This window comes from Rana temporaria, chromosome 2 (genome assembly GCF_905171775.1).
Source record: "Rana temporaria chromosome 2, aRanTem1.1, whole genome shotgun sequence".
NCBI lineage: Eukaryota > Metazoa > Chordata > Amphibia > Anura > Ranidae > Rana > Rana temporaria.
In genome coordinates this window covers 235,344,506-235,632,863 of record NC_053490.1, presented here as the reverse complement: position 1 = coordinate 235,632,863, position 288,358 = coordinate 235,344,506, and the positions used below count along the sequence as shown (strand labels likewise).

The following is a 288,358-nucleotide window of genomic DNA, read 5'->3' as shown; positions in this document are numbered from 1 at the left end:
TCGGATCGAAATCCGCGCCGAATTCCCATCGCGATGACGCGGCGACGTGCGCGACGCTGTCATATAAGGAATTCCACGCATGCGTCGAATCATTACGACGCATGCGAGGGATGGGTTCGGACGGATCGATCCGGTGAGTCTGTACAGACCACCGGATCGATCCGCTGGAGCCGATTCCAGCGGATAGATTTCTTAGCATGCTAAGAAATTTTTATCCGCTGGAAATCGGTCGGCCCGAAATATATCCGCGGATAAATATCCGCTGGATCGTACACACCAGCGGATCTATCCGCTGAAACCGATCCGCAGATCAATTTCAGCGAATCGATCCTCTCGTGTGTACGGGGCCCTAGGCTCAGTTTACACCACTGTGATGCAAGAACCCATGCAAATCCATTACGGGTTCCTGCATCGCATTAAACTCGCAGGCAGTTCACACTGCCCTATGCGAACCACTGCGGGTGTCAAAACAAAGTAATTAAACCCCCAGATGAGTTCACATATCGCAGTGTGAACTGTCAATTCAGACAGATTCTGGTGCAGCCCAAAAAAAGGGTTCTGCACGACTTTGGCCCGCATGCGATGCAAATTCAGCCATACAATCTGTATGGCTGAATTTGCATCGCACAGCGATGCGGTTCAAATCACGTGCAATGTCTGACATCGCAGCAGTGTGAACCTGGCCTAAGAGTCCCTTTCAGACTTGCCTTTCCATTCACAGATTTTTGTGAATACATAGATGATGCAGTTATGTGGGCCAAATTCAAAGGAGTTTGCCTGGAGAAGAACCCTAGGATTCAGTAAAAGGTTCTCTTTGGGATGTATGTTTCATGTTACCATGTTTGATGTTACACCTTAACCATTTCAGTTCCCGAAGGTTTACCCCCCCCCCCCCCCTTTATGAGCAGGCCGTTTTTCATGATACGGCACTGCATTACTTTGACTGGCAATTGCGTGGCCATGCGACGCTGTACCCAAATTACATTGATTTCTTTTTTTACCACAAATAGAGCTTTCTTTTGGTGGTAGTTGATCATCTCTGCGTTTTTTATTTTTTGCGCTATAAACAAAAAAAGACAGACAATTTTGAAAAAAAAAAATATTGTTTACTTTCTGTTATAAAACACACCCAATATAAAAAAAATAAAAATTATTTCATCATCAATTTAGCCCAATATGTATTCTGCTACATATTTTTGGTAAAAGAAAATCCAATAAGCGCAAAAGTTATAACATCTACAAACTATGGAATTTTTCTACTAGTAATGGTGGCGATCAGAGACTTATAACGGGACTGTGACATTGCAGCGGACTTTTTTGGGACCAGTGACACCAATACTGTGATCAGTGCTAAAAAAAATGCACTGTAACTGTACTATAAATACAGATAAAATCACAGTTGGAATGGCTAGGTCAGACTATAAAGATAAAAAGACAAACACACTGGCACACTGGCATAGTGCAATTATCCCTTTTATTTGCTTTAATAAAAAGCTCAGTAAAACTTACAGAAAGATGACACTGGCAGGGAAGGGGTTAACATCATGGTCAATCAAAGGGTTAAATATGTTCCCTGGGAGTGCTTTATAACTGTGGGAGGGGGGGGGGTGCTTGTACTGTAAGAAGACCGAGATCTATGTTCCTGCATAGCAGAAACACAAGATCTTTGTCTTCTCCTGTCACAAAATGTCAATCTGCCTTGTTTCTCCAGGTGACAAGTACACCCCGTTGGGGTCAGGGATGCACCACAGGGTGGTGAATCCTATGGCCGACTACTGCTAGCAAAGACGAAGCGTGAACCTAAGATCACCCAGGGCGCGGAGTCTAAGACCCAGTTTTGTATTCACCAGAGCCTTTGATGGTAAGGATGGTCTTGGCCGCAACTGGGTCCAGGTCGCATCCCCGAGATTCCTCAAGTCACACTCCGCAGGGAGAAAGGGGAAGCAGTCAGCAGGACAAACAGTGGTGATGGGCAAGCCGAGGTCAGGGCAACAGGCAGACAAGGATAACCGTGGGACATGCAAATAGTCAGGGGCACAGGCAGACAAGGAAGTCGGGAACAAGCCAAAACGGTACACGGAAGATGAACGAAGCACTCTGCAAACAGGAACTAGCAACTATACTGCAGACAGGAACTAAGCATAGGAACACTGTTGAACAGCACTGCAGACCTGTAGAGCAACGGTTAATATAGGCTTCCTGGGATGGACTAGGGTGGAGCCATACAGGAAGAGGAAGTGATAAAAAGGGAAACCAGAACAGGGTCAGCCTCTAATGAACACATGGAGATCAGGTAAGCAGACAGACTTGATGCATATTCATGACAGATTCTGTGCCACAAATAAAAATGATATGCATTAATGCTCAAATAACAACATCTGTCATAAAATACATCCAATATAACTGGGCACAAAATATTCACAAACGTGTTCCCATGCACTATAAAAGTGCTATGTGCAAAGTGCTATTATGCTTGATTCACAAAATGACATGCATAATATATACAGTCCATTCACAGTTCAAAATAATTCAAAGTAACTGGTGATAGCAAAACGTGTCCTTGTGTCCAGTCTGGTGCTCCCCCCTTCCTTAGATGTGCTCACCTTAGAGCGTGTGGCCCTGCAATTAAGCCTGGTCAGAACACGCATATGATTTACCTGTGGGTTCAGTGATTATGTTGCAATCCTGGGCTGGTTGCTGCTAATGTGTTCCACATGTGTATGATGAAAAACACTCGATAGTGTGATATTATTTAAACAATTTATTGTGTATATAAAACTTAGCCCCTACTGTGGAGTACTCACATTTTGTGGGTGCTACAGTGCACCACAAGTAATGTGTCCTTTCCTTTAGTTGAGAACACTCCACTGCCTCCTGCACCGTCCTGTCCCCTCCCCTACACGTGTCGATAACGGGATTCATTTGTATCTTCCTCAGGGGAAATGCTTACCTACTCTGTATAGTGGTCTTGCACAGAGCAGCCCAGATCTTCATCTTCTCTGGTCCTTCGCCAGTGCTCCTGGCCCCTCCCTCCTGCTGAGTGCCCCCACAGCAAGCAGCTTGCTATGGGGCCACCCGAGCCACAGCTCCCTGTGTTCATTCAGACACGGAGCCACGACTAGGCCCCGCCCTCTCTCTCATCATTGCCAGTGGCATCCCGCTCCTGTGTCTCAGCCAATCAGGAGGGAGAGTCCCGTACAGCCGAGTCTCTTGTGCAACATAGAGGATAGGATAGACATGGGCTCAGATAAGTATTAGGGGGGCTGAGGGACACAGAAGGGTTTTTTATCCTAATTCATAAAGATAAAAACAAAACTTCTGGCTTTACAACCACTTTAAAATGTGGTCTGAAAGGTGAACTTACAAACAAAAAAATGTATATTTAAGAGCATATAAATTGGTATTAAATGTAGATGCATTTAAAATTATAGTTTTAATCAATATTTACTTGCCCACTCTAGTGGCTAATCAAATAATTAGTTAAATGTAATGAAATAACAGAAATATAAGAGCATGTAAATATGTGAAAGCCATATCAGATCTAATTTTAAGCTAAACACATTTAGCAATTACATGTACATTTGAATGTGTACATGTGCAAAGATTATATAATCTTATTGTTTCCTAAACAGTAGAAATGATCTGTTGAAAGATTGTACTGAAAAAGCGTACAATCACGTTTCATACTGTACAGTTGAGAGACATTCAATTCACGTTTCACTTTTTAAAATTAGAAATCTTCCATCAGTCCAAAAAATGAAGTTCATGCCAAGGGTCTTCTCTTTAGATTAAAACCAATGAATTACTTCAATAGTCACTACATAGGGATAGCTAGAGATGGCTAAAAAACCAGGGCAAAGATCTTTAAACCTTCTTAGATATAACTGAAAAAAAAAAAAAAAAAAAAGTAAGCAACATTCACAAATAGTATTCATTTTAACTGCAGAAAAAGATGTATTTGACAGCTGCTTTATATTATGAATATTTCCAGATGTAATCCATTTAGGTAGTAAATCTTCAAAACTTGGAACTGCATTTTAAGCTACCAACCATAGAGCAAATTTTGTGCTGAATCAGTGCTGCTTGAAGTGGGCATAGAGACTGGATGGTTTCATTGTTGATGCCAAAACGGGATACATTTAAACCTTGGTTTGAGAGTAACTTGGTTTGAGAGCATTTTGCAAGACAAGCAAAATGTTTTAATACATTTTGAATTGATATACAAGCGATGTCTTGATATAAGTAGCGTCATGTCACAATTGAGTATAAAAAAAGAAGAGGAGCCTCTAAGGCTGCATTCACACCTGAGCGTTTTGTCGCCTGAAGCGCGACGCTCAAATACGCTAGAGGGGAAAAAATACATTATTCCCTATGGAGATGGTTCACATCTCCACTCCAAGCCGCCTGACGCCGAACGCCTGAAGCTCAAACAAGTTCCGGACCCTTTTTTGTCACGCGTATCGGGTGGTTTGGTCGTTTTTGAGCGTTTCCATTTCCCATAGAAAGTAATGGAAACTCTCGATTCAAGCAACTAGCGTGACAACGAGCGTTTGCTACGGGCGTTTCGTCGCTTTAATCAATAGAACATTTCACCCAGGCAGAAGATTAAAAAAATCTACCAACATAGCAACAAGTGATGAAAAGATTATCATTTTTCCTATTGGCTAAAATAAAAAACGTCGAAGTACAAAAACGTCGGACGACGCTGTATGCAAACGTGCAAATAAGCATGAATACGCGCGACAAAACGCTGGAAAAAAACTCCGGAAAAAACAACCGAAGGACCGACGCTCAGGTGTGAATGCAGCCTAAGTGTAGCAATATGGTTACATTTAATGAAGGTACAACATTTAGCAACTTATTGCTACACTTAGAGGTGCCTCTCTTCTCTTTTATACCCTGTAAAAAAATGCTTTGATATAAAAGTGCTTTGGATTACAATCATGTTTCTGGAACGAATTATGCTCGAATTATGCTCGCAAACCAAGGTTTTACTGTACTTTCTGCAAAGCACCGATATTAACAAAAAAAACTGTTCCCAACCAGTGGCGGCCCGTCCATTAGGGACACAGGGATGCCATCCCCCCTATCCATAGATTCCATTTTTTTTTAAAAAGCACGTTATAAGAGCCAGAGGCTCTATTAGGCTTCAAAAAAAGGGTGGGCCCAGGGCATAGAGCACTGCGCCCTGAGCCCATCCGGTTGTGTGAAAATAGCAAATGAATATTCACTATTGTCACACTGATTCTCATCCTGGCCCATCTGGAAGCAGGTCTTGAGACCCATTTCCTGATTGACCGAAAGGAGAAGCGATCCTATTGGCCTAGGAGGAGGAGGAAAAAGGAGGAGGAAATGCACAGACACCGTTAGGAGATGCATAAGGCCCCATACACACGATAGAATCCATCCGCAGATAAATCCCAGCAAATGGGTTTCTGCGGATAGATCCTATGGTGTGTACACGCCAGCGGATCTGTTTCCGCGGAGAAATCTCCTCTGGGATGGATTCCAGCAGATCGGATATTTGCTGACATGCACAACAAATCCATCTGCTGGAATCCATTCCAATGGATGGATCCGCTCGTCTGTACAGACTCACCGGATCCATCCGTCCAAAGGGATTCCCCGCACGCGTCGTAATGATTTGACGCATGCGTGGAATTCCTTATATGACAGCGTTGCGCCCGTCGCCGCGTCATAATCGCGGTGACGGCGCAACACGTCATCGCCAGAGGATTTCCGCGCGGATTTCAATGCGATGGTGTGTACACTCCATCGCATCGAAATCTGCGGAAATCTTTGAGAGGATTTATCCGTGGAAACGGTCCGCTGGACCGTATCCGCGGATAAATTCTCTCGTGTGTATGGGGCCTAAGAAGCCGTCTCCCGGAGGGAAGCCCTGCCCCCTTGATGGAGTAAATGTGGGGCCGACCGAACGACCAACCCACACTATGCGCTATTGGGGGTGTGGTGAAAATCTAACCAATACTAATCTGGTGAGCTGTTGCTTCATTAAAAACATTATAATTAGCAACACCTAGAGCAAATCACGACGATTACATCAGCAGCGCTTATCAACTATAAGAGAGCGGCTATTAAATCTCCACTTACAAGTGATACACTTGTGCAGTAGATTAATACAAAACTAAAAAGTCCTCAATAAAATAATGCTAAAAAGTCCATATAACATCAAACGCCCTCAGAGGAAGTCAGAAGGACAAAACGCCAGGGCGTGACTACATGGCGACAGGAAGTGATGCCAGAGCGATGACCGGATGTGACGTTGATTCCAGTAGTGCGGTGGTGAGACGCAGTTTTGACAGTTGACAGAATGCCGAATCCTGGCTTTATTACTAAAGAGCGTTTATTTTATGCACTTTCGTGAGTGCAATTTTAATTTGTTTTTTCATTAAGATTGTAAAACTAGATTACACTGAGGATCTTCTGTGTCCTCTTTGCTGATAGTACACAGACAGTTATTATTAAAGCGGATGTGCCATGGGAACAAAATATTAAAAGTCAGCAGCTACAAATACTGCAGCTGCTGACTTTTAATATTAGGACACTTACCTGTCCTGGAGTCCAGCGCCGATCGCAGCAGAGCACGAGCGATCGCTCGTCACTCTGCTGCTCCCCCCGCCATCCACGCTGAGGGAACCAGGAAGTGAAGCGCTGCGGCTTCACTGCCCGGTTCCCTACGGCGCATGCGCGAGTCGCGCTGCGCCCGCCGATTGGCTCACACGCTGTGTGCTGGGAGCCGAGTGTTCCCAGCACACAACGGGCGACAGACGGGATGTGACGGAATGCCCGTCTTTCGCCCGTAGCGTGTGGCCGGAAGTGGGTGCAAATACCTGTTTTTAGACAGGTGTCTGCACCCCCCTCCCCCCTGAAAGGTGTCAAATGTGACACCGGAGGGGGGGAGGGTTCCGATCAGCGGGACTCCACTTTAGGGTGGAGGACCGCTTTAAAGCAAATATAAACCCCCAAAACAAAACTTAGATTAGATTAGGTCCAAAATTTCAGCAAGTACAGAAATGCACCAACCTTGTCATAAGAACCTCATCTCTATTGTGTAAACTACTAGTTCCATCAATCCACCATGTAATGGAGTTGAATATGGTCCTGCCTGTGGGATTAACCATAACGCCCCCAGAGACACAGTGGCGAAGGGATGGGGAATTTGCTTTTTGCAAGACTACCAAGTGAATATAAGTGAATAAAACACAGATAAAAGAAAACCGATGCAGCTACTACACTGAACATTGGTAAGCTGCAATATATTACATTTTTGATTTTCACTTTAGATATGTTTTACAAATGTGTGTATTCCAAAAATGATTACACGTGGCTTATGAGTCATTTGAGCGGTATTGCTCCAGAATGTAAAGGATTGACTGAGAAGATTTTTTTAATGTTTGACATTTTCTTCCCAGTAGTGTAAATTTCAGATATGTTGTTTGTATAAAAGCCTCATAAATATATTAAAGTGATATAAAGTCCAGGAGACATGAACGTTTTTGCTATGAAATCTTTGTTTATTTTTCTGCACAACTTGCTGTATAAGGGTTCACTGGTCTCTATTAAATGTTTTGTTGAAATCATCCATCCAAGCAGATCAGGGGTGTTGCTAAAATCATAAAAGACCTAGGGCACCCTCAAGCTCATTCCTTGAAAAGAGAAACATTGTTGTGAATGTAAATAAACAGTGTGCGTGGCCACATTGTGCTAAACAAAATGCATGGCGTAAAAGGGTGTGAAAGAGAGCCTTGGCCTACTTACTGTATATACTGCACACTTATGGCATAGTCCTTCCCTAGATAGGAAGTTCCCGCCCCGGCCACTGCTGAACCACAGTGCTTTATACCGTATGTAGCTGAGGCCGGTAGACACGGACACCTGTTAGACCTGCTTGGTCCAAACAAACTATTTAAAGGGACATCTTAAACAAAAGTTATGCTTTAAAGAATCAAACTCTTCTGTAGCGGCCTGCTACTTTCTAGCTGGCGCTGCTTTAAATTTAGAGGGTAGTCTGAGAGTTAGTTGACTCAGACTGTATGTTTTTCTCTAAATTTGGGCCTCTGTTCCAGCCATGGCTGTACTGTGAGTGACCACTATTGTTGTCTGGGGTGTCGTTATCACTCCAGGCCAAGGGTGGCAGCAGTCAGGTCAAGGTGTTTCGGGTGTTCCCCTTCAGCAGCCAATCAGAGGGAGTTGATCGTCCCGCTGTGCATGCTGTACTAAAGGGACAGACGTCATTATTTTGCGGTTGTCGTTGCCGATCCTGGCCTGTCATCCCACCACCCCCCGTGTGTCCCCCTCCTGGCTGGGGGTGCATGTTCAAGTGTTCCTGGCTCCGGGACCATGTTGGTTCGGGGGTTGTGATCTACTAAGTAGGCCCGGTAGTCAGACTGGGTCTACGTTTGCAGAGTGGTCCTGTGCTGTCCGTCCTGAGGGAGCAAGCCACTCACTGAAGAACCTGTCTTGGAGAGCACAGAGCAAGAGGCTGGTATCTCAGGAAAGGCCTTGAACTTCATCAAAGGACGCACTACTACTGAGAGGCTAAGTGATGATTGTCTGTCAGTTCTGAATTCAAAAGAATTTATTCAAGAGAGATCCGGGTGCTTAATCCTGTGCTGAGAGGATTCTGGACCGAATATATCTCCATCTTTGGGAAGGTCTGTGGCAGAGACTTTACTAAAGTCCCGTGTGACACCCTGGCTACTAGGTTAGTGAGAGAGGCCTATGCAGGTGCACAATACCCACTCTGGCTAGAGTGGCGACGAAAGCTACATTGCTGGAAGCAGGAGTGTTTCCGAACAAAGTTATACACCTGAACCTACTACCTATTACCCTTCCACCTCTTCAACTACTACTTTTATTCTTTTGCCACGTTGGGTAAATAAAGCAAAGAAAAATAAGCCTAAAGTGTCTCAACTCTCATCTGATACCCTAGACGGCGAAGGAATAGAGGTAACATGCCACCCAAAACAAACCAGCAGCTCCTTCAGAGGTAGTGCTACACTTCTATTACATTTCATTTTTTGTAAACAGAATACAGACATAGTAGGATCAGACAAAGTGTTAAATGTTAAGCCCTGTACACACAATCGGATATCTGATGGAATCTAATCCGATGGATTTTTTCGTCGGATATCCGATGAAGCTGACTTTCATCAGTCCTGCCTACACACCATCGGTCAAAAATCCGACCGTGTCCAAATGCGGTGACGTAAAACACTACGACGTGCTGAGAAAAATTAAGTTCAATGCTTCCGAGCATGCGTCGACTTGATTCTGAGCATGCGTGGAATTTTGACCGATGGACTTCCACACAGACGATCATTTTTTTCTATCGTTTTTTTATCCATAGGAAAATTTTAAAACATGTTCTATTTTTTTTCACCGATGGAAAACAAACCAATGAGGCCCACACATGATTGATTTGTCTGAAGAAAACGGTCCATCAGTCCCTTTTCATCAGACAAACCGATCGTGTGTACAGGGCTTAAGAGTACTTCAATATCAAAAGTGAAAAATACCTACCTGACCTGCTTGTACTTTTCATCTCTAGTACATTTTAGCCAATTCTACTCATTAAAAAATGTTTTGCAGTTGGTAAATTTTTACACTGCTTTATCAGCAGTCTTTTGATTTCTAACAGAGTTTCTAGAGAAACAGGTGGGTGTCAGAACAGTTTACTATAGCGAGAACAGGGACTACCTCAGCAAACTACTGGGCATTTTTTATCGGCCAGCGGAAGCGGCCTTTTACCACTTGATGAAATAACATGCCATGCTAACTGTAAAAGTCAAGAAAACAAAAACTTGGCAGTGCAGTTATCTGTCAGATTTTTTTTTTTTCGCTCAAGCCACTGTGTTGAAAGAAAAAAAAAGAATGGTGTCTACCAGGCTTTACACTGTCGGTAAGATGGTCCATAAAAATATGACTGTTTTTTACAGGATATGTGTTGCTCTAAAAGCTACAGTAAAATACCTTGTTCCTGTGTATGTATGTGTATAAGTATATGTGTGTGTGTGTGTGTGTGTGTGTGTGTGTGTGTGTGTGTGTGTGTATATATATATATATATATATATATATATATATATATATATATATATATATATATATACAAATATATTATACAGAATCTTAGAGAAACGGTCAGGTTAGGAGAATATTTTTTGGTGGAGCCTGGAGGTAATAGACAATTAATATGGAGTATGCATGAACATGCACTACGAAAGTGAAATGAATGATAACAGGTTTTTCCTCCTTGTCAGGATTAATACCACAGAGCAGATATCTTAGATATCCTAGAGAGCTTTGATAATGCAGAAGAGAGCACACTGATATGTGAAGTTGTTCAAGCTGAACTTGAGTAAAACATAAATTTCATTTTTGATGAAGAGGACATGATCGGGTTACAGACATTTAATGTTATGTTATGTATCAATAAAGGGGGGGGGGAGTCATACTGACTGTGGTACTTGGCGAATAGCTAACTTCTGGAAGTGCTTCTGTATTTTTTTTATTTGCTTGATAAAATGAAACTTAAACATGTAAAACAGACAAATTGAGTGCATCTGCCGATCACAATTTTTGTTTTTGCCTACTTCTGTTCCAGGAGGGATGGACGGTCTATAGAGGGTCATACGGTTATTTAATCGTCCATTGGTAAAAAAAGAAATATTCATGCATAAATATTCATTGTTGCCCTACACTGTTCCCAGTGATATTTTCCCCAGCAGCAGAGGGAAACAAATAATTACCTGAGCTTAAGGAAACCTGCAGAAAGCAGTTTCTCTATCTGTCTATCTACTGAGTCAAGACTTCATACAGCCTGGCAATTCTAAATTTAAAGTATAGGCTGTCCTGCAATTGGCAGGGCCGCTACATATGAAAACCCGCTTAAGCATTTCACCTGTGTTTTTTCAACAGTTGGAAACCTGCTATGCAGGTGCTGCAGGAGGACTCCAATAGCTAGATTCATGTAGAGCGCCGCAACTTTAAGGCGGCGTAGCGTATTTACGCTACGCCGCCGTAAGTTAGATAGGCAAGTACTGTATTCACAAAGTACTTGCCTCCTAACTTACGGCGGCGTAGCGTAAATGTGGCCGGCGTAAGCGCGCCTAATTCAAATGAGGATGGGGGGGGCGTGTTTTATGTATATTACTTGTGACCCGACGTGATTGACGTTTTTTACAAACGGCGCATGCGCCGTCCGTGTACATATCCCAGTGTGCATTGCTCCAAAGTACGCCGCAAGGACGTATTGGTTTCGACGTGAACGTAAATTACGTCCAGCCCCATTCACGGACGAATTACGCAAACGACGTAAAATTTTCAAATTTCGACGCAGGAACGACGGCCATACTTAACATTGGCTACGCCACCTAGGGGACATGTTTATCTTTAGGCAGCGTATCTCTTACGGAAACGGCGTATCTTTACTGCGGCGGGCGCACGTACGTTCGTGAATAGGCGTATCTAGTCATTTACATATTCTACGCCGAACTCAATGGAAGCGCCACCTAGCGGCCAGCCTAAATATTGCACCCTAAGATACGACGGCGCAGGCTGTCGTATCTTAGCTAGGTTTAAGTGTATCTCAGTTTGGGAATACACTTAAACTTAGGACGGCGCAGATTCCAAGTTAGGTCGGCGTATCTACTGATACGCCGGCCTAACTCTTTATGAATCTAGCTACATCTCTATAACCACTGGGTTCAGCTTACCTGACAGGAAATCCCCAGCGCTCATAGACTTCCTGAGCTGCAGAGTGTTCCTTCAGGTGCTTTGGTGTACCCAGGAGGAACAGGTGTAGTGCCCTGTGTGTTCAGGGACAAAAGTATTCTGTGTTCTCAACCTTTTCATTTCCTAATGCAAAGGGTGCTAAACAGTAGTGTTCTGTCCTGTCCAGCCACAGCCTGCTATAGATTGACAGGCTACACCTGTCCCTCTTGGGCACACTGAAATGCCACAAGGGATGCACAGTGTGCAAGCAAAACTGACCACACACTGATTGAAATTCAGCCAGCCCCTGCTGAATCAGCTGAATGTTGATCAATGTGTGTCCATCCTCACTCGACAGGAAATGATTGATCAATTTCTGATGACGGAACATGTTGGAAAATTTACCTCAATCAGTGGCTGCAGCCACTGATAAATGTATTCTGAGAGCGTGGCTGTTAAAAAAGAATAATAACCATGTATGGCCAGCTTATGTCAGAGCGTTGACATGTTAAGAAGCTCCTCCCACTCCCTCCCTGTACATTCTTAGGTTCTCCTAATTTTTTTACACAGCCTACAGTATGGAAAGTGTATACTACTTCTGTGCAGCCTGCAGTTTGGGGAAAAATGGCTTCACATCCAACTAGATTTGGAAAAGTTGTATGTATATATGGTACTTAATGGGTTAAGACCATAGGGCTAATTCTTTGAACAAAACAGCTAAAAGTTCCATCTAAAATGCAATTAGAGTCCAATGAGGAGTCACTCTTGGGGCCTGCTTCAAACTTATAGCTGCTATCCAAGATCTAGAAGTGAACTATAAAAACAAGATGCAAGAGAGAAGTGCCGTCTAAGTGCAGCAAACCAACAATGTTTATTAAGCACATAAATTGGCAAACACCACTGTTGGCCCAGTCCCAGGTTCCCACTGTGTACCAAGCAGCCGCCGCTGTGTCTGTGCAGATACTATAGGAAGGAGCGCATACTCCTTAACATGTAGCCACGCTCAAACAGTGTTCTGTGCCTCGAGATTGATGTCACTTTCACTCCAAGATAGTATAACATTGTTCTTTAACTTTCTGGTTCTGGTTTGTTGGCTCTGGCTGCTACAGAATCCACACAGAGACAAAGTGGGGGCTGCCTGGCAGAGGCAGTTCTAGGCTTTGTGAGGCCTTAGGCAAAACTTAGACATGAAGCCCCACTCATGCCCATAATGGGGAAAAATAATTCAAGCAAAAAAAATGGCTGCAGAAAATGCATGGATCTAGCACACAGGTGATCAGCACCACTTCCAGGGCACCCTCCTCACTCATTAGACATATTCAGCCAATGCAAGAGGGGGGAGAGAGGGGGAGGTGAGAAAGAGAGAGAAGTAATAGAGAGATCCGATGACGCTGACATTAGTATTGATCACAGGAAAATTAGGCGGCCGCAAGGCTCCTGTAAGTGTGAGGCCTTAGGTGACCGCCTAATTTGCCTAATTAGAGAGCCGCCTCTGCTGCCTGGTACACAGTGAAAACTGGGATTGGGATGACAGAAGTGTTTACCCATTTTTGATAAGTGAGTTGCTGTTTCTAACATGTGAGTTGCCAATTTATGAGCTTAATAAAAAATTGTTGGTCTGCTGCACTACTGACCTTCGTTGCTAACCTGGCCTCCCTCTTTCTGCTTGCATCCAACTAGATTTTGGCATGTTACCATTTTTACAGATTTTTGGTGCCCTCTGCACCTCAGATTACCCATGATGTACATCTCAAATAATATAAATAAGTGTACATGACAAGTAAGAGATTTATACCAAAGACATTATAAAAAAAAAAAAAAGATGTAATAAGGAACAACCCATGGGAATGTAGGCTATACCAAGTTATTAAAATTATTAAATAAGAGAACCAAACCAAGACCATCAAAGATGGTGATAAATTGGCCGTGGCAACTTTATTGGTATAATCTATAATACAAACATTAAATATATTTAAATAATTATATTTATTAAAATATCAATACATAAATATTTAATTTCAAATATATTTTTTCCAATCTTTCAAAAATCTCACTCAGTCATAAGACTCAAGTGAGTGCCATAAATAAAATATCAACCAAGTCCCCCCTTGATTCAAGGGTGACAGACCACATAAAAGGTGCTGCGACAAGGGTGGGGGGGATGGGGAGCTCTTAACCTGTAAGGTAAAATTTGTGACCTGACCCTTACACCTGTGGGCTTTATATACCCCTCTTCAGCACGTGTATGAGTCATCAGTACACATGTACTTCCCGCCCAAAAACACGTGTAAATCCCGCCTAAAATTTTCCCCCTCAAAAACATGTGCCTACTGATTCCCTATTTAAAACTATGTAACCCAGGTTTTTTTTTTTTTTTATTCATTTGTGATAGCCACAATCCCATGTAGTGGGCACTAATAATGCCCCCTTTTTCATTCTTACGATCTTATTTTAATGTTTCACCGATTATTGCATTTCTACTAATCCTCATAAAGCTGAAGTGGATCATATATATGACTAACAATACATCTGTTTCTGATGTTTGCATTTCTTTCTTTTTATGTTTCACTTCATGGCGGAAAGAAGAAAAAAAATTGGCAGAAGAGTATAAAAGCAGATGATAATGCATGACAAAAATATGACATGTCTATAGGAACATAGGAAATGCTGACTGTTGCTGATGATCTAAAGCTGAGGATGAAAACATGTTGGGTGACACATTTTTACTATGTGGGTGAACTGGAAAATACTTCATTGAAATGTTAAAAACAATTACTAAGATGTTGACACAAAAAAGAGAACACTTTCTTGAGAGGTACAGTATTTCCTTCCTAAGGCCCCGTTCACACCTAGGCGTATATACGCCTGTAGTGTGAACGCCGCTGCCGCCCCGACATGCCAGAGGGATGCTTTAGCATTGCCCTCTATGGAGATGGTTCACATCTCCACGCCGAACGCCGGACGCCTGACGCCTGCTGCCTGAAAAAAGGTCCCAGACCTTTTTTTCAGGCGTCTTTCGGCGTTCGGCTAGGAGATGTGAACCATCTCCATTGAGGGGGTCACAGGCTGCATTCACAATTGCGGCGTTTTGTCGCCGCGAATCGCGGTACAAAACGCCGCTATTTGCCAGCGCAATTCGCGGGACAAAGCGCCGCGATTCAGTACGCTATAGTGTGAATGCAGCCTAAGACAGAGAGTATTTTAGAAGTCAACCCCCAAAAAAGGGGTTTATTCTTCAGAGCTGTGCAGATCAACCATGGTTACAAATGTTTATTTCATTTTTTTGCTCCTCAATTACCATTTTAGAAAACACAATTTTGGTATTTTGCTAAAAAGAGTCCCTTATAACCATGACAATCTGACCACCCCATGAAGGCACGGTGGCAGGAACACTGGGGAAGATTTACTAAACCTGCAGCACACAGAAGCTGGTGCAGTTGTGTATGGTAACCAATCAGATTACAGGGTTTATTGTCAAAGCCAAATTGAACCAGCTGAAGTTAGCTGATTGGTTACTTTTCTCAGGTGCACCAGATTTTTTGTGCACCAGTCTTGGTAAATCTTCCCCACAGTGCCAGCTGTCTGACTTATGCACGTTTCTGGGCATAAAAGTGTAAGCAAACAGGTAACTTTACAAACATGGCAGATATTGGTACACAAAGTATAGTGTTCACTACAGACACTGGAGCTAAACGGGCTATTTAAACATGAGTGGGCAGATCCACAAAGAGACTACGCCGGTGTATCTACTGATACGCCGGCGAACTTTCAAATTTCCCGCGTCGTATCTTTGGTTTGAATCCTCAAACCAAGATACGACGGCATCTGGGTTCGATCCAACAGGCGTATGGCTTCGTACGCCTTCGGATCTTAGATGCAATACTTCGGCGTCCACTGGGTGGAGTTCTCGTCGTTTTCCGCGTTGAGTATGCAAATTAGCTATTTCCGACGATCCACGAACGTATGCGCGGCCGTCGCATTCTCTTACGTCGTCTCTAGTCGGCTTTTTCCGGCGTATAGTTAAAGCTGCTGTTTTGCGGCGTATAGTTAGACTTGCCATGTTAAGTATGGCTGTCGTTCCCGCGTTTCATTTGAATTTTTTTTTTTTTGCGTAAGTCGTCCGTGGATCAGGATAGACGTAATTCACGTCTATGTTTAAAAAAATGACGTCCTTGCGACGTCATTTAGCGCAATGCACGGCGGGAAATTTAGGGACGGCGCTTCATTTAAATGAAACACGCCCCCTAATCGCCGATTTGAATTCTTTATGGATTCGATTTAAAGCCAGGTAAGGTACGGCGGCGTAGCGTATTTCGGATACGATGCCCCGAGATCTACACAGGCTCATTTCTAAATGGTCTTTCAGTCTGTTTTGCCATGATTCCTGAATCTGAAATTGCTGTATATCTGACCTTAGTTGCTAACCTGGGTTCCACTTGGCATGCGCTTGCATTTCGTCTTTCTGAACATGATTGCTGTTCATTCCCTCTACCAAATTCAGCCTGGACTTCTGACCAAGATTTTGCTTATTGACTTGATACTTTACTGCCTGTACATTGCCAACATCTGCTTGTTTCTGACTTTGATTCCGCCTATTATTCAGTGCTTTGCTGTTCAAATGCTGCTCATCCCAGCTTATGACCTAACTCCATTCATATCTGAACTTGGTATATCTTTGGTGCATTACCAGCTGAACTCCTACAAATCTGATACCAGCTCAAGTTCTTGTCACCAATTCTGGTACAAAGGCACTTGAAACCTTCCATTACCATTGCAGGATTAACACCAGGAGTGCTCAGATTGGAATTGTGCATTAGGCCAACCTCTTTCTCTTAGGCTCCTCGTAAAGGTACGCAATAAAGGTACACAATAGAGAGATATATACCGTATTTATCGGCATATAACATGCACAGGCGTATAACACGCACCCTAACTTTAAGGCCGCGTACACACGATCGATCAAAACCGATGAAAACGGACTGAAGGACCTTTTCATCGGTTTAAACCGATTGTGTGTGGGCCCTATCGGTCAGTTAACCTTCAGTCAAAAAATTTAGAACTTGCTTTAAAATTAAACCGATGGATTGATAACCGATAGGTCAAAACCGATGGTTAGTATGCAAAAGCATCGGTTAAAAACCTGCGCATGCTCAGAATCAAGTCGACGCATGCTTGGAAGCATTGAAATTAGTTTTTTTCTGCACGTCGTTGTGTTTTACGTCACCACGTTCTGACACGATCGTTTTTTTAACTGATGGTGTGTAGGCACATCAGACCATCAGTCAGCTTCATCGGACTGATCGTGTGTATGCGGCCTCAGAGGGAAGTTTCAGGAAAAAAAAAAATTCACAGCCCCCTACGTATAACATGCAGGCACAGTTTACCCTCTATTTTCAGGGTAAAAAAAGTGAGTGTTATACGCCAATAAATACAGTGTGTGTGTGTGTATATATATATATATATATATATATATATATATATATATATATATATACATATACAGTGGGGATCGAAAGTTTGAGCACCCCAGGTAAAAATTTGTATTAATGTGCATAACGAAGCCAAGGAAAGACGGAAAAATCTCCAAAAGGCATCAAATTACAGATTAGACATTCTTATAATATGTCAAAAAAAGTTAGATTTTATTTCCATCATTTACACTTTCAAGATTACAGAAAACAAAAAAATGGTGTCTGCAAAAGGGCACCCTGCAGAATTTATAGCATGCACTGCCCCTTTGCAAAGCTGAGACCTGCCAGTGTCATGGATTGTTCTCAATCATCGTCTTGGAAGACCAGGTGATGTCAATCTCAAAGGTTTTAAATGCCCAGACTCATCTGACCTTGCCCCAACAATCAGCACCATGGGTTCTTCTAAGCAGTTGTCTAGAAAACTGAAACTGAAAATAGTTGACGTTCACAAAGCTGGAGAAGGCTATAAGAAGATAGCAAAGCGTTTTCAGATGTCAATATCCTCTGTTCGGAATGTAATTAAGAAATGGCAGTCATCAGGAACAGTGGAAGTTAAAGCAAGATGTGGAAGACCAAGAAAAATATCAGACAGAACAGCTCGCAGGATTGCGAGAAAAGCAATTCAAAACCAACATTTGACTGCACGATCCCTCCAGAAAGATCTGGCAGACACTGGAGTTGTGGTACACTATTCCACTATAAAGAGATACTTGTACAAATATGGTCTTCATGGAAGAGTCATCAGAAGAAAACCTCTTCTACGTTCTCACCACAAAAATCAGCGTTTGAACTTTGCAAATGAACATATAGACAAGCCTGATGCATTTTGGAAACAAGTTCTGTGGACCGATGAGGTTAAAATAGAACTTTTTGGCCGGAATGAGCAAAGGAACGTTTGGAGAAGAAAGGGCACAGAATTTAATGAAAATAACCTCTGTCCAACTGTTAAGCATGGGGTGGATCAATCATGCTTTGGGGTTGTATTGCAGCCAGTGGCACAGGGAACATTTCACGAGTAGAAGGAAAAATGGATTAATAAAATCTCAGCAAATTTTGGATGGTAACTTGATGCAATCTGTGAAAAAGCTGAAGTTAAAGAGAGGATGGCTTCTACAAATGGATAATGATCCTAAACACACCTCAAAATCCACGGGGGATTACATCAAGAGGCGTAAACTGAAGGTTTTGCCATGGCCTTCACAATCTCCTGACCTCAACATAATTGTAAATCTATGGATAGACCTTAAAAGAGCAGTACGTGACAGACAGCACAGAAATCTCAAAGAACTGGAAGACTTTTGTAAGGAAGAATGGGCAAAGATACCTCAAACAAGAATTGAAAGACTCTTGGCTGGCTACAAAAAGTGTTTACAAGCTGTGATACTTGCCAAACAAGATATTAACTCTGCAGGGTGCCCAAACTTTTGCAGACACCATTTTTTTTGTTTTCTGTAATTTTGAAAGTGTAAATGATGGAAATAAAATCTAACTTTTTTTTTAACATATTATAAGAAAGTCTAATCTGTAATTTGATGCCTTTTGGAGATTTTTCCATCTTTCCTTGGCTTCGTTATGCACATTAATACAAATATTTACCTGGGGTGCCCAAAATTTCGATCCCCACTATATACAGTACAGACCAAAAGTTTGGACACACCTTCTCATTCAAAGAGTTTTCTTTATTTTCATGACTATGAAAATTGTAGATTCACACTGAAGGCATCAAAACTATGAATTGACACATGTGGAATTATACATAACAAAAAAGTGTGAAACAACTGAAAATATATTTCATATTCTAGGTTCTTCAAAGTAGCCACCTTTTGCTTTGATTACTGCTTGGCACACTCTTGGCATTCTCTTGATAAGCTTCAAGAGGTAGTCACCTGGCGCAGCACCCCATCACTCTCCTTCTTGGTCAGCCTGGAGGTGTGTTTGGGGTCATTGTCCTGTTGAAAAATAAATGATGGTCCAACTAAATGCAAACCGGATGGAATAGCATGCCGCTGTAAGATGCTGTGGTAGCCATGCTGGTTCAGTATGCCTTCAATTTTGATTAAATCCCCCATAGTGTCACCAGCAAAGCACCCCCACACCATCACACCTCCTCCTCCATGCTTCACGGTGGGAACCAGGCATGTAGAGTCCATCCGTTCACCTTTTCTGCGTCGCACAAAGACACGGGGGTTGGAACCAAAGATCTCAAGTTTGGACTCATCAGACCAAAGCACAGATTTCCACTGGTCTAATGTCCATTCCTTGTGTTCTTTATCCCAAACAAGTCTCTTCTGCTTGTTGCCTTTCTTTAGCAGTGGTTTCCTAGCAGATATTCTACCATGAAGGCCTGATTCACACAGTCTCCTCTTAACAGTTCTAGAGATGTGTCTGCTGCAAAAGGTGGCTACTTTGAAGAACCTAGAATATGAAATATATTTTCAGTTGTTTCACACTTTTTTGTTATGTATAATTCCACATGTGTTAATTCATAGTTTTGATGCCTTCAGTGTGAATCTACAATTTTCATAGTCATGAAAATAAAGAAAACTCTTTGAATGAGAAGGTGTGTCCAAACTTTTGGTCTGTGCTAACCACACAAAAGTCAAAAGTCTCTGGCATATGCTAACATCCCTGTTAGTGAGTCTACGATACGTAAAACACTAAACAAGAATGGATTTCACGAGAGGATACCACAGAGGAAGCCACTGCTGTCCAAAAAAACATTGCTGCACATTTACAGTTTGCACAAGAGCACCTGGATGTTCCACAGCAGAACTGGCAAAATATTCTGTGGACAGATGAAACCAAAGTTGCGTTGTTTGGAAGAAACGCATAACACTATGTGTGGAGAAAAAGAGGCATAGCACACCAACATCAAAACCTCATCCCAGCTGTGAAGTATGGTGGTGGGGGCATCATGGTTTGGGGCTGCTTTGCTGCGTCAGGGCCTGGACAGATTGCTATCATCGAAGGAAAAATGAATTCCCAAGTTTATCAAGACATTTTGTAGGAGAACTTAAGGCCATCTGTCCACCAGCTGAAGCTCAACAGAAGATGGGTGTTGCAACAGGACAACAGCCCAAAGCATAGAACAACAGAATGGCTTAAACAGAAGAAAATATGCCTTCTGGAGTGGTCAAGTCAGAGCCCTGACCTCACCCCGATTGAGATGCTGTGGCATGACCTCAAGAAAGCAATTCACATCAGAGATCCCAAAAATTCCTTCTGACCTTTCGTAGAAAAGGTTCTAGGACCAATGCAGAGAGCAGGGGGGGGGCTTGTTGGGTTTCTTTCACCAGTAGGAAATGGTTTGGACAATGTACCATTCATTTGCACCCAAGCCTTGGGTCTGTGACAAGGTGCCAAGATCCAGCACAGCATCTGTTCCCCCAGGCACAATGTCTGTAGTTTTTCTTTCATGTACACCCAGTTTACCCTGTCAAAGGCCTTCATCTTAGCATGAGATGACAGAATCAAGTAAGGAGCTTTTTCAGGCCATGATTCACCCAGTGTAGGACATGAAGGGCTCTGATGGTATTATTACATGTCTCTTGACCTACCGTGAAGTCTGTCTGATCAGAATAACCACTGGTCTTGGAGTCACATAGCTAGAAGTTTAGAAAGGATTTTAGTGTCTGCATTCAATAGGGAAATAGGCCTATAGTTTGAACAGAATGGGGTATTCTTCCCCATTTTGGGCAGTAATGTTATATATAAAGCCTTTTTGGGTAGGGGGTTTGAGTCTGTGATGGCATTCAAATATTGGCACGTTGGTTCCACCAGCATTTGTGACAGGTTTTTACTATAATATTGGATTGTAAAACCGTCTGGTCCCAGACTTTTACCTGAAGGGATGCCAGAGATAACTGTGCCCAGTTCTAGTTCAGTAATAGGGCACTCTAGGTCACTTATTGTTTGGTCTGAAAGTCACAGGAAAGCTGTCTCGTGTAAGTAAGCCTTTATGCAATCCCTCTGCTGGATGTTCAACGGGTGGGAAATAGAATTCGGGAGGTCATATCATGAGGCATAAAAGTTCTGAAACTCTTGAGCTATGGTTAAAGTGGCCAATACAGGTTTGTCTCACACCAGCAATCTATGGACATGGCAAGAAACCTAGTTATTACAGAAATATCAGTTTTGAGAAAAACGGATCTTGAAATAGGCAGGGACTGAAATAAATACAAAACAGGAAGATTTGCCAGCAGAGGAAGATAATAAATCAGTGCATACACTGTCAGATTTTACTGATTCTGGCTTGGTCAACAGTCAGTACAAAGTTGATAAACTATCTTTTAGAAGAGGAACAAACTAAAGCTGGTCACAGACAGGATATGGACTGATATGAAAGTATTCACCAAATGTCTGTAGATGTGTTCTGGCCAGGTTTCTGCCAGGTCATACAAGTGTCTGTGTTTGGGTATAAGCAAGATGGAGGCCTGTCTTACACACTGAAGACAATCCTGGTGCCAGCTTATCTGTGGATAAACAATGATCAAAGTTTCCTAAGGACATGTTCATGTAAAATGTGTGTATTAATATGCTTTGAAGCATTGATGTGCATTTATATGCAATGTTTTGTACTTTAAAAAAAAACTTGAATTGACTTGGAAAAACTGCAGATCGGTGCACCCAAAATGCAGTGGAGCTGGTTTTTTTTTTCTAATTCACTAAAGAAAAACACATTGATGAGAACAAAATCTATTGTATAGAAATATAACGAATAACACATATGGAAAAAATAAATCCTAAACAGTCTGTTCTATTTCTGTCCTGAGGTCGATCTGAAGCTGTCCATGTGATATGCTTGGCCAGGCAAATTTGTTGGTGTGATGACCACCACACATCTATGAACAGCACGTCCAGTAGACGTAAGACAAATTTCATGGTTGTTTTGCAGAAAGTGTATACTCATTTAGGCCAAGTGTGTATTTTTAAATGCCCACCTTCACCCATTGCAGTTTACCCAATGAAAGCAAGTGAATTTTTTCAGACAACATATTTTCCCCCAGATTGGTTCAGATTGACTGCAGAACTTAGAGTTCTGATAGACATACAATAACAATCACAGGAAGTAATTCTCTATGGCTGACCTGAGAGAATTGTAACATTTTAATAACGTTCCACTCTAATTTATTTGATCTATAGAGCACTGACCAGTTCTGAAACCCCTTATGGAGTGCATTGAACCCTATATCCAAAGAAGCTTACAGTTTATTGGTGCTATCACAGTCCTGCTAGGACCAGTTGTGGGACATCAAGAGAAAACTTATACACAGAATGATTAAAAAGGTTTTGTACACCAGGTCAAATAAAATTCATTAAATTCCCTAAATGAGGGGGTTTAAAAATTTACATATATGCTATTAAGATTGCATGGAAAAACAGTGTTTGTAATTTCAGCTATGCAAAGTTAAAAAATGTGATGAAAAGTTAAGCTGATCAAGTGCAGGACATTTAACTGTCATTGTTGTGCTGCTAAAAAAAAATTGCTTGGGTAGCCTTGATGTATTATGAAAACTGTAGTGCTATAGCAGACAACCATAACTTATGAAATGTCATTGGTGCTAATAAGGAAAAATGCTGTATAGTTTGTTCAAATATAAATTCACAAAGCACCCCTATTTGTTTTCTTATTCACATGCTCCAAGTTGTATCTGTCAGACTCTTGTTTCAGTCTTTCTTGCCATTTTCTCCTCTCTTTCTTCTAATTCACATTACTGTCCCTCTGTCTCCCTTACTTGCCTTCACTGTAGCCCTTTGCTTTAGCTGCTGCCTCATGTTATAGGGGTTTAGTTGAGTTTTAGATTGTCGCTTTAAAGGGACTAGTGTTAATAAAGGCCTCTTACGACGTGGGGATTATCTTGATAGAGAAAAGCTGTACTGCTTGCAGCACTTTAGTGAACATCTACAGAGGCCCCCCAGTGAAACATTTCGGTACAATCAAATTGTGTCCTTTACACAATCCAGAATTCATTTACTAGCAGGATCTCTAACACTTTTGTGCTTTGAACTATCCTGTCAAGTTAGTGGTCTGTTGAAAGGTCGAATATAAACTCTATGGGCCAGATCCACGTAGCGCAGCGCTTTTTTACGTCCGGCGTAGCGTATCTCAGATACACTACGCCGCCGTAACTTACAGCGTATTTCCCGTATCCACAAAAAAATGTATGCTGTAAGTTATGGCGGCGTAGTGTAAATGTGTCGGCGTAAGGGTGCGCAATTCAAATCACTAACTTGTGGCCGTGTTTTATGTTAATACGTCTTGACCTCACATAAATCAAGTTTTTTTTTAACGGCGCATGCGCCGTCCGTGGGGGTATCCCAGTGCGCATGCTCCAAATTAACCCACAACAAGCCAATGCTTTTGACGTGAACGTAATTCTATGCAAAGCCCTATTCGCGAATGTTTTACGCAAACAACGGAAAATTTGACGCTGGCCCGACGTCCATACTTAACATTGCGTACGCCACATAGACCCAGGGGTAACGTTACGCCGAAAAAAGCCTTACGGAAACGACGTAAAAACATGCGCCGGCCGGACGTACGTTGGTGGATTGGCGTATCTAGCTAATTTGCATACTAGACGTGGAAATCGATGGAAGCGCCACCTAGGGGCCAGCATAAATATGCACCTTAGATCCAACGGCGTACTAAGTCGTACGCCAGTCGGATCTAGCCCAGCTTCAGGCGTATCTTGTTTTGTGGATACAAAGCAAAGATACGCCGGAGCAACCTAGAAGTTACGCGGCGTAAACATAGATACGCCAGCGTAACTGCTTTGTGGATCTGGCCCTATATGCGTCCCTTACTGTGCCAAATACCAGAATTTCTTATATTGTCCGTGTAGAACAAGACCTTGGTGTTTCCCTTGAACTGAATGAATGGTGAGACATTGTCTATGTTTTGTCTAAGGCAGTGGTTCTCAACCTGGGGGTCAAATGACGATTTGCCAGGGGTTACCGAATCCTGGGCTGTTCTTGAAGCCCTCACCGCTCTCACAGACTTTTTGCGGCCACCCAGCAGAGCTGTCCCTGGAGCCTGTGGCCAACCCAGCTGGGCTGTTTCTGGAGCCTGCGGTCGCCCACTAAGCCTCTTCGCAGCCGCCCATTCAGTTCACGGCATGGGTGGGGGGCAGAGACTAGAGGTCAGCTGACTGGTGAGGAATGTGAAGGGGAGGGGCTAGAGGAGACCCTATTTCCTTATTTCGGCATAGGTGTCACCCCCCACCAAGGAGTAAGAGAAGGAAAAAAAATAGAAAATACATGGAAGGGAAAGGAAAAGATGAGGATGAACAAAGAAAAGGGGAGAGAAAGAAATAAGAGAGAACAAAAAAGGGCTAGAGAGAGTGAAAGGGACTCAGGGAGCGCTACATGTCTGTGGGTTAGGGGCGCAAATTACTTGTCTTGTCTTGGGTGCTGACAACGCACGCTACGAAATAAATTTTACGGTTAGGGGTCCCCACAACTTCGGAAATTTTATCAATGGGTCACGGCACTAGAAAGGTTGAGAACCACTGGTCTAAGGTCTCTATTAATACAAAATTGATAATATTGAATTATAAAACACTTCTAAGGTGGTACTTGGTTCCCACACGTGTTGCAAAGATACTCTGCAAAGATACTCTGCTGCATCACCTACCTGTTTCCAGTACTGTGGACAAAAAGGAACAATGTACCACAATTTGTGCTGATGCTCCATAGTATTCAGATTTTGAATTTGAATGTTCAATTCCATTCATTCAGTGTGGGGGTAAATATTTGTGGATAACTAGAGACAGAACCTTTTCCAGAAACTGCCTGAGGAGGTCCCAAAGAAATCTATTAAACTGATTCTATATATACTCTTGGCAGTGAGGATAACTACTGCTAAATACTGGAAGTGGCCGGTGGTGCCAATTGACTATGCTGTTCATCTATTTATTAATGAGTCTTACCGGAGGGACCTCTGGTTCTTACGTTTGCGCATAAAACTGATTTATTTTTTGATCATCTTTCTACGCAATAATAATAATATTAGATCTGAATGATAACCTGCAGGAAACCTGTTTCTTTCCATACAGTGTTTTTTTCACTATTCTACTTTATGTAATAAAAATATTAAAATATAAAGGGACTAGTGTTAGGCAATATAAGGTATCCCTAGCTTCCCCTTAGATGTGCCATATACTCAGTCTAGCATACTTCATTACATTGTATCAATTCAGTTCTCAATGCATGAAAGTATCTTTCTAGGAAAGACTTTTTCTTTGGAAGGACTGGGGGAGGGTCAGACTCATGTCTTTTTTATTTTAATTTTTTTGCGCAGATTTACCATTCAATTTCTACTGGTGACCACCATTTTTGAGAGAAAGTGATGGGAAACCCAAAATGTTGACGTTTTACTAGGCTCAGAGTGCATCCCACCTAATCACTTATATAGCTGGATTCACGTAGATGAGTCTAACGTTAGGCAGGCGTAGAGTATCTCATATACGCTACGCCGCCGTAAGTTAGAGAGGCAAGTGCTGTATTCACAAAGCACGTCCGTGGACATATCCTAGTGCGCATGCTCCAAATTACGCCGCAAAGACTTATTGGTTTGGACGTGAATGTAAATTACGCCCAGCCCCATTCATGGACAACTTACGCAAACAACGTAAACATTTAAAAATTCAACGCGGTTCCGACGTCCATACTTAACATTGGCTGCGCCATCTTTTTGGTGTAATAACTTTAGGCCTGAAAACGCCTTACGTAAACGGCGTATCTTTACTACGACGGGCAAGCATACGTTCGTGAATAGGCGTATCTAGCTGATTTACGCATTCTAGGTGTAAATTAGCATACATGCCCCTAGCGGCCGGCCTAAATAGACAGCTAAAATACGACGGCACCCGTGGTCGTATCTTAGCTAGATTTAAGTGTATCTCAATTTGAGAATACACTTAAATTTACGATGGCACAGATTCAGAGTTACGACGGCGTATCTACTGATACGCCGGCGTTACTCTCTCTGAATCTGGCTAATAAAGATTTTGGTACCATAGTTTTTTGTGATTACACAGGCACACCTAATTTTAAAGGTTGACTTATTTGGTATAAAGCTTATGTTTTATAGTTTACCAAAAATAGAGTATAATATTGTCTTTGCATTAAAATACATTTTAGCATATTTTTTTTCCCTGACAGTATACATTTGAGAAATAGCTACGCAAATTTTAAGGTTTGTATGCATTCAATTACATAGAATTGCTGTATTTAGGACACATGGGTTGATTTACTAAAACTGGAGAAGGCAAAATCTGATGCATCTGATGGTAGCCAATCAGCTTCAAACTTCAGCTTGTTAAACTAAGCTTTTTTTTTAAAAAAAAAACAACAAGAAAACTGATTGGTTTTTATGTAGAGCTGCACTTGAGTTTGCACTTTCCAGTTTTAGTACATCAGCCCCATAGTCTCTGAATCCATACAACCTTAAATGTGAGTACTTCACAGAACAACAGCTATACAGCTGATGCATATTTCAGCCGACATTGATGTTGACAAGCTGACAGCAGCCAGCTGTATACTGCACCTGTGTCTCCCTTGCTCCCAAAAACACTGGGATTGAGCCTAGGTTCACATTGGTCCGATTTGGCATGTCAAATCGCCAGCTATTGCCGGTGTCCTGTCGAGAAATGCCCCCTATCAAATGCCAAATCGGAACTGCGCATGCACAGAACGGACCCTCAGAACAACTGAGTTTACGATCAGCTGTCATCTCTCGTTTTGTCGAGGCACGTTCATGTAGGAAAGGGGCGGATATTTACATGAAGGGGTGGATATTTCAATGATGGGCAGTAAAGATTTCTTAGGCAGATTTGTTTGCCCATCGATAAAAATTCTGCCCATCATTGAAAAATCCCACCCCTTGAAGTAAATATCCGCCCCTCACCTATATGAACGTGCCTCGGCCACGCGAGACAACAGCTGATCGTAAAATTCAGCTGTTCTGCGGCTCCGTGCGGCGCATGCGCACTTCCACCCAGGCACTTTTTCGATAGCCGGGCACTTCCCGACAGAACACCGGCAACAGCACTGTCCAAATCGATGCAACGCCGACTTTACTTTTGGTGACTTCGGGTGCGATTTCAATAGACATCTTGTGCATGAGCCTGCACAGATGTCTGTCAAATCGCCCCCAAAGTCAGACTGCATTTCCGGACTAAAATCACGCGAGTTTCTAACAACTTGGACCTGTTGATTAGCTGCTAAAGCATTAAGGACTTTAACTCTTTCTAGTGATGCATAACTTACAACATAAGAGAATTGACTAAAAAGTAAAAATGTCAGTAACCATTTTAAAAACAATAATATTCTGCTCCAAAATCTGTGTGTCAAGAGAACATACATTCAGTAATACGCTGCTACAACCAACGCTGTATCCTGGCCTAGGCCAACAAGGCCCAGGCCTAGAACAGCACTTTGCAGGGGGGCAGCACTGAAAGAGTCCCCGCCGGCTTGTGCTACACTATTAGTGTAGCACCAGTCTTATGGGGCGGACTGGGCTGAGAGGCAAATTAGTCTAGTGCCTCCATAAAGCGGCTGCACTGCTTCCGGTATGAGGGAGGCCGTAATTCCGCAACTGTGTGGGGGGGGGGGGGGCACTGCTTCTAATTTTGACTGTCCTATCATCCTGGACCACAGACCTTACTTATAGCTTCTTAGTCCTCTCCGTCAAATTATCAGAAATTTGTGCTTAACCACTTCAATACAGGGCTTTAAAACCCACCTCCATACCAGGCCTATTCTGGCACTTCTCTCCTACATGTACAAATCATTATTCTTTTGCTAGAAAATTATTTAGAACCCCCAAACATTATATATGTTTTTTTAGCAGACACCCTAGGGAATAAAATGGCGGTCATTGCACGGTATTTGCGCAATCATTTTTCAAACGCCTTTTTTTTGTAAAAAAAATGGTTTCATGAATTAAAAAATAACAAAACAGTAAAGTTAGCCCAATTTTTTTGTAAAATACGAAAGATGATGTTACGCAGAGTAAATAGATACCTAACATGTCACGCTTTAAAATTGCCCACACTCATGGAATGGCGCCAAACATTCGTTACTTAAAAATCTCCATAGGCGACGCTTTAACATTTTTACAGGTTACCAGTTTAGGGTTACAGAGGAGGTCTAGAACTGTTGCACACGCTCTAACGCATGCGGTGACACCTCACATGTGTGGTTTGAACAACGTTTACATACGTGGGCGGGACTTACGTGTGCGTTCGCTTCTGAGCGCGAACTACCGGGGACAGGGGCGTTTCATTTTTTTTATTATTTATTTTTTATTTTACTTATTTATTTATTTTTTACACTTTTTTTTTTTCGATTGCTTTTATTCCTATTACAAGGAATGTAAACATCCCTTGTAATAGGAATAGTGTGTGACAGGTCCTCTTTAAGGAGACATGCGGGTTCAATAAGACCCCGCATCTCTCCTCCAGGCTGGAAAGAATGAGATTGTGAAAAAAATTTACTAGCCGCAATTGTGGTTTGTTTACTTACGGATACCCGGGCGTGACGTCATCACATCGCGCCCGGGCCTCCGACGGTCATAGAGATGACTGGTGACCATCTGGTGCAGGCATCATTCAGATATCACCGCACAAAGTAAAGGACGTCATATGACGTCCACCCGGCATAAGAGATCCCCTTTTTGGACGTCATATGACGGTGTGTGGTTTTGAAGTGGTTAAAGTAGAACTATAGGCAATACTTTTCTGTTTTCATTTTGGATAGAGTAAGGGAGGGTTATAGCCCCTGTCAGTTTATTATTTACCATCCAAGTCCCATTTCAGAGATTTCCCTTCACTTCCTGCCCCATAACCAAACAGGAAGCGAGAGGAAATCTATGCAAATTAAGGGAATCCACCCCCCCCCCCCCCCCCCACGGAACTAGTGTCCTCACTCGAAAATTTCAGGGTGGGTCTTAAACAGAAAGGGGTGTGGCCTTGACAGGATGGGGTGGGCCATATTTAAATTAGGGGGTGCACAGGTTTAGTCAGACCTCTGTTAATTGTTATTCTTCATTTAGACTATAAAGTGTGATTATAATTTTACCCATTGTGCGCTGCTCTTTTGTTTCTAGGGCAGCACAAAACCTAAATACACCACTGGCTACAACTAATAAGATTGTAAATTAACATGTCATCCCAAAACGTTTGTATCATGAATATGTATATGAATTTTCAAGTACATTGCTTTCCTTGCATTTATTCATGATCTGTATTTTTATTTTTATTTATAAATACCTCTAGTACTTTTTGGAAAAATATCTTGTATATAGTTTTGACTGTATTCACTGCATTGTTTGCCTTGAGGTCATTGAATGTGTCATGCGATACCATGTATTTATGACGCTTGAGGTCTGTAGATAAGAATTATCCTTTTGTGCAGTTGCATCAACTGATCCTGATATAAGATACATTGTGGCCAATACTTACAAAGTATGCTATTGATGGTGGGATGGGATTTTGTTTCAATATGCAACTGAGTTTATATTTTATACATACATATTTGTTGTTTTAAAACATCTTTATTGTAGCAATCTTTTTAAGCAGACATTTTCCTCCTGTTTAATACAATTCACATCAGCAGGCATCTCTACATGCTGATTTTAAATTATCTATCACTGTTTTTTCTTTTTTTTACATGTTTTGCCTTAAAGCGAAATGCATCTATTAAATCTTCTGCCCTTGCTTTTTTAACTTTGACTAGTACATTTTTTTTTTTTTTTTGCCAATAAATACCTTATACATCCCTCTTCCTCTTTCTTGTCTGGCCATTAGCATAGGCTTATGACATTATGCACAGCTCTCTCTCTCTCTCTCTCTCTCTCTCTCTCTCTCTCTCATGAGAGTTTGCCAGGAAGGGAGGGGGGATGAGTCATAAAAAGGGCCAATGAGAGCTGCAGAGCTGGAGGTGTGCCTCTGTGTGTCTGTTAAAATCCAGGAAATGAACAGGCAGCAGCTTCAGCTGCTCACAGTTAAAATGGTTGCAGCCAGACTCATTGGAGGGAGATTTCAGCAGCATATTTGGCAAGTACATAATCACGGTATATATAAAAGAATATGCAAAGTGGTTGGAGGGAAGCTTTAGAATGGCAAAGATGTTTATTACAAATTATGTGAGCAGACTGCAGTTCCTCTTTAACGTACCCCTTTTTATTTCATCCACTTCCTTGTGCCCCCGAAGGCATAAGTAACGTAGCCCCAGCTGCCCCCTGGAAGATTACCTTACTAGTGCCTTTAGGAAGATCTCATACCAAATGTATTCTTTGTTTTTTACACACAAATATATATACTGTATATATATATATATATATATATATATTTATATATATATATATATATATATGTGTGTGTGTGTATATATATATATATATATATATATATATATATACACACAGGGCTTTTTTTCAGCGGGAGCACAGGGGAACGCAGTTCCGGCACCTCCAGAACTGAATGTATGTGATGGCAAGGGGTGCCGATGGGTGCTGGAGGGTCAATTGATGATGGCTGCTATTGCTATTGTTGCTGAAGAGGATCTATTTTTGCGAAAGCAGAGGGCCTGGGTAGTTCTTCTGTTGCTCAAGGGGGGATCTATGGTTGCTAGGATGGGTCTTATGTTGCGGTCATTGCTGGGAGGGTTGTACTGTTGAGGGAGGGGTCTCTGTTGCTGGCTGCTGGAGGATCTATTTATGTTGGCTACTGGGGAATATATTGTTGCTAGAAAGCATCTGATTTTGCAGGGGGGGGGTCTATAGTTGCTGGGGATGTCTACTGTTGCTGATGGGGAATCTATTGCTGCTAGGGGTGGGTCTTATGCTGCAAGGAGGTCAATCTTTGCTGGGAGGATCTACTGTTAAAGGAGTCTAATGTTGCTGGCTGCTGGAGTGACTTTTGATGCAGGCTGTTGGGAATCCATTGTTGCTGTAGTGGATCTATTGTGCGCTGGGGTGTCCATTGTTGCTTGATCTATTTTATGCCTTTCTTGTTATCATTAACAAATTTCATACAACATACTTAACACCACAAAATGATACTTGGTTCTGTATTCTCTAAAAGGGGCAGCACTGGGAGGTAGGTAGGGGGTGAAACCAAGGGATGTTGCTCAGAGGTGGGTAGGGGGTGGAGTCAAGGGGCAACTCAGACAGGTGGAGTTCCTGCACCTATTCTCTGAGAAAAAAAGCCCTGTATATACATGTATGTATGTATGTATGTATGTATGTATGTATGTATGTGTATATATATATATATATATATATATATATATATATATATATATATATATATATATATACATATATATATATATATATATATATATATATATATATATATATATATATATAAACGTTCTCTGTAATGTCATATGGTGCAAATGTGAGGTGAGGAGTGTGATGTTGTGAGCTCCATTTCCTGCATTCACTGTTTAACAAATATTTTAAAATGGTGGCACGAGAGCATGGACACATGCTGCACAGAGGTAGTCTCAAAAGGGCATAATAGGAGCGAAAAGCAGAATGTGCATGGGTAAGTGTACACTGTATTACATTATGGCCCTTTTCTGTATGTGTGTGGTCATCTTTACTTTATTAAAATTATTACGTATATCTTCAGCACGCGGGACATTAGCATTACAGTAACTTGTGAATATAAGAATATATAAAAGAATAAGACATAGCATATTGGGTTATTGGACAATAAAAGAAAAAAATATATATATTTTCTGTTACAATAATGAAATTAAACAAACCGTAAAGATCAAAAAAGGAACATAGACTATGAAAATTGTAGTGCACACCCACATTAATGATCAGTGGAAAAGTACACTCTAAAAAGTAATTCGAGAGACCTGTTACCACCACTTAATTAAATGCATATTTCCAAGGTAAAAATTCAAATTTATTGTTTTAAATAAACTTTTTACGTTGAAAACCTATTTTAATAAGTTCTGTTGATATTATAATGTTGGAAATTACAGCAACCTAATTTTGTGTGTTGTGTACAGTCCCATTTCTGCATTCATTGATGTAAAAGGAAATTTAAGTTGTGGTAACTTAATAAAATGGACTTGGTAACTCAATTTTGTTATATCTTGAGTTATTGCAAGTCTCCTCCCCCACCAACATAACGCAGAAAAAGTTGAGACATGTTGGAAGGAAGACCTGCTGCGGCACATATAGGAAAGACATTTTTAAAGGTGAAAATAATTTGCTTTACAAAGAAATTTGGAACTATTACTGTTTGTAATCCCTTATAGCCTATAGCTCGAGAACTAGGTGTTAAAAGGCAACACCAACTAACAAACTTTGTCCTAATATAGTGCTGGTTGTTTTTAGCCTTGTGAACATCATTGCCTCATGTCAGTGGGTAGCATTGATAGTGCGCCATTTGTAAAATCTACTAAGCTTGAAAAAGTTTTTGGTTTTTTTTGTGCCAGGGGAGTCAGTGTATTATAGATTTTAGCTTCTATGGCAAACTATATTCAAGACTTCATGTTTTTTTTTAAATATTTACTAAAGGCAAATCCACTTTGCACTGAAGGTGCACTTGGAAGTGCAGTCACTGTAGATCTGAGGGGGACATGCAAGGAAAATAAAAACAGCATTTTCGTTTGCACATGATTGGATGATAAAATCAGCAGAGCTTCCCCTCATTTCAGATCTTTCAGATTTGCCTTTAGTAAATAAACCCCAATAGTCTGATTGTTTATTGTCTTCTTTCCTTGGAGACGGAGGGACTGTTTTCCTCTCTCCCCTCCAACCTATGGCCACTATTGTGGTATTCCTATACGGGGTGTTTTTAGTAACCACTAGCGGGCAAAAAAGGGTTAAAACCGCCGGCAACGTGCCGCTGCCGGTGGTGCTGCCCAATAATTTCAATGGGCAGGGGTGCTGTAGGAGCGGTGTATCCATGAGAATTTCCCACACCATGTTTAAAATGCACTGCAGCTGTGTTCTGCAGTGAGTGTCAATTTTAAGCTAATGACACCCCAAATGCAGATCACAAACGCAGTGTGTTTGCTCGCACTGGATCACGTGGTACAGAAGTACCATGTGATCCGGTTGCAATGAGTTTCCAATTGTAGATACACTGGCCCAGATTCACAGTGGAGATACGACGGCGTATCTGCTGATACGCCGTCGTATCTCTGTTTCTATCTATGCGGCTGATTCATAGAACCAGTTACGCATAGATATCCCTAAGATCCCACAGGTGTAATTGTTTTACACTGTCGGATCTTAGGATGCAATACCGCGGCCGCCGCTGGGGGGAGTTTGCATCGTAAACCAGCGTCGGGTATGCAAATTAGGAGTTACGGCGATCCACGACGGTTTTTCGCGTTCGCTACGTCGCCGCTAGTCTAGTTTCCCGTCGTTAAGTTAGTCATCGTTTTTGGTGCCTTAACTTTACACAGCACACGTATGTGCTGTATAAAGTATGGCCGTCGTTCCCGCGTCAAAATTTAAAAATTCACGTCGTTTGCGTAAGACGTCCGGGAATACAGAAGTACGCTACGCACGTCGCCGATCGAAAAAATGACGTCACTTCGCGCAAAGCACGGCGGGAATTTCAAAAGGGAGCATGCGCAGTAGGTCCGGCGCGGGAGCGCGCCTAATTTAAATGGCACACGCCCCTTTGAATTACGCGGGCTTACGCCGGAGGCCGCCGGCGTAGGTTTTCATTGCAAGTGCTTTGTGAATCAGGCACTTGCGATGAAAACTTGCGGCGGTGTAACGTATCTACGTCACGTTACGCTGCCGCAGTTCTACGTGAATCTGGCTCACTACTTTTAGTGCAGTGCAAATTCAGCCCATCCAAAATGAATGAGCTGAAATCGCAATACACAGAACTGCATGTGAATCGCATGTGAACATACAGTGCATTCCTGTGCAATTTCCGGTGTGAGACGGTCCTAAGTTTATATTTGGCACTGTGGTTTTAGATATATTAGGATATATTATACATGGTACAAATCTTTATGTTTGAAACTTATTTTCTATTTTTGTTAACTTTACTATTTATGTTAAAAAACTCAACTGTTTTGTGTAATAAACTTAAGGCCCCTTTCACACTGGGGCGGTAAGTGCGTCCGCGGTAAAGTGCCGCTATTTTTTGCACCGGTATTCGGCCGCTAGCAGGGCGGTTTTACCCCGCTAGCGGCTGAGAAGTGGTTAAAAAACACTGCAAGGCGGCTCTGCTGAGACGCTTTTTCAGCAGTATAGCCGTGCTGTCCCATTAAAAATTAATGGGGAGGAGCGGTATAAACACCACAAGATGTGGCTAGCATGACTTTTTTCCCGTCCTGCTAGCGCACCGCTCCAGTGTAAAAGCCCTTGGGCTTTCACACTGGAGACAAAGCTTTAGGGCCACTGGAGACACAGTTTAGGGTCGGTTTGCAGGCGCTATTTTAAGCGCAATAGCGCCTTCAAACCACTCCAGTGTGAAAGGGGTCTAATTGTTTAACAATTGTGTTGTTGAATGAATTAATTTGTGAAAGCTAGTATAAAAACAAAGCTAAACACTAATAGAGAAAATAACTTTGGACCAACTTGAGTTTAGCTGTTTAATAACCTAAAGAAAGTGTGCTCATAATTGTAGAAATTAAGTACATGTGACTTAAAAAAATGATTGTAGAAACTGGAAAAACTAATTGGAGCAACTTAATATTGTTGACTACTCAACTTAAAAACATGTGTTTATAATGCCAGTAATTAAGTGGATGGTAAATAAAAATGCATTTATATCTAGCAGAAAAGCTAATTACCTCAACACAATGTAGTTTGTTGCTTCCACTTAATTTTACCTGACATTGTCATAACTTAAATAGCTTGATGCAAACTGTTGCGTTATTTTTTTTTGTTGAACCAAGACATTATTTTTTAGAGTGTACCCCCATACATTGTTGGTCAGTGTAGTGCATCTTAAATTGGTGGTCAGTGGGGTGTTGCCTACATTGGTGGCTGGTGTTGTCACTTTTATGTTGATGGTTGGTGTGGAGCCCCTTTTACATTGGTGATCCCTTAAATTGGTGGTCAGTCCAGTGTTCCCTTACATTTTTGATCAATGTGGTGGCTCTTAGATTGGTGGTTAGTATGGTGCCCCCTTACATTTGTGATCAGTGTAGTCCCCCCCTTACATTGGTGGTCAGTCTAAAGCCTCATACACACGATCGGACTTCGGCTCGGGTTGCCGCGCCTTCAGAGTGCATGCGATGACATCATCAGCAGCATAGAGAGTAAATATTTCCATTTTTATAAGATATTTACAGTACCTACAGGTAAAGCCCTGTACACATGATCGGTCCATCCGATCAAAACGGTCTGATGGACCGTTTTCATCGGTTAACCGATGAAGCTGACTGATGGTCAGTCGTGCCTACACACTATCGGTTAAAAAAACGATTGTGTCAGAACGCGGTGACGTAAAACACAACGACGTGCTGAAAAAAAGTTCAATGCTTCCAAGCATGCGTCGACTTGATTCTGAGCATGCTTGAATTTGCTCTCCAGTACTGTGGTGGAATCGATCCAGCTGGCCCCCGGCGCTTCCATCTTATCCCATGCAAACATATTCGCCAGCACACCAAGGATCATTTAGAAAAACGTGGACGTTTTTCTAAATGATCCTTGGTGTGCTGGCGAATATGTTTGCATGATTACCTTTCCGGTTCCCAACTGGTAATCGCTTCAGCACCCTCCTTTCTTATCGGCCATTTTCCAGGAAGGTGTGCAATTGGAATATTTTTGAGTCCATCTTATCCCAGTCTTGCTTCCCGGTTTTGTGCATTCGTCCATCTGATACAGGGTCGATGCTACCACTAGGGGGATAAGGCATCCGCCTAGGGAGCATTGCCGCCTAGGGCGCAGCCATGGGCAGGGCTGGACTGGGACAGAAATTTGGCCCTGGACTTCATCCAGACTGGCCCACTTTGACAGGTCTCTCCTATGGCAGCCGGACAACTCCCGTACCCCCCCCCCCCCGCCCCCCAAGCCCCTTCTCCCCCTTCACTAGCCGTTCTACTTTATTAGAGTAGAACGGCTGGTACTGGTACTCTTCTAGGCAGTACCAGTGGGGAAGCTAGAAATAATTTCACCCGGGACCCTTATGGGACAAGATTAGGCAGAAGTGAGAAACTCCCAGGCCATAGCTGTTGTGTCAGCTGTCTGTCCCCTTCCCCCATGCTCTTCTGTCATCCCCCCTGCTACTCTGGTCCTCCCCCTGCTTCTTTGTTCCCCCCAGGTGAGCGCTGCGGGGAAGGAAAGACAGAGGAGCGGAGGGGGGCGGCAGTCCGCTGTCACTGAAGCCGGCCCACTGAGCCATCGGCCCACCGGGAAACTCCCTGTAGTCCCAATGGCCAGTCCATCCCTGGCCATGGGCTGTCATCTCCTGGATAAAACCTCTGGAGCCGATGTCCCTGTGTGGCGGGTCTGCAAGCAGTACACTGACAAATCCCTCCCCCGGCTCTCCCAGCTGCAGAGCTGTTCGGCGGCTCAGGGCTCTGATGCAGAACAGCTGGCCGCCTCCTTCATGGTCACTGGTCGGGACTCATGAGGGTGTGTGGCCAGGCAAGGGCTAATCCTGTATGTCACTGGGGGGCGGGGGGCGGAGCAGCTGGCATCAGGGAAGATTGTGTGGTCCTTCATGGCAGAGCAACACGGAGGTAAAAAAAAAGGCTCTAAAAATGTTGTTTGTCTTTTATGCAGACACTGGACTGGGAGAAATTGTGTTCAAAACTTGCTCTTTCTTCCTTCCTTTTTTCTATTCTTTTTTTCTTTTTAGAGAAGATATGTATTGAAGATATGTAAGAATATATACTGTATTCTGTAAGTATATGTAGATGGTCTTCATATATATATATATATATATATATATATATATATATATATATATATATATATATATATATATATATATATATATATATATATATACCTGTTTTGTATAGGGTAAATCCCTGTAATACCTATATAAAATAATAAAATAATATTGTAACAAAACTTGCTCTGCCCAGTAACTTACACTCAGGACAGAGCTACAAGAAAAAACAAATACCATCTTAATCTCTGTCAACTTTATTACTTCTATCTGTAGCGCCTGGTTACTTTTGGTACCAGTGCTGTTTAAATTTAGAAGGAGATCAGCGTGTAGTTGAACTCTGATCCAAATTGTTATGTGCAAAACAGGGTCTCTGTCTCAGCTTGGCTGTGCTGTAGGCTCATTCTGTTGTGCTGGAGTGTCTTTCCCACCCCTGTGCAGTTGGTGGCAGCAGTGGAGTCAAGGTTAGGGTGCTCTTCGCCAGCAGCACATCAGGAGGGTTGAGTCTCGCTGTGCATGCTGGGGGAGGGTATTTATGGAGTAGACACCATTGGTTCTGGGTTCTCCTTTGTCCAGTGTGGCACCCACTTTTAGGATGGCCACATCACGGCGCCCCGGCGTTGTGGCCTACCTCGCCGGGGCCTGCGTGCCATGCGGTGTTCCTGGTTCCGGGGACCATGCTGAGCAGCGAAGGGGACCCAGTGAGCGACTGGGTTCCCTCCTTTAAGGATCCCAAGCTGTACTGCTGTTCGGTGGGGAGTCAGTCTGAGGAGCGCTATTGAGAGGCTGGCGGTCCAAAAGGGCATCGTCAAACCACCGGGATCAAGGTAGCCGGATACTGAAGGATTGATCACCTGTCAGTCGGTACCTGGGAGACAAGTTGAAGGAGATCCAGGTGTAATTCATCTAAGGAGGATTATCTCCGTAGTTACAATCAGAGAGGGCCTGTGGCAAAGGTGTCTCCCTGACATTCACTAAGGAGGGTCTGTGGCAGAGACTTTATCCTCCAAGGGTTCGAGTGATACTCCGGCTGCCAGGTCAGTGAGAGAGGCCTGTCCGGGTACACTAATTACACTCAAGCAGGAGTGGTGTAGAGAAGTGTTACGCTTGGGAGCAGAACTGTTTCCCTATCATTACGCCTGAATTTGCTATTCTCCTTTCTTCCTTCAACTTTACTTTCCTCACCACAAGTTTTATTGTTTTTACCTGGCTGGGTAATAAAGAGCACAGCAAAGAGCACCTGATGCAGACTTTCTTTTACTACTAAATGCATCATGCACCCCTAGAAATTCGGAAGAGCCACGAGGTAAATGTGCCACCCAAAACAACCAGCAGCTTCTCCGGGTGTAGTGCTACATATCCTTAGACTTTTACATAGAAGTAAAAAGTGCTGTTAGCTGACAAAGATCAAGATGGTATCTGGTATCTCCTGTAGCACTGTCCTGAGTGTGAGTTATTGGGCAGAGCAGTTTTAAACCTAATTTCACCCAGCCCTCTGTTGTCACCCAGCCCTCTGTTGTCACCCAGCCCTCTGTTGTCACCCATCCCTCTGTCACCCAGCTCTCTGTTGTCACCCAGTCCTCTGTTGTCACCCAGCTCTCTGTTGTCACCCAGCCCTCTGTTGTCACCCAGCCCTCTGTTGTCACCCAGCTCTCTGTTGTCACCCAGCTCTCTGTTGTCACCCAGCCCTCTGTTGTCACCCAGCTCTCTGTTGTCACCCAGCCAGGGCCGATCCTAGGCAGGGTGCATAGGGTGCATTGCACCCAGGCGCCTGCAGAGGTGGGGGCGCCAAACATCTAACAGACCGTCTAACAGAAGCCCTCTCTGTGTCCATCACAGAGGCCCTTCTCCAGGTCCCAATAAAGTACTTTGCTTCTCTTCCTGTATTTTGTTAAGAGATCATGTAAGGATCCCAGGTTAATGAAGACTTCGTGGGGGGGAGCATCTCTGTGGTTGAGTCATTGCCATAGAAACATGGAGGAGTTAGTAAAATGACGATGCCCATGTGGGGGCGCCAGAAATATTTCTGCACCCAGGCACCTGTGACCCTAGGATAGGCCCTACACCCAGCCCTCTGCTGTCAGCCAGCCCCCTGCTATCACCCAGCCCTCTGCTGTCGCCCAGTCCTCTGCCCTGCTGTCACCCAGTTCTCTGCCCTGCTGTCACCCAGCCTCCTGCTGTCACCCAGCCATCTGCTGTCACCCAGCCCTCTGCTGTCACCCAGGCTTTACTTCCACTTTAAATAATTTTGTATGGCTTTTTTAACATTGGCCATGAGCCACATAGGTTTTACTTCCAGCCTTTTAAACTTATTGCCCATGGGAATATATTTTGTAGTGTGTTTGAACACGTTCGTTTTGACACATTTCTAGAATAAGTGGTGATTTGTCACTAAGAAGCGATTTGTTGCTGCTACAATCTAAACTAGTTCTACAGCAATGGGTTGGTGTGTTTTGCTACAAATTACTTTGCTTCAGCAATTTGTAGCTAAGCCGGGTACACACTATAACAAAATCGGAAGAAAAATACAAGGCACAATTTTCGATTTTCGTATAGTGTGTTGTGGCAGAGTGAGGCTCTGTTTCTATTAAATTGGATGTAAAACGGACACAGAGTTTGCATATCTGCGGATTGCAAGACTACAGAGGGTAGATTCGAAATGGAGAAAACTGCTCTGGCAGTTTTCTCCAGACCAGTGTTTCTCAACTCCAGTCCTCAATGCGCCCCAACAGGTCTTGTTTTCAGGCTTTCCATTATTTTGCACAGGTGATTCGATCAGTTTCACTGCCTCAGTAATTACCACATCTGTTTCAATTGAGGGAAATCCTGAAAACATGACCTGTTGGTGCGCCTTGAGGACTGGAGTTGAGAAACACTGCTCCAGACTTTGCTACTGCCAGATGGGACTCTGTAGTTTCATAAGAGTCTTGGGTAGGATGGGATCTCCAACCCTGTGTCCAGGTCTTGAGGATAGCCAGCAGGGTGTGTGCCCAGGTGCACACAGCCCATATAATGAGGGGCTGGTGAGAGCAGTAGGAGGAAGATGGAGTTGCTATTGAGAGAATCCCTGTGTGAGGATAGCAGCTATGTGCATCGCAGGGCCTGAAGCTGTGTGCGTTCAAGGAGCCCAAAGATGTGTGTGGTACAGGGCCTGAAGCTGTGTGCATTGAAGGGCTTGAAGCTGTGTGCGTTTAAGGAGCCCAAAGCTGTGTGCCTCCAAGACTGTGGCCCTGGAAGAGCTGGTGGTTTGAGGGACCAGTATCTATAGAAGCAGTGCTGCTGAAAAGTAGTCAGTTGGGCTAGCATTTTCAGTTATGTCTGAATGATGTTTAAACCCCTGCGTGGGATTCCTGAGTGGACTTTTGTTCTGTTTTTATTTCTGTTTAACTACTTCCTGCCTGGCCTATAGCAGAATGATGGCCGGGAAGTGGTTTCAGTTATCCTGACGTCCAGCAGGATAAGCCACAATCGCGCGTGGCGATAGGTGGTGTAGTGTGTCAGTCTGACATACCGCATCACCAATCTCGTTAAATAGCCTCTGATGGAGGCTCTTTACCATGTGATCAGCCGTGTCCAATCACAGCTGATCAAGATGTAAACAGGAAGAGGCGTTTATCGGCTTTTCCTCACTCACGTCTGACAGATTGTTTATCAGTGCAGCCCCCCGCGGATGCCCACTCAGGACCAACAGAGATGCCGGCAGAGATACCCCCCCCCGCTTCTCCACCTTCAATGATAACCTCCCTCTCTGCTTTTCCACCTTCAGCAATAATCCCCCCTCCCTGATTCTCCACCCTCAGCTATAACCTCCCTCCCCGATTATCTACCTTCAGCTATAACCTCCCTCCCTGATTAACCACCCTCAGCTATAACCCCCTCCCCGCTTCTCCACCCTCAGCTATAACCCCCCTCCCCGCTTCTCCACCCTCAACTATAACCCCCCTCCCGTCTCTCCACCCTCAACAAAAACCCTACTTTCTGCAGAAACAGCAGCACCCTGATGGGTAATGAGTGGAAATGTAGTATGGGGGGGGGGCTGTGTAATGATGGAGGTATCCTGTGTAATCCTGTGTAATAATGGGGGTAGTATGGGGGAGGGGGCCAGTGTAGTGATGGGGGTAACATAGGGGAGGGAGTCATGTCTAATGATGGGGGAGGGTGAAATTGCATGGGTCGGCCCCCAAGAAAATGTTTCTCCAGGGTCCAATCAATATTGACGATGGCTCTGACGGTTTTCGTATGAGGACAATTTGATACAAAAGACAGCTCATGATCAGAAACAATAAACATTAGTTTATGATACATTGCTACTTCCAAAAAAAAAAAAGCCTTTGTTTGAGAATTTTTGTACAATTAGTACCATCTTTGGGTTTGACTGCAAAACATTGTTAATTTTTTATTGAATGCTAGTCGTGTATCGAACCTGAAGAGTTCACTAAAGTCACAAAAATTCTCGTACGACAGAATAAAAATTCGGAAGTGATGTCATGTGTTGTAATGTATTTGTATTGTATTTTTGGACGACAACTGTACTGATTAAACAAAAATCGTCCGATCTGATATCCTACTAGAATTTTTTTGTGTGTGTCCGATAAAATAATATCAGATGAATTATCCTGATCGGCTCCTGTAAGCTCTGTACTAACGATCTGATTATCTTACGATCGTGTCGAAAGCGGTATTTTTCGTCTGATTTTCAGATCATGTGTACGGGCCATTACACTGTATAGCATGGGTCTCAAACTGGTGGCCCTCCAGCTGTTGCGAAACTACAAGTCCCATCATGCCCCCGCCTATGGGAGCCATGCTTGTAACTGTCAGCCTTGCAATGCCTCATGGGACTTGTAGTTTCATAACAGCTGGAGGGCCGCCAGTTTGAGACCCCCTGCTGTATAGCATCCCCCTAGATTTTTGGGCCCCCTTACGTTGGTGATCAATGTAGTGCTCGCTTATATTGGAGGTCAGTGTAGTGCCCCCTTCTATTGGTGGTCAATCTAATAATCTTAGCTGTGCACTCAGTACCTCATTACACACCTAAGAATTCACCATCCTTTGCCTCTATCAGAGAGGTAGCAGCCTAGGACCAGAATAAGGTCCACTTATGCTATGTCAACCATAGAGCTGTTTCTTTGAGGGGAACATATACTTTAGGCTGGCTTCACACTGAAGCGTCAGCCGCGGTGACGGTATAGCCGCGCTATTTGTAGCGCGGCTATACCATCGTGTTTACCGCGATATTCGGGCGCTAGCGGTGAGGTTTTAACCCCCGCTAGCGGCCGAAAAAGGGTTAATACCGCCCGCGTTGCAGCGGTATTACCGCGGTATTACAGTGGTATTACCGCGCTTTCCCATTGATTTCAATGGGAAGGCGCGGTATAGGAGCGGTGAACCCACCGCTCCTATACCGCGGTAAAGATGCGGCTAGCAAGACTTTTGGTGCGCTCCTGCTAGCGCATCGCTTCAATGTGAAAGCCTTCGGGCTTTCACATTGAAGAGTACAGGGCATGATTTTTCATGCGGTATAGCAGCGCTATTTTTAGCGCTGTACCGCATGAAAAACGTCCCAATGTGAAAGGGGCCTTATGGTAGAGCCATTGTGATCTTTAATTTCTATCAGTCTAGCACTATCACACACACATCAGAAACTCTTATTTCGGAATTTTGATTGGACCAGGTCAGTATGTGTGGATTTCAGGTTCTCAACTACAGTAGCTGTTTGGACCCTAGTCACCTGTACTGGGCCAATCATCTACAGCTGGGGCATTCCCTGTTCTGTAGCCACATGTATATGTTAGGTGTGTGTGTGTGTGTATATAAATATAAATATATATATATATATATATATATATATATATATATATATATATACACACACACACAATGGGTGCCGATTCTGGACTAAGGCTCGATTCACACCTATGCATGTTGCATTTGAGCGTTTTTTCAGTGTTTTTTACGTTTTTTTTACTTTCTTTTTTATCGCGATTTTACCGCGATTTGCATTTTTTTACATTTCCTTTAACAACCAGCTATAAACAGGTTAAAAAAAGAAAAAAACGCAAATCGCGGTAAAACGCGGTACTTGCGTTTTGGATGCGGGTCCATTGAACTCTATTACATGCAAAACGCTGCTTTCTGCAGGAAAAAAGTCCCTGACCCTTTCCGAAAACACGAAGGCACAAAAAAAGCTTTGGGGTAGATTCAGCTACCTTTTGCGCCCTCTTACGGAGGCGCAGCGTACCGTTTTAACGATGCGCCTCCGTAAATTCCGTGCGCTACGCTTCATTCATGAAGCAGTAGCTACGTAATTTGCGCGGGCGCTCCTTAAAAATGCCTGGCGCAAGGGCGCGTAATTTAAATGATCCCGTAGGGGCGTGGATCATTTAAATTAGGCGTGTTCCCGCGCCGAACATAGTGCGCATGCTCCGTCGGGAAACGTTCCCGACGTGCATTTCGGCAAATGACGTCGCAAGGACGTCATTTGCTTCAACGTGAACGTAAATGGCGTCCAGCGCCATTCACGATTCACTTACGCAAATTACGTAATTTTCAAACATCGCGACGCGGGAACGACGGGTATACTTAGCATTGGCTGCCCCTGCTAATAGCAGGAGCAGCCTTACGAGGAACCCGACGAACGTAAACAACGTAAAATGCGTACGGCGGGCGTACGTAGGGTTGTGAATCGGCGTTAGTATGCAATTTGCATACTCTACGCTGACCACTATGGGAACGCCACCTATCGGCCATCGTAAGAATGCAGCCTACAATACGACGGCATAAGAGCCTTATGCCAGTCATATCGTAGGCTGCAGTCGGCGTATCGAGCTCTCTGAATCAGGAGCAGTCGATACGCCGGCGCAACTAAGCAATTGCGCTGCGTAACTATGGTTACGCAGACGCAATTGCTTTCTGAATCTACCCCATTGATGTGAACATGTTCCATAGGAAACCATGTTAAAAAATGTCCCTGCATTTCTGCAAAATGCATAAAAAAAAAGCATTAGAGTGATTGGAGCCTAATTATCTGTGACTGGGGCATTCCTTGTCCTGCAGCTGCATGTATACAATGGGTGTGTATACTGGGCCAATTATTTATGGACAGGGCATTCCCTGTCCTGCAGCCACATGTATATGATGGGTGTGTTTACAATGGGTGTGAGTCAGTGGCGGCTGGTGCTCAACATTTTTTGGGGGGGGCGCAAACAAACTAAAAAATTCTGAAAAATACTGAAAAAAACCCCTATCAATTGCAGCCTCACTGTGCCCATCAATTGCAGCCTCACTGTGCCCATTAATTGCAGCCACTGTGCCCATTAATTGCAGCCACTGTGCCCATCAATGCGGTGTGGTGATACTGGTGCTGGTTAAATGCCGCAGGGGGGGTCACAGTGGTGACCCCCCCTGCGGCATTTAACCAGCACCCCCACCTGCCCGCTCATTGTCTCACAGGCACTTGCCTCATCTTGGTGGTGGGTCAGGCAGTGGATTACGGCGGTGAGATGTGAGACGGGCAGCTGGTCAGGCAGCAACAATCTGTGGGTCAGGCAGTGGCACCTGTGTCCTCCATGCTTCTGCGTGCATCTCTTTTAACCTCCTGCTAGGCATCCAATAGAATCGACTGTCCTTTCCTGCGCTTCCTGAATGGCAGGGAGGCGGTTCAGTGTTGGAAAAGTGAATATTCTTTTGCTTTTCTAACACACCTGGGTGGGCTCCGAGCGCAGGACTGACTGGAGTAGGAGAGAGATCGCTGTTCCTGATCACTAGGAACAGCAGATCTTTCTCTACTTCCCTGACAAACGGGGATCTGTCTGTTTACATTGACAGATCCCCGTTCTGGCTCTCTGAAGAGCGATTGTGGGTCTCTGGTGGACATCGAGGACGCTGGCCAGTGTTGCACCGCGGGCGCGCGCGCCCCTAAAGCGGCTGACGTACACCTAAGGTATAACAGCGGCGTTATACGCGTTTAAAGAGAAGACCCTCTTCTTCAGAGTCAAAGCGATAAATGTTTGGCTCTGAAGAAGAGGACCCTCTCCCTCGAAATGCGTTAGCCACCCTGCGATACTGTCTGATCCTCCGACATCTCTGCTTCCAACTATAGACCCAAGAGATACTGTTTGCTATTGCCTTGATATGCTTGTATATCACGTTTCTATGCGAGTATCGCCATTGCTGTTGTACTTTTATTAAAATACTTTTGGTAAAGCACAAGGTCGGTGCGCCCTCCCTACTTTTCTATATGTTTGGGTGAAAACACACCTGAGCTGGTCCCTACTCACCAGTCTATTTCCCTCCCTGTTTCACTGTGTGACTGGCCAGCACTACCAATACAACTGATATATGGATTGGCTTACTAAAGGCAAATAGTTCACTTTAGAAGGGAACTTTCCCTTGGCAAAGAGTGGCCAATCATAGAAACATCCTGTTTCCTTGGGCCTGATTGGGTGGTGGAAGGGAGCATGCAGTGGGGATACCTCCCTCCTATAGTGGGGATACCTCCCTCCTATAGTGGAGAGTGAGGCTCTGGTCAGGACAGAATAGAGCGGAGCCTGGAACGTCTAAAGGGATGCGGGGGAGGCCGGAGTGACTCGCTCCGTATAGAAGACTAGTGAAGCAGTCAGTGAGCTCCGCTCCTCCCCTCCACCTCCTCCGGTGATCTCACCAGCCCAGCCTGCGGCTCCTATGATCAGGGAAGAGAAGGGGACGCGGAGTTTGGAAAGCCCAGCAGCGGAGTGTGGAGTGGAAGGGACGCCTGTCCGGAGAGTCAGCGGGGATTGGTGTGTTGGAGGAACATTGGTGTCCGGAGCTCTGGCCGTCCCCGTCCTTTGTGTCCTTGTGGGAAGTCAGCCTGCGGCCGCCTCTCCCTCCCCAGACATCTCTCCTTCTCCAACCATGGCCAGCAGTAGCAGCAGTAATAGTACGAGCAGTGCTGGGCCCCTGACCGGGCGTCTCCCGGGGGCCCGGAGCGCCAACCCCCGCAAGGGCCGCATACTGGGCTTCATCGATGCCATCCAGGATGCTGTGGGACCCCCCAAACAGGCGGCGGCTGATAGGAGGACAGTGGAGAAGACATGGAAACTGATGGATAAAGTGGTAAGAGGGGACATGGGGGCACCCAACTTTTTTATTACCTTGTGAGGCATGGAGGAGGAAGTGCTGGGACCCCTGGAGAGGACTACAAAGGGTCCTCCACATATGGTCCTCCACACATGGTCCACCACACATGTCCTCATCACTTCTCCCCACTTCCCACACCCCAACTCTGGGGAAGTCCTCCTTCTGTACATTGGGGAACACTCACTTCTGTGCACTTCTAGGGCTCCTTCACTATTATTATTGTTGTTATTATTGTTATTATTCTTGTTCAGGGGATGGAGAGCACTTCTGGGGCTCCTTCTCTATTATTATTATTATTATTATTATTATTATTTTTTATTATTCTTGTTCAGGGGATGGAGAGCACTTCTGGGGCTCCTTCTCTATTATTATTATTATTATTATTATTATTTTTTATTATTCTTGTTCAGGGGATGGAGAGCACTTCTGGGGCTCCTTCTCTATTATTATTATTATTATTATTATTATTATTATTTTTTATTATTCTTGTTCAGGGGATGGAGAGCACTTCTGGGGCTCCTTCTCTATTATTATTATTATTATTTTTTATTATTTCTGTTCAGGGGATGGAGAGCACTTCTGGGGCTCCTTCTCTATTATTATTATTATTATTATTATTATTATTATTATTATTTTTTATTATTCTTGTTCAGGGGATGGAGAGCACTTCTGGGGCTCCTTCTCTATTATTATTATTATTATTATTATTATTATTATTATTATTATTATTATTATTCTTGTTCAGGGGATGGAGAGCACTTCTGGGGCTCCTTCTCTATTATTATTATTATTATTATTATTATTATTATTATTATTATTATTTTTTATTCTTGTTCAGGGGATGGAGAGCACTTCTGGGGCTCCTTCTCTATTATTATTATTATTATTATTATTATTATTATTATTATTATTATTATTTTTTTTTATTATTTCTGTTCAGGGGATGGAGAGCACTTCTGGGGCTCCTTCTCTATTATTATTATTATTATTATTATTATTATTATTTTTTATTCTTGTTCAGGGGATGGAGAGCACTTCTGGGGCTCCTTCTCTATTATTATTATTATTATTATTATTATTATTATTATTATTATTATTATTATTATTATTTTTTATTATTTCTGTTCAGGGGATGGAGAGCACTTCTGGGGCTCCTTCTTTATTATTACTCACTTCTGTGCAGGGGACTGTGAGCACCTACTGGGGCTCCTTCACTATTATTTGTTATTTCTCTTCAGGGGATGGAGAGCACTTCTGGGGCTCCTTCACTATTATTATTATTATTATTATTATTATTACTCACTTCTGTGCAGAGGACGGTGAGCACCTACTGGGGTTCCTTCATTATTATTTATTATTATTATTATTATTATTATTATTATTATTATTATTATTTGTTATTTCTGTTCAGGGGATGGAGAGCACTTCTGGGGCTCCTTCACTATTATTTATTATTATTATTTCTCTTCAGGGGATGGAGAGCACTTCTGGGGCTCCTTCACTATTATTATTATTATTATTATTATTATTATTATTATTATTACTCACTTCTGTGCAGGAAATGGTGAGCACTTCTAGGGCTTCTTCATTATTAATACTACTATTAAAAATAATAATAATATTCCTGTGCAGGGGATGGAGAGCCCTTCTAGGGCTTCTTCACTATTATTACTCACTTCAGTGCAGGGGATGGAAAGCACCTGTAGGGCTCCTTCACTATTATTATTACTACTACTGTTATTACTATTACTCACTTCTCTGTGCAAGGGATGGTGAGCACTTCTAGGGCTCCTTTACTATTATTATTCCTGTGCAGGGGATGAAGAGCACTTCTAGGGCTTCTTACTATTAATAATAATAATCCTGTGCAGGGGATGGAGAGCACTTTTAGGGCTTCTTACTATTAATAATAATAATCCTGTGCAGGGGATGGAGAGCACTTTTAGGGCTTCTTACTATTAATAATAATAATCCTGTGCAGGGGATGGAAAGCACTTTTAGGGCTTCTTACTATTAATAATAATAATCCTGTGCAGGGGATGGAGAGCACTTTTAGGGCTCCTTCACTATTATTACTCACTTCTGTGCAGGGGATGGAGAGCAGGTCTAGGGCTCCTTCACTATTAATACTATTATTATTCCTGTGCAGGGGATTGTGAGCACTTCTAGGGCTCCTTCACTATTATTACTCACTTCAGTGCAGGGGATGGAAAGCACCTCTACGGCTCCTTCACTATTATTATTACTACTACTGTTATTACTATTACTCACTTCTGTGCAGGGGATGGTGAGCACTTCTAGGGCTCCTTCACTATTAATATTTTTTATTACTCACTACTATGCAGGGGATGGTGATCTAGTGAAGGAGAATAATATTAATTTCTTATTATTATTACAGCTACTTAAATAGTGCCGTCATTTTACACAGCACTTTACATATATATATATATATATATATATATATAATATATATATTGTACATTCACATCAGTCCCTGCCCTTGAGCTTACAATCTAAAGTCCCCAACGCTCATTCATAGATACACATACTACACTTGCGGTAAGAATAGGTCATAGTTTTCTGCCCCCTCAAATCCCAACACGGTGGTCAGACAGGGTTGTACTTTGCATTCAAACGTTAGTCCCCCCCCCCCCCCCTTGCAGTTTTACCTCTGGATGAACCATGAGTGTGGTGGACTTTTAAAGCTCATCTCCAGGCAATTTTTGTAGAGGAGTCGTGCCCGCACTGCATAGGTCACCTGCTCATTTTTGTCTAGGGTATTGGAGAGTGGAAACTTACCTGATCTTCTGATACCCAGCATAAGACCAGTCCGGCACCCCTGCGCTCAAGTAAGGATGAGCTCAGGCGTGCTCGTAATGACATGTGCCCGTGCCCGCCAGGAAGCACAGCGCTAAACACAGGTAGTGAGAAATTTCCTGATCTGCGGCTGCATGGATCGGGAAATGTCTCACTACCTTTGATGAGCGCTGCAGAGTGTCAGCTTCCTGGTAGGCGTGGGCACGTGGTGTTGCAAACACTCCTGAGCTCTTCCTTGCACTCAAGCAGTCCACCACTGGATGGTGGGAGAGTATAAAGCCTAGTACACAAGTCGAATGCTAGGCAACATCAGCCAGTTTAATAAAAAAACAGTCAACATTCTGCCCGTATATATGGCAGCTGGGCTGGCTTCTGTCGGACAAGCATGCTGGAAAACCAGCAGCCACAACCAGCTCCTGATCAGCACTCTTGGCCAATGGCTGAGAGCGATGACCGGAGTGTTCTGATGGGGCACAATAGTTTAGTGGGGGAAATCGCTGTACTAACATATTGTTAGTACAGCAGCTCCAACCTGGGCTGTTTTTTACTAAACCGATGGTGTGTACTAGGCTTAAAGGGTCACTAAAGGAAAACATTTTTTTTGCTGAAATTACTGTTTACAGGGTATAGAGACATACAAGTTAACTGATTCCTTTTAAAAATAGATTAAATTCTATCATATAATGTGCCTCTAGTTTCACTTTCGGTTTCAAACTGGTTTCATGTTTATGTGAAGTAGAGAGAGACACAGAACAAAAACAAACAAATCCAGGGCAGTGTTTTGTTTTTAAAATGAATCTTATTGGTTCTGAGGAGTTTTAGACACACAGCTTAGACCACAGTAAGAAGCTCCCATGAGATTTTTCATAAGGAGCCAGACAACCAGGAAGTGTGGAGATCAGAGCAGAATTACAGCTACTTCAAAGCAAAAACGAACAATGAGGACATGAAACCAGTACTGCAGTAAGGTAAAGGAAGCTATTTAGCTAAAAAAAAAAAAATCTCCTTTAAGCTTTTTTTATACCCCTAGACATGACAATCAGTTATAACTGCACGGTAAAACTTTTTTTTTTTTAAGCCTGCATCGGCTTTAAGGGTTTAAACAGATGCCAACTGAACTGCCTCTCAATCACCCTCTGATCCACCCTTGTGGATCACTTTTCAGGGCCTGCTGCTAATGTAAATAAGCTCTTACTTACCTGATCCTTTGCTCATCTAGCAGACAATTCTCTCAAGCAGTGGATGTCCCCTGACATCCTTGTCTCCAGTGCAGGGATCTGGTTCCTGCATTAGTCTTAAAGACATCATAAGACCTTAAACCACTGGATTGCAGGGGCTGGTCTAGCAATTTGGATGAACCTATAAGAGTAGAAGATCAGGTAAGTCAAAGTTCTTTACCCTGGGGACATGTTAACATGCTCCCACGCCTGTAGCCTCTGCCATTACCTTTTTTTGACAGCATATGGGGGGGAAATTTCTCCCCCACTCGCTGTCACTATTTAACCACTTCAGCCCTAGGCCATATTGCTGGTCAAAGACCAGGCCACTTTTTGCGAGTTTCGCTTTAACTGACCATTCCGCGGTCGTGCGACGTGGCTCCCAAACAAAATTGGAGTCCTTTTTTTTCCCCACAAATAGAGCTTTCTTTTGGTGGTATTTGATCACCTCTGCGTTTTTTAGTTTTTGTGCTATAAACAAAAATAGAGCGACAATTTTGAAAAAAATTAATATTTTTTGCTGTAATATCCCCCCAAAAATATATTAAAAAAAAAAAAGGTTCCTCAGTTTAGGCCGATACGTATTCTTCTACATATTTTTCATAAAAAAAAAAATCGAAATAAGCGTTTGGTTTGCGCAAAAGTTTTAGCGTTTACAAAATAGGGGGTAGTTTTATGGCATTTTTATTAATATTTTTTTTTTACTAGTAATGGCGGCGATCATCGATTTTTTTTTTTTTATCGGTACTGCAACATTATGGCGGAGACTTTTGACAAATTTTTGGGACCATTGGTATTTTTATAGCGATCAGTGCTTTAAAAATGCATTGATTGCTATAAAAATGCCACTGGCAGGGAAGGGGTTAACACTAGGGGGCAGGGAAGGGGTTAAGTATGTTCCCTGGGTGTGTTCTAACTGAAGGGGGTGGGGGGGTGGACTGACTTGGGGAAATGACTGATCGCTGTTCATACATTGTATGAACAGACAATCGGGCATTTCTCCCCCTGACAGGACTGGGAGCTGTGTGTTTACACACACAGATCCCGATTCTCGCTCTGTAACGAGCGACCGTGGGTGCCCGGCGGTGATCGCAACCGCGTGTCAGCATCAGGGGCGGGCGCGCGCCCCCTATTGGCTGCTCGGCGAGATGACGTAGATCTACTTGATCTTGCCCGTAAAACTGCGGCAGGTGGTCGGCAAGCTGTTAAAGAAAGAGTTCTGTGAATGGAAAACTACAAGTACAGATGGCCTTTGTGGCTGTTGGCTTGTAGTCCTCAATGAACTACCAGGGTGCTGTTGAGTGCTCTAGTTAGGTCATTGTCTCTTCCTGTCAATACATATCTGCCTGCCCATACAAGGTACAGGCACACAGATACACTGAGAAGTCTGCAAGCGTCCTGCATGGCACCCACAATCTGCTGATCGGAGGTACATGGCTTTACAGGCTCCAAGTAAAAATAAATAATAAACGCATACGTGCATTTATTATTTAAAAAAAAAAAAAAGATGAACTTATCCCTTAAGGTATATTTACAACAGATGCAATGGGACTGCATGTATCGGCTATTCCAGTGCAGTCCCACCACCAGGACAAGTCAAAATGCCATGTCTCCTGTGTGCCCAGTTAACACCACTGTGTTGTGTATGGTGAAATAATTTACTGCGTTCAGTATTATTTTTCCAGCGCAGCACAGTGTGGGGCAATCAACCACCATGCACCATGCAGTGGTCAGTTGAACTTCGAGTTGTATGTGTGACATTTCAATAAAGTTTCTTTTTTAAAAATAAAAAAGTGAACCGTGCCATACACCAAGTCTGGCACATCATCACTGCACTGATCTGGGTGGACAACGCGTTATTATACCACAGCAGCTGGTGTGAATGTACTCTTGCCCAGTCCCCTAGACAGAAAGGAGCACTTAACCCTTCATTATACAGCCCCACTGCAAGGGAGGACTGTTAGTTTTTCTGGAGTTCAGCTTTACACTTGTAATACGTTTCTAAGCCTGGCAGTCTTGCGTGCCAATTGGAATTTCTCCTAACTATCAGATTCATGATAAGCAGAATCTTGTTCAGCATGTGATGACACATTTTGAAAAAAGTTAGTGTATCTAAACCCAAAACTTGATAGTATGGCAGCTTACCAGTCTTTCAGCCCTGGTTCACACTGATGTGATTTATGTATGCGTTCTAGAACACATAGAATCGCATGACAGGTGAAATAATATGATTTTTTTTGGTGGCCATTCACATATACGCAGCAATGCATTTTTAAAATGGGTCCTGCGCTTGTTTGGTTTGATGCGATTTTTATCTCTCAATAGAGCCGCATAGGTGTTCAGAGATTAAGTGATTCCAGTGCGATTTCCGAGGAGAAAAAAAATCACAGCTGTAACCAAATCGCACTGAAACCACACTGGGCTTTTTTTCTTGAAATTGAATTAAAACTCATTTTTCAAATTGCACTGAATAAGTATGAACCTAAGCTCAATGTGGTGGCTGCATTCGTTTTCTTTGTTATACTTTTTTTTCCTTTTTATTTTACCCTGGTAGTCCTGCCATCAACGCACTTCCTCTTCTGGGGTGACCATTGTACTGAGCATTACTGTCCCCCTAAGACAGAGAACTACATTACACCTCCCTATCTTCTCTACAGCTGTGTTGGTGTTTTGTAGCTCATGTAGATAGCAGGGAACAATGCTAACAACTTCCCGTGCTCTCCGCTTGTGGGCTGTTATCAGCTTTCAAGATTACTGTTAGATGAACGGCTATTTATTTCTTGATGAACTAATAACTCTTGGTATATTTTACAGACCATTAGGGAGCAAATAAGGTAAATGTACTGTTAGGGTTTACATATAGAGTAAGTGTTGGGTAACTTCTGAAATGGGCCAATAAGCTGCAAAGTGTGGGTGGCTGATATGCTTGTCAGCTTGGAATAATAGGAAGTGGGCACTGCTGTACCTAGCTAGGATGCAGGAACTAGAAGCGTCCTACGTTCACTATATACCGTACATATTACTGATTTGTTTTCTCCATTGATCATACAATCCAGGGTACTGTACTATTCTTGGAGCTAAAACACTGGGCATGTGACTCATTGACCTACTTATACTGTATGCCAAACATTGCAGGGTATTAGACCTACTTGGATTGTTCCAAGTACATTAAAGACCAACCACTTGATTTGAGTTCTTTTATTGTGTGTATGGATGAAATTGTAAATGATTGTGCTATGCTGATACATTGTAAACGTTTGGGAAACGTAACCTCTGCAGCACATGTACCTTTTGACAGTTAGGTGTTTGTGTTCATTTTTAGGAACTGAAAGCAAACTTTTGTTTCTCGTTATAACTGTAGCTGGTGTTCTGTTGGGCATCCGATATGACAAGCACAAAAATGTTTCTCGTACAATACGATGCAATTTCCATTTTAATCGGTACAGCTGTTGTTCAAAAATACACAAGGACACCTTACATTACTTTCAAATGCATTTTTCTGTCGTACGAGAATTTTGGTCACTTTGGTAAACTTTTTATTTTCGATCTGCATGCAAAAAAACAAAAACAGATGATTGTTCATCCGATATTCTCATTGTGTGTACAAGGCATTAAAGTCACCATACACATTACAATCTGGACTGTACAAACAACTTTTTGGTTTACCTACCTAAACTATCCAATCAATCAATCTGTATCCAGTTAGGCATGCACTTGTACAACATAGTAGAGCTGAAGGCGATTGTACAGTGTGTGGTGAGATTTCTAATGGGCATAGGCCGGCAGATGTTTCTCTGGAAGACATCTGCGGTTTGTTTTTTTTGTAGGAATTTGCAATGGCTAATCATGTAACTCATTGGTCATACTTAAGTATATGCCTGCTTTTTTGATGAACAAAAGGAAGGTCATTCAGGTCCACCCAGTTGGAAGCCTCCGTGAGTGATGGCAAGATCTTTTTTATAAGAAGCAATGATGGATTATGACAAGGGCAGAACAGGCAGATGCCCTGAGCTGCTGACTTGAGGGGCCCCATAGGGCTGCTGGCTAATTGCAGCACTGAATAATTATCATTGTGTAGTTGTGTGTGGAGGAAATACAGCTGTTCCCACACCCGCAACTAAAATGCGCTACTTTGTGTCAGACGTGCGGAGATGCCAGTAATTCTTAATGGCACCCCTAAAGCATCTCAACCGGCAGCATATTTGCAGCAACCACAGGGAAATTGCATGGTGCCCACGTATTAAAATGTTGCAAGTTTTTTTTTTTGGCATGAAACATGAATGGGCTGAGGTGCCAGCCCAGACGCAGGCCGCAAACCTGGACAAGTGTGAACCTATGGTTATATATGTATACGCTGTATGCCGGTTTTTGTCTATCTTCATTGGCTGGTGCAGGATGACTCCACTTCTGCACATGCACAGGAGTCTATAACCCTGGCACACAGGTGATGTAAGCTGAGCTGCTGGGTAAAGGCGGTGAACAGGCAGGTAGGTGTAGTTAATTGTAGAAGAGACTGCAAAACTTTGGTTTTACATTAAGTCTTGTTTATGGCAAGTCCTTTTGTGCTCTGCAAGACTGAGTGTTCAACAATATTAAAAATTCCTTTGTTGCTTTTAATTGGGGTTCCTGTTTAGATTATCACATGATTCTACCCAATGCTTATGCACACTCCATGTACCTGGAAGCTTTGCTTTGATATTCTTTACCGTCATCACATGATCCGATTCAAACTTCAAATACGATAATCCAAATCCTGCAGAAATGTTTAACAAACCCATGTCAGGAGCAAACCACACTGACCCTGTACCCTGCATGATCCAATTAAGCTTGTGGGGGGCCCACTGTAGGGTTCATTTTAGGTGGTCAAATAATTGCATGTTTACAACTGCTGTCTTGTCTGTGGGTAGTCGTATACATTTTCTCCACTGGAACGCCTGTTGTATATAAAGAGTTTATATATAGAGTAGTTGCTATTTATTATGATGGTGTTTGAAAATAGAATGGCTGTACTTGAAACTAAGTGGAAATGTTTCCATGAACAATTAGTTCCTGTAGTTCTTTTCCCTGACATCTGCAGTGCAGGTAAGGTACATTTTGAACTCCAGAGAAAGTAAAAATCCTTGCTTGCAACGGGGCTGCCCCAGTGATGCGAGGGTTAAATTGTTTAGGTCTAGGGTACATGAATGCAGTTTCATTTAGGGCTGGTTCACACCAGATGTGGTGGGACTGCATTGGGCAGCTATTCCAGCGCATGAACAAAGAAAAATGCCTGGTCTCCTATGTGCCCGGTTCAGTGGTGTGCTGAAAAAAAAGTTCTGCATGCAGCCTGGCAAATTGACCTTTTATGAGATGTGTGAGAAGTCTAAATGACATCTCAATACAGTTTGTTTAAACTGAAACAGTGTGGTCCAGGCTGTAAGTCCATGCAGGCTCCCTTACCCTCCGCCTGTCACAGGACACCGAAGGACAGTCTGCCGTCAGAGTATGGGGGGGGGGGGGGGGATAAACCAGAGCCCTGGTTCCCGGGGGAGCGGAGCATCTGGTAAGTACGTGTTTTTGTGTGGCCCTTGCCTAGACGTAAATAAGCATTTATTCTTTACAGTGCAGGGGCAGCCCTAGTTTCCCCTCTGTAAAATTAAACTGGGAATAGGGAGGAATTGGATGGGCATTTCCAGTGTGGTCCTTTTTTTCATGCTGTCTCTCTAGGTGCTAGAAGATCCCCACTCTGCACACAGTACAACCCCTTTCAAGGTAAAGCACTGTATTTCCATGGGGTGCTGACTTGAAATTCTGATGGTAGGGAACACATGCACACATGGATGGGGCACACACAGTATAGATGGAAAATTGGCTGATTCAGCAGGGACTGGACGAATTCTGATCTGTGTGTAGACCTGGTTTGACAGAAGCCGATTGTTCGCATGGCTTTTGTTAAATAGTCCTGCTGGAAAACTTCCTTTTAGACTAGGTTTACACTGGTGCACTGTGGGGAACGACATGCCATGCGGACAGGAATCGCACCACATTCCTGTTGAAATCACATGTGATTCTTTGCAGTGCAATTTGAACCCATTAATTTTTTTGTATGGCTCAAATTGCACCCTTTTTTTGCCACGCTGGATTTTCATCGCATAGGTGTTTACACCCATGCGATCCGAAACTGGCAATCGCACTGCATTGTGCAAGCTTTTTCGGGGTGTTCCTAATTTAATGACACTCGCAGCAGATTGCATTAATGCTGTACAATTTCAATGCAGTTTGGGAAATGCAAAGGGATTAGCTGCATTTCCTGCATCACATATGTGAACTGAGGATCAATCGGCAGCTGCATCACTGTTCAGTGTATTCTTACAGTAAAGAAGTCCCCTCTGTCAGAAGACAATAGCATGTCTGGGATAATTCCTCCATCCACCTCGCTTGTGGATGGAGGAATCTGAATGCTGAACACAAAAGCGATCTGTGTATACCCAGGTTTAGATCTGCACATCCTAAAGCATACATTCAGTAATGTGAAAACACCTCTTTCCAAACAAAGCTTACAGATGGGTCTTAGGCCTGGTACACACGGGCTGAATGGCAGGCGACATTAGCCGCTTTAATAAAAAAACAGCTGAAATTCTGCCCGTGTGTGGTAGCCAGTCTGACGGAAGCTGACCATTTGGCTTCTGTCAAAGGGTCATGACTGAGAAAGGTCTGGCATCTTGCTCCTGATCAGTACTCGGCCAACGGCTGAGAGCACTGCTTGTAATGTTCTGGCAGGGGGCTGTTTCCTGTCAGAACACCATAGAACCGCAGGGGAGACTGTTGTACTAACATCAGATTGTTAGTACAGCTGCTCTGACCTAAGCTGTCTGTGTTTTTTTCCCCATTCAACCCGCTGGCCATACACTAATAGTTTTGTTTAGCCTGGGGTGTGGATGGACAAATGAACTATCCCCACCTGGCTATTGTATTCTGACAGCCATGAGCGCAGTCGTGCAGATAATTGGCAGCAGGCCCTGTTTGCCTAACAATTTTCAACTCCTTCAGCCAAGGCCAATTGAGTAATCGTAGTAGTTTTTGTTCAGTTTTATTATTTCCCTAGGCCCACCTGCCCATGTTGTAAGCTGGGAAATTTTTAACAAAGCCTTCCGCATATATATTACATAACACAATATAACATTTTCCATTTTGGATGATGTTTTTATGTTAAGACAAACTTGTTTTGAAACAGAATCAAGACTGAGAATAAAAATAGACAGAGCATATGCTTCTTGAAACGGCTAGAACATTACATTTTTTCTTTTTTTGTTCACCAATTGCTTCATCAGCACTGGAAACAATGACATGTAGAACTGTAAAATTGTACTTTCCTGTAATTGCTGTGATGTAGACATTGTAAATGATTTAATAATTTGTAGTCCTTGTGACTTTCTTGTACTTCCCTGGATTGAATCCAGAAAAAGTAGCAGAGTGAAAATGTAGCCGTAGCACTCGGATGTCCTTTCCTCTCATTACAGCCTGCTGTGCTTTGATGTGTTGAATATGGATAGCCGAAACGCAGACTCCCTTATAATTCTAAAGCTGCCCATACACCATTGCTTTACACGTTTTATTATTTTGCTCAGCCATTGACTGACAAAAAAAAAAAGCTAGCATACTTCTCTATCCACACAATTGAGGTGGATGGAGGAATTCCTGTCTCCCCTTCCCTCTCGGGACATTGACAGTAATACCTACCGCGATCGGAATATCAATGTTTATTTTAATTTAGTTTTAGTCTTATTTTATTTATCTGAATTAGGGTTGTCCGAATACCGAGCATTTGTGCGAGTACTTGTACTCGCACAAATGCCCCCGATGCCAGATCCGATACCTGGAACTGGAAGTCGGCGGATGGAGAAAGCGTGGATGATATCGGTCTGGCGGCTGCGGATCAGAGTGCAGTGGGTAAGCTGGACAGTGCAGGGGTGCAGGGCACCGTTGCATATTCCGGTGACCGGAGCCGTCGCATTCAGTACAGGAAGTGACGTTCCATTGGAAGGGTAAACATCACGACGGACATCTTGGTACACCCTGCACTCGGCTGCAGTAAGCCAGTAGCGGACATCTTGTTACACCCAGAACATATAGAGCTTACTGCTTACTGCAGCCGAGTGCAGGGTGTGCCATCATGGGCGTCGCAGCACATACTTACTAGAAGTTTAAATGACATGAATGATGAGAGGAAAGGAAGGATTTTACAATGCTATATGCCAAGTAGCATTGCAAAATCCTTCCTCTCCTCATTCATTATGCAATTGCCAATCAGTTCCATCTTTCAGTGCCCATAAGTGACATCAGTTCCATCTTTCAGTTCCCATAAGTGACATCAGTTCCATCTTTCAGTGCCCATAAGTGACATCAGTTCCGTCTTTCAGTGCCCATAAGTGACATCAGTTGCATCTATCAGTGCCCATAAGTGCCGCATATCGGTGCCATCCATCAGTGCCCATTAGTCAAATTGTCGCATGACATAAAAAAAAAAAAACGGTAATCTGTATCGGCGAGTACTTGAAAAAAATTATCGGTACTTGTACTCTGTCTTAAAGTGGTATCGGGACAACCCTAATCTGAATTGTTTGTTTTATTCTTTAGTCGACTAAAATTGTGTTAATTTCGTCAACAAAAAAAACACTGCAGACTACACTGATCTGCAGCTGATTGGCTAGAGCCAGTGATTGCCCCATAAAATGTCGAACATGTCCCATTGACATAAGTCTATTTTAACAGCAAATGTCTGGTACACACTGAATCCTTTTCTGTTCAACGAAAAAAAAAACTGTCTGCTCTGGTCAGAGCTGCCATACTAATGATTTAATGTTGGTACAGCAATCTCCCCTCTGAGCTGTTGTGTTCTGAGAGGGGCACAACCCCCCCCCCCCACTAAAACACTCTGATCAGCGCTGATCTGGAGCTGGTTGGCTGCTGGTTTTCCAGCATGCTCGTCCTAAAGAAGCCGGCCGAATGGCTGGCTTCTGTCAGACCACCTGCTATACACACAGGCCTGTGTACAGGGCTTTATCAAAAATTGGCTGGTCCAGCAAGAACCGGACAAATTTCATTCGGTGTGTGGCCTGCTTTAGAGTGCTTTCCGTTTATTGCAGTTACCACAATAGCAACTTATTAGAACTCGTTCAACCATTCCTGTATGTCAGTGGTTCCCAACCTTAGTCTTCATCGTCCCCAACAGGTCAGATCTGTTGTCAGTATTTCCTTCACCTTGTATATATGCTTTAAATAAATGTGAGCGGCTTAGTATTTAGAAGAGCTATTTTATCTAAGGCCTCATGCACACACAGCATCTGAGAAAGGCCCCTTTGAACTTCAGAACGGCTGGCAGGAAAAAGCAGCATTAAAGCGCTAAAAGACACATATTGCACACACATACAATCTGACTGTAATACTTTGTGAGAGATTTGACAGAATTCTTAAACAAAACTTGGCAAAAATCTAATTCATTATGGATTGGTAATCTGCTGGAGTCTCCCCTCTGGAGATGTCCATAGATACTAGAGCAGTGGTTCTCAACCTTTCTAGTGCCGTGACCCCTTGATAAAATTTCCCAAGTTGTGGGAGCCCCAACAGTAAAATAATTTTCATAGCGTAGGTTGTCCGCACCCAAGGCAAGGCAATGGGATGAGTGGCAGTGCTGGCGGGGAGTTCTGATCAGCCGACTTAGGTGCTCTTGATCAAGGTCATCTGCTGATCTGAGAACTGTAGTGGGGACTTTTAATGGCAACTATAATCACAGGTAGTGTTACTTACTGTGTCTCCAACTTTGTGGTGTCTTGTAGCAGTGACACCTATGCCAAAATCAGGAGATAGGGTCTCCAGCTCCTCCCATTTCACATTCCTCACCAGTCAGCTGACATCAAACTTCTGTTCCCCAGCCACGCTGTGAACTGAATGGGTGGCTGTGAAGAGGCTGAGTGGGCGGTTGCGGGCCCCAGGCACAGCCCTGCTGGGCAGCCACAGGTTCTAGGGCCAGTCCTGCTGGGTGACTGCAAAAAGGCTGGGAGGGAGGTGCAGGCTTCAGGAACAGCCCAGGATTCGGTGACCCCTGGAAAATCCCAATTCGACCCCCGAGGGAGTCCCGACCCCCCAGGTTGAGAACCACTGTACTAGAGGAAGGTCGCTATTTGACTGACTTCAGAAAATTTTCACTGCCAGCACATAAACAGTTTTTGTTTTTTTCCAACCATTCTATTCTAGACCAGTGGACTTGCGTGAGGGAGGCATTCTCCTTTTTTGTGCATACTCATCAGAATAAAAACATACAATCTGACTAGGCATTTTAACCTGCCCAATGGCTATTCCTCAAATACACACATAGCTGGCATTGTCTGCATTTGTAGAATGGCTCAATCTAGGGAACCTATTTCTATGGATTTCGTAAGACTTCGGCATTTTTACAATTCAGGAAAGTGCCTGAGGCCCTCTGTACTTTTCACCATCATGAAAACATTTTGAGCTGCTGGACTCCATCACATCCATTGTATTATAAAACAGGGAGTTTCTGTGGTTTTATAAATTTGATAGCTCACTGTCAGGTTCCAGTCAAGAGAAACAGTTAGCCCAAGTGTCCCTGATCCCTAATTTAGAGTTCTATCGGCAAACCATTTTTTTTTAATTGAACCATTATATGTGCAGTTAACATATTTTATGCATGTTATTACCTAAGAAAATTTAAATTTGTAGGCATCCAAAAGCCCTAAGACTGCTGCTGGGCACCATAGTCTTGAATGTGATGTCAGATGCCCTAGCTGACTTTGAGCTGTCACTCAAGTGACATTCTGTTGGATCTCTTGAAACTGAAACTACTTTAACCTTAGAGAGCAACTGAAGCATATTAGCAACTAGAGATGGGCTCAGGGGTGTTCAGGATCCTAGTCCCAACCCATCTGCCCAATCCCGCCAGGAAGCCGACACTGCTCATCGCAGACAGTGAGACATTTCCTGGTCCACAGTTGCACAGATCAGGAAATATCACGCTGCCTGTAATTAGCGGTGTGCAGTGTCGGCTCCCTGGCAGAAGTGGGCAGGTGGGTTGGACCTAGGATCCCTAACATGCCCGAGCCCATCTTCATTAGAAACCCTTCTTCCACCCCCTCTAACTACTGTTCTAAAAAAAAAAATGGAATGCCTATTTTACTTACCTTAAACTATGGTCATATTATGATCCTTCTCTCTTCTGCTCTGCTGTTTACTTCCTGGGGCCTTTTTTTGGGTGTTCACATCACTCCCTGTGTGATATGGACATGGTAGAGGTGATGCTTCCAGTGGCCAGGTCCTCTCTCAATAGCTCTATGTCCAATGGGACACGGATGGCAAAAAGTAAATGGACACAGGTTATAAGCCTCTATTACTCTATCCAAAAAGCTTTGCATATAGTTCTACTTTAAAGAGTTCCACTCCAAAAGTGGAACTTCTGTATATCCATCTCCCCCAGCCTCCCCTCCTCCGGTGCCACATTTGACACCATTCAGGGGAGAACGGGTGCCTGTTTTTGACAGGTACCGTTCCCCACTTCTGGGAGACCAGGCCTCCCGGAAGTTCGGCACTCTCCTTCTTCCTCCGCCACTGAACCAATTAGAAAGTGAACCCGCCCTTAAAGTGATTGTAAAGCTTTGTTTTTTTATTATGAAAATGGCAAACATGTTATAAGTACCTGCTTTGTGTAATGGTTTTGCACAGAGAAGCCTCTTTCCTCCTCTTTTCCTGTCCCCCGATAGCGCTCCTGGCTTTACCCCAAAGCTGACACTCCTACACAAAAAGTCGGGTTTTTACCACCTTGTTGTTTTTTAATAAAAATAGAATTCTGCAAAATGTCAGGCTCTGCAGATTCTAAAACCGTTTTCACCCGTTAGGGTATTTTTTTTATTTTTTGTAAAGAACCTGTGATCTAGATAAATAAATAAATACCCTTTTGTCTATTACCTACCCAGCCCTCAAAATTTCCACTCGCCTACTAGCATTTGGCGAGTGGATTTAAACTGGAGGCGAGTGATGACAGGGCTGCATGACCAATCTCCCTCCAATCTGTGCCTACACTTAGAGTCTCGATGAGATTGGCGGCCGAAGAGGAAAGGTGCATGCTCGGGAAAAGTAGTCTGGTGAGCCACGCACAGGCAGAGCAGTACACAGGTGCTCTCCTTACAATTCTCATTAAGCCATGGGACCTAACAGTATGACCTCTCTGAGCCTTTCCCCCTCCCCTGGGCCCCGACCAATGTAGCTGGAGAGCAGAAAGTAATGAGTGAGGTGGAGGATTGCAAAAAGTACCACCGGTGCAGCGCTCACTGAAAGTTGCCCTGACATGAGAGCGGCAGCCTTCTAGTTTGTGCAGTTTTCTTCTCCTTGTGCTCTATGTAAGTGTCCAACAGTTTAGCCTGAGCACTGTGAACAGACTGGTCTCAATGTGTGCTGTGCGCTGTCAGTGTGCGCTGTGCTATGGTGTCAATGGCTGTGCAGTTGTGTGGATCTCAGCGCTGGATTGTACTCCCTCCCGCTGTGCTGCAGCTCTTCTCCTCTCTGCCAGCCTGAATAAAAGGGGAAGTGGGGACATGCAAGCGTGAAGCTGCACACACAGGCTCCTGATGATGAGATGAATGGGAGAGAGAGTGAGAGGATGGATGGGAGTTGCAGAGGAGACAGCAAGAGAATGGGGAAGAGACCCAATTCTAGTGACCTGTCCCTCTGGTCTACCCCCAGTGCCATGTCCCTCTGGTCTGCCCCCAGTGCCCTGTCCCATTTTGTTAAAGTTGTTGTTGGTAATATTTAATTTTGTAACTTGATTCTGCATAAAACATTGTCATTCCATGAGATAATCTATGAGGGCGTGTTTACAGGTGCAATTAGGCACAGGGCAGTGTATGAATTAGGTGGGGCAACTGGTGGCGAGTAACTCTAGAAGCCTGGCTAGTGGCTCAGGACTTGAAATTTTGAGCCCTGACCTACCTATAGGACCTGAAATAAGCACTCATGTAATTTATAGGATAATGGAACAAACCTTTACATTTACAGTGAATAAAGAAGCATTTTAATTTATTTTGAAGAATAAATGAGCACAACACAAGCAAAGAGAACCTGGGGTTTGGGTATTTGGTATTCTTACAAGTTTAGACAGGTCTCAGATCTTCCTTCAGACATCTGCCTATGTATATGTAGCACTACCCCCGAAGGAGCTGCTGGTTTGTTTTGGTTGGCATGTTACCTCTATTCCTACGCCGTCTAGGGTACTTGATGAGCGCTGAAAAGGAGTTCAATGTTCACACATTGTGCTTCTTTTTCTATGCTTTTATTTACCAAATGTGGTAGAAGAATAAAGGTAGCAGTTGAAGAGGTGGAAGGGTAATAGGTTCAGGTGTATAACTTTGTTCGGAAAAAACACTCCTACTCCTACTTCCAGCAACGTAGCTTTCATCGCCACTCTAGCCAGAGTGGGTATTGTGCACCTCTCTCACTAACCTAGCAGCCAGGATGTCACACGGAACTTTAGCAAAGTCTCTGCCACAGACCTTCCCAAAGGTGGAGATGCATTCGGTCCAGAATCCCCTCAGCATAGGATTAAGCACCCGGATCTCTTCTTGAAATAGGTTCTTGTGAACTCGGAACTGACAAGCGACCTTCACTTGGCCTCTCAGTGTTAGTGCGTCCTTCAATGAAGTTCAAGGCCTCTCCTGAGCGTACCAGCCTTCTGCTCGGTGCTCTCCAGAATAGGTGCTATATTAAGTGGCTTCCTCCCTCAGGACGGACAGCACAGGACCACTCTGCAAGCATAGACCCAGCCTAACTACTGGGCCTACTTGGTAGATCACAGCTCCGGAACAACGTGGTCCCGGAGCCAGGAACACTTGAACACGCACCCCCGGCCATGAGGGCCACACACGGAGGGGGGTGGGACGACTGACCAGGATGGATGCCGACGACCCAGAACTAATGACGTCTGTCCCTTAAGTACTCTCCCACAGCATGCACAGCAAGGCGATCAACTCCCACTGATTGGCTGCCGAGGAAGAACACCCAATATACCTTGACTCAACTGCTGCCACCCTCGGCCTGGGGTGGTACCAAGGCCTCAGACAACAATAGTGGTCACTCACCGTACAGCCATGGCTGGAACAGAGGCCCAAATTTAGTGAAAAACATACAGTCTGAGTTAACTAACCCTCAGACTACCACTTAAATTTAAAGTAGCGCCGGCCAGAAAGTAGCAGGCCGCTACATATAGACATACATTGACTGAATGTGGCATGAATTTTTATTTTTTTTGCTCTTGCAAAGAAGAGAAGAAAATTGAAAATCTAATTGCATTTTGAAGTATTGCCTTTCGGTTTTATCAGACATAATTTGTAAAATAGCATACTACCAGTTAGCACAGGTATATCAGCTGTATTTACATAGCATGATTAATGTACTGTTCCCTTCAACAAACATCAGAGACATTTAAAACTTGTGCAGGATAAAACAAGTTGGCTAAAAGATTGTGGGAGCTGGGAGACGAACATATCTCTGATTTACGTGGGTTAAAGAATGCATTGCAATATCTGCTAGACACATGGACAAAAATAACTGAGGTGTAAATAATGCTGTACGAGAAGCAGTGCCTCAAACACAGCATTCGATTTCATAAACAACTCCTACGTAACTACTCTGTATAATTAATATGAAGTTTTCCATCTAAAAGTTGCATGCTGTTTTCATAGCAACCATGCTAGTGTATTGTCTTACAAATTGTCACAGTTGGAAAAGAGAAAATTATTTGTTTGTTGTGGCTTTACCTATGTATGTAACACTTCAATATGATGCTCATTATAGGCCAATAGGGTAATGAGGTTTATAGCAGCCCTTTGCCAGTACTACAACCGTTTTTTTTGTTTAGTGTTTTTACTTCTTATTATAGGTGTTTATGGAACACTTTTTACATATTATTTATCCACATCAGTCCCTGCCCTCCTCGCATGCACACATACTAGGGCCAATTTAGACGGGAGCGAAATAACTTATAAGCACGCCTTCAGCTGGTGAGAGGTAGGAGTAACCTGGGGAAACCCATGCTAGCACCAAGAGAACAGCTAAACACTAGGCACATGGGCTTAAAGCTGTCATTTTTCTCAGCACCCTAGAAGAGAAGGTTAAACCATTCTACGGTCTGTCAGAGGGACATAGATGTATTTGAAGTATATGTAAACACACTAGAATCATAGCATGTAGTAGTACAGGCAGTATTCAATGAGTATCGTAATTGCAGCATACATTCAGTAAAAATAGCCACCGATTTTACATGGAGCTACTGGTGTGGCTGGTGCATTTAGATCTAAGGACTTTGTACCTTACTGTTGCACTTTGCAATTGCCTGTTAAATAAGTCTACATTTTCTTTTCCAGTAATGTTTATTATTTTCCCAATAACAAGGGGGTATACAAAACATAGTAAGGTTGACACATGGGTACAATTGTCTCTTGCATAAAAAAAAGAAAAAAGTAATGCATTATATAAAGAGGGAGGAAGAGCAAATTTGTTATTGTCTGTAACGTATGTGACTTCAAATATTAGAACTAATGCGGTGAAAAAGTGAGGTGGGAAACCTTTTCTTAAATGAACGAGTTACTAAGAGTGGATGTGGTTTACATTTGGAAATTCTATTCACTGTCCCAAATGGAATGTTTTTAAAGATAACTTTTGTAAATACTTTTGAACAAAATCAGTCTTGACCTCTAATGTACTGATGAGAATTTTTGTATAAATGTTTGTACAAATGTATGCTCAGCTTCTAGTTTCATCGTGCACACACGCCTGCAGCGGTGCGCAGCAGTGTGCTGTGTCTCTGGGACATGGTGCACCCCCCCCCCCTGATCGCAGTAAAGAGCTGATGACGTGGCTCTTTATACTCATGTGATCAGCTATGGTCAATCATAGCTGATCACTTGTAAACAAGGAAATGACGATTGGCATTTCCTCACAGGGGAGACCTGCAGAGATAATTGGGGCAGTAATCATCAGTGCAGCCCCAACAGTGCCGATGAGTGATGCCAGTCTGTGCCGATCAGTAATGCAAGTCAGTGCGACCTATCATTGCCTGTCAGTAAAAGGTGAAAAATTACTTATTTTAGACATTTTCTGACGGGAAAACTTTTTTTTATCTTCAAAATTTCAAAGTCACAGTAGTGATTAAATGCCACCAAAAGAAAACTATTTGTGTAAAAGTAAAAAAATAATTCGAGTACAGCGTTGCATTATCGTCCTATTGTCATTCCAAAAGGTGACAGTGCTGAAAATTGGCCTGGGCAGAAAGGGGGTAAAAATGCCCAGTATGGAAGTGGTTAAAAAGGGCATGCAAAAAGGCAGGGTTTGCCAGCAGCTCGGAGACTGGTTGTAGGAGAACAAAAGGGGCTGTTTTAAAAGACAAATTTGCAGCCCTGGGTACTGGCTGTTAGAATACAGTTGCTGAAACTGCAGGTTTGTCCATCCAATATTTGGTGTGGACATTCATAGATTCTCTTGTTCAGCCCATGGGGCTAGATTGGAGACATCTTGCAGTGTATGGCTAGCTTCGTAAAGTATGGTGGGGACATCCTGAGGATGCCATATTTCATGCAATAGGCTACCTACAATTTTACCTTGGGCTTTGTGAAGACTTCTGGGAGCGTCGATGCACCTCTTATCAAAGCCATACAATTTTATTTAATTTCATCGACCTTTCTCAAAAGTTATTGAATGGAAGGCAACCTCCCTTCAATAATCTGTGTGTATGTCAGGAATGGTTGTATCTTGGTATCTCTTGCTTTCACAGAGTATAAGAAAGAATGGTGATCTAAAATCTGCTGCTTGTAGTGAGGAAGGCTGTTCTCTGCATTTAAAAAGCAGTTACGAAGCACTTGTAAAGGGAGCCTGTTAAGATGTAATGCAGCCATGGAAGCTTTCATATTTCTATCCTAAGGGGTTTCTTTTAAAGGTGTATGAGGTGTCAGAGGCCATGCTCTTCCTCCCTCATTAGAAATGTTCAAATCTGACATTAAATCCTGCATTACACTGGTTATTTTGCTGTCAAGTGGGCATGTGGTTAGAATCAGAGAGGAACTGTGAATACATCTTTTCCAGACTGCCAAGAAAACTTTCTGACTAAAACCTGCTTGTGGTTTATGTAATAGACAGACTACCAATTGAATTTGAGAATTCTCTAGTGACAAAAAAGGGGACAACAGCTAAAATTTGTCTCACTCCTTTTTTACTTACATGTAACAGCACCTGTGCTATCATATAGGGGAAGGCAATAATCTTCAGTCTTGTGTAACCTCCAAGTCTACACGGGGCACCGGGTTTCCTGTATTCTTCGCTGAAGCCTTAAAGGATCACTAAAGACAAAAAAAAATAAAAAATTTAATAACATGTTATACTTACCTCCACTGTGCAGATCGTTTTGCACAGAGTGGCCCCGAACCTGGTCTTCTTGGGTCCCTCGGCGGCTGTCTCGGCTCCCCCCTGCAACACCTTCATGCGAGTGAGCTTGCATGGTGTTGAGTCCTTGCGGGCGCGCTCCTGTGATGCCGGCGGCCATAGCCGATCACTGTATGACTTGGCCCGCCCTTAGACGCGCAGCGTCATTGGATGCGATTGACAGCAGCGCAAGCCAATGGCTGCGCTGCTTTCAATAAACCAATGAATGAGCTGGGAAAACAGCCGAGAAGCCTGTGCGTTCACGGTGCGGGACTTTCGAGGGGTCAGGTAAGATCCTGGTCCCCTTCACCAACTTGTGACAAATGGCTGGTCAGACTCACACCCTGCTGTCACGGATATGCCACAATGGTACTCTGTCTTGTCCTGTCAAAAATACTCCAGCTCACAGGAGGACAATCCTAGGTGCCATCTGACTGAGAGCGATCATTGCTGGGTTACGTTAACTACACAGTTAACTTTTAACTCTCTTGCTATCGGATGAACTGTTCGGTTCACGGAAGCCCTGTACTAACGGTCAGATTATCGTACGATATTCGGATCATAACTCTTCAAACTGCAGGTGTGCTGCGCTTTGGAAAGTAATGCATGCTGAATATTTGGTGTTGTTTCTCAAAAGTGCATCAGTGTGAAAGGTCCCTTAACTACTTGCCAACCAGCCGCTGTCGTTTATACGGCAGCAGGTTTGCTCTCCTGTGTGAATCGCTGTAGCTGTACGACAGCTGCTTTAAGGGGTATTGGGGGCGCGCGCTTCGGGGGCCAATGCGCGTGACCGGCGGGGGCGATTTCCGCTGGCAATCCGAGATCGCTCCTGAGAGAGACAGACAGATCCTCGTTCTGTCAGGGAATTAGAGAGAGATCTGCTGTTCCTAGTGATCAGTAACAGCGATCGCTCTCTATTCCCTGTCAGTACACTACCCCCCCACAGTTAGAAACACCTCCCTTGGGAACGCTTAACCCCTTGACAGGGGTGGCCTGACAACTTATTGGGCCCCCGGGCAATAGAAAATTATGGGGCCTCTGGGCTTACAGATGGCCACCACGCCAGGAGGCAGTGCAGAGGCGGGGCAGCTAAAATCTTGGGATTTTTACATCAAAAGCATGTCGGTTTGGGACATATCAGGGACAGATGTAAAAAAAAAACAAAGGTTTTTAATACTGTCCCTGGTTTTACTGAGCCTGGGAACCCTGATGGGGGGCCCCCTAGTGGCATGGGGCCCTCGGGCAGTGCCCAGGTGACTCAATGGTCTGTCCTCCCCTGCCCCTTGATCTCCCCCTAGTGTTAACCCCTTCCCTGCCAGTGACAGAAATATTAAGTTTTATACAGTAATCGGTGGCTATTTTTTATGTCTGATTGCTGTATAAATGTCAATGGTCCCAAAAAAAAGTGTCAAACGTGTCCGATCTGTCCGCAGATCACCGCCATTACTAGTAAAAAAATGTATCTATTTCCTATTTTGTAGCCGCTATAACTTTTGCACAAACCAATCAATATATGACTATTCATTATTAATTTTTTGGATGTTTATTATAGCAAAAAGTAAAAAAAAAATATATATATATATATATATATATATATATATATATATATATATATATATATATATATATATATATATATATATATATATTTTTTTTTTTCAAAATTGTTGATTTTTTTTGTTTATAGTGCACTAAAAATAAAATGCAGAGGTGATCAAAAACCACTAAAGAAAAGCTCTATTTGTGGGGAAAAAAAAGGACATAAATTTTGTTTGGGTGCAACATCACACGACTGCGCAATTGTCAGTTAAAGCGACACAGTGCCATATCGCAAAAAAAGGCCTGGTCATTAAGGGGACAAATCGTCCAGTCCTTAAGCTGCACAAAAGCGCATCAATAAGTTCATTGGTGTGAAAGGGCCCATATGCATCAACTCTAAGCAAGCACAGTGTTCAGAATTTTATCCCCGGTTGCGGGAATGAAGCCGTGCAAGTTTAGCTGAACTCCCACGATTTCACTCCCGCTGGCAGTCCCGATTACAGAGACATTTGTTTAGGTTTCTGTGCCGAAATCGCAGAAAGTAGTACATAAACTACTTTTTGAAATCGGTACAGCGCCGCGTATGCAGCGTTGCACCGATTTAGGGCGGTGCAATTGCTCCCGATTTGACATGTCAAATCTTAATGAATTTAAGCACACCGTAACACATTAAAAATCAGACCTGTGTTGCCCTCTACTGTAACAATGAGTTTGGCTGTCATTAAAAACCTATACAGTGGTGCACAGATTACCATACATTGCAATAACACTTAAGTGTTTTACTGCTTGTTAATGCAACACATTATATATGAAAGTTAAACTCTGGATATATCCGAGGCTGCACTTTGGGGGGGCCCCCTGTATTCATTAGGTTGACCACCAAACAGTCAGACTAAGGATAGCTTAATTTATCACAGCTGGCTATGGAACTAATGATGGGTTTAGAAGTGAAGTTAATATTTTATTCTTCTGATTTATTTTCCTTGCGTCCTTAAAATCCATCAATCAGACGTAGAAGACTTCTATAACCTGGAGGCAAATAAACTGATTTTAAAAGAGAGGATGATAATTATCCTTTATTTGTGACCTTTTCTAAAGCAGCAAGCCTTTTGTTTTTTCCTTTGATGTTTGATGTCTGTGAACAGGCAGCCTATTAGTAGTAATGTCTGTATTTGCTTCATTTATCTTTATCTTTTGACTAATTGTGTTCTCGGCTACAAAACACTGAGACTGCCGTTGTACTTTTTTCTTTAGTAGCTGGGCATTATGTTTTGAAATATAACTTTTTCTTTAACATATCCTCTTTCAAAAATGTAGTGAACTCAAGCTTGACGTATTAGAGGTCACTAAGATCAAAACCCTTGCTCCTTTTTGCAATCTGTCGTACGTTTTAAAAGTATGGAATTAATTTGCTAGATGCTAACCAACAAGTATTTTTGATGTAAGTGGTCTCCAAACTGGATAACTTATATTTGTACAGCTAAGGTGACTTTATTGTAATACTATACAGTCTGCAGTATAAAGAAGGAAGTGATATGAAATCTTTTTTTCTGACACATTTCCTTGTTTTCAGCCTCTAGATCTCCATAAAAGATAAAATGCAAACTGACGTTTTTAAATTCATTAAAATCCATGCATAAAGCTGGCCATACACAGAGTGGATTTTGGCTGGTTCCAGATTAATTGGCTGAAATTTACTTAGTGGGTGGCCCCCCCCCCCTCCCCATTTGACATCCTCCAATTGAAAGACTTGGGCAGAAAATTGTTAGATGAATAGTGGCAGTATTCAGTTAGATGCAGCCACCGATTGAGAATTATCACAGCCACTAATGTCGGCTGTCGGACTATGATAGCCAGCACAGCTAATTCGTCCATTCACGCTGTATAGTATGGATGGAGAGGTCTGTTTTGTGACTTTTTCTCTTGCAGGCTGAATGAAGAAAGTCTATTAGTGAATGGCCAGTTTTACACTAGTGTTGGTGGTCTGAGGAGTGATCCATGGTAGATTGCATTTCAGAGGGCGTTTGATAGGTGGAGTAGAAGAATTATGCCACCCTCTTCAAACCCGCACTGCAACTGTGTGCCCTGGATGACGGGAACAGTTCTTTTTGTGGCATTGTACATCATTATCTGTTTTTGCAACTTAAGGGGGGGGGGGGGGGGTTAGTAAAAACTTGCCTCAATTGTATTTTTTACTACCCCAACCGCTAATGGGCCCTTAAAGTGTTAATAAAGTCGACAACAAAAAATCTTAATTCGGTGATCCGGTACCTTCTTCTTTTGTGTGCCTGCATAGCAAGCTACTTGCTTTGGAGGCACAGTGTCTGTCAGTGCCTGTCATTGAAGGAGGAAACTTGCTTATTTACAAAATGTTATAACAGAAACAAAGAAAAACTTGTTTTGTTTTTCTTTCCAAATTTTTGGTATTTTTTTTTTATTTGTTGCGCAAAAAATAAAAACCTTAGCAGTGATCAAATACCACCAAAATAAAGCTCTGTGGGAACAAAATGATTAAAAAAAATTGGTTTGAGTACAGTGTTACATGACCGCAATTGTCATTCAAAGTGTGACACCGCTGAAAGCTAAAAATTGGCATGGGCAGCAAGGGGGTGTAAGTGCCTGGTATTGAAGTGGTTCAAATATAACAAATAACACATCTTTTTATTACATTTTTTATTTTTGGATAGAGCGGAGAGAGATTAGAACACCTGTCAGGTTTTTATTGCTGTCTGTGCCCCCATTAGTGGTGATTCACCTCTCCTGTTTTTTAATAGTGGAAGAAAATTCGAAATTTTAGGGTGACGCAGAACTGGAAAAGGGGAAATCTTCCAATGGGACACTAGTTCTAGTGACAATTGAGGAAACCCTCACTTTGGAGGAAAAATGGCTGCTAGTCCTTCCATCGTGTCAGGCTTCCATCTGGTAGGTGGGCTCTGACTCTGGTCTGAGAACATATTTAAGCAACTAGTGCATCTTTGGGCAATGGCTGACACTGTAGGCTTTTAGTGTCCGCAGTGCCTATGAGAATAGAGCCATTGCCCGTTGATGGCGAGTAGAGGACATGTGTGTTGTCCTATAGCCATATCTTTGCTAATGCACAAGTGTGGATAACTACAGACCAGTTATACGAGCCTGGACAATATGGTGGGTTATTCAAAGTGGTCTGTCCCTATACACTCTATCTCTTACTCATTCTGGGATTTATAGAAAACTATACAGCACTATTTTGGATATTGTCAACTAAAATTGGTGTTTTAGCCCCAGTGGTTACTGGTGTTCGGTTAGGTGTACCCCCGTTCTTAATGCTGAATAGTCATTACCACCTTTAGGCAAAATCTTTTTTTGATATAGGACCGCTAAGTTTTTTTTCTTTTGAATTTCAGACTGTTGGAAGAAAATGATTTGGCTAGGAAATCTGTGACAACTTCTAACCTTTGCAGATATTGACGTAACAAGACTAGTTGAGGCTTCCACCTACTCCTTAAATGTTTTGTTTTTAAGTACTGTCATACTGAAACCAGTATAAGCAAAAATACTGTACAGGGTAACCACTTCTTAACATGCATCAATTTAGCATTCTGACTTCAGCCTGAAAAAAGCTTAGTGTGCCTGCAATTTTTAACTCCTTTACTACCACTTCAAATCCGAGCTTTTGTTTTCTGCTGTAGGTCATCTCTGTATAGGACACCCCTGAGACAAGCTGGTGTTTTGACCACCCAAACCATACATGTTCTTTTTTGGTCTGAATCTCTCTTCTGATCATGGCTGCATGTCCAAATGTTCCCTGCGATCTTTGGCCACTTTAAAGAGAGTCAGTCACAAGTGGTCTTTTGATATTTGCCGCCTGAATATATACATGCTCAGACCTGATTGAGGGCAATTTGGCCTCTGTTCCAGCCATGGCTGTGCTGGGAGTATCTACCATTGATCGTCTGGGGGTGTTGTTACCACCCCAGGCCAAGGGTGGCAGCAGCCAAGTCATGGTGTTTTGAGTGTCCCCCTTAGCAGCAAATCAGTGGGAGTGGTCCCTCCGCTGTGCATGATGGAGAGGTGTACTTAAGGGACAGACACCATTTGTGAGGGGTCTGACGTTCATCCGCGCCTCGTAGCCCGCCTGGCCAGGGGTGCGTGTTGTGAATCCTAGCAACTGGGCCCATGGCTTTGTTTGCTGGGCCCAGTTGTCTGGCTGGGACCTGTACTGCAGAGGTGATCCTGTGCGGTTCGTCCTGCGGGAGGAAGCCACTTGATGAAGGAAGCCAGGGGAGGACTTTATCCTGGTGAGGACCATGCAAGAGGCTGGTGCCTTGGGGGAAGGCCTGAAAACTTCATCTGAGGATGCACCATACACCGAGAGGCCTGACAGTGTCGCCTGTCGGATCTAAAGTTCTAGTGAAGCAAAGTTAAAGAGATCCAGGTGCTGAATCCTGTGGCAGAGGATTCCGGACCGAAACATCTCGCCTACAAAGGAAGGTCTGTGGCAGAGACTGTACTTTTTTCCGTGCGACATCCCAGCTGCTAGGCTAGTGAGAGGGACCTATCCGGGTGAGCAATACCCACTCGGGCTAGAGTGGCGACGAGAACTGTTTGCTGGAAACAGGAGTGTTTCCTTACTTTGCACCTGAACCTACCTACCCTTCCACCCCTCATCCTTCTTTTCTACTAAAGTTTTCCCAAATAAACCCAAAGAGAAAATAGGTACATTGTGTGTGGACATTGAGATTTTTCAGACTCTCCTTTCACCCTGGACAGCGAGAATATAGAGGTAACGTGCCACCCAAAATCTAAACCAGCAGCTCCTGCGGGGGTAGTGCTACATACACATGCCACATTCAGAAGATGGAAAATTGTGAGATGTTGGCTAATTGACGTGTTTTTTAACATGCTCTGTAGTATGCGTTTTAGCGTGTTGGTGCTTTCCCATTTTGTTTTTTCACATATTTGCCTATTGATTTGATGGACGTGTAGTTTTTTATATTTTTTTCCTAATTGATCATTATAATTGCCTCTGGTCAAATACTGTACAATTTTTAAATTCATTTTTACTTACCTTTTGCTTTCCTGCACTTTGCAATAGACTTCCATTATATTCTGCAGGTTTGGTGCACTTTCAGAAAGCTCACCAAACTCGCCGGTAATAGAAGTTTATGGCTCAGTGCAGGTAACCTGCAGGTGCACTGCTCTGCATCTGCGGAACAGTTTGAAGGCAGCCCAAAAACCACTGCAGAACAGATATGCCCATATACACTGTGATTTTAGTAACTGACCTTTAATAACAGTATTCTATTGTATTCCATCCCAGAGCAGGAGATCATGGGCCACATCAGAGGGCTCTGCGGGCCACTGGTTGGGCACCCCTGCTGTAGACTAAGACGGGCACCTCTATGCTCATGTCATTTGCAGAGTGCCCTAGGTGTCTGGTACACAAAGCATACAGAACTGACATGGTTGTGCTGTAACCCATCCTCATGATCCTATTCTTTTGAGTATATCATGGGACACAGAGTCAGGCTAATATTCATTACCTGCTGGGTTATACTTCATCATCAAGCGAACAACACTGGTAGATCCAAGATCTTTAGACAGGAAGTGCCCCTCCCATATGGGAGGCACATCAGTTTTGTAGCAAGCACCAAGTCCTCAAAAAAGAGGGGTGGGACCCTATGTGTCCCATGATGTACTCAAAAGAAAAAAAATTTCAGGTAAGTATGACCAAAAATCCTAATCTTTATTTTTTTTTCTTACATCATGGGACACAGAGTTAGGCTAATATTTATTACCTGCTGGGACGTCCCAAAGCAATAGCCTTGAGGGGAGAGAGATACCCTGCCAAACAATAGCCATCAGTCCGCAGAACACTGTGCCCATAAGCCAAATCCTCGGCTTCCCTTTGCATAGACAGAACAGCCTGGCATATAGGGTAAGGTGGTCCGCTAATAAAAGTGTGTGAATGGCCTGGTTATGCTGCATTCAGCTCTTTATTCTTCTGAACTTCACAGTTTTGCCTTGTCTTGTTGTATCAGTCACTTTTTATTTTTATTTTAAATAATTGTGATGTAGCATATTTTTGTAAGCCTTTTATAGTGCTGATTTGTACAGAGAAGCCACTTCTTTTTTTTTTTTTTTTTTTTTTTTTTTAAATTGAAAGTGATATTTTATGTTGATGAATACAAAATGCACCTGTAGAGTTCTTTGTGTAGAGAAAAAACACAAATGCCAGCTCTAAAGCTTGAAAAGCTTTTTGATCTTCTGTACCCATTAGATGGAGGTAATGCACATATAAAAAGTACAACCTAGGAAAAGTGTGTGTGTGTGTGTGTGTGTTTTTTTTTTTTTTAAATCTAATTGACTAAAAATAACCTGTGTGTCTGCTATGCCTACCTATAAGGATTGTTACAATTAGAGGCATTGTATGGACCGTGTTGCTCTGTAAGGGTTAAGTGTGTGTTTGTCCCTTATTAGAAACACTAAGGAGCATCTGCAAGTGATTTTAAGACTAGTGAACACACGTGCTCAGCTCAGAATCCTAAGCATCAACAACCCTTTTTTTTTTTTTTTACTTGACCTTTTGGTTAAGCACATCCTGTTTACATTTACATAGAACAGAGACTTGGAAAATAATTTACCTAGAAAGAATGTATCATTCAGACAAACCAAACCTTCTCAGTCATCATAAATGTGTTATATATATATATATATATATATATATATGTGTATATGAGCAAGAGAGATAAAATGTATGGGAGTTTTTTTGACTTATAGCTGCAGAAGAGTTGCCCCAATCCTCCTCTTCTGGGGTCCCTCGACGGCTCTCACGTCTCCTCCCCGCATTAGATAAGCCCTTAGGAGAAGCGCTCTCCCAAGGGGATTACCTTGTGCGCACTCCCGAGCCATTCATTCGGCCCTGACGCGCGCTTCATTGGGTTTGATTGACAGCAGCGGGAGCCAATGGCTGTGCTGCGACTAATCTATCCAATCAAAGCCGGGACTCAGTGGAGAAAAGGATGGTGGGGATGCACTCTTGTAAGTAAAACGGGGGGGGGGGGGGGTCGGTTGGGGTGGGCTGTGTTTTTTCACGATTTATCGCATTGCACTGCTCCCCTTTTTTTTCCTGTTTTGTATGACCTTTAACGCGTACAGAACGTACACTTCATTCACTACAGTTTGCCTGAACTTTGAAGTGTGATTCGGGCTGATGCGCTGTGATAAAATGCAGCACGCCACAGCGCTTGGCTGCGTTGCAGTGTGAATGGCACACATGGGAAACAATTGTTTCCTGTGTGTCCCTGCGTTGACAGATGTTTCATTATGCAGTAAAACATCTGTCACTGCACATAGTGTGAATTGGCCCTTAACAAGGAAGGGTCCCCACTCCCACAAATCCTTGCTTTTCATAGGACCTAAAATAATTGGCTGATGTTTTATTCGCAGGAGTGGTTAGAACTAAGCGAACATTTTCCCTCCCCTGGTGTCATGTGACCCGGTGTTACAAAGTCTCAGGTGTGTTAAATTTGCGGGGGGAGGAGCTAATGTGCGGACATCACCCGTTGCCATCTCAGGATTATCGCTGTCTTTATCTTGTTACTGGCACATCGTTGGGCTCTACTTAACAGGCCCGATCCTAGGTAGGGTGCATTGCACCCAGGCGCCTGCAGAGGTGGGGGCCCCGAAGTGCCAGAGTTCTCCCCTCCCTCCTTCTCTCCTTGTTTGTGTCCATCCAGAACTAGTTTTCTGAGCATAGGTGTGTGTCCATCCAGAACTGATGTGTGAGCAATAGGGCAGCCCGTCCAGCCTGGCAGTGCTCGGGGGAGGGGCCGCTCCTCTTCCTGACATGAGAGTTTTAGTTTTCAGTGGCTGCTGAGTGCTGATGTGCAGGAATGAATTCCTCACACTGGGAGTCTTGGATCCCACACTGTCTCCACCAACTCCAGTTGGAATGCCTCCCCCTCCCATCTTCATCTCGGGCTGCACAGAGAGAGAACAGAGGTGAATCAGTGTTCAGTGTGCTGGGGATGGCATCCCTTTACACGTGTTCTGGGCTGCCCCTGCTCTAGTTGTTTTATGGCATGATGGATTGCATAGGAGATACAGTCTCTGCGCCTAGTCTACCTACAGATGTGATGTATAATGAGATGTACCAAGAGCCCTTTCCCACTGACCGTGCTGGGGCATCGGCAGTAAAGTGCCGCTAGTTTTAGCAGCGCTTCTCTGTCATTTTAGAGGTACATTTAACCCCCAATTGTGGCCAAATAAAGGGTTCAAAGGCACCAGTGCAGAAGAGATTTGCAGGCAGGGGCGCTTTAAGAGCGGTGTATACACTGCTCCTAAAGCACCTCAAAGAAGCTATTTGCAGGATTTTGTTGGATGTCCTGCCAGCGCACTGTCCCAGTGTGAAAGCACTCAGGCTTTCACACGGGATTGATTTTTTCAGGTGCTATTTTTAAACGCTAAAGCGCCTGAAAAATGCCTCCATGTATGTCCTGTCTAATGGACCATCTCCTGTACTATGTCTGCAGTCTCTGATCATCTCCTGTAGTATGTCTGGGGGCTCTAACAGACTCTCTAACAGAAGCCCTCTCTGTGTCCATCAGAGAAGCCCCCCTCCAGGTCCCAATAAAGTACTCTGCTTCTCTTCCTGTATTTTGTTTATTGTTAAGAGATCATGTAAGGATCCCAGGTTAATGAAGACTTTGTGGGGGAGCATCTCTGTGGTTAAGTCATTGCCATAGAAACATTTGTAAAGAGGAGGAGTTCGTAAAACGACGACGCCCATCATATCTAGAGGTTGTCTTTGGGAAATAGACATATGAGTGTTGCCAGCATTGCTGCAGAGGTTGAAGGGGTGGGAGATCTGCCTGTCAGTGCTCAGACCATGCGCCGCACACTGCATCAAATTGGTCTGCATGGCTGTTGTCCCAGAAGGAAGCCTCTTCTAAAGATGATGCACAAAAAAAGCCTGGAAACAGTTTGCTGAAGACAAGCAGATAAAGGACATGGATTACTTGAACCATTTCTTGTGGTCTGATGAGACGAAGATAAACTTGTTTGGCTCAGATGGTGTCAAGCGAGTGTGGCGGCAACCAGGTGAGCAGTACAAAGACAAGTGTGTCTTGCCTACAGTCAAGGACCATCCTGGTAGGAGTGTCATGGTCTGGGGCTGCATGAGTGCTGCCGGGACTTGGGAGCTACAGTTCATTGAGGGAACCATGAACGCCAACATGTACTGTGACATACTGAAGCAGAGCATGATCCCCTCCCTTTGGAGACAGGACCGCAGGGTGGTATTCCAACATAATGACCCCAAACACACCTCCAAGACGACCACTGCCTTGCTAAAGAAGCTGAGGGTAAAGGTGATGGACTGTCCAAGCATGTCTCCAGACCTAAACCCTACTGAGCATCTGTGGGGGATCCTCAAACAGAAGGTGGAGGAGCGCAAGGTCTCTAACATCCACCAGCTCCGTGATGTCGGTTAAGGCAGTGCTGGAAAATAATGGTGACCACACAAAATATTGACACTTTGGACCCAATTTGGAAATTTTCACTTAGGGGTGTACTCTTTTGTTGCCAGACATTAATGTCTGTGTGTTTGAGTTATTTTGAGGGGACAGCAAATGTACACTGTTATACAAGCTGTACAAGCACTACTTTACATTGTAGCAAAGTGTAATTTCTTCAGTGTTGTCACATGAAAACATATAACATATTTACAAAAATGTGAGGGGTGTACGTACTTTTTGAGCTACTGTACATGTTGTGCACATAGATTTACAGTTTTAAGCTATTGATAGCTTATTGTATATTATTGTAATTTATATAAATAAATAAAAAAAAAGTAATTCTATTGCAAATATTTAGTGCTAACCTCCAATATAACAATGTGCTGGGGATAGGAATATATTCTTGTCCGACTTCAATAGCTTATGTTAACCACCTTGGCAGACATACAGGCAAAGAATTTTGGCGTGTTCAAGGATTTTCTTGAATATACAGCCTGCTTGATGTTCTTCCATAACCCTTCAGATTAACTGAGATTTCCATTTTTACCGATCCAATTCTTTTCCATTTTTTCTCTTGGCTAATTTCATAACAGTGAGCAACCCTAGGCCCCAGGACAGATAAATAGCCTCAAGCTGTAATGTTTCCACCACAGTGTTTCTTGGCTGGTAAGAAACAAGCCAAAATTGGGTTCTGCAAGAATTCTCTCACGCACTGCTTTCTGAGCTTTATTTAGTTGTGTACCACAGTCGCATCATGTGGCATTCTTCAAGTAAGAAACATAAACTATGGGTTAAAGTGATTGTAAGCGTAATACCAGGGTGGATATACCAGTAAATCAATGATTTAAAAAAAAAAAATAATAATCTGTTTTCTTCCCTTCCTCCCTCCTTTAAAAAAATAGATTTTTTACTCCAAAAGTATTTTATTTAACGATAGTTTTCTATTCAAAGCGGGGGTTCACCCGAAATACACATTTTTAACATTAGATTGAGGCTAATTGTGGGAAGCACAATCGGGTGTTTATTTTTAAATCAATGCAGTACTTACCGTTTTAGAGATAGATGTTCTCCGTCGCTTCCGGGTATGGTCTGCGGGACTGGGCATTCCTATTTGATTGACAGCCTCCCGACCGTCGCATACAGCGCGTCACGAGTTTTCGAACGTCGGTGCTCAGACGCCGTATAGAGCCGCACCGACGTTCGGCTTCTTTCGGCACCTGGTGACGCGCTGTATGCGACGGTCGGAAGGCTGTCAATCAAATGGGAACGCCCAGTCCCGAAGACCATACCCGGAAGCGGCAGAGAACATCTATCTCTAAAACGGTAAGTACTGCATTGATTTTTAAAAAAAACACCCGATTCTGCTTCCCACAATTAGCCTCAATCTAATGTTAAAACATTTTTTCGGGTGAACCCCCGCTTTAAGATACATTGATAGTTTTGTTTATTTGGCATGAAATGGAGCTTGGTTATGTAGCATGAGGATGTATATTCTGCAATATTTACATTTTTGGTAAACTCACTCAATGAATGCAAACTGAGATAACATGCACAGCATTGATGCATTCACACAATTTCACAGGAACCATGAGATAAAACAACGTTCAGGAATATTCCTTTATCCAATTGTTTTGTAACTCTATGTACACTACAAACTGTATGATTGAATAGGTTCTGATATCCCTGTTTTACTAACCTGACAGCTTATTCTACTGTAAATAGGAAACTTTCTTAATTTTTTATTTTTTTTTGCAAATATTAAAGATTCTAACTACCAGAAAGTATACGTCCTTACATTTAAAGAGCACATGTTGTATCAGATCCATCATGGCAGTGCCTGTTAGCGGGCTATATTGACCTAATCTCTTTCCTCATTCTTTCCAACTTTTTCATTTTATTTATATTTTTTACTTCTATATACTGAGAGTTTCCATTAGAATGCACTTAAAATTACCAATTGTATTTCCCCAATACAACTATTTTGTTACGTTGTGTTTGGTTTATATATTATCTGACTTTTTGATTGAAGTCAAGAACTTCCCTTTTGAGATCAATTAAAACTATGTGTCACTTTATTACTATGCTATAGTCCTGACGAAATGTACTTGTATATTTTATGTTCTTTTATTGCTCTTTTCTTGTCCTATAAAATCTCCTTGTCACTCTGGATTAGTAGGTGCTTGATCAACTGCATTTCTGTTGATTTCCTGTTTTGTGGCCTGGTCATATCTGACCCAGGTTAGAAGTACAAGCTGCCATTCTGACACACACAGATAAGAAATGGTCCACAGTAGTCACTATCAGGAGAGAGATCCAGAGCTATCACGTGCAGCTGACACTGGAATGGGTGCATGTAGACAGGAAGTGGCTGTGAGAGATAAAAAGCTATGACAGTTGCTGGATGCAGAGTGTATCAACAAACCAAATGTCATCCATTTAGTCTTGAATAAACCTCTGTCAATAGTAAGCATTTTCTTACACTGAAAACAAACTTCCCTTTTTGGTTACTAAGTAAGGCCCCTTTCACAGTGACATGTTTTTCAGGCGGTTTAGCGATAAAAATAGCGCCTGAAAAAATCGTGCCCTGCAGTCTTCAGTGTGAAAGCCCGAAGCGAGCAGGAGAGTCAGGACACTCTACTTTGCAGATAGAGAAAGGAGCTGTTTGTTAGTGGGCGTCCTGACTCTCCTGCTCACCCCCTCCCTCCTCAAGAGGCTTTCTCCACACCAGGGAGAAAGTCTTACATTACTGTGTGGACTTACAGACAGAAGAACAGAAAGTGAAGATTTCTCAGAAGAAATTAGGACATTTAAAAGCAAAATGGAAGGATGAGGTAAGTGACGGAGGACTGCACTAAGGTAAAGGAAGCTATTTAGGGAAAAAAATAATTACCTTTACAACCCCCTTTAAATGCTTCCTCCGGCCTGTCAGTGGTAATATACACTGAGCCATGCATGTGCACGTCTGTGAACATTTACAGCCCTCCGATCTTCGCTGCTATGATGTGACTTCCGTGCGCATGCGGGAGTGGCATGCCTGGCCATTTTAAACCAGCTGAAGGCACAGAACCCCGAAGATGGAAGCACCCCGGATCCGTCGGATCGATCGCAGTGCTGGAGGTCTTGGTTTGTCGGGTAAGGGCGCCATAATATGCTAGTATGCTGTGCAGACTATGGCATAACCTAGCTGAAACTTCAGCAGACTTTTCTACCGCTTTAAAGGGGTTGTAAAGGTAAATGTTTTTTCACCTTAAAGGGTCACTAAAGGAATTTTTTTTTTTAGCTGAAATGACTGTTTACAGGGCATAGAGACATAATAGTTAACTGATTCCTTTTAAAAATGATTAAAAATTGATAAAAAAACAATCATATAATGTGCCTGCAGTGTAGTTTCGTTTTTGCTGTTGTTTGCTGGTTCTCTGATGTACAGAGAGCCACTAGAGGGCAGTCAGCCAATAGAGAGCAGTGATACTTTGTCTAAAACTCCTCAGCACCAATCCAGTTTCGTTTTACACACAGTAATCACACCTCCTTGATTAGTGACCACCGTGAGAAATCTCCCAGCACTGTGGTTATCAGGAAACAGGCAACCAGGAAGTGTCCAAAACAGAGAGGAATTACAGCAACATCAAAGCAAAAACGAACAATGAGGACATGAAATCAGGACTGCAGCAAGGTAAAGGAAGCTATTTAGCTAAAAAAAAAAATTCCTTTAGTGACCCTTTAATGCATCCCATGCATTAATGTGAAAAAACATCCAACGGTACCGCCCCCCCCGGAACCCACGTTTTACTTACCGGACCCCTTAAAAGTCCCGCGCGTGTCCCCGTGATCCTCTTCGGTTCCCAGCCTAGCCGTTGATTGGCTAGGCTGGACGGATTGATAGCAGCGCAGCCATTGGCTGGCGCTGCTGTCAATCACAGCGGATGACGCGTCGTGCCGGGGGGCGGGGCCGAGTGATACAGTCGGCGGCTATGCCCGCCGCTGTATCACGGGAGCGCGCTTGCAAAAGCTTTCCACCATGCGAGCTCGCTCGCATGAAGGTGGCAAGCTTTTGCGAGGAGGAGCCGAGACAGCTGCCGAGGGACCCCAGAAGACAGGGTTAGGGGACACTCTGCAAAACGAGCTGCACAGTGGAGGTAAGTATAACATGTTTGTTATTTAAAAAAAATAAAAAAGTTTGCCTTTAGTGTTCCTTTTAAGTATCCAGCACAGCATGTAACAGGGAATACCATATTTTTATTTAGATATATTTGCATACAATATCCTATGTGACTTGGTCTATTTTCAACCAATTTAAGGGTGGTGATCATAAATTAAAAGTGTATATAGACAATTGTATGAACTATGCTTGCATCTCTTTACTTGCAATAAGCAGCCTTCAATATTTGCCCTGTTGTGTCTAACCATTTATAGTTGATTGCAGGAGCTTCGTGAATAGTGTCTCTTGCAGCAGCTACGTTCTCGTTTGGGCTGGAGGGATTTTGATCTGTCTTGAATCAACATTTTTGCTATTTGTCAGAACATGTACAGTTACGAGCAAGTTGCGCTTTGGAGTAGACAAGCTGAACCACAGCCAGTCAACATGCATATTACATTTGTCTAGCCAAAAGAGTAAATTATGCGATGGAATATTGACTCGATAATAATACCTTTTTACAGTTGAAAACAGCAATTTCTAGATCAGTGAACTCCAGTTTTAAAACTTTATAAATTATATTTAACTTAAGCCTGGTACACACAATGAGAATATTTTGTTTTGCATGTTGTTTTCATATTGAAAGCCAATCGGCTACTAGAGTTCTAAAAATTCTCATAAGACAGAATACAACTTCCTGCGCTAATGTATTGTAATGTACTCTTTCATTTCGGCGAATGCGTAGGCTTGGTCGCTTGATTTTGTTATGGAAGAAAACTGTATTGATTAAAGTGATTGTAAAGTTTATTTTTTAATAACAACAAACATGTCATACTTACCTGCTCTGTGCAAGGGTTTTAAAGAGTGGCCCTGATCCTCCTTTTCTGGGGTCCCCTGGCAGTGCTCCTAGCTGCTCCTCCTTTATTGAGTGGGCCCCATGGAGCGCTGCTTTCCATGGGGGCACTCATGCGGGCATGCTCCCGAGTCCTGATGCTGCATCCATTGACACAGACTGTGTCACTGAATTTGACAGCTGGAGGAGCTCCTGCTGCTATAAATCTATCCAATGCAGACCCGAGACAGCGGTTGGAGCTGCTGGGCTCAATTTCTTCGCTGGAACGATTGGGTTCAGGTAAGGAAAAGGGGGGCTCTGGGGGGCAGCTGCAGCACAGAAGGTTTTTCCCCTTATTGTATTAAGGGGGCAAAACCTTGACTTTACAACGCCTTTAAGCGAAAATCGTTCATTCTATTATCGTACGAGACAATTTTGTGCTTATACCTTTAGATTATTTAGCATGAGCTGTTGCAATCTGCTCTCGAAAGCTGTATACTAACAGTCAGATTATTGGATGGTCACTCTGAAATGAAAAAGGTTTCTAATTTTGTGTACTAGGCATAGACACACCACCTTTGCTCATTGGTACAATGTCTTTGTCCTAAAGCATATCTAAACACGAAACCAAGAATTGTATATATTGCAGGCAGCTTGTAAGTCCTTACATTTGGTGGCTGCATTTATTTTCACTTTTTAGGCTAAGAACACTTATCAGTAAGTACAGAAAATGTGTTTAATTTTGCTAGAAGCACAAACGTAATTTTTATTTATAGTGTGAACTGCTAGTTCCATCAATTTTCATGTAATGGAAATTAACAAAGGCAGGCATTCAAAGCTTTTCATGAGAACAGGAGGCAATCTGCCCAATCTCCAATCATGGAACTGAACTTGTTGTATCGGTGCTATGAATGGAGGATGGGGCAGATCTGGAACGTGATCCTGTAAACTCCTATAAAAATTGATCAAGAATACAGTTATGTGCTTTTAGAACTAAAGCTAACCTACCTGAATTTCCCTGGGAGTTCGCTTGCTGTAATCAGAGGACTGTGAAGGACAGGGCAGACCAGTGAGCCAGTCAGATTTTGTTGCCTTATTTGTTTGGGCAGCTTGAAACTGGGAAAGTGAAGTCAAAATGACAATAACGGAATAAATGTGACAGGTCTTGCCAAATTTCTTAGAATGTTACAAGATCACATATTGCTATAATTAGCATGATTTCATATTCACTTGTTATCTTCTAATTTTATACAATTTAAAAAGCAAGCATCTGCTTTAGTATCTTGGGGAAATGTATATCAGCTTCTTTCTCTGAGTCATGCATCGTTTCTATACAATTGGCAGTAAGAAATTCCAATGTTTTGAGTTGGAAGTATCAGTAGATGTATATTTGTTAAAAGCTTTCATCTCCAACAGTAAATTTGTTTTGCTTTCTGAAAATTTCTCCGGTGTTGGATAAGGAAATTTTGGTTCCAGAAATGTCTGTCTGTTGGTGCGGCAGATCCTATACAGTACATGCTATGGTGTTTTTATGCAAAGGACCAACTGCCAGCTAAATGAAGAGGATATTCGCCTGCATATGGAATCAAGGGATGACCGGTTTCTCTTTTTCTTTCTTTTTTTTAAGCTTTTACCTTTCTGCAGTGGCTGGACTGTAGAGGTAAAGGGGAGCCAGCCCAAGAATGGCAGATGTCTGGATTCTCTGAGTCTGTGTCTTCAGAACTATGTGGATTATAACCAGTGTTTACACACTAAGGGCCCTTTCACACAGAGCGGATCAGTAATGATCCACTCCGTGTGTCCGCAAAGCTCAGCGGGGATCCTCCGTAAAATTCCCGCTGAGCCGGCGGCTGACAGGGCGGTCCCCGCACACTGTGCAGGGACCGCCCTGTGTTTCCTCCGCTCTCTCCTTTGGGGGATCGGACTAACGCGGACCGATGTCCGTGTTCATCCGATCCGGCAGATGGAAGAAAAATAGGATTTCTTCCGTCTGCAAATGCGGATATTTGCAGAGGCGGACAAATTACGGGTGTCAGCCGATGTTCATCCGCTGACACCCGTAATCACATAGGGACCCATGTATGTCCTGTTTTCATCCGCAAACGGACGGATGAAAATGCGGACATACAGTCCGTACGTGTGAAAGGGCCCTTAGAGTTGTTTAATGGAAATATATACGGTACCTATATATAACCAAGGAAATGTTTTTAATATTTTTGTGGACATATAAGTTGTAATACTGTCGAGACAAAAATGTCTTGCTCTCATAAAGACCTCTATATGATTATATATTTGCACGCAAGTGAAATTATGTGATTGGTGCTGAAACGGTGGCCACTCTTTCACCCCCTGCAGTGCTGGAAATTCTGAAATTAAAATACCGTATAGAATTTCATGTCATCTGTGCCCAGTCTTGCCACAAAGAGTTAATCCAGCTCTGAACAGTCCTATTATCTTTTTTTAGTAGATAAAAACACACCATATAGAAACAGGAGTCAGTCCCGTCCCCCCCCTGCTATGAGTGACAGGTGATTTACATATCTCATGCACCAGTGTGAGAGGCTTTCTGTGTACTTCAGATCCCCTCTTTCTTCTTCTTCTCTCCCAAGATTGGCTGCCCTACACCTCAGCATGATTTGGCATGCTGAAGTAATGTGGTGACTTTTCTTGGTTTTGACAGGATGTTAATGATCATAGCAGAAGTTCATAGTAAGAAATATACAGCAGAAAATTCACGTTGACAAAGGGAATGTAGAGGTGGGTGGGGAGTTTACTGACATCACAACTCCACCCACCGAGATCCGGACTACAGACCCACCCACAGAATCTGCAGTTTTTCGGGTCTCATACCAGACAGAGGGGAGACATTTTGACAGGTAAGGATACATACAGGAGGCATATATATCCTTCTAGATAACCACAATGGCAGTAGTTTAGAAAGGTTCAGATTAGGTTTACATCCACTTTAAGGCTGGCCATAGTTTGAGTCTCGGCTGGTTCAGCAGTGGGTATGCTAAATGAACCAACTTGGGTGCAAATTAGAGGTGCAGCGAAATGGAAATTTCAGAACCGAAATAAAAAAGTCAGGCCGAAACCGAAAATGACCCATACCAAAAATGACAGTATATATTTTAAATAAAATGTATTTTTATATTTTAAATAAAACGTATACATTTTTATATAGCACATTGCTAATAGTATTAGTAAAATTTCCATGCGGTACACCTCTAGCAGATATGATGCAGGAGATGGTCAGAGACTGCAGACATAGTACAGGAGATGGCCAAAGACTGCAGATATGGTACAGGAGACGGTCAGAGAGTGCAGACATGGTACAGGAGACGGTCAGAGAGTGCAGACGTGGTACAGGAGACGGTCAGAGAGTGCAGACGTGGTACAGGAGATGGTCAGAAAGTGCAGACGTGGTACAGGAGACGGTCAGAGAGTGCAGACGTGGTACAGGAGACGGTCAGAGAGTGCAGACGTGGTACAGGAGACGGTCAGAGAGTGCAGACGTGGTACAGGAGACGGTCAGAGAGTGCAGACGTGGTACAGGAGACGGTCAGAGAGTGCAGACGTGGTACAGGAGACGGTCAGAGAGTGCAGACGTGGTACAGGAGACGGTCAGAGAGTGCAGACGTGGTACAGGAGACGAATGCAGCCTCACCAGTGTCTGTCAAATGCAGCCTACCAGTCAGATGTAGCAGCCTGCCTGTGTCCTTCATGCAGCCTCACCAGTGTCTGTGCCCATTAGATGCAGCAGCCTGCCGGTGCTTGTCATGCAGCCTCACCAGTGCCCATGTCATGCAGCCTTTACCAGTGCCTGTGCCCATCAGATGCAGCAGCCCGCCTGTGCCCATGACATGCAGCATCCCGTTAGTGCCCATGACATGCAGCAGCCTGCCAGTGCCCATCATGTGCAGCCTGCCAGTGCCCATGAGGTACAGCTTATCAGTGCCCATGAGGTACAGCCTTACCAGTGCCTGGTAATGCATGTCAAGCTGTGTGTCAGAGCTGGATCTGAATCACCGTGCAGGCACTGTAACGATGTCCCGCCTCTTATGACACACGGCACAATGCTTCCTAGCACTGGATCAGAGTACTGTCTATCACAAGAGGCGATCTAGGAGGCAAGACATCGTTACAGCTGCTGCACGGCGATTCAGATCCAGCTTTGACACACAGAGTGACATGCATTACCAGGCACTAGGGAGGCTGTGTATATACACAGGACTGAGAAGGAGGAGGAGAGAGGGGAGACTCTGAGGGGTGTGCCGGGATAATACACGTGCAGCACCCAGTGGGATGACCCCGCCCCTTTTGTTTCACCCTTTCTGTTTCGGCAAAGTGCGGAAAACACCATTTTCAGCTGATATTTCAGCGGCCGAAATTTCGGTGCATCCCTAGTGCAAATAATTCCAGCATGTTGGTAACCAACATGCTGGATTCACTTGCAATTATTGCTAGCGGCTGCTAGAAATAATCATGAGCTTCCTCTGCCCGCCCCCAAGGAGCAGACAGTTGCTCAGCAGGAGGGATTCCCCTGTCGGCACTGTCTGTGCTGATGGGGGGGGGGGAATCATGCACGTTTCTTCCCTGCAACGTGGAAAGAAATTCACATGGTCTATGGTCAGCATAAGTGTGCCCAGCAGATCAGTTTTCCTTATTAAACCCTGTCTAGTATAAATGGGAGTTCAGCTCTGTTAATAGGTAAAGAATGAATAATTCCTGTATTGGAATGTTCTGTTCAGCTATAAAACCACAGGATGTTGCTTACCAAGTTGGCTACCATTGCTAACCTCTCCTTCTTATGAAAGTGAACGTTGTGTGATTCAGAATACAGAAAGTACGGGAGGGCCCAGCTCGTAGAGCTTGCATTCTAAAGGGAGGGGGGGTGGTGGTACAAAAGGTAATAGCTGCAGAGAATGATTTGATGGGGGTGGCACTAGAATAAGTTAAAATGCAGGATAATATTCCAACCCTGAAAGTAACCAATTCTACCATGAATAACATTATAAAGATATAAATATGAGAATAATCCCACAACCCTAAATAATAAGTGGCATAACTCACATATTCATGAGTATACTAGCACAAAGGGACACATTAGGGTATAGAAAGTCATAGCTGTAGAGGCATCCTCCAACCGAGACCATACCACGAGAAACTTTTTAAGGCATCCCGTTTTGATAGGTGTCACAGTATAGAGCTAGGTTGAAATTCATTAGTTGCTTCCAGAATTGAGTAGCGGGAGGAGTAGATTTTTTTTTGGGGGCTATGATGATATCCTTCCTGGCACAAAATAACAGTGTGTGTATGATTAGGAATATCCACTTGCCGTTCTAATCTCAGAGTATTTATAACCCGGGAGTGGTTAGTTTTATGATGAGGTGTTGGTATAAGATCTAGGTAGGTTTTTTTTTTTTTTTTTTTAAGGTCAGGGTGCAAAGCAATAGCTTGAGATCAGAACAGGTAAGACTCGGCTGGAGATGTGGAAATTTGCTTCTGAAGGCATGCAAAACCTGAAGATAGTAAAAACAGTAAAGAGGGAGCATTGAATTGGGAGATCATTAAAGGGGAGTAAGCTACAGTTAAAAGTTCTAATTTTATATTTGGCCCAACCTTGTGGGTCGGAGTACAAAAAAGTTTGGGATTGGAAAGAAATCCTGGACTGCCGCACTCCATTAAACGACGTCTTTATTGGATAAAATCAGATCCAAACCTGATCCAAAAACGGTGCAGTCAAAAATAGAAAGTGAACACTAGGACAAAAAAATGGCCAACATGTTTCACATCGTGAGATGCTTACTCATAGCTGCATAATGCATGGGATGCAGTAAGGTGAAAAAACATGAACCCTTACAACCCCTTTTAACTATAATTAAAGGCAAAACCTTTTTTCTTTTTGGATAGAGAAGGGGATATTGGAACCCATGTCAGTTTTTATTTCAGTCTGCCCCTATTAATAAGACTCACTCTACATTTGTCCTGTTTACTATTATCATTTGAAAGTAAAGGAAAATCACAAATTTTGGGTTGTCCCCAGAAAAGTATTGGTGTTCTTCCAGTGGGGACACTGGTTCTGATGATCTTCCCCTGTTTCCCCACCCCTCCCTATCCCCCCCCCTCCTCTCCATTTCCCTCTTTTTTTTCTTTGCCCCTTTCTTTCCCCCTCCTTCTCCAGTCCCCTGTCCCCTCTTTTTCTCTCTCCCCCTTTTCCCTTTACTCTCCCCTTCCTTTCTTCCACCCCTCTTTCCGCCCCCAACTCCCCTCCCTTCCCTTTTCTTTAACTTTTGACCCCCCCCCCCCCCCATTACCCCCTGTGAGGCCACCGAATACTTCACCAGGGTCTGGGATTTTTATTGGCTCAACTAGAACCAACCTATGGTATTTATCATTAACTTTACTTTTTGAATCAGATTCTGGCACGTACAACCCCCCCAATCCCCCCCGTCCACTGCAGGTTTTTTTTTTCCGAGTGGCTTGATTGTACAGTCTGTCTTGACCGTTTGGGTGAGCTGATCTCTGTATTACATTATTGGCTGTATTACTATGTTTGCACTGATTGTATCTGTATCATACTGTATCTACTATGTATCTTTCTATATTATCTGTTTCATAGACAACTCCTCCTGAAGAAGCGGTTCCATTCCATGAAACTAGTTGAGGAAAGACCTGTCTATACACCACTTCAGCGTTGCTCCGCTTCTCACATTTTTGGATGCCTATTCGAGCCAATGGCTCTAATCAAGTGCTTCCAAAAAACACCCCCACCGCTGTAATTCAGGTGGCCGGTGCCCGAAAAGGGGCCGGACACCTGAATAGGGGCTGTCAGCAGCGACCAAAGATTCATGCACTGCATGAATCTATCTATGCAAATTATAGTGGTGCAGGAGGGGGGGGGGGGGCTTCGCTCCTGAATCCTTTTATGGGCGCACCGCCACTGGTAGTGGTGTGTGTGTACTGGACAGTGTGTGTGTGTGTGTGTGTGTGGTATAGTGGACAGTGTGGTGAAATGGTCAATGTAGTGGACAGGGTAGTGTAATAGTGTGCGGAGTGTAGTAAAATGTGTAGTGGTGTGTGTGTGTGTGTGTGTGTGGGTAGTGTAGTGGGTGGTGTGTGTAGTGGACAGCGTAGTGAGCTGCAGGACCCCAGACCCTCTGTCTGGACAGTGCTGATTGGCCCTGGGCTGATCACATGCACTATCCCTAGAAGGAAAAAAAAACACTCTAGCAATACATACCAAACAGAGCATGTGCAGAGTGACACCAAAGGCTACGTCATCAATCATCAGGAGATTAATTGGGGACTGTAGAAGAAGGGGAGGATCAGTGAAAACGGGATCAAACAGCCTTTTTACATAATGCAAATTAATAACCCCTTAGGTTCCACAGAGTATAAGGCCTCATGCACACTGGACGTTTTTACAGCTGCTGTTTTTTGGCTACGCGCATTTTTTTTTTTTTTTTTTTATACAGCCAGTAAACTCCCCAGCACGTTATCCTATGTGTCCATGCACATATAGGCTGTTATCAGCGTTTTTTGGCAGGGGAGTTCTCTGGCTGTAAAAATGCTCCAACTCTGATAAAAGCTTAAAAACGCTGCAAAATGCGGCTATTCTGCGTTTATCAGCATTTTTGAGCCATAAGCTTTTGTGGGAGTATAGTTTTGCTAAAAAAAAAAAAAAAGCTACTGCAAAAACCCTGCAATACTCATTCTACAGCTAACACTACTGGCATTTTTATAGCATCCAGTGTGCATGAGGCCCAAACAAGCATGCTTTACTGCATATACAGACTGATTTTACTGTTGTGGATTTAGTAACATACATTATTGGGAAGATTTGGTTCATCTGTGTATCACCCAAGGCCAGTCACTTCATTGGGTAAGGGTTTACAACCACTTTAATCTGGATGGAGAAAAAAATAATAATAATTGTCAATATCAAGGTGCATTCATTTGTGGCTTTTTACATCTTCTCAGAGTTGATGGTCCCAAAAAAATCACAGCTCACCGCCATTACTAGTAGAAAAAAACACATAAAAAATGCCTTAAACCCCCCGACCCCTATATCTATCTTATCTATCTATCTTTATCTATCTATCTTTATATATCTATCTATATCTATCTATCATAAAATTATATATATTTTGGGGGATATTTATTATAGCAAAATAAGTTTTGTTGTTTTTTTCAAAATTGTCGCTTTTTTTGTTTTTATAGCGCAAAAAATAAAAACCGTAGAGGTGATCAAATACCACCAATAGAAAGCTCTTTGTGGGGGGGAAAAAAGGGCATACATTTTGTTTGGGTACCACATTGCACGACCGCGCAATTGTCAGTTAAATTGATGCAGTGCCGTATCGCAAACAATTGGCCTGGTCATTAAGGGGGTAATCTTCTGGTCCTTAAGTAGTTAAAATGCAAACCAATTTAAAACTATTTTTTTTTTACCGCATTTTTTGGGATTTTGTTGTTGTTCTGTTCCACGCTGTTAAAATAAACCTACCATTAAAATTATAGACTGATTATTTCTTTGTCAGTGGGCAAACGTACAAAATCAGCAGGGAATTAAATACCTTTTTCCATAACTGTACAGAAATGCAGATTTCTGATCAACAATTTTGTTTAAAACAAAACACAAACAGTTATGCATAGGCTCACAGAGTGCTTTCTTGTTGCTGTGTTTCCTTTGTATGAATGTTAAGCCTTACTAAATCAAAATAGGATCTTTCTCTATGATTTTTGTTTTTTGAGACCTCTATCGAATAGTCTGCAAATTTCGTGTTAAAGGATCCCATGCTGGTGGGCCTGTTCCACTGTGCAGGGGCCTGGGAGGCCTAGCGCTTCCGGAATACATATGACTCAGAGTTCAGAAAGGGCAGCTGTTTGCAGCGATTCCGGGGTACCTACAAATCGCAGGTTGTTCCTTCTGGACCTATTCTCCAAGTTGTCTAACTTTTGGATGATATACTGATTTGTCTTGTCCTGAGCTTGTTCCGTGGCTTGAGCCTGGTATCGCTCCTCTTCCACGCTAGATAAGCGGTGCTCTAATTTGTTTGTTCTGGTATTGTGTTCCCCCAGCTGGGCCTTTATCTGAGCCATCCTTGCATTAACTGCCTTCTCCACAGATGTAGCAATCATAGGGGATAGGAGAGCAGCCACAGCCTGTGCTATGCGCTCTATATTGTTGTGTCCATCGTGCTGCAATGAAGAGGCAGATGGAGGAGCCTGAGGGGAGGCATGTGAAGAAGCATGTGCAGAGGGGGAGGAGGTTGTGCAGCTCACCTCCATAGCCACCGTCTGCATGTTAGCCATCATGTCGGAGTAGGCCGAGACCGGGGCTTCGGTTTGCGGTTGGGCCGTCAGGGCCGTATGTGTGCGGGTGCCGGTTTTCTCCACAAAGCGGTCCATCCAGTGGAGGATGATGCCTGGAGGTAGGTAGGGGTGCTCGGGGCGGTTTGGGCTGGCTTTAAAGGCAGAATTTTGGGCCTGTTGCGGGAGCAGAGGAGCGGAGCAGCTACTCCATGCGGCGCCAAAACCGGAAGTCTTTCTCTATGATTAAATGTACTTGTGTTTTTAAGTTTGGGCAGTGAAAAGATTTCACCCTTTAGCGTCAGTTTTCTTTAACAATTTTTGTGATTTATGTAGAACCTATTATATTTTTTGAAAGGAACACTTCACTCAAATGTCTACTTGGCATGACTTTGTAGGGAACATGGCAAATAACATTAGTATTTTTAGTAAGAATAGTACCTCATGCTTTCCATGCATAAAAACATTCCTGTTTCCAAGATCCTTCTTTTGACCTAAAGCTGGAGAAAATATATATTTAAGGAATAGTGTTTAAGACGTGTGCTAAAAGTAGAATGTGAAAATCGCTGTTGGAAGCTGATTGTTGGCTATAGGCAACAAGACATTTTACTTTTTGCTCACCTTAATGCATCAAGCACTAGTCTATATCTACCATGAGCACTTTGAATCATTCATGTAAATTTTAGACAGAAGATCTGTCTGTTATAATATCAGTAACCTGCAATAGTAGGGCATGAATATATAATGAATAATATGACTGCCATATAATAATTATAATTCAAACCATAGAAAAAAGGCTAACTACCATACCCATTTTTTTTTCTTTTAAATTAATCTTTCATAATATAATAAATGCAATCTCACTTTATTACAAAGAGTAAATGTAGAGTTCTCCTACCTGCCTTGGCACTTCAGTGGCCAATAGGGAGGTGGTAACTGGTTTAGAGAGATCCTGGACCAAGCAGAAAAGGTTTGTGCAGAATCTCAGGTACATGCCTATACTGCAGTTTTAATTGGATGTTACCCACTTCTGATCACCAAACGACTTCATTTAAAAAATATATGAATTGTGTAGGTAACCCCAATGCTATCCTGACATTAAAGATCCTTTTTTATTTTTATTTTTTTCCATTTTCAGAAGAGTTTACAATCCACCAGTGCCGGCCCGTCTACTAGCGGTGCCGCCCCACCATCCATGAGTCTGGCCCCCCGGTCTACATGCAGGGCGCCGGACCATGGATTCCAATGGTGGGTGGGGTGGGGGTTTGGGGTTAGCGGAGGTGATTTATTTTTTGAAGTATGTGATTAGAGCCAGAGTCTCTATTCGCTATTATCACACTGATTGTCTGTCCGGCCAATCGTGAAGCAGGTCCTGAGACCCATTTTCCAATTGGCCAAAATAAGTAATCCCATTGGCCCCAAGAGGAGGAGGAGGAAGGGAGGAGATGCACAACTGCCATTTATGCAGTTGCCGCTCTCTGGGAACACACAGCTCTCAGCCCTGTTGCCTAATCCTCCTCTCTATCCAAGCTGTCAAATCGGCACTGCTTCGGGGGGAAAATCTCTGAGGCTGTGCCCAGACACCTGCTCCCGCCCAACAGGGATCGGATCTGAGTCCGCGATTTGGGCGGGATATTGGGCTGTGTGCGCTGATCTCGGGTGCCCGGAAGCAGAGGACTATGGCAGAGGAGAGGTGAGTGAGCCATGTACACAAAGTGAACCGGGGGGTTGTCTGAGTGTGGGCTGGAGCAACGGGGGAAGGGGTGTGGTCGGGTCTGTCTGCCGCCCCCCCAACCAATGGCGCACCAGCCACCACTGCAATCTACAGACCCAAGCATGTTGATACAGTTGTACACAAGGGTCGTTCTTTTTCAGCAGCAGATTAAACTACCAGAATGTTGTCTCTATTGTGTGATTACACTTGTACATCTGGAGTTTTAAGCAAACTGTAGAGGCTCATACAAATTATGTATGGAAAAACAATCCAGTCCAGATAGATGTCTTTAACCTCCCAAAAAAGTAGGGATTGTTTTTAAATCAAACAGGATATGTTAAGCATTCATTTCCAAAGACAAAGTCTACAATTTTTTTGTTGTTACTTTTATTGTAATTCTATAATGTGTGCATCTGATTTCCGAGCACATTCAGAATGTCAGTTCTAAGTTTTTTTATTTTATTTTTCCAGGTAAGATTATGCCAAAGCCCCAAACTTCAGCTGAAGAACAGCCCTCCATACATACTTGATATTTTGCCTGACACATATCAACATTTAAGACTTGTTTTGAGCAAGTATGACGACAATCAGAAGCTTGTACAGCTGAGTGAAAATGAATATTTTAAAATATACATTGACAGTTTAATGAAGAAATCGAAAAGAGCAATAAGACTCTTCAAGGAAGGAAAAGAGAGAATGTATGAAGAACAGTCACAGGAAAGGTAAGCGGACATTTCTGTTCTCTGTGGCAGTAACTTTAATACAAAGAAATTACATATACTAAATTTCTGAATTGTCAAACGGAACAAACCCAACTGTTGGATACCAATTGAAATCTATTATAATTCCATCTGTGAACATCAAGAGTCTGCTTGGCAGTAGAGGTTTTTCTCTGGCCGATGCCGATATTTAGAAATTGCAATGGCTGATATATGATGGCGATTTGTTTTTTTTTGTGGGCCAATATGTTGGGCCGTTTTTTTTTTTTTATCTCATAAAATCTAAGTTAGACCCCTTTCACACCGGGGCGTTTTTCAGGCGCTTTGGGGCTAAAAAATAGTGCCTGTAATGTGCCTGCAAAACAGCTCCTCTGCAGTCTCAGTGTGAAAGCACTCAGGCTTTCACACTGAGACTGCAGGGGAGCCGTTTTGCAGACGGTGAGCTGGCAGGATGTTAAAAAAAAAAAAAAAGGTCCTGCAAGCAGCATCTTTTGGAGCTTTTGTATACCGCTCCTCCACCATTGAAATGAATGGGCACCGCTGCCAAAGTGCCTGCAAAGCGCTTCTGCAGTAGCGCTACACGGGAGTATTTAACTCCTTCATCGGCCGCTAGCTGGGATATAAGCACCCCGCTAGCAGCCGAATAGCGCTGCTAGAATGACGGTAAAGTGCCGCTAAAGCTAGCAGCGTTTTACCATCAACACCTGCCCGCTCCAGTGTGAAAGCAGCGGAGTTCCGCAGGAAAAAAAAATTAAAAGTCAGCAGCTACAAATACTGCAGCTGTGGATTTTTAATATATTGACACTTACCTGTCCTGGGCGCCAGCGATGTCGGCACCTGAAGCCAATCGCTCTCTCGGGTCTGCTGATGCATCTTAGGAAAGGGAATCGGCCTTGCGGCTTCACTTCCTTGTTCCCTACTGCACATGCGCGAGTCGCGATGCGTGATCCTACTGGTCCCTGCTGTCTTCTGGGACCTGTGCTTCTCCCAGAAGACAGCGCGGGGACGGAGTAGGCGACAGACGAGGCGTAGGTCACCGCAGATCTCTGCCCGGAAGAGGGAGCAAATATCTGGATTACACAGGTATCTGCTCCCTCCTTCCCCCTGAAAGGTGCCAAATGTGACACCGGAGGGGAGGGTGGTGATTCCGAAAAGCGGAAGTTCCATATTTGAGTGGAACTCCGCTTTTAAGTAATAAACACAACAAGCCTCCAATCAGTGCACTTGTATGTATAATTTAGATTAAAAAAAATATAATATATCTTAAATACACATCAAAACTTTTAGACGGGGAAAAAAAAATATGGGCTAACTTTACTGTTGCGTTTTTTTTTCTTTTAAATTAAAGTGGATTGTTTCTCAAAAAATTGCGTTTAAAAGACCGCTGCGCAAATACCGTGTGACACAAAATATTGCAACAATCACTATTTTATTTCCTAGGGTCTCTGCTAAAAAAAAAATGTTTGGGGGGGTTCTAAGTGATTTTCTAGCAGAAAATGCTGATTTTTACTTGTAAGTAACAAGTGTCAAAAAAGATTTAGGCCCCTTTCACGCTTGTGCGACTTCAGAGTCGTGCGATTTTACCGCGATTTTGACAAGCCGGTCATACGACTGTGGATCTGACTTTGCCCCACAACTTGAAGTACGACTTCAATGAGCAGGGATGTGACTTTCATCCCCCAATAATTAAGGGGAACTCCACGCCATTTTTTTGGGGGGGGGAAAAAACCACGACATGGGTTCCCCCTTCATGAGCATACCGGGCCCGTCAGTCTGGTATGGATTTTAAGGGGAACCCCCACGCCCAAAAAAAAACGGCATGGTGTCCCCCCCCACCCCCCCAAAATCCATACCAGATCCTTATCCGAGCACCGGCTGGTCAGGAAAGGGGGTGTGGATGAGCGAACGCCCCCAGCCCTCCTGAGCCGTACCAGGCTCAATAGGAAGAAATATTGCACAGCACAAGAGCACACTTTTGTTATTTGAGCACGAACACTTCAAAATATAAGTGTTTGGGTTGTAGCACAATTTCTAATTTATTATAGAACACTGTATATATAATATAGCTCAGCCCTGCATTTTGTCGAAAAAGTGGGCAGAGTTTGATGAGGAGAGCATAACTTGTGAGAAATGCCACAAAGGACCTGCCGGACTATGTTTGTTTGTGTGTCAGAATGCATTTATCGTTTATTGATATATAACAAAGTGCTAACTGTAATACCTTTATTATAAAGGCATACATGCCCTTATAAAGGCATGCCATCACATTTATACAGTATGTAGGATACACAGTCCCCTGCATTATTATGTCTGACAGGTAATGAATAATAGAGTTCATCCTAGTGGGGGACTGTGTCAGTGACTGTCTATCCTGCTGCCCTTTAGGTTTAACAGTCAGTTAATGTTTACTGGAGATGTCTTTCACAAATACTGTAGCCCACTGCTGCATCTAGCATCAGAATGTACAAGGTTCCAATTCTATGCATTTTTAGCCTGCAGACAGCTGCATTATGAATGAATGACAGCCCCACTTATCATAAAAATAAAGCCAATCTCAAACCTTGCTAGACACCTGGTGATGCTGGTCAGAATGAGGTATTAATAGTATATTTCTGACAGCTGTATCTTCATATCCAGTATTACTGGACGCTTTGTGGAATATTGTGGACCTATAGCCATATTTATATTTGCCCCATGCTCTGTAGGGAAAATCAAAGTGTAATAAGTGTAGAATTGTTGTCAACCTGCCAGGTTTTTATTATTTTCTGTGTCTCTACTAAGAGATTCACTTTGTCCTGGTGAACAATAATTAAGTGAAAGCAAGGGAAAAGCCACAATTATGAAATGTCGCCAAAGCGGCAATACAGTAGAGAAGACTTCCCGATGGGGCCAATTGTGGTGACTACTTCTCTCCAGAGGATTTCCATCACTTTGGAGGGATTGCCTCTAAATGTCAGTTGTCTCTACTCTTAAGGAAGTGAAAGCAAATATCCTAAATGGCCTTAGATTGCAAAAAAAAAGTTTATAGACAACAAATGAAACCTGAAAGGGTTTCTAAGAGCCCATGCTGTGCTTTGTTTTTGCATTGCAGTGCATTAAACAACCTATTTTAAATAAATCAGGCCCAAACACGCAGCACCACACAAACAAATAGGGCCAGCTGCAATTTATCATTTGAGCAATGCACAGGACACCATGCATTGTGCTGGACTATGTTGAGTTATGAAGGTATGTTGGGGTGCCATTCACAATGTATGGTACTGCAGCACACCAACGTGGTGGTGATGCAAATGCTACTGCAACTTAGTGATATGGATGGACCCTAGCTAGAACTACTTTATCCAACACTAAATTTGGCTAGAGATGCACTTCATTTAAACATTTGTAAATGTTACATTTTTATTTTAGGTTATATCTTGTGAACCTAGTCTTTAGTACTTGGCCAGATGACATACTGTAGATTTGGTCTCAAGTGTTGGCGCACATTGGATGACTGACAGTAGTGGTGTGTTCAGGCAGTTGGCCAGCATGCATCTCTGCCTAAAGAGTTCCCTGACCTTTTTGTCCCCAGAATCCTCCACACTGGCAGGAATTCCTATGACCAATTTTTTTGCTGGTCATGTGACAGGAAGCAGGATGTACTGTATGTAAAATTCCACCTATTAAAAAAGGAAACGTTTACAAGTGTTGCACTAATTAATATGTAGATCAGAGTGTGCATATATATGTTAAATTAACATTGGTGCCCTATATTTTCTGTTTTTGTGCATTATGAATACATTTTTACAGCCTGCATTCAATGTGTGAAAACTTTGAAATACCAGCAGTTTTCTGAAGTCTTGGGTACTACAATCACTATAAGTTTCCAGCTGAAAAGATTAGGAGTATGACTTTTGAAAAATGTGTTGTCTGTGATGAAAGAAATGAGTTGTATGTATTTATAAAAGTATTAAGTTGTGTCCAATCATGAACATCTAGGTAATGCCAGTTTTTAGCATAAGAAGATTTGTCTGTGCCATGGTGTGAAAATCAGAAATATGAGTGTTGTATTTACTCTGGCTGTTAAAATGTGACTAAAATCAAATTGTGCAAGGATTTAATCTGATAAAAAATAAAAATAAGAAAAGAGCAGTTTCCAAGGAATAGATTGAGTAAGCTTGTGGTTCTACAATTATATGAAATCAATTTCCTCTATGAACCATGTTTTTGGCTGGGCGAAAAACATTGTGTATAGTTCATGATATGACTGAACTTGGTTACCTTTGTGTTGCAGGATTGACAAACTGCAACACAACTACTTTTTTTTTTATATATACAAAATGACATACAGCTAACACTATAATTAAATAATTTTACCTGTGTATTACCCCCTTTATTTTAATCGCGTCATCCTGACTCTGGAAGTCTGGATCCGATAGGCGTCTTTGCCTCTCAGCAGGCTGCTGAGATGGGCGCTCCCCGCTGCTCCACATCTCAGCCCTCCAGTGAGTGGTGGAGGAGCAGAGGAGGAAAGCTTTTGATTGACAGGCAGCAGCTCTCCGCTCGGGGAGGTGGGAGAACCAAGCCATCGGTGGTGTTCAGTGGCTCGGTTCTCGGTGAAGAGGGGGCGAGGGACAGATGCAGCATCAGACCGATGGTGCATCCACCAAGTTAAGTATGAATATGGGATAAAAAAAAATCCCATACTTAAAAATGTTTCAGAACTCTGCGAATTTCAGGAAAAAATAATTCTTTAGGCGTTAGTGGAAAGAATGCCTCTTGCGTTGTAGTAAGTGAAGTGGGGGGGCGGAAGGTCGCCCTTAATTTGGTGGTCAGACTTGCCAATGTTCATGCTGCTGACTTGGCCAAGTGGTGTTGGATCCAGAACTATACATGCATTATCGAATAGGAAGTATTTTTCCCACAGCTCAAAGAAACCATAGCAAGCTCTGGGGAACCCTAGGGTTCTGCAGAACCCTGGTTGAGAATAACTGCCCTATAGTAAAGGTAAAACAAACACTTTGTGTTGCCGAATAGTAGAGGGCAGAGGACAAGTTCGCTGCAACAATAGTATCTTTTATTGTAAAAGGAAGTACAGTAATTGTTGCAGACTATCATTTGTTTTACCGCATTAGTGGAGTTGGAATATGGGTACAATGCAATTCATAACTTGTGTTTGCAACAGTAAACCATTTGTTCTTCTGTGGAAACAGACGATTACTGGAACAGTCCCACTTTTTAAAACTAGATAAATGTTACATTTACCAGACACATTTTATTAATTTACCCAGGTTGAAGTGTTATTGCATTTTGCAATGTCTATTTTGGACGAATATATTTTTTCTTTGTAAAAAAAAAAAAAAAGCAGGTAGTGCATTTTAATTTCTCACTGATATTCATCTAAAGAAACCCAGGCATCTTCACAAATGGCGATTATTGAAATACATAGAGTATAATGTGATAATTCAAGTCATAGTGGGTTTGCATGTGACCTTTTCAATGCACATTACACAGGCGTTGTCCAATCTTGTCACTGGATTGCATTTGAGACTAAGGCCTCGTACACACGATAGGATAGCCAGAGGACAACGGTCTGAAGTTCAATGCTTCCAAGCATGCATCGACTTGATTCTGAGCATGCACAGATTTTTAACCGATGCTTTTGCATACTAATGATCGGTTTTGACCTATCGGTTACCAGTCCATAGGTTAAATTTTAAAGCAAGTTCTCATTTTTTTAACCTAAGGTTAAATAACCTACAGGGCCTACACACGATCAGTTTGGACTGATGAAAACGGTCCTTCAGACCGTTGTCCTCTGGCTATCCTATCGTGTGTACGAGGCCTAAAAGTGACCACAGAGCCATTTTTATTTAAAAATAAATACACACACACACTCTCAAACTCGCTCTGCTTGCCATGTATACCGAAGTGAAAGCAATGATTCTAGGGCCATTGTTTATCATTGACTCAACTGCTGACCAGTAAATATTTTTTTAAAACGTCGCCTGTGAACAATTTTGGGTATCTTCGTACTCTGCCATTAACACATGCAATTTTGAGGCTTGAGATATTTTGTATCTAGTTACTTAACACAACCTCATTTCTTATACTTTCCTACAAATTGGGGATTATATTGTGTTTGTGTCGGGTGGATTTGATTTAACAACTTAAAGGGTTTGTAAAGGATTTTTTTTTTATCTTAATAGCTTCCTTTACCTTAATGCAGTGCTGTTTTCATGTCCTTATTCGTTTTTGCTCAAGTTGCTATAATTCTTCTCTGATCTCCACACTTCCTGGTTGTCTGTTTCCTGATCACCACAGTACTGGGAGCTTTCTCTCTGTGGTCACTAATCAAGGAGGTGTGATTAATGTGTGTCTAAAACCCCTCAGCACCAATCAGTTTAGTTTTCCAAACCATCACTGCCCTGTATTGGCTCTGTACATCACAGAAGCAGGAACTACATGCAAAAACGAAACTAGAAAATGCAGGTACATTATATGATTGATTTTTATCTATTTTTAATCATTTTTAAAAGGAATCGGTTAACTATTATGTCTCTATACCCTGTAACCAGTCATTTCAGCAAAAACAAATGTTTCCTTTACAACTCCTTTAAGGACCAGAAGGATTTACTCCCTTAATGACCAGCCCATTTTATGCAATACGGCACTGCTTCGCTTTAACTGACAATTGCGCGGCTGTGCGATGTTGTACCCAAAACAAAATTTGTCACTCCCCCCCCCCCCGCCCAATCACACAAAAAGCTTTCTTTTAGTGGTATTTGTTCACCTCTGTGGTTTTTATTTTTTGCGCTATAAAAAAAGATTGTCGGTTTGAAAAAACCAAATATCCCAAAAATGTAAAAAAATAATAATTCTTCATCAGTTTAGGTCAATAGGTATTCTACATATTTTTGGTAAAGAGAATTGCAATAAGCGTATATTGATTGGTTTGCGCAAAAGTTATAGCATCTACAAAATAGGGGAAAGATTTATGGTATTTTTTTATTTACTTTTTTACTACTAGTGGCAATGATCAGCAATTTTTAGCGGGACTGTGACATTCCGGTGGACAGATCAGACACTTGACACTTTTTTGGGACCAGTGACATTTATTAGTGATCAGAGCTAAAAATAGCCACTGATCACTGTATAAATGACCCTGCCAGGGGAGGGGGTAACACTAGGGGGCAATTAAGGGGTTAAGTGCGTCCTAGGGAGGTGCTTTCTAATTGGGGGGGGCTGACGGAGTAGAGACAGATCGTTGTTCCTGATCAGTAGGAACGGATCAATCTCACTGAACTCTGTCAAAATATGGATCTGCTTTGTTTACACTGGCAGATCCCCGTTCTGTCTCTCTGAGAAGTGATTGCGGGTGGCCGGTAGGTGTGCACCCATAGTAACGCGTGCACGAAATTATGTACAGGTACGCTGTTTTGCGATATAGCTGCAGTTTATATGCGGTGGGTGGTCCTTAAGTAGTTAAATCAAGTCGATTTTTAAACGCTAGTAAAAAGTCTTGATTTTAAATCGACTCGATCGTAATTTTAGATCCTAATCGTAAACTGTCATCTCTGTCCCGCTATGGCTCCTCCTCTGACAGTCTCATTCACTTTAATGGAACTGCTTGTGATGCGGCAATGACACAACAAGGTGAAGGACGTGGCGACAGCAGGTGAGTGGATGCCCGCTTACAGGCACTTCCATGAGGAATCTAAAATGACAGGTGCTCTTTAAATGTTAGGACTTATTCTTGCTGGTAGCTTGAATCTTTAATATTTGCAAACAAAATTAAGGTTTGCTATTTAGAATAAGCCGTCAGGTTAGTAAAACGGTGATATCTGAACCGATTTTAGGTTAATTGGTTAATCACACGAATTTGGAGAACTACTTAAATTATTTAACCACTTGCCTACAGGGCACTTGCACCCCCTTCCTGCCTAGGCTATTTTTCTGCTTTAAGCGCTGTCGCACTTGAATGACAAGTGCGTGGTCATGCTACACTGTACCCAAATAACATTTTTATAGTTTTCTTCACAAAAATAGAGCTATCTTTTTGGAGGTATTTAATCACTGGTGAGCATTTAAAAGAAAATACGTAATTTTTTCTCCTTCACTGATGAGGCGGCACTAATGGGAACTGATAGGGTGAACTAGTGGGAATAGATGGACAGCACTGATAGCCAGCTCTGACTGGCATCACTAATGGGCACTAATTGGTGGCAATGTTGGGCACTGATTAGTGACACTGGTGGCAGCGTTTTAATGTAATAAAAGTTAATTGATTCCTTTTTAAAAATGATTAAAAGTAGATAAAAATCAATCATATAATGTGCCTCTAGTTTCACTTTCACTTTTAAACTGGCTTCATGTTTCTGTGAATCTGATTGGTTCTGGGAAGTTTTAGACACACAGTAATGACAGCTTAGACCACCGTAAGAAAGCTCCCAGTATGATGGTTATAAGGAGCCAGACAAGCAGGAAGTGTGGAGATCACAGCAGAATTACAGCTACTTCAAAACAAAAAAAAAATGAGGACATGAAACCAGTACTGCAGTAAGGTAAAGGAAGCTATTTAGATAAAAAAAAATCCTTTAGTGACCCTTTAAAGAGCTGTGGACGCAGCTCGTTACAGAGATCGTGGTGTCGCCGCTCCGCCGTCATTTGACGGTGAACGGGCGGCAAGTGGTTAAATAACTAAGCTCCATTTCATGCTGAATAAACGAAATTAATGTATCCTAAATAGAAAACCTATCTTTAGATATATTCTTTTGTTTTTTACTCCAAACACATTTTATTAAAATAAATTTGACAAAAATCCCAAAAATCGGATTTATATCTAATATCTACCCTGGTTTGTGTGCACTAAAAATTAATTTGACTGTTTTAACTAAAAAATTTAGATTTGATAAACCGTAGCAAACGATAAAAATAATGGCCCTGAAAGCTGCTCATTTGTAAATCTATATATATATAAAACTCAACGTGTCTGTGTGTGTATGTATGTATGTATGTATGTTCCAGCATCACGTCCAAACGGCTAAAGATATTAACATCATGAAACTTGGCACACATGTTACTTATATGTCAGCAACAAACATAGGATAGGTGGTTTAACCCTTACCCACCCCCATTTGCCATGGTCAGGGTTTTTCTTTAAAGTCCCATTCAACTCTATGGGAAATACATGTTACTTCATAACTTCCAAACGGCTGTACATATTTCGATAACACTTGGTCACATGTTACTTATATGTCCACTTAAACTATAGGATAGTTAATTTATCCCTTAACTACCCCCATTTGTGAGGGTCGGGGTTTTTGTTTAAAGTCCCATGCAAATCAATGGGAAATGTATGTTCCCACATAACTTCTGTACGCCTGGAGATATTTCAATAATACCTGGTACACATATTACTTATATGCCAAATAAAAATATATGACAGTTAAATTAACCCTTACCTACACCCTTATATAAAAGATGGGTATATTTATATTACTATGATTTTCCTCCCCAAAAGGTTAACATAGGATGACCGGGCAACGCCGGGTATTCAGCTAGTGTTTGATAAAGATCAACCCACCTCAGCCTTATGCCGGTCATACATGAGTCGAATGCTGAACAAATTTTTCTTTTGAAAATCGTGAATTTCGTGCATTTTGTGATCTGATGGTGCCACCATTGATTTTGATATTAAGCTTCACTTTCACCTCCTGTTGCTACAGAAAAGATTTTTTTTGTGGCTGGGGCTGTGTTTTCTCTTCACAGCTCCTGCACATTTATTTTTCAATAAAATTTCTCGCACAATGCTCCCATCATTGATTAAACATTTGTTTTTTTTTCTTGGTTTTCATGACCCATCACTCATTTGATGGCCGAACCAAAAAAAGGCCATCACTGCGGCCCACTAATGGTGCGAAATTCGAGCAAAATTTTTTGGTTACGATTTTCTAAATAAAATTATTTTAGAATTCGACCCATGTATGGCCGGCTTTAGAATTTAATATTGTGTGCAATGCTTTGTGAACGTAAAGGTGCAAAAAATAATTCACCGATATGACATTAAAAAAATATTATATAGTTGATCAACTTGGTACATTCATCCTGTCCATACATGGATCAGTTTAGCGGAAACCGGCTGAGATTTGAACCATCTATGGCCTGCGTAACTATACCTAAAATCTTCTCACCTCCATTCTAATGGTATGTGGAAGGATATTATCGCGCTATCTAGTTTGTAAAGCAGCCAGCACGAACAAATAGAAATTTTATATAGGAACAGTGGGGGAAAAAGTGTAGCGCTAGTGAGAAAATTGTATCAAACAACTCTATAGTAAAAAGTTACATAAAATCAAAACAAACTGAAACGTGTGTCTCAATCGCAAGTGAGGACGAATCTGAAGACTTCATATCGTAAAAACTCCCCCTTGACCAAGGGGAGTAATAAAGTGCAAATATATGAGGTTTTCATACATAAAGTCCCATATAAAATAAATGTCTCTATATCACTAACAAGTGATCTCCAAAGTGCAGTGGTGCAAATGAAGAAGGGGGGCATCCATCATGGTATTACATGGGTGAGAACATCAGATATGAGGATAGTGATCACGCCACCATAAAGTAAGGGTCGGTACTCTTACCATAATTGGTGGACTCACACAATGGTGAGTCGGATATCGCAAAACGGCAAGAGTGTCAGGACCTTCTCTTCCTCAAACGCTGGTCACGGTGGATGACTGTCAATATTGAAACACGCACCCTGCGTGAGGGAATCGCACTTCCAGCAATGGTCCCCTTCATGGGAAAAGGTAGATGGTAAATGGATACCTCAAATGTGCAAAAAATAAGAGAAAAAAAGGAAGCCTCCACATGGCGTAGATCAAAATGACCAAGAATTTAATGATAAAATGATAAAATCCAAACATCTGGCAAATGTAGCATGAGTGATCACAAAAATGGTAGTAGGTGCAGTAAATAGCAGATATGAAGCACCCTATGCATTTCGTTCCATAGGACTTCTACAGGGGTGTGTGCTAACCTGTGGCCACTGCGCTTAAATAATATAATGACACAGACAGATCATTAATAAAGGATACACCTTCCAGGTCATAGGTCTCGGCTGTACTCCAAACCTCAGTCACCAGCCAATCGTGGGCCAGCCTGTGCTTGTAGCTTCCGAGGGAGCACCACACCGTAGGGCATACATCCCATCCGTGGGAGTATAGCAAGAATGGGGCCATACATCTCAGTGAGGCGGAATGATCAACGAAAAATGCGGCCAATCACCGCTCTGTAAAACAGAGCCTAAGAGGCCAATGATAGCGCTGTATGCACAGCGTCATCACACGTGACTGAAAGGGGCGGGGAGGTGAACAGCAACGCCTCAGCTTGGAATGGAGCGCATATTGTGCGTCTCTCCACACCTAACAGAGGACAGGCGGGCGGGGCCATCGCCCACCCACAAGGGGCGGGAACACAATGTCAGGACTTGTCATCCCATGCAAAATAGAACGCATACCCCAAGCTACGGCGCTACCAAGGGAACCTGGCTGTAATAGAAGAATCTATTTGGGCCTCATACTCAATATAAGGGGAGGTGACAGTATAATATAGAAAAAGAGAAAACGCACAAGGCAAATAAGTGCTATTCAGACAATGGGCAGATCGGTACCCATATGAGGAATGCTTCTCCTGTCCAAAGTGCATTATTCCTCTAATCATAAACTGCCACGCTATTCATACCACAAAACTCATCTCATGTCCTCAATTGTGAACCAATTATGAGCAATAAAAATGGATGTTGATAAATCTATAAAATAATAAAATAGAGGGTAATAGAGAGAGAGAGAGAGTCTGAAAATATTAAAACATTAAGATTGATTAAAAGCATTCACATCCCATTCAACGTTCATTCTGTGGGGAGTGTATGTTTTTAATTGATAGATCCAAAAAGTTTCAAGCTTGGAAACCCCTCCAATGGGGGGGGGGGGGTAAATCTATCTATTCTAACTACCCTGTAAAGGAAAGATGTCTATACGTATTTATCCTGAGGTTGGTCTGGTCACATGTCCCGTCCCCCCCCCCCCCCAGTGGCAGCTGGAGAGATTACTGACAACTGTTGCAGAGTGATGACATCACCCATAGGCTTACTATGGGGCATCTGTTTTTGGCTGTCCCTCCTCTACGCTGAAGATGCACCTCAGCATAGGCAAGTATACAGTGGGGATCGAAAGTTTGGGCACCCCAGGAAAAATGTTTTATTAATGTGCATAACAAAGCCAAGGAAAGATGGAAAAATCTCCAAAAGGCATCAAATTACAGATTAGACATTCTTATAATATGTAAAAAAAAGTTAGATTTTTATTTCCATCATTTACACTTTCAAAATTACAGAAAACAAAAAAATGACGTCTGCAAAAGTTTGGGCACCCTGCAGAATTTGCATGCACTGCCCCTTTTGCAAGGCTGAGACCTGCCAGTGTCATGGATTGTTCTCAATCATCGTCTGGGAAGACCAGGTGATGTCAATCTCAAAGGTTTTAAATGCCCAGACTCATCTGACCTTGCCTCAACAATCGGCACCATGGGTTCGTCTAAGCAGTTGTCTAGAAAACTGAAAATAGTTGACGCTCACAAAGCTGGAGAAGGCTATAAGAAGATAGCAAAGCGTTTTCAGATGTCAATATCCTCTGTTCGGAATGTAATTGAGAAATGACAGTCATCAGGAACAGTGGAAGTTAAAGCAAGATCTGGAAGACCAAGAAAAATATGAGACAGAACAGCTTGCAGGATTGTGAGAAAAGCAATTCAAAACCCACGTTTGACTGCACGATCTCTCCAGAAAGATCTGGCAGACACTGGAGTTGTGGTACACTATTCCACTATAAAGAGATACTTGTACAAATATGGTCTTCATGGAAGAGTCATCAGAAGAAAACCTCTTCTACGTCCTCACCACAAAAATCAGCGTTTGAACGTATAGACAAGCCTGATGCATTTTGGAAACAAGTTCTGTGGACCGATGAGGTTAAAATAGAACTTTTTGGCTGGAATGAGCAAAGGTACGTTTGGAGAAGAAAGGGCACAGAATTTAATGAAAAGAACCTCTGTCCAACTGTTAAGCATGGGGGTGGATCAATCATGCTTTGGGGTTGTATTGCAGCTAGTGGCACAGGGAACATTTCCCTAGTAGAAGGAAAAATGGATTCAATAAAATTTCAGCTAATTTTGGATGGTAACTTGATGCCATCTGTGAAAAAGCTGAAGTTAAAGAGAGGATGGCTTCTACAAATTAATAATGATCCTAAACACACCTCAAAATCCATGGGGGATTACATCGAGAGGCGTAAACTGAAGGTTTTGCCATGGCCTTCAAAATCTCCTGACCTCAACATAATTGAAAATCTATGGATAGACCTTAAAAGAGCAGTGCGTGACGGACAGCCCAGAAATCTCAAAGAACTGGAAGACTTTTGTAAGGAAGAATGGGCAAAGATACCTCAAACAAGAATTGAAAGACTCTTGGCTGGCTACAAAAAGTGTTTTACAAGCTGTGATGCTTGCCAAAGGGGGCAGTACAAGATATTAACTCTTCAGGGTGCCCAAACTTTTGCAGACGCCATTTTTTTGTTTTCCGTAATTTTGAAAGTGTAAATGATGGAAATCGAACTTTTTTTTACATATTATAAGAATGTCTAATCTGTAATTTGATGCCTTTTTGGAGATGTCTTTCCTTCACAGGGTAGTTGGAATAGGTGTAGAATGAGGGTGGCAGCAGGTATATAGTTTGTATTTGACTGGTGCTGTCAAATACTATGGGCTGTCTCTTGAATCCGTTAATGCTTCCCATAGTGATGTTTAGAAAGACTGTCCAAGTATTTTGGACCTGCCCTAACATGGGTGTAATTTTGTTTTTGTGTGTGTGTGTATGTGTGTGCACTTTTTTAATTTATTTATATTTTTGGTACAGTTCTGAGCTTCCATTTTATTGTTGCCATAGTGCCTTTGGCTTCATGTGTGAACAGCAATAAGTCAGGGAGCAGAGGGTCAAACAGACATGTTTTGCACCTTTAAAAGTGTTTGCAGTATTTTATACAGTTGTGCTCATAAGTTTACATACCTGGCAGAATTTATGATTTCTTTGCTATTTTTTTGAGAATCTGAATAACACAAAAACATTTTTCACTCATGGTTCGTGTTTGGCTGAAGCCAATTATTATCTCCAACTGTGTTTACTCTTTGTAAATCATAATGGCAACAAACTACCCAAATTACCCTGATTAAAAGTTTACATACCCTGGTGATTTTGGCCTGATAACATGCACACAAGTTCACACACAGGGGTTTAAATGGCTATTAAATGTAACCATCCTCACCTGTGATCTGTTTGCTTGTAATTAGTGTGTGTGCATTAAAGGTCAATGAGTTTCTGGACTCCTGACCGACCCTTGTATCTTTCATCCAGTGCTGCACTGACGTTTCTGGATTATAAGTCATGGAGAAAGCAAAATAATTGTTAAAAGATCTGCGGGAAAAGGTAGTTGAACCGTATAAAACAGGAAAGGGATATAAAAAGATATCCAAGGAATTGAGAATGCCAATCAGCAGCAGTGTTCAAACTAATCAAACTCTAATCAAGAAGTGGAAAATGAGTGGTTCTGTTAAAACCAAACCCCGGTTGGGTAGACCCAACTAAAATTTCAGCCACAACTGGCAGGAAAATTGTTCGGGATACAAAGAAAAACCCAAGATGCACAATAAGGAGGCACTTGAAGTAAGATGGGCTTACGTGGTCTAGTCCCAAAAGAAAGCCATTACTATGCAAATGCCTCAAAGTATCCCGCTTACAATACGCCAAACCGCACAGTGACAAGCCTCAAACCTGATTGCGCTTTTTGGCTACAGCCATAAACGCTACATTTGGAGAAGAGTCAACAAGGCCTATGATGAAAGGTACACCACTCCTACTGTGAAACACGGAGGTGGATCGCTGATGTTTTGGGGATGTGTGAGCTACAAAGGCACAGGACATTTGGTCAAACTTGATGGCAAGATGAATGCAGTAGGTTATCAAAAAGTACTGGAGGAACATTGGCATTCATCAGCCAGGAAGCTGCACATGGGACATATTTGGACATTGCAACATGACAATGATCCAAAACACAAGGCCAAGTTGACCTGTCATTGGCTACAGCAGAATAAAGTGAAGGTTCTGGAGTGGCCATCTCAGTCTCCTGACCTCAATATAAATGAGCCACTCTGGGGAGATCTCAAACGTGCAGTTCATGCAAGACAGCCCCAGAATTTACAGGAACTGGAGGCTTTTTACCATCTGAGAAGATAAAGAGCCTCATCCACAAATACCACAAAACTTTAAGCTGTCATTGATGTTAAAGGGGGCAATACACAGTAATAAGAACTGGGGTATGTAAACTTTTGATCAGGGTCATTTGGGTACTTTCTGTTGCCATTATGATTTAAATAGAGAAAACACAGTTGGTTGATAATATGGGTGAAACGTTTTTATCAGTCATCTTCTCTGAAAAATGGCCAAGAATTCATAAATTCTGCCAGAGTATGTAAACTGTATGCATTCGTGTATTTTCAAAACCCCTTTGCTCTACTGTCGTCTTTCTTATGCTTTAAAAAATAAAAGTGTCGACCTGCATTACTAGGCAGTCCAAATAGTTTCTTAAACCGATTATCTACATGAAAGAAGTCAGACGTCTAGGATTCGGAAAAGATTCCAAGCCTCTCCATGGTCAGTTTAACGTATGTAAATTGGTATAACATTACACGACCCATCATATTTCCGGATATCGCTTTACAAATCTGCCCTATAGGTAAAAGCTTATCCACTGGATTTTTCCGGCATGAATTTGTGGCGGCAGAGTCTTTGCTGGAGAAAGACGACTGTTTAACCTTGCTTGGGGCTGTAGATTTGCAAAGCAACTTCAAATTGACTAAAGTTTTATCTGTATAAGTCGGGTAGAAATTTGAAAGCATGATATTTAACAGAAAATGTACACAAATGCCATGTGTGCTTATTGTTTATTTTCTGGGAATAGCTGCGGTCCTCTAGATAAACAAGACACTGTGGTGGGAAACGACATTTATGGATGGTTATAGCTGTAGCCACATGTAAAAAGCTTTTCTACAGTTTGGGACCCTGACCATGCGTTTGTTCAGTTCCATAGTGTCAACCTAAAGATTACGGCATTCATCAAAGCAGAATTGTAAATGGCTATGGACTTAAAATGATATTAAAGGCTTGTTGTTTTTTTGTTTGCTTTAAAAATAACAAACGTGTCATACTTGCCTTCTCTGTTGCAGTGGATTTACACAGAATAGCCTCTTGCCGGGTCCCTCTTTGACACTCCTGGCCCCTCCCTCCTGTTCAGTGCCCCCATAACAAGCAGATTGTTGGGTACCTGAGCCAAGTCGCAGCTCACTGTCCATTCAGGCAAGAAGCCCGGCCCCTCCCCTGATTGGCTAGCTGACTTTCATTGGCATCTGCGGAAGTCAATGGCGCAACTGCTGTGTCTCAGCCAATAAGGGAGGGAGAATATCAGATGGCTGAGACGCTTGTGGACATCGCTGGACAGAGAGGGATCTCAAGTAAGTGTTAGGGGGGCTGCTGCACACAGAAGGCTTTTTGTCTTAATGCATAGAATGCATTAATAATATAAACCTGCTGCCTTTACAACAACTTTAACCTGATTAACTTTTTTAATGGATTCAAGTGTACCTGTGATATTGGCCATCATTTAAAATGGCTGACTGAAAGGTTCCGTGTCAACACTAAGATGTAAACAAGGCTCTGAAGAGAGGGGAAAACTTGAAATGCGTTAGCCAACTGCAATACAATGTTGTGGATTTTCGCATATGGATTTAATTGGATGATTTTATGATAATGCTATAACACAAGTACTTGTTTGTGAGTATATTAATTGACCTATTTTATTACATAAAAAAATGTATTGAGAGATAGCTGAGCCTCTTACTGTGGTTTATTTTTCTTCTCTAATAATATAAAAGAATCCATATTTTATATTGTTTATACCAAACCGGTCACAGACAGTGGTATTTGTTTGAAGCTTACATCTGAGCTCCTCACATTTTTACAGTGCTTTAACACAACTATATATTTTTGAAATATAAAGGATTCTACTTTTATCTGTTAAAACTTGAAATGTCCATGATAAATATATTGTATACTTGTAGGTTTAAACTAATGCTGCTTCAGCATCATGGGTACATTTTTGTAGTGCCTGTATAATCATTTTGCAAGCATTTTTGTTGCGTTTTCTATTTAAAGCGGGAGTTCACCCGAAATTTTTTTTTTTAACATTAGATTCATGCTCATTTTGTCTAGGGGAATCGGCTATTTTTTTTTAAAAACGAAGCAGTACTTACCGTTTTTAGAGAGCGATCTTCTCCGCCGCTTCCGTGTATGGTCTTCGGGACTGGGCGTTCCTATTTGATTGTCTTCCGAAAGGCTTCCGACGGTCGCATCTATCGCGTCACGAGTAGCCGAAAGAAGCTGAACGTCGGTGCGGCTCTATACGGCGCCTGCGCACCGACGTTCGGCTACTTTCAGAAAATTGTGACGCGGTAGATGCGACCGTCGGAAGCCTGTCGGAAGACTGTCAATCAAGAAGGAACGCCCAGTCCCGCAGCCCATACCCGGAAGCGGCGGAGAAGATGTATCTCTAAAACGGTAAGTACGGCTTTGATTTAAAAAAAACTACCCGATTCCCCTTGACAAAATGAGCATGAATCTAATCTTAAATTGTCATTTCCGGGTGAACCTCCACTTTAAGTCTATGGTGCATAAATTGAGCTGCAACTGCACCTTTTCCAAAGACACACTGCATTGTGGTGAGCAGGCACCTAAGGCACTTTTGTTAAAAAAAATAAATAAAAAAAAATAAAAAATCTGAAAAGCTCAAGAAAAATGCTTCTTTTTTTTTAAAATGTTATATTTTCACACTGGGATGGTGCGCTTTCATTGCGGTGAAAAAAAATCCTGCCTGCAGCATCTTTTGGAGCATGTTTGCAGAGCTAAAAAAAAAAACACGCTAAAAACTCCCCATTCATTTCAATGGAAAGGAAGCTGCCTCAAAAACACCCCAACTAAACATTTTTGATGTAGTTTTTGAAGTCGTATGTCCTTTAAAAACCACACCGCAAACGCTGCATAAACGCTCCATTAACGAATGGGTGTTTTACTGGCAATTTTGAAGTGATCCAGTGTAAAAGTGCCCTTGGAGAATAATGTGATTTCCATTGACACGCAATGCTGCACAAAAGCAACTGCATCAGAAAATGCACTAATGTGCATACATGCTTAGGGTTGTGTGACAAACATTTGATGTTACAGAGAACTACCGTAGGCAATTTATTTGCTTTTATGTGTAGAGGTGTGTTTGTTTCTTTATTTTTTGGGGTTTTTCAAGCAGTTGCACAATTATTCCATGCAGCTTGCTATTATAACATTTTATATAAATGTAAACCCTAACTGGAAGACAATTGGCTTATGAAAACACCATGTATCATAAAAATAATTGCCATATTATATTTTTATTTTTTTAGGTGTTTAGCTTTCTGATCATGTGACCACTGTGACAGCCAATCACAGTGATCACGTTCATAAACTCTGTCCCGCCTCCTGGCATCTGAAACCCCTAAAGGGGCGGGAGGCTTCTGTCCCCTTGGTTAAAAATTAATTAAATAATGTTTTTGGTGCTCAGATGCAGTGAAGATCTGCTTTAACCACTTGCCGACCGCCGCATGTATATGTACGTCCACAGAATGGCACGTACAGGCAAATGGGCGTACATGTACGTCCTTTCCTTCTAGCGGGTGGGGGGTCCGCTCGGGACCCCCCCCCCGCTACATGCGGCGGTCGGATTCCCGCGGGGAGCGATCCAGGACGACGGCGCGGCTATACGTTTATAGCCGCTCCGTCGCGATCGCCCCCCGGAGCTGAAGAACGGGGAGAGCCGTATGTAAACACGGCTTCCCCGTGCTTCACTATGGTGCTGCATCGATCGAGTGATCCCTTATATAGGGAGACTCGATCGATGATGTCAGTCCTACAGCCACACACCCCTACAGTTGTAAACACACACTAAGTGAACACTAACTCCTACAGCGCCCCCTGTGGTTAACTCCCAAACTGCAACTGTCATTTTCACAATAAACAATGCAATTTAAATGCATTTTTTTGCTGTGAAAATGACAATGGTCCCAAAAATGTGTCAAATTGTCCGACGTGTCCGCCATAATGTCGCAGTCACGAAAAAAATCGCTGATCGCCGCCATTAGTAGTAAAAAAATAATTTATAAAAATGCAATAAAACTATCCCCTATTTTGTAAACGCTATAAATTTTGCGCAAACCAATCGATAAACGCCTATTGCGATTTTTTTTTTACCAAAAATAGGTATGAGAATACGTATCGGCCTAAACTGAGGGTAAATTTTTTTTTATATGTTTTTTGGGGGATATTTATTATAGCAAAAAGTAAAAAATATTGATTTTTTTTCAAAATTGACGCTCTATTTTTGTTTATAGCGCAAAAAATAAAAACCGCAGAGGTGATCAAATGCCACCAAAAGAAAGCTCTATTTGTGGGGAAAAAAGGACGCCAATTTTGTTTGGGAGCCACGTCGCACGACCGCGCAATTGTCTGTTAAAGCGACGCAGTGCCGAATCGCAAAACCTGGCCTGGGCATTTAGCTGCCTAAAGGTCCGGGGCTTAAGTGGTTAAATAAAAAAATATATATTTTTGCACTTTTTTTTTGCAGTAGGATTGAATTGACTATGTATGTATTTTTTGCATCAGGTGACCTTTATTCTTTAACCCCTAGCTGAAGGCCAGCTTGAACAATGCATGCATTGTAAAGTAGTTTTCTTTTGGTACTTTTGTGCTGTAAACCATGATAATTCAACTCCTATTTCCTTCTAATATGTATATATTTTCACCTTTTTTGTTAAAAAAAAAAAAAAAAAAGAAAAAAAAAAAAGCAGATTGTGGTCAAGCCTTGCAGTAAGAAAAAAGGGAAATGCAGAGAGGAAGATTATTACTAAAGTGTGCAGTTACCTTTCCACAAAATCCACCTTGAACTTTGACATTTTTCAAAGTGGAAGGACCCTTTTTTTTGGTTTACAAGTGTTGTGTATAGCGTTTACAAACTGGCATTGCCCATGTACACTTTACCTACGTAATTGTTCCTATAGTGGGCTAAACATCATAGCAGTTCCATTCTGTTATAAGGTCAGATTCTACAGTGTGATCTTCAATATTACTCCCTTGTATCATTTGGCTAAAAGCATCACTCACCCTTTTATGTCTGTAAAATTTCAGATTTTCATTTCCTCCTATTACATTTATTGTTAGGAAATCTGTTTTCCAAATGTACTGCAGCAATTTTCTAATTGATGTTCTTAATTGAAATGGACTATATTGCTTTTCGCAGCATCATGATGTCCTAGAAATGATTAGAAAATCATTCCAAATACACGTGAGGTTTTTAGCTTTTGTACCGCTAAAATAAATAAAATTGAACACTGGTGGTCTCCTGAGGCATACATTGCATTCTCAAAAATACTCTTCTATTTTAAACCAACATGTGTGTTAATATCTGGTGCTATGCATGTTTACAGTAGTTTACATCTGTATGAATGCTAAATTTTCTGTGGGATTTATCATAATTCTTGATCTGTCTGAAGCCCAGTGTCCTTTGCAGAGTGTTTAGTTAAAGCAGAGGGGGAGCACCATTTTTAGACTCGGTAAATTCTGTTGCTGATCTCCCCTAGTACCTGTAGCCATGTTTTCCCTGCTTGGTGGCTTTAAAGTGAATGTCAGAGAAAAAAAAGTTGTGCAGTATGTGTCTGTAGTACGTGTGCATTTCATGTGGTTTATTCATTTAAAGACCATGCATATTAAAAAAAAAAAAATACCAGTTGATCTGCCAGAAATGCACTCCGCTCCTAATTCCTTTTTGTGATGCTCTCTGTATCCTGTGCTCTACAGTTTTTAATTATAGTTGTTTGCAGTATACCAGAAATTCCTTTTTTCATTCCATGTTACATTGATCTTTTCTGAAATTTTATATTAAAGATCTTAAAGGCATATCTTTTGAGCTTGCATTTTTTGGCAAAAAAAAATGAAATATGTCATACAGATTAGCAGATGTCTGCTTTTTTCCCATGTAATTTATAATGTATGGCACTTTTATTTTATTTTATTTTTTTAACCATTCATACATGCTTATGGTATATGAAGCTGTTGGGAATTAAACGCCGTTTCATAGTCTTCACCTCTTCGTTGACTCTTATTGTGAAATAACTGTTTTTTAATATTTATGTCAACCCATTTTTTGACCTTTCCGGAAATCACTGCTGAGGTCTTTGGTACACCGTAGACATTTTAGGCATTGACGAATCCTGGTAAATTCAGATATTTAATGTCTGTGGTTGCAATTGGTTACTCGTTGATCATAATTATCCCTGCTTAAAGAGGAAGTAAACTCTGCCCCTGGTATGCTCCTTCTCAATGCAGCCAGTATGAAAAAGCTTTCCATTACATTTTTGCCCAATTATTGACCCCTTCGCATGTTTCTTACTGTTCTGTGCCTTTCTTATTTTCTTGCTTTCTAGTTGAGGCCGGCGCCATGTTGGGTGCTGTCTTCTGATGATGCAGCATCAGCTTCCGCCCTCTCTGTGTCTCCATGCTGTAATCTCGCATATGCCCAGTGATTTTGTTTTATTTTTGATTTTGCCATGTTTTTTCTTTTTTTTCGATCCAGGTTGCTATAGCAACCATGTCCGGCAACCTGTCCCATGCTGTGCACAATGTTTATACCCCCTGTGACGTGGGAAGTCACATGGGTTGTAAACGGTGAATGGGCCTATAGTCTCATGGGATTGGAGAGCAGTGCCGTAGAGAGGACATGACGGAGCCACGGCATAATACTAAATAGACTAACGGCACGATAAGTGTGCCGTTAACAGGGGGCGTTATCCATATACGCCAGCGACCTCATAGAAGTGGACAGAGAAGGATTGCAAGTAAACTAACCAGGTTAGAAGAGATCTAGAGACAGAAATGTGTAGATCATGTTTTAATTATTAAAATGGGGGAAATTGCTCAGGGAGGGTTTACAACCACTTTTAATCACTTCAGCCCTGGAAGATTTGGCTGCTCAGATTTGTACCCAAACAACATTGACGTCCTTTTTTTCACCCACAAATATAGCTTTCGCTTGGTGGCATTTGATCATCTCTGCGTTTTTTTTTTTTGTTTTGTTTGCGCTATAAACAAAAAAAAAATTTGAACATTTAAGAAAAAAAAAAAACACTATTTTGTCCTTTTTGCTGTAATAGCCCGATTAGTTTTTTCTCCGATTAGGTTGATATGTATTCTACATATTTTTGGTAATAAAAATTGCAAAAAGCGTGCATTGATTGGTTTGCGCAAAAGTTATAGCATCTACAAAATAGGAGATAGATTTATGGCATTTTTTTTTTTTAAATATTTTTTACTAGTGACATGAAAGTCATGACTTTCTGGAGATTTGCTGGTGACTTGATGCGACTTGAGTACTACTTTGAAACAACTTTAAAACAAGGGAGGGGCTATGCCACAAGGAATGCCTGGGTAATCTTCCTTTAATTTCAGATCCAACTTGGAGGCGACTTCCATTAAAGTCTATGGGCACAAGTCTGATAGAAGTCACCTTGAAGTAGTACAGGAAGGAACCTTCTCTAAAGTTGAAGTGACTTTATTAGTGCCAATTAAGACCACTCATTGACTCATGGGATTTCACATATCGCACGACTTGGGGTCTGACAATTCCGACCCCAATTCATGGCAATGTGAGCTGAGCCAAATGCGGAATAGTTTTCATGCACTTTTGTCACCTAGGAAAAGCAAACCAAAAGTGCACCACTGTGAAATGGGCCTAAACCACAAATACTGAATTATTACAGTAATTTTTTTTTTTTTTACAAAGCTAATGTGGGTACTCAACAATTCCAATCCAGGTTGTTGAGTATATCCAAGCTTAATGAAATGTACTAATGCTGTTATTATGAGTTTTCATAAAAATGATTATATGTTTTGTTTTTTGATGGTCTGACAGTTTTTCTTGATAAAAGTCCAAACTACTAAGTAGGTATGCACCGATGGCATTTTTTTTTTTTTAACACCAAGTACGAGTACCGATACTTTTTTTTTATTTTTTTTTTTTTTTTTTTTTTAAAGTACTCGCCGGTCCCGATTACCGATACGATCACCTAGAAAGAGTATGTAGAGGGGTAGTTTTTGAGGTGGGGGGGTACAGAAGAGGATGGTTAGTGAGGGCAGGAGGCGGCGGTGATGGGGGTTACAGAATAGGAGGGTACGTGAGGGCAGGAGGAGGCGGTGGGGAGAGGAAAATTAAATGTCATTGGCTGTTAAAAAGTGGCTGTAAACCCTTACAGACCACTTATACCTACAGGTAAGGCTTACCTGTAGGTGCAGCAAGTATCTCCTAAACCTACATGGTTTAGGAGATATTTGCAGAAAAGACAGAACCGATGTCTACGGCGCATGCACGCCGTAGACAACGGCGCAGGCACACTGAGTGTGCCGTTAATGAATAGGACATGCCGTTAGTGGCCAGCTCCCGCGCGCGTGTGAGAGAGTGACGTCATTGCGGCTCCAGCCATTCACAGTGCTGGAGCCGTGATACCGGAAGTCACTCCGGGTATCCTGGCGACGGAGGAGGCAAACGAGGATGGCTGCAGGGGCTTCAATCTCAGGAAAGTGCTTCATAATGAGCTAGTATGCTATGCATATTGGCTCATTATGTCTTTGTCTTGCACGGTATTTATTTTAGTTCTGTTAGAGGGTTTACTTCCTCTTTAAGGATGTGACGGCCCTGCTCCTTATCCAATAATTGTCATTATTCTGACAGCTGAAAAGAACTGAGGTATCAGTTTTAAGTTTAGGTGAATTTGCACGCGTACCGAAACCCATGCAAATGGCTAGTACCTGTACCGAAACTGGTATCGGTGCAACACTACTTACAAGGGTATATTTTTTCATGAAGCCTTGCAGCTGAAGGTCACAACATCCTATTATTTTGGCAGTGATCACTAGGCTGTCACAGGTTATAGAATAGCAATCCTGTACAATCTGATGACCTTTTTTGATTACTCATTGGTGGCGGCATCAAGTGTAATGGTCTAAAACTACAGTAATAATAACTCCTGGATGGTCCTAATACCAACCCCAACCATAAACCCCCCTTTTAACAAAACAAATCCATAGCGGGGTATACTCGCCACCTATTCCAGTAATTCTCTAATGCCAAACCATAGGACCAGAACAAACTCCCCTGCTGGGCTTGACCCTTTACATCAACCAAAGCGTAAAACTCAACAAAGGTATGGAGCCTGTTTTAAAAATGTGCTGCATATTTAAAAGAATAGATGTAATTGTACAAGATTTCTGAAAATGTAGTTTTCATAAAGCACTAAAAATACTTTCTTATATGGTATAAAACAGATCGGCAGATGACCTCCGAGTGCCTACAGCTCGTTTCAAACTTATATAATAGCTAGTAATTGTGGAACCTTGAAGGCCACTTCCACCCTGGTTTTAATATTCATAGCTGCATTTGTTAATCTTTGTACCTGTTTTGCATCATATATTTAGCAACTGGTGCCATATATTATTATTGTTATAGCTTATCTCCCTGGCATTATAATTTTATGATCACAAACATTGCCTTTATTCTCTTTTACTATATTGCTCTATATGAACACTAAATAGCCATGAAAAAATGGCCAGTGCTCAATATTTATTTCCTTTTAAGAGAATTTGCTTTTATCCTACAGCTTCCTACATATTTGAGACATGCACTATTAATCATGAGTTTTTATCACGGCCACCACATCATTAGACTCGGTAATATAGCCAGGAATTAATAAACCCGCTGTTTGAATGCTTGAATAACGGGAAGTTGCATCAGTTGCTAGGCAGCAAGATTTGAGTACAGCGACAACTGAAGTGTCAGCTGGCATGTGCACTTTGTGTGGGCATTAATGATGTGTTTTTTTTTTGTTTGTTTTTGTTTTGTTTTTTTGCTGTATAGTTTCTTTGCTAAATATAATTGAGTACTTTTTTAAATAAAGTAGAATTTGTTCTCAATTGTAGGTTTAACGGGGTTGTAAAAGTTTGTTTTTTATTTTCTAAATAGGTTCCTTTAAGCTAGTGCATTGTTGGTTCACTTGCCTTTTCCTTCAATTTCCCTTCTAAATGTTTGTTTTTTTTGTTTTCTTTGTCTGAATTTCTCACTTCCTGTTCCTCCTCAGTAAGCTGTTCTAAATGACTTTCCACCACTCTGATGATGGTGGAAAGCTTACTGAAGAGAAACATGAAGTGAGAAATTCAAACAAAGAAAAATAACATTTAGAAGGGAAATTGAAGGAAAAAGGTAAGTGAACCAACAATGCACTAGCTTAAAGCAACCAATTTAGAAAATAAAAGACGAACCTTTACAACCCCTTTAAGATTGTGTTCTAATGCAAATGGCAGCTACAAAGTTATAGAAGAAAGTACCATTTGATGTGTCATTGTATCTTTATCATAATGCATATATAAACAAATAGTGAAAAAAGGAAATTATTTGCGCCCTTCAACCTTCTTCCACCCCACTGCGCCAATCAATATAAAAACCCAAAGAAAAGCAGCTACTTAAAAAATGTGAATGATATGTAAACAATTCTGAATGAACAAAATAGTAGCGCTATGTGCAAAAAAGTATTTTGAACAATCCTAAATAAATGTGAAAATAAATCCTATGACAAACATATTAAACCATAATATGTGAAAAATTATGAAAAAATAAATATATAAATAATAAAATGTTCCAAGAAAAAAACGTTCAGTGATCAAAAGGATACATTTAACAGATTACAGCGGCGCATGCGCAGGGGGGATCCTCGGCTGAAGGGCCGGCACGCCAGAATGAAATCTCCCGCGCACACGCGTGACGTCATCGCCGCTCCAGCCAATCACCGCGCTGGAGCGGCGATACCCGGAAGACACGTTCGGCTTGGTGTGGACCAGGTAAGTTCCCTACACCTCGTTCCGAGTTAAGTATTTCATAATGAGCTAATATGCGGTGCATACTAGCTCATTATGGCTTTTGCCTTGCAGGTGTAAAAAAAAAAAAAAAAAAAAAAAATGATGTATATGCGGCTTTACAACCACTTTAAAGTGTCCAAAAAAATCTTCTTAAATAATCTTGCTTGAAACCTTCCACCACACCATAGTGCTCAGTGACTCCACACCCAAAGGAATTGCGCTTACCAATACAATATGCCTTGTATTCGCATGCTTGGCAATATAGCTTAGTAAATCTCCGAGATAATCAATTCCACCAGTGTTCCAATAAATCAGAAGTTCCACATGTAAAGGTAAAAATGGCTCCAATAGTGAAGTATATCAAAACTAATTTATTAACCACTTGCCTCCCGCTGCATGTATATGTACGTCCACAGAATGGCACGTACAGGCAGATGGGCGTACAGGTACGTCCCTGCCTTTCCGCGGGTCAGGGGTCCCCCCGCGCTACATGCGGCGGTCGGATTCCCGCGGGGAGCGATCCGGGACGACGTCGCGGCTATTCGTTTATAGCCGCTCCGTCGCGATCGCTCCCCGGAGCTGAAGAACGGGGTGAGCCGTATGTAAACTTCCCCGTGCTTCACTGTGGCGGCTGCATCGATCGAGTCATCCCTTTTATAGGGAGACTCGATCGATGACGTCAGTCCTACAGCCACACCCCCCTACAGTTGTAAACACACACTAGGTGAACCCTAACTCCTACAGCGCCCCCTGTGGTTAACTCCCAAACTGAAACTGTCATTTTCACAATAAACAATGCAATTTAAATGCATTTTTTGCTGTGAAAATGACAATGGTCCCAAAAATGTGTCAAAATTGTCAAGTGTCCGCCATAATGTCGCAGTCACGAAAAAAATCGCTGATCGCCGCCATTAGTAGTAAAAAAATTATTTTTTTTATAAAAATGCAATAAAACTATCCCCTATTTTGTAAACGCTATAAATTTTGCACAAACCAATCGATAAACGCTTATTGCGATTTTTTTTTTTTTTTTTTTTTACCAAAAATAGGTAGAATACGTATCGGCCTAAACTGAGGAAAAAAATATTTTTTATATATGTTTTTGGGGGATATTTATTATAGCAAAAAGTAAAAAATATTGCTTTTTTTAAAATTGTCGCTCCATCTTTGTTTATAGCGCAAAAAATAAAAACCGCAGATGTGATCAAATACCACCAAAAGAAAGCTCTATTTGTGAGGGGAAAAGACACCAATTTTGTTTGGGAGCCACGTCGCACGACCGCGCAATTGTCAAAGCGACACAGTGGCGAATCGCAAAACCTGGCTGGGGCATTTAGCAACAAAATGGTCCAGGGCTTAAGTGGTTAAAAGCAGCACAAGAAACCTTCACACGTTACACTCACATTTAGCAAAACAAATAGAGGCACTTCAACAATGAACTCGGCAGTGGGCTCCAAACCAAAGACAATTTCGCAGTATGTTGTATTCAATCTTTCTTTCATCAGTCCAGAGAATTTTGTTTCTCGTGGTCAGAGAGACCTTCAGTTGCCCTAGGAAGAGTCCTGGTCATTCCAAACCATTTCCTTTTAGAGATGGAGGCCACTGTGCTCATTGGGACCTTCAATGCTGCAGACATTTTTCTGTACACATCCCCAGATCTGTGCCTTAATACAATCCTGTCTCAGTGGTCTACAGACAATTCTTTGGACTTCATGGCTTGGTTTGTTCTCTGACATGCACTGTTAACTGTGGGACCATGTCCAATCAACTGAATTAACCACAGGTGGACTACAAACTGTAGAAACATCTGAGGCTGGGTTCACACTACTACACTACTTTCATCCTACTTTGCTATGCTACATTGGTCCTACATCCATCCTACTTTCATGAACAGGATACTACTTTGGTCCGACTTCAATGATATTCAATGGGCTGATGTAGGATCAATGTAGGACCAAAAGTAGTACAGGGAGCATTTTCAAAGTCGGACCGACTTGTGTAGGACCAGTTAAGACAGCTCTCATAGGGAAACATTGATTTTCACACGTCATGCTACATGAGCTCCCAATGTAGGACCGTTTGTAGGACAAGTGTGAACCCAGCCTCAAGGATGATCAGTGAAAACAGGATGCACCTGATCTCAATTTTGAGTGTCATGGCAAAGGCTGTGAATACTTAGGTACATGTGATTATTTTTTTTTTTTATAAACTTGCAAAGATTTCAAACGAACTTATTTTACATTGTCCATTATGGGGTATTGTGTATAATTTGTTAGGAAAATAATGAATTTAACCACTTGCTTACTGGGCACTTAAAACCCCCCTCCTGCCCAGACCATTTTCATCTTTCAGCACTGACGCACTTTGAATGACAATTTATGTGGTCATACAACAGTGTACCCAAATTACATTTTCCCCACAAATAGAGCTTTCTTTTAGTGGTGTTTGATCACCTCCGCGGTTTTTATTTTTTGTTAAAATTTTTTATTAAAAATACAGAATATATATATTAATATTCATTTTTTTTTTTTTTATATATATTTTGTTATAAACATTTTCAAACGGGTAATTTTTCTCCTTCATTGATGTAAGCTGATGAGGCTGCACTGGTGGGCACTAATGGGTGGCATTTATAGGTGGCACATGTGGGAATTGATAGGTGACACTGGGCACTTGCAGGGGGTACTGGCAGCGGTTTCTGGCAGCACAGAGGAGGCAGATGTGCCTCCTCCCTCTTTGGGACCGATGTCCCTTTCACATAAGCTGGTGATCGACTTTTTTCTGTCAGCGTTAGGAGAAAAAAAGAGGATTACCGGCTTTTGTTTACATCACGTGATCAGCTGTCATTGGCTGACAGCTGATCACGTGCTAAGGGGCTGGAGCTTACTCTGATCCATGATCACCCAAGTCTCAGTGACTCGGGTGATCACAGCGCACGCCCTGCAGGGGCGCACACGAAGGGGATTGACGTCCTCCCGGCATTTGGGGTCCGCGCTGTAGCCGTCATTCGACTATAGCGCGGGCGCCAAGTAGTTAATCGATTTTGGAATAAAGCTGTAACATAACGTGGAAATGGTGAAGCACTGTGAATACTTTCTGGATGCACTGTAAAAGACGCTGGGGGTGTAATAGACTCAGTAAAGGAATTTCAGTTGGAGAAATTGGTCCCTGGAGGAAATCGTGGTCTTTAAAAATTGAAGCAAGCAGTCTTTCCAATCATCATCTGTCAAAGTGAGAATGTCAGGAAGCCATTTGTAGTATAGGGTAGTCATCCTAGGAAGGATCAAATGCATACAACAGTTTTAGCAAGTCGGCACAGGGTAATAACATTTCTAATGGGTCAGATGTCTGAGTAATAGGGTGAGACAACTGAGCCGAGGATGTGTGGCGAAGCTGCAGGAACCTAAAAAACCTAGTGTTAGTCAGGCAGTAAGTATCTCGGAGCGCATGAAAGGGTAACAAGGAAGCCCCGTGGCATAATACGTTTGAGTAGTGTGACCCATAGAGCTGGATCCAGGATAGTATGATTATGGAAAAGATTGTGATTGCCCACAGGGTGTATACAGGAAATATGTATCATCAGCTTAGGCCCTGGCCTGCCTCCAAACCAAAAGGGTTGTTTTTACTAAAATGGTAATCACAGGGTTAGACAGGTGACCCCCAAAAGGGGCAAATTACTACTTAGGAGCCCAACAAGGCAGCCTCGAGTGTCACGGCTGCGTTATCTCTAGGTTGCGCGAACCACCAGCCGACTGCTACAAGGACAGCAGCCCAGTTATAGATCAAAAAATTTGAAAGTGCCATGGAATTCCGGTCAAAGGGTAAATGTAAGATTGACTTGGCAAGCCTGTGAGGCTTCCCCGCCCACACAAAGTTCATCATATTTCCATCAACAAACTAGCAGTTACGCAACTCTAAAGCCTTGAATGTTTGCTTTTCTTTACTGAATAAAGAAAGGCGTGTCTCTTTTTGTTTTGTGTTTTTTGAGGATGTGGGTGTTGCAATTCTGCTGTGTCTTGGTGTTTTATTTTTTCTTACCAGTCCAGGACTGATGAGAACAGTTAATACTCTGCATATGCACTGTATGCTAATCATTTGAACTGGGTTGGCAGATTCACACTCGATATACATTAAAACCACATAAATGTCAAATTTGTGGGTGCTGAAACCCCTGAAATCCAATATAATGTATAAATGAAAGTGAGCACACCAAACAGTTTGACGTAAAACCAGTTGCTTGCATTATGTATACAGATGGAGTGAACAACGTACACAAACAAAGAACTCGCCATCAAGTGTATGAAACTGGACATAAATGAATTTGATGCTTAGTAGAACAGTGTAATATAATATATGGATGGGGAGATTCTGAGTAGAAACAAGTGTGCACAAAGATAGTAGCTCGCTGGGATAAGGTGAAGAAGACAATTCAAGGAGAACCCCTGTCTCATGTCAGATCAACTAAGCAATTGGTGTAACAGGAAGCTGTTTTGTGTGCTGCCTTTCATAAATACATGAGACTTCACTTCTGAACACAGACGTTACACTTTGCCTGTATGATATCCACGAGATATTGCTTCAGACCTGTATGTGGTTTAAGTGTTTTTTTTCCCCCTCAGGTTCATTTATGCTGTATTGGCTCATCACAAAGTAAACTTCTCATACAGGGGCTGCCATTGCCAACTACCTTCTGAATGCAAGTTGCTTGTCTGCTAAGCTCAGTGCCGGCCCAAGACATTGTGCTGCCTGGGACCAAGAATGAAATGCTGCCCCCCCCCCCCCCCCCAGAAAAAAAATCATGCCAACCAAAAGGCCCCCACATTCATTATTTTATATCATGATAACTAAAGAGGACCCGTCATGTCTTTATACATGTATAAAGGAGTAAAAAGAGGACCTGTCATTGCTCTACACATGTATAGGAGTATAAAGAGGACCTGTCATGGCTCTATACATGTATATAGAGGACCTGTCATTACTCTTTACATGTAAAGGAATATCAAGAGGACCTGTCATGGCTCTATAAATGTATATAGGACTATAAAGAGTACTTGACATGGCTCTATACATGTATAAAGGAGTATAACGAGGGCCTGTCATGGCTCTATAGATGTAAAAAGAGAACCTGTCGTGGCTCTATACATGTATAAAGAGGACCTGTCATGGCTCTATACATGTATATAGAGGACCTGTCAAGACTCTTGACATGTAAAGGAATATAAAGAGGACCTGCCATGGCTCTATAAATGTATATAGGAGTATAAAGAGGACCTGTCATGGCTCTATACATGCATATAGGAGTATAAAAGGACCTGCCATGGCTCTATACATGTATCCAGGAGTATAAAGGGACCTGTGAATTGCCGGCGGCCACAATGTCTTTTGCGCAAACGAATCAATGTACGCTAATTGTGTTTTTTTGTTTTTTTTGTACCAAAAATATGTAGAAGAATACATATTGGCCTAAACTGAAGAAAATTGTTTATTTTTCTAAATTTTGGGGATATTTATTATAGCAAAAAGTTAAAAAATATATATGTATTTATAGCACAAAAAATAAAAACCGCAGAGGTGATCAAATATCACCAAAAGAAAGCTCTATTTGTGGGGAAAAAAGGACATCAATTTGATTTGGGTAGCGGAGCTGGCGGAATGGGCTGGTGGGCATCAGTATACTGCCCCCCTAAAAGTGCTGCCTGGTACCCATGGTACCACCCGGTCCCATCATAGGGCCGGCCCTGGCTAAGCTGGCCATATACCACCACCTTTTTTTTTTTTTTTTTTTTTTTCAGCCAGTGGATTGAATCCTCTCTGCTGGGAGGGACATTGTATACACTGATCAGCTGCTGCAGTCATTCGTTGACAAGTTTTCCTGCATGTCCCTTTGATATAAGTTGATCAAACCATTGATTTCTGTCAAACAGTGATGGCCTTACGCTGCTTGATTGAAATGTGTCCGGTCGCTGCTGAGCCAGCTTAAGGTCTTATGCAGTGCGATTTGACTGAGGTTTTTAGTGCGTTTCAATGATCTTGTCCAGTACAATTTTATGCGGGTTCAGGTGCGATTTGGAGACGGCTGCGATTTTCTCTGGAAATCGGCTCAGAAAGACACTATAGCTTGCTAGAAAGTCCATGTTATTTCACTTGTCATGCGATTCCATGCATTCTGCAATGCATACAAAATCACAGCAGCGTGAACCAGGGCTTTCTCTGACCCCTTGGTTCAGCACCTCTGATGTGGAACAAGTATGTAGGCCTGGAAGATCAGGGGAAAAAGTTCTTTATCTGCATATTTGTTCTGGTTCAGTGACTCTGGAAATACTGAAACCATTTTTTTTTTTTTTTTTTTTTTTTTTTTATGTAAGGGCCAGAGGCAGTTCCGTACAGTTTTGTGTGCATTTTTTTCTGTACTAAAAATGCATGCACAGCATTTTCCATGTATTCCAATGGCTCTAGTTCATACCATGCAGTCAGTTTCCGGTGCAGACTGCATGGTGTGAACTAGAGCCATTGGAATACATGGAAAACACTGTGCATGCATTTTGTGCAGGAAAAAAAGCACACGGAACTGAACGGTACTGCGTCTGGTGTGAACTGGCCCTAATACATTTTATCTATAAATCTGTTTATTATTGTTATAATACTCACCTATGTTAATGATGTCTCAAGCTTTGTAAACTGTTGTTGTGGATACCTAGATATAGGAGTCCTGAATACATTTTGTATCCATTTAAATATATTGTATTTTATTTGTCTGGCAGAACATCTGCATGTTCAATTTAGGTAGATGAAAGAAACTAATTAATAGTAATGTATGTAATACTGCAAATGAAATCGTAATCCTTTCTAGTGAAGCTTTTGTGTGTTGGTCTCTAGGATAATATAATCCTCCTTTTGACTTTTTAGTGCATTTGAGCTGTAACCATGGCCTGCAAGTTTGATTTTGTTTAAATATTTTATGTTCCTCTTTTCTGTGTGTTTAATAAAATCCATTGGTGAAAGTGTGCCACATTCCAAGTTTGTTCCCCTTTTTATATGAAGGTTGAATTGTCTATGAGATTTGTTATGCAAAGTGAGTACAATGTATCACTTTTAGTTTAGCACTGTAACCAACAGCAGTGTAGTGCTGGTAAGGCAGCATGTATCTGTATACTAACCTGGGTTGGCAGCCTATGACGGTTATGTTTGGCTGTGTAGCCTCTGTTTCTACTGTATGTGGCAGTTATTCTGATTTCCATTTTATTACATTTCCATTGTTTATAGCCATCATCATTCTCATAGCCTTTATTTAATGGTTTACCATTAGATGTACTATCCTACCACCATTTAAATGCATAACGCTTTGGTTATTTTTGAGAATAAAGCCTGCATTTTTATATCTCCAAAAGCCCCCTTGTATTTAAATTAGAATCAGTTTGCGAAAGCACAATGTATCATAAATTGCCATTTATTTTTTAATAAAATACATGCGACAGGTTGACGACACAGAATCGTGCCTGAACAAGGACCCTATACATGTACTTTTTTTTTTTCAGGCAGCAGATGACAAATTCCCACATAACAACCTCTCTCCCCCAGCTAGAATACACAGATCAGAAGTGTTCCTGGCTCCTCCTCTTGAGCCAGTGCCTTCAATGGCAAGAAACTTGCTCTATGGGCACTGATGGGTGCTCGCTCCCGAGTCCCACTTTATGCATCTATAAGTCACACACAGCCGTGCCTTGGTTCACTGGCTGTGATTGACAGTTGCAGGAGCCAATGGCTCCCACTGCTGTTCAGCCAATGAGGAATGAGAGAACCGGAAGAAGCTCCTCTCTTACACATCACTGGATGGAGATGGGGCTAAGGTGAGTATTGGGGGCGGGGTGGGGGGTTGGACGCACAAAGGTAAAAAAAACTTGCGCCTCTAAAACCCCTTTAATAGCCGGAGCAGCAGAGATTTTTTTTAAAACGGCTGTATATTTGAAATAACGTGAATGCTTTATATGAGATTTAGTCATTGGGTTTACATATAAATTGCACTTCCACTGCAGTTTCTAAACTTTTCCCATAAGTTTCATCCTGATTATTCACTTTATGCTCATTATGCAGCTAGATAAGACAGTTCTTGCACTGGGGCCAGGGCCGGATCCAGAGTCAAGTCTTGGAAGGGGTGACTACCAAAAAAAAAAACATTGTTTTGCAGGCAATTTATCAGGGAAATGGCTGGTGTTGGTGCTTCAAACATTATGGCACCATGATTGTTATGGTATCAGGATAATTGAAGCACATTATTTATATTATTGCATTGGAATATAAAATAAAATGGTTCAACGTGCCCTAATGCAGAATCAGTGGGAGCCCTGAGTAGGTTACTTGCCCCGTCGCTTGCCACCAGATTCAGGTTGTCCCTTTCCATGTCACCTGCCACAAGTTGCTGATTGTCATTTACTGTGTCACTTGTCTGCAACAAGCTGCGCCACGTTACCTGCCACCAGATGCAGATTGTCGCATGCTACGTCACCTGCCACAAGGTGCGGCTTGTCACGTGCCACTTCACCTGCTACAAGTTGTGGATTGTCACTTGCTGTGTCACTTGCCTACCACAAGGTGCGGATTGTCATTTTCCACGTCACCTGCCACAAGTTGCGGATTGTCACTTGCCACGCCACCTGCCATATGTTGCCGATTATAACTTGCCTGATACAAGGTGCGGATTGTCACTGGCCACGTCCTCTGCCACACATTGTGGATTGTCACTTGCCACCAGATGCAGATTCTCACTTGCTGTGCCACTTGCCTGCTATACGGTGCAGATTCTCACTTGCTGTTTCCCAGATTGAAGGCAGGCAGCAGAGAGATGATGTAATCTCTCTTCTGCCCGTGGCTGCAGAGGGCAGGAGAGCAGTGATGCAGGGCTGCGGTGAGAGATGTTATCTCTCTGCCCCCACCCGCTCACCTGCCGACTGGCCTGTTTGGCCGCTTCAACACGCTGAATGATCCACCCGCCGGCCTGCTAACTGATCTGCTGACTCACCCATAGCCTCCCTAAATGATCCACCTACCTGCCACTAATTTCTCGGTGGGGCAATTGCCCTGTGGCTCCCCCCCCCCCCAGATCCACCCCTGACTAGGGCTCATATTGCATGCAAGGCTATAGCTTTTGCCCTAAAAGAACAAATCCATAGTTCTCCATGCTATAAGAAATCTTTTTACATCTCTTACCACCTCTGATCATTCTATAGATCTTTTCGTGAAAGTGCTTGCAGTTAATGCCTATGATGTCCATACCAAACAACAAGGTTGTCCCTTTCACTGTCCATTATGGGCTGAATTAAAAAAAGCAACAACTATACAAAATTTGATAGGGCTTTATTAATGATAAATGTGGGAGGAATCAATACATTTTATTGTACAAATGAATTGCCTTTATTTTTATTTGAATAATTCTGTAAACCTGCGATGCCTTTTTATTTTACTGAGGTTTTATGGCTTGATCGAGTTTGAAATTACTGCTGCTTTTAAATCTAAAATTGGAAGGTGTGTGTGTGTGTGTTTGTGTTTTTTTTTTTTTTATCACAATGTGTACACCACCTTCTCTTTCAATTAAAATGCAATTACAGTGACTTAAAAAAGCATCCATAGAATAAATCTGCAGGACCTAATAATAATTTTTTTTATTTGAAACACCTCTTAATATAATTGCTACCATCTAAGAAATCAGTGTGTATTAAGAACACCCTTGTTGCTAAAGGATCAAAAATATACATGTATAGAAAATCTGAAAGCTTTTCTTTTTGCACACTACTTAAAGATTAAAGCGTCTGAAAATACTTTAATTTTGTCTTCATTTACTCGTATAAGCTTGTATTGAACCATTCTGGCTGCTCAATGTACCCTTTATTTATTGTTTCATATCTCCTGTGACAGAGAACCTGTTATCTGTCTTCTGCGTTGGAGAGCCATTCAGAGGAATGGATGCTGCAGCATTAAAGTCTGTATGATGCTACGGACACTTTTCTCTGTGTGCTGCAATGCACATGCATTACTAAGGCCCACAAAGATTAATTTACTGGATGCTTGAGGTTAGAACCACATTAGCTACCAACCATGACCACCTGCACCAGATTTTGTGTACTCCAGTTTTAGTTAATCATCCCCACAGTGCATTAAGACAAGTCATCGGTCCTTTCAACCATACGGTCTATGTAACCGGTTTACTCCATACCCTGCCCAGTCCCACACCTGTCATGCTTTCATCCTATTTATATTTTATATAGAAGATCTAGCATTTTACTTTTTATATGGCATAAAGCACATTAGTACGGTACTTTGTCGCATGTTGCTAGGTGCTTTCCAACCATAGCTATGAGCTCTGAACTGCACACCACCCCTGCTTTCACAGCTGATCAGACAACAGCTAGGAAGGAGATGGCTGCTTTATATGGAAAGCTTATCTTGGCTCTTTCCAGAGAAAAGCAACGGTAAGAGGAATGCAGGGGGGGGGGTGTAGGCCTGCTCAAAGCCAAGACAAGCTGCTGTTGAATTGGGTGTCTCCTTTTTAGATGTTAGATCAGCTGTGGCAGAAGGAGGGGAATTCAGTTTGGGCCTCATTGCAAGTGTTCGTTAGCACCTAGCAACATGGGACCAAGTATTACATGTACTTTGTCCCATAAGGAACAGGACAGTACAAAAAAATTGATAGAGCATCTTTAACACCTTATCACAAAAGGAATATATCCGCATTTATACAGTCCCGCCATCAAATGATATGTCCCAGTTTTGTCCCTGCAACACTGAATAGTTGGTGGGGAGGTACTTTAGCCATGTGTAATCTATGACTAAGACCGACATGGCATTTACACAGGGCTCATTTATGACTTGCTCTTGTGAGCAAACAGGGCGGCAAACTAAGTTAGGCCTCGTACACTGCTGCTGGTAAACTGACAATTAGGAGCAGTTGGGCATTTTTTCCAACTGCTCCTGAACTCTCCTCTATTATCTTATCTGTACATGTACACAGCGTCGTTTTCTAGGCAGTTGAGTTTAGAGTCTTTTTTTTGGAATGCAAAAAAATGTGCCCTGAAGCTGAGTTTAAAGACATTTCAAGCGCCAAACGCTTCTAAAATGCAGCTAATTGCGGTAACTCGCGTTTAGCCGTGTTGCGCTTACAGGCGTTTTTTTGTGTTTTTGGCTTAGAAACAATTCTAAAAAAACACTGCATGCAAATGTGGCAAAACGGACGTTTTAAACGTAGGTTACGATCTGTCAAGTTAAATCGTTCAGGAGAGGTTGTAAGAAAGTTGCCTGTACATTAAAGTGGTTGTAAAGTTTAAATATTTTTTTTTAAAATAAACATGTTATACTTGTCTCCACTGTGAATCTCTTTTTGCACAGAGTGTCCCCGTAACTGGTCTTCTGGGGTCCCTGGGTGGCGAGCTTGCATGGTTTTGAGTTATTGCGGGTGCGCTCCCGTGATACAGCCGATGGCTATTGCTGCTCACTGTATCACTCGGCCCTGCCCCCGGCATGCCGCATCATTGGATGTGATTGACATCAGCGCGAGCCTATGGCTGCGCTGCTTTCAATCCATCCAGTGCAGCCAATCAACGGCCAGACTCAAACGAGGAGGATGACGGGGGCGAGCACAGGACTTTCGAGGGTTCAGGTAAGGAAAACAGGTATTTCGGATCTTTTTTTCACCTTAATGCATAGGGTGCATTAAGGTGAAAAAACATTTACCTTTACAATCCCTTTAAGCCTCAGTATAAGATTACATTTCCATCTTTTTATTTTTTTTTGTAAAATTTTAAGGACATTTTTAAAGTGAACCTTTTTGCCCTTGCTGAAGGCAATGTAAAGCATTTCATCTAGTTTACAACACAAGAACTGAACCCTGCTCCAGTTGGTTTCTCAATAGCTCAACTCGCCCTGTCCCCCTATTCCAGCAGTGACTTTGTGGCCTTCCCGGATTCTAATATAAACACAATACAGGTGCTTTGGGACAGAATACAGGGCTGATAAACCCACTCTGACCATCTTCTGTGACCTGGTTTGACCTTTGTGGATGCATTTCACCACAGTGTCTGCAACTACAGAAGTGTGGGTCTGTTTTAAGGTTAATTTACTGCTTTTTAAGAATATGTACACACTTTAATGTCCGTAGCTTGGCCACAGGTTCAATTTTAAATGTGATTTACGTGTGTGTGTGTGTGTGTGTGTGTGTGTGTGTGTGAAAGTAACCTGAGAGAGAAGTTGGAGAGCCAAGACGTTCTGTAATAAATATTGTTAACTCATTTAAAGTTGCACTCGACTGGTTTCTTCTGGTGTCATTGACTGGTACAGATATTAATTCCAAATGTAGTTGAATTTCCCTGCCAGTCTTATACAGATTTTTCTTGCCGCTATCATACATTATTTCAGATTTTGCATGCAGGGTGGGTAAACTTAAAGCTCTATTAGGTCATCCACAATGCTCTTTAGAATTAACTGCCACGCATGTGATTCCATCTTAATGATGCCCATTATTTACAAGTTTTTGAATATAACCGCAGTCTAATACATCAAGTTTGAGTATTACATTTGACATTTTGCAAATTTCTCATGACTCAGGTCGTCTTAGTTATGTAACAGATATTTTTTTGCCTACAGCACGAAAATGACTTTCCCATGAATATAGGAAATTCTGAAGAATTCTAGCTTTACAATTATTAAAAAAATATATATATATATATATATTTATGTGTAAAATAACACTTGTACCTTTTTTACAAAATGTTGTGCTTTTATTTTTAAGAGATTTTGTTTGGGGGAAAAAAATCCACACGGTTGAAGGTATAAAATACAGATACATAAAGGTGCCAGCAGATTTTAAGCCTTTTTACCAATGCGGAATTTTGTATTTCCTTCTAGCCTCAGAGCTTGCCTGCCTCTTCTTGCACATTCCTAATGACCAGTGAGACTACCCCTCATTGTGATTGCTCAGTAGAAATGTATGAGAGTGTGTGTGTGTGTGTGTGTGTGTGTTTTTAAGAGGGGGGATACCCATTGGCAATATTTGACACATTATCTGGAAATATCAGACCTTTGTCAGAATGGCACTAGCACACGGCAAAGTGTCTCTAAAATAAGAACACCTGTAACGGTATTGGGAGCTTAAAATGCGGAAATGGAGTCATCTATGGGCTGCCTTATTCTGGGGACAATTCAAACTTTTAAATACAAACTATTCTCTTCCTAATGCCGCGTACAGACGATCGGATATTCCGACAACAAAACCGATGGATGTTGGCTCAAACTTATCTTGCATACACACGGTCGCACAAATGTTCTTGGAAATTCCGATCGCCATGAACACGGTCACGTACGACGGCACTATAAAAGGCACGTACAATACCAATTGCGCCACCCTTTGGGCTCCTTCTGCTAATCTCGTGTTAGTAGAAGTTTGGTGAGAGACGAATCGCGCTTTTCAGCCTGGTGCTTTTCAGTCCGTTACAGCGTGACGAATGTGCTATCTCCATTACAAACACTAGTTTTACCAGACCGAGCGCTTTGGTCTCGCACTTGATTCAGAGCATGGAATTTACAAGAACGGATTTTGTCGGAAAATTTGAGAACCAGTTCCAATTCCTACAGCAAATGTCTGACGACATACACGTGGTCGGAATTTCCGACAACAAGCTCCCATCGAACATTTGTTGTCAGAAATTCAAAGCGTGTGTATGTGGCACAAGTGTGTTTGCTTTTCATGATAAGTTGGTGAACTAGCAGAAGCAATAGTTAGTGACCTAATCCACTGCTGATTTCTGGCCTGTGATGTGGACTTTACCAGATAAATTGTGTATGGTTTCATTTGTATTGTGTATGAACATAAATACTTGATAATTCGGGGAGAATATTTCTTGCAAAGGCGGTCAAACAGTTCCTGAGATGAAGGGTACACATGTCCGCAAAAGGCCACAAAATGATGTCATTACTAGGCAGTTAATAAGTAAATGTGGTGGTTAATATTGGGCTTCGATTTAAGTGAAAAATGCAGCAAATCCATGCACAATGAATATTGGTAATGCAGAGGAAACGTCAGTTGACGATGGTGGGATCTGGATGTTGTTTCAAATGTGTACAATGTCAGGAAGTGGTATGTGTACGTCATCAAAATTGGTAGAAGTGTTGGTTTTGTTTTGAGTTTTGTTGTGCATAACAGAAAAGCTTATTCCCAGCTGTGGATGTCTATTCACCAAATAGTATTGTGGTTTCCAGTCAATGTTGTCAGTTTGCTGCCTGCTGTAGAAAAGCATCCGCTGCAATCGGATTGTATTACCTGCCTAATGTAAGGCTTTTCATTGCTCTAGTATTTTCACATTTCCATTGTATTTAAAAAAAAAGAGTCGCCACAAAGTATTTTTTGGTTACATCCGATATTTCTCTGAAGGTATGTTTTGAAACTATGCCTAGATTGTAAGCTCTTATGAGCAGGACCCTCTGATTCTCCTGTGTTGTATTGTAACTGTACTGTCTGTCCTTGTATTGTAAAGTGCTGCTCAAACTGTTGGCGCTGTGTAAATCCTGTATAATAATATGCTCTGATACCATTATAAATTGGCTGTGCTCACCAGTGGTAACCTTACAGCTTGTATCCTAGTAATGGGAAAACTGGCATTCAGTAGTGGTTCTGTTTACAGTCAGTACTCAGTAAGCATGGCTGCGTTATAACCACATCAATATATTTATCCAAGCATTTAAATAACTTGATTAATAACTGAATAATACATTATTCCAAACTCACAGTAGTGAGTAGCTGCTAGAACATACTATGTATCTGTATAGAAAATTGAGTGACCAGACATCCACTCATTCACCCACTATAGAAGTGCTGAATATCAGGAAGTCTACAGATTTTCCTGCACTTGCCACTTCTATCTTGAAAATGCTGTGAGTTGCATTGTGTATGGCATAGTTGCCAACATAGCAAAAAGTGTCCTTGATTTATTTTTGTGTGTCCAGATGGCCACTATAAGTAAATTAACTTTAATTAGGAGAGGAGCATATTGATAAAGCTGAAGTTTTTTTGTGAGTTGAATGAAAAATCTGACCCAATTTCTCCCATCTACACATTCAGCCTGTGTTCACACTATAACGATGCAAGAACCAGAGCGATTCCAGTGGAAGTTCCCTCATTGCATCTCTCCTGCAGGCAGTTCACACTGCCCTCTGCTGTGGGTGTCAATACAATGTTAATGGCACCCCAAAGATTGTTTCACAGATTGCAGTGCGAACTGTGGATTCGGACAGGAATCGGATTGCATGGGTATGAAAACCCATGCGATCCGATTCCAGTGTGGTGAAGAAAAAGTCCCTGCACCTTTTTTGTGCGAATCCAATGTTCAGCGATGCAACTGTATGGCTGATCTCCCATTGATCGGCACAGCAATGCGTGTGCACATCACATGAGATGTCTGTGTTGGCTATAGTCTGAACCCAGGCTCATGGTGGTCCTGATGAGCCTTTGCATTCTGACTGTGAGGAAACTTCCCCACTATCCATATACACTGATTAGAGCAGCAGACTATAATCGGCTTCAATGATTAAGTGACGATAATCCAACAGAACGGTTATACAGAAGTCCACTGGCAGATCGACTTCTGTACGACTACAGTGTTGACACATGGGCCAAAAATCATCTGATTCTTGCTGTATAGCCAGCTTTAGTGTGATGACTTGCCTGTAGTGAAGGATATCACAATCTGCTGGTTCTTGGAGAAATCTTCTGTGTTGGAGTCCCACATCCTCTTCTTGTCTCTGATTTTTTTCTGTGTGGGTTAAAGTGTTACTAAACCAGGACCCTTCATTCCCTATATCTGGCCTTTCATAGTACATGAACATGCAATTATTTTATATCAATTAAAAATATTTTAATATAAACTGCTAAATGCCTTCTCTCATCAGCAGTGTATAGACATCTTGTGGCTTCTATCGGTGTCTAGCCAAGCACTGGTAAAAGCTTGTAGGAGTTTTCATTCTCCTCTGACCTATGAGGCTGCACGACCCCTGACCCTCGATCTGGACAGTGTTGATTTGCCCTGTGTCGATCACATGCACCCTCCCACAAAAAGAAGACTTATTTTACTGTTGTGCATTTAGTAACACTTTAATAGCTTCGGGTCTTTTGTAAAGCTGCTGTGAAAAGGTTCAGTTTCCCCCACCCCTCCCCAACAGATCTGTCGTCAATGCCCCCCCCCGGACATCTGTTTCCAGTACACCTCTATCTCCAATGATTTCCTATGATCCCATCAAACCTCTGTACCCCCCCCAACACACACACTTTCACTGATCCCTTCAAACTTCTTTACCCCACCACTTCTCTGTCTCCAGTTCCCACTAAGCACACCTCGGTTTCCAATCCCCCCCAAGCACATTTCTACTTCCAGTTCCTCCTCTTTAGCATAACTCCACCTATAGACCCCCTTCCTTGGCATGCTCCTCTTTCCATCCCCATCCACAATCGTACCTGGCCCCAGCATACCTCTGTCACCAATGTCCCCCACACACCTTTGCCCCCCATGATCCCTCCCCAAAACTGCTTATCCTTCATACCCCCACCCTCCAGCACATCTCTGGCATTACTGTTCTCTCCATCTTCTTTTAGATCCTGGCCAAGCATTGGGTATACAATGTCATGTGACTGCTCAGACATTCCCTGGCATCTATTTAAAATATATCCAAAGAGTGCCCAGGAATGATGCAGCACCCCACTTTCAAGTTGCAATGCCCTCTGGAGGTGGAGAGCCCAGGTTACACAGTATGCAAAGTATTCCCCCGTTGTGCAATGCAGAATGGTTTACGCCATTGAAATGCCTGTGCTTGTGTGGGATCCCAAGCTCCACAGTATGTCATCTGTCATGTACATCAAAGTGTGCAGGAGTGCTCATTCCCTGGACAAAGCTCAGGACACAGTTGAGATGGGATGCTTGGCAAAAAAAGTATGATATAGCTGATAGTTGTATACAGTTTGGGGTGATTACAGGAGATATTTTGTTCTATATACAGAACGTTTTGGGCATATTACACCCACAAGAGGCAGTACATTTTTTTTTTTTAACTGCAGGGTAAGAATGACCTAACAAAAATAATTTTGAATGTGTTAAAATTAAGGTAATTACATGTGAAGTGGTTAAAAAATATATGAATAGATAGCATATAAGAGAGTGATGAACTTCGATCCAAAAAGAGTATTGTGGTGCTAAAGGAATCCAGAATTTTCACATGCTTAATTTTGTTTCCCTCTCTTTGCAGGAGAAACCTTACAAAGCTGTCCTTAATATTTAGCCACATGTTGGCAGAAATTAAAGCAATCTTTCCCAATGGACAGTTTCAGGGGGATAACTTCCGTATAACAAAAGCAGATGCTGCAGAGTTCTGGAGGAAGTTCTTTGGAGAAAAGTAAGTGTTAGCAATGTAAGAAAAATGTTCAAGATATCAAGGTTCAATAATGATGATGGTGTGTCTGAGATCAAACTGCCAATTCGTAATTAACCACTTCATTACTGGGCACTTAAACCCCCTTCGTGCCCAGACCAATTTTCAGCTTTCAGCGATGACGCATTTTGAATGACAATTGCGCGGTCATACAACACTGTACTCAAATTATATTTTTATCATTTTTTTCCCACAAATAGAACTTTCTTTTGGTGGTGGTGTTTTTTTTTTTTTTTTTTTGCGCTATAAACAAAGACAGAAAATTTTGAAAAAAAACACTATTTTTCACGTTTTGTTATAATATCCCAATTTTTTTTTTTTAATATATATATTTTTTCCTCGGTTTAGGCCAATACGTATTCTTCTACATATTTTTGCTTAAAAAAATCGCAATAAGCGTATATTGATTGGTTTGCGCAAAAGTTACAGCGCCTACAAAATAGGGGATAGATTTATGATTTATTTTTTATTTTTTACTAGTAATGGCGGCGATCTGCGTTTTTTTTTTTTTTTTTTTTTTTTTTTGTCACACCTGCGATATTGCGACGGACATATCGGACACTTTTGACACAATTTTGGGACCATTCACATTTATACAGCGATTAGTGCTATAAAAATGCACTAATTACTGTATAAATGTGACTGGCAGGGAAGGGGTTAACATTACGGTGTGAGGAAGGGGTTAAATGTATTCCCTGGGTGTGTTCTAACTGTGTGTGGGAGGGGGACTGACTGGGGGAGGTGACCGATGCTGTGTCCTTATGTACAAGGGACACAGATCGGTCTCCTCTCTCCCTGACAGGACGTGGAGCTCTGTGTTTACACACAGAGCTCCATGTCCCTGCTGTCACCGCCGATCGTGGGTACCTGGCAGACATCGCGGCCGCCAGGCACACGCATGGGATGGCATGTTTTTAAAATTTTCCGACAACAAATGTGTGATGTCGGATTATCCGATCGTGTGTACACAAGTCCAACGGAAAAAAATCCAAAGTACAAACACGCATGCTCCAAACCAATGCTTACTATAGGACAACATTATCAGAAGTTGTCCAAAGAGCTGAAAAAAAACACGTAGTTTCGTGTATGTTGGCCAACACTGTTTTGCCGTTTGTATGCAATACAATTTCACGGCCAACACCCTTCGCACAAAATTCCACGGATTTGTCCGATGAAAATCCGATCGTGTGTACGAGGCTTTAGAATTAACGGCCACCACTGCTAGTCTGAAAAGTTGCACCTCTCACCTGCCCTTTTTACCATTCACTAAACTTGTATTACTATTCTTTGACAATGCATCACGTTCTGTGAACGATAGGATCTTTCACCGCCCATTAAAAGAATGCGATGCATTGTTGGAGAATATAAATGCAAGCTCTCTGAATGGCAGAGGGCAAAAGGGGGTGGTAGAGCAAACTTATTAGACTACCAGCAGTGGTTGTAAATTCCACAGCACCAGGTAGTAGCCACTCAGGGCAATATCTGACAAATCTGAAATGCACTGAAGGGAAGATTTTAACAAGAAGCAGCAGCTTGCAGGTAAAGGAATATACACAATTACACATCTGATTTAATGCTGACAAGTGCTTACAATGGTTTCAGATTTTACTTTATGTAGTTAAAAATGTTTTAATAGGGGGGGGGGGGGGGGCTGTTGCTGTAACTGCTTAAATAGTGTTAGGTGAAGTTAGGCTTTAAAGGGGTTGTAAACACTCACACTGTTTTTTTCACCTTGGTGCATCCTATGCATTAAGGTGAAAAAATATTCTGACACTGCCCAGCGCTCTAACTCTCTGCCTGTTGTCTCGGCTTTTGATTGGATAGATTGATAGCAGCGCAGCCATTGGCTCCCGCTGCGGTCTATCAAATCCAATGACACGGGTGCCAGGGGGGGCGGGGCCGTGTCCGGCATTCTGTCTCTATGGATGCAAAAGCCTATAATAGTGGAAATGGGGAGAAATATAAGAAAATATGGGCAAATTGGATAGAAAACGTGACAACAACCTCAGGCTAGGGGGATAGGAATTGGGATGGAACTACACCAATGGAAGAAAGGGGAAGAAAGGAGGGAAATGGAAGGAGATACAAATGTGAAGTATGTAAGGAAATGTGGATATTTGTGATTTTAATGGAAATATGAAATGTGAAATGTATATTTGTATGTTGTATATGAGAAAAAAATAATAAAGAGATTTATAAAAAAATGGATGCAAAAGCTGCATTCGGGAGTGCGCCCGCACAGTGACCGGCAGGGAGAGCGATTTTCCTAGGGGGTTTACAGATGCAGGGAGGAGCTGATAGCGCCACTGGGGGCCCCATAGAAGAGGTGGATTGAGACCAAAACAAACTGCACAGTGGATGTAAGTATGACATGTTTGTTGAAAAAAAAAAGTAGAGAGCCTGGAGTCATGTGATCACTGGAAGACACTGTTAAAACAAGTAGAAATCAACTTTTTTTTTTTTTTATAAAGCACAGGCACTAGGATACAGCTTTTTATGTAACAGAGGGGATGATATAATGATCAGTTAGTGGTTTAACAAACACTTTAAGTTTATTAAAAGTCAGCGTCTGCAAAAAATTTAACTGCTGACTTTTAATAAACAGACACTCACCTGTCCCATGGTCCACCCGAAGCATCATTGCAAGTGTGGGCACCCGGCTGTGACAGTGGCCAGGCAATCTTTTGGGACCTGTGACGTGTCCCAGGAGATTGCAGGGAGGCGGAAAGAAGGAGTCACCTAGGCGGCCGAGCGGAAGTGAGAGCTGGGTACCTGTGAAAACTAGGTACCCTCCCCCGCTTCCACCTCCCCTAAAAAAAAATGTGGCATGTAAAGGGGCAATGAGTGCTTAAAGCAGAAGTTTCACTTTTGCGTGGAACTCCGCTTTAGGATACCTTTTTATAATATGGCTTTTTTTTCTACCTAGAAATTCCCCTCCGTGTTGGCCAATGTGTCCATATACACTGGGACTTTTTTCCAAGTGTTTTTAATTATATACTCCTACAGGCAGAAAAAAAAACCCCTACCAAACTCGTGTTTATGAAAGGAGCTAGTGTCCCAAAGAGCTCAAAAGGGCATCAAAACACACAAAAACATTTGTTCCAGCTTTTTGTTTTGTTTTATACAGTGGTTAAGAAAATACTATCTAGGAGGATTTGTGAAAAAAAAACGCTTGTGCTCAAAAAAGCTTAAGAGCATGAAAGACAGCATGAATTATCAAAGATGACTATAAGTAAGTGTGACTGTTATTACATCTATTAGTCCATCTAAGACTGGCCATAGACGGTGCATATTTCTTTCTTGGAGCCACAGGTTGCAGAAAACAAATGTGCATGTTTCCCCCATCAGCTTAGACAGTGCTGACAGGAGAATCTCTCCTGCCGAGCCATTGTTGCTCCAGATGAGGGGATGGGAGCAGGCAGGGGAGGCTATCCCCACCGGGAGAAGACCATGATTATAGCTAGTGGCTAAAGCAGCCGCTTGCGATAATCACAAGTAAATCCAGCAGGCTGGTTGTACCCAAGTTGATCAACTTGGTACATTCAGCCTTCCAATTAATGGTTCGAATCTTAGTGGGTTCCTGCTGAATTGGCTGAGGTTTGAACCGTGTATGGCTGGCCGAAAAGTACTCTCTGCACAGGTTGACCATGCTGCTGTTCAAGGGTGGCTATTGCTTCTCCAAAGATACAGTGGAGGACTTGGCGTAGCCACGTTAAAAAAGGAAGTGGGTTTCTGGCCAGAACACCGGGTGAAAAAAAAAACCCATAAAAAAACAAAATCAGCTACCACATGGAAAGATTGGTATGCTGCAATATATGTATTTTTTTGTTTTTGGACTTGATACACTTTAAAAAGATGAATCTCTCAGTGTTGACTCATCTACTATCAACTATTTTACGTCAGCAAGTTTTTCATAGCCATTGTTGTGGTTATTTTTTTCTTGCTTTTCACACCTAATGTTTTAACCGCCTTCTCGAAGGTCTGAAACAAATAGTACATGATGTGCCCTTTGTCTTCCAATAATCCATCGTGTGACAATTTTTCGTGTCATTATCAGTTTGTACATGGGTTGTAAAGGCAAAAGGTTTTTTATCTTCATGCATTCTATGCATTAATATAAAAGCCTTCTGTGTGCAGCAGCCCCCCTAACATTTACCTGAGGTCCCCCTCTGTCCAACGATGTCCACAAGTATCTCAGCCGTCCAGGTTACTTTTTCCTGATTGACTGAGACACAGAAGCAGCGCCATTGGCTCCCGCTGCTGTCGGTCAGCTAGCCAATCAGGGGAGAGGGGGGGGGGGCGAGGCTGGGATGGGCTCCGTGTCTGAATAGACAAAGGGATCTGTGACTTGACTTGGGTGCCCCCATAGCAAGCTTCTTGCTGTGGGGGCACTGAACAGGAGGGATGCTGCCCTCCAGGCACTGCACTGCAGGTACTCCACTAGGCACGTGGTGCAAGGTGTTGGGCCGCAGGGTGCTTCACAGGTCCATTGTGGTGAAACCCTGTCCCTGAAGACCTATGTCTGTCAGGAGGACAAGGACTACTGCCTAGGGCTTGTCCCTAATGAATTGCCTATCTTCCTGGGGCATTGCAGAATTATAAATAGCTGTTGTGAGTAGGGGCTGTTGCTCATTAAATGGGAGCCCAGGTTTGCTGCTTTGGTCCCCTATGTGTTTGTGATCAAAGTACCGACTGCTATAATTTTATAATTTCTGTCCGGGAGGGAGGAGGAGGAGGACCTTATCTCCCTGCTGCCTTCGGTGACAGACACAGGTGGTGTTGCAGTGGAGTTCCTGTCTTGCAGTGTGTTGAGAGCAGTTCTGTCACACACCATGGCAGGTCATAGGTGCAAGGTGCGTCACCCAGGGGAATCCCCTTTTTTTTTTTTTCACCCAGGGAATGACCTTTTGCTAACAATGCATGAGGTGTCTGCAGCATTTTCCCCCAATGGTCATGACAATGTTAGTGTGGACAGTCACTGACAGCCAAAGTTGTTGCCCTTCTCAGGGGTCTCTGTAACCCTTTCTGAGATGGCCCATATTAACCACTTAAGGACCGAGCCTGTTTTTCAGACTCTGTTTAAAACAGTTTTTTTTGCTAGAAAATTACTTAGAACCCCCAAACATTATATATATATTTTTATAGAACCCTAGAGAATAAAATGTCAGTCATTGCAATACCGTTTTTGCGCAGCGGTCTTACAAGCGCACTTTTTATTAAAAAAAATAACTTTTTTTTAATTAAAAAATAAGACAACAGAAAAGTTAGCCCAATTTTTTTTATATTGTGAAAGATACGCCTAGTAAAATGATACCCAACATGTCACGCTTCAAAATTGCGCCCCCTCGTGGAATGGCCTCAAACTTTTACCCTTAAAACAATCTCCATAGGTGACGTAAAAAATTCTATAGGGGGGGCGTGGCTACCGCGCTGCTGGATGGACGCCTGAGATCGCAGCTCCTCCAGAGGACCGGGGAAATCCGCGGCTAGAGGCGGCATAGGAGATCGGGACACAGCTCTGCAGCTTGGGGAGAGGTGGCGGATACCTCCGAGATGACCAAAAAAAAAAAAGATCCCACCGGTATAAAGAGGCTCTCTCACTTCTTCCTCCCTGTGGAGCAGACGCATGGCCAAGATGGCGCCGGCGGCTGCTCGCCAGCCTCGTCCAGCATCTCATTTCGCTCCTCACAAAGCCCTGCATCTCTCGGGGCTTCTAAAGCTTCTCAGCCCAGATCGCCAGCAGCTTCAACTCTGTCCATGCAGAGCCCTGCTAAATCTAAGCCCAGGCTGTCGGCTGGCTCTTCTCCCAAAGAGGTAAGCCTTGGATGCAACTCTGCTGACACTACTAGGGAACTTTCTGACATGTTTAGTTTCTTCCCAGCCACCACTCAGCTTGTCTCTGAATCTATATTAAGACATGCTGGTGTCTCTTCGAGCATCATTACAGGCTGATATGCTGCAATGTGTCACTAACTTTAAAGCTGAAGTGCAGAAGTTGGGGGGCAGAGTGGATAAGATGGAGCACAAGATGGGTGAATTTGCTGCTTCCCATAACTCCCTGATAGATGCACACAATGAGCAGGGTGATCAATTGGAAGCCCTCAGAGCTAAAGTCGCAGATATTGAGGACCGCTCAAGGCGGAACAACCTAAAGCTTATAGGTATTCCTGAGACTGTCCTAAATACTCATCTAAATCAGTATGCCTGCGACTTGATTCGTGCGGTTTTACCATCTATTCCTGCCTCAGAAGTGGTAATTGATAGAATACACCGCTTACCGAAGCCGCCTTATCTTTCTGATGACATCCCAAAAGACGTTATAATGAGAGTGCATTTTTATCATGTCAAAGACTAGCTTATGGCTAGTTTCCGTAAGAAAACCCAGATTTCTGAGCAGTTCTCTCGTCTTCAAGTGTATGCAGACCTTTCTTAGTATACGTTGCAGAAGAGGAAATCACTCCTGCCGATTACGAAAGCTCTTATGAATCATGACATAATATACCGCTGGGGATATCCAACGAAGCTTACCGTTGCATATAACACCACTTCAGTGATGACATCATTAGATGAGGGTCTAGCTCTGCTTCGCTCTTGGGACATCCTTCCAGAGCAGGAACCTGCATCCCGTTCACCTCCATCCAAAGTTAATACCCAGGAGGATTGGCAGATGGTTTCCCACAAACGTAAGCAAAAGAGCCGTGCAACTTAATCGCCTCTGTCTATCAACCTACAATGTCTATCGTTTATCCTCCCTGGTCCGCTGGAACGTTATGCCCACGATGTTCCCTCTACAACTGTGGTGCAACACCTTTGCACTCAGATTCCAGTTGGGATCGCCCATGTTTTTATTACTTGCTGTTTTTTTTTTCAGTTTTTTCTGTTTTTGTTTTTGTTCTGGCTTTTGCAAAAGAGACTCAGAAGGTCGGCAACATATCACACCGATTACTGGCTCTGCAATAATCCTCACATATCTGCTTGGCAACTCGCTTTTGATGTATTGAGGTAACATAAGCATTTTTATTCTATTGCCCACATGGTACTTAAAGTGACTTTGTTCAATGTGCGAGGGCTCAACCATCCTGCTAAGAGAGCACCCCTCTGGAGGGAATCTCTTAAATTAGGGAGTGACTTAATTTGTGCGCAAGAAACACATTTTCTAGAATCAGCTTTGCCAGCTCTGAATCATAAACATATTTCTCACATCTTAACCACATCCGCACCACAAAAGCGGAAGGGGATCCTTATTGCAGTTAGAAACTCTGTGGCATTTTCTCTACTTGATTCCATCCGGGACCCTGCTGGCAGATTTCTGATACTTTTGTGTAATATCAATAATAGACCCTTTACAATAGTGAGTGCCTACTCTCCCAATACTCATCAGCTTTGCTTTGCAAACAAACTGTTTCGCACAGTCTCAAAACTTTGGAAAGGTCAGCTGGTGATATGCGGGGACTTTAATGTTACTGCTGATCCTCATCTGGACCTCTCTTCTAAGCCTAAACGCCTTCCTTTGGCACTTCAACCGCTACTCCACAAAGAAGATCTTTATGACGCCTGGAGGTGCCAACATGCTGAGGAACGCGACTTCACTTTCCATTCTGTGCGTCATAACTCGTACTCTAGGATCGATATGATTGTGGTGGATAAGGTGCTTCTGCAGGCTGTGTCTTCCTCCAGTATTCATGACATTACGTGGTCGGACCACGCTCCGGTTTCCATATCAATTCTGGAGGACCACACAACCAGCCCCGCATATGTTTGGAAAATTAATTCACAGATTTTTAATTCTGACCAAAATGTTTTGGATATTAGAAAATGCCTTCAAGAGTATTTTCAGTTGAACTCTGTCAGATTCTGACCCTTTTGTTTGGTGTGCTCATAAGGCCTTCATAAGGGGCATTCTTGTTCACATATTAAGAGGCAGAGGTCGTTGCAGCTCGACAGACTATTGAGAGATATACGAACCCTTGAATCTTCCAATAAAGCTAACCCTACCCATTCCTCATGCACAGGCCTATCTAAATTACGTACAGACCTGCGTCTATTGTTGATAGAGCAACATGATAAATATCTTAAAGCCCTCAAGCTAGCACACTACTCTTCTGGTAAGAAGGCAGGTAAATTCCTTGCTAATCGCTTTAAAGCGAAAAAGCTACAATCTAAAATTGTATACCTGACAGACCCACGTTCAAAACAAAAAATTATTAATCCAAAAGAAATTGTTGATACTTTTGCGTCCTACTATGGTTCCCTTTATAATTTGAAGGACAACCCTAGCACCCCACAACCTAACATCCCTGACATTCAATGATTTTTAGCCTCTTTGCAACTTCCTACTCTTACAAGTGCTCAGTTGCTCAGTTGCAAGTGCTTAACGCACCTATAACCCCCCAAGAGATCAGCAAAGCGATTCACTCTTTGCTGGTGGGGAAGTCCCCGGGGCCTTATGGCTTATCGAATGATTACTAAAAATGATTTCAAGAAATTATTGCCCCTAATCTCTCCTCTGTGTTCGCGGATGCAATGGCTTCGGCCTCCTTTTCATCAGAGATGTTACAGGCTTACATTGTGACAATACCAAAGCCAGGTAAGTATCCTACCCAGCCAGCTAACTACAGACCAATCTCATTCTTAAATACGGATCTTAAATTATATGCGAAAATTATTGCGCATAGATTGACTCCCATTCTCCCAACCCTTATTAACCCAGGTCAAACAGGTTTTGTCGCTGGACGCCAGGCGTCGGATGCAACCAGAAGAGTGTTGGGCATAATCCACCATGCTGGAGCGAGTCGGGTGCCTTCTCTGCTCGGATGTGGAGAAGGCATTCAAGTGTATTCATTGGCAATAGATGACCCATACTCTTCAGAAATTTGGATTCGCTGGGTCTATTTTATCCGCTATACTGGCATTGTATACCACGCCTTCTGCAAAAGTATACACTTCCAATATTCTGTCTCGCCCCTTCACAATTTCGAATGGAACCAGACAGGGCTGTCTTTTTGTCCCCGTCCATTTTTAATTTGTTAATCGAACCCTTAGCAGAAGCAATAAGAATGTTGCCACAAATTACTGGCTTCAAATTTCAGAATGGCTCCCATGTTATTAATCTGTTCGCAGATGATATAATCATTTTTCTAACAAACCCGGATACCTCCTTAGCGGCAGCTCATGATATTCCTACGACTTTTAGCACTTTGTCTTATTATAAAGTTAACTACACCAAGTCCCTGGTGCTGGATCTCGGAGTAGATCCTATTCTTTGAAAGAAACTTCAAACTTCATACTCATATACATGGAGTACTGATGGGATTCCTTATCTGGGTATTCGTTTGGTATCAGATGTTACACGTTTGGCAGATATTAATTACTCCCCTCTTATTGACAAACTAGCAAATGATGCAAAGAAAATTTCCAATTGTGAACTCTCTTGGACGGGCCGTCTCGCCACTTTTAAAATGTTCATGCTGCCCCAAATTTTGTATCTCTTTAGATCACTTCCTATGCCTATTAAAAGAACACATCTGATAGCGCTTATTTCAATTTTGAAAAATTTTGTATGGCAAAAAATGAAGCCCCGATGTTCACATGCCCAGCTTTTAAAACATAGATACGCTGGAGGAATGGGAATGATCGATTTGTGTGATTTTATATTGGGTAGCTTATGTTATGCTATAATACATGTTACTGTCTTTTTCCTTTTCTTTAATAAAAAAAAATGAAACAAAAAAAAAATTCTATAGGTTGCATCTTTTAAGTTACAGAGGAGGTCTAGGGCTAGAATTATTGCTCTCGCTCTAACGATTACGGGACGGGGTGCTTAAGAAAACAATTTTTTTTTTTTTTTTTACTTGATTTTGTTTATTTAATTTTTTTTAAATGGGTCACTTTTATTCCTATTACAAGGAATGTAAACATCCCTTGTAATAGAAAAAAGCATGACAGGTCCTCTTAAATATGAGATCTGGGGTCAAAAAAATCTCAGATCTCATATTTAGACTAAAATGCAATAATAAAAAAAAAGTCATTTAAAAAAATAACCACAAAAAAATGTGCCTTTAAAAGGCATGGGTGGACGTGACGTTTTGATGCCCTGCTATGCTATGGAGACGGATGGGGGGCATCTTGCCCTCACTCATATCCATGGCAAGCACCAAGAAGGCCCCTCTCCCGCTGCCGATAACAGTGATTTTGTGGCGAATCTGCAGCGGAGACCACCATTATCGTTTACAGGACCGGCCACAGAAAATATGGATATCTCGGTTGTGGCAGCACCTGCACCTGTATATGTACGTGAGCCGGTCCTTAAAGGAGTTGTAAAGGAAAACATTTTTTTTGCTGAAATGACTGTTTACAGGGTATAGAGACATAATAGTTAACTGATTCCTTTTAAAAATGATTAAAAATAGATAAAAATCAATCATATAATGTACCTGCAGTTTCAGTTTTGTTTTTGCATGTTTCCTGCTTCTCTGCTGCACAGAGCCAATACAGAGCAGTGATGGTTTGGAAAATGAAAATAATTGGTGTTGAGGGGTTTTAGACACACAGTAATCACACCTCCTTGATTAGTGACCACAGAGAGAAAGATCCCACGACTTTTTTTATCAGGAAACAGACAACCAGGAAGTGTTTAGAACAGAGAAGGATTAGAGCAAAAACGAACAATGAGGACATGAAACCAGGACTGCAGTAAGGTAAAGGAAGCTATTTAGCTAAACAAATAATTTCCTTTAGTGACCCTTTAAGTGGTTAAATACCATGGCAAAATATGTGAAAAACAATAATAAAGCAGCGCAACTAGTTTATCACCAAAAAAATGCAGAAATAAAATCAAACAAAATCAATGTTATGTATGAAACGACGGATACCGTCTATAATGCAAAAATGCCCCAATCCAAACACTTTGGTGTCATCCCAGTGACCCCAGTCTCTGCACTCCATGTGCAAACACATCCTTCCTTTGCATCTGTCGTCGCTAAACTACTTCTACGGGCAAAATCCCCAAATTCTCAACCACTTGTGCTTTGTTGGTGTGCTTTCACCCTTTAACCCCCTATGAGGTCAAATACAGCTTAAGTGAAGCCAACCCATTTCACAATGCTCCTCAGCAGTGTCTCCAGCTCTAACTTCCACTAGAGATATAATGGCTGAAAAACAGAAAAAAAAAATGCTTTATAGTGCTCACTGTTGACATTCTTTAATAAAACCATGGTTAACTACTTAAAGACCGCCGCATGTACATATACGTCCACAGAATGGCACTCACAGGCAGATGGGCGTACCCGTACGTCCCTGCCTAGACGTGGGTCAGGGGTACGATCGGCACCCCCCCCCCCCGGTACATGCGGCGGTCGGAAATCATCTGGGAGCGATCCAGGATGAGGGGGCGGCTATTCGTTTCTAGCCACCCCCTCGCGATCGCTCCCCAGAGCTGAAGAACGGGGAGAGCCGTATGTAAACACGGCTTCCCCGTGCTTCACTGTGGCGGCTGCATCGAATGTGTCATCCCTTTTATAGGGAGACACAATCTATGACGTCAGACCTACAGCCACACCCCCCCTACAGTTGTAAACGCACACTAGGTGAAACATAACTCCTTCAGCGCCCCCTGTGGTTAACTCCCAAACTGCAACTGTCATTTCCACAATAAACAATGCAATTTAGATGCATTTTTTGCTGTGAAAATGACTGGTCCCAAAATGTGTCAAAATTGTCCGAAGTGTCCGCCATAATGTCGCAGTCACAAAAAAAAAAAACGCTGATCGCCGCCATTAGTAGTTAAAAATTTTTTTTTTATAAAAATGCAATAAAACTATCCACTATTTTGTAAACGCTATAAATTTTGCGCAAACCAACCGATAAACACTTGTTGCGATTTTTTTTTTTTTACCAAAAATATGTAGAAGAATACGTATCAACCAAAACAGAGGGAAAACAAATGTTTTATATATTTTTGGGGGATATTTATTATAGAAAAATTAAAAATATTGCATTTTTTTCAAAACTGTCGCTCTATTTTTGTTTATAGCGCAAAAAATAAAAACCGCAGAGGTGATCAAATACCACCAAAAGAAAGCTCTATTTGTGGGGAAAAAAAGACGTCAATTTTGTTTGGAAGCCACGTCGCACGACCGCGCAATTGTCTGTTAAAGCGACGCAGTGCCGAATCGCAAAACCTGGCCTGGGCCTTTAGCTGCATTTTGGTCCGGGGCTTAAGTGGTTAAAAGAACAGTCAGCATATGCACAAGTTGTTTTGCAAGCTGCCTGTCACACCACTCCCTGTGTACATAAAGCCAGTGGTACTCGGCAATGCTTGGCCAATCTGTTATGCATGATGACATCACTGGACCCACCCCCATCTGTGTTGTGTCCCAATTGGACTAAGTCAGAGAGGGGAGAGCGCTGCACAGTGCCTTGAAAAAGTGTTCAAATTTTACACATTTTGTCATGTTGCAACCAAAAACGTAAATGTATTTTATTGGGATTTTGTGTGACAGACCAACACAAAGTGGCACATAATTGTGAAGTAGAAAAATGATTTTCAAAATTATTTACAAATATCTGAAAAGTGTGGCATGCGTTTGTATTGATCCCCCTGAGTCAATACTTTTGTAGAACCACCTTTCACTGTAATTACAGCTGCAAGTCTTTTTGGGGATGACTCTACCAGCTTTGCACATCTAGAGAGTGAAATGTTTGCCTGTTCTTTTGTAAAATAGTTCAAGCTCTGTCAGATTGGATGGAAAGCGTCTGAACAGCAATTTTCACGTGTTGCCACATTATCTCAATTGGATTTAGGTCTGCATTTTGACTGGGCCATTCTAACAAATAATTATGCTTTGATCTAAACAGTGGTCATTAACCCTGTCTTCTGGCCCATTAACAGGCCAGGTTTTATGTATTACCTTGGAGAGATGCAGACTAGAATACTTCAATCACTGAGCAGCAATTGATATCACCTGTGATGTGATATATTTTAGTTATCTTGCAAACCTGGCCTGTTAGTGGGCCCTGAGGACAGGGTTGATGACCACTGATCTAAACCATTTCATTGTAGCTCTGGCTTTGTTTAGGGCCGTTGTCCTGCTGAAAGGCGAACTTCCGCTCCAGTCTCAAGTCTTTTGAAGAACCGAACGGGTTTTCTTCTAATGCCGCGTAAACACGGTCAACATTTCCGACATCAAATGTTCGATGTAAGCTTGTGATCAAAAAATCCGACGTGTGTATGCTCCATCGGACATTTGCTGTCGGAATTTATGTCAAATGTTTGAGAGCTTGTTCTCAAATTGTCTGACAACAAAAGTTCTTGTCAGAAATTAGCCAATTCCGACGCACAAAAATCCATGCATGCTCGTAATCGAGCATGCCTAATGACGATATACGCCGGCAGAATGGCACCGCTGGGCACAATCACGTACCTGTACGTGGTTGTATAAAGCCCAGCGGTGGGTCGCGGGCGCGAGTTCCGTGGTCCCGATCGCTGCTAGAGTCCGGCGATTGGTCCCCGGAGCTAAAGAACGGGGGGAGCCGTATGTAAACACGGCTTCCCCGTTCTTCACTGTGGCTCTGTCATAGATTGTGCGTCCCTAATATAGGGAACACACAATCAATGACGTCAGACCTACAGCCACACCCCCCTACAGTTGTAAACACACACTAGGTGACACATAACCCCGTCAGCGCCCCCTTGTGGTTAACTCCCAAACTGCAACTGTAATTTTCACAATAAACCATGCATTTTAAATGCATTTTTGCTGTGAAAATGACAATGGTCCCAAAAATGTGTCAAAATTGTCCGAAGTGTCCGCCATAATGTCTACAAAAATATGTAGAAGAATACGTATCGGCCTAAACTGAGGAAAAAAATTAATTATATATGTTTTTGGGGGATATTTCTTATAGCAAAAAGTAAAAAATATTGCATTTTTTTCAAAATTGTCGAATATTTTTGTTTATAGCGCAAAAAACAAAGACCGCAGAGGTGATCAAATACCACCAAAAGAAAGCTCTATTTGTGGGAAAAAAAGGACGCCAATTTTGTTTGGGAGCCACGTCGCACGACCACGCAATTGTCAGTTAAAGCGACGCAGTGCCAAATTGCAAAAAGGGGTCTGTTTTTTTACCTGCATTTTGGTCCGGGTCTTAAGTGGTTAAACTTAATTTTTCTCAGCTCGTCGTACGTGTTGTACGTCACCACGTTCTTGATGTTCAGAATTTCCGACAACATTTGTGTGACCATGTGTATGCAAGACAAGTTTGAGCCAACATCCGTCCGAAAAAAATCCACGGTTTTGTTGTTGGAATATTTGATCGTGTGTACAAGGCATAAGATTGCCCTGTATTTTGGCTCCTTCCATCTTCCCATCAACACTGACCAGCTTCCCTGTCCCTGCTGAAGAAAAGCATCCCCGCAACATGATGATGATGATGCTGCCACCACCATGTTTTACCACCATGTTTCACTGTGGCAATGATGTGTTCAGGGTGATGTGCAGTATTAGTTTTCCGCCACACATAGCATTTTGCTTTTAGGCCAAAAAGTTCAAATTTGGTCTTATCTGACCAGAGCACCTTCTTTCACGTTTTGCTGTGTCCCCCACATGGCTTCTTGAAAACGGGACTACTTATGGCTTTCTTTCAACAAAGGCTTGCTTGCCACTCTTTCATAAAGGCAAGATTTGTGGCGTGTACGACTAATGGTTGTCCTGTGGACAGATTCTCCCACCTGAGCTGTGGATCTTTGCTGTGCCTCCAGAGTTCCATTGCCCTCTTGGCCTCTTTCAGATGATGGATTGAACAGTGCTCTGTGAGATGTTCAACTCCTCCACAACTTCATCCCTGACCTGTCTGGTGTATTCCTTGGCCTTCATGATGCTGTTTGTTCACTAAGGTTCTTTAACAAAGCTGAGGGTTTCGCAGGACCGCTGTATTTATACTGAGATTAAATGACACACAGGTGGACTCTTATTTACTAATTAGGTGACTTCTGAAGGCAATTTGGTTCCACTAGATTTTAGTTAGGGGTATCCAAATAAAGGGGGCTGAATACAAAAGCATGCCACACTTTTCAGATATTTATTTGTAAAAAAATATGGAAAACGATTTATCACTTCCCTTCCACTTCACAATTATGTGCCAATTTGTGTTGGTCTATCACATAAAATCCTAATCGAATACATTAGTTTTCGTTGTAACATGACAAAATGTGGCAAATTTCAAGGGGTATGAATACTTTTTGAAGGCACTGTATTTGTGCTAGGTGATGGGCAGCACAAGGATATTGTGCTTTAATTCAGTAATTTTCATTGCAACAAACAGGCTTCTGGTGGACTGCAGTGGGCCCTCCCAGATTTTTTGGATTTTGTGATGCAAAGTCGGTTACCATTCTGCTTGGGGATTCTATTAGGGGGAACAGCAGCTATTTCTTAGTATTATACTAGGTGCAGGATTATATATACATTTTTACCATTCTGCTTCTTGGCCTCTGGAGTTGATGACTTGGCTATTGAGGCCCAAGTGCCCCGAATACAGTATAAGAGACTACCTGATATCTCTGCTTTCCAAAAGGCTAGGATGTCAACTTCTCTTACTTTCCAGGTGCAATTGTAGAGTTTATTTCAAATGGCGCAACATTAGTAATGTCTAACTCAGAAAGTACTTTGTGGGACAATACCTCTAACCTGGTCTTGATCAATATCTTGCCTTGAATACAAGCAAGGGTCAAATCTCAGCCTTAACAATTCTTTTTCAGAGATCACTGGCTTCCACTCCCCTGTGAAGGCTTTGTTCAGGGTGTTGCTTACTCCCCGTATGCTCCTCCATTACTCCATGGGATCTCAATTACCTGGCTTGGTCAGCTGTTACTCAGGTGCAATACTGCTATCTGGTCTTTTGTTCACATGTTAAGTTTTACCAGGGGGACTCTTAGGTGTCAGTCTCGGTTGTAATGTTCTTCAGATGGCACTGTAGGCTTCCTTGTGCTGCTCTTGTTAACCACGTCTTGGTTTGTTCCTTGTGAGCCTGTTAGATTTTCGTTTGCTACTGTCCTATCCTCAGTTGGACTAGTTTTGCATACCCCAGTGTTTCAGAATACAAATCCTATAATGTATGATTAAGAAAATGTATATTTTTGTCTTGCCCGTAAAAAAAATTTTTTTTGGACAATAATACAGGACATAGGTCCTTCCCCTCTATTCTTATGATCCACTTCTAGTGTCTGAATGACCTATGCAATATCATCTCCATTAAAAACAGAGGATATATGGTGAGGCGATACTTCTCCTTGGTATGTGGGGGGGGGGGGAGTGGGATGTCATGAAAGTTTCTTTTAGGCTGGGTTCACACTGCAGCATGGAGCGTCTCACAGCCAGGTCGGGTGCATTCCCGTTCAACGTTTCAGGTCCAATTTCAGCCCAAATTTTTGGGCGCACTGGACTCGTGTCAATTGGACAGGGGAGCTGTTTCAGAGATGTGTGAACTGGCTCCATAGAGAGGCGGTCAGTCTCCTGACATGTGAATTGGATGCTGGGAAACCCACATCCAATTGGCATTAGTGTGAACCCAGCCTTAATGTTTATACAGGTGAAAAAATAAATACAAAAAAATATTTTATAATATTGTAGGCATTCATAAACACTGAAGAAAAAGTTAATGCCAAGTATACTTTCAAATGGTAAAATGTACATGGTTTAAACTGTATCCTTCTTTTTTAGGGGATTAATGTTTTTCACAACATATAGGTTTTCTGTACATTGTGTCCATAAACTTGTACACAACAACAAGCTTTAATGGTTTTCTTTCCCTCCCTTCGCAGAACCATTGTGCCATGGAAAGTATTTAGACAGTGCCTTCATGAAGTACATCAGATCACATCAGGCTTAGAAGCAATGGCTTTAAAATCGACAATTGATTTGACATGCAATGATTACATTTCAGTATTTGAATTTGATATTTTTACAAGACTTTTTCAGGTATGGTGTGTTCTTTGTACACTATCTTGTCACTGTGATCTTAAACATCTGTGTATAAATGTAAAAATTCTTAGGAAATTACTTGCATGTTTTAATTATGTTCGCTCTTAATCAATATTGTTTAACACTTGTAAAGCAGTCTTTATTAAACTCGAGGACTAAATTAACATTTCTACCTTACAAGCAATTGCAATAATTTAAAGTAAAATCAAATTGATATTAATTGCGATGGCTAATCGGCTTCGAATGAGGCAGGCAGAAGGGAAGCAAACAACTTAAAACACTAACAAATACTGTTGCCTTAAATAATAATTCCAGGTATTGGCATATTATACCTGGTTGGACCAATGTAACTATGTATATGACATACCTGTCCACTGCCACTGGAAATCACTGCAGTAGCGATGTCTACTTCACTGATCTCTACTTACTTCCACGTCTCACACTGAGCAGCTGCTCTTCTGCATTGTGAGCACAGGAAGTTGGCCATTTGGCACAGGTGGCATTCGGTGAATGCTTTGCGTTTTCTAAATGTATTCAGGTGGGGGTGGTGACTGCTCTGTACCTGTGCCTCTTCCAATCGGAGACTGCTTTGCATTTAGAAAATGCAAAGCATTCTCTAAATGACGCCTGTGCCAAGCTGCCGATCTCCTATATTCACAATGTATCAGGCCTGCCGCTCAGCACTGCACCTGTGGAAGCAAGTGAAGATGACTGGATGTAGTGGTATCAACTTCAGCGATTTCCAGCTTATATTGGATTGGCCAGGTAGATCATGCATAGTTAATTTGGTCCAAGTTGAACCAATGCAACTATGGATAACATGTCGATGCCTGGAATTATTCTTCAAAACAGAAGTACTCACTTCCAACATAAATCTGGTTTATACCTTATTTTATTCTAGCAGCCAAATGCCTTAAAAATAATTTGTATGCCCCTGTGGCCAACTGTGTGCATCCAGAACTGCTGGGGGGTCTAGCACTGATGCAGCTTTAATTTAGAGATTAATTTCCATCTACATACAGCAGTTTCAGGTTTGTCAAGCCTTGTTGGTCCAAGCTATTGGTTCTCGCAGCTCACTTAACATGAGGTAAGCCTAAAAGAACCAAAGTAGGTTTTCACTTTCAACATAAATCCCAGAAAACAAGTTTTTTTTTTCTCATTTTAGCATAGCGGACAGAACCGTATGAATTTATTACTTTATGCCACTGGCCAATTATGTATAAACAAGAAGACTAGTTGTGCCATATACCAATTGGTTCTGGGTACCAAGTTTGCCACCCACTATGCCAAGATGAGGAGTGAACTCCTTGTTGTTCATTGGAGTGAAAGTGTAAATACACTGAGAGGAATATAATAAAAGTGGAGCATCAAGAATGTGGAGCAGTTGTGTATGACAACCAGTCGACCTCTAGCTTTCATTTGCAAAGCTTAAAGTAGTTGTAAACCTCAGATGTGAAATATTAGCAAAGCTTATCCTTCTATAGTGTTTGTCACAATCCAGAGTACTAAGTGTATTTTCTCTCTGATGCTTCTCTCCTCGGCTAGAAGCAAGAGTCACTTTTGTCCTGACACCAAGAGAAAAATGGTCACTGGGGAGGACACAGTCAGTGTTTGACAGCCTCAGCTCTGTTCCTCTGTGCTATATGAAGTATATGAAGGGTGTGTGTCCCTTTCCTTCCAATCGGCTCTCAGAACTCTGTTCACTGATGTAACTTCAGCTTTCCACCCCCTGTTTTTTGACCCCCCACTTGAGTTGAGAGATCCTGTATAAATTCTGCACTTTGGATGTAGGGGAAAGTTGGCTGTACCTAGAAATATACAACTTATGTAGGATGATTTTGTTTCATCTCTGTGTATCATCTGAGGTCAGTCACTTCACTGGATATACAGTATGTAAGGGTTTACAACTACTTTATCCGAACAAATGGAAGCTGGAAGCTAACTGGCAGCTATGCAGAGCTGCTCTTGACTGTCTGCTTCAGTTTTAGTAAATCCCCCCCCCCCCCCCATTGAGTTTTTGGAAGACTTTTTTTTTTTTGTGGAATTCATGCAGACAGATTTTACAGGATAGTCTTGTGCACGCTCTGAAAGTTTTGCAGCCTTCACCAAATTCATGTACCTGTTTAGAACTTTTACTTGAACACATTAGAAATTTTAGTGAAATCTCTCAGCAGGGTCTACCGCACAGAGAACTACCGTTTTTTTTTTTTTATTTGAATGCACTGAATTTGGAGCACGAGTCAGAACCAAAAGTGTTTTGTAGATGTTTCATGAATTTGGCATAAAACATTAACAAGAGAGATTAATACCAGAAGAAAAATGGTAAAGCAGCTTAATTGAATTCCCCCCCATTGTTTGAAATATTCAAATCAAATCCATCTAAATACTTTGGTTTTAGTTTTTCCTTGATTGATTATTTTCATGATACCTTGGAACAATTCCCAGGTTCAATGACATGGGCAGCAGAAGCTGCTCTTCTTTTCTACCTGTAATATATGAGCAGCCAATAAAACATTATTACATACTGTATAATTTACAGTAGAGTGTCTAGTGCTTAAAATACAAACTCCATTTCATTTTTATAACGCTATATATATATTTGTTCAGATAGAATAATTATGGTAAAAACTAGGGATGCACCGAAATGGAAATTTCAGAAACAAAATCGAAATAAAAAAAAAATTCAGTCCGAAACCGAAAATGACACAATAAAGTTGCACTGGTCAAATATAGTCAAAAAATATAGTCCATTATAGACTTTTGTGGGGACATGATCAAATTTCTTTTAGGCAGAGTATGACACAGATTCATTGGTATTGAGGCTAATTTATGACAGGGTTTTACTTTTAAAGCACAGCTTCAACCAAAACTGGTTGCCTGTGGAAGCCCCGAAAAGCTTTAGTAGGGCTCTCTATATTCCCATGGAGAATGCAGAGCACACCATTAGCAGGTTATTGGGCATAAAACGTTGCCCCATATAGAATTAGTTTTGCATAGGACTCCAACTGTAAAGAGCTAGGTATAAAATAAGAATTGCATTTTTAAATATTGGTAGATAGGAAATTGTATATAATCAATGTTTATGTATTTACTCATGTACAGTGTGTATATGATCCTACGATATGTATGGAACATTGGAGGGAGAAGAGAGCTTCATGTTTTATTAGAACCATTTTGTACTAGAGACCATAACAATACACCTGCTCTATTCTTGCTTTTTGTCATAAAGTAAAACACTCATCTTATCATGAACTGAAAAAATTAAATAAAATAAAGTCTGGGACTGCTGGTCTGTGACAGTCGGTCACAGACCTTACCTTAACTGCTGCTGGCGTTTGTGATTTCTGCCGTCGGGTGATGAGCAAGCTGCTCGGAGTCACGCGGGGTTCGATGGGGCCCAGCCCCCACAGAACGCGGACTTCACTGTTGACTGTCCTGAGGGGAGCTGCATGGACAGCCGATGGTCGGACTCGCACCCGCCAGTGACTGGCTGCGACGTCACGACGCCGACGCTGGCAGTGGCAGAGCAGGGGAAACAGGAAATGAGCCGTACGGATGGTAATTAAGTCCGGCTCTGAGGTGGGTCATTATCAGGCAGTATTTCTGTTGTTTCGGCATTACCCCAAAAACACGATTTTCGGACGATTTTGTATCGGCACCGATATATCAGTGCACCCCTAGTAAAAATCTCTTATCGCTGTCTGGTTCCTGACAATGGGTTGTCGCAGGGATAGCTAGCGAGGAGAAATCTGCAATGTGGATGCAAACTGCAGCAAAACATTTTTGGTGACGTGGAAGAGGGATAGACGGTTTTGATGCCTCTTGTCTTTGACACGTGTTTCAGTTACTTTTGAATTTCTGGTGTCTCAGAAGAAGTAATTAATTGAGGTTAAATCTCCCCAATGGAGACACAGACATCAAAATGATCTTAAGTTTACCACTCTTTAAAAAAAAAAAGTTTTCCCTAGAGTTTCTCACCTGTGTGTTTGCCTGTTTGTTTCCATCTCCTACAAGTTAAAATCTCCCAACCCTAGCAGGGAGGAGTTTAGTTGGGCAGTTATTTAGGGGGGATAAGAGAGAAAAGGCTCTAAACTCATCACTCTCGTCTGTTTTAGTGCAGAGCTTTGTCTGGAGAGTAAAAACAAGTCTACAAATTTAGCAGCCATGCTTACCATTGTCCCTTGCTTATGGGACTTTTAACTTGTATTTCAGATCAAAGTAGACAGCAAGGCTCATGTATGTTTTTATGAAAGAAGCTAACAAAATGTTACATTTGTTTTTGCATGGAGATCCATTTTAACCACTAACCGCCCACTGTCGTTTGACAGTGGCAGAATGGCTCCCCTGCGCAAATCGCCATAGTTGTACGGCGTGCGCTTTTAGGGGGTATATGGGGCGCGCGCGCCAACCACGTCACTGAGAAGCTGATGCGCATGCCCGACAGCTGTGATGTCTGCCGAGGACCCGTGATTGCTCCTGACAGAGCAGGAATGGGGATCTGTGTGTGTAAACACACAAATCCATGTTCTGTCAGGGGAGAGGAGACAGATTGTGTGTTCCTAGTATATATAGGAACACTGATAAATCTCCTCCCCTAGTTTCTCCCATCCCCCTACAGTTGGATCACACAGTGAGGGAACACATTTACCCCTCAATCGCCCCCGTGTTAACCCCTTCCCTACCAGTGACATTTTCACAGTAATCAGTGGCTATTTATAGCACTGATGCTGTATAAATGTCAATTGTTTCAAAAAGTTTTGTAACCCATCAATATGGGTTATAAAAAAATATGCCAAGCTTTAAACATCTCAGAGCACTGTTCAATCCATCATCCGAAAATGGAAAACCTATGGCACAACCCGCAAAGACAGTGGCCGTCCACCTAAACTGACAGGCCCGGCAAAGAGAGCATTAATCAGAGAAGCAGCCAAGAGGCCCATGGTAACTCTGAAGGATTTGCAGAGATCCACGGCTCAGGTGGGAGAATATGTCCACAGGACAACTATTAGTCGTGCACTCCACAAATCTGACATTTATGGAAGAGGAGTGGCAAGAAGAAAGCCATTGTTGAAAGGAAACCATAAGAAGTCCCGTTTGCAGTTTGCGATAAGCCATTCTGTACACAACTAATATGGATTAGCATCAGGAACTCTTTGAATGCTGTTTTAATGTTTTTTTTTTTTTGGGGGGGGGGGGCAAAGGCCAAACAAGACCTTGTAAACTGGCCTTTCAAAAGATTTGCTTGTCCCTAAATAAATAATTTTTTTTTGCTTTTTTCCATGTGTGAAAGCAATTCTCATTCTGTGGAAAGTCATTGCACTGTATAAATTTGGTGTACTCTACACTTGTAGGCTTGGGTGGGATAGACCTCCAACAGAGGATCGTATCTACCATTCTAGCAGGTTCCCTTTACCAATCCTATGTAAAAGGGAAAGCCCTTTACGTACATTTTTATGTAATGAAAAGATACCATGATATGCAGTATTTAAAATCATATGCTATATTTACTTGAATACATCAGCCTCCCATACAAGTTTTTGTTTTTCTCATCTAAAAATAACATTCGAAAAGCTGTGAGATTTCACATTTCCTTCCTGTATAATTGATATTTTTTCCCATGGCACGTTAATAAGTAGTAGGATTCTGAAAGAATTTTCTTTTCCTTTTTTTTTTTTGGAGCAAAAAGAAAATAAATAAAAATAAACCGTAAACGCTTCTATAATTAGTTACAGCGATTGAGTCTATTGTCTGAATGTTGTTGCAAAGTTAAGACTGAACTGTTTATCTTTTTGGAAAGTGCTGACTGATTTTGTTGTGTGGTTTTTTTTTGGCCTTTTTTTTTTCTGTGAAGGAGATAAAAATAATCCACTTTGGAACCCATCATGGCATAAGCTTGTCTGGGGTATTTCCACAGAATCCTAATACTGCTTCTGAGACTATTTCCTTTTTATCTTCACATTTTCACAGGGATGCAACTTAAGCTGATTTAGAGTAAGTTTTGTTATTAAATGAAGTGGCTTAAAGATTAGGGAAAAAAAATATGCTTGTATATTAGAAGTGATGTTGCATTCACACATTATTGCACAGTAATTCCTAGAGTGTTTAGGGTCTGCTGCTCTTGGACATTGAAGAACAACTCCAGAAAATCTTATCTGTTGCTAATATGTGCTGGCAATGTTTGAGAATATTTAGGGTCTGAACAGTGCTATACAATTCCTTGTCAACCTTTTATTACTGTGCACACGTGCCATAATTTCATATCAGGAAGGCTGAGGCCATTGACCGAGATCATGTCTGAAGTCTGTCCTGTAAATGTTATATTACACATACCAGTGCTGTGTTAGCAGGTGTTTTGAAATGGCCAGGCATATTTTAGATGTCCTGTGTCAGTAAGCTGTATTTGCACATCCTGCAGTTTTGAAGACTCTTGGTGGCCTGAGTCTTCAGGACTGGGGCCACCCTGCATAGAAAGAGACTCTTAATTATCCTTCCCACAGCCTGACCTGCCAGTCTTGGCTTTCTGATAAGGTGTGCTGGCTCTTTAGCATCTAGCAATTAGGTAATATCTGGTGCCTTGTCCCTCTCTGCACATTTTGGTCCCTTATGCCGGCCCCTATATTAGTATGTGACACAGTAGTGATGTTGCAGCCCATGGCAGTGGTGCAGCAGTAGCATGTAGCACCTGTAGCATTTGATGAATGTAGAAGATTTTTCATGCAGCAGAGATTGGAAGCATGCAGGCTTGGGGATCAGAAGTCGTTTTCATTATAAAGTGGACTTTCTTAACCACTAAAGCCCCAGAAGACTTGGCTGCCCAATGACCGGGCCATTTTTTGCGATACGGCACTGCGTCGATTAAACTGACAATTGCGGGGTTGTTCGATGTTGTGCCCAAACAAAATTGATGTCCTTTTTTTTTTTTTCACAAATAGAGCTTTCTTTTGGTGGGATTTGATCACCTCCTGAGTTTTTTTTGTTTCTAGCGCAAAAAAAAAAGCGACAATTGTAAAAAAAACATAGTAAATATCCCAATTTAAAAAGTTATATTCTTCTACATATTCTTGGTAAAAAAATTGCTATAAGCGTATATTGATTGGCTTGAGCAAATCAATTATGGAAAAGATTTATGGCATTTATATGGCTTTTTTTTCTTCTTTTTTTTCTTTTTTTTTTCTTCCCCATTTTATGGACCATTTACAGAGTGATCAGTGATATAAATATGCACTGATTACTATGTAAACTGGCAGGGAAGAGGTTGACACTAGGGGGCGATCAAGGGGTTAAATGTTTACCCTATTGTGTGTTTCTGTCTGTGGGGGGATGGGACTAACTAGGAGATTTGACAGATCGTGATACTTTCTTATCAGACGGCACGGGAATTTGTGTGTTTACTTACACAAACCCCTGTGCTACCGCACGCCATCGGGCGTCCTCTGGTGGCTCTCCTGGGCGAAGCCGTATATATACGGGATTTTGCCCAGGAGAGCCATTCTGCCATAGTATATCTGCACAGTTAAACTAGTGACCAAATGCTTTAAAGTGGAAGTTTAGGCAAAACATAATGCTAAACCTACTCTCTAAAATATTCTATGCCTAATCTATCTAGTCCTGTAAATAAAATTCACTATACTTACCTGGTCTGCAGGTTCTCCGGTCCAGTTTCTAGTGGCAGCTGCTGTGTGTAGGAGAGAACTGATAATAGCTGTGAAATGCCTGGGATGTGACATCACCCATGGTTACTGTGGGGCTTCCATTGTCGGCTGCACACTCCCACACACTGAAGCTGCTGCTGACATCTCGGCGTGGGACCAGAGCGACTGCAGAACAGGTAAGTATAGCATTTTTTTTCTTTACAGGGCTATATAGAATAGACTTAAAATGTGGCTAAGAGCTGGGTTAAAATTAGTCAGGTTTTGACTAAACTTTCACTTCAAGATCTGCAATCACCACAGAGAAAGATACATTGCACAAAATATTCTGAAATAACATTTCAGCAGTAGTGGAAGGCATGTTGTGGATATATTCATATAAAGCAAGGAGTGTCCTATTGCCTATGGCTGGGAGACCTGTACTTTGCATCACAAAACGGTCTCACTTTAATGCAACCCTCTCCAGCAACTTATGCTTTTACCCTCTTTATGTTCCACTGCTGTGCTGTTCAACTTTCAGGCATGAGTTAAAGAAGCCCAGTGTAAGCTCTGAGTTGCTGTAGTTGGAAATTGTACTGGACTGTGATGGCACTGGGCCAATCATCATGTACTTATGCTGTCACATGAGAGAGGGGAATGAGTCACATGCTCTGATACCCAGAAGTACCAGTTATTTGTCTTTTGCTCCTGGCAGCTGAACAGAGCAGTGGGGGGGTGAAGGAAAGGCAAATGTGTGTGCTACTAGGTTGGGATGACCCGGCATAGGCAATACGCAGGCTTTCTTTAAGAGTGCATTTTCATGGGCGTTGAGCACAGAGCCTTTTCTTTGGCTCAGTGTTATTCTGTTTAAACAACTTTGTCAAAAGGTATCTCTGAACTTTGGTATATAAGGGTATACGGTATCTTTATAATTATACAATTTATTAATGGTATATAATGACTCCAACCTTATGTAACATCAGTATGCATCTTGTTTGTAGATTTGAGTAAACAGGGTTGTTCTTTTAAATATATGAGCACTATGGTTTAATTATATAATCATTTTAAATTATGTGCATTGTATACGTTTTTACTGAGCTGTGAATTAAACAAAATAAAAATCTAAGCTCTTAAAATGGATTGCTTTATTATTGTCTGAATTTTAACCAGTTTATCTTCTCCCACCTTCCTTCCTCAGCCTTGGAGCTCTATATTAAGGAACTGGAACTTTCTAGCAGTGACTCATCCTGGTTATATGGCATTTTTAACATATGACGAGGTCAAGGCACGTTTACAGAAGTACAGCACTAAATCAGGAAGGTAAACAGAGTTATTTTCCTTGTGGGTTTTTTGTTCCCACTTCAAAGTTTTACAAGTGTTATATGTAATGTTTTTTTTCCTCTGTGTTCTTTTCTGGAGTTTACTCTGTTGTGATTTGTTTGTATTAAACATTTTAATTACTTTGTGATGTATATATTTTTGTCTTTTCAGTTACATTTTTAGATTAAGTTGCACAAGACTGGGACAATGGGCTATAGGATATGTGACTGGTGATGGGAATATTCTGCAGACGATACCTCATAACAAACCATTGTTTCAAGCTCTTATCGATGGCAGTCGAGAAGGATTGTAAGTATACAAGAATACTTGAGGAAGAACGGTCCAATTTCTAAAAATGTTATGTCTAAGACCCAGGCTTATGTGTGTTTTTTTTTTTTTTTTTTCTGTATATTGTCAGTCATTGTTTATTGTCAACCAAGCAGATCTGACCCGGGAAAGAACAATGAATCTCCCTATTCTGCTATTCGGAAGCTTTCCTGACATTTAGCATGATGTGTAGTAGTTCAGCTTATTGTGCATTTTTTTATACACGCATGTTGGTCCTTTAGCACACATTTTGGCACAGGTTATTTTAAGATGCATTTTGGTGTGGTTTGTAATGCACACTTTGGAGCTTTTTTTAGCATATAGTTTGACACCTTTTTAACGTGCATTTTGATTTGCTAAATGTGAATGGTGTATAGTATATGAACGGAATCCCACATATGTAATGCAGCTATACACCATTCATATAAATGAAAAATACATTTATAATCATTAATTTTTTTTTTTTTTAATAAAGTATACAAATATAAACCCTGTATAACTGTAATAGAACAGTCCATGGGTAAAACCATATTCTAGGGTTTACAATTTTTTTTTACTAATAATTAAAAAAATGATATAAAAATGACTTTAATAATAGAATTCATCTCTATCTCTATCTCTATCTCTATCTCTATCTCTATCTCTATCTCTTATAAAATATATATAAAAAATATAATATGTGTTATATATATATATATATATATATATATATTTCCTAACCTGCTCATTTTGGGGTGTGTAATGGTGGGGAAGATGTGTTCTGACTGTATAAGCTGCTTGTGTGTGAAGCATGAAAGTCAAAAGACTTCCTTCTTCCTCCACAATATCAGCCAGCTTCACGCTTCTCACTCTGATTCTCCACCTCAGAGATGGTGAATCAGAAAGTGAGAATTCTGTCACAGATCGCCAGTGAGGTGCTGAGATCACACCTTCATAAACTGGCTGTTTCTGTGACCGTCAGTTACAGATTCTCACTGTGCTGAGGTAATCAGTGGAGAACATGTTCTCAGCTGATTACCTCAGCTTCATAAACTGTGTATGACCTGAGATCAGCGGTGAGAATCGGGATCACCGCTGATCTCACTTTCATAAAAGGACACCTTAGTTAGTCAAAATGTACTCATTGAAAAAATATTGCTTTTCTATTCAAACTTTAGAGCGCTGCAGTGTTGCATTAAGGAAGACCATTAATCAGAATACTTTATTAATGCCAAAGGGAAATAAATTATTGAGACACAGCCACACTCGACAAAGACAACACAAGATCACAACAATGAAAAGGACAAGACACAATAACAGAATTTCCAACATCAGCCATTAGCACCAAATAAAACAAATTTAAAATTATACACTAATAAACCATCCACACAATTAAAATACAACATTGTATAAATAACACAGATTAAAAAATAACAAAAACAAACTACCAAAATACAAACAATACCCCACCCTCTCCAGCACCACCCCAAATAATAATTAACATAATACCAGCATACTATAAAAACTACATAAAAATCCTGTTCATAAACCAGGTTTAAATTCTCATTCCCAGCCCTCACAAAGAAGAATTATAATAATTATTATGTTGAAGGGGCTGCCAACGTACCACAACTCCACCATGATTGAACATGAGCAATTTTTTTCTAGCACAGTGCCCACAATGTATGGCATATGCATTGTGGGGCATTGCAGTCCAGGTCTGTTGCCTACAACTATTTTAGTAAATGGAGGTGCCATTTAAAATCAGTGACAACACACTACATTGGTTTTCTGGCTTTACATGTACATCAGTGTGCATTTCACATAAATGCATTTTTGTGTACCTTCACATGTGGACTCCAAAAACATGTTGGTAGGTTAATTAGATCCTGTCTAAATTGGCCCTAGTATAAATGTGAGTTAGGGACCATAGAGTGTAAGCTCCATGAGGGTAGGGACTGATGTGAATGTAGATGTAAAGCGCTGCATAAATTGACAGCGCTTTAGAAGTACCTGAACAAAAAAAATGTGGAAATGTGTATGATCACAGAAAATGTACATGTACCGGTAAGTATGCATGTTAATGTGCCTGTATAGTTGCATTTATCTCTCAGCTGATACCCCTCCTCATTTGTTTGACTCTGATGCCAGTTTCTGGTGTAAGGTCCTACAAGCTGCTCACTAATTTATGGTGATCCTTTCATGACCTATTTGTTATGTGGGCATGTTGGCATTTACTTTGTCGCCTACCTGTTGGATTTCTTTGAACATCCTATGCTTAACCACTTGCTCACTTGCTTTCAGCACAGCGTCGCTTTAACTGACAATTGCACAGTCGTGCGACATGGCTCCCAAACAAAATTGACTTGAAAGGGGCGGGGTGCATCCCACCATCATGAGCGTGTAGCCCATCCCATTGGCGGCGGGTGGCGTCTGTGTGCTCCTTCCCTGTGCGCTTTGCATTTCTGCGGGCTTCCTCAGCGGGGTGGAGCTGGGGCGTTGTCTGCCTGCCTGTTTGTTTTATATGCTGCCGATCATTCAGATCTTTGTGAGTAGTTTATGCTTACCCAATACATTTTAGTATTTTGAAACGGAAAGCACTTGGATCTGTTTTTCTTCCATATATGGTGCATTATCTTTTGCGGATTGCTGAGGGACCTGACATGACAATTTGCCATGGGATGTATCTGCATTTATGATATCTGCTTGCATGACTACCTGGTAACACAGGAGTCCATGCCTTAAGGTGAGAGTGGCTAATCCTGTAGTGGTGGAGGGATCACCTATTGTTTGAGCTCACGTCACCGGTGAATTTTATAATCTGTTCGTCACACAATTCTTTGGACTTTATTTCACGCTTATTTGGACATTTTTTTGTTTTAGTTTTTGCTGTGTTTTTTCACTTTTTACACTTGTAATTGAATTTTTTATGCAGTGCACTAATTTTGTATAATAAGCCCATCCCACTGTGCCCAAGGTTGGGATACAAATAGGAAGGAGCAAAGCCATAAGCAAAACTCATAATTGGGCAATGAGAGTGTCCCCCCGCTGGTGAGGCGTGAAATCTGAGGTCTCGCGTGCGCCGAGCAGTAACACACAGCAGCCAGCCCCGTGTGTGTGTATGTATGTATGTATGTGTATATATATATATATATATATATATATATATATATATATATATATATATATATATATATATATATATATATATATATATATATATATATATATATATATATATATATATATATATATATATATAGCTAATTTCTTTTCAATTAGTTTTTATTGGTTCATAAAAAAGAGTGACAATACAAAAATTGCAATTCTCTATACAGACGTATACAGTTTTTCAACATTCGTCAATGCAGAACCAACGGATATTTGCGTAGAATTAGTAGAGGAGATAATACAAAACGAGAAACTTAGCTTTAAGATATTGCCCGTAGGGTCACGCTTGTCTCCAAGGAGTAATAAGTAAATGAGGAAGCACGCCCTACCGCTAAATGTGGGCGTTACCTCCCCTCTGGACATTCCCAAGTTGGGAGGTGGCATGACCCCCAAGATTACTATAGATCTTACCGCCATAACACTTATCCGGTGATCTAAATTATACCACACGTAGTATGGTAATGGATATTAACCCAGAATGTAGGTTGCTTATAAATATAGCACCCGAGAAATGAACCAGGGTTATAATCAACAAATCAAAGGGGTACACAGGGAAAACAAACAAAGAATGAGGGGGAAGGAAGAGAAAAGGAGGAGAATAGGGAAAAAGGGAGACTACTAAGAGAAGTAGAAAGAGGGAGAGGAAGAAGAGAAAAGAGATTGCCTCAAGAGTGATACTAGAGTAAATAGCTAGTGATCGTTTTGCCTGCCTGCCAGCATATATGTGTCAGCAAATCAGTAAACTTTATACCTAATTGCCTAGTTAATCTGAAATTTAGATGTCCATGGATCCCAATGGTCACGAAATTTTGCTATTGAATGTGATTGGGCCGCAAAATGCTTTTCATATGAGTATTGTTCCTGCACCCGTTGGATAACTTCACTGATATTAGGAACTAAGGTGGACCTCCATTTAGAAGTGATCGTAAGCCTTGCTGCAATGATAACATGGCTTATGATGCTTCTGAGTTGTGTAGGGATAGTCTGGATGTTGAGAAAGAGTAGCGCTAATTGAGGGGAAGGTTTAAGAAAAAAACCTGTTATTGAAGAGATCAGTTTAAAAACTTCACGCCAAAAACTACGAATGGATTTGCACTCCCAGAGAATATGTAATATATTCCCTCTTGCTCCGCATAATCTCCAGCATTCACTGGTCTCTGAGGAAAATATCAGAGACATCCTCACCGGAGTCAGGTAAGACCTGTGGAGCGTCTTTAACATTAGATCCCAGTGGTTGGAGCAATGAGAGACTTTATAACAATTGGCTATTGCCCTTTTCCATTCTTCTATGGAATGGACAGAGCCCAGATCCCTTTCCCAGTTCAACATGTGGGAAGATTTGCTAAATCTAGAATTGTTTTGTAGTAAGTCATAAAACCAAGACAAACCTTTAGGCTTCCCGTGATTAGACCTGAGGTATTCCCATACTTCATTATGTAAAGAAAAAGTCTTATCTGGATAACTAGAGCGAAAGTAATGAATCTGTGTTTTAGAGAACTGATGTGTATCTGGATCCCTTGCTAGCAAGTCCTCGTAAGTGAGTATTCCTTTTTTTAGCCACTGATCTACTCTAACGTTGGGAATCAGGTATTCGTACACCTGTAGACTAGACAAGGGACAGTGTTGTAAAGACTCCCGGGGGGCTGTGAGATGGAGTTTTTTCCAAGCAGAAAGCGTCGCCTCAATAGAGGGGAGCTTAGGACAAATTAAAGGAGCTTCGATCAGGTTTGCTATAAGGAGGGATGGAAGATCTCTATTAGATACTACTGATCTCTCTATGTGTACCCAAAGTTTGGGAGACTGTTGGTCAAACCAGGCTTTACTCTGGTCTAGTATCGCCGCTTTGTAATAGTTTCTCACATTTGGGAATCCTGCCCCGCCATTTTTTCTATGTTTCTGTATTGTTACATAAGGGATCTTAGCCATTTTCCGGTTCCATATAAACTGTCTAAAGAGTTTGTCTATAAGTGCAAAGAAAGATTCAGGAAGACATACAGGGATAGTACGAAAGTAGTAGATCAGTTTTGGGAGTACCACCATTTTTAGTGCGGCAATCTTCCCTAACCACGATAGTTCGTAAGAGGCAATGTGTTGTAGATCGTTCCTCACTGTGTGGATTAAGCTAGGGAAGTTTGCCTCATATGTATACGAGGATGGAAAGGCTAAACGGACACCCAGATAGGAGATCGCCTTGGACATCCATTGGAATTTGTATCTACTTTTCAGGAAAGATATTTGTCTCTGTGATAGATTTACAGGCAACAGGCATGACTTTACTACATTCAACTTATAATATGAGACATTGCTATACCTTGTCAATATGTCAAATACGCCCTCCAGGGAAGAAGCCGGGTCAGTAAGAGTTAAAACTACGTCATCGGCAAAAAGACCGATTTTGTGGGTGGTTTTCCCTATCTTAAAACCCGAAATCGAGTTATCAGTCCTAATGGCCTCCGCCAGGGGCTCCATCATAAGGGTAAAGATGATAGGGGATAGAGGGCACCCCTGGCGGGTACCGTTCGTAATGTAAAACTTATCTGAAAGAGCAGTTGAGGTGAAAACTTTCGCCGATGGGTTGGAATATAAGGCTAGTATTGCCGATAGGATATGTCCCTGAAGGCCAAATTTTTGCAGCGTAGCACGAAGGTATCCCCAGTGGACCCTATCAAAAGCCTTTTCGGCGTCGAGTGCTAGAATAGCTGCGGGGATTTTTTTGTTTTCAGCTATGTGGAGTAGGTTAAACAGCCTCCTAGTGCCGTCGGGAGCCTGTCTTCCCTTGACAAAGCCCACATGGTCCGCCTTGACCAAGGAGGGAGTTATTTTAGCTAACCTGTTGGCCAGGATTTTGGCGTAGATCTTTAGATCCGTGTTAAGGAGGGAGATGGGCCTAAAATTCTGGGGTGAGTCCGGCTTCTTCCCCGGTTTGGGCAGAGTCACGATTACAGCTTGTAACATTTCCTCTGGGAAGGAGGCTAGGGATGAGACCTTGCTGAACAGCCTCTCCATATATGGGACAAGTAGGTGGGAAAATGCTCTATAATATTCGGATGAAAAGCCATCCTCCCCTGGGGATTTATTTTTTGGGAGGGAATTGATGGTGTCCAGAATTTCTTTTTGGGAGAATTGCGAATTTAACATGGCTAAGTCTTCTTCCGTCAGTGAAGGTAGTGACACTGTAGATAGGAAGGAGTCAATGGAGTAAGGAGTCGGTTGTGGGGTGTCGCTATCTAAGTGGAGATTATACAGGTCACGGTAATATTTCATGAAAGAGTTGGCTATTTTATTGGGGTGATGTTCAAGTATGTTGGTGTGGGGGTCCCTGATGGAAGTCAGGTTGGATTTCTGTTGTCGCCTAGATATATAACTAGCCAAAAGTTTACCCGCTTTATTACCGTGTACATAAAATTGAGCCTTGAGTCTCTTTAAGCAATTTTGGTGGCCAGATAAGAGGGTTAAGCGTACTTTCTGTCTACATTCTATTAGGTCAGATTCTATTGCAGGGGAAGGGGTCGACTTATGAAGGTCCTCTAAGGATTTTAGGTCCCTGAGGAGGCTGTTCAGCACTGCCCCCCTACGTTTTTTCTCCCGAGCTGCCGCTTGGATAAGCAGTCCCCTGCTGAAGGCCTTATGTGAGCACCATAACATAGAAACATCTATATCATCAGTATCATTAAATTCAAAAAATTCAGATAATTGAGAATCAAGAGAGGAAATAATAGAAGGATTAGTTAAAAGTTCAGTATTGTTTCTCCAAAGGTACGTGGGGGGAACTTGAGAGTTATTCTGTACTACTAAAGAGATCGGGGCGTGGTCTGACCACGTAATGGAGTGGATTTTGGCTAATTGTGCTTTATGTAAAAGCGGTAAATCCGTGAGGATGAGATCAATCCTAGAGTATATGCGGTGAGGGGAAGAAAAATAGGTATAGTCTCTTTCTGTCGAGTTGAGGCATCTCCAAGGGTCATAAAGGTTGTGCTCTGATAGTAACGGTTGCAGTTCTTTTCTAGAAGAGGGCTTCGTGCCAGAGCTGTCCAAGTGCTTATCAACAATGCAATTAAAGTCTCCGCATACCAACAGAGAGCCCTTCTTGATTTTATCAACTTTTTTTAACAGTGATTTGAGAAAAGAGAGGGGTCTGCGGTTAGGGGCATATACGTTCACCAAGGTATATGTGGAGTTGTTTAATTCGCATATCAGGATGATATACCTGCCATTCGGGTCTGTAAACACTTCATGTAGCTGGAAAGTAACAGATTGCTTGATTGCAATTAACACTCCCCTTTTTTTAACTGCTGCTGTTGCCTGAAAGATGTGAGGGAAGGCCCTGTGGGTGCATTTCGGTTGTTTTGCAGTCATAAAGTGGGTTTCCTGTGCACATAGAATTTCCCCTTTAAGTTTGATAGCCTCCCTCCACATAGCACTTCGTTTATACGGACTATTTAGCCCATGCACGTTCATGGATACTATAGACAAAGACATATTAAAGGTGTAAGTCTAGATTTTTCATTGCTGCTGATAAATAGTTCTTCCATGTGTAGTACTAAAAAGTTACCTGTAGATGGTGCTATCGAGGTGGAGATGGGTGTCCATATCTCAACATTAATGCGAACGGCTGGATACATGCGAAGTAGGAGAATTGCGTAGCAGGCAGGTATGGTATCATATTCTTCAGGCAATATGTTGAATAGAAAAAAGAGAGAAGGGGGGGAGAGAAAAACAGACCAAACAAAAAAATAAAAGAGCAAAAATGTCAAACAACACATAAAAATGTGAAGACTTTCACAGAGTGCGAGTGTCTCTCGCATTTCTCATGGGGGGGTATGAGCTCCCAACAGAACCAAACATAGGGAGAAAAAAAAGATGACTACAGTTGTCATCTTAAACCAGCCTCGGGTGAGGTGTGGAAGAAGAAAGCATTCAATGCTAAAATACAGTGCATTTCAAGTGGTGCTCCAGTCAGGGGATAACCGAGCATGTGTGGTTTTGGGAAGAGAAGTAGGAGCTTCTGCTGGAAGAAGGTTCCATTTTTTGGCTAGTTCCAGTCCCTCATCAATATTTCTTATAGCAAAGGTGCGGTTATCTCTTGTGATCAGCAGCTTAGTGGGGAAGCCCCATGAGTATGTGATCTTGTTATTTTGCAGGATCTTAGTAATGGAGGTCAAATTTTTGCGTGCCATCATGGTGAATTGTGATAAATCCGAATAGATTGAAATGTCCGAGTATGGAGCAGGGAGGGGATGGTTTTTCCTCGCAAAGCGCATTAAATCATCTTTAATATGGAAAAAATGAATGCGGGCAATGACATCCCTGGGGACTTTCTCAGGCAGAAATTTAGGTTTGGGGAGGCGGTGTGCTCTGTCTACAATGATCTCAGTTCCAGGGGCATCAGGCAAAATGGCCGCTATGAATTCTTGCACATATTGCCTTAGGTCTGATGGTGGTACTGACTCCTCTACCCCCCGCAATTTTATATTGTTCCTTCTGGACCTATCTTCCAAGTCCGCCAATTTTTCACGCATGGCCTGAATATCCCCCTCTGCCTCATAATGTGCCTCTACCAAGTCATTGTGAGCTATGGTGAAATCTCCCATTTTATCCTCCACGTGGCTTATCCTGTCTCCAATGGCTGACACCTCATGCTTCAGCTGCGATACACACTGCATCATGTCTCTATGCATAGACCCCCTAAGGGTTACCAGCATTTCCTTCATAACTGTGTCACTAAGCGGGACCCCAGAAGTAGGGAACTCGTGGATCTGTTCCACAAAATCTCTTGTGCTGTTTTGGGAGTTGCAGGTGTCATCTTGCTCACCTGCATATCTGTGTTCCTCCGATCTCCTCAAAGCGGATTTCTGCGGGCTGTTCAGTGGGGACGGGGTCGGCGTGGAGCCCCCGCTTCCCCCCCCTGTTCGCTGGGATGGAGAACCGCTCATCAGGTGCGATGGGCTATGCTGGCGTCCGCCGCCGTCGGAGCCGCGCTGCGAGGCCGAGGCCCCGGCGCCATCTTGCGGCCTAGGGGTGCTCGCTGCGGGGTAGAAGTCTGTAAGCTTTTTGGGCTTCCTATCTTGCTTCCGCTTCCCCATCGTTGCTCCTTCTCCCCCTGGGACGTCTGCGGAGGTCAGGTAGGGAAAAACTGGCTGGTTTAAGCTCTGGATGTCGCTGGATGGAGGTTCTGTGGACGGAGCTCTCCTCTCACACAGCCATCCGCTCCGGCTGCTGGCCACGCCCCCCCATAGCTCATTTCTATATCTGCAAAGTAGAGAGCATCCTGACACTCCTGCTCGCCCCCTCCCCTCTCAAGAGGCTTTCTCCACACCAGGGAGAAAGTGTCGCATTACTGTGTGGAGTTACATATATATCTGATGTGTCAAAGCCGAGAGGAGAGATGGTGCAACTCAGTGGTCAAAGGTGATCAGCTCAGGCATGAAAACCATGCAGGAAATCGCATCGCCAATCAATTTCTAAATGATTCTAGGAACAAACAGAATAATTGTCAGGTATAATAAATGAAATGAACCAAAATCTCTGAAAGCAAAAGAAGAAAAGAAATAGGGAGGAATTGTTTACATAGTAAACATACCCTGTGTGATTCTGTACACAACCGTGTTTTGCCATAATAGAGCGTAGATAAATGCACCCATGAAATCTGGATTGTAGATTAAAGGTCCAGTTCCTGACTGAAATCCTTCCAGGAAGGGTTTAAAATTAAATGCCTCATTGAGACCAGGCGCTGTGGTGGGATTGATGTAGAAAATCCACCTCAAATCACTCTGTAAGAGTGCTTTGTTAAGGTCGCCACCTCTGGGACTGGAGGGAATGTGGTCCAAAGCCAGAAAACGCACCCTGGGAGTACTGTCGGGGTGTACTAAATGGCAATGTCGACCAGTGGGGAAGTTGGGGTCCTTTTTATTAATACTAATCATGTGACGATAAATTCTTTGCCAAAAAGCTAGTTTGTAGGGGTTATGCTGTGCCTATGAGCACTAGGTTTGTCTTATTATTAAAGACTAAAGGTCCTGTGTCCTGTACTGTACGACAAAAAAGAAAATCGTATTTGGACTTGTAAAAAACTTTTTTTGGGTACAGCGCAGTTAAAAACTGCCCATTTGATCCTTTTTCTGCTGCTATTAAAAATGCCCTCTCCCTCACCAAAAACACTTATCTTTCTACATGCAGATGGGTCCGCAGGATTTTTACCAGCTGAAGACTCATTTGGGTTGATTTACTAAAGATTGTGCACTTTAGTGCAGTTGTTCCAGAGCTTAAGTAAATAAGATGAAGCTTCACTTTGCAAAGAATACCCACATGCACATGATTGGATGGCGATAGTCAGCAATGCTCCCCCTCATTTACTAAGCTATAGAATAGATCAACTGCACTTGCAAAGTGAATTGTCTGTTTGCCTTTTGTAAAGGTAAATTTTTTTTTCCCTAAATAGCTTCCTTTACCTTAGTGCAGTCCTCCTTCACTTACCTTATCCTTCCATTTTGCTTTTAAATGTCCTTATTTCTTCTGAGAAATGCTCACTTCCTGTTCTTCTGTCTGTAACTACACACCGTAATGCAAAGCTTTCTCCCAGGTGTGGAGAAAGCCTCTTGAGGGGGCGAGCAGGAGAGTCAGGACGCCCACTAACACAGCTCATTTCTATATCTGCAAAGTAGAGAGCATCCTGACACTCCTGCTTGCCCCCTCCCCTCTCAAGAGGCTTTCTCCACACCAGGGAGAAAGTGTCGCATTACTGTGTGGAGTTACAGACAGAAGAACAGGAATTAAGGATTTCTCAGAAGAAATAAGGACATTTTAAAAGCAAAATGGAAGATTGAGGTAAGTGAAGGAGGACTGCACTAAGGTAAAGGAAGCTATTTTTTACCTTTACAACCCCTTTAAGAAACTTATTGGATGCCTTGAACTGAGCAGATGTCCCTCTACCAAAAAAAACTGTCTTTGGCTGTGGCTAAAATGGGTTAATTGTTAAGGAAACTTTCCCACAAAAATTCCTTACGATTTTTGTCCTATTATAATTTGAGATGTGTGTACATACTCATTTTGTTTCATTAAGGCTACTTTCACACCTAAGTGTTGGGGGCGTTGGAGGTAAAGCGCAGTTATTTTGATCAAAGCTTTACCGTCTTTTTTGGCGCTTTTCGGAGGCTAGCAGGGTGCTTTTAACCCCTGCTAGCGTCTGAAAAGGGGTTAAAAGTGCCCCTGCCCATTGATTTCACTTTAGGTGTGGTGTATACACCACTCCTACAACGCTGCAAATATGCGGCTAGCAGGACTTTTGTTTATTGTTCTGCCAGCGCACCACTCCAGTGTGAAAGCGCATTTGTGACGTCAGCCATTTCTTTTTCAGAGCATATGAATGATAACACAAAAACGTTTCTTTCACTTATGCTTCGTGTTTGGCTGAAGCCATTTATTATGGATCAACTGTGTTTTACTCTTTAAATAATTATGACAAAAGAAACTACCCAAATGACCCTGATCCAAAGTTTACATACCCCAGTTCTTGATACCGTGTATTGCCCCCTTTAGATTCAATGACGGCTTGAAGTGTTTTGTTGTATTTGTGGATGAGGCTCTTTATCTTCTCAGATGGTAAAGCTGCCCATTCCTTGGCAAAAAGCCTCCTGTTACTGTAAATTCTTGAACTATCTTGCATGAACTGCATGTTTTGAGATCTCCCCAGAGTGGCTCAATGAAATTGAGGTCAGGAGACGGAGATGGCCACCCCAACAGATCGACCTGACAGGTCGACTTGGCCTTGTGTTTTGGATCATTGTCGTGTTGGAATGCCCAAGTACGTCTCATGCGCAGTTTCTTGGCTGATGAATGCAAATGTTCCTCCAGCGTTTTTTGATAACATACTGCATTCATTTTGCCATCAATTTTGACCAAATTTCCTGAGCCATGTGTAGCTCACACATCCCCAAAACATCAGCGATCCACCTCCGTGTTTCACAGTAGGAGTGGTGTACCTTTCATCATCAGACCTTGTTTACTCCTCTTCAAATGTAGTGTTTATTGTTGTGGCCAAAAAGCAAAATTTTGGTCTCATCACTCCAAATGACTTTGTGCCAGAAGGTTTAAGGCTTGTCTCTGTGCTGTTTGACGTATTGTAAGCGAGACACTTTGTGGCATTTGCGTTGTAATGGCTTTCTTCTGGCGACTTTAGACCATGCAGCCCATCTTTCTTCAAGTGCCTCCTTATTGTGCATCTTGAAACAGCCACACGTTTTCAGAGAGTCCTGTATTTCATCTGAAGTTATTTGTGGTTTTTTTCTATACATCCCAAACAATTTTCCTGGCAGTTGTGGCTGAAATTTTAGTTGTTCTACCTGATTGTGGTTTGGTTTCAACAGAACCCCCCATTTTCCACTTCTTGGTTAGAGTTTGAACACTGCTGGATATCTTTCCTGTTTTATACAGTTCAACTACCTTTTCCCGCAGATCCTTTGACAATTCTTTTGCTTTCCCCATGACTCTGAATCCAGAAACGTCAGTGCAGCACTGCATGAAAGTTGCAAGGGTCTGTCAGGGGTCCATAAACTCATTGACCTTTTATACACACACACTAATTACAAGGAAACAGATCACAGGTGAGGATGGTTACCTTTAATAGCTATTCAAACCCCTTTGTGTCAACTTTTGTGCATGTTATCAGGCCAAAATCACCAGGGTATGTAAGCTTTTGATCAGGGTCATTTGGGTAGTTTCTGTTGCCATTATGATTTAAAAAGAGTAAACACAGTTGATAATGGCTTCAGCCAAACACTAACCATGAGTGAAAAAAGTTTTTATCAGTCATATTCTCTGAAAAATGGCCAAGAAATCATAAGTTATGCCAGGGTATTGCTCCCCTCCATTCCCCCTAAATACTTACCTGAGCCTGATCTTGATCCAGCGCTGTGCCCAAGAGCAGTGTTTCTGCACTTCCTCTCCTCACTGACCATTGGCTCTCGCAGCTGTCGGTTAAATCCTGTGATGAGGGAGGAGGGGAGGGAGTCTCAATAGCCTGTTATAATGGCACTCAGAAGGCAGGAGGAGCCAGGAGGACTAGGTGGGGGAGGATGATCGGGCTGCTCTGTGCAAAACCACATATATAAGTATGACATGTTTGTTAAAAAAAAAAAAAACATTTGCAATCACTTTAATGGACTTAATCTGGCTGTGTATGAATCTTCACTGGCAGTGAAGCTGACATGACATTTTTTATAGTCTGCTAGATTCCAGACTATATCAACCTTACAGAGTATGTGATTTAACTCAATAATGAAAATGAGAAAAATCGAAAATATTGAATATGTCAATATCAAGTGAAATGAGAGAGACACTCTGGTTGCAAACACTAGATTAGAATGGCTGTGTTCGGTAGTGTAACCAAGCACTTCTAGGATGACAAGTGTTCCAGCCAAATGTATGAATGCTTATTAAGATGGGATAATTTAGGCCTGTCAGCTGTAGAGTACAAGTAGGATATCCCTGCTGCTAAAGATTGTGTTTTTACTTGAGGACCTCTACTTAACTAATGCTCAAGTTGAATAAATTCTAAAACCTATTAGACAGGTGTTGGTTGAGCTGAGCATTACTTGCGATAATTGCGCTTGTGTAGGGGTTACAGGTGGAAAGATATAATGAGAAAATGCGCATTTTTCAGTTTGGGCGGTTCTGAATTAAAAATGGAGATTGTAGTTTGCTAATTTACAAACATTGAGTTTTACATATTTCTAATGAGTTTACATTTTTACTTTTAAATTTACTTATTACTTCTTAATCTGTCTATGCATTCACAGATAAAATGTTACCAAATTTCTAACAAATACACAATTTAAGCAGGCCATACATTATACAATTTTCTTCAATTTCCTTTAGATTTACCTTTGACTATTTAATGCAAGAGCCTATTTGATTGCATACAAATTGAAAGTGTTTATTAGTTTTGTCCTCGTATGATATGCTTTTAGTAACTCTAAAGGAAAATTGTACAAGAACATTTTATATGTATGGCCAGTCTTAGAAACAAGATTCTGGTAACTGACAAAGTAGTCCTTATTATTTCAGGAACGTTGACAAGTGGTCCTTGACATGAAATAGTGAGAGAATGTTAGACAGCTTATATATTATTGCCTATATGTGGGCTGTGTGTATAACTTCAGGTTATTTTTCTATTTTACATGATTTAATTTACTTCAACCTACAAAAACAAAATGGGGGGGGGGGGATTTAGGATCAGGAATCCGGACGTCTCTAAACATGATTGTAGATAATGACCTACATATAAAACAATGTCTGTTATCTGTAAAATTTTAAAGCTCTTTTTTTATTCACATTAATGTATTCAGCTGTATGTTTCATTGCATAGTTCTTGTACCAAGTACTAGTTATCTGCTATTGATGAGACTTTTTGTTTTGTTTTTTCAGCTATCTTTATCCTGATGGAAGAAGTTATAATCCTGATTTGACGGGTCTGTGTGAGCCAATGCCTCATGATCACATAAAAGTTACCCAGGTAGCTTTGCTTATCATACATGTTTCTCATAAATACATATTTAATACATTATTACTTGATTACCAGCTTCTGCCATAACACTAGATTATATTGAGTATGTGATATGGAATCCAGGGATGGCCGGTGGGTATGCATAAAACAGGAAAATGCATACACTTCATGCTATTCTGCAAAAATGTTAATGAAAATTTAAACTTGCACTGGATTGTAATTTACAGACTTTATACTGTTGGGTCATGGTTGTATTTTTCACAACAAAAAAATTGAGCTCAATTCACTAAATAATAATTCATTTGATAGTTTAATCACATGACACATTTTTTCCAATTATCTCATGCAAATCTGAAAATGTAATTTCTTTATCACCTTATGTGATAAAGCAAAAACACTTGGTAAATAAATACCTCATAAAACTGCATTAAAGTCATTTTACACAAGGAAACAAATAATAAAATGCATGAGTTAAATAAGTAGTGGTCAAGGCATGAGGTATTTAAGGAATGTAAACATATAATGGCCAGTTTGGAGTCTCTACCTTTTTTGGATCAGTTTTTCAGCAGTAATGCATAGAAACCTAAATATGGAAAAACACAATCATCGGGACTGATTTACTTAAAAGTATAACTAAAGGCAATTTTTTTGTTTTGGGCGGAGATGGGTTAGAACCCCCTGTCTGTTTTTATTGCTGTCTGTGTTCCAATTAGGGAGATTAACCCCTCCTGTTTGTCCTGTTTACTGTTATCATTGAAAGTGAAAGTAAAAGACTCCTAAATTTTGGGTTTGCCCCAGAAAAGTAAAGAGGGGAAATCTTCCAATGGGGGTACTGGTGACATTCCCTTAATTTGCAGGGATTTACTCTCACTTGAGTGAGGGAAAATCTCCCCAATGACAATGTTGTCTTTTTCATTGGTGGAAGAAGGGTACTTATGCAGGTGATTTATTTTCTTATTTTTTTTGTTATACTATTTTCATTCAATATTTGACATTTAGAAATATATTTTGTATTTACCTAATATAACTTTTTTTTTTTTTTTACACCATGTGTATCCTGTGAAAGCAGCTTCACTTTGAACCAGTCACCTTTTTTTCTTTTGTATGAATACATATGTTGCAGGAACTGTACTGACTTGGGCTCCGTTCACACTAGTGTGGCTCCCGTTTGCTCGGGCACGGCAGCCCATTAATTTGAATGAATTGAACTGCTGTGCTGCCTGAACCTCAGAAAAAAAAAGGTGCCCTGTGGTTCCCACACCCGCAATTGTGCTACGGGCTGAGATGCGTAGGGCTGCTATTCAGTTGCAGGTGTGGGAATCGATCCTATAACTGTAATGCACGGCCCACACTGGTGTGAACTGAGCCTTAGTTGGCATTTTTCTACGGCTTTCAACCATTTCATTGCTTTATTAGCATTAAAAACTGACAGTGGTTCTAATCCTTGTCCACTTTATCCATCCTACTGAAGATCACATCATGAGATAAAATACCACATAATTTCATGACATACATACCTCACATTTTGATGAAATAACTTTTTAGTAGTAGTGTTTATCTGTAAATTGCAAAAACATGTTTGAAAAATGCTATGCGCCTTTTTACCTCAGATTTTAAAGTGATTGTAAAGTTATTTTTTTGTTAAAAAAATCAAACCTGTTATACCTACCTGCTCTGTGCAGTGGTTTTGTACAACCCAGATACTCCTCTTCTTGGGTCCCCCGCCGGCGCTCCTGGCTCCTCCTCCCTGCCAAGTGCCAGACAGTGAGCAGCTTCCCATGGGGGGACCCGAGCTGAGCTATGATGGGGACCGGATCCGAGCAACTGCTCTGTGTGCCCATTCAGACACAGAGCTGCGGCTCACCCCCATCCCCCTCTCTTCTCATTGGCTCACTAATTTTGACAGCATTGGGAACCAATTGCGCCACTGCTGTGTCTCAGCCAATCAGATTAGAAATCCCAGACTGCTGAGTGTCTAGTGCAACATCGCTGACTTGAGATGGGCTCAGGTAAGTATTAGGGGGGTTGCTGTACTCCGAAGGTTTTTTTCAACTTAAATTACCCAGAAGAAAAAAGAAACTAAGACAGGCATAATGAGCTAGTATGCACTGCATACTAGCTCATTATGAAACAAAGCCCCTGCACCATCTCCCGTTCACCGCCGAGGGAGCTGACATTTTCCCCCGGCAATTCTTCCGGGTTGGTAGGTCCTGCGTTGTGAGTGTCCGGAGCCGCGATGATGTCACTCCGCGCATGCACGCGGGAGCCCTCCATTCTGACACGATACGCCAGACCTTTGCTGGACCTACACTGCGCAAGCACCACTGACTTCAGCGACTGCATGCAAGGTGAATATCTCCTAAATCGTACAGGTTTAGGAGATATTCATTTTACCTACAGGTAAAATTATAGGCTTACGTGGCCTTATTATAGGCTTACCTGTAGTTAAAAATGTGCTAAAGGGGTATACAACTGCTTTAATGCATAAAGATAAAAAACCTTCTGCCTTTAGAACCACTTTAACAACTTGCTTACTGGGCACTTAAACCCCCCTCCTGCCCAGACCAATTTTCAGCTTTAAGCGCTGATGCAATTTGAATGACAATTGCGCGGTCATACAACACTGTACCCAAATGAATCATCTCTGCGGTTTTTATTTTTTGTTAATTTTTTTTTTTAAAAGACATAAAAAAAAATATGGATATAGATAGATATCTCTAGATAGATATCTCTAGATAGATATCTCTAGATAGATATCTCTAGATAGATATCTCTAGATAGATCGATCTGTGATCACCCGAGTCTCGGAGACTCGGTGCGCGCGCCCAAAGGGGAGGGCGTCTATTGACCTTGACATTTGGGGTCTGCTCTGTGGGTGTCATTCGGCTATAGCGCAGACCCCTAGTGGTTAAAGCAGAAAATACCTCTTCGTGAATTGAGCCCATTGTTTCGGATCTTGTAATTTAAATTTTAGAAAAGCTATCATTTGTCATTGCTATAAGCTTTGTGCTTCAGCAACTTAACAACTTATTTTTTTTGCAAGTGGTAAGTACACTGTTGTAATATGTTTTTTTTTTTTTTTTTCCCACTTCCTTTCAGGAACAATATGAATTGTACTGTGAAATGGGCTCTACTTTTCAACTGTGTAAAATCTGTGCAGAAAATGACAAGGATGTCAAGATTGAGCCTTGTGGCCATTTGATGTGTACGTCGTGTCTAACATCTTGGCAGGTACAGTAAAGAGTATGTTTAAAGATTTAGATGTTAGCAATGCTTGATAAAGTTGCATATACCCTTTTTTGTAATAAGCTTTTGTCATGTCCCTTTTCTGGACTTTAAAGTGAACCTACATTATTAACTATGCACAGCAGCATCAACTGATATTATCCATAATTTTTAGTAATGTTTTTTGTACATTCGAGCGGTATAATTTCTTCTGTTGTACAAGTACTTGAAATTGCTAGCTTGTAGGCAGATAAAGTGTCTTTAGGAAGTAAACAGCCCATTTAGTAGCTTTTAATGTAAATCGCAGTAGTTCCAAGAATTTTCTTGACCCAGGAAGGTTTCCACCGTGTGCACCATTGGCTTCTAATTGCCTGTAAATGTCTAAACGGAAACTTGTGTGATTATGTTTAATAAAAAACAGTAAAACCTCCTGTGTAAAATGCATTCTGCTATTTCCTAATGTCTAATAGTGGCTGTATACTGCACTTCATTTTTAGTATTAATGGTAGGCTGTACATGGCACTCCTGCTTTAAAATTCACTGTATAATAAAATTGCACTTTAGCTAGTAATCAAATTAAAAATTCCTAACCACTTTATGCCAGCCAGAGTTAACATTTTAAATGGGCCATCATACCCGGAGCTGATAAATGTGCCTCCTGCTGCACAGTGCTGATGTCATCAGAAACTTTGCCTACCAGTTTCCATAACATCAACCACAGTGGGTAAGTGGTTGGCTCTTCCATAGCAGCATAGGGAGAGGAGAACATCCCAGTAGAAGAAACACACATATTTGCAGTGGTTGGCCATAAAGGCCCCCTGCCACCATATATGTCCATATTACTGCCATAACAGGGGTAAATATAGTACTCTCATGATGTAGCATGTGGTCAAATGGCAAACTCCCTTATTTAACTGTGGATAAAGTTATCCAATCCCTTTACGAGTGAACATGTGACCACAATAGGTTGGACACTTACTAGAGAGCCTGGACCCTTTATTACGAAGGGTCAAACAGGCTTGATGAATATGTCCCAGTAGGTGTCATCAGCAGGGAATGTACAAAGGAACCATGTCTGGAACAGCTCCACATCCGGGGGACTCCATCCAAACGCCAATCGTGTAGTCGGAACCAAAAAAAAACACAAACTCTGGATAGTGTAAAACCTCTTAAGGTTTGCATTTAATATAAAGTATTGCATTTACACATATCCATAGTAAAAACTGCATTGCCTGGTAAAAAAGGAAGGCGGCCGACACACATCATCCAAATATATGAAATGTGCAATAATGGGAACATACAGCCAGCCTGACCGGTTTCGTCGACAAAAGGACTTCTTCTGGGGGGGGGGGGGGGGAGCATTATTTTCTGCCATCGCACTAAATAAGTGAACCTTGTTCACTTTCATCTCTGCTGCCTGAGTGAGGAAAAAGGATGGCAACCAAGCCTCACTTTCACATTGAAAGGAAAAAGCTCACATCTCATTTAGATTTAGACAAGACAGAGCAGTGAAGTAAAACAAACCAGCCCCACCCAAACTTGAGTACTTCTGCATCCAGAAACAATGTTAGCATCTCGCATTTGACTGTAATATAAATAAATTCCATATATTAAATTAAAATGGCTGCAACCTGGACTCATACTGTAACATAACACAGGGAAATGTAGTAACAAAACAGTAGTTTTTGCAGCAGAAAGGGAGGGGCGGGCACTGACACAGCTGACAGGTGTGCGGAGGGGGGGTTGAGAGGGAGTAGGGAGAGACAGAGGATAACTGAGGCACGTAAACTGACCACGGTATCAGGGCTCATCAGCCATGATACTCCATGGTCCGTTTACAAAGGGGAGGGCAGCACCAGGCAGGATTAGCCAGGTATTTTAGATCCAAATTACACAGCACACGCACTGTGCTGTAAAACATGCTTTAAAAGAACAGGATACTTTTTTTGAGAGGGGGGGGTTTACATCCGCTTGGAATTCTAAATTCTATGGCGCTCTTGTTTTTTGGTTATCGCTTGCAATTATAAGGCTGAATCAGATAGAGGGTGAAACGCTCCGTATTGCAAAGAAGGATTTTACAGCATATTGGGCAATCTTTCTATGATTGAGTCCAATGCTTTCCTGTACTTTGAGCGAAAAGAGCCAATCGTTGCATACGTATCTGCTTCACCTTTGGGTGATCGAGATGTGTCCGACACTTACAGGCTTCTAGGTGCACTATATGACCAAAAGTATTGGGACTCCCGCCTTTACACAGACTTAAATGGCATCCCAGTCTTGGTCTGTAGGGTTCAATACTGAGTCAATTCAAGTTCCTCCACCCCAAACTCGCTCATCCATGTCTTTTTTTAGGGATGAGCTTTATGTTTGGGTCAAACATGTCCCCTGGGGCAGGACCCAGGTCCCCAAACACTTTTTATGACAATAACTTGCATATTAACTTTTTAAAATGAGCACTTTTGATTTTTCATGTTCGTATCCTATAGACTTTAACGGTGTTCACATGTTCAAAAAAAATTTTTTGCATGTTCTGCTGCGAACCGAACTAGGGGGTGTTTGGCTCATCCCTAGTCTTTATGTACCTTGCTTTGTGCACTGGTGGGCAGTCATGTTGGAATTGGAAACTGTTCCCACAAAGTTGGAACATGAAATTGTCCAAAATGTCTTGGAATGCTGATGCCTTAAGAGTTCCCTTCATTGGAAAAATAACCCAACCCCTGGAAAAATAACCCCACACCATATTCCCCCCCCCCCCCCCTCCACCAAATTTTTTGGACTGGTGCACAAAGCAAGGTCCATAAAGACATGGATGAGCGAGTTTGGGGTGGAGGAACTTGACTGACCTGCACAAAGTTCTGACCTCAACCCTCTAGAACACCTAGGGGATGGATTAGAGCGGAGACTGTGAGCTAGGTCTTCTCATCCACATCCGCGCCTGACGTCACAATGTGCTTTGGGAAGACATTCCCATATAGACACTCCTAAACCTCGTGGACAGCCTTCCCAGAAGAGTTGAAGCTGTTATAGCTGCAAAGGGTGGGCCAACTCAATATTGAACCCTACATACTGAGACTGGGATGCCATTAAAGTTCATGTGCGTGTAAAGGTTGGCATCCCAATACTTTTTTTTATATAGTGTATTTATCTACCTGTCATTCTCAGTGAGATGTCTGCCAATCTACTTCCTGCCTAGATGTACCAAAACCTCAAATGAGCCTGTGTTTAAACTAAATATACTCTAGGTTTACATGTCGGCTGAATGCTGGTATGCACCGAGTCACTTTATTTGTAAATTCAAAAATGTAACCAATGTAAATATTTACATAATTTGTTGATGAACATGTGTGCATTGCTAAACACAGGAGGTCATTTGTAGTAACACAGGAATCTGTAATGCACCTTTTTTTCTTCAAAAAAAAAAAAGCAAATTTTCCATGAATTATTTCTGAAATTGTCACAAAATTCATCAACCGTATAATTTTTAAAAACAAGAGATACCTTTTTGCATTAAATACATAGTTTATGGTAGGGTTGTCCAGATACCAATACCAGTATCGGTATCGGGACCGATACCGAGTATTTGCGGGAGTACTCGTACTCGTGCAAATACCCCCGATACCTAAATAGAATACTTCCCCCCCGCCGCTGCCGCATCGAAAGCCGCCTCATCGCACCGCACCGCCGCATGGGTTAAACGCTGTGCGGGAACATCACAGCTATTCAAATGAATGCTGTGATCTTCTCCATGCGGCGGCGGCAAAGGTATGGGGGACATGGCTGGACTCGGGACATGGCTGGACTCGGGACATGGCTGCATATGTGAGGGACATGGCTAGAGGGACATGGCTGCATATGTGAGGGACATGGCTAGAGGGACATGGCTGCATATGTGAGGGACATGGCTAGAGGGACATGGCTGCATATGTGAGGGACATGGCTGCATATGTGAGGGACATGGCTGGGGGGGACATGGCTGCATATGTGGGGGGACATGGCTGCATATGTGGGGGGACATGGCTGCATTTGGGGACACATTTAAAAAAAGTATCGGTATTCGGTATTGGCGACTACTTGAAAAAAAGTATCGGTACTTGTACTCAGTCCTAAAAAAGTGGTATCGGGACAACCCTAGTTTATGGTCTCCTTCCATGGTGCATGCACAGTGTGTCCTCTTCAAGCCGCTCAGTGTTGCTGGGATAAGGAAATTAAGCCCACACTTTGCATTAACCTCATTCGAATAAGAGAAACGCGTGTACAAGCTCTGCTGGGTCCCATAGACTGTTGGGTAGAAGCAAAGAAAAACAATATGGAAGTTTACTGGGCAGGCTTTGGGGGTGCCAGCAGAGGCATAGTGCCAATCGCATTACAATGTATTTTTTTTAAAAAAAAGCACAGTGTATTGTAAATAAGCCCTTCATCTGCATGGGTTGTTCACATGGACTTTTAAGAAAAAGCAGCTTGTGATTTTCAGGCAGGTGACTGTTCCTAGATAGGAAGAATCTGCTACCATTGGTTTGTTGTAGGTAGGAGAAAGCCTTAGGCTGGGTTCACACTACTACACTACTTTCATCCTACTTTGCTCTGTGTTCAATGTTTCCCTATGAGAGTGTCTTGTAGCGTCCTACACAAGTTTCTACACAAGTCGGTCCGACTTTGAAAATGCTCCCTGTACTACTTTTGGTCCTACATTGATCCTACTTCAGGCCCATTGAATATCATTGAAGTCGGACCAAAGTAGTATCCTGTTCATGAAAGTAGGATGGATGTAGGACCAATGTAGGATAAATGTAGGACCAATGTAGCAGAGCAAAGTAGGATGAAAGTAGTGTGAACCCAGCCTTAAACATATTTTGGCTGCTATTTGATTCCACGTCAAGGCACACCTTTTAATCTTTTTCAGCTCTCGCAGCAGCTTTCCTTTTTATGAGCAACTTTCACGTTTCACCTTTTAGGTCCGTTGATCTGACAATAAGTTTGAAGCAACTAATGCTATAGTGATATGTATCATTTTTTTAAACTTTAGACTTTCTTTTGCCGGAATTGTCTTCCAATAAATGTAATCTTTCACAATTTTTGAAAGTTAAAAGAAGTTAGAACAAGAGTAGTTTTAAGACAACTGGTTATCTAAACTATAGATACAAAGTACAAATTGTTTATTATAAAACAAAAAAAATTGCTAATTAAAACAGATTTTTGCTATTGTTTGAGTTTCAATCAGTCTTTTAGCAGGTGGGTGTTGTGCAAATTGGTTGAAACTCCCAACATTTAGGCCTTGGGCTTTCACCAAATAAAGAAATCAAATGAAATCTATTTGCGGAAAAAACATACTTGGACTTTCTCAGGTACTCCATAGACACATACAACAATTTTATTCCAAAATAAAAAATTTATAAAACAAATCAAGTTAAAAATCACAAATATATTATTGGGTTTCAATATATTTTTTTTTATGTTTATCATAGAGAATACATTTTGACATTTTAAAGAAAATCGGGCGGATTAAATCTTATGCCACAGTCAAGTAACAATCATAACAGAACAATAATAATGCTATCTAGTGTTGGGCATAACGTAAAGGGTGTTACACCAAACCCCCAGCCACCCCATTTGAGAGCCAACTGTGACTGGGGGGGGGGGGGGGATTAAAAACCCAGCATACCCTTTCTTTAAATTGCTTTACGTTATAAATTTGTATTTGTTTACAATGCAGGAATTTTCATGACAGTGGCATAGACAAGCAAGTTCTAAAAACAAGAATATTGGAACTAAAGAATTAGTGATACCAAAACAGAAACAGAAGTCATTAGCACTTTAAAGAATCTGACGTGTAGTGAATAACCGAACTAAAGAGATGGATTCTCTTATTCTGGATTTACAGGCAATGTCATCTTTCACCAACAATAGAATAACCATAAGTCTCACAGCTGAACCTCGCAAGAGAAGTTCTCGGTATTGTGAAGGATAAGGGGAAGGAGACAGGGAGAGGGAAAAAAAGGGGGGCATCATAATCCTCGAAACAAGGAGAGAACTAGGTCCAAGATGTAGAAATATTAGGAGGAGACGATCTTGGTATCCACATAAATCAAAAACAGTGTTGTATGTTTCTATATTACTTGACTTTTCTTGGTGAACTAGTAGGGGTGGGTTATTGAAGGGGGCATTCAGATTCTGATAAGTCACCCCTCCACACCCCCACAACCACCTTGCTGTGGTTGTGGGGAAGAGGCCCTTGTCCTCATCAAAAAACCCCAATGTTGAAGGCATATGACCTGGTATGATTCAGATAGGGAGGACCACACGTGTGCCCCTCTTCCCCTTTCCCAGAGTTAGGGTTTGGTTTGGAATGTTGGACCTCAAACATTTTTTTTTCGTGACGCCCCCCCCCCCCAATCCTAAAGGGCCTTACACCATTTTTTGTTTGTTTTTTGGGAGTGAGGTCGCCCCAAACCATACCGGGCCCTTCAAGTCTGGTATGAATTGGGGAGGGAGGGGGGGACCTGCACATCATTTTTTTCATGTCTGCTCTCTTGTTTACATTCTGTTGAGTCATGGTTTTTAAGGATGCCGGAAGGCAGATCTAAATTAATGTAAAAACTGTGGTAAACGGAATCTATTTTTCTTTAAAAAAAAAAACATGACTGAACGGATGATGCCTATGTGAAAGGGGCCTTATATAGAATTTTTCAAACAAGGTTTTCATTTTGATTTTGAATTGCACACTATATTCTATATATAGCTGCACTCTTGCCTAGGTGCGTCACAATGCAATAGTTGCATCCAATAGAATAAACATTGGTAATTAAAAAAAGTTCTACAAATGTCTGAGCATGAAACCTGTATAAGCAAAGCAGTCCATAGTCTCAAGGGTCTAATTAGCAGCAAATCACAGCACAGTTCAAGTTAGAAAACTTACAGGAGGTCGGAGGCTATTGAGGTCAAATGTAATCGTGCTTAGTTCTTCAGTGCAGTTTACAAGTTCTTTGCCTTGGAGTATAAATTCAGTGCATATGCCTGTAATGAGATCATCATTTCAATTAAAGCAGTACACTATCACACTAGGGGGCTCGTTTTTAAATGGGTCTTAAAGTGGATCTGTAGTAAAAGAAGAAAAGTGCAAATGGGCAGGCTTTTTAGTACAGTAGAGACACATACTATGTCTCCTACAATAAAGTATTTTTACCTGCCTATTCTCTTTGTACCTTAAGCTGTGCATCTTAGTGGGGGTGGAGCCATACATTTTCCTAATACGAGGGCAGTACCAAAGGCAGAGCTACCTGCACGGAACTGTGCCCCGAGTCATACCGTAAATGAAAGTAGTGAAATTTAAATTTGTATACAGTTCAAGTGATTACCGTATATACTTGAGTATAAGCTGACATAAATATAAGCCGGGGGCACCTAATTTCACCACAAAAAACTGGGAAAACGCATTGACTCGAGTATAAGCCTAGGGTGGGAAATGCAGCAGCTACTGTAAGTGGAAAAGAGGGTCAACTGTGCCCATCTGCAGACTCACTGTGCCCATCTGCAGCCTCATGTACCTTTTGATCAACCGCTGTGTCATGCTGCAATTAGCGGCCGTCCACTGTAACAAAGCCCCATCTTCTCCTCATCCGTGATAGACGAAACACTGATTCAGTTTCCCAGCATTATCATCGTTCAGTGTTCCTTCTATCACGGATGAGGAGGAGGTGGGGCTTTGTTACAGTGGACTGCAGATGAACAGTTAAGACTGACACAGCGGGAGACCCTTACTCTAGTATAAGCTGAGGGGGGCTTTTTCAGCATATAAAAAGTGTTGAAAAAGTAGGCTTATACTCAAGTATATACGGTATCTGATACAAAGGCAGGTAGTAAACTGGCAGAGGTTAAAAAAAAATTGAGTTATTAACCAAAAAAAAAAAAATCGAACTTTCAAAATACCTTATTTGAGTAACAAGTAACTGGGTAACAACTTCTAACCTGTCTGGAGCAGTGAAAGTAAATTAAGTGACCCTGTCACCAAGCATGAATATACAGTAATCAACTGTCAGATAATGTGATGTGTGAAATAATGTACAAGCCTGTGGAATGCAACCGTGGCCAGCAGGTCCACACCTAGAATTGTAGAATACTTGCAATGGCTGGGGAGCAGAGAAGTGACAGCTGACCAGAATGGTACATATATTAACACTTCTTTTACAGGTGACCTATTGGGTAAAATTTACCCTATAGTGACATGGTCACTTTAAGCTTTAAAAGGGCATGCAAACAATCCCCACCGGTGTCCCAAATTTTGCTGATTTCTAACAAACCCTTTCTATAAGAATAGTATTGGAACAGAATGTGTTGCTGTTGTGGCATTATTTTATTTAAAAGCTTAAGGTATCGGCAAGTATAGTTTCTTACACCATCACAGAGTACTTGGAAAGTGGTGGAAACTGGCCAGATCTGACAAATCCTAAGTTACAGCAGAACCTGAAGACAAGGTTGTGAGAGTTAATATGAGTGTGTTTGGCTTTTATTTCTGCAGAAGTTGGCTACTTCAAGTCAAACATTTAGATAAAAGCTTTTTAAAATTAGTATTCATTTTTATCTTCACATTTTATTTGTGCTTTAATTTTAAAGTCACTGATGACCTAAACTAGAAAAATGACGAGCATGTCTCTTTTTCAATAATGGCACACTCCTCTCTCACTCGGACATGTCTTCCAAATTTCCAGACTTCATCATTCCCTTTAAGTTCTTCTAGATCCGACACTTTTTTAACTCCGCACCTTCGCTGTCATCCTGGCATAGGGACCTTACACCGTTTGAACGCCTTTGCTCACAAACTGACCTGCAGAAACACTTGATCTCTTCTCTATATTCCCTAGTTATTTCGACAGCGAAACCCAACAATGACATCCATCGACTGTGGGACGCTGACCTGTCTGTTGTCCTATCCGACGATGACTGGGAGTCGGTGTGGACACATGTCCACAAAGGCTCCATTAATGCTTCAGCCCAGGAGAAGAGATTTAAAATATACTCTCGCTGGTATAGGCCCCCGGATAAGATGCACAACATTTTTCCCACTGTTCCCTCTACGTGCTGGCGATGTAACTCGGATACGGGTACTCTGCTTCATATATGGTGGACTTACCCAATTATCCAACCATTCTGGAGAGAGGTGCATAGGCTTATCTCACAAATTACCACTTTTTCGCCTGACTTCACGCCGGCACAATATATCCACCACCACACTTCCCTGCCCAAATTGAAGTATCACAAATCCCTGACGTTGCATCTTATCAACGCTGCCACCCAATGCATACCTATTTGTTGGAGAGACGCTCTCCCCCCCCCCCCCCACCATAGATGATTGGAGATCCAGAGTCGACAGAATTGAGGAGATGGAGAGGATTATCCACCAAGCCAAAGACATGCATGACAAATTCAGGCACACTAGGGCTTGCTGGACACACTATAGGGAAACCCTGAACCCGGTGTCTCCCCCACGCCTCTCTTCTCCACAGCGCTGACGGACTCGACAGCCAATGATCCATTTAGCCTAGTCACCATATCTGTTTCTTCCTTCACCTCCCCTTTCTCCCCCCCTGTCGCCCTTCACGGTTCCCTATCTACCTACGTGTGGACACTCTCTGACAGGATAAGTGTCAGACCTGTCCAACCCTCCCCCCACCGGTTAGTTCCCCAGGTGGCCATATTTTTGTGCGTCTATTCTCGTGACATACAATTACACTACCTTTTTTGTCTAGCTTGATGCACCACGATTTGTTAGGACTAGCTTGATGTAGGACCTTGTAAACTGCTCCTCATTGTTTAGTTCTTCATGGCCCCCCTCCGTCCGCAGTGTGTTCCTTTTTGGGGTGGGCAGGTGTGGGGCTGACACTCTCGGGTCCAGTGCTTTAACATATACACTGTTGAATCGCCAGTCCCTACTCCCCCATGTTTTATGTCTACTGACCAGCATAGTTTACACTTCTACCTAGTGGGTCCCCTTGAAGGGGTTAGGATTTTAGATAATAACACCTTTTGTGATTCATGATACCCTGTTTTACTCTGTTTTGCCTGTTCTGATTCCTCGGGAATAATGTATGCAATATGCCTTGTAAAACATGCTCTGTAAAATGTATTTTATGTCATGTTTGTAATTGCATATGAAACCCAATAAATTTCTTAAAAAAAAAAAATACATGTGATCAAAAAAAAAAATAGAAAAATGGGCTTGTCTTAAAGCTTTTGATCGCCAGTGTGTATATATCAGCCTTTTTCAGCCAGGGTGCCTTGAGGTTTCTTCAGGGGGGCCTTAGAAAAATGCCTAAAAAATGCCAACAAATTGTATACAAGATGGCGTGTGGATGAAGCCTGCCTTTTAGTTGCACAAAGCCACAGGTTTTCACTGTGCACCCTTAAAACCTTCTAGCTGACGACCAATGGCATCACCGGTTGATATGGAGGATGTTGGGCGCCTGCATCCTTGTATCCTACTCTCCTGCCCCTCTCCATCAGTGTTGGGGTCTCATTAGCTGAGTGATGGAGAAAAACTGAAGGAGAAGAGAAACATTGGAATACTAGTGGTTACCAGTTTGCAAAAGTGAATTTGCCTTAGAAGAATAAATCGCCTCTAACGTTGGGTGTCCTACATGTGTGGATGTTGCTGCAATAAAACTTTTAGATTAGTTTTTACATTTTAGAATGGGGTGCCTTGAGATTTGTATACATTTTTAAAGGGTGCCTTGACTCAAAAAGGTTGAGAATCACTGGTATATATAATATGCTTATTTTACAATTGCACATTCAATTTATGAGCAAGGATTTTCAAAGAGCTACAGGTTAGCTAAAGAGAGTACTGTGGAGGCTGGCCTGTTAAACTTTCTGCCATTTGTGTCCTATTGGGGAAAATTCCCATTCCTTCCTCTCTCAAAACCAAAACAGGTAGTGGAAATCCCACCAAAGTGAGGGAATTCCTGGTTGTGAATAGAGTCCCCATTGGAAGATTTTTACCTCCATTCCCGTCATGACATTGTCATTGTTTACTCATACTGCCTCATGTCTACTAATGGTCGTATATGATGAGTCCTTATTATAATGAGTTTTATGAAATAATACCATGCTTATCTTTGAAATCATTTGTCCCTCCTTTAGCCTTATGTTTTCTGGAACAATCAGATCTGGAGTCGGTACAATACATCCAGACAGGATACAGAGTTAAAACAATACTAAAGGCTGAATGTCAATGAATATTTCAGAAACATCAGCAATATGTTATACCTACACAACTCGTAACCTGATAAAGCCAATATGGTGAAATATCTTACTGATGTTTAACTTTTTATTAGTTAGCCACCATAGATCTGTGCCCTGCGTTGCTATGCATGCCTGCTCCAAGCCAAAAATCATTGTTGGCAATCTTTTACTTTTTAAAATGCTCGTGGCCACCTTTGTAAGCATGTACCAAAATGTATACATAAATGTGCACACAAGTTTGCATGTTTATATGCACTTATACTTGTGATCACCAGACAAAGCATTTGTGCAAACCTACTAATGCCATTATATTTGTCTACCTCAGCCGCTTTCAAGGGGAGGATGCGGATGAATTGATAGAGAATGCATAACATTTTATTTCTTCTGATCAGACTCATTCCTTGACTAGGTTGTTTGACCTAAGTGGTAATATATTTTTTTAGCACATACCCAGCTCTCTTTCTGCTGTCTGCATTGGTGTTTTTCACGTTATTTTTGAAATATTAAGATGTTCAGTACTTTAAATGTGATTTTCAAACACCTTTTAATGTCTGGAAATCCACTGAATAGATAATATCAGGGCTGTAAAAGTATTATATAGTATAATAATTTCTGTCCACATTTACTTACGGTATATCTTACATTGCCAAACATAGTTCTTATGAGCTCCTCAATTGTGAACAGCAGCTGACAGAAATCAATGTTACTCTTTACGTGTAACGAATGCAATGATTACTATTTGCCCACTCTAATGGTTTGTTAAACAGTTGGCATGTAAGACAATTTGATGACTTCAAAATGTCCTGGCTCCTGAAAATCCAGACAAGGTAAATCCTAGCTCTTAACACTTTACTTTTCAGAACATAAGATTTGGAGAATGTTTGCATTTGGAAAACATATCAGCTGCTCACGCAGCAATGTAGCATTATTGTTCATAAGAGTACTGCCACGCACAACCATTCACTTGTATGGCAGGCTCTATGTGGCATGTGACTCCCCAGGGTGCAGGGAGAATTATGTTAGGTGTGGAAAAACTGCTGGTTAGGAACATGTCCATAGGCTGGGAGCAAGTTGACTTTAAGTTAATGCATTTAAAGTGGACCTATCACTTAAAGGTGAGTTAACAGTCATCCTGACAGGGTATATAATGGCTAATATTATGTTTCTGGTACAATAGTTTTTATTGAGAATAAAAACAAAACCAAGTACAAGCTCAGCATATAAATTCCATGCAGGGGATTGAAAGAGGTAAAAGAGCATGTAAACCCAGAAAAAGCACACTTTTTGGGGGGTTAATCAAAAGAAGGGCAACAGTGCAAAAACATCTGGCATCCGATGCCGTAAATGGCAACAAGTGTCTGGGCACAGTGGAGCAGAAGTGGTGGAATTACTCATCCCTTAGTAGAAAAACAAAAAAAAATTATGGGGGGGGGGGGGAGAGGAGGGAAAAAAGAGGCAGACAAGTACTGACAAACATGTTATACTTTACCTGCTCTGTGTTGTGGATGTGCACAGAGCAGCCTGGATCCTCCACTTCCCGGGTCCCTCTTCTGTGCTGCTGGCCTCTTCCTCCTGTCAAGTGTTCCCACAGCAAGCAGCTTGCTATGGGGCACCTGAGCCGAGCCGCAGCTCCCTGTGTACATTCAGACATGGAGCCGCAACCTGGCACCGCCCCCTTTCTCTCTTCATTGGCTTACTGACTTTGACAGCAACGGGAGCAAATGGTGCCATGCTACGGTCTTGACCAATGAGAAGAGGGTTCCGGGCAGCGGAGACACTCCTGCAACATCGCTGGTTCTAGATGGGGCTCGGGTAAGTATTTGAGGGGCTAAGGGGTGCAGCTGATCAACTGATCAAGTTTTTTTTTTTTTTTTTTTTTTTTTTAAATCTTGAATGCCTTACTATAAAAAACATTCTGCCTTTAAATCACTTTAGCCACTTTTTGCTATAATCAATATCCCAATTTAAAAAAATAAAATAAAACATTTTTTTCCCTCAGTTTAGGCCGATATGTAGTCTTCTACGTATTTTTGGTAAAAAAAATCTTAATAAGCGTATATTGGTTTGTGCAAGAGTTATTGCGTCTACAAAATAGGGGATAGATTTAGGGAATTATTATTATTATTATTATTATTTTTTACTAGTAACGGCGGCTGAAAATCATTTCAGAACTTTTTCCACCTGTAAACACACAGCTCCCGGTCCTTTCAGGGGGAGAAATGACTGATCGCATGTTCATACAATGTATGAACAGCGATCTGTCATTTCCCCTGGTCAGTCCCAACCCCCCCTTCAGTTAGAACGCACCTATGGAACATAATTAACCCCTTCCTCCCCCCCTAGTGTTAACCCCTTCACTGCCAGTGAAATTTTTACAGTAATCAATGCATTTTTATAGCACTGATCGCTATAAAAATGCCAATGGTCCCAAAAATGTGTCAAGTGTCCGAAGTGTCCACCATAAGGTCGCAGTACCAATAAAAATCGCAGATCGCCGCCATTACTAGTAAAAAAAATAAAATAATAAAAATGCCATAAAACTATCCCCTATTTTATAAACGCTATAACTTTTGCACAAACCAATCAATAAACGCTTATTGCAATTTTTTTTTACGAAAAATATGTAGAATACGTATCGGCCTAAACTGAGGAAAAACATATTTTTTTATATATTTTTGGGTGATATTTATTACAGCAAAAAGTAAAAAAATATATTTTTTTTTTCAAAATTGTCGATCTATTTTTGTTTATATCGCAAAAAATAAAAACCGCAGAGGCGATCAAATGCCACCAAAAGAAAGCTTTTGTTGAAAAAAAAGGACGCCAATTTTGTTTGGGAGCCACGTCGCACGACTTGTCAGTTAAAGCGACACAGTGCCGAATCGCAAAAAGTGGCCCGGTCATTGACCCGCAAAATGGTCCGGGGGTGAAGTGGTTAACTAAACTAAAATAATGTGTTTGCATAAGTATGCACACCCTCTTATAACTGGGGATGTAGCTGTGTTCAGAATTAAGCAATCACATTCAAACTCATATTAAATAGGAGTCAGTACACACCTGCCATCATTTAAAGTGCCTCTGATTGACCCCAAATAAAAGGTCTGCTGTAGTTGGTCTTTCTTTCTAGTAGGTCTTTCCTGACATTTTCTTAGTTACATCCTACAGCAAAAGTCATAGTCCACAGAGGGCTTCCAAAGCATCAGTGGGATTTCATTTTTAAAAGGTATCGGTCAGGAAAAGGGTACAAAAGAATTTCCAAGGCCTTGGATATACCATGGAACACAGTGAAGACGGTTATCAAGTGGAGAAAATATGGCACAACAGTAATATTACCAAGAACTGGACGTCCCATCAAAATTAAAAAGACGTGAAGACTGGTCAGGCAGGCTGCCAGGAGGCCTACAGCAACATTAAAGGAGCTGCAGGAATATCTAGCAAGTACTGGCTGTGTGGTACATGTGACAACAATGTCTTGTATTCTTCATATGTCTGGGCTATGGGGTAGGGTGGCAAGACGGAAGCCTTTTTCTACAAAGAAAAACATCAAAACCTGGCTAAATTTTGCATAACAAACACATCTGAAGTCTCCCAAAAGCATGTGGGAAAATGTGTTCTTGTCTGATGAAACCAAGGTTCAACTTTTTGGCCAGAATTCAAAAAGATATGTTTGGCGTAAAAACACTACACATCACCAAAAGCACACCATACCCACAGTGAAACAGGGGCCTTAGTCAAGATAGAGGGAATTATGAACAGTTCCAAATACCAGTCAGTATTGGCAAAAAACCTTCAGCTTTCTGCTAGAAAGCTGAACATAAAGAGGAACTTCATCTTTCAGCATAACGACCCAAAGCATACATCTAAATCAACAAAGAACTGGCTTCACCAGAAGAAGATTAAAGTTTTGGATTGGCCCAGCCAGAGCCCAGACCTGAATCAGATTGAAAATCTGTGGGGTGATCTGAAGAGAGCTGTGCACAGGAGAAGCCCACACAATCTGACAGATTTGGAATGTTTTTGCAAAGAATGGGCAAATATTGCCAAGTAAAGATGTGCCATGCTGGTAGACACATACCCAAAAAGACTGAGTGCTGTAGTAAAATCAAAATGGTGCTTCAACAAAGTATTAGTTTTAGGGTGTGCACACTTTATGCAACCATATTGTTAATATTATTATTATTTCTTTTTCTTTCCTCCACCTGAAAGATTTCAGTTTGTTCAACTGAGTTGTACAGTTTAAAGGTGAAAAAAAGTTCTGAAATGATTTATCATTCTCATCAGACACCCGACATTTTAACAGGGGTATGTATTTCTCCTGTGAAACTTAGTTCTGTACTCATGTGACCCAGATTCATTGACTTCTGGCTTTAGGCCCCTATCAGCAGACTTCACAGAGTCGGTCCAGGATTTGCAGGAATCTGGACAATAATGTTGGGATCTGCCCAGATGCCTGACCTGCAGCTAGCTCGGCCTCTCAGCACTTCCGTCCCTTCCACAGCCCCAGTGCTCTAGTGAGTGCTGGTAGCGCTAGTGAGACTGGCAGTCACCAGCTCTTTGCCCACTGAAGACAGAATTGGATGATCAGTGACCTTTGATCATTCAGTTCTTGGTATAGAAGCAGGAGGGGACATCTAAATAGGTGAGTATAAATGTTTATTTTTTCACCAATCCTATAATTCTCCTTTAAATATCTCTAACACAGTACAGACTTTCCATCACTACACTTGGGAGTGAGAAAGATTTGATTTAAAAATAGGAAATAGGGCAGGCCGACCCACCCGGCGTTAAATGGGCCAAAAACCAGGCTATATTGCACCTTTATTTTTTTATTTAACATAAGCGTCTACTCTGTCAATATAGAGCAAAATATAAGATGTTTGCTGACATTATGTATTGACTAGTGCTGACTGGTTGCCACATGCTTTTTTCTCAAGATGTGTGCTGCATGCATCATTTTTGAATGTCTCCAATTGTATGGTGCTTCTGTGACTATAAACTGTGTCCTACTCCTCTCTACCTCTTTGGTTGAATGTGTAAGATCTCTTTTTTCAATTTTTTTACCCTTCATCTTTTTAGGTGGCAGTTAAATGAGTAATGAGGTTATTTTTTTTTATTAGGCCTTTAGTCATAGATTTCACAAGAGCTTTTCCATATGGTGTCTGTTGAACAGCTGCTCTGCTGAACAGACCATAGCTAGTAGAGACCACCATAAAAAGTGGAAGCTGCGCATCCCAAAATCAATGGCAAATTCTAAACATGTAGGGATATTCAAGTTTATCCGATTTACTGTCTTTCAACTCTCAATTTAGCTAGGGAGCATGTGATAGTGTGGAGCCTAAGCTGATACTTAATTGATGTCAGACTGAGATCTTGTGACCAGGATGATCATTAGGCTGCTGCTGTGTTTAATCATGCAATGACAAAGTCATGGAAGTAGTAAGCTGGGATTTTGTTTTTCTTTACAATCTCCATTTGTAAAGTAGGCAAGATATATTATGCATAATTGAGCTATTTATATACCATGTAGAAAATAGAGCGCTTGCACTGTACAGTATAATGAAAGATGAACAAAAGCCATGCAAACCAGTTCACTAAATCATAGCTTATTTAGCATTCTCATTATTGTATGGTGTTATTTTGTTAAGGTCAAAAATAATGATTTAAAGGGTTTGTAAAGGAATTTTTTTTATCTTAATAGCTTCCTTTACCTTAATGCAGTGCTGTTTTCATGTCCTCATTGTTCGTTTTTGCTCTCAAGTCGCTGTAATTCTTCTCTGATCTCCACACTTCCTGGTTGTTTCTTGATAACCACAGTACTGGGAGCTTTCTCTCTCTGTGGTCACTAATCGAGGAGGTGTGATTACTGTGTGTCTAAAACCCCTCAGCACCAATCAGTTTCGTTTTCCAAACCATTACTGCCCTGTATTGGCTCTGTACAGCAGAGAGGCAGGAAACAACATGCAAAAACTAAACTAGAAACTAAAGGTACATTATATGATTGATTTTTATCTATTTTTAATCATTTTAAAAGGAATCTGTTAACTATTATATCTCTCTACCCTGTAAACAGTAATTCCAGCATATTTATTTATTTATTTTATTTACAACCCCTTTAAGTTTATTTAGAGGTTTTCATGCACTGATCAGGTACATTAAACACATGTTGATTTTTGCAGTATTTTTTGTGTCTGTTAAATTCACAAAAATGATTACTAATTGAGGGGGATTTTAGCCCCTTAAAACGTTGCTAGCTTCTGACCAATAATTATGTGGTTGAATGAGGTATCCATTGATTTGTTCAGTAGAAAAAAAAGCCATTTGCGATGGAGATGAAATATTGTCTTTTAAGAAAGAAGTGCAATTTCATAAGAAATAAAGATCTGTTGTGGCTAAATGACAATTTCATATAGAAAAAAACAATTTAATGTGGAAAAACATTGCCCGCCTGTGCAGTATTCATGAGAATTGAACATATCGATAACATTTTAATGAGATAATTTTAACAGTTAAAATAACTAGTACAACTTGGTAACTTACTGCACGATAGTTGGCATTACAGTAAAACCTTGGATTGCGAGCATAATTCATTCCAGAAACATGCTTTTAAGCCAAAGCACTCTTATATCAAAGCAAATTTTCCCATAAGAAATGATGGAAACTCAAATGATTTGTTCCACAACCATTTATTTAGAAGTCTTTCAATTTATAGTCCATATAAAAATGTAATAGGTTGTGTAACCATAAAATGTCCATCCACAAATGGAAGCCTCCACAAAGGGATTAGAAGAAAAATCCAGCAGGAGCTACCGAGTATAAAAGAGAAAAGGGGCGCCTCCAAGTGTAGCAATATGGTTACATTTATTTGAAGGTACAACATTTAGCAACTCACATGGTTGATGATTAAAAGAGGCACATCTAAGTATGGAGGCATCTGGGGTAAAGCTGTCCTCATAGACCATCCCCCACACCACCGGCTCCCGCCGCTGTCGGTTTGCAATCGTGAGAGGGAAGACTACCCTGCAGTAGAGAGATCTGAAAGCGAGGCTTGTAGCATTAAAGGGATGATGTTGATGGTGGTGAGGACGACGGTCTATGTGGACAGCTTTACCCTGGATGCCTGCATACTTGGCTGTGCCTCCTTTTAATCATCAACCATGTTAGTTGCTAAATGTTGTGCCTTCATTAAATGTAACCATATTGCTACACTTAGAGGCGCCTTTCTTCTCTCTTATACTCGGTTGTGAAATGATGCTGCTTGTATATCAAGTCAAAGTTTATTTTTTTTTCAAATGGTGCTAGTCTTGCAAAATGCTCTCAGATCAAGTTACACTCAAGCCAAGGTTTTACTGTATACATTTCAAAGAAGATATGCAGACAAATGTGAAAAATGTCACTCATTTAAGAAACGCAAAATAAACCTTTGTTTCACATTTAAAATTTTAGTAAAGGTTCAGTTTAAAAAAAAACAAAAACATGTCATACTTATCTCCACTGTGCAGTTCGTTTTGCACAGAGTGGCCCCAAATGTCCTCTTCTGGGGTCCCATGAAGGCTCTCGCGGCTCCTCCCTGCAAGAGCTAGCCCCCTCTGGGAAGTTCTCTCCGAGGGGGTTACCTTGTGGGCACGCTCCCATGTGATAGTCGGATGCATCAAGATGAAAAAACACAAACCTTTACAACCCCTTTAAAGTGCACCCTGCATACCAGCTGAAATGTAGGCTGAGGTAGTGGCTAAGTGCATTTATTATTAAATCGAAGCGAAGGGCAGTGCAAAGGTAGTTGATACAAATTCACTAGGAATAAGGTCCGAACACACCTCAGCTCATCCCTAGTGTTTAAAGAGGGGGGGTTGCTATTCTTCTTGTGCAAGATACACCCTTGCAAACTTCTGCATAATATTTAATACGCGTTCAAGCTTGACAGCCGCATGAAAGTGGTTGCTCTCTGGCCAGTCCCTTCTCTAATTTTTACAGTTTCAAAAAAAGCTTCTTGGCCTATACAAATCAATGATAGGCTGACGGTGGCTGCACCTGCCCGTGGCTGTGCACAGATTAAACGATAAACTGTGGTTAGGGGCCACCTTTCCTATATTAACAGTAATCCATGGATATCCAATTACATCCAAAACAAACACCTGTCATTCTGGCCACTTGAATCTTCCAATTCTTGCTTTTTGAATTCACACTATAGCCCTAAGCACAAGTGTGAATGGGGCCTTACAAAATGAATAGGATGCCTAACCTAGCGCAATGCATAAAAATGCATGCGTTAACTGCTTGCCTATACGTCGGCTCTCGCGCAGGCCACTAGGGGCGCATGATCACCTCTGACTCCCGTGCGCGTGCCCGGCGGGCGCAATCGCCGCCGGGCACACGCGATCGCTTGTTACAGAGCGAGGACCGGGAGCTGTGTGTGTAAACACACAGTTCCCGGTCCTGTCAGGGATAGAAATGCTGATCTTCTGTTCATACAATGTATGAACAGAAGATCAGTCAGTCCACCCCCCCTACAGTTAGAACACACCCAGGGAACATACTTAACCCCTTCCCCGCCCCCTAGTGTTAACCCCTTCACTGCCAGTGGCATTTTTATAGTAATCCAGTGCATTTTTATAGCACTGATCGCTATAAAAATGCCAATGGTCCCAAAAGTGTCTGCCAAAATGTCGCAGTACCGAAAAAAAATCGCTGATCGCCGCCATTTCTAGTAAAAAATAAATAGAAATGCCATAAAAAATACCCCCTATTTTGTAAACGCTATAACTTTTGCGCAAACCAAACGCTTATTGCGATTTTTTTACGAAAAATATGTAGAATACGTATCGGCCTAAACTGAGGAAAAACATATTATTTTTTATATATTTTTGGGGGATATTTATTATAGAAAAAAGTAAAAAAAATATTTTTTTTTCAAAATTGTCGCTTTATTTTTGTTTATAGCGCAAAAACTAAAAACCGCAGAGGTGATCAAATACTACCAAAAGAAAGCTCTATTTGTGGGGAAAAAAGGACGCCAATTTTGTTTGGGAGCCACGTTGCACGACCGCGCAATCATCGGTTAAAGCGACGCAGTGCCGCAAAAAGTGCTCTGGTCTTTGACCAGCAATATGGTCCGGGGGTTAAGTGGTTAAAGTGCACCGCATTGTAGTGTCTGGGCTCTGATCTATTTATTTTATTTTTTCTTGATGCTCAGTTTTCAGGTATTTGCGTTTGTGGGTGGATGACTGTTACCACCTTGTTTGATTGTGATCAATGTTCATTAAAACTGGTGTAACCAACCGATTAACAGAAAAATATCTTTTGTATTGGATTTGTTTAAGTTCACAAAGCAATTTTAGGGAAACCATATCTATTGCATGTACTCGCGCATCCATGTTTAGATACTAGCATCCATTTTATGAAAAAAACAGTCTTTTTCAGTTTTCATTTAATACAGAATGAATCAGAACACAACTTTGGTTATTTCATCCTATTTTTGATTCACTTCTTAATAGGAATCTGATGGTCAAGGCTGTCCTTTCTGTCGTTGTGAAATCAAGGGGACTGAACCAATTATAGTTGACCCTTTTGACCCAAGTAATGAGAACAGGATCTGCAACAATATGGACTGTTTAGGTACTTCAATATTGGATTTTGATGAGGACGATGAGAGGGAAGAATGCTTGATGATAATGAACAGACTGGCTTCTATGAGGAAGGTAAAGAAATGTATTTTTGATTTATTTATACATCTTAAAATGTATGCCCGAGATTGCTCCTCTAAATGTTTGGGTCACAACATCTCATTCCTTCGTATAGTAACAATGTTGCCATAAGTTGGGATACATTTTTGCAAGGACCATATCTGCTGTAAATTTGTGTTTAGATTTCTTTCCTCTGGTTAACCAATTTCTAATTTATAATTGCTAATGGGGCATGAAATGATTTGGTTCATTATATTCTGATAAGCTTGAAGTGAGAGTAAGCTCCCTTTTTTTGCTTTGTATCTACAGGTAAGCCTATAAAGCTCACCTATAGGTACTGTAAATATCTCCTAAATGTCCACCGTTTGGGAGATTTTTACATGTGAAGCAGCCTGTGACATCACCGGTGCATGCGCACTGCGTTCTCAATGAACGGCATGCCGTCCATTGATGGAGCTGTGCTGCAGCCATGACATGTGCAGGAGTGTCGTCATCACATCTCGGCCATTCAGGTGGCCGGAGCTGGCAAACCCAGAAGGAAGAATGGGTGAAGATGGATCCCATGTCGGTGGTAACAGGGTGCTGCTGGAGGGACCCGTTTCACAATTTAAAGTCGGCAGCTACAAATAAAAGGACACTAACCTGTCCAGGGTTCAAGCATTCACCTTGAATTCATTTTTTTTTTCTGCCAGTAAATACCTTGTACAGCCCACTTCCTGTTTCTTGTCTGGAAGAAAGCCTAGGCTTATGACATCATGCACAGCTCTCTCTTTCTCGCTCTCTCTCACGCTGGTGAGAGTTTATCAGGAAGGGATGGGGGGTTGAGTCATAAGAAGGCCAATGAGAGCTGCAGAGCTGGAGATGTGCCTCTGTGTATATCCAGGAAGTGAACAGGCAGCAGATTCAGCTGCCCACAGTTAAAATGGATACAGCCGGACTTTGTGGAGGGAGATTTCTGCAGTATATTTGGCAAGTACAGAATTACGTTATATATAAAATAATATGCAAAGTGGTTGGAGGGAAGCTGCAGAATGGCAAATATGTTTTTATTACAAATTATGTGATCAGACTGCAGGTCCTCTTTAAGGACAAATCAGAAAATAGCATACATGAAATAAACCAAGCTATTTAATACTTGCCGCCAGTCTAAAGAATATTTTTTTTCTGCTGGCTTGAGTGAGCACACAGGTAAGGGAAACGCCACCTATTTTGTGAAAGGGCTGCACAATAAGTGCCAAAGAGATTCCTGCAATATCCTTCCCACCTAGTTTTGTTTGGTATAATTAAATTTTAAAAAACAAATATTGAATTAAATTTCACCAATAAAAAAAAAACCTACACGATATAATACTATTTTATTAATTATAAAAGGGCATGCATTCAGCTAAAAATACTTGAATGTCCACTTACTAGTTAGCTGTTGAAATGCTTTTAAAAGCAGCAGGAGGGGGTAATTCCAGATCCTCAATCCTGTAGCTCTTCCATCCTACAAGGAGACTTGAGTGTTCAACCAGCTTACCACAGAGCTCCTGGAGGACCAGAAGGTCTCTGTTGATCTCTATGGTATAGGAAATTGGATTTTCATCACATCCAGTTTCCCAGATGTAAATATTTTTACATTTGGAAAGCATCTAAATACACCAATCTTGGTGTGATCCTGTCACTCCCTTTTGCCGTCACAAGGGATGTATACATTTCTTGTGACAGTAATAAAAGTGCTAAAAAAAAAAAAATTAAAGCGTGTAAAAGATACAATTAAATTGACTCCCCCATGTGTGCTTGAGCGCAAAAGTGAATGCACACGTTGGTCCCACACACATGTAACCGTCAATTGCCGTAAATATCAAATCAAGAGCAATAATTCAAGCAGACCGCCTCTAACACTAAATTAAAACCTGTAAAGGCTTTTAAAACGTTGCCTATGGTGACTCGGTTTGTCGTCATTCCTTGAGCGTGCACTATTTTTTTTTTTTTTTTTACCAAAAAAATTGGGTTATATATTGTATTTGTAATAAAATGATTAAAGTGTATTTGTTCCAAAAAAAATGCTTTCGAAAAACCACTGCACAAATGCCATGTGGCATAAACATTTGCAAAACCCACTATTTTATTCTCTAGGGTCTCTGATATATATATATATATATCCCCAAACATGTTTTATATATATATATATATATATATATATATATATATATATATATATATATATATATATTATATATATATATATATTTATATATATATATATATATATATATATATATATATATATATATATATATATATATATAAACACATTTTATATATATATATTTTTTATATATATATATATATATATATATATATATATATATATATATAAACACATGTTTGGGGGGTTCAGTCATTTTCTGGAAATACAGATTTTTACTTGTAAACTAAAGAGTGTCTGAAAAAAGACCTGGTCTTCAAATGGATATTACTGATTAAATGAATGAATGAATGAATGAATGAAAAACTTATAAAGCGCGGCGCATGCGAACTGAATCGCTTCTGGGCGCTAGCTTCTGGGCGCTAAAACAATTTTAGATCTGTGGATGTTTAACTCCTTATGGCCTAGGTTATCACATCCACCTTGTTTCAGCTTGGGATATTAAAACGGAGTTACACACAAGTGGCCACATTTGGCACCTTTTAAGGGGGAGAAGAGAAACTGATACCTGTTTTTGACAGGTACCTCCCCCACTTCCAGAAGTGCCATCCCTCATAAGCCCCTTCCTCACCGTGCCAGTTAAAAAGTGCAGGGGTGAGCAAATCAGAGGGGTGTGGCCTATTGGCAGGGAATGTGTCAACAGCTTGCTACATGCAATAAACTTACCAGTGGAATTTCACTGGAATGCAACCTTTTTTTTGCTATATATAGCAAGCCAGATGAGTTTCTCAGACTTGCACCCAGATCGTTGGACTTCCCAAAAGGCTTAGAGTGGTGTCGTTTTATTTAAAAAAAAAAAATCTTACATCGTTATTTGCATTAACCTTTTAAAACATTTAAACGTTTCATTTATTTTAGTTATATTGCATTAGCGGTTGTTGTAGTTCCATTCGCCAGCCTCTACATCACTACTGTTGATGAAGTATGATAGGACACACAGCAGCAGAATTCAGCTGAGGTGGGATTGGACAGGAGTCAAGGGAGTCAGTAATTTAGAAGTAGAATGGGAAGGAAGGCATCTGGAATTGGTTGGTGTGAAGAACAAATGGATAGCAGGCAGTGAGGATCAGTGACACTGTTTTGAGATGGAAAATGAGACAGCGGAGGTCGGTGGTGACAGGGCAGGTTTTGAGAGGCTGTGGGGGTACATTAAGTGGAACAGAAACCACTAAGATAAGTGAAGTAGTGATGGCATTGAAGGGAGAATTAGAGGTTGGAGAGGTGCATAGGTCCGCAGTACTTGTGTGGAGCGCCATGCAGCAGCCGCATCAAGAGCCATCCTCTAAATGTCTGCCGCCTGCCTCCCAGCATTCACAGTATTAAGCTTGCCTCTTTCAGATTTGACTATTCTCATTAATGGGGATAAAGTTCCAGGATTTGTGGTCTCCCTTTTTCTTTCCCTTTCTGTTTTCTCCTTGTTGCCTTCCACATATTTTTTGTTTTTCTCTTGTAGATGAACAACAGCCATAATTCACCAATGACATCACCAGGTTCCTCCCCACTTTCACAGAGGAAAAAAACACCCCCAGATCTATCAGCGCCACATCTGAACCTTCCACCAGTTCCTCCTCGACTAGATCTTATTCAGAAAGGAGTAGCGCGCTCACCTTGTGCCAGTCCAACAGGCTCACCAAAGGTAAATTTGCTACAGTTTCGTTTTTTGTTTGTATAAAATAAGGCCATTCAGAATATTTATAAAGTAAGGAAGGTGCAAATTTATTCACACTAAAGTCCAAGGCCACTCTTCTTAGTCTGCAAAAAAGCTAGGTTGGGATTATGTATGGTCCATCTGCCAGGAGGCTGGCGATGTATCTGAACTTTTCTCTGGACAAATATGTGGTTGAAACGCACACCTGTATAGGAAAACTATTTAACATTCTAAAGGATTATGAATTATGTTTTGCCAGTCTTAAGATTCACACATCCCTGTCAGGAAACAGAACCAGGTTGGTGACCTGACTTTTCATATGATCAGCTCCCTGCCCCTAGTCTGTGATTGGACAAAGAAGAGCAGCAGCCAATGCCCTCCCCTCTTGTACAGGGGAGGGTAATGCTAAGTGATGCTTTTACATAAATGTATGTATTGTTTTCTGGCTTTGACTAATGTGTGCCCAGTATTGGTTGTTCTGTTGCAGTGATAGTGTAGGGCATTTTAGCTTCTTCTTGTTTAGATACAATTTTTGAGTGGCTCATCATACCTCTCCTCCAGGCTCATGTAGTTAGCGTCAATAACCTAAATTTCTAGGACTCTACCTAATAAAAATGTATGCCACTGTGTAACATTGTTCTAATGTGTATTTGTTTCATTGTAGTCTTCTCCATGTATGGTTCGAAAACAAGATAAACCACTTCCAGCTCCTCCTCCTCCTTTAAGAGAACCACCTCCTCCACCAGAGAGACCGCCTCCGATCCCACCGGACAGCAGAACATGTAGACACATACATCATGTGGATAATGTGCCTTGCAGAGACCAGCCAATGCCCCTTGAAGCCTGGTGTCCAAGAGACATTTCTGGTGCCAGTCATTTAACTACATGTCATATTTCACATGACCGTTCCCCTAAACTTGGAAAAACAGCTAATTCTATTTTCAATGGAAGACACATGAGACACTTGAGTTCGGATGCCAGGCTTTTGCACAAACAACATAAACATCATGATTTGCCTTCAGAAGGTGTAAGGGTAAGAATATGAATTTTATTAAGGATTGCTGCCACATTACTAGCTTCCAAATAAACATAAGGGAAGGGTCATTTCTACCATTTCTATGAAGAATTCATAGAATTCATTACTGATTACTCATTACTGATCCGCCCCGTGTGAAAGGGGCCTAAGCTTATTTTTTGGGTAGAAGAATGCTTTTTTTTTATTAAACCATGCCCCTTTAAGCCCCTCCCACTGTTGGTGCAATTTGTCCAGACCATTACTGCTCCCCTTAGGACACCTAAAGGTGTCGCAAGTCTTTTACAATCCTATAGTGTGTACTACAAAAAAAAATTGCCATGCGCCCGGGTTTGGCTTGAAGAAAAGCTGTCGGACCAGAAGAAAGCCTCAGTGCTTTGAGGTGATTTCAAGCCTCACCTCTGCAGCGGATTAGGTAAGTGTTTAGATGGGGGTGTATTAAAAGTTTTTTTACCTTGATGCAGACAATGCAAGGTAAAAAGAAAAAAGAAAACCTTTGGCCTTTAGAACCACTTTAAAGCAGGACTAAACCCTCTTATCTTTTACAACCAAGGAAGCCGCCATCTTAGCCTCTGTTTGATCTGCAGTTGCTATGGTGTTGCAAATGTGATCAGTTATTATACCAGCCATTTGTTGGCTTTATAGTTTGGATAAGAACACAAGCAGCTGTGACAGTTATTCTGTGACAACTATCACGATATGCTTGTTTTTTTTTGGGAAACCGTTAAATTGTTGGGTCTAGTTTCAGTTTAAAGTGATACTAAACCCATTGATCTAACAGTTTCCCAAAACCTAAAGCAGCCTTAACATTTAATGATTGGTAAAAATGTTGGTTTGGGGTTTAATACTGATTTAAATGAGGTGGCTGCATCTGTTTTTATTAACTATTTAAAGATCACCTACCGCAGATATACTGTGGCAGGGCGGCTCTATTGCGCAAAAGTACCTATACATAATTTTGTGCAATAGACGGTGGACGCATGCAGATTGGACAAGGGGGGGAGCCAATCGACAGGTCCGGTGCTCCCAGAGAGGCAGAACGCCAATTTGCCCATGTAAACAAGGCAGATCGCCATTCTGACAGGGAAGAAGATAGAAATCTTGTGTTCCTGCTAAGCAGAAACATCGATCTCGGCCTTCACCCAGTCAGACCATCCCCCACACAGTTAGCAAGCACCTCCTAGGGACACACCTCATAACCCTTTGCTCACCCCTGATGTTAACCCCTTCCCTGCCAGTGTCAGTACAGTAACTGTGCATATTTTTAGCACTGATCACTGTATTAGTGTCACTTGTTCCCAAAAAAGTGTCAAGTGTCTGATTTGTCTGCTGCAAGCCCGCTAAAAATTGCTGATCGCCACCATTACTAGTAAAAAAAATTAAATGTCATAAATATATCCCATTGTTTGTAGATGCTATAACCAATCAATATATGATTATTGGTTTTTTTTTACCCAAAAATATGTAGCATATTACATATTGGCCTAAATTAATGAAGACATTAGATTTTTTACTTTTATTTATTGGATGTGCTTAATAGCAGAAAATGTTGTGTGTGTGTGTGTGTGTATATATATATATATATGTGTGCGTATATATATATATATATATATATATATATATATATATATATATATATATATATATATATATATATATATATATAATATATTTTTTTTTTTTTTTCAAAATTGGCACTATTTTTGTTTATAGGACAAAAAATAAAAACCACAGAGGTGATTAGATACCACCAAAAGAAAGCTTGATTTATGGGGGAGAAAAGGGAAATTGATTTTATTTGGATACAGTGTTGCACGGCCGCGAATTGTCAGTTAAAGTAAAGCAGTGCCAAATCGCCAAAAAAAATTGCCTAGTCATTTCAGTGGCACTGATCGATTGAGAGATGCAACAGGCTGGTTAATCAGACTTCTGTACAACCAGGGTGCACATACTTGAGTCAAAATTTTCCCGGTGCCTGCTGAACTGGTCGAATTTGCATGCATCTATGGCTGGCTTGAGTCTGGGTTTTTTTTCCCGCTTCCTTTTACAAATCAAGCTGCCTTTTAAAAGTGGCAGTTAGAACCTCAATTTTGCAGGTCGGAAGTGCCATGCAGCTCTATGGACAGTTTGCATCTGCCTACCTCTGAGTCCGCCCGGGTCAGGAGAAAAAGAAAATCTGTGTCCTTTCCCATTTCTTTAGACCTAAACATGACAAATCAGAGGTAGCCAGATGTAGGCGGACACATGTCTGTTTACATTCGGCTGCTCATGGATCCATCGCAGGTCTGTTGTCAAAATGTGGACACGAACTGGATGTCAAAAAAGGTATATTCTGTTCATCTTTGATTCAGCAGGGGATCTACGCATGGATCCCCTGCTGAAGGAAGCTGAGTGGCACTGTGTGAAAGGACCCTTAAAAAGAACATTAAAACAGACACCACATTTAAAGCCCGGAAAACTACAATATACTCACTGTAAAACGTGTGGTTTGGAGTTTAGATATGCTTTTAATTATGGTAAAGTAAATTCTCCCCTTCTCCTTTTACATTACAAAGTAGAGAAAGCTAGGCAGAAATTTTCAGCAGGTAAAAAAAAGTATGCAGGGATTTTTATATCATGTTTTTTAAAGGTATGCTATGTGAATGTGAACATGTGCTATCCTATTTTGGCTGCAAAAGTGTAAATACACTTTGATCTCAAATAATTGTTAAATATTAGGGGTTTTTTTTTTTTTACCTGAGCACCACTTATTTTTATAGTTGTTTTTTTTTTCATGCTTTTGGAGTTTTACTAACGTACATATCATATTCTATTCTCTCAGGTTTTATCAAATGTTTTAATGGAAGAATATGATGTGCCTCCCAGAATTTCACCACCTCCTCCATCTATATCTATTCACCCTGCTGTGAACCCTAGTATAAAGTAAGTTATGTACATAAGATGGCAAATGTTATTACTAGGATGTCAAGCTGGCCATAGACTGGTCATGTGGAAGTCATTGTTCAGTAGTATCCTATATTTCTTTTTCATATATCATGGGACACTGAGTTAGGCTAATATTCATTACCTTCTGGGTTATACTTCATCTCCAGGTGAATGGACACAAAGGTCTTTAGACAGAAAATGATCCCCTATATAACCCCTCCCATACAGGAAATGGTTGTTTTTTTACCAGTGTCTGCAAGGTGGATGGCCCAATTGTTTGAGCTCCAGGTCTCTAGTCGCACAAATGGTTCTAAAATGAATCAAGGGATTTACAGATCAGATCCATTTGACATAGGTTTTATATCAGCCCTCAAAATTTAACTCGCCTGCTCGCATTTTGCGAGTAAATTTTGAGGGATGGCGAGGAGCAGGGGGGGCGAGCAAGGAGAGCAGAGCCGCCGCAGTGTTCAAACTGCGGGGAACATTACAGCTTTCAATTCAATAGCTGGGTTCCCCGCAGCGCGTGTCTTATACAGCCCCTTGTCAGGCACTTTAATAGACATATCCACCCATCCCAGGATTGGATGGGTGATCTGTCTTATCAAAGTTTCCCGGACAAGAGGGGAGGGGCTGTATATGACGCTCACAGCGGGGAACACAGCTTTTGAATTGAAAGCTGTAATGTTCCCTGCGGTTTAAACCATTCGGCGGCGGCTCCTCTCCTACCCAGCACAGGTAGAATGGGGGGGCTCTGGCTACAATTGTGGTGGTGGGGGGACTCTGGCTGCAATGGTGGTGGTGGGGGGACTCTGGCTGCAATGGTGGTGGTGGGGGGACTCTGGCTGCAATGGTGGTGGTGGGGGGACTCTGGCTGCAATGGTGGTGGTGGGGGGACTCTGGCTGCAATGGTGGTGGTGGGGGGACTCTGGCTGCAATGGTGGGGGGGGGACTCTGGCTGCAATGGTGGGGGGGGGACTCTGGCTGCAATGGTGGGGGGGGACTCTGGCTGCAATGGTGGGGGGGGACTCTGGCTGCAATGGTGGGGGGGGACTCTGGCTGCAATGGTGGGGGGGGACTCTGGCTGCAATGGTGGGGGGGGACTCTGGCTGCAATGGTGGGGGGGGACTCTGGCTACAATGGTGGGGGGACTCTTGCTACAATGGTGGGGGGGTGGGGAATCTGGCTACAATGGTGGGCGGGGGAATCTGGCTACAATGGTGGGGGGGGGGAAATATGGCTACAATGGTGGGGGGGGAGAATCTGGCTACAATGGTGGGGGGGGAATCTGGCTACAATGGTGGGGGGGGGAATCTGGCTACAATGGTGGGGGGGGAATCTGGCTACAATGGTGGGGGGGGAATCTGGCTACAATGGTGGGGGGGGAATCTGGCTACAATGGTGGGGGAGGAATCTGGCTACAATGGTGGGGGAGGAATCTGGCTACAATGGTGGGGGAGGAATCTGGCTACAATGTATAGGGGAGGAATCTGGCTACAATGTATAGGGGAGGAATCTGGCTACAATGTATAGGGGAGGAATCTGGCTACAATGGTAGGGGGGGGCTCTGGCTACAATGGTGGTGGGGTGACTCTGGCTGTGATGGTGGTGGTGGGGGGGACTCTGGATGCAATGGTGGTGGTGGGGGGGACTCTGGATGCAATGGTGGTGGTGGGGGGGGACTCTGGCTGCAATGGTGGTGGGGGGGGACTCTGGCTGGAAAATGGGGACACCACAGCGCTAAGGCATTCCTGCAGGGTGCTGTACAGGTCCAAGGGAGTGGACCCTAAACATGAAAAGGGTACCCAGTCCTTGAAGGCCCTCAAATGACAGGAACCCGCCATGAAGGGTGAAGATTGGGCTCTTAGTTTCTAAGCTGCCCTGCGCCTTGACGGGTAAGTGCACCCCTTTATTTATTGTGGGGTGTACCAGTAATTGTAACAATCAGTCAAGCTAGCTAGAGGCTGGACACCTGTGTGGTGACCATACGGGGGAGTTTTGGGCTAGCTTTGGGTGTTTGCAAAGTGTACCTTTTATTTGCATGTGTCTGGATGTTTTTTGCCTGTATGCTGGCGCACAATGGTGCGCCATTTCACCTTGGTAAGCCATGGGGCACGTGCGTTCACAAGATTTGTGTCATACGCGAATACAGTCACGCCCATTTGCCGGGACTGCGCGCGTACGAACGAACGCACCTACAGAACGTGCGTTTGTATGTTTATTTAAGCTGTGTATGCCAAGCATGTGCGGCTTCCAGAAGGCAGCTGTGGGACACAGAGCAGGCTCTGAACCAGGCATTTGCAGCGGTGCATGTTCTCATTACCCGGGTCACATGAGTCACCAGGTGTTGCTTGGCAAGCTAAAGGTGCTTGGCAGGATTGTTGCATAGGAGCTTGGTGCGCCCTATTAACCACTTAAGGACCGAGCCTGTTTTTCAGACTGTGTTTACAAGTTTAAAACAGTTTTTTTTTTGCTATAAAATTACTTAGAAAAAAATATAATGTTTGGGGCTTCTAACACCCTAGAGAATAAAATGGCGGTCATTGCAATACTTTTTGTCACACCGTATTTGTGCAGCGGGCTTACAGGCACACTATTTTTGGAAAAAAAAAAACACTTTTTTTTTATTGAAAAATAAGACAACAATAAAGTTAGCCCAATTTTTTTTTCATATTGTGAAAGATAATGTTACGCCGAGTAAAATGATACCCAACATGTGACGCTTCAAAATTGCGCCCACTCGTGGAATGGTGTCAAACTTTTACCCTTAATCTCCATAGGCGACATTTAAAAAATTCTATAGGTTGCATCTTTTGAGTTAGAGGATGTCTAGGACTAGAATTATTGTTCTGGCTCTAACGATTGTGCCGATACCTCACTTGTGCGGTTTGAACACCGTTTTTATATGCGGACGCTACTTACGTATGCGTTCGCTTCTGCGCTCGAGCTCGTCTGGACGTGGCGCTTTGAAAAAATGTTTTTGTTTTCTTATTTATTTTACTTGATTTTATTTATTTTTATACTGTTTTTTTTTTTTTAAATGGGTCACTTTTATTCCTATTACAAGGAATGTAAACATCCCTTGTAATCGAAAAAAAGCATGACCGGTCCTCTTAAATATGATATCTGGGGTCAAAAAGACCTCAGATCTCATATTTAGACTAAAATGTAAAAAAAAAATTTGCTTCCGCCCTGCTATGCTAGACAGGTGGGGTACATGAGCCGGTCTTTAAGTGGTTAAAGGGTCTCCCTTCTGAGGTGTGTTAATACTACACCCAGGTACTCTGTTTGTGGCTAGTAAATGTCTGGCTGGTAAATGTCTTAAAAAAGAGGAGTGTGACTAACAATACAGGGAAGGGCACACCTATGTCATCAGTAGTTTCTGATGAAACTTGGTCTAACCCTAGTGTTGTATCCCCTTAAAGACCAGAGGCTTCTGGGCAATCTGAGCCGTTGCATCTATCTGGTTTTATGTTTACCAAGGATGATCTGTCCCCTGCCCTACCGGGGTTAGCGCACAGAATTGCTGGCATGATGGCCTACATCCTGCAGGGTGGCAAGAAGTGTGACAGATCCCCCTCCCTGGAGCCTCTTAGTTTGGAGCAGGATGGGGAAGAGCTAAAAAGATCAGGCTTCTGTGGAGGGCCTGGCTGATGAGTCTGCTTCTAAACAATCTGGACAAGAAAAAATCCAGTTGATGTCTGCCTCTGTAGCAGAGGCTTTTGAGCCTGACTCTTACCGAAATGGTTCGTTCTGCCTTTAAGTTGTATTTTGCAGAGGTTAATGAGCCCCCCTGGTTCCAGATGTCAGTCTCTTTCAACTTTGGGGATGGCCAGAGGTTGACCTACTGGCATCCAGGTTCAACAAGCTACAGCAGTTTGTGTCCCGAACAAGAGGTCCTCTGGCAATCGGAGCAGGTGCTCTGGTAGTTCCATGGAGCCAGTACTCCCTGGTTTATGCTTTTCCCTCCGATTCCTCTCCTTCCACATTTGTTGCGCACGATTCGGAGAGGGGGTTACAGTCATTCTGGTGGCACAAGCCTGGCCCAGAAGGCCCTGGTTCCTGGAGGTTGTGAGACTGACAATAGACAAACCATGGACGCTTCCACGTCTCCCCAAGCTACTGTCTCTAGGTCCTATATTCCACCCCAATTTAAAGTCTCTAAATTTGACAGCATGGCTATTGAAGCCATGGTATTAAAGGACCGTGACATCTCGGGACCAGTGGTGTCTACCCTAGTGAATGCTAGAAAAGCTGTCACTAGGAAGATCTATCATAAGGTCTGGAAGACATATTGCCTGATGTGAAGCCAAAAAATTGCATCCTTGGAAATACGTGATTGGGAGAATTCAGAATCCGCTGTGGAAATCAAATTGGCTTTGAGTACAATCGGAGGTCAAGTTTTGGCCCTATCGGTATTCTTCCAAAAGCCTTTAGCCTCCCATTCACTGGTCCCAACCTTCATGCTGGGGGCAACGCACTTGCTTCCGGTCACCTATGTGTCCTTGGGACTTGAACTTGTGCTGTCTGTGTTACAGAAACAACCATTTGAGCCTTTTAAGGAAATTCCATTAGACTTGCTGTCACGCAAGCTAGCCTTTCTGAAGGCCATCACCTCAGCTAGAAGGGTGTCGGAGTTGGTGGCCCTTTCATGCAGGGAACCATACTTGATCCTTCACCATGACAGGGTCATATTACAACCTATTCCATCCTTTTTGCCTAAAGTGGTGTCGACCTTTAAATCAGGACGTTATTTTGCCTTCTTTTTTCTCTCAGCCTCGTTCAGCGGAAGAGACGACTGCATTCTTTGGATGTTGTCCGAGCAGTCAAGGTTTATTTGTCTAGATCTGCAGAGACCCAAGGACCCAAGAAGGGGCAGGCAGCTTTCATTGCCAATTGGGTCCGCCAATTGGTCATTCAGGCCTATGGTCTGAAATGTAAAACTCCTCCCTTTTAGGGTGAGAGCTCATTCTACCAGGGGTGTAGAAACCTCCTGGGATTTTTGCCATTGGATATCTGTGGCTCAGATTTGTAAAGCTGCTACCTGGTCTTCAGTGCATACGTTCACATAATTTTATCAAGTGGATGTTCGAGCAGCCGAGGATTCGGCTTTCGGCCACAGTGTACTGCGGCCTGCCATATAAGATCTGATGGCTATTGTTTGGCAGTGTTTCTCCCTCCCCTCAAGGCTATTGCTCTGGACATCCCAGCAGGTAATGAATATTGGCCTAACTCTGCGTCCCATGATGTATGAAAAAGAAAATAGGATTTTTTCGTCATACTTACCTGTAAAATCCTTTTTTTTAGTACATATTGGGACACAGAGGGTCTCTCCCCTCTTTTTGAGGATTCAGTGCTTGCTACAAAACTGAAGTACTTCCTGTATGGGAGGGGATCACTTCCTGTCAAAAGACCTTTGGTCTACCAGTGTCCATTCACCTGGAGATGAAGTATGACCCAGCATGTAATGAATATAAGCCGAGCTCTGTGTCCCATGATGTACTCGAAGAAAAGGATTTTACAGGTAAGTATGATGAAAAAATCCTAATTTTTCAGTATGTAAATGTTTCTATGATTTCCACCAACACTTGTTTTAAGTCTTGTGATATGCTCACATTATAAACTGAACACAATCAAACCCTGACTCTTGCATGACCAGACACAGATAGCATTTCAGGATACTTAATCATTTCCATCCAGCCTTACTTCAAATATCCATGCATTAAAGTCAATAATGCATTTCTGATATTTTATATCCTTGCTAAATTAAAAATACCAATGCTGTTAAATTTCAGTTTTCACAGAAGTATGATAAAAAAAAAAAGAAATTGGCCATTTTTATATTGTATTGGCACAATCTATTACATTGAAGATACTGGTTTACTTGGAATAACCCTTTCACATAAACTTTTGACAACTTCTCAGTGAACCAGGATGCATCAGATACCTGTGATTTAAACCCTAGCTATATTTTATTCAGCGTGATTAACTTCACTAGTGCTAGAAGCTAGTACCATAATAAATGTGCAAATAACTTTGGTAAAAGATCCTTTTTCATTTTGGAGGGAGTACTTGCACGGATTTAAACATTTGGATGGTATGAACAGCTCCAAAAACTTGTATGCGTGTTTGATTACTCGGGTATACAGACTTATACAGAAGTTAAAATGGCAATTGCTTTACCATGTAAAAATAAGGGTAGTTACATTGAAAGAAAACTTTTATTATACAGTATTATATCATTTTAGCTGCATATAAATTGACTCTCTGCTTCCAACTAGTGGAGACTTGGAGATCTAACTGCAGTAGCTGTTCTGGTATTTAACTGGCAACTATAACTACCTAAAACATGCAATGCAAAATATACACAGAACTAGAACTACCTACAACATGCAATTATAAATATACACAGAACTAGAACTACCTCACAGTCAGTGATGATTTGGGGAGCCATGTCATCGGCTGGTGTTGGTCCACTGTGTTTTATCAAGTCCAAAGTCAGTGCAGCCCTCTACCAGGAAATTCTAGAGCACTTCATGTTTCCGTCTGCTGACCAGCTTTAAGGCGATGCTGATTTAATTTTTCAGCAAGACTTGGCACCTGCCCACACTGCCAAAAGTACCAATATCTGGTTTAATGATCATGATATCACTGTGCTTGATTGGCTAGCAAACTCGACTGACCTAAACCCCATAGAGAATCTATGGGGTATTGTCAAGAGGAAAATAAGACACTAGACCCAACGATGCTGAAGGCCGCTATCAAAGCATCCTGGGCTTCCATAACACCTCAGCAGTGCCACAGGCTGATCGCATCCATGCCACGCTGCATTGATGCAATAATTCATGCAAAAATAGCCCCAACCAAGTATTGGGTGCATACTATACTGTACGTGGACATACTTTTCAGTAATCCAACATTTCTGTATTACAAATCCTTTTTTTATTGGTCTTATGTATTATTCAAATTTTCTAGAATACATAATTTTGGGTTTTCACTGGGTGTAAGCCATAATTCTCAAAATTGAAAGAAAGAAATACTTGAAATATATCACTTTGTTTGTAATGCATCTATATAAAATCTGAGTTCCGCGTCTCTGCAGGCGGAAAAGGCTTTCTGGGAAGCTCGGTTGGACAGACCGATTGAGTCGAAGGCCTGGGAAAAGATCAACTGGTTTATCTTTAAAGGCTCGCTAAGTGTGAACATTCAGGAAAATGGGTACAAGATAAGGACACGGTGGTATAGGACACTGGATGTCGTCCACAAGTTCTCCCCGTCGGTACCTGACAGGTGTTGGAGATGTGGACAAGCCTTGGGTTCCTTCCTCCACATCTGGTGGGACTGTCCGATGATTCAGCCATATTGGCAAACGGTGCATGATGTTTTAGACAGCGGTCTCTGCGCTCCCCCTGGAGTTTTCGCCAGCACAGTACCTACTTCATCTTTCCAAAATTTTCAAGAAAAGGTATTGCAACTCGGTGGCGATACATATGATCAATGCAGCTAGACTATGTGTTCCCGTTCATTGGAGAGCCACGGTGCCACCAACTATAAAAGAATGGGTGACACGCATTAACCATTTGGCAGCGATAGAGGAACTGATATGCACTGTACAAGATAGAGTTCCCACCTTCACTTACGTTTGGAGTGAGTGAACGGTCGGCCGTTACTGGGTCCCCAAAGTCCGGGAGATCAGGCGCAAAAAGGTGACTCGAGTATAAGCCGAGGGGGGCATTTTCAGCACAAAAAAATGTGCTAAAAAACTCTGCTTATACTCCAGTATATACGGTACTGGAAGAAATTTAACTTTTTGATCTAATTTTATGAGATACAGCTGTATACACTGAACAGGGTCTCCAAACTTTTCAATACGAGGGCCACATTGTAGATTTTCAGGGGCCGAAAAAAAAAATCAGTTATGTATAAAATATCAGCGGTGTCCCCATCAGCGGTGTCCCCATCAACAGCATCCCCATCAGCAGTGTCCCCATCATTGCTGATGGGGACACTGCTGATGGGTACACCACTGATGGGGTCACCACTGATGGAGACACCGGTGTCCCCATGAGCAGTGTCCCCATCAACAGCATCCCCATCGCTGCTGATGGGGACGCCGGTGTCCCCATCATCAGTGTCCCCATCAGCACAGCAATGTAACAATCTCCCATGTAGTGTGCTTATCAGCGTTGTGCAACACAATAACATGATCAGCCTCTGACCTCCGTACTAGATGACTGCTGGTCTTCTGCAGCTACTGTCTCCGAGGCGCGGCACCTCCCCTCTTCCCGCACGCTGTTTGAAGTTGCGATCCCACGAGTGACGTCACAGGCGTGGAACCTCCCGTCTTACCGCCCATTGTTTGAAGTTACGAGCCTTCCATGAGTGACATCACAGGCGCGGCACCTCCCCCTCTTTCCGCTGTTTGAATTAACAATCCTTCTACGAGTGTAGCAGCGGGCAGGAAGAGGGGAGGTGCCGCGCCTGTGACGTCACTCCTGGGATCGCATCTTCAAACAGCGGGCGGGGAGAGGGGAGGTGCAGCGCCTCGGCTTCTCTTGTTTAAAAAAAAAATAACAGCATAGAAGGCTTTGTTTACACTGCGGCCTGCGGGCAGGATAAAACCCACAAGTGGGCTGGATGTGGGCCGGGGTTTGGAGACCCCTGATCTAGAACTATCTGCTGCATGCAATGATAAATATATACAGAACTAGAACTACCCACTACATGCAATGAGAAATATACACAAAATTAACGAGCTGTAGTGTGTAATTTTTTTTTGCAAGTTTTGATCTGTACATTCAGGCATTAAATGCCAGGTTTAAATGTAATTTGTGCAAAGTAATGTATTAACATATTGTAAATGGCCTGCAAAGAAAATGTGCCTTCCAAGCAAGCAGAACCCATTGACTGCTGTGAACACTTATTGAAAATCGGAGCTCTAAGTCCCCTTTCACGCATGAGGACCGTTCAGATTTTGTCATGCCGATCTAAACGGGCGCTCTATGTACCTCCTATGGAGCGTCAGGTGTCAGCAGTGACATGTCCGCCGACACCAGATCAGCATCAGCCCTGATCCGATCCTCTCTGCTAAAATGTGACGGATGCAAGCCCTATTTTGCATCCGTCTGGCGGATCGGATGAAAACGAATGGACGGTTCGTTTTCATCCAATCCCCCATAGAGGAGAGCGGAGATCCGACTGGTCCATCTCTGCACAGTGTGCAGAGACAGACCTGTCATCTGCCGGCTCAGCGGGGATCAACGGAGCGATCTCCGCTGAGCAAGTGGATGTTTAAAAACGGAACCTCACGGGATAGGCACATGTGAAAGGGGCCTAACTATCCTCGCAGAGGTGCTTCTTTTTGGCACAATGAAAATGGACCTTATTGTACCTGTTGTTGTATTAACTGCTGCTTCTAGATTGGGTAAAAGATGGATTGTTTTAATAAAGAGTTAACAGTTCACTTAGAGCAACAGCAGGAGTGTTCTGTACAATTTATTTGTGCCAGTGTGATTGTATTATTGAGGTAAACTATTCTTCCAATACTTTGTAAATCTGCTTCTGTTCAGCTGTAGTTGTGGGCTGGTAATGGGATTAGGTTCCAAATAACTGAATGCCAGCTGGAGTTTTAAAGTGACACAGAACAAGAGGGAAATGTGAGTGAAGTGTGTGCCAGGTTGTTGTTGTGTACCAGGAATCATGCCAGGATATGGCAAAAGCCCAGTAGTGTATTTGGCTACACACTTGCTTTTAATAAGCCTTGTTAGGGACACAATGGCATATAGAATCAAAGCACTGATGTGCCCTGCCTGAGAAGAATGAATTTAGCAGCTCAGAAAAGAAATCTTTTTGCTAAGTGCTGCAAACCTCTAATGGGCAACTGCAGTGCACTGCTGTGGTGTTTGGGAGTTATTCCAGGCCTTGACAAAGCTGAACATGAGCACTCACATACTATATAGCTGGCAAACTATTGCTCAGTGACATGTAAAGTCTTTGTTTGACATTGTTGTTTTTTTATTCTTTTGGCTAAGATAGTTTTGTGTTGTTTTTCTACTACTACAGTAGGTAGTGTGTGGAGTGTGTTAATGGAAGGTATTGTTAACAAACAAAACTACTGTCTCCGTGGCACAGCTAGCTAGCTACCTGCACTCTCCAAGTACCAATGCAGATATTTACCTGCTTTCTTATTACTGCTAATATAATTTCTTTGTAGCCACCAGAGTACCTCATTATTGTTGCTATGGAAACTGCTTTGCGCATTGTGCCTGCTGCTGACCGCGAAATATGATCACAGCACAGTAGACTTCTTCACAGTGCAGTGTTAAGAGGTCGTAGAGTTGCTTTTTTGCATTAATTGGTTACATGAGCTGTCTTATTGATGCACCCATCTCATGTGGTTCCCTGCATGTATCTGAAGTCTTTAGTCTAGCTGGGAAAAATGTTTGAAAGGCCAATATGGAAATCTCTTGAAAATGCCAGAACAGTTGTTCTTAGGAGTAAGAGCTTAGGTAGTTGAAAGCTGCCTAAATTCAGTTTCTTTAAATTGAGAGAGACCCTAGCTCTGCAGGCCACAGCTGCAGAATCTCTGTTGGAGTCAGTGGTCAGTGGTTTTGTTGGTCTATAGGATTTACATGCATTGAGTCCCACATAAATAGAAGAAGTAGGTTTGTCATTTAAAGTGTTACTAATGGTATTTTTTTTTTTGTAAATAAAATCAAATAGTTATACTCCCTTGCTCTGTGCAATTGTATTGCACCGAGCTGCCCGAGACCTCTTCTTCTGGGGTCCTCCATCAGCGATCTTGGTTTCTCCTACTCTTCACCATGTGTGCCCATAGCAAGCCGCTTGATTTTGGGGGAACACGTGCATCCTCGCTCCAGAGCGGTGTGTGTCTATGGAGCCGTGCTCCATAGACACATAGTTGCAACTCTGACATTTCTCACATACATGTAAAAATCAGCTAGAAAATTACCTAGAACCTTTGAAACATGAAATATTTATTTTATAAGCAGGGGCCTTGCAGAATAAAATAATGGTTGTTGCAGTTTGTGCAAATATTGTTTTTAAATGACACATTTTCTGGGAAAAATAGTTTTTAATGGATTTTAGTATATACAATACCTAACATTTTTGGTAAAATATAAAAGATGATGTTATGCCGAGTAAATAGATACCTAATTGGCGCATTTTAAAATTGCGTATGCCAGTGGAATGGTGAAAAACTACAGTACATTAAATTCACCCATAGGCGACGCTTAAAAAGCCTTTACAGGACACCAGTTTAGAGTTAAACAGGTGGTCTGGAGCTGGAATTATTGCTCACACTGACCTTTGTAATGATATCTCACATGTGTAGTGTGATCAAAGTTTACATATGCATGCAGAACCTATGTATGAGTTCATATTTGTGTGAATTGTTTTTTTATTTTATTTATTTTGTATCAATTATCTTTTTTTTTACACTGTCTTAGTTTTTCTTTTTGGTTCAACTTTATTGCTTTCACAAGGGATGAACAAAAATCCTTGTGATATTATTGGAAATAGATTGGGTCAGATGCTTTACAAGTCAGTGACAGTGCACAACAAAACCGGAAGTGACAAAATCCTTGTTTCTGGATTATGATGTTATAGAGGTGGGGGGAGAAAGGCAGACCTGGGCTCTGTGATTGCATTGGAGAGCCCAGGTATGGTGGCAGCCTCTCAGATTACTTCTACAGGAAAGAATGGCCACTTTAACTGGAGGATGTATGGGTACGCCCTGAGGCATGAAGTGGTTAATAAAAAGGTTTACTTGCATTTTTGAATTTTGGGTTGCTGGCAAAATAAATCACTTTATGACTTCCTATCCATTTTATAGATTTTGTTATTTGTATACTGCTTATGGATTTTGCTCAGTAGAGGATAAGCCTGTAATTATGGGAAGTAACCAAAAAAGAGTTATACATTTTGGGTATGGTCTTGTGAAAAGAGGCTTAAGCAAAAACTTCTGAAGAGGAATACAAATCTGCCAGATTGTTTAGCCAAACTCTAACCACAGCATGGAAATATATGGATATAAAACATGCACAATTCGGTACCCATTTTTTTTACAGCTGTGTTGGAGCTTGCTGCTACTCCTACTTCCCGTACCTCTAAGGCTGTACTCGCACTAGGCAATCTATACTCTCCCTATGCATGTTTTAACCCAAAGTTTAGTTTGGTTGATTGCCATTGCACTGTACCATGCTTGGGCACAATTCAGCCTACCATGCTCTGACCCACTTGGAAAAGGTGGGCATGGACACTACTCAGTTGCACTTAGGCACAGTATGCATCTGTGTGATCGCTAACCATGCCCAAGCAGGAAACTCTCACAGAGCAGAAAAGGCGCTTTAGCTCTAACATGACCGCGTCCCCAGTGTGTTAAGGGGTCTAAGTTTTGAAATACCAGTTTGCAGGCAAACTTAAAGTCTAAACCCAAGAACAACAATGTAATATATTGCAGATCACCAGTCCTTAGAGTAAGTGGCTACATTAGTTTTCCTATTCAAAGCTTTGTTTCCTTTATTGTCATCTGGTGATAATGCCAGATGCACAGTTTTCCCAGGCTAGCAATCCTCACTTTCTCCTTGTATCTGTGCAGGAGCAGTGGTGTGTGTGTGTGTGTGTGTGTGTGTGTACATATATACACACACAAGAAGTGTGTTGGGATTACATAACACCTCCCCTCTTCAATATATGAATAGAGAGGAAATGTTCTGTAGTCCACAGAGAGATACACAGAGGCAGAGAGCACAGCACAAGTTATCCGCTCACTAGATTTCTGACAAAATCAACAGATTTTTTTTTTCTACATTTATAGAGTTGATATAAAACCCACTTAATGTATGTTTAGCCAAAATGTAGTATTGGATTAATTCAGGAATGTAAAAAACCCTCTAAGGTTATTTTTTCTTTGCCATCTGTGTTGTCCTGGTGAAATTTCTCTTTGCTTCCTCCCCTGGAGATGCACGTGAGAGGAAATCTCCCTAAAGTGAGGGAAACTTGCATCTTAGACAGATGTCACTGGAACATGTGTCCCCATTAGTAGAGTTATACTAATTTCTTCCACTCATGACAAGCGTAAAAATTCTTCTGTTCCAGAGACTATGGTCATCAGGACAAATGGAGGGGTGAAACTGCCTGGTGAAGACACACAGCATTTAATACTTAGTAGAAGGTCACCCCTCCCCTACTCTATTGGAAACTTATAGCAGAACTTTACCCATAACTTCATAAAGAATAACATTCTTTAGCAAGGAACATACATTCCACACTAATAACTATGCTACCAAAATTAGGGTGTGCTGTGAATTGCCTCCAGCATTACTCCTGTTACTTCTTGCTGGAGGCTGCCATTTTGTTGAAGCCCAGGGCCCTGAGCAGCAATAAATCTTTAGACTGTCAGCAGATCAGTCTTTATAAATTTGGCACAGTGCCTAAAATTGGAGAGCAACTAAGCATGTGCAGAGGAGGGTTATACAGTGTTACTGGATTTTGACCAGTATAGGCACTAAAACTGCAAAAGGGACCAACCAGCCTTAAGTGATCTAGCAGGAAAACATTTTCTGATTAAAGTAAAAAAAATAGCTTTACATAAACTTTTTTCAAACGAGAACAAATTGAAACGTTCATAGTTGGGGTTTAAGTAAACTTGAACCTTTATAATATATATGTATTGTGCACCCAACAATATAGATAATAATTTCGACATTAACATTATTTGGTGCCAGTTGTACAGGGGTACCTGTGTTTGGCTGAGTCGGTATTGGACCCATTTTTCCCATCCTTCCTAAAGACAAACCAAGTACTGAGATGTCATTCTAAAGCATTTGTGGTTGTAAAGGTAATTTTTTTTTTTTTAAATATAACAAACATATACTTCCACTGTGCAGTTTGTTCGGCACACAGTGTCCCCGATCCACCTGTTCTGGTGTCTCACGGCGGCTCTCGCGACTCCTCCCTGCAATAGATAACAACCTCTGAGAACCGCTCTACCGAGGGGGTTACCGTGCGGGCGTGCTCCCGTGTCATACACTCTGCGTCCATAGCCGCCGAATGTGCTGCCGAATCTGCCCCCCCCCGGCAGCCATGTCATTGGATTCGATTGACAGCAGCAGGAGCCAATGGCTGCGCTGCTATTAATCTATCCAATGAAGAGCCGAGAAGCCGTGGAGAGAGCGACGCGGGATCATGCCCACAGGAATTCGGGGCTCAGGTAAATAAAACGGGGGCTCGGGGGGGGGGGGGCGGACACTGCAAGGTGTTTTTTCACCTCAATGCATAGGCTGCATTAAGGTGAAAAAACACGAACCTTTACAACCCTTTAAGTAAAATTTAGCATACAAATTGCCTTTTTAACAATTTGGGGCATTGCATTGTATATGAATAGATTTGACAAATATTCATGATTCTTCTATTAATTATACAGTTGGGTAGCGCCAAGTACCATAGTTTACACATGATTCTGTATGGCTGTGGTTACATACTTTCCAGCTGGCATACAATGAAACTTATAGAAAGCCAATTCCTTTTCTGCTATTATTGCTTCCTTAAAATATCTAGTTTTGCCTAGATACATGTTCAAGCTTCAAGGTAACTACAAACGGCTTACATTCTTTCTAACATATTGTGTTCTGTGGCCTACATATGGATGGATTATATAGTATGTTACTACAAAAGGTGCTATTCTGACAAAATCAGCAAGTTCAGGCAGCTTTTCCTGAATACCCAAAAGAAGAAATATTACCTTCTGTGATTCACATGCACATGAATGAATATGAAAGATGGAAGCACAATTACTATTACTTGTGAAGAATATTGGATGACTTAACCTTGGGAAAAAAAAAAAAACCTGCAGTCATGTCTAACCACCGTGACGAGACAAGGACATGGCATCATTTTTATTCAAATACGAAATTCTAAATGTTAAAAATGTAACACTGTATTGCAGGATTTCTTTTAATTGTACATTTTTGTTTTAATTTTACATGTCACATTAAAACTAGATTGTAGTAGATGTTTTCAAGAGTTAAATCATTTTATCCAAATGTTGCATGATTCCTAAGAGGTTGACTTATGGGTGTTTCTTGTGTACTTTAGCTCCCCCTGCAGAGCAGAAGTAAAATGACCTGATGTTTACTTAAAGTGTATGTAAATCCTTTTTTTTGGGTCTGTAATATATACAGTTAAGAGTTTTTCTTCTGTTCAAGTACGCAAAAATACATGTTGATCATGTCAGAAATCCAGAATTGTTCTTTGCACACATCCTGTGCGGAACAGATATTAGGAGTCAAGTGCATTTCTGTAATTTCAACAAATATTAGTCTGTGCTTTTCTGTCTTTAATTGGATAAAACATGAAACATGTGCATACATTGCAGAGATGTATAGCTTATTTATTTATTTGTTTTCTTGCATATATTTTAACTTGAAACAAACCTTATCCTAGCGTGTGTGCGTGTATGTTTTATATGAACTTGTCACAAATATATGGTTATTTAAAAGCATACAATGAAAATATATAGATTTGATCCACCCCTTGCTATACAGTGCCTTGAAAAAGTATGCATACCCCTTGACATTTTCCACATGTTGTCATATTATAACCAAAAACATAAATGTATTGTTTTGCAATTTTATGTGATAGACCAAGACAAAGTGGCAAATAATTGTGCAGTGACAGGAAAATGATAAATGGTTTTCCAAATTTATTACAAATATCTGATTAGTGTGGCGTGCATTTGTATTAAGCCCCTTTTTTACTGTGATAACCCTAACTATAAAATGTAGTAGAACCAATTGCCTTCAGAAGTCACCTAATTGGTAAATAGAGGCCACCTGTGTGCAATTTTATCTCCGTATAAATACAGCTGTTCTGTGAACCCCTCAGGTTTGTAAGAGAACCTTAGTGAACAAACTGCATCATAAAGGCCAAGGAACACACCAGACAGGTCAGGGATATATTTGTGGAGAAGTTTAAAACAGGATTGGGTTAATTAAAAAAATCCCAAGTTTTGAACATCTCACGGAGCACTGTTTAATCCATCATCTGAAAATGGAAAGCGTATGGCACAACTGCAAACCTAACAAGACGTCGCTGTCCACCTAAACGAACAGGCCAGGCAAGTAAAGCATTAATCAGAGAAGCACCCAAGAGGCCCAGGGTAACTTTGGAGGAGCTGCAAAGATCCACAGCTTAGGTGGGAGAATCTGTCCACAGGACAACTATTAGTTGTGCACGCCATAAATTTGGCCTTTATAGAGGATTGGCAAGAAAGCCATTTAACCACTTCAATACCGGGCACTTCCCTCCTTCCTGCCCAAGCCAATTATCAGCTTTTAGCGCTGTCGCACTTTCAATGACAATTACGGTGCATGCAGCACCGTACCCAAACCAATTTTTATGATTTTGTTCCCACAAATGGAGGTTTCATTTGAGGTGGAACTGATGGGCACTGATAGGTGGCACTGATATGCAGCACTGATGGGCACTGATAGGTGGCACTGATATGCAGCACTGATGGGCACTCATAGGTTGCACTGATATGCAGCACTGATGGGCACTCCTAGGTGGCACTGTTGGGCAGTGATAGGTGACACTAATGGGTGCTAAAAGGTGGTACTCATGGGTGGCACTGATGGCCGTCACTAATGGGCGGCACTGATGAGCATCCCTGGTGGTCATGGGGTGGCATGCCTGGGGGGGGGGCTGCACTGATAATCAATGAGGGCAGCCCCACCCCCTCATCAGGATAGCCGCTGATTGTCTCCCTACTCACGTCTCTTCCTGTTTACACCGTGATCAGTTGTAATTGGACACCGCTAATCACATAGTGAAGTAGTCGGAGAATCTTTACCGAGATCAGTGTTGCGGTATGTCAGACTGACATGCCGCACCACCGATTGCCACGCTGCATGCCCCTGGTGCCAACTGTTATCCTGAAAGACGTCATATGACGTCCAGTCAGGATAACTGAACCACCACCCGGGTAGGAAGTGGTTAAGAAAGAAATCCATAAGAATTCTTGTTCGCAGTTTTGTGAGAAGCCATGTGGGGGACACAGTAGGCATGTGAAAGAAGGTGCTCTGGTCAGATAAGACCAAATTTGAACTTATTGACCAATGCTATGTGTACTGAAAACCCTTCCCACCATGAAACTTGGTGGTGGCAGAATCATGTTGTGGGGATGATTTTCTTCAGCGGGGACAGGGAAGCTGTTCAGAGTTGATAGGAAGATGAATGGAGCCAAATACAGGGCAATCTTGGAAGAAAGCCTTTAGAGTCTGCAAAAGACTTGAGGCTGTGGCAGAGGTTCACCTTCCAGCAGGACAACGACCCTAAACATACAGTCAGAGCTGAAATGGAATGGTTTAGAACTTTAGATCAAAGCATATTCATGTGTTAGAATGGCCCAGTCAAAGTCCAGACATAAATCAAATCAGAATCTGTGGCAAGACTTAAAAATTGCTGTTCAGACGCTGACAGAGCTTAAACTATCTTGCAAAGTAGAATGGGCAAAATTTTCATTTTCTAGATGTGCAAAGCTGGTAGAGACATACCCAAAAGACTTGCAGCTGTAATTGCAGCATAATGTAGTTCTAAAAAGTATTGACTCAGGGGGGCTGAATACAAATGCACACAATACTTGTTTTCGCTACCCTGCCTGGTGACACACTTTGGAGCTGTCTTACCTTGCTGACCACCCAGCCTGGAAGTAAGCCTTAACCCCCTATGCGCCACGCTACTGGAAGGATGGATAGGAGTTATCCCCTCTACCCCCGAGTGATTCCATTGGTTTTATTGAATGCTGCTTACCTTGCACCCGTAAGGTAATTTACTAGCACACTTTCAGGTGTCACCATACACCGAAGATTCACCAAGTCACCTTGCCACCTGATCATTTAATTTAGCACCCAGCACTTCACTTGCACTTTGCAATTTCTTTTGATTAAATTGCATTAACTCTTGGACTGAGTCACAGTTGCATCATCCATCATTGGTGTATATCAGTTATGTTCAGTCATTCATGTTGATGGGAGCAGAACACCATCCTGCGATTTCCTCTGCGACTGCATATATTATCTTTATGTTGCGATTCTATTTCTGCACCCAGCACTCTACTTGCACCTTGCAATTTCTTCACCTCTTGGACTGGGTCGCAGTTGCACCATTTACACTTTGTAACAATTGGACAATCTTGCGGTTCCATCCACCATTTATATGATGTGATTTTACTTACATTATACAGTCACCTATTTGTATGTATTTGCACTCTTATTCAGTTCACTATTTTATTCGTCCATCATTGTATATCGTTATGTCCAGTCATTTATTTTTGATTCGAGCATAACCCCATCCTGCGACTGCATATACTATTATCTTTGCGTTGTGATTTTATTTATGCACCTGAGTCACTTTATCTGCACTGTTTGCCCATTAATTTAGTACACCTTTGGATGAACCTTATCTTGGCATTTATAGCGATTTTTTATCTTTCAGTCAGTCTATTTGCATATTCGCACATTCATTTATCAATTATACTATTTTGGTTATTTATACATTTGACCAATTACACCATTCTATGCTATTGGAGCGCAGCACCATCTCTTGATTTTTTTCCACACTTTTTATCATTTTCCTTCCACTTCACAATTATGTGGCACTTTGTGTTGGTCTATCACATAAAATCCCAATAAAATACATTCACGTTTTTGGTTGTAAAATTGCAAAATGTAGAACATTTCAAAGGGTATGAATACTTTTTCAAGGCATTGTAGATCACCAAGTCAGCCCATTGCTTTGGGGGTCAATAAAGGGCAAAACCAAGCTCCGCTTTTACAGGATAGGTTGCAGTGTGTGTGTGTGTGTGTGTGTGTGTGTGTATATAATAAATAAAATTCATAATATGCTGAATTTTGAGTTGTCCATGCTGGTGATGGGTTTTGTCTTTTTGTAATTGTTTAAACTGCATTCACACCTGAGCGTTTCAAAGTCGTGCGGTTTTGCTGCAATTTTTTACAGGTCACCAATGTAAAAAGCAGAAAAATGCCTGTAATCTGCCCCAAAGAAGCTCATGTTCTTTTTTGAGCTTAAGGCGTTTTTCAGGCGTTTTGCTTCAGGTGGCATTAAAATAAATGGGATTTTGCTTGTTGGGCATTTTTCGGGCGTTTTAAGAGCTGAAAATGCTCAGGTGTGCAGCCTTACACAGTGGAGTTGCTAAGGTTATGTGACTGCCTATTCTATACAGTTTCAGTAACCACTTATTTTCAAAAAACAGACACCCACAAAAAAAAAAAAACTCATCTTGATTTTTGGTTAGCCTTTTCATGACCAGAGGCTCTTAAAGCTGTAATGCCCAGGCCAAAATTTGCAGCACTGTCAATTAACTTATCAATGATATTAATCAATTTGCACACCCAAACGTTTATACCAAATTTTCCGAAAATATTTTTGTATTTAGTACACTGTTTAATGAAAAACCTTACATTCGTTTCTATTATTGGTTGTCAAATGTGCAAGAACATTATTTTTTTTACTTTTTTTCTAGTTTAATTTTTTTATTTTTACTGGACATCTGTATCTGAAATAGATGGCACTACAGATGAACAGTGAAGCCTGAAGGTAGCAGTATACATTTGCAGGCTGAATGCTTTAACTTTTCTCAGTGGAGCTTCAAATTCAAATTCCATGGTTTGGTTGTATCAGCATATTAAAAATGGAGATTCTGCCCAAGCTGTTATGCCTGTTTTAGACCATATCAATTGTATTACCCTCTGCATTTTTTTTGTACCCTCCGCTCTCCCAGGATTTGGATATCTGTTGCTGTAGTTGCTCTAGTCTAGACCAACACATAAACTACTCTGTTCGCTTAAATCGAAAGGAGGGACAGGTCTTCCTGACTGAGGTATATCATGGCTCTTTGGTTATATCCCAATTGTTTGTGGTTTCCCTGTGCATTAGTGAAGGCCTTTGTCATGGTCAAACAAGATATGTCCCTTGTGGATTTGTTGAGCATTGCTCAGGGATTACCATGATTCATACCGCTCTCTTCTTACACGTTCCCCCTTAACTTTAGCTTCACTCCAGGTTTGGTATCGCCAGAGAGGATATTTTTCGCTCTACTCTGACACAAGTCCACTCCGCTTTCTGATAATCCAGCATTACCGGATGTCGGGTAAGCAACAGCTTCCCCTGAACTGGTTAACGAGACTCCTTTTATCCACCTACTGTAAGTCTTTATTTGGATCAGGTCTAGTGCATGGAATTTGAGCATTTTGTGTCATCTCTCAAAGGTTTCCTGCCACACTCTGTCAATGGTATATAAATCAATACTGACCCACACTATTAGCATACTTCCTATATACACACTAAACTATGTTCCAGGGAGCTGGGGTTTGAGATCCCTGCCGGAGATTGGCACACTGCATTTCTCTTCACTCAAAGTTCTCGATCTCCTGTTACACATTCAGGAGAAAAATATAAACTGCTTTCCAGATGGTACTGTGCCCCGGTTTCTATTAACCACATTTTCCCTGCATCTTCAGACACCTGTCCTATTATCTATCTTACCGCGCTCGGTCAAATCTCAGAAATCAAGCCTCTCAAGATTTTTCCTTTTTGGGTGGACATAATCAACAACACTATGTTAATGGAGGAAATGCAGTCTAAAGAACTGGATACTCAGGGGGAAAAATGTACCACCCTATGGTACATCTGGATGCGCTACTCAACTTCTGAGGAATAAGCTCAAACAATAAGCTCTGACATTTTGTGATATTAATCAGGAGGACTGGTATCCAGTATACACTATTCTCTCCCTCTTCTGCCCCTCTTCTCTTCTTTCTTTTTGTTCTCCCCCTCTCTATTTTTCCTCTGAGTGTTATCATTCATTGTTTAGCTGTGTCACTTGACATTGCATAGATTATTTATATCCTTAACTGAGCTGATAGTGTAGATATCACCCACACCTTTGATCCTATACCTGGATGGCTATCTGAGGACATCCCTATTCACATATCAGTAATTCTATATTGATTAACTTGCCTCTATTTGGACATCAATGTTGACTGACAACCATTCATGCGTGTTTTTCAATGTTAAGTCGTATATATAATTTCCAAGTGAATTTGTTTTTTCTTTCTATACTACTTTGAAAATGTGTTAATAAACATGTATTTAACCTAAAAATTAAAGTGGATCTCTGCAAAGTAAGTAAAATAATTTGGAATGAATAAAAACGCAAAATAAATTAATAACATGGGCTTCAGTTATCTCATTCTGAGATCCGGTCTCTAGAGCATATCCGTCGATGTTTGGTACATTTGGCCTATGTGGACAGACTTCTTTCTGCTTCAAATTTGTTTTTCAGCTCTACTACAGTGGGGCAAAAAAGTATTTAGTCAGCCACCAATTGTACAAGTTCTCCCATTTAAAAAGATGAGAGAGGCCTGTAATTGTCATCATAGGTATACCTCAACTATGAGAGACAAACTGTGGAAACAAATCCAGACAATCACATTGTCTGATTTGGAAAGAATTTATTTGCAAATTATGGTGGAAAATAAGTATTTGGTCAATATCAAAAGTTCATCTAAATACTTTGTTATATATCCTTTGTTGGCAATGACCGAGGTCATACGTTTTCTGTAAGTCTTCACAAGGTTGTCACACACTGTTGCTTGTATGTTGGCCCATTCCTCCATGCAGATCTCCTCTAGAGCAGTGATGTTTAAGGCTGTCGCTGGGCAACACAGACTTTCAACTCCCTCCAAAGGTTTTCTATGGGATTGAGATCTGGAGACTGGCTAGGCCACTCCAGGACCTTCGAAATGCTTCTTACAAAGCCACTCCTTCATTGCCCGGGCGGTGTGTTTGGGATCATTGTCATGCTGAAAGACCCAGCCACGTTTCATCTTCAATGCCCTTGCTGATGGGAGGAGGTTTGCACTCAAAATCTCACGATACATGGCCCCATTCATTCTTTCATGTACACTGATCAGTCGTCCTGTTCCCTTTGCAGAGAAACAGCCCCAAAGCATGATGTTGCCACCCCCATGCTTCGCAGTAGGTATGGTGTTCTTTGGTTACAACTCAGCATTCTCTCTCCTCCAAGCACGACGAGTTGTGTTTCTACCAAATAGTTCTACTTTGGTTTCATCTGACCATATAACATTCTCCCAATCCTCTTCTGGATCATCCAAATGCTCTCTAGCAAACCTCAGATGGGCCCAGACATGTACTGGCTTAAGCAGGGGGACACGTCTGGCACTGCAGGATCTGAGTTCCTGGCGGCGTAGTGTGTTACTGATGGTAGTCTTTGTTACGTTGGTCCCAGATCTCTGCAGGTCATTCACTAGGTCCCCCCGTGTGGTTCTGAGATCTTGGGTGGAGCCCCAGATCGATGAAGATTATCAGTGGTCTTGTATGTCTTCCATTTTATAATTATTGCTCCCACAGTTGATTTCTTCACACCAAGCTGCTTGCCTATTGCAGATTCAGTCTTTCCAGCCTGGTGCAGGTCTACAATTTTATTTCTGGTGTCCTTCGACAGCTCTTTGGTCCTCAACATAGTGGAGTTTGGAGTGTGACTGAGGTTGTGGACAGGTGTCTTTTATACTGATAACAAGTTCAAACAGGTGCCATTAATACAGATAATGAGTGGAGGACAGAGGGGCCTCTTGAAGAAGATACAGCTCTGTGAGAGCCAGAAATCTTGCTTGTTTGTAGGTGACCAAATACTTATTTTCCACAGTTGAGGTATACCTATGATGACAATTACAGGCCTCTCATCTCTTTAAGTGGGGGAACTTGCACAATTGGTGACTGACTAAAATACTCTTTGCCCTATGTATTTGAGTAACGATATTCAACTTTGTACAAATGCTTTTAACACAATCGTGTTTTTAAATAAAATTGCTTTTATAAAATTTCCATGTACTATCTGATTAAGCACCTAAAAAGTCCCATACCTATACTTTTATCCATTGAAACCTTCTAATTGGAATGTTGGTGCTATGAACAATACCAATCTGGTCATGTCCACATAATCCATCGATATTATTGCACTGGCACTTTAAATGCGGTGCTAGAAACACAAATGGAACAAGGGTGTGGGTAAAGTTTCACATATTTCAGAGATGTACTGCCTATTTTTTTTGCCCAGACATACACCTTTTATATGAAAAAACAATCACGATGATGTTGATTAGGAAAGCTGGGGCATCACTGTTCAGATTCACTTCTCCATAAGTTTATTTGCCTTTTTAGGTACATTTTTCATGCTTTGAGTTTTTCCATGCCTGTTCTGTATGCGTTTTCCACAGGACAGGCTTGTGCATTTGACTTGTTGCACCATTCAACCTTGAATATGTGCTTGCTGTAAACTGCACCAAAATGCAGAAAATGTTTTTTTTTTTTTTTTTTTATGCTTCACAGGAATAGTGAATGAAAATAAAGATGCAGAACTCCCCTAGCTCTTTAGGCGCAATGTAAGGTGTGTTAATAAACGCCTAAAGGAAAGATATAAGATTTGGCTTGTCTCACTAAAGCACAATACAAATTCAGTAATTGCTATACTGTTAGTGTTTTAAGTGATTGTCTTTCGAATTGTTGTAATACAGGCATCCACGAGCATTGTGTTTTACAGCCAATTACATGCAGAGCTTAAAAATGTGTGTTCTTGTTTGCTTATGAATTGTAGCTGTTGCAAACACAGTATCGGTCCCGAAAGACTGCTTATGCTTAAAAACTGTGTTTCTCTGTTCTGGTTGCTAGTAATTGGCCCTATTAATTAACTTGGTTATGTTGAACTTAGAGCGTTCTCACTCTACATGGATTCTGCACATTGCAACCAAAATAACTGGGTATGTATTCATAGCTACTGTATTTTATGGATTTAGTTGGCAGTGGCACTCTGGTACAGACATGTTTTTTTTTTTCCTAAATATAAAATGTATACAGTTTTATTATGCTTTTTTCAACCTAAGGCACAGTTCATTCAGTAAGTACTTGTTTACGTTGGCTTTTCCCTCTGGTGGACCGTATTTCAGAGGGTGTTTGGAAGTAATGTTGCCTCCTCACCACCTGTTTTAACCCCTGAAACCCCACGCCACAGCAGTGCACGCAGTTACAGGGCAGTTATGGCATATCCCCATTTACTTGATGGGGCCCCATTCAACAGGCAGTACTGACCTCTAAATGCAACCCCTTTTAACTTGGCTAATCTAAAGGGGGTATAAATCTTGCAAGCCATGCAGCAAACCATCTCAGCCCTATCAAGTTTACACCCCCTGTCTGACTGCCTTTGAACCTTAAAGGGGCTGTCATTGTTTTACCATCTCCCAACTGTAAGTGTAAACTTAGCCTTGGCATGCATTTTGTTTTTCTTTAATCCTGCATATATCAATAAAAATGTATACCACACATATTAAAATGCTTCTAAAGAAAAGTAAAGCACAGTGTTGAAGTGGCTCTCAGATGAGAGCTGTAGGTTTTGACCAATAGATAAAGTGGATCTATTTTTGCGTGTTATAATAGCCTGAGTTAGATTAATTTATTCAGTGCGGCATGAAATAACATATTAAAAGCATCAAGCAAATGTTTTAATAGTGAAACTACTTGTCAAAGTTAAAAGGTGCTAAAAGTCTAATTTAAAATCATTAATTGGGAACAGTACTATTGTAAGATGCTTATTTATTATCAGATAAATGTCTGTTTTTTTTAAAGATTTCAGATTATTAGAGTCTGTGCATTAAATTTGATCTGCAATTTTTTTTTTATAAAATCTATAAATTTACAAACACCGGAAGCTGGTGAGAATAATGCAGCAAAGAAAGCATTGTTTTTGTAGACGAGCAGTACTGATATTTCCATTACTCCTCCACTATTGCGCTCTGCAGCTGTCTTGTGCATAACACTAGAAAATCTCAAATTGACTTATTCATTTCTGAAATGTTATGTTCACATGGGAATTTATAGTATTAAATATAGTATTAGCAAACATGTGTTCCTAGTACAGTAATACAGTGGAGGAAAGAATGTTTGCAGTTGTGCGAAAAGAAAGCTAATATATAGGAGTGCCATTATACAAGCATCTTTATGTCCACAAACCCCCTTAGACTGGTGTTAATAATACAGCAGGGCGAGTGTTTGTATTAGCAGACACAGTGCTGATATTTTCATTACTCCTCTACTGAACTTCTCAGCTGTCTAATTTGGAGCAGTAGAAAATATCATTGTTTTTTTCTTTTTTTTTTTCCTTCATTAAAGTCAATGTTATGTTCACTTGAGAGTTTTGCGGTTTTTAAATTTTAGTAGTACTAACAAGATTGTAGCTGCCTTTTGGAGTCATAATCAAGTACTTTTGAAAAAAAAATCCCTGGGGGGAGGGCAGACTTTTATGGGTGCACTGTGTTAACCATCATTATTGGTGGTCTTTGATGAATACAGGTAATAGCTGAACACTTTACATCTTTTTCTATTCTCTGATGAGCAGACCTGTCTCTGAAGTAACACATATTCATAGAAGTGAACAAAGGTCACACCCTGTGAACATGCTTAGTATATTTTAAGCTGAATGCTGTCAATCTCTAATGCCGCATACATGCGATCGGAAATTTCTTCAAGAAAACCGTGGATTTTTTTCCAACGGAATGTTGGCTCAAACTTGTGTTGCATACACACAGTCGCACAATTCCAACAGTCAAAAATGTGGTGATGTACAACACTACAATGAGCCAAGAACAAATAAGTTCAATGATTCAGAGCATGCGTCAAATTGATTCTAAGCATGCATGTTTATTTGCGCGTCGGAATTGCATACAGACGATCAGAATTTTCAGACGAGAACTTCTCTTGCTGGAAAAATTGAGAACCAGCTCTCAAACTTTTGCTGTCGGAAATTCGGACAGAGAAAGTCAGATGGAGCCTACACACGGTCGGAATTTCCAACCAAAAGCTCATATCAAACTTTTCTTGTCTGAATTTCCGATTGTGTGTACGCGGCATAACCTTCCAAATGATAGCGGCTTATTTTTACAAATTCTTAGTATCTGCTGTAACAGATTATTTTCATTCTGGATTCATCTTATCAATTGGCTTTTAGAGAGTCTCCAAATCCATTGGCACTTTGTATGTTAATCCAATCGCATGCCATTACAATGTAATTTGGAATTTAAGTGATACGTGTGGATTGTGTATGTGTGTGTATATACAGTATCTGATAAAAGTGAGTCCACCCCTCACATGTTTGTAAATATTTTATTGTATCTTTTCATGTGACAACACTGAAGAAATTACACTTTTCTACAATGTAATGTGCACAGCTTATTAAAACAGTGTAAGTTTGCTGTCCTCTCAAAATAACCTAACACACAGCAATTAATGTCTAAACTGCTGGCAACAAAAGTGAGTACACCCCTAAGTGAAAATGTTCAAATTGGGCCCAAAGTGTCAGTGTGTGGTCCACCATTATTTTCCAGCACTGTCTTAACTCTCTTGGGCATGGAGTTCACCAGAGCTTCACAGGTTGCCACTGGAGTCCTCTTCCACTCCTCCATGACATCATCATAGAGCTGGTGGATGTTGGAGACCTTGCCCTCCTTCAGCTTCCATTTGAGCATGCCACACAGATGCTCAATAGGGTTTAGGTCTGGAGACATGTTTGGCCAGTCCATCAACTTTACCCTCAGCTTCTTTAGCAAGGCATTGGTCGTCTTGGAGATGTGTTTGGGGTCTTTCTCATGTTGGAATACTGCCCTGCAGCCCGGTCTCTGAAGGGAGGGGATCATGCTCTGCTTCAATATGTCACAGTACATGTTGGCATTCTTGGTTCCCTCAATGAACTGTAGCTCCCCAGTGCTGGCAACACTCATGCAGCCCCAGGCCATGACCCTCCCACCACCATGCTTGACACCATCTGAACCAAACAAGTTTATCTTGTCTCATCAGACCACATGACCTGGTTCCGGACACTTCGGTTTACAAACACCATGGCGGTGGAACACACGCCAGCCCCACTAGCGGAAGCAACATCCATTTGCCTGGTGATACATGACACCAAAGAGGGAAAATGGCTAATTGGGCCCCACTTGGACATTTTCATTTAGGGGTGTACTCACTTTTGTTGCCAGCGGTTTAGACATTAATGGCTGTGTTATTTTGAAGGGACAGCAAATTTACACTGTTATACAAGCTGTACACTCACTACTTTGCATTGTAGCAACGTGTAATTTCTTCTTCAGTGTTGTCACATGAATGGATATAATATATTTTAAAAAATGTGGTGTACTCACTTTTATGAGATACTGTGTGTGTATATGTATGTATGTATGTGTATATGTATATGTGTGTATGTGTATGTATATATATATATATATATATATATATATATATATATATATATATATATATATATATATATATATATATATATATACAGTGTGTGTAAAATGTGTATAGTGACAGCCCCTGTCAGTTGTGGGTGGAGTATATCTCCCACATAGGATTCTGTGGTTCATGAGGGCAGTGGAAAGTTTATAGCGGGTTGCAGGGGGTTAATCATTGACTACTCTTTGCTCTACCACCTTGGGTAAAATTATTTTTCCCCTGCATTAATGGGTTGCTGTAAAAAGATGCAAACAGGTTGTGAGGTAACATGTCTGCAGCTCTAAAGTAGACCCAGTGAGGTCTATTTACTAACCAGTTGGCTTAAAGAGGAGCCCCAGTCTCCTGTCTAAAACTTAAGTCAGCAACTACAAAAACTAGCTACTGACTTTTAATAAAACAGCCACTCGCTTCTGTTTGGGACTTTCTTATACCCTTAACCTTGCTCTTATCCCCCCCCCCCCCCCTTTCATTTTTCTTTCTTCTTTCTTTTGCTCTTCTCTTCTTTTTTTTTTGGAATAGCGGGACACGCAAATGTAAATCGCGGACCCTATTGATGGCCTATTTTGTGGGAGAAGCCTGTGCTGTAATTACTTTAGCGCTACCTCTGTCTGATTCGCAGTGCTTTTCCTTGTTGATCCATGTTTGTGGTTTGTGTGTTAATTTTGTAATACGTAATCCTTTGTGCCCATTCCAGAGCTGCTGGTGACTAATTCCCTTTTATTTCTTTGTTTTGTTATTTTGTTTGTTTTAAACCATTGTATGATGTATGTTGACATCCAATAAAAATTGTCAATTATAAAAAAAAAACGCTTTTCCCACAATCCAGCTCACTCCAGCCGTTTTTTACCTCTCATCTTCTGTTTTTGGTGCCAGGATCTTAAATGTAGGCTCACAGTCAGGTGCGCATTGTAAATGGTCCTGCAGTCTTCTGGGACTTGTCCCAGAAGACTGCGGGGGGGGGGATTATGGGGACTTTGGCTTCCAATTGCCAGAGCAGAAGTGGGATCCGGTACCTGTCAGAATTAAACACCCCCCAAGTCCTCGGCTTTAATAACGTTTTTTGCTGGCTGTTCGTTTTGGACTCGGGTCCTTATCCATATGGGGTAATCTTCATGTTTTGCTTTCACGCTGACCAATAAGCCCAGGCAGGAAGCCCTAAAACCTACTTGCTGTGTGAATTACCTCTCTGCGAGTCTCCAATTCATTTTACCTCTGGTGATCATATGTCTCGCTCCTATTATTATTAAACTCCATTTTACACCCCTCTGAACATCATGATATTCATTCCTTAACGTTTTAAAAATGACCGTTTTTTTTGAATCTCCCATCCACTACCGCCTTAATACAATTCTGCTGGCATAATCTATCTACATAAGATATTGTATTTACTCTGTTCTTCTCTGCCCAATAGAATTGGTTATGCAGCTGCAGTTGAAATGTCAGAACCAATTGTGGTTTAATTTTATCCTCTGAATCAGATCTGTTGCTTAACGGAAATGGCAAACCTCTAATAAAAAGCAGGCAGAAAATCAGCCACCTTTAGAGATCTAGAAGAACCCTTACATATTTATTTTTCCATAATACAAACTTGACTTATTTTTAATCACTATGCAGTTGGACACTTGTATAACCAGGTATTTGCACATTTCTCCTGACCTTAGAATGGGATAGTCATTTTTACAATAGTGTAACACCACTGAGAAATGGAAACATTAACATGCTATTTCTTTTAGTACCAGAAGAAGTACTGTAAATGGAACATCTTTTTCCTGTAATGCTGGGGGGAAAAAAATCAATAATGCTTTTTGCTGTACTTTTTTTCTTTAGTATGTCAAGCTACTCTGTATTTAGAACTTCACTATACAGTTTTAAGGACCAAGTCTGTAAAAATGCTCTATTGTATCTATTAACAGAGAGTGGAGATAAAATGTACTTGCCCTTCCATTAGTCTCCATTCGGTTTTGCCATTGAAACAATTTTCCCAGTAGCCACCTGTCTACTTTTGTTGGTGCTGATATTTCATTATTTTAAAAACTTAAAATATTGCCTACATTGTACTGTAGCTCATTTCCAGATGTAGGGGTTGGCTATAGATTCATTTTTTATGGTCTTCAACTTTTTTATTTTCTATACTTTTTATTGTGTGTTGGGGTTTTTAACCCAAAATACAACTGATGCAATATTGCATAAGGATTGCTAAAAGGTACACAATTGGTGAGATATGCTCATTGCTTTGTTCCTCTAAACTGACTGAATACCCCATCCTCCCCTAGCTTTCAGTGCCTGAAACATGTTAAACGAACAGCTTTGAACAATTCAGTACAGTCTGATTGCTTTTTATGGTTGGCATATCTATTCTTTCTGGGGATTGTGGGGGAGTTGAGGTGTAACGCTAGTCAAACTTTCTGCAACGTATTTGGGTTTGCATGTAGTAGGAAGGGGTCAGAAGCTCTGCTTTATATTTTCTATGGTTGTGTTTGGGAGATTTTAAGCAGGGAGAGAGAACGCCAATGTGACCATCTCCAGCATTGAGGTAAAAAATCTCCAGTGGATTTAGAGAGAGCTTAATGGCTTAATTTTTCCCCTAGTTTAATCATTGCTGTTGTGCTGTCACTTTATGAAACTGGAACCAAGACTAACAATAAACTCCGGTGTGTAGCAGTAACATAAATGCACAAAAGTAAAAAATATAAACAATACATCACTTGCCCAGACAGATATACACAATCCGAACCTCTCACCGAAGGAAGTGTATTGTGAAAACGAACACATAAATTGCTTAGAGGTTACCTAATGTTCCACTATCATTAGTAATGGCACAAAGACATGCAAGTCTCTGCAGAAAACTGAAAAGGTGTACTTTTGGGGGGCCTTAAAGGTTGATCTTGCAATCCACTCTTCTAAACCATGTAATATTATACACAAATGTATTTTGTATCTCTCTTCTGGTTATTAAAGCCCATTACCTGTGAGCCAGTAAATGGAAGAAAACCACTCCATTAGTATTCCTTTATATTGAAGTTAAACTTTTTAATGCATATATTTTGTGCATATACTATACATAAAAGAAATTCAAATGCACTGCTACATCTTGTGGTACTTGAAATCAATATTTGTGCTTGAAGATAGTTGCGGTACATATAACGTTATTTAACTAATAGTTTGGACCATCATTTAAGTCTAGTTTATATTGTATACTACTTTTGTAATGGGCCAACAAATGTTCCTACATTAATGCTTCAATTCCTATTTGTAGTTAAATGGTTAATATAGCAGAGTTGTGAACGCAGTAGTTAAAGCAGAACTAAACCCTCCTATTCTTTACAGTCAAGGAAGCTGCCATTAATGACACTCCATAGCATAAATCCCATCAGCTTAAATAAAACAAAACTGCAAGACCAATGCTTTGATCAAAACTGATCACATCAAGAAGCGACCAAAGTGCATGGTGTCATCAGGTCCCTTTCCCTTGCTATAAAAAAAAAGGGGGATTGCATGACCATGTACTTGCTGAAACATGTGCACTATAATATCCTTTCATTTTGCTTTCTAAATCCTCGGTAAAATTGAAATAGGTGGCCCTAGTGAGTATTTTTGGGGATTAGCTTTCCTGCATCACAAGCTGGGGTTCCCAGATTCCCACACTGCCAAACAAAAGTAGTAGTAAACTGGTACAGAGCAGCAATGCTTGGAGTAAAAATTGCTTGGGTTTTATGCAGGCTTTGTGGACATACCATTAAAGCAGTATCATCAGGGTGAGCTGACTTTAACTGGATCTCTTTTTTCCTTTCTCTAGGTGTCCTTTACTGTTGCATTCTCTGTCTGATAAAATAAGGAATTCAACAGAAGATGATGATAGTGAATACAAAATCCCAACTTCCCATCCTCTACATTCGCGTCCATTGCCTCTTCACTGCCATAGTATAAAGCCTTTCTCTAGGTAAGATCGATTTCAATGTATACACAATGCTATCTTTCATGTGAAAAGTTCAATTTTTGCTCATTAAGAGAAAAAAAAGGTTACTTTTACAGAGATTACAAGTTTGATCTTCCCATGTGCTCTGGGAACCTCAGTTTTGGTCAGACTGCCCAATTGAACATTAAGTTTAAAAGGTGTTCAATTTTATGCCGCCCCCACACAGAGGCACACAGTACAGGACAAGACTTGGTAATTTTCTAACAGAGAAAGTTATAAGCTGCAGGGTGACCACAGTCAATACTGCTGACTAGTCCCTTGTCCTTTGCTTTTTTTGGGGGGGGGCACAGCTTTCAGAGTTCCCTTTTTAGAGTAGAATTGCATAGCTATATATAATATATATATATATATATATATATATATATGTGGGTGTGTGTGTGTGTATGTGTGTGTGTGTGTATGTATGTATGTGTATATATATGTATGTGTATATATATATATATATATATATATATATATATATATATATATATATATATATATATATATATATATATATATATATATATATATATAACCGCATGCTGTAATTCTCCCTGTATTCTCCTGTCCATTTTCCCTTTTCAAATGTACTTAGTTGCATTCAGGAGAAGGTAACTTGTATACTAAGGTAACCTGAGTTGGCATTGTGTGTTCAGAGTTTGCTTAAATATTACCCAGAGCATCCAACGGATTTGATAAGACTATAAAATCTATGGTGCATTTTTATCGGTTTCATTTTTTAAAAGTTTTTTTCCGAATTAAAGCTGGACCAGATGCATGGAGCCTAAATCAACCTTACAAGCTTTTCTGCAAAAACAGTTGTGGTAATCTGTTCTGGCAGAAAGGTCTTGTCAACTTTTTTCATATATATATATATATATATATATATATATATATATATATATATATATATATATGTGTGTATATATATATATACCCCAACTTTTCAGTAAACTCAAAGTTGAGTTTTCTTCCATTTTTAATAAACTCTAGTTTAAACATCGTTTGTTTCTGCTGCTTTTTAACTGTCCAACTTTGCAGATTTTAATATTGGACCTTTTCTCAAGAAGTATGAAATCCCCTTGTTTCTAGTGTTGATTGCACAGTGATATTCATTTGTTTCTTGTTTTTGTCCCTGGTTTGCACTGGTGCGGCTTTGACGTCCCGCTACTTCAGAGTGTTTTCAAAGCCGCACATCAGTGTGATATGCACTGATGATTTTGTGTCTTGCGACTTCATTTACCAGAAGTCTATGCAAGTCAGAATTAAATCATCAAAAAGTAGTGCAGGAACCTTTTTCATAATCGCTGCAACATTAATCGTGGCAATATGAACAGTTTCATTGCTGAAAAAGGCTTGCGACTTGTCATGTGACTTGGAACTGTCAATTCACAACAGTGTGAACGGGGGCTTATTTTGTTTTGCAAGTGTCTTTTGATTTAATAAAAAATTCATTAGTGAATATTACTTTATGCCTCATTGTCCTTTCTGTACTTGGTGATAAAAGAAGCGCAAGTATCATCTGATCAGCCTATCAAGAGATTTCCCCAATTCAAGTATGATTTATGTGATTTTTTTTTTTTTTTTTCTGTGTGGCTTAGATCAGAACGAGCACTGTAAGTCTATTTTACATTGCATTAATCTTCATACCTGACAGAGCAGCTTGTTAACATTGTTATGCTGAACATCTGATTTGGACATTCAGGAATTACACCAGTCATATGGGCCAAAGTACATAGCCTTGGAGGTTGTACTGCTGACATTTAAAGCATGTTGCCCAAAACATTTTCTTTCAGTTTTGATTAGGTTAAAGGTTTTAAACTCTGCCAGTTTATTTCTTACACTGTGTGTCCCTTTAGGGTATATTTCCCTTCAATAAATGAAAATAAGAAAATCTCTAAGTTAGTGGAATTTTTTTTTACTTGGGCAGTTGTCCTTTGTATAGGTGATTCCATTGGAAGGTTTACCCTCATCTACTGTACTGGTGACAAAAGTATCCAAAAGTATCATTTTGGATTTCCCATAATTGTCTTGGTCATAATGGTTAAAGGGCAAAAAAGGAGGATGAGGACACAACACAGGAGGGAAGCAATTAAAACTTGACAGTGGCTCTACAATCATATGTTGTTCATATATATCATTTGTTGTTGTTTTTTTTTTTTAATGGTGTATTTCTTTTTTTTCTTTTTTATATCACAAATTATTCATGAAACTTTTAGAGTGTCATTTAATGTTACCGAAAACCTAGTAATTTCCAGATCGCCAATTGTAATAACAGGGTTGGTAGGGGGAACGCTTATTATTATTTAAAAAGGTCTGTGTGGTTACCATTGGTAAGTGGCTCTGTGCCTTGTGATCACATTTGGAGCCGGTTCACACTGGGGCGACTTGCGATCCGACTTAATGTCGCCTCAAGTCGTCCCAAGTCGCGCTGTAGAGAAAAACAAAGGAAGTGAATGGGAGCGGTGTTAATACACATGACTCAAGGCGATCCGACTTCAGAAAAGGTTCCTGTACTACTTCAATCCGACTTGTAGGCGATTTGTACCCATTGATTTCAATGGAAGTCGCCTCAGAAGTCGGGTCACTGTCTTGAAGCGACTTTCCAGGAAGATAACATACATTTCTCAGGCAAACCCCTCCTGCCCCCCTCCCTCTCCTAGAGCTAATTGTTGTTTTATTGGCCACTGGAAAGTCTCCTGTCCTGGAGACGACTTCAAGTCGTGTTGTAAATCGCCCCAGATCGCCCTGTGGTTCATGCTCAAGTCGTGTCGGAGTCGCCTCTGAAAATCGCGCTGGAAGTCGTGTCGCCCTAGTGTGAACCGACTCTTACGGTCCACCACAGTGATCACAAATGTAAACATTACAACTGTTTACATTTGAGAGTTGTCCACTTCCTCTAATAACAGTGGAAGGGGCAGAAAGATGATCACATGCTGATTGAAGATGAGAAAAGGCTGCAGCACAGAGAAGGCTGTGGAAAAAAGGCTTTGTTCAAGTGGGGTGTTTTAAAGTGACACCTACCACCAATGTTTGGGTAAGATTATAGAATTGCATTTATTTCAGTGGGTGACTTTAAAAAGTTAAGCACACCTTAACTTCAATACTAGCATGTTTCTTAAAACAAATTGTGGCAAAATGTGTAATTTTGGGGGGTGTCCTGGCATTATGTAATCTGTTTTAATAACTGAAAGTAGGGAAAACATTTTTTCTTTTTATTGTTTTTCATTTATATTGTAAACAAATATATAAAAAGTTCTTATGTTGCTCATAAATTATATCCGTTTAATTTGGGTACAGGGCTGCATGACAAAGTAATTTTCAGTCAAAATATCAGAGCACGGAAAAATTAAAAGGGGCCTGGCAAGGAATGGGTATAACATGCTGGTATTGAGGTTGTTAAACTTTTGAAACCAAAAGCTGGTCATAGATGTCTCCAACAAAAAAAACTAACCCGATTTCCGATTAACACATTCAAGGTGGATGGGGGAATCCCTTCCAGCTGTGTCTGCCTTTTGGTAGTTTTCCACTATGTTGGAAATTACATTTTCTGGCATTTATTTATTTTCATTAAATATTTGATTTTTTTTTTGTTTAATTTACAGGTTATGTGAAAATGGACAGTGTTTGACAAATGGAACCCACGACACATCAGAGTTGAAAAAGCTGAAGCCTCCAGATCTAAGTATGCATATCATTTACTGAAATAAAAAAGCAGGTGTCTTTTCTAACTCGCGTTTTTTAAATGCTTACATGAATGCACAGCCTGTTGTGAAAATTACATCTTAAATATGTAACCTGTGCTTTTATTGAACTTGTTTTTTTCTGGGTGTATTAAGGCCAGCACCTCCATCTGTACTAAACATAGTTGACCATATAAGGACCTATTTTACTGCTGATAAAATTAAATGCTGTACAATTTACAACCTGACTGTAAAATCTCCTGTAGATTTACCAGAAATGAGATATGCATGAGGCAGATATGCTCTTGTACTACAAAGTTGATGGTACATCTAAGGCAGATTGTACAGTCAATTTACACCTGGGTCTTGTGCGGTCTCCCTAAAGCCGGTTACACACAGGTCAAATGTTGGGCAACTACGGGCAGTTAAAAAAAAAAAAAATAACGGCCAACATTCGCTCCGTGTGTATGTTTGATGAGAATGGTAGAAAACGAGCATCTGAACGACACCCGATCAGCTCTCCCCCTGTTGGAACACAAAGGCTCAGCGGGGGAGATTGCTGAACTAACCTTGCATTGTTAGTACAGCGGCTCCGACCAGAGCTGTCATTTTTTTTGTTCAACCAAGCAAAAACTATTAGTGTGTACCTGGCTTTAGGCTGGCCATACAAGATACAATTTTTGTGTAGATTTACCAAAATAATATACTACGAAGTCAAACCTAAACCCTTTCAATTTGTAAGAATTCAGGCAGGCCCTTGCACTACATAGTTGAAGGTAAATCTAAAAAATTGAATAAGAGGGTCCTTTCACACTGGTTTGCCAAGAAAAAAATGATGAATACAGTTTCAGGTTTCATCCATATGCACACCTGTCTTCAGTTTACATCTCCGTTCAGTTTATATCTGTTTTTGCATATATTTTTAATTTTTTTTATTTTTTTAATTGAAGGAACCAATCATAGGGGACAAAAGTAAAAACAAAAAATATTTCTTGCCTAATAACTGACATATGACAGAATCGACCTAAATGGACAACATTCATTTACATCCATTCAGATATATTGAAACTGAAATAGACACATCCTTATTTTGTTTAAAAAAACAGACCCAAATCTCACATTTCAAATCTTGTAACACTAGCAGTAACAGGCAGCAGTGCCTTAGGTATCACTCAAAATATACTGCTATAAAGCTGTAAGCACACTTGCATGCCAGAAAGGACACTGCTCTATTTCAGAGGGCATTTAAGACAAAAGGTAAATCTTTCAGGGTGCTGCTTAGGCACATTTAGCACTTACAGATATTGGCTAAAAGTTAGCAAATCTTTGCTATTTATGTTAAGGTTATTTTTAAAGTCCAATGGCACGCAGACAGTTTTATAACATGAAACATACTTTTGCCTCCTTAATGTATTAAAAATAATGTTCCAATATGTCCAAAAGATATCTCCATATTTCAGCCCCTTTATTGTCAGAATCTGATCTTTCAGGTAAGAAGGGACTTCAGGGCATTCTACGTTCTCTCATGGTGACAGAGGCTTTTGCTCCCATAGTAAAATTCCTAAGATCCCTTGCGCTTGTGGGAGTACATAGATATAGTCTAGGACTGACACTGCCTGCTTGGGTGGTAATAGGGAGTATTGAACCCCACTGTCATTGCAGTATTGAGTGGGAGAGGGTATTTGTCAGCACACTTTTCTAGTAGTATTAAGGTTTCTCTTAGTAGTATGCACAGTGCTAATCGGGGGCTGCCCAAGATATAGGTCTCAGTCAATGGTAGTGAGTTTTTTTTACAAGACGAGCAGCTTTATCACACAGCCTGCTCCATGTAATGTTAATTTGTGTTGTGACAACTGCATTCTGGACTGCAGAGAGGATGCAGCGTTGGATGATGCAGTTCAGCAAAAATTTTAATATGATTGTCTACAGAATTTAGGATGACAAGGGTGCCAGGGCACAGCAACAGCTTTGACACTGGTTATTATAAACATTTTGATATTCAATATGCATTTAACATGTGAGCTTTTGCTTTCACTTAGGCTCTATGGATCTTCCTATCTCTTCCAAATCAACTTTCAGTAAGTTGAAACATAAAATCCACATTAACGTGTTTCTCAGCCAGCTTCTTAATTCTTTTAGCTGCAAACAAATGTTAATGTTAATTAGCAGAAGCAGCTTGGAAGAGACTATCACTTGTAATCTAACCTTGCATGATGATCATATCCAGATAATTCAATAAAAACATCCAATTAGCAAGATACGTAAATGCAGGCTAAAAAAAAAATATTTTTTCTTGGCATGCACAACGTTTTTGGAAAAGTGTATTCACCCAAGTTCATGCCATATTCTCTTTATTTAATATACATTTTTTGCACACAGCCTAATTCTGATTGAACTGAGAGGTTGAAAATAAGGGAAAGGTTTTCGGTTTCCATCAATAAAGCAGTAGTCTAAGGTTTTTCAGATTTCCTAAAAGGAAATTGATGTGTTTTAGTGTTAACCTTTTGCTCTTTCTTTCTATTTATATATATATATATATATATATATAATCATTTAACTAGGCATAAAAGCTTGTACATACAAATTCTCTTATGCAGGCCACATTATTTTGATGTTCTATCAGGTAATGAATTTGGGCAAATAATCTTTCCAGCACTGAGCAAATAAAGATGTGTAAATAAACATTTGCCACATCTATCTTCACATTTTGTTGTAAGCTGTAGGATATAGACCCTCCTAATTCTCTCTGTACGGCATGCCCACTACTGTCAGATTAGTCTACACTTTGTATTGGGCCTGCAGGATGGTTGCTGCTGCATTGTTGGTGTTACTTTGCTCTAGAAAATAGTCCAATGATGCTGCACAATGTACATTAATACATACTAAACCTTTGCAGTTTTCTAATGATTTAATATTTCAGGTGCCAATATACACTTGCAGATCTGCAGGGAAAGCTTATTTTAGACCTTGTCCACCAACAATAATTGATATGAGTATAGATTCCCCTCTTCATCAAGGCTATTTGATGATCTAAAACTCCACGCCACCTTCAATCTTTGCTGAATTGAACCTTTATTGATTTTACAGGAATTTGTAATTTTGCATAGACATGGTGTAATGTCCAGGGCCAGAGACGAAGGGTGTTTTGGTTTATAATTTTTCACCAAGAAGCGGTAACGATTTATCATTTTTTCGCCAGGAAGCAGTTTGTTTTCAAATGCTTTGCCTCCCAGTACTGTAGGCATATGCTGAGGCCTCCATTTATTTCACAATAATATTGCTGTTGGCAAATGCCTATATAGCAATTTATATAATTTTTTTGCCAATTTGTTAATTTCCAGTACGTATTCCACTACCATGTATATCCACTATAAAACCTTAAAGTGGTTGTAAACCCACCATAGCATTTTCAGGCAATCCCCTGTGTTAAATAATGCAATGTCTCTAGTGTATATGCTTTCTTTAACCACTTGCCGCCCGCCAATGACAAATTGACGTCGGCAAAGTGGTTGTAGAATCCTGACTGGACGTCATATGACGTCCTCAGGATTCTGAGCCGCTGCGCGCCCCCGGGGGCGCGCATCGCGGCGATCGTTGTTGCGGGGTGTCAGTCTGACACCCCGCAACACCGATCTCGGTAAAGAGTCTCTCACGGAGACTCTTTACCACGTGATCAGCCGTGTCGAATCACGGCTGATAGACGCGAGTAGAGGAGAGCCGATCGGCGGCTCTCCTGACAGGGGGGGATCGCGCTGATTGTTTATCAGCGCAGCCCCCCCTCGGATCGCCACATGGACCACCAGGGAAGCCCACCCTGGACCACCAGGGAAGGGCAGGAAGAAAAAAAAACGGGGCAAAAAAAAAGTTTGAAAAAAAAATAAGTCTGGAAAAAAAAATAAAGATGCCAATCAGTGCCCACAAATGGGCACTGACTGGCAACAAAAGGAAAACAGTGCCGCCCCACAGTGTCCATCAGTGCCGCCCCACAGTGTCCATCAGTGCCGCCCCACAGTGTCCATCAGTGCCGCCCCACAGTGTCCATCAGTGCCGCCCCACAGTGTCCATCAGTGCCGCCCCACAGTGTCCATCAGTGCCGCCCCACAGTGTCATCAGTGCCGCCCCACAGTGTCATCAGTGCCACCCCACAGTGCCCATCTGTGCCACCCCACAGTGCCCATCTGTGCCGCCTATGTGTGCCCATCAGTGCCGCCTATGTGTGCCCATCAGTGCCGCCTATGTGTGCCCATCAGTGCCGCCTATGTGTGCCCATCAGTGCCGCCTATGAGTGCCCATCAGTGCCGCCTATGAGCGCCCATCAGTGCCGCCTATGAGCGCCCATCAGTGCCGCATATCAGCGCCCATCAGTGCCGCATACCAGCGCCGCCAATCAGTACCACCTCATCTGTGCCCGTCAGTACTACCTCATCGATGTCCATCAGTGCCATCTCATCTGTGCCCATCAGTGCCGCCATATCAGTGCCCATAATTGAAAGAGAAAACTTACTTATTTACAAAAAAATTTACAGAAAAAAATAAAAACGTAATTTTTTTTTCAAAATTTCCAGTCTTTTTTAGTTGTTGCGCAAAAAAAAAAAATCGCAGAGGTGATCAAATACCACCAAAAGAAAGCTCTATTTGTGGGGAAAAAAGGACGCCAATTTTGTTTGGGTACAGTGTAGCACGACCGCGCAATTGCCATTCAAAGTGCGACAGTGCTGAAAGCTGAAAATTGGCTTGGGCGGGAAGGTGTATACGTGCCCTGTATGGAAGTGGTTAAAAAATGCCTCTGTATACCTTATTTCTGAGTAGCGCTCAGGTGATCGGCCGCCTCTCACGATCTGACACCTACATCGGGAGGGGCTGACAATCCCCTGCTGACATCAGTTGGGAGGAGAGAGGCGGCCGGTCACGTGAGCGCAGAACAGTGCTTAGAGATAAGGTATACAGAGGCATTTTTTTTATAAAGCATATACACTGGAGACATTGCATTATCTAAGCACAGGGGATTGCCTTAAAATGCTAAAGTTATTTCAGCAGCAGGAGGGCAGGGGCAGGTACTGTCACAAGCTGATAGGTGGGGAGAGGAGGACTGAGGAGAGCTGTGGATGACTGAGGCACGTAAACTGACTACGGTGTCGGGGCTCAGCAGCCATAATGAATTGTGGTCAGTTTACAGGGGGGAGGACAGAACCAAGCAGGATCAGCCAGGTATTTCTAGTGATGTTTGTAAATGTAAATCATATCCCCTCTCAAGCGCCTCTTCTCCAGAGAGAATAAGTTCAGTGCTCGCAGCCTTTCTTCATAACTAATATCCTCCAGACCCTTTATTAGCTGGAGGTTAACGCTTTAACCTTTAACACTGAATTCGAAGTAGCAACATGCTGTAAAGCTAATCGCATAAACATTTGCAACAAACTATATTGTTGCTGGTATAGATTTGGCAAACACTTGGAAATTTTGGTTTTAGATGCACTTAAATGACAGTCAAATGTTTATTTGTACAGGTGATCTTTGCCACTGGAACAGAAATTGAAGGCAGATCTAACATTTTGAGTTGTCGCCAGAATAGCCTAAAAATCTGACAACTATCTTACTTTGGAGAAATACCCTCCTACTTGTGTATAATGACATTAAATGAAAATCTCAATGGCATACAGATGGCAAACAAAAACTTTTGGGGTTTAACCATTCCCTACCCTATTCAAAATGAAAACAAAAATGGGTTTAGATATTCTTTAAATTTACACCTACCCTGGTTCTAGCATAACACTGTCAATAGCTGCTTAGTCAAACAGCCATCTTTGAGTTTTCCTGTAGGATGACCAGCCAGATTATAGGGGATAAACTAGCAAGCTTTCATTTTATGTCCATTCTCTTTGCCCTTTGTCCAGAATTTAAAAAAAATATATTTCAAACAAGGTTTTCTTTAACATATCATTCTGCTGTGCTGCCAACAAGCATTCTTCACTCCTGCTGGGAATAATTACAAAAAAGTTTCTCTGTAAGTGGTCAAATAGCTGACAGCACCAACATGCCTTCATCTCTTCTAACTTCAGCATTTTATTAAACAGCTTGAGCTACTGAATCGTTATGCCTTTTTACAGCTTTCCTCCTTTTTTACTTTCTCTTGACTGCTGAATTTAAGAAACGTCTTTTTTTTTTCCTTATCGCACCTGTACAATGTTCACATGTGTCACATCACTTAAGCATTAAATCTGGCAACAGGTTCCCTATTTCTTTGCTGCTAGATTCACGGAAAATTATATCCTCTTTTTTGTAAGCCACAACTGCAGCAATACAATGAGATTAGATAACATTACTCTAAGGACTCCTGACAGCTGAAAGTAGGACTTGCTCTGCTTCTTAAGTGTTTTCTATCGCTTTAGTCCCTTTGTGTAGGATTTTGCTGACTTGTTTTGTTTTCAGTGCTTCTTTTCCTTGCATTGTGTGATAATGGTAACCGTGTTTGTTATGGCTGGGTGTCATGTAGCAGTTTTCTTTCGTATGCCTAGTAATGTTTTTTTTTGTTTTTTTTTTAATCCCTCCATTATGTGCTTTTACTATTTTGTGCACGTTAGATGATTCTGTACATTCTGTAGTGAACATTATAGCAATGAGACAGCTTAGCTTTGCTTTTATCTATAGAGGTCAGAGCAGACTAGTTAAAACTCTGCAAACTGCCAGATTCCCTTCAACGTTGACTGTCTCCCTACATAATTACATACTGTATGCCCTTATATGTAGAAACTGCAGTATGGTTGAGCCAAAATAGAGCCTTTTGTGTGACATCCTCCTTATGTGTATGGCCATGCTTATAGTACTGGCCATATATGTCCCTACGTCCAGAAATGTGGTCACACACTTCTTATATGTCAGATAAAATAAGTGTTTTGTACATGTATTGTAAATTGTAATTTTCTATAGTTTTGTCCTTGTAAGCAAAGGAAATATGAAGAAATAAATCAGATGACTCTTGTCCCAATAAAAATAAATTGAAGCCCTAGGTTCATAATTGCATAGCTTTTTGTGCACGTTCAGGCTTAGTAGTTTGTATTTTGTGAAATGGAATCTGTATTTGACATCTCAGTCTCCAGACACAGTGTTTCTTGTACTTGTTTATTGCCGTCATGGAATATAGTTTTTGATTTATTGCAGAAGTCACAGCTTTAGATGTGCTTAATATTGTTAATGAAGCTAAAAGATGCACAAACTCTATCCACACACAGGTGACGAAGCATTTGACAGCCCCCCTCCCTCACAGCCCCCTCCTCCACCACCCCCTCCAGCACGTGCCTGCATCACCGAGCATGCAAAATCATCAGTGTCGGGAAGCAGACCGAATTCCGGCGTTGACCTGTTTCTTCCATCAGCTGGTAAGATTGGTTGGAAGCCAATAAATATATATAAATATATAAAAACTTGTGCACAAACAGATTAAATGGAAAACTATTACCACTCTTTTCCATTTGATGTACTTTATTGATTCTTTTCCGGAATGTCAGATACCATCATGCATTAAATTGAAAAACATTAGGATTTGCATTAAATCTCCCTTCACTTTGCAGGCACTTGCCACAAACTGACATACTAAGAAGGTGCCGTTTCTCCACATTTGTGAATTTCTAATAGCCATTTGGGTAAAATGAGCAGGTAATTGATTTGTCTGTGGGTCACATAAACATAAGAAACCACTGGAGCAGACCCTATTAAAATCCATATTAGGAAGGTTTATAAAGGCTTAAAATACATCCCAAACAGTTCATGCAAAGTCTAAGATAGAATGGGTTCATGTTTGTGTTAGAAGTACCTTGCATTAAAGTGTGTATTTTGTGTATGTGTGTTAAAGATGTACAGTATATGCTTAGGGGGGATTCACACCTTTTGTGTTGTGCTAACAATTTGGTATTTGTGCCTTGACATTGACAAAAATTCTGAATGTCAGCCTAAAGGGCCCTGATTTTCTACCAGCAACCATCATGCTGGCCAAGGTCCCCCTCCCACCCATCCTTCCTTCAAAAGGAACTAGATGGAATAACAAATGCCTGAATTACGGAGGAACTCCTCCATCCTGGCTACGCACATAACTTGAAGAGGAGATATGGACAGCCGCATATCAAAAAAACCTTGAAAAGGTAGACTTTAATGGTAAAAGGAAAAAAGCACTACAAAACACAGCAAGCAGTGGGGTGTATAGCTGAAGCGTTTCGCACTGGAGTTCAGTGCTTAGTCCTAGCTATGACTAAGCACTGAACCCCAGTGCGAAACGCGTCAGCTATACACCCCACTGCTAGCTGTATTTGTAGTGCTTTTTTCCTTTTACCATTAAAGTCTACCTTTTCAAGGTTTTTTTTGGTATGCGGCTGTCCATATCTCCTCTTCAATTTTTTCTTCGTGCATTGCCGGCACCCATTTGATTCTGAGAGGACATTGATTGCACAGTGCACTCACCTGGAGCGGCAGTTTTCTCCTTCCTATTTGGCTACACACATATTCCCAGTCTGAGAACCACCTTGTGAAATAAACGTTTGTCCATGCAATCAGCCTTTTTTTTAAAAGGTTACTGTGAACAAGAACTGGGTGTAAAATTCTTAACAGTAAAGATGTACATAACTTTTTCCCATGATTCATCTGCAACACTGTTTCTTAAAAATTCAAATGTAACAAGGGGATGACGACCAGCTCTTCTTGTTGGTTCTCTAAAATGGGCTCTCCTATTCTGTGTTCCAGACCCACCCCAAAGGGTGCAATGCAGCAGTAGTCTGCTACAATACCTGGCATAATCCTTAAACAATTTTGACCTAATAATTTATAGCAGTAGTGCCAATATTATACACAAAAATTTTAGCAGCCATTTATATTGGGGATAATTATAAAAAAAAATCTAAGATAATTGGGGTCTGGCAAGGATATACACAGATCCCTGCATCAACACAAGCAATGTTAATGCAGGGAGCTCTCCCGCTGTTCCTTTGTATTCTGACAGCAGGTACACACTCAGTCTGGAGGTAGATATGAATTAGGTGGTTCTTTCAGCTACAGGTAATTCCATGGGCTCTCATCGACTCTTACTAGGGCACACATAATCACACTTAGATCAAAAACCCTTCTATACAGTTACCACTTCTCACCCGTGTGAGGCAGAACTGCACCCCAGAATGTTCCTGGTGTGTTAATAGGTGCTGTCCTATCGCCCAGCTCCAACTCTGCCACTTAAGCCACATCAGGTACCGACTTGGCTGTAAGAGAAGATTCCCCTCTCTAAGCTTCTCTTTCCAATCCTGCAGGATCTCCAGTCTCCCACTCTTGCTCCAAATCTTAACACTTGGATACCACAGGATGCAGCAGCCCTTATATCCACTGGCATACTTGGAACTGATTCCCCAGTGTCACTGGAAGGGATGATTTATATTTCGATTTCAAATGTTGAGAGCTCTCTGTGGGTTGGCAGCAATTGATGAGCCTGTCCAATCTTTAAATACTTGAGGTAGATGCAATGCATACTTGGAAGCTGTTTTACCTGTTGAAGAATTTGCATTTTTGTCCACCCAGTTCTGAGATTTGCCACGCAGTACAGCCCTTTGTGGTTGAGCATGAGATGTGATTTTTTTTTCTACTGTAGTTGGGTTATGCCATTGGGTCTCATTCCTGCCTCTAGTTTATGACTAGACAGATGAGTTCATCGTTCTGTTGCTCTGCTCCGTTCTGAGTATGTTTGTTTTTTTTTTGTTTTTTTGGGTACCAAAACAAACTTTATTGCAACAGAAAGTTAGACATCAAAAGTGTGGGTAGGTACAAAGTTGTTGTGTATTTATCAAAATGTAGGGAGTTTCGCCCATGCAGGGGCTTTGCATCGTGAAACAAAACATATTTATTCTAGGCAGGGCTACCTAAGTAACATAGAGAAGGAGTATAACAAAAGCCTTGCATCATGTTCTGTTCGTTTTTTTTTTTACACCTGATCAATGCAGCACACCTTATTGGCTTATTGTGCTGTTTGTCTCCCCAGTCAAAGCTCTGCTGTACAGTGGACATGAGGAGGCTGATACTTTATCAAGTTCAGGCACTATTTGGATTTAAAGAACAATACATTTAGTGATGTATTCAATACAGAACTACATTAATCTGTCTTTTATATCTGGCCTGAAGTTCAACTTTAAAGTAGAACTCCAGGTGATGCTGGTATATTCCCCTTCAATACAGAGCTGTACCTTCAGTACTACCTTTTTATCATTAGATGTCTTCAGTCTGGTAGTCAAATGGACCTGGACAGAGAAAGGAGAAGCAGCATGTTGAGTTTATCTCCCTACCCTACCACCTACCGTCTTATGCACTTTTGTTATCTCATGCTTTCTGTGATGCTTTCTTTCACACTCCATCACTGCACTAACAGGACTGCAAGAGGATATCAGGTTAATTGCAGATATATGCACTGCTTGCATTTATTTAAAAAAAATATTAATTAATGATTACAGAGCTATATTTTGTCTTTTATTTTAATAAATGCTTACAGTTCAGCTTTCATTAAAACGTTTTGAGGCTTTTAAAATTTCCGTGTACATTTCATCTGGAAAAATAACAATTATACACTTAAGCAATATTTATTTTTGTGGATTGAACATTTTGAGATAAAAATATCTTGAGATAGTATAACAAATGTTAGTAAAATAACTTCAGCGGTTTACTGAAGCAACGCTTTTTTTTTCTGGTACAGTTGTTCACCCTCCTTTCTTTCTGTTCAAGTTAATGTTATCAGGCAAGTGCAGCATATTTATCCTGCAAATGCTATAGTTTTCAGTCAATTTTCATTATTTGTGATTCATTGCCTATTGATATTAATAGTATCACTATGTGCAAATCATTGTTGAATCAGCTGAAAAAAATGTACATTTCTATAGCACGCTGAAGCCCAGAATACTGCCTTTGAAGATACTGTTGTGTGTTTCTGCTTTGCAGTCATTGGAAAGAGTTAAGAGGATGCCACTAGCATTACAATATTTTTGATGTTTGACAGAATAAGAATGCTTGTATGCTCTTGGCATGAATGTATTCTAATAAGAAAGCAATTTCCTGGCAGGTAATAGGCATCAGATTATTTCACTAGGAGGTTATGATTCTTTTTAATGCTTCACATTATAAAATATGCTGGATATTTATTAGCTGATGCATGGTCCTTGTAGTGTGTTTAATCTTTAATAATGTGTTTTTTTGTTTTTGTTTAAGTGGTGGTAAAGGCTTAAGGTTTTTTACCTTAATGCATTCCCTGCCATTGGCTCCTGCTGCTGTCAATCAAATCATGTGAGGCGAGGGTGGGGCCAGGCCATGTGTGTCAATAAACATGCACAGCCAGAATCATCAGGATTGAGCCTGCATGCCTTCCCCCCCCCCCTCATAGTAAACGCCTTGCTATGAAGGGAGGAGTGGCCTAAAGTGCTAGCGGGGGACTCGAGAAGAGGCAGTCTGGGCCCACTTTGTGCAAAATATATGCACTGAGCAGCGAAGTACAATATGTTTTATTAAAAATGTGTGTGTATGTGTATATACAGTGGGTACGGAAAATATTCAGACCCCCTTAATTTTTTTACTCTGTTATATTGCAGCTATCTGCTAAAATCATTTCACTTCATTTTTTTTCCTCATTAATGTACACACAGCACCCCATATTGACAGAAAAACACAGAATTGTTGACATTTTTGCAGATTTATTAAAAAAGAAAAACTGAAATATCACATGGTCCTAAGTATTCAGACTTTTTGCTGTGATACTCATATATTTAACTCAGGTGCTGTCCATTCTTCTGATCATCCTTGAGGTGGTTCTACACCTTCATTTGAGTCCAGCTGTGTTTGTACTGATTGGACTTGATTAAGAAAGCCACACACCTGTCTATATAAGACCTTACAGCTCACAGTGCATGTCAGAGCAAATGAGAATCACAAGGTCAAAGAAACTGCCTTAAGCCCTGGTTCACACTGGGTACGATTTGGAACGATTTGAGATGCGATTTGACATGTCAAATCGCATCTCAAATCGGCGGCAATTGTCGGCAATGGCACTGTCCTAATCAGTGCGACGCCGCATCTGCGATTTCAAAAAGTAGTTCCTGTACTACTTTTTGCGATTTCGGGCCGCGATTTACATTAAATTGTGGCCGAAATCGCGGCAAAATTGCAGCCGCAAAATCGCGGTAAAATCGCGCATTTTACCGCGATTTTGAATTCGCAGCAGTGTGAACCTAGGCTAAGAGCTCAAAGACAGAATTGTGGCAAGGCACAGATCTGGCCAAGGTTACAAAAAAAATTCTGCTGTACTTAAGGTTCCTAAGAGCACAGTGGCCTCCATAATCCTTAAATGGAAGACATTTGGGACAACCAGAACCCTTCCTAGAGCTGGCCGTCTGGCCAAACTGAGCTATCGGGGGGGGGGGGGAAAGAACCCAAAGATCACTGTGGCTGAGCTCCAGAGATGCAGTCGGCAAATGGGAGAAAGTTGTACAAAGTCAACCATCACTGCAGACCTCCACCAGTCGGGGCTTTATGGCAGAGTGGCCTCTCCTCAGTGCAAGACACATGAAAGCCTGCATGGAGTTTGCTAAAAAAAAAACACCTGAAGGACTCCAAGATAGTGAGAAATAAGATTCTCTGGTCTGATGAGACCAAGATTGAACTTTTTAGCCTTAATTCTAAGCGGTATGTGTGGAGAAAACCGGGCACTCTTCATCACCAGTCCCTACAGTGAAGCATGGTGGTGGCTGCATCATGCTGTGTTTTTTTTTCAGCTGCAGGGACAGGGCGACTGGTTGCAATCGAGGGAAAGATGAATGCGGCCAAGTACAGGGATATCCTGGACGAAAACCTTCTCCAGAGTTCTCAGGACCTCAGACTGGGCTGAAGGTTTACCTTCCAACAAGACAATGACCCTAAGCACACAGCTAAATTAACGAAGAAGTGGCTTCACAACAACTCTGTGACTGTTCTTGAATGGCCCAGCCAGAGCCTTGACTTAAACCCAATTGAGCATCTCTGGAGAGACCTAAACATGGCTGTCCACCGTTTGCCATCCAACCTGACAGAACTGGAGAGGATCTGCAAGGAGGAATGGCAGAGGATCCCCAAATCCAGGTGTGAAAAACGTGTTGCATCTTTCCCAAAAAGACTCATGGCTGTATTAGATCAAAATGGTGCTTCTACTAAATACTGAGAAAAGGGTCTGAATACTTAAAACCATGTGATATTTCAGTTTTTTTCTTTTTTAATAAATCTGCAAAATGTCAACAATTCTGTGTTTTTCTGTCAATATGGGGTGCTGTGTGTACATTAAAGAGGAAAAAAATTAACTTAAATGATTTTAGCAAATGGCTGCAATATAACAAAGAGTGACAAATTTAAGGGGGTCTGAATACTTTCTGTACCCACTGTATATAATATACACTCACAGACTATCTCACAATGGAGTACACTCCTCACATTTTTGCAAATATTTTAGGGCTGTTACTGATCAAAACTTTTCTGTTCGATTAATCGTTTTTTTTTTTTTTTTATTGATTAATCGACTAATTTCGATTAATTATAACGCACATACAGATCCAACTACTTTTAGCTGATCTCCTTGCAGGCTGATTCCCAGTGCAGCTACCAACCACTGGAAAAATGGATAGCAGGATACAAAAACACACAAAGGCAATGCTCAATAGGTAACCAAATAAATTTCTTTATCGTACATCACGGGACACAGAGCGGCATTCATTACTATATGGGTTATATGGAGTACCTTCAGGTGTAGACACTGGCAATCTCAAACAGGAAATGCCCCTCCCTATATAACCCCCTCCCATAGGAGGAGTACCTCAGTTTTTCCGCCAGTGTCTTAGGTGTTAGTCATGGTTTAGCTTGCCTCCACATCCTTGGGATTAGGTGAGCTAACCGGTTCTGTCCAAAAAAGCCTCAGCGCTAAAGTGGTCAGTAACCGGACCCCAAACCCTTGGGGTATAGCCCATAATGCTTTTCTTTTTAGAGAGCTGGACCCTGGGCCCAGAACTTAGAAACCTTTGGGTGCCTAATGTTTCTGTTGCCAGAGTGCTATATGGGCCCAGGACAGTGGATCCTTCATAGGAACCCAGGGCCTGAAGGTCTAGACATCCCCACCGAGATGGGGGAAGATTGGGCCTCTTGCTTGGCAAAGTCCTGCGGCATGGAGCAGGTAAGTGAGGGGAAAACTTGCGGAACTTGGTTCTTAGCAGGTTTTTTCTGGGGGGTCACAGGGGACATGCCTAAAGTTATGCACTGCATCTGGCAAACTAGTCACATATCATAAAGATAGGATGGCTCTATATGTATTATTCCCCATAAGATGTGACCTCCCTTGTAGTGTTGGAAAAGCATTGAGTGGGGCCTGTGTTATATAAAAATATATGTGTGTGTCAGAGAGCTGTGCTTACCTGCAAGCCTCCAGGCGATGCTCCATTCAGTCTTCCTCCTCACGGCCTGCAAAGCAGGCAAAACGCTGACCTCCTCATGGCTGCAGTTTGCTGGAGCAGAGAGGTCCCTTCCTCCCAACCCCACCCCCCCCCTGTCGGGAGGGGCATTTCCTGTTTGAGATTGCTGGGGGGGAAGGGCGGGTCAGTGGCTTAAGGAAGGGGCGGCCCTTCCTTGTTTGTTCCATATAGCTCATTCAATACTTTGGAACTGAGGAGGAAAGACCAGAACGGCAAGCACGGGGCGCCGAGGACACACAGTGGCCAGAAAGAATATTGCAGTCTTCAGAAAGACTGTTTTCAAGCCTAGGAATAGGCTGTTTCTTTTCCATCTCATAGTTTTTCTTGCAATACTACTCAGGGGGACAGAATGTTTTTTCTTTTCTAGATTTGAAAAAAAAAAAAAGAGAAGTGTCATCTAGGGGAGAGGAAGCATTTTTTATCCCCCAAACAGGTGTTTGGGCATTTAACTATTTATAAGTCCCAGGTACCAATAAGTAGCAGGTGTACCTCGGTATTGTACCATGGCATCAAAAAACAAGGGTACAAGAGGTGGGGATTCCCCCAGAGAGTCTGAGGTCTCGGACAATGCTATGCCGCTGCTTTCCCCACAGGGAGCCTTGGGGCCATCGGGATCTGGGGCTGGAGCTGACGCGGGTCAGTCCAACCCTAAGATGGTCACGGAGGAGGTATTACTCACCTCTTTAAAAGAGATGCAGAAAAGCATGGGTAAAATGATAGCCGCAGCTATGCGGGGCAGTAAGCGGAATAGATCTCCGTCGCCCGAGCGCGGACCCTCAGAAGAGGAGGTCCTTTCCTCAGGGGAATTGGACGACCTCTTGGACAAGGACCAAGTAGGTTCAGGGATCGAAGATCCGGATACAGAGGAGTCTGGGGCAGTCTCCCTGAGGGAGAGCTGGTGGATTCAAGGATTATCGGACTTGGTCCATAGGGCATTCAACTTGCCAGTACCAGATCTCCAGGTATCGACGGTTTCAGCTTTGGGTTCACTGAGGGCGCCTCAAAGCAATGCTGTGTTTCCGATCCATCCTCTATTAGAGGGAGTTTTGTTCCAAGATTGGAACAAGCCAGATAAGATCTTCTTACCACCTAAGAAGTTCTCTGTCCTATATCCTATGGAAGAAAAATTTTCCAAAAGATGGGCTACTCCTGCAGTGGACGCAGCCATCTCATGTGTTAACAAATCGTTAACATGCCCTGTAGAAAACATACAGGTGTTCAAGGATCCAGTTGATAAGCGCTTGGAAGCACTACTTAAGAACTCCTTCACTACTGCAGGGGCAGTAGTACAGCCAGCTGTGGCTGCGATTGGGGTCGCTCAAGCATTATCGGATCAATTTAAGCAGATGCTTAAACTTATTCCTGCCCAGCAGGCAGAAGAATTTTCGGATGTCCCTAAGGCCATATGTTTTACGGTAGACGCAATCAAGGATTCTATCCAGCAAGCGTCACGTTTATCGTTATCCCTTATCCATATGAGAAGACTCTTATGGTTAAAAAGCTGGGAGGCTGAGCCCCCATGCAAGAAGCTCCTGGTAGGGTTCCCCTTCCATGGAGGACGACTCTTCGGAGAAGACCTAGATAAATACATTCAGACCATTTCAAACGGCAAGAGTACTCTCTTGCCAACTAAGAAGAAGGTTCAGGGGCCTGCGTTTAAACGACAGTATTCCCCTGGGCAGGGGCCCTCTAATGCCAAGCAGTATCGACGGCCTCCTGCAAAAGCAAACTTCGGCTTCAACAGCAAATCACAAGGACAGGCTGTTAGAGGCAAAAGGCAGTGGTTTCGCAAACCAGCAAAACCAGCCCCCAAGCCAACCTTATGAAGGGGCGCCCCCACCCACGAAGGTGGGGGGAAGGCTGCGACTCTTTTCAGAGATTTGGGAAGCCAGCATTCCCGACGAGTGGGTACGGTCTTCCGTGGCCACAGGCTACAAATTAGATTTCCTAAGGTTTCCTCCTCCTCATTTCCAGGAGTCGAGGATTCCAAACGATCCGCCTCGGATTCCGGCCAGCCTGGAACAGGGGCTGGGTTTCTACTCCAACCTATTCATCATCCCCAATGGAGATGTCAGGCCAATTTTGGACCTAAAGATGGTAAATGCATATCTAAAGATCCGCTCATTTCGGATGGAATCCGTGCGGTCAGCAGCTGCCACACTCCAGAAGGACGACTTCATGGCGTCCATAGACATAAAGGATGCCTACCTTCATGTTCCAATTTATCAGCCACATCAAAGATATCTACGCTTCATGGTGGCTTCACGTCACTTCCAATTCGTGGCGCTTCCCTTCGGGTTGGCTACGGCCCCCCGGGTGTTCACGAAGGTCCTAGCTCCGATCCTAGCCAAGCTAAGGATCCAAGGGGTCACGATCCTAGCATACCTGGACGACCTCCTAGTCATAGACCACTCGTCTCCCGGCTTGGAGCGAGCAGTGGCCCTCACGGTCCAATACCTCGAGAGGTTCGGCTGGGTCCTAAATCGAGAAAAGTCAGCTTTCCAGCCCACAAGGCAGTTGGAATATCTCGGCATGAGATTAGACACAGAACAACAAGGAGTGTTCCTACCTCTGAGGAAGGTAAAAGCCATCAAGGAATTAATCCTACTGGTTCTAAGCAAGAAAGAACCGACTATTCGCCTATGTATGAGGTTACTAGGCAAGATGGTGGCCACATTCGAGGCGGTACCATACGCCCAGAGCCACACTCGCATCCTACAGGCAGCCATCCTGTCAGCATGGAGCAGAAGGCCACAGGCCTTGGATATCCCGTTGCCGCTCTCATCAAGAGTCCGACAAAGTCTGTGTTGGTGGTTAGACCCTCAGAATCTACTGAAAGGGAAGTCTTTCAGCCCAGTGGCTTGAAAGATAGTGACCACAGACGCCAGCCTGACGGGCTGGGGAGCAATTTTGGATGGTTGCACTCGCCAAGGTACTTGGGCAAAGCCAGAGAAGCAGTTGCCCATCAACATCTTGGAGCTCAGAGCTGCTCGACTAGCCCTCAGGGCTTGGACGTCAAAATTGCAGGGGTTCCCGGTGAGAATTCAATCAGACAATGCCACGGCCGTGGCATACATAAATCACCAAGGGGGAACCAGGAGTCAAGCCGCTCAGAGAGAGGTGAGCTTGATTCTCCTATGGGCAGAGGCTCATGTGCCCTGCATATCGGCAATATTCATTCCAGGAGTGGACAACTTTCAGGCGGACTTCTTAAGCCGCCAGACTCTATGGCCGGGGGAATGGTCTCTGCATCCACAAGTCTTTCAAGCACTCTGCCAAAGATGGGGAGTGCCGGACGTGGATATCATGGCATCGAGACTCAACAAGAAACTAGACAGGTTCATATCCCGCTCAAGGGATCCGATGGCCTGCGGAACCGATGCGTTGGTTTGCCCTTGGCATCAGTTCAAACTTCTTTATGCGTTTCCCCCGCTCCAGTTACTACCCCGCCTGCTGCGCAGGATCCGGGTGGAGCACATACCAGTCATCCTGGTAGCTCCAGCATGGCCCAGAAGGGCATGGTACTCACTAATCTTAAGGATGGTAGTGGGAGACCCTTGGACTCTTCCTCTACGGCCAGACCTGCTATCGCAAGGTCCGATCCTCCACCCTGCCTTACGGCATCTAAATTTGACGGCCTGGAAGCTGAATCCCTGATTCTCAGGGGTAGAGGTCTGTCTCAGAAAGTAATCTCTACCCTAATCAGAGCCAGGAAACCGGTCTCTAGGGTGATTTATTACAGGGTCTGGAAGGCCTATGTAGGCTGGTGTGAGTCCAAGCGATGGCTTTCTCGCAAATTTACCATCGATAGAGTATTAAGTTTTCTCCAGCTAGGAGTGGATAAAGGATTGGCATTAAGCACAATCAAAGGACAGATTTCTGCTCTGTCAGTGTGGTTTCAGCGGCCGCTGGCCACCCACTCGCTGGTTAAGACCTTCCTTCAAGGGGTCTTACGTATTAGACCTCCAGTTAAATCCCCGCTTTGTCCGTGGGATTTAAATCTTGTTCTGTCAAGTTTACAGAAACAACCGTTTGAGCCGTTGGCTGATATTCCTTTGGTTCTACTGACAAGGAAGTTAGTATTTTTGGTTGCCATAGTTTCCGCAAGAAGAGTTTCGGAGCTGGCGGCCTTATCCTGTAAGGAACCATATCTTGTTTTTCATAAGGACAGGGTCGTTCTCCGCCCTCATCCTTCCTTCCTACCGAAGGTCATATCCAGTTTTCATTTGAACCAGGATTTGGTATTACCATCCTTCTTCCCTAAACCTACTTCCAGAAAGGAAGGGTTGCTGCATACCTTGGATATTGTCAGGGCCATGAAGGCCTATCTTAAAGCTACAAAGAAGATCCGGAAAACAGATGTGCTGTTCATTCTACCGGATGGGCCCAAGAAGGGGCAGGCAGCTGCAAAGTCCACCATTTCTAGGTGGATTAAGCAATTAATCACTCAGGCCTACGGCTTGAAAGGGTTGCCTCCTCCAGTATCATTAAAGGCTCATTCTACTAGAGCCATGGGCGCCTCCTGGGCAGCACACCACCAGATCTCTATGGCTCAAGTTTGCAAGGCGGCAACCTGGTCTTCTGTCCACACGTTTACAAAATTCTACAAGTTGGACGTAAGAAGGAATACTGATACTGCCTTCGGGCAGGCAGTGCTGCAGGCTGCAGTTTGAGACCCTCGGATTCCGGGGGCTCCTCTTTTTTGAGTTAAATTTAAAATTTAAAAATTATTTTTCTCAACTAAGTTGGATTTATTATGATTTGAGTATATCTGTAAATTAAATCCTTTTGTCTTGGAGATGTTCTCCCTCCCCTCATTGTAAGCATTGCTTTGGGACATCCCATATAGTAATGAATGCCGCTCTGTGTCCCGTGATGTACGATAAAGAAAAAGAGATTTTTAATACAGCTTACCTGTAAAATCTTTTTCTTGGAGTACATCACGGGACACAGAGCTCCCACCCCTCTTTTTTGAGGACCATTTTGGGAGGCATACTGCTTGCTACAAAACTGAGGTACTCCTCCTATGGGAGGGGGTTATATAGGGAGGGGCATTTCCTGTTTGAGATTGCCAGTGTCTACACCTGAAGGTACTCCATATAACCCATATAGTAATGAATGCCGCTCTGTGTCCCGTGATGTACTCCAAGAAAAAGATTTTACAGGTAAGCTGTATTAAAAATCTCTTTATTGCACTGGAGATGAAATCGATGTAGCTACATAAACTGTAAAAATTGTGCAAGTAATACCAAACGGTACCAAAAGCAGTCATAAAAACATGTAGCCAAGTATGATACTGGTATAAAAATGTGTACAACGATACCACTGCTGAATCAAGAGGTTAACATCAGTCCGTCGGCATGTAGATGTCCCATGAAGGGAACTATCACAACTCCCAGTGGATGGTTGTAGAATCCCAGGTTGATAGAGGGAAGTGATAGAGGGAAGTGTAACAGCCCTTGCGTGTGGCAGATAGTAAGGTCCCGCCGGCATGCAGATATGAAGGCACAGCAAAGAGCCCTTCAGATGGACAAGGCAAGCCCCACCGGTGTCCGTGACGTTACTGGATCTCCGACGGAACTCCCTGAAGGCCCAGAAGCCGGCAGAGAGGTGAGTACCAATCAAAAGAATTTTAATAGATCAAAAAGATTTTGATCGATCAAAAAAATTAAAGATTAATCGATTAAAAGTTAATTTGCACAGCCCTAAAATATTTTATTATAACAATGTAAAGTAGTGAGTAAACCCTTAGATAAAAATTTCCAAATAGGGCCCAATTATCAATTTTCCTTCCTTCTGTGACTCGTTGGTGTTACAAGGTCTCAAGTGTAAATGGGGAGCAGGTTTGTTAAATTAGGTGTTATCGCTCTCACTCATACTGGTCACTGGAAGTTCAACATGGCTCTTAATGGCAAAGAACTCTGAGGATCCGAAAAAAAGACAGGGGTGCCCAACCAGTGGTCCGGGGTCCGCATGTGGCCTGTGTCCTTCTGCTATGAGATTGCATATCCCAGCCCAGATTTCTGGTCCCTGACCCCCCTTCCCCCCGCCCCTATCCCAGAGCAGAGCATCAGTTTTGTGAATGAAGCCAGTGGTAGAGGAAGCAAGCGGCTACAGAGCAAAGCTGCATAAGTCGATGCTTCATGCATAGCGCATAGTGATATGCCAAATGCACTTTGCCTGGGACAGCAACAGCCAGCATTGCATGAATGGAAGACTGTTATTAAAGGTAAGTTTATTACTAAAATCGCAGTGTATATATGGGCATATCTGTTCTGCAGTGATTACTGGGCTGCTTTTAAATTGAATTGAATCATAGACTTCTGTTATTACCTGTGGATTTGGTGCACTTTCAGAAAGTGCACCACAATTATAGGATGTAATGGATGTCTATAGCAAAGTGCAGCTAACCTGCAGGAAAGCCACAGTTGCACTGTGCTGCATCTTTGGTATTAAACTGCAGCAAATAGGTGTGAAAGCAGCCTTAGGCCCCTTTCATGCGATCAGTCTGACCCATGCGGACTCTCCATTCCAGGGCCGTCTTTACCGCAGGGCAAATGGGGCAGGTGCCCTGGGCCCTGTCACTGTTGGGGGCCCAAAGCAACCCCCTTTGAAAAAAAAAAAAAAAAAACCCCTTTTTTTTATTTATTTTTAAATTAAAAAAAAATTATATATTTTTATTAAACAATTTTTTAATATATTTTTATTTTATTTTTTATTAAAGGGCCAATTTTTTTTTAGAGGTCTGGGGGTCCCCAGGGGCCCATAGTTCCCCAGGGCCCCGGATGACAACCCCCCTTTTTTTATAAAAAAATAATCTTTTTATATATATATATATATATATATATATATATATATATATATATATATATATATATATATATGTTTATTATTATTATAGGACCCAGAGGTCCCCAGGGCCCCGGATGGCAACCCCCCTTATTTTTTATAAAAAACATTTTTTTTATATATTTTATTTATTTTTTTTATTTTTATATATATATATTTTTTTATTTATTTTATTAAACGGCTCAGAGTTCCCCAGGGCCCCATGTGGCAAACACCCTTTATCTTTTTTATAAATGTTTATTTTATTTTTTTTTATATATTTTTTTTTTATTTAAGGGCCCAGAGAACCCCAGGGCCCCAGATGGCAAACCCCCCTTTTTTTATTTATTTTTAAATAAAAAAAAATATATATATATTTTTATTAAACAATTTTTTAATATATTTTTATTTTATTTTTTATTAAAGTGCCAATTTTTTTTTTAGAGGTCTGGGGGTCCCCAGTGGCCCATAGTTCCCCAGGGCCCCCGGATGACAACCCCCCTTTTTTTATAAAAAAAAATCTTTTTTATATATATATATATATATATATATATATATATATATATATATATATATATATATATATATATATATATATAAATGTTTATTATTATTATTATTATAGGACCCAGAGGGCCCCGGATGGCAACCCCCCTTATTTTTTATAAAAAACATTTTTTTTATATATTTTATTTCTTTTTTTTCTTTTTATATATATATATATTTTTTTATTTATTTTATTAAACGGCTCAGAGTTCCCCAGGGCCCCATGTGGCAAACACCCTTTATCTTTTTTATAAATGTTTATTTTTTTTTTTTATATATTTTTTTTTTATTTAAGGGCCCAGAGGACCCCAGGGCCCCAGATGGCAAACCCCCCTTTTTTTTATTTATTTTTAAATAAAAAAAATATATATATATTTTTATTAAACAATTTTTTAATATATTTTTATTTTATTTTTTATTAAAGGGCCAATTTTTTTTTTAGAGGTCTGGGGGTCCCCAGTGGCCCATAGTTCCCCAGGGCCCCCGGATGACAACCCCCCTTTTTTATAAAAAAAAAATATTTTTATATATATATATATATATATATATATATATATAAATGTTTATTATTATTATTATTATAGGACCCAGAGGTCCCCAGGGCCCCGGATGGCAACCCCCCTTATTTTTTATAAAAAACATTTTTTTTATATATTTTATTTCTTTTTTTTCTTTTTATATATATATATATTTTTTTATTTATTTTATTAAACGGCTCAGAGTTCCCCAGGGCCCCATGTGGCAAACACCCTTTATCTTTTTTATAAATGTTTATTTTTTTATTTTTGTTTATATATTTTTTTATTTTTTATTTATTTAAGGGCCCAGAGGTCCCCAGGGCCCTGGATGGCAACCCCCCTTTTTTTTATAAATGTTTCTTTATATAAAACATTTTTTAAAGGACCCAGAGGCCCCGGATGGCACCCCCTTTTTTTTTGTAATTTATTTTTATTAAAAAAAAAATATTAAAGGGCCCAGAGGTCCCCAGGGCCCCAGATGGCAACCCCCTTTTTAAAATATATTTTTTATATATATTTTTTATTTCTTTTTTTCTTTTTATTAAAGGGCCCAGAGGTCCCCAGGGCCCCGGATGGCTACACCCCTTTTTTATATATATTTTTATTTATTTATTTTTTTGTAAATGGCCCCCCGCTTCTAAATTTGCGGCAGCCCCCCCCCCCCTGCTTTATTAATTTCAGGCGGCAGCACCCCCCATCCCGGTTCTCTGCTCCAGGGGGCCCATGCCTGAAGCTGTGTAAGTGGCCTCATAATTCCTGATGGCGGCCCTGCCTCCTGTTAAGCCCCTGTGCTGCCCACAAATCAGGCTGAAAATCATCAGCGGCACGCAGCCAGTGACAGTACTGCTTCCCTTCCCAGTGTTTTAAAATGTACAGCACCCCTGGCTTCCCTTTAGACGCGCACTTCTCCCTTCCTGCCACTGGGTGCTGCTTGCATATAAAAGTGAATTAGAATGTGATTTTATAACATCCCCAGTTTGCTCTTCCCGAGGCTGACTTCTTCATGTCATGCTCCTCAAGGTATGTCACTGTTTGCTAATCTATATTGTAAATTGAAGTTTTCTGTAGAGTGTGCCCAAAGTCTTTATAATATTTGATGATTCACTGCAGGTCTGGTCAGTGTTTTAAAAAGTTCCTCTATTTTACACATGGCATGGCATGGGGTCTGCTTTAGCACCATGGGACCCCATGCCATGCCATGTGTAAAATAGAGGAACTCTTTAAATAACAGACCAGACCTGCAGTCCAGGCTGAGTAAAGCCTCAGAGCAGATGACATTACTGTCTGTATTTAACTGCTTGATGGGCTTATTTTGGGCCTGGCTGGTTCACATGTATGTGTTTTGGCGGCCCACATTTGCGCAGGCATAGCAGCCCATTCATTTGAATGGGCCGCCATGCCTGCGTTTCCTGCAAAGAAAAGCGCATGCCTCATGTAATAGGCTGCGCACACGGCACGCCTATGCCCATCAAGCACTGAAATACAGCACTGTCTGTCCATTCTGCTGTCTGCTGTGACTTATCTGCAGTTCCCGCACTGTCAAACTTGCTGCATTTTTAGATGTTTAGGTCACGCTTTTAAAAACACAGTGCGTTTGTGTGTGCAAGAACTGCAGGTAAGTAACATGGTGCAAAAGCAGAATGGATTTCAAGGCAATTGTATTTTTAAAATGCTGAATGCACCTTTTTTCTGCAGGAAACAAAGGCATGGCAGCCCATTCAAATCAATGGGCTGCTGTACCTGCACAAATGAGGGCCGCCAAAACATACATGTGAACCAGCCAGGCCCAAAATAAGCTGAAGGGGGGCCCAAAAAAAATGTTTGCCCTGGGCCCAAACCATATTAAAGACGGCCCTGCTCCATTCACCTCTATGGAGCTGCAGATGTAAACGGACTTGTGTCTGATTACACCCGCCTACCTCCAATCCAATCTGCTAAAAAAAAACAGAATCGGATCTGGGAGGATCGGTGGACCCATAGAGTAGAGTAGGCTGTGTCTGCTCTGCACATGCAGAGTAGACACGGACCTGTCATTCGGCCGCTCCACTCATTGTGGCCCTCAACCAGTTACCAAGTTGCTTAAGTGGCCCTTCACAAGGTTGGGCACCACTTCTCTACATAAAGATGACCTAGGCTATAAGAAGATTGCCAAGACTCTGAAACTGAGCTGCAGCACGGTGGCCAAGACCATACAGCGGTTTAACAGAACAGGCCTCGCCATGGTCGACCAAAGAAGTTGAGTGCACATGCTCAGCGTCATATCCAGAGGTTGTCTTTGGGAAATGGATGTATGAGTGGTGCCAGTTTTGCTGCTGAGGTTGAAGGGGTGGGAGGTCAGCCTTTCAGTGCTCAGATCATACGCTACACATTGCATCAAATTGGTCTGCATGACTTTCGTCCAAGAAGGATGCTTCTTCTAAAGATGATGCACAAGAAAGCCCGAAAACGGTTTGCTGAAGACACACAGACTAAGGACATGGACTACTGGAACCATGACCTGTGGTCTGATTAGAGCAAGATAAATGTATTTGGTTCAGATGGTGTCAAGCGTGTGTGACGGCAACCAGGTGCGGAGTACAAAGACAAGTGTGTCTTGCCTACAGTCAAGCGTGGTGTAAGTGTGATGGTCTGGGGCTGCATAAGTGGTGCCGGCCAGGGGTCAAGTCCTAGGGAAAAAAGTGTGGGAACTCCCAGCCAAGATCCACTCCCCCACCAAAAAAAAAAAAGATACGCTCATTTGCATAATTACTAAACCGCATGTTTTTTTTTTTCGATCCACTGTACCTTAGTAATCCATTATGTTACTGGCTGCTTCCTGTATATGGATTCATCGGGTAGTGTGCGGGTATTCCGTCACTTCCTCGATGCCGCAATGTCTCCTGGGAGCTTTTGTCAAGCTTCTTTCTAAATCCTGCGATAACTCATGGCAAAGCCTCCGCAATGTCTCCTGGGAACAATGACAAAAGCTCCCAGGAGACATTGCGGCATTGAGGAAGTGACGGAATACCCGCATACTACCCAATGAATCCTTATACAGGAAGAGGCCAGTAACATAAAGGATTACTAAGGTTTGCCTGCCCTTGACAGTGACTCGAGCTGGGCATCGCCACTTAGTGAAGGATTGGTTCGGGCGGCTCGGCTGCTCTAGTCCTGCAAAGGGAACTGCGTTCCTGCTGTGAAAAAAGTGCAGGAACTCCGTTCCCACGCGTTCCCGCAGGACTTGAGCCCTGGTGCCAGCACTGGAGAGCTACAGTTCATTGAGGTAACCATGAACGCCAACATGTACTGTAACATACTGAAGCAGAGCCTGATCCCCTCCCCTCAGAGACTGGGCCACAGGCCATTATTCCAACATAACAACCCCAAACACACCTTCAAGACAACCACTGCCTTGCTAAAGAAGCTGAGGGTAAAGGTAATGGACTGGCCAAGCATGTCTCCAGACCTAAACCCTATTGAGGATCTATAGGGCATCCTCGAGCGGAAGGTGGCGGAGCGCAAGGTCTCTAACATCCACCAGCTTTGTGTTGTCCTCATGGAGGAGTGGAAGAGTACAACAGTGGGAACCTGTGAAGCTCTGGTGAACTCCATGCCCAAGAGGGTTAAGGCAGTGCTGGAAAATAGTGGTCGCCACACAAAATATTGACACTTTGGGCCCAATTTGGAAATTTTTCACTTAGGGGTGTACTCACTTTTGTTTCCAGTGGTTTAGACCTTAATGGCTGTGTTGAGTTGTTTTGAGGAGACCGCAAATTTACACTGTTATACAAGCTGTACACTCACTACTTTACATTTTAGCAAAGTGTCATTTCTTCAGTGTTGACACAAAGGGTGTACTCACTTTTGTCAGATACTATATATGTGTGTGTGTGTGTGTGTGTGTATATATATATATATATATATTATATTATATTATAATTGTATTTACAATCACTTTCAAGGGTAACTCCACTTTTGTGGGTAAAAAAAAAATAGCAAATAAAGAAAAAATAATATAGTATATACAATTGCGACACAAGTCATGTTGTGATTGAATGTTATTTAAAACTATCTTTCCTTTTCAATCTGCAGCTGCTGTAATTTTATGAAAATGCAATATGACTACCTGAAGTTCTGTACACAGAATGTGTATTGAATGGCCCCCCGAAACATAATTTCCTGATTGGCTTAATGATTTTCCCAGATGTCTGCACCAAGAAAGTTTTTCATAGATGTGATACATAGTACAAATAATCATACAAACATTTTATTGGCACAGCATGCCCTCATTGTGCATTTGAAGCCTATACTGTTTTTTAGGCTTTTTTCCCTCGGTTTTTACCTGATGATCTGGCCAGTAACACACCACCCCACTCTGGATGAAGGTGAACACAGGGGCACCTTTGGATAGCAGTATTAATCTGGGGGGAAGGAAGTGTTCAATGTACTAGCAGACAGCTAACATTTTTTTTTATATTATAGCAAATTTTCTTTTGGGATAAAGGTTTTACATAAAACTAATCATTGTAAGCAGGGCCGGCCTTTGGGGGTGTGCGAGCTGTGCGGCCGCACAGGGCGCCATGGGCAATAGGGGCGCTGTGCGGCAATCACAGCTCGCAGAATGTGAGTCACTGTCCTGGGGCTGCTGTGAACAGGACTTGGGGCTGGCTGAGGAAATTAATTCTAGCAGCGGAGGGCTGGAGAAGCATGTGACTATCGTGTGGCAGGTCTGTGCTGTGGTGTGGTGTGGAAGAGAATAATGCAGGTGGGAGGGAGCATGGATGGACACTTACTGTGTGTTCTCTGGCCAGTGGATTGATCATTTCTCTAGTAGGGAACCCACAGCCAATAACGTTGCTTGGAGGAGTACAAGGGAGGACCTGCTCCTCCTCCGGTCCATCCACAGCCGGTCCATGCTGATTAGCAGGCAGTGTAGCTTTTCCCCGCTCACATTTGACTGTAAGTGCTGGAGTGAGGCTGAATGGGGATAACAGGAGGGAGATGCAGGAAAGGTATGATGACAACAATCCACGTTCTGCAGCTTCAGGACACACAAATCTGGCCGAATGGGAAAAAAAACAGGATCATCAGGAGAACAGTAACATGTTGCTGGCCGGCTGCAGTGTCTTTCAGATATATGTGATCAGGCAGTGTACAGGTTACCAATCAGACCCCCCCCCCCCACCTCTTGTCTCCCTGGTTACATTTTTTAAATATGCCTAGCCTGACCTGCACATTGTCTGATCACACTGATAAGATCTCTGGAAGATGCTGCAGCAGCATTCTATGAGACCAGGGACACATGGCTGTTAACCATTTCAGCTTATAATTGGCTTATAATCGGCTATTTAGGCAGAGCTTTATGTGTGCTGCACAGATTGTTTGATAGGAGTTTTTTTTGTTGGAGGATTTACTACTGGATCAGGCTAAAAGCTTAACAGACCAATTAACTGGTTACTGTCCTCCACTTATACTGAGCAGTCAGTTTTTGCAAATTTTCGAAATTGGATGTGATTATTTCTTCTGACATTTGGTTGTACTTTCAAAGGAAAAAGACTGACTTGATCCTGCAGAGATGGTTTAAATAGTGGAGCAACCCTGCAATGCTATATACCTGTACACTGAGTTCAGCTTTTAAATGCAGTCTCTGACCATCTCCTTAATCAATCATGTCTGCAGTCTCAGATCATCTCCTGTAGCATGTCTGCAGTCTCAGATCATCTCCTGTAGCATGTCTGCAGTCTCAGATCATCTCCTGTAGCATGTCTGCAGTCTCAGATCATCTCCTGTAGCATGTCTGCAGTCTCTGACCATCTCCTGTAGCATGTATGCAGTCTCTGACCATCTCTTGTGCTATAGCGGCAGTCTCTGACCATCTCCTGTACTATATCTGAAGTCTCTGACCATCTCCTGTAATATGGATGCAGTCTCTGACCATCTCATGTAATGTGGCTGCAGTCTCTGACCATCTCCTGTAATATATATCTGCAGTCTCTGACCATCTCCTTGTTACAAATATTTGTTTCCTCTTTGTGTATGTTTAGGTGACCAGGGGGCGAGGGGTGAAGATAGGGGGGGGGGCGGAGGATTAGCTTGCACAGGGCGCCTGAACACCTAAAGCCGGCCCTGATTGTAAGCACTCCTGTCAGTGTCGGATTCCTGTAACTGATAAATATGCAAGAGAGCTTGTTATTTTACTGGCCACATCACCAGTTAAAAATAGTAGAAAGCCTGAAAAAGTAAACTAATGCAGCCTTTACATCTAGGTATTGATAACTGAAAAACAAATATTATATTACGGCTTAAGTATAAGAACTAATTTGGCATGCAGGGCCACTGACCAGGTGAAGAGTTGAATTATGTCCTTCAAGAAACTGGCTGCACACTGTACAAACAGTGAATGAAGATTGTGCTATGTTTGTACCCAGAATGATATGTGTGTGTTACATTGTAAATTACTGAAGATGTCTAGTAAGGGCTTGTTATTTAAATACTGAATTTTCAAATACAAGGGAAAACTGAGTTATTGGTGGGTTGAAATAAATGGGAGGAGCCCTGTTTGCTGTAAAACCTTTTTATCATAGCCATTTATCCTTCACATTTTAGATCACTGTTTGGAAGCTCCTTTACCACCAACTCGAAGGGCACCAAATGATGTCAAAATAAATAGACTTTCGCAAGAATATGATCACCTACCGGCATGCTCAGGTTATATGCTTTTATTTTGGTAAACTAATGTAAATTTTGAGTAAAGTATTACTAAAGGCAAATTTGTATTTTAGCTTAGGATAAAGTGGAGAGGGTTTTAAACGCCTGTCTGATTTGTATTGATGTCTGTGTCCCCATTAGGGAGATACACCCTCTCTATTTGTCCCATTTACTGTTATCACTCGAATCTTAAGGAAAAGATGGTCCCAAATTTTGAGTTGTCACCCAAAATAGATTGGAAATCTTTCAATAAGGACACTCAATTTTGGTGACCCTGTTTGCAACAAGGGGTTACTTCCTTTTGGAGGGTTTTCTTATTACTGCCTGTTTTGGCTAAGACAGGAAGTGACAAAAAATCACCCTAATGAGAGACAGATGACAAAAAAAACATCCAAAAAAAGACTGTATCCAAAATGAAAACAAGTTTGCCTTTAATTCTACATTTAAGTTATCAGTCCTGTTATTATTTTTATAATATATAAATGTTCAGTTATTTTATCAGTGAATCGACGTGTTACTAACCAGGCATATACTAACCTATAAACAGTAGGAAGTGGATAGTGTGTCCTAAATAAGAATGGGTGTCTATAGTTAATACAGCAACACATTAAAAGCACACAACATGCATTGTCGTCATGTTTTGTTCATACTGTTTTTCTCAGTTTTGTATTAAATGTCCTTTTTGTTTTCCTGCTTATAATAATGAGGCTGTTACCATTTTCAGTAACAAGTGTGCACATCTCCATATGATCATAAACTGTGCAATTTTTGCCCTTTTTCTCTATTCTAATGTATTGTAGATTATTCCTTTTCTTAATTTTGCAAGCATATATACTTTCAGAAAAACAACCAACAAAAGAACATACCGAAAACAGGTCTGTGATGAGAGATCAATACAGAAAAATAATGCGCTGGTTGTTTCGACAACTTTACATAAAAAAGGTTTAAGATGTCTTTAAGCCCTTCCACATGCATTTAAAGAAGGGCTATAGTAAAACGTGAACAGAGTTATTTCATTAAGCCTGCATGACAGCCTAACACAGTGTGCCCAATCTTTTGAAGAGGGAGGGTCACCTAAGCGACTTGGTAACGGGCCACAATGAGGGGAGCGGGTGCATGGCAGCCCACTCTACTCTAGAGCCCACTCTATTTATTTTTGTGGATCGGATTGGCGGTATGTTTTTGTAAATGTACACAAGTCCATTTACATCTGCTACTCCTTGGAGGTGAATGGAGGGTCCAATTGGGTTGGACTGACTGTGTGAAAGAGGCCTATGGCTCAGTGCAGGTAACCCTGAGGATTAAATACACCAAGGTGGCTTCAGCTACAGCGTTGCTTGTTGGGGCTCATGCACATGGACACATACATCTGTTTTTGTGGCTCGTGGGATCATCAGCTGCTGTGTAGTTCTGACCATAGGAACAAATTTCATAATGTTGCTGTTTAGAGAATTCCAGTACCTGCATTTATAGCTGCATGCTTACGGGTGTATTTTCCTCAAATGTTCCAGCTTCATTTTTTAAAAATACACTTATACGCATTCACCTGTAAACACAAGTACCAGTGTTTACAAGTGCATTCCTGTGTACAGCATCTATATCTAAAAATGGTATAGAGGCACTCTAAGACGCCTTTCACACCGAGGCAGTTTTCAAGCGTTTTTGTGCTAGAAATAGAGCCTGAAAACTGCCTCCCATTCTCTACAATAAATGCTTTCACACCCAAGAGGTGCGCTTACGGGACTTTCGGAAAAATCCTGCAAGCTGCATCTTTGCGGCGGTGCAGCGCTCCCAAAACGCCCTGCCCATTGCAATGAACGAAAACTGATTTGGAAGCGCAGCACAGGCATTTTAAACACTTTTTTGGGGTTAAAAGCGTCCGAAAAGTGGCACAAAGGCGCCGCTTAAACAGTGTGAAAGGGGTCCAAGTGAAAGCAACATCATTTTTATTGTTTTTGATGGAGCCCAGTCTGTCTTTCTCAAGGCACTAAAACCTAAAAGTGAGCAGGCTAATAAACCAACACACCCTAGTGATGACATCACGCAGTGCAAAGGTAAAAACATACTAGATAGGTCAGACAGGAAACAAATCCCAATGCTCTACCAAAATAATATGCTAGGGCAGCATAATTGCAAAGGGCCCCAAATGAAAGATTATAAAGTAATCAAAAAAATAGCACAAGACCAACTCCTCCACTTCTGCCATACATAAGTGTGAGAGAGTGAAAAACTGCCTAGAAAAGAAAAGGACAAAAATTGTTCACAAAGTAATGAATACACACTAATGCACATAATGCCGCGTACACACGATCATTTTTTGGCATGGAAAAAAAAACCTACGTTTTTCCAACTTCATCATTAAAACGATGTTGCCCACACACCATTGTTTTAAAAAAATGCTCTAGCAAAGCGCGGTGTCTTACAACACATAGGACAGCACTATAAAGGGAAAGTTCCCTGCGGATGACGCCACCCTTGGGGCTGCTTTAGCTGATTCTGTGTTAGTAAAAGACGATTCGCGCTTTTCTGTCTGTCACAGCGTGATGAATGTGCTTACTCCATTATGAATGGTAGTTTTACCAGAACGAGCGCTCCCGTCTCATAACTTGCTTCTGAGCATGCACAGGTTTTTAACGTTGTTTTAGCCCACACACAATCATTTTTTACAACCCGAAAAACTACATAGTTTAAAGTTGGCGACGTGGTACAATCCAAACTTTATTAACCAGGTTTTCTAGAAGTGAACAAGGTAGATGTTTTAGCCAGTGGCAACGCTAGGGTTGAGGTCGCCCCAGGATGACACCATGTTATACTGCACCACACAGCACGGCTCCCCACCGACCATATCTTAGGCTTGCACAGCCACTTCAGCTGTCAGTGGTATATGAAAAAGTACTGTATATCAATTGAAGTCCCGATAAGGACTCCTATATTGTTAACATACAGGTATCAAAACTTGTTCTGAGAGTGTGAGAGGAGGGGGGGAGTGTGACAAGACGGGGGCAGTTTGATAGGAGGGAGGCAGTGTCGCAGGAGGGGGCTTAGGGGGCACCGGGACTGGAGGGGGGCACCAGTCCTCTCAGATCCCACCTGTCCTGCAGTAGCTCCCCTGGATAGTGTCAGTGTGTATCTGGTGCCAGGAGGGGTAGCTGTGCTCCAGGCATGCAAAAGATCTCCAGCAGAAGCTGCAGCACAGAACGGGGGAGTGGGTGGGGCTCCTTCACTCTGACCACCAATTGTTCTTCCTTCTCCATGAGCCCCTATGCCAGCACCCCCTTGCCTGACCCCCTGCACAGCACAATATGCCATTCCTCATTGGAGCCTGCATGACAGCGGGCCCCAACTGCTCCCAGCCCACCTGCATGATGCATCGACCCGCTGCTCCGCCCACCTGCCTACTTTTTTTTCGTCACTTTGCCAGCAGTTTCCCAGTAAGATCAGGAAAGTTGGCGACTATGAATGTTGTGGTGCCATCTGGGTGCAGTCCGCACCCCTTCACCTCATAGCGACACCACTGGTTTTAGCTCGGCTCAGTATGCATCAAGAGATATTACAGATTTGTCTCCTCCGATAACTCAAGATGCAGGGAGGTGTATTGTATAATATTAGGTTTTCATCAATAGAAATGACAAGCCAACAGGAATCCCATATCCTTTGCTGTATGGCCTACTTCTAAGTAGCAAGTAGGAAAAAGGTTTGGTTTTGTAGAATATTGCAGAATATTGTCCCAGACACACACTAAGACCTCCCCAACATTTTCCATGTGTTTCTGTTAACCGCTTGCCAACCAGCCGCCGCAGTTATACAGCGGCAGGTCAGCTCTGCTGGGCGAGATCACGTAGATCTACGTCAACTTGCCGAGCAGGCAATAGGGGCGCGCGTGACCCCTGCTCGCCCCTGGCGCGATCACCGCTGGGCACCCGCGATCGCTCGTTACAGAGCGAGAACCGGGAGCTGTGTGTGTAAACACACAGCTCCCGGTCCTGTCAGGGGGAGAAATGCCTGATTGTCTGTGATTGGGGTAAGAATATTGAGCTCATCAATCTTCCATGTGAGTTTATCACCATTTTTAGACCCAAGGAGCAAAATATGGTCTATATAGTATGGGTATCCAAGCCCTCCAGTTGTTGCAGAACTACAAGTCCCATCATGACTCTGTCTTTGGGAGTCATGCTTGCAACTGTCAGCCTTTCAATGCCTCATGGTAGTTCACCAACAGCTGGACGGCTGCAGGTTGGACACATGCTATAAAGCGATAAAGTATCACATATAGTGCCAGTTGAGTTTAGGCAGCAGAATGCTATGTCCATTTTGATGTGTGTATAGGTTTGTCGTCATTAGCCACGTTTGCATAGCTCTATGCCAGTTAGGATGCAGTATATATATATATATATATATATATATATATATATATTTTTTTTTTTTGGTGGGCTGTTGTGATTTGTTCCTTGTGTGTCTTTTCTTTAACCTCAGCCGAGTATGTGTTTTTTATATTTTTGTTTTACCAAAGACGTGTAGCAGAATACATTTTGGCCTAAATTTATGAAGAAATTTTAATAATTTTTTTTTTTTTATTAGTATTATTATTGGATTTGTTTTATAGCAGAAATGTTAAATATAAATATATATAAACAAAAAAAAAAAAAAATATATATATATATATATATATATATATATATATATATATATATATATATATATATAATCAAATATCACCAAAAGAAAGCTCTAGTTGTGGTGCGATTACCTGTTGAAGTAGGGCAGTGCTAAATGGCAAAAATGGCATGGTCATGAAGGGGGTAAAACCTTCTGGAGCTCAAGTGGTTTAATGACAGATCTCGGCCTTATCCATCCTTTTCCAAAGGCATCTAGTTTTACACTACCTTGTATTAAGGTGTTTCTTGTATCAGGCCTCCCCTTGCAACATCCTGTACTTCTCTGGGACCTTAATTTGGTTCTCTCTGCCATTAAAAAACATTCTTTGAATCCATTGGGATATTACCCTGGAGATTCTTGCCAGCCTTTTTGGTAGCTATCACATCTGTCAGACGTATCTCTGAACTGGCGGCTCTTTCCTGTAAATAGCCCTTCTTCATACTTCCCAATGACAAGGTTGTTTTACACCCAAGACAATCCTTTGTTCCAAAAATGGTTTCAGCATTCCATCCCAATGAGAACATTGCCATATTTGTTATGTGCTCCTCAATATTCAAAGGAGCATTCTCTACATTGGACATAGTCAGAGCCATTAGAGTATACCTTAAAGTTACTACTTCTTCTATCAGACAAACAGATTCCCTCTTTGTTCCGGCCCTCCCAAGAAACATCCTGCTTGAAAATCCACCATTGCACAGTGGATAAGAAACTTGATTATGCTTCCAAAATAAATAAAAACTTCTACACTGTTATGCGCCCAAACCACCAGAGGTGTAGCAGTTTCATGTGCATTTTGGCACCAAGCATCTGTACCCAACTGTGTAAGGTTCCACCTGATCTTCTGTTCAAATTTTACCAGGTGGATGTCCAGTCTTCTGGTGGTGCAGCTTTTGGCCAAAAGGTTCTTTTTAAATGACAATATGGACTCTGACCCCTGTTTTTGGGCCTATTGACTTTGTTTGCCTATTGGTTGTCAATCCTTCGTATTCATTGCTTGGGGATGCCCCATGGTGCAGTAATCAACTCCAGAACCTTGACATACCCACACATGAGCCTCCCCTTTTAGTACTTACAAAAGTAGGTTCACACTGCTTGTGCTTTCAGTTCAGCTCACAGGAAGTGACAAGGGCTCAGAATTTCTGCCAAGATCAACAAGTGTTTTCTGTACTTGCTAAAAATGGCCTGCAAAGTGAAATCAAATGCAGTCATCGTAAGTAATGGTAAGCTACAGTATAACATTTTTTGTTTTTGAGTTTAGATATTCTTTAAATGTCTTGATTTGAAAGAACTAAAATGTATTTTCGGTCACTGCAATATATACTATGCCTACCAAATGTAATGTACTTAATGCCTTTGCACATTTTTGCACAGTATACATAGGGAGTTGGTTGTAATGTAGTAAGTTGGTAATGAATCAAAATCTCATTGCAGACCACATAGTGTGCACAAAGAATGAGATTCATTCTTTAAAAATGAAAAAATACGAGTACAATCTGCAAAGTGCACCAATGTGTTCTTTGTAAAATAAAAACACTGCTGAGAAAAGCACTTTTTAGATATACGTACAATAGGAAAATTCTGGGAAAAAGTTGCTCACTCTAATGGAAAATTATGTACCCACATATATAAATTTGGTTTGGTTCAGTCAGAACAATGCATTTTAAATATTTCTCAAATATAATGATATTTCAATTGTCTCAAGTATGTATTAAACCAGCAAAAAGAAATCCATAAAGCTTACATTGTACTTTCCAGTGTATTGACTGGACTCCAGCACACACTATAATCATTGTTGCAGAAATGTAGGGCTATGAAAGCTTAAAAGGCAACTGGCTTATAGGTGGGAAAAATCCAATATTGCTTTGTTGCAGCAAAATAATAATTTTGTATCCATCAGTTCTTCCTTAAAGTGGAGGTTCACCCAAAAACTCAATTTTTAACATTAGATTGAGGCTCATTTTGTCAAGGGGAATAGGGTGTTTTTTTTTTTTTAAATCGAAGCAGTACTTACCGTTTTAGAGAGATCTTTTCTGCCGCTTCCGGGTATGGGCTGCGGGACTGGGCGTTCCTATTTGATTGACAGGCTTCCGACGGTCGCATACAGCGCGTCACAATTTTCCGAAAGTAGCCGAACGTCGGTGCGCAGGCGCCGTATAGAGCCGCACCGACGTTCGGCTTCTTTTGGCTATTCGTGACGCGATGTATGCGACCGTCGGAAGCCTGTCAATCAAATAGGAACGCCCAGTCCCGAAGACCATACCCGGAAGCGGAGGAGAAGATCTATCTCTAAAACGGTAAGTACTGCTTCGATTTAAAAAAAAAACACCTGATTCCCCTTCACAAAATGAGCCTCAATCTAATGTTAAAAATTGTTTTTCGGGTGAACTCCCGCTTTAACCACTTAAGACCCGGACCTTTATGCAGGTAAAGGGCCTGGCCAGTTTTTGCGATTCGGCACTGCGTCGCTTTAACTGACAATTGTGCGGTAATGCGACGTGGCTCCCAAACAAAATTGGGGTCCTTTTTTTTCCCCACAAATATAGCTTTCTTTTGGTGGTATTTGATCATTTTATTTTTTATTTTTTGCACTATAAACAGAAATAGAGCCACAATTTTTAAAAAAATTCAATATTTTTAACTTTATGCTATAATAAATATCCCCCAAAAATATATAAAAAAACTTTTTTTTCCTCAGTTTAGGCCGATACGTATTCTTCAACCTATTTTTGGTAAACAATATCACAATAAGCGTTTATCGATTGGTTTGCGCAAAATTTATAGCGTTTACAAGGGGGATAGTTTTATTGCATTTTTATTAATTATTTTATTTTTACTACTAATGGTGGCGATCAGCGATTTTTTTCGTGACTGCAACATTTATGGCGGACACATCGGACAATTTTGACACATTTTTGGGACCATTGTCATTTTCACAGCAAAAAAATGCTATAAAAATGCATACTGTGAAAATGACAATTGCAGCTTGGGACTTAACCACTAGGGGTGCTGAAGGGGTTAAGTGTGACCTCATATGTGTTTCTAACTGTAGGGGGGCAGGGCTGGACATGTGACATCATTGATCGCCTTTCCCTATATCAGGGAACAGACGATCAATGACAGCGCCACAGTGAAGAACGGGGAAGCTGTGTTTACACACAGCTCTTCCCGTTCTTCAGCTCTGGGGACCGATCGCGGGACTCCAGCGGCAAAAGGGGTCCCGTGGAGCTTTGGACTGGGTCACGGGAGCGCGCCCGTGACCCACGGCTGGGCACTTAAAGAGGACGTACAGGTACGTGCTTGTGCCTAGCCGTGCCATTCTGCCGACATATATGTGCAGGAGGCGGTCCTTAAGTGGTTAATGTGTAATTTAAAAGAATATGTAAAAAAAAGCTTTGCACTGAAGGCCTGTCAGTTATTACTACATTGCTGAAGCCAGTTTTGCAGCAGTTGTCCTTGAATGGGGATCACTAAAATCATTGGTCTTTTCTATTAAGTGTAAAATTATTTGGAAGATTTTTTTTTTGTGAAAAATGCACCCATCAGCAATAACATTATGACCACCCACCGTAACCTTTCGAGGCATAGACTTCCTTAAACTATTGAAGGTATTCTGTGGTATCTAGCGCTAAGCCATCAGTAGCAGATCCTTTAAGGTGTTTGTAAAGGATTTTTTTTAATAGCAAGCATTTCATACCTGCTATGTGCAATGATTTTGCAGAGAGCAGCCACGATGCTCCTCTACTCTGGTCCCCCCCCCCCCCCCCCCCCCCCTTACCAAGTTCCCCCATAGTAAGCTGCTTGCTATGGGGGCACTTGTGTGTGTGTGTGTGTGTGTGTGTGTGTGTGTGTGTGTTCGCTCCTAAGCCAGTTGTCTATCCATAAGTAATACTCCATATTCCCAGAGTCACGCAGGACCCCTTCGTCAGACTTGCCAGTTGCACTACCTGTTATGTCATGTGATCATGCTTCAATAAAAAACCTTTTGGACACTACCTTGTCAATCTGTGGCATTCAGGCAAATATCCTCATTGTGTCTGTGTCCTAAGACACAGAGCGTGGCTCACCCCCCACTCCCTCCTCACTGGCTGTAATTGTCGGCCATCTCAGCCAAGGAGGAGGGTGAGACCTGGGAAAACCTCTGCTCTCATGCACATCGCTGGATCAAGATGGGGCTCAGGTATGTATTGGGGGGGGGCTGAGGAGGGAACTCACTGAAGATTTAGAACCACTTTTTAGTCCAATAAATTGTGAGGCGGAGCCTCCATGGATCGGACTTCTTTTTCCCGCACATCCCACAAATGCTCGATTGGGTTGATATCTGTATATTTGGAGGCCATTCAACACCTTTTAGGATACTTTTAGTGTAGCAATATAGTGATACTTTTTGTGACCTGGTGCTTTATGTGTGCGACTGTATTGCTTTAGTGTATCTATTTATTATGTTTTTGCAGCTGTAGGGTCATTGAGCTTTTTGGGTACATTTTACGACATCAGTTGTTTATATTTTTCACAGATTTTTTTATTTTTTCTTCTGAAGGAATTTTCTATTTATATTTACTATTCCTAGTTTTTAGTTATAAATATATGTGCAGCATTATTTGCTTATTATTCATACATGCGTCACTTCCTTCTTTTGCAAGCTATAAGTGATTGCCCCATCAACACATTCCGTGTTGATGGAGGAATTGCTCCTGCAGCGCTGTTGTGCTCTGTTGACAGGGAGCCTTTCCGGCCAGCAGAACACAGTAATTACTGCTAGCACCTATAGTTGCCGGCAGTAATTGCATGTAGAAAATCCAACAGCCTGGTTGTGCCCAAGTTAATCGATGGAATAATCCAGGGTTTGACAAATTTGCTTGGAATCTAGGAACCAGCTAAAGAAGTTAGGAGCCAAAAACGCACCTCGTCCCGCCGAGCTCACGCACAGAAGCGAACGCATACGTGAGTAGTGCCTGCATATGAAAGCGGTGTTCAAACCACACATGTGAGGTATTGACACGAGATGGCGCCAGATCACAGAACTGCCCGGCATGGTCACGCTCCGGGAGAGGTGGGGGCGCATGGAGACACAGGATGGGGTATCCTGTGTCTCCGTGCTCCCCCGCCGGTTATTGAGGCCGCGGCTTTGAAGCCTTCTGCAGGCCTATGCTTCCTTCCCCAGGTCGCTAATTCTAGTCCCAATTGCGACCTGGCGCCCGTATTTCGTCTAACCCTGGATTAACCAGCTTTTCAATAGATGGATCGAATTTCAGTTGATTCAGTAGGGATCATCTATAGCTGGCTTAAATAGTGCACACTCAAGCTCATTGAAAACGTACGGCTATTGACCTTGGTGAGCTGTAGAAGAACATCAAAACTTGGTGTCTCAAAATAATTTTAATTAAAAAAAATTCTGTTATACCTTCACTTTACATTTATTTTCAGTGGCCTAACCTTGTAAATTAAATACAGCAGAGTTTCTCTTTATTTATATATTTTTTTTTTTTTTCCAGAATGTCCACAAGCACCAGCCAGACCACCCAAACCACTGCCACGCAGAACAGCACCTGAAATTCATCACAGAAGACCTTACAGCGCTGACTGTTCAGCAGAGAATGTAGATGCAAAAATAGCTAAATTAATGGGTGAGGGATTCTCCTTCGAAGAAGTTAAAAGGGCTCTGGAAATTGCTCAGAATAATGTAGATGTGGCACGGAGCATACTGAGAGAATTTGCGTGCTGCCCTCCTCCTGTCTGCCCACGTTTAAACTTATAACAAGAGGACATGTCTTTTAGGACCGTGGGTTTGAAAAGGAAGAATGGATTTCATTTATCATCTTAATTTAAAAACTGTCATTCCAACATTTTGTCAGATGTTTTGGGGCTTGAATAATTGCTTACTTATATATCAAAAAATAAAGGGAAAATTGATGTGTTGATTTTACAAATCTGCCATATACAGGTGTAACATATGGCCATGTTTTCCTTTCTAAAGTAAGCCTGTGAATTATTTTTTATTTTTCATAGATTTTAAAGCTGGTAATTTTTTGTGCTATTTTTTTTTCCAGATTTACGTTCCTTTTTTTTCTTTTTTACATTCTTAAGTTTTTTGTTGTAGAAGTTCACCAGCACTTTCTGACCTCATTGCATTCTGGAAAATGCTTTTCTTTTTTTTTTTGTAGTTTTTTTATATTGCATTTTAATTTATCCAAAATATACTGCAAACAGTGGCCTTTACTACTGACATACTGAGGTTTTTTTGTATTCTGTGGAAAAGTATTTGAATGTACAATGAATGCATTTTTGTGGGTGATTTGCCTTTGCAAAAGTATTTTGATACTGTTGTTAGCAGAGATGTATAACTTCAGATATGCTGACTTTCAATCTTCTATGATCTTAGATGAAAGTGCATAAAAGGAAAAGGCTTACAATAAAGAGCAGGATCATTTTTTTTCCTGTGTAATGTGATGTTTGGGGAAAAATATGCATCAAAGAATAGAACAGTTTCAAATATGTGATCTCTATTGAGGTTTTGGTGCTGGATGTAGAGCAATAAGTTTGTGGATTAATGACATCTGTAGATTTCAGATGTAACATTTAAATTTCTCTCAACTTTCTGACTGCAGAGTATGTCTGAAACGCATTGGTCATTGTGGTGACCTGAATATGTAGTTTGATATGAACTTTGAGTAAACCTTACCAATGACAAAAATAGATTTTGGCTGCAAAAGATGTTTTTTTTTTTTTCATTAGTAACCCATAGATTTTATTTAAAAAATGTACTTTTTTTTTTTTTTCTGTGCACTCTTATTTTCGATACATTTTATGCTGCTTCTTTAACGTTGATTTACGAGTTCAAATCTTTGCTTTTTTTTTGTAAAGAAAACTTTTAAAAGCCATGTGTGAATAGGTAAAACTGATTTACAATAAATCACCACTGATAAATTCACATACAAATATTGAACAGTTGATTGAATAACATTATTTCTGCAGTTCTGAGTGTTTTCTCAACCTAGGAAACAACATTTTAGGGAAGCATAATGGGGGGGTCTGTCTTGCCATTTGAAAGTTCTTCAAAATTATGTTTCCTTTTTGTTTTCGAATGAATTTAATTTCCCAAACAGAAACCACATTTACTGTTAGAAATTTGTTAGGGAAAAAAATGTTGCATTCTGCTGTATTTTCTTAACCCTCAATTTAAAGCGAACATCAATTTGATCCCACTAAAGATTATAAAATCTAACAAACCTTCTTAAAACAAAAAATTGTGACAAATTCTACTAGTGTATGGCCAGCTTAATAGGAATTGTATCTTTCAAAGAGAAGTATGGGTTTGGGGTTATTGCACATTAATACTTACCTAGGTGACTGCATCTGTCCCCCGGCGTCTATGCACTGAGAACCCGAGTGATTTAACATCACCGATGGCTTGGTTCTCTCGGGTCCCCAAGAGGATAACTGCTGACTGTCAATCAGCAGCTCTCCTGCGCTGCTCCTCCACGCTCACTGGAACGCTGAGCGGTGGAAGGGCAGTGAGCAGCCATCTCAGCAGCTCACTGAGATGGCTATCGGTCCAGGCACCTGGCAGATCCAGACTCCCAGAGTTGGGAGAGTGCGGTGCCTGGACTGATCTTGATGACGTCAGCAGAGAGCAGACTTCAGTCTGCTGAAAACAGGTCACAGGAGTTCAAAACAAATTGCACTCCTGTGACCCGTAGGTGAAGCCTAGCCAAACAAGCTCAGGCTGAAATTCTCCTTTCATGCAACTAAGAAGCGATTCTG

The 288,358-nt window shown here is 41.7% G+C and overlaps 1 protein-coding gene across 4 annotated transcripts; it reads left to right on the top strand.

Moving 5' to 3' along the window:
- The first annotated feature begins 45,560 nt into the window (after window positions 1–45,560).
- On the top strand, window positions 45,561–287,290 carry CBLB (Cbl proto-oncogene B). Of its 4 annotated transcripts, XM_040336631.1 has the most exons (17): window positions 45,562–46,144; window positions 95,163–95,413; window positions 138,810–138,956; window positions 155,809–155,965; window positions 164,795–164,916; window positions 165,088–165,225; window positions 179,815–179,902; window positions 182,993–183,124; window positions 203,842–204,045; window positions 207,675–207,857; window positions 208,534–208,902; window positions 211,724–211,824; window positions 243,026–243,169; window positions 246,793–246,872; window positions 254,097–254,243; window positions 275,840–275,941; window positions 286,090–287,290. In XM_040336631.1, exons 1-17 carry the CDS (start codon window positions 45,734–45,736, stop codon window positions 286,350–286,352), a joined length of 3,039 nt encoding a protein of 1,012 aa, XP_040192565.1. In that variant the 5' UTR covers window positions 45,562–45,733; the 3' UTR covers window positions 286,353–287,290. The 4 variants fall into 4 exon arrangements, with proteins under 4 accessions (XP_040192566.1, XP_040192565.1, XP_040192567.1 ...); XM_040336632.1 differs by lacking the exon at window positions 275,840–275,941 and having other exon boundaries at window positions 45,561–46,144; XM_040336633.1 differs by lacking the exon at window positions 254,097–254,243.
- Window positions 287,291–288,358: the final 1,068 nt, after the last annotated feature.

Excerpts from the sequence above, each read along its gene's own strand:
- CBLB (XM_040336631.1), top strand. The coding sequence starts at position 45,734 with ATGATCAGGGAAGAGAAGGGGACGCGGAGTTTGGAAAGCCCAGCAGCG. Across the intron at positions 46,145-95,162 it reads GGAAACTGATGGATAAAGTG|GTAAGATTATGCCAAAGCCC; the intron begins GTAAGAGGGGAC and ends TTATTTTTCCAG. Across the intron at positions 95,414-138,809 it reads GAAGAACAGTCACAGGAAAG|GAGAAACCTTACAAAGCTGT; the intron begins GTAAGCGGACAT and ends CTCTCTTTGCAG.